Below are 243,793 nucleotides of genomic sequence, written 5' to 3' on the forward strand. Positions count from 1 at the left end.
CTTTTGTTGATTTCTACTGATCTCTTGTATCCATAGACAACATATGGTTAAAATGTATCCAGAATTTGACAAATGGAGTCACACCCCAAACACTGAATTCCTTTCTCAAATGTGTTATGTGGACTATGTTAAATTGTCACCCTTATATAAATTATATCATTAAACTAAAACTTCTTTTACCTTTGACATTATTGATTATGATAGTGCTATCAGATTAGTTTTTTTGTATAAATTGTTGGAATTAGATCATTTTACCTCCTGTATTGTTTAATTAATGGCTATGTTTAAGAAGTGGTGCACAAAATACCTAATAGTTAAACAATTCATTTTCTTTAAAAAGATTTATTTTACTTGAAAGTCATGTTACACAGATAGAGAAGGAAAGGCAGAAAGAGAGACAGAGAGGCAGAGAGAGAGAGAGAGAGAGGTCTTCCATTCGCTTGTTCACTCCCCAGTTGGCCACAACGGCCAGAGCTGTGCTGATCTGAAGCCAGGAGCCAGGGTTTTTTTCCGGGTCTTCCACACAGGTGTAGGCCCAAGGACTTGGGCCATCTTCCACTGCTTTCCCAGGCCATAGCAGAGAGCTGGATCTGAAGTGGAGCAGCTGGGACTCGAACTGGCACCTATATGTGATACCAACACTGCAGGTGGCAGCTTTACCTGCCACGCCACAGTGCTGACCCCAAAATATTCATTTTCATAAGTTGGTAAAACCTGATTCTATGTGTATTACTGAGAAAACTGACCTACTTTCTGTCACTAACCAGATTTGTGTATTATAATCAACTGCTTTTTAAAAGAAGATTTATTTTATTTATTTGAAAGTTAATGCAAGAGCAAGAGAGAGAAAGTAAAGAGTGATCTTTCATCTTCTGGTTCACTCCCCAGGTGGCCACAGCTCTGTGGCTGAGCCAGGTTTAAGCAAGAAGCCTGGAACTCCATCCAGGTCACCCACATGGGTGGCAGAAGCCCAAGCATTTGGGCCATCTTCTGCTGCCTTCCCTGGCACATTAGCAAGAAGGTGGATAGAAAACGAAACGGCCAGGACTCAAATTGGTGTTCTGATATGGCATGCCATTATCACATGTGGTAGCTTAATACACTGTGCTACAACACCAGCTTCATAATCAATTCTTAAAATATATCTATGGAGGCCAATGCTGTGGTGCAGTGGGTTAAAGTCCTGGTCTGCAGTGCTAGCATCCCATGTGGGTACCAGTTCTTGTCCTGGCTGCTGTTCCACTTCCAGTACAGCTCACTGTTTATGCACCTGGGGAAGCATCAGAGGATGGTCCAAATCCTTGGGCCCCTGCACCCTCATGGAAGACCTAGAGGAAGCTCCTGGCTCCCAGTTTTGGATCGGCTTAGCTCTGGCCACTGTGGCCATTTGAGGAGTGAACCTACTGATGGAAGACCTTGCTCTCTCTCTGCCTCTACTTCTCTCTGTAACTTTCTTCAAATAAATAAAACAAATCTTTAAAAAAAAATGTATCTATGGTACATGTGTATTTGTATCTGTGTATACTTATTTATGTGGTTTCATTCAGTTTCATTATTATCATTAAATATTTCTGAATCTTGGTCAAAGTTTTCACTCTCAGATATCTTAGAAGTTAGAACACCCTAGCCAACTCTAGCAAAGATGTTCTAACATAATGCAGTCACTACATAGTTTTATGAAGTAAAATTGACCTTACCCTTAGACATCTGATTTCTTTCTACTCTTCTTATCTCCTTCACTCAGAATCCATTTTCTCCTTTCTGGTATGCAAAGTTCTCCAACAACGAATTCCTTATGTCCTTCCTAAGTTCAGAGGAAGTTCTTATTTCAGAAATGTTCCAAACGCCACAGGCAATAGAGAGAATTCCTTCTAGACAAAGTGTTTATCAGAGAGTAAACTGGACAAAACATATTTTCTCAGGTTTTGTGAATATCCAGTACCCTAATAACTAGTCTAGGTATTCTATTTATGAAGCTTTAGTGTATAAACTTAATTAAAATAATAGACTCCTTAATAACAAGACAAGTGATCTTCAAGAAATGGCGACATTTTGTCATACAAAAAGCCTACAAATTGCTCATTAAAAATTAAATAATCAGACAGAGGTCTTCATTCATGGTTGGGAAATCAGTTTAGAGATAGGAAATGAAGGGGAGTAAATCAGGATTACTTTTTATGTGAAAATGAGACATTTTCTCTACTATCCTTTTTTCACTTGGTCACCTTATACTCACCCTTAAAGTCCTAGTATAACCATCACATTTTAGGGAATTCTCTTATGTCCCTGGGTCTTCTATGTATTAGGTCAAACCATATGAAATTTTAGGTTACAAAAGTGATAAAACAATGGCATTATAATATGTCCAACTTAATACTTCTATCATCATAACACCTATCACACTGGATTCTAACTAACCTGTTTACTTGTTGGTGTTCCCTATTTAATTTTGATCTCTATAACTTGTCATTCTATATCTAGTTAGAAATCTTTAGTGATATTTATTGAAAAAATGTATGAACCAACAAGCAGTATAATCTTCTCAGGGCAAAACATGACACCAGTAACTTTTTTTTTATTAAAATATTGATTTAAAAATAAGTACCCTGAAAATTTTCAAATTTACATGTGACAGTAAGTTACCTCAGGTGACAAAATTCTAAGCCAATAGAGTATTTATTGTTTAATTCATTTTGTAAAAGTTAAAAATAGGTAGCTAAATTGAGGTCCTTCAAATGGGCAGTATAGACTTCACTGGGAAAAAAATTAGTTGGAAATCAGTAAAATTAGAAAGGATGGCCTGCAAGGTATGGTTTTATCCAGAAAAGCATACCGGAACTCATAGTAGATGGTTCTCTGTTGAGCATTGAAGTTATCAAAATGCCAGATGTTACCAGTAAGAGTCAGATACCTATGTAGTCATTTCATAGACTGAAGAGTGTAGCAATTCTAAATTTATATTTTCCTTTAATTATCTTTAATTAATTCTGAACCAATGCTTATCACTTTGTAATGTGTATATGAATCACCTGTTAAAATGTTAAATGTTAAAATGCAGATTCCAATTTTGTATGTCTTCTAAGATTCTGCATGTATAATAGCACCCATGTTCTTGATATCTAGAACATGTTTTGAATAGCAAGGAAGCAGAGGATAGTAGAGAATGCAACTAGAGAAGCAGAAGAGGGCAGCTTTACTCCTATTTCCTTGGTGTATAATAGTTATTCAGACTCAGACTTAACAAAACTTTATTGATCACCTAATAAGGACATACAGTCTGGGCATTATACTAAGATCTTGCATGTATTCTACTTTATTAGACCATATGGACTGCTTGTTACTATTGCATTTTCTTTCTTCTTCTTTTGGAAAAAGTTTATTTATTTTCATCTTCTTGAAAGGCAGAGAGAGAGAATATGAATCAATCTTCCATCTGCTGGTTTACTTTCCAAATGCTCAGAACAGCCACAGATAGGGGGCCAGGCAAAAGCCAGGAGCCCAGAACTCCATTCATGTCTCCAACTTGGGAGGAGACACTCATTTCATAAATGTTTCAAACACTTAGGCTATCATCTACTGCCTACTGAGATGCATTAACAAGCAGCTAGATTGGAAGCAGAACAAGAGGGATTCAAATGGGCTCTCCAATATGGAATGCCTGGCATTCCAAGTGATGGCTTTACACACTGCATCACAATGACAGCCATTGATTTTTCCATTTAAAAGTGACATTGAAATCTGGTCTTGGTATTGTCAATAATTTTCCTCTCTCATTTGCTTGGCACACCTATATTAAGATCTTAGTATGTTATATGCACAACACCAAACCTTGATTTGAAATTAAATTCAGACCCACAGGTTTTTAATGGGTAGAGACTGAAGCCATGGAAGTAATTTGTAAGTACAGAGTTTTGGATTTGTAATTTCTCAGAGTTAATAAAAAATGGAGAGAAGATAATATGTCTTAAGTGGAATTGGTCAAAAGTCCCTGCTATATGAGGAACAAACTACATACTGAGCACAGGGCACAATATCTTGGGAATCAATGGCACTTAACCAGAATTAATTGACCACATGTGTAATGGCATGCAAAATCGTTACTGAGATGGATAGTAATTAGGCTGCACTGATAAAGTCATTTACTCTAATGACAGTAATGATCCTTTTTTGGATAAGTTCTGATAATGAGTAGTTTGAGAGACAAATCTGGTACCCTGTGCCATGAAGAGTGAGTTGAATCCATGCAACTATTGACAAGAACTTGGGCTTCAGGGTGCTGCACAGAAAGAGAAGCAGATTAGGGAGACCTATTAGGCCAGTTGAACTTTGGCATCCTGCATATTTGGGATCCAGTTATAGATGTTGCTGAAAGCATTTAAATTAGGTTCTGAACTTCCGCAATATCCCCCTTTCTACAGTTTCTACCAATTCTCCTGCATTGTCAATCTCTTGAACTATCCTCCCTGATCAGATTTAGAATAGAACAATTTAACAGCCCATATTTACATTGGCCAATGAAACTTGTTTGAATTAGAACTACAGAGGTTCCTAGTAGGGTGTTATCACCACCAAGTCCCTCCCTATTCCTTTCCCAGGCCATAACCAGCTTTTTTAAAAAAAACTTTATGGGTATGAATATTTCTAGGTCATGTCTGACCCAGTCAATGGATCATTTTGTTAAAGCTTTTATTTAATGAATGCATTTTTCATAGGTACAACTTTAGGAATATAGTGGTTCTTTCCCCCATACCTGCCCACCCACCCCAACTCCCATCCCACCTCCTACTCCCTCTCCCATCCCTTTCTTCATTATGGTTCATTTCTAGTTTAACTTTGTATACAGAGGACCAACTGTATGCTAAGTACAGATTTCAACAGTTCGCACCCCCCCTACATACAACATATAAGGTACAGTTTGAGAACAAATTTTTCAGTTAATTCTCATAGTACAACTCATTAAGGACAGAGATCCTACATGGGACTGAGTGCACAGTAACTTCTGTTGTTTATTTAACAATTAACACACTTATTTATGACATCAGTGATCACCTGAGGCTCCTGCCATGAGCTCCCAAGGCTATGGAAGCCTTTTGTGACCACAGACTCCATCAGTATTTGGATGAGGCCATAAGCAAAGTGGAAGTTCTCTCTTCCCTTCAGAGAAAAGTACACAATGGATCATTTTTAAATGATATATTCTTCCCCATTATTTCTAGAAAGGGGGAATTTTAAGAAAACAATTGAGGAGAATTGGTGGATTCAACAACATAAAAATTAACTGACAGTGGGCATTTGGCCTACTGGTTAAGACACCATTTGACATGCCCACATCCCATATCAGACTGCTTGTTTGAGTCCTAACTCTGCACCTGATTCTGGCTTCCTGCTAATATACACTCTAGGAGGCAGCAGGTGATGGCTCAATTACTCTGGTCTCTAACACCCATGTGAGAAACTTGGAGTGAGTTCTTAGCTCTTGGCTTCATCCTGACCCAGCCTCAGTTATTGTGAGCACTTAAAAAGTAAACCAGTTGATGGGAACTCTTAACTCACTCTCTCTCTCTCTCTCGCTCTCTATTTTGCTATAAAATTAAAAATTAAAGTATAAAGCAAATTCATCATGAAGAAAATTAAATTTTAACATTACATGGGAAAAACTTTGGTAATACCCATGATAAAGTATAAGGCATTTTATTTTATATATTTCTATATATTTCTTATATTTTATAAACACACATGTATGCATATAAACACACATACATGGCTCTCAGAAATCAAAAAAGTAAATGTGCTATATTATAGAGAACAGGTAAATTTGTCAATCTACTAATTAAAAATTTTAAAGAACTAGAAATGAAATATTGTGAAAAGTGTTCAAACAAATAATCAATTAGAAGGAAATAAAAACAAGGGTAAGTTACTTTTTCATATAAGTATGACTGCAAGTTGACAATATACAGCTTTGAGAATGGTACAGGGAAACAAATAAGATAAGTTACTATTTTTACATATCCTTAGTTGGACTGTGAGATGCTATAATCTTTCTGGAGGAAAATATACTATTTGTTAATAATAACTACCACAAAGTTGTGCTAATGCTCTGACCCAGTAACATTGTCAGTTGAAATTTATTCTCAAGGATAAATGTTGTATGGGCATTTAGTGCAGTGGCTAAGATGCCATTTGGGATGTGTGCATTCTATATCAGAGTCCCTTGTTCAAGTCCTGGATCCTCTGCTTCTAATCCAACTTCCTGCTAATGTGCACCCTGGGAGTTAGCAGATAATGACTACTTGAGTCCCTGCCATGCAAGTGGGAGACCCAGATTGAGTTCCAGACTCTTGGCTTCAGCCTGGCCCAGCCATGTGTTTTGTGGGCATTTGGGGAGCAAACCAGCAGAATGAAAGACCTCTGTCTACCCAGCTGTCTTCCTGTCTCTCTCTGCCTTTGAAATCTCTGACTCTCTGCTCTTAAAATAAATAACAATAAATATATTAAGATAAGTAAATAAACATTCTGAAAAGAATAAATTGATTACAACCAGGAATGTGTAAAAATGAGTGATATGGATACCCATTTCAGTATTATCATTAATATTAAAGTGTGGGAAAACCTAGATGTTCAATCATAGGAAATTTAATAAGTACATTGTGGTATATGCATATAATAAAATTTTATTCAGCCATTAATACAATTCTGGTGTCAAGTATTCACATAAATATTTTTAAAATTGAAAAAATGAGTAAATCATGTTTCAGAAAAGTTTTAAAAATTTTAAATATAAGTAGGAAAAAATTCTTGGGTACATGCCAAAATATTTATAATGACTGACTCTGGAAGAAAGATTAATTGATTTCCTTTTTTCTGCTTTACTGTATGTTCTTCAATTCATGTTCTTACTATGGAATTAGAGAAAAGATGATAATATAAAACAAGAGAAAATTTATCACAAATTCTACTTGGAGAAAAAGGGCTTTAGATATTCATGCTATAAAACATTGTTTGTGAAAGCTAGTAGAAGCTCTCCTGAACTACTCAAAAATAAAATGGGAATTTTAAAAGTTTTTTTTTAAATTGGCTATAAATGACATAATGCACAGATATTAAGTGTATAACTCAATGAATTTTGATAATTGTATGCATACAATAAACTACCACTCAATCAAGATATAGCAAATTTATAAAACCATAGAAATATTCCTTTGTGTCCCTTCCAAAGAAATCCCCACCACTCAATTCCCACATTTTTGGATATCTATTATGACAGATTTGGGTTATTCACTATCTTTTATTGAGTTTTAAGGAGTTCTTTATATATAATGTGACTTCAAGAAATTTTTTGGAAATAATGAATTAAAAGATAAGCTTATTTGGAGGCAATTTTTTGAAATCTACATGTGTGTATTCATAATATGCATTTCTGTGAATATTTTGAAGATCCTTTATATTCATGGATTTCAACAATTTTTTACATCAAAATCATTTTATCTTTTAATTGCAGTTTCCATGAACTTTTTGATTTACGTTTGTATTCTTGATATAAATCCCTTGCTGCTCAGCATAACATAGGAACTTGTTAGAATTTTGGAATTTCAGGCCCCACACCAGCATAACTGGATACAAATCTACATTTTTTACAATATCCTATAAACATATAAAGTTTGAGGAGTACTTATCTATGCAAAAATGTACATCTCACCTTTAGCCTTTACTGTAATCTCATTGTTTTTCTTCCCACATCAATGTTATAAAGTATGTAGTGATAAAATACTTCTTTAACCTGACATTTTTAACATTAGGGTAAAATAAGTTTTGCCAACATGTGGATGGGTAGATTTGCATGTTCAGTTGTTCTTAGTCATCAATATTTAGTTCAACTTCAGATACTCTACTGCAACCACTAATCCAGTTGCAGCTGGATTAGTTTATATATTTTAGAAAACCTGTTTCCTTGCATCTCTTGAGCAACCACTGAGTCAAGCAATGCCTTTTGCCTACCATTTTCTAGTTCCTGTGGTAATTCATTTTGTCCCTGCTCTGACAAAATTCCATTTAAAACTCAGAATCTTATTGGGCAATCAATTTTTTTCCTCTGGATTATTAGTTATTTTCAGAGTGACTTCAGGATAAATATACATTTTTTTCCATTAATTTGCCCACCTCTCTTTAAAACATGTCAGTGCAGGTGAATTAAGTAATGTGAACCATGACCTGCATAGCAATTGTACTTTACTGAATTATACTCTACTGAATTATACTGACATCTGCACCTAAAAACATTCAAATGGTTAGTGCTGTTGAGCCAGCTTTTTTTTTTAAAGACTAACTTATTTATCTGAAAGGTAAAGCAACAGAGAAAGGGGGGGCAACACAGAGAGAAAGACTTTGCATCTGCTGGTTCACTCCCCAGTTGGCTGCAACAGCCATGGGTGGCCAGGCTAAAGCCAGGAGCCTGGAACTCCATTTGTGTCTCCCACATTGGTAGCAGGGGCCCAAGCACCTGGGCCATCCTCTGCTGCCTTCCCAGGCGTATTAACAGGAAGCTGGATGGGAAGCTGAGTACTGGGATTTGAACCAGCATTCTAATCTGGAAATCCAGCATCACAAACAACAACCTGTGACACTGCAACATAGGACCCTTCAACTGCTGTTTTGTACTAGAGCATTTGTTGATCATTATGGCAGACATGTGCTTGCACCCATTTGTTCCACTTTACTATGAAAATGAGGGTTGAGGTAGGCTTGAATAATCCTCCAAGTCTTAAATAGGGCTATTCTATTTTCTGTAGGCAATGAAATCACTGACTAAGGAATGTGCCCAGTGGGTTGTGGAAACCTAGACTGCAGGCCAAGTTCTCCTTACTAGCTATGTGAGTCTGGTTAAATTAACAAGCCTCCTCTTGTCTCAGTTTCCCTCATACATGAAATGGCATAAGAAAAATGAGATCAAATTCAATAATGCCAGAAAAACATTTTGACAATTTTATCTATAGTATGTTTTCATAAATCCATGATGTAATATGCAATTGTTCTTTTATAGGTTCTTTTTTTTAGGATTTTATTTATTTATTTGAAAGGTAGAATTACAGACAGAGAGGGGGAGAGTCAGAGAGAAAGGTCTTCTTTTTTTTTTGCTTTTTATTTTAATTTTAATTACTTTTTAAAGATTTGGTATGATTGATACATACACATCTAAGAACATAATGATATTCTTCCCTTCCTCCCTCCCTCTCTCCTTCCCATCTTCTTTCTTCCTACCTTTCCTTTCTTTTTTTAGTTTTTGAGATAATATTTTAAATTTACATTACAATACAGAGGCTTAATACTTCAACACACAAGACATTTAACCAGTCAAAAACAAAAAAGCTATTTCTTTTGTTTTACATGAAAGCATGTTCATATGTTTTACTATTCTTTTTTTTTCAGACCTATTGTCATGTTTAATCCCAGTGAGAGTCAAGTTGGGAATTGATAATTTCTTTTTTTTTTTTTACAGAAGATCAGTTTAGTATGCATTAAGTAAAGATTTCAACAGTTTGCACCCCCATAGAAACACAAAGTGAAATATATTGTTTGAGTACTCGTTATAGCATTAAATCTCAATGCACAGCACATTAAGGACAGAGATCCTACATGAGGAGTAAGTGCACAGTGACTCCTGTTGTTGACTTTACCAATTGACACTCCTGTCTATGGCATCAGTAGTCTCCCTATGCTCCAGTCATGAGTTTCCAAGGCTATGGAAGCCCTCTGAGTTCTCCGACTCTTATCTTGTTTAGACAAGGTCATAGTCAAAGTGGAGGTTCTCTCCTCCCTTCAGAGAAAGGTACCTCCTTCTTTGAAGACCTGTTCTTTCCACTGGGATCTCACTCACAGAGATCTTTATATGCTGGTTCACACCCAGATGGCTGCAACAGCCAGAGCTGGGCCATCCAAAGCCAGGAGCCAGGAGCTTCTTCTGGGTCTCCTATGTGGGTACAGGGGCCCAAGGACTTGGGCCATCTCCACCACTTTCCCAAGCCATAGCAGAGAGCTGGATTGAAAAAGGAGCAGCTGAGACACCAACCAATGCCCATAAGGGATGCTGGCACTCCAGGCGGAGGCTTAGCCCACTGCACCACAGTGCCGGCCCCTCACAGGTTCTTTCCTAGAGTGTTCCTAGATTCATGGATCATTATAACCCATAACTTTTTCCATCCTGGAATCTACGTTTGCCTTTCTTGTATGTGTGCATGTAAATATTCATGCATGTATGTAGGTTTACACACATGAATAGATTCGTGCATGTATTTGCATTTGGGTTACCAAAGAGAGACTTGAAAAGCTGTGGATAATTAGTGCTGATTAAAGCAGGCAAATAACCATTAAAACAGGTTTCTTAACCGTTGCAATTAGATGTTTGTTTTGAAGTGTTTCAGCAGTGACTATGAGCAGCAGTGCTTGGAGATAGGAGTTGTTTCCAATGCTCCTTTTCATTATGCCAGCTGAAGGTGAAGGATAGATTCAGGACTTGCCATCTCTGCGTGCTAAAAAATAAAATGTCACATCATTTTTTTAATGTGCTGTATCAGAAATCCTGGGAGATCTCTGGACACAAGGCTAGAAAGGTGATAATTAAGCATACATAGAATTTTCTTCTTGCTAGGAAAAGATTTTTTTTAAATGAGTCTGCTGGGTCAGATAATATTCCGCATAAAGAAATGACTGGTAAAAGGCACAGAACGACTTTTCATTTTCTGATACCAGCTTTTGGAGCAGGGCTTATTTCTAAAGTTCCTTAAGTTTGACTGATTCCCAGTTAGGACAGAAAGGTCTGTAGTAAACTGTTTTCATTTGGAGTAATGGGCAAGCATATAAATGCAGAAACACAGAATGGCAACCAGTTGTTTGTTTTCTTTACTTTCTTCTTCTTTTTTTTTTTTAGGACAGTGAAAAGTCAGAGACTAAAGTTCTTTATGGTGTGTCTCCTGAGTTAAGAAGCTAAAACCCTCTCCACCTATTTCTTTCTCTCTCTTCCCTTGGCAGCCTACATAAAGTGTGTTTCATGATGTACCTGCCTCTTGGGATTTTATGTGAGTGTAAATTCATGAGCTTCTACTGCAAAGGTAACAGCTGGATAAGAAATCAGCTTAATAGCTAAAGGTTATTCTTAAATATTACATTGCACATTTATTTTTATGTCCACCTTGCAAAAATGCTTACCACAGAGGTGTGTGCCAGAAAGCACTATTGATTCAAGAGCCTTTGCTGCATCTTGGTATATGCTCTCATTAGGGCAGCACCTAAGATGTGAAGGACGCTCTTTCCTGCAGCAGGAATTACATGAAAATGGCTGGGAAAATAGTGTGCTAGTGACATCACATCCTTGTTCCTGCTTCTCCATTACTGAGTACACACTCCCTTAGCCTTTGATCATGTTGTTTCTCAGAATTCTGAGGTCATCGGAAAGTGAGGCAATGTTTCCCAGCCTGAATTCTCTTAGCATTCTGCAGCTAGCCTGCTTTCCTTATCCCATCTCTCTCCTGCTATTCACATTTGCTTCTTGCTTTCTCATTTGGTGACCGGATATCTAGAAGGAAGTGCATCGGCTTCAGCATTTTTAACTTCCTTTTCTTTAAAAAAAATGAACTATAAGACAGACTTGGGTTTCACCCTAGACTTGGATAGTACATCAGTTCATTCAGGCTGCTATAATAAAATGTCATAGACTGAGCAGTTTAGAAACAACAGAAATGTATTGCTCACAGTTCTGAAGACTGCGAAGTCCAAGATTGGCATGCCGGAAGATACAGTGTCTGGTGAGAGCCTGCTCTCTGGTTCATCTTTCTACCATATTCACATTATAGAAGTGGTGCAAGACCTCTCTGGGACTTTTGTAAGGTCACTAATCCCATTCATAAGGGCATGATATAATTACCTCTCAAAGGCCCTATCTCCTATACTATCATCTTGGGGGTTATGTTTGAACATATAATTTTGGGGGAACCAAACATTCATACTATAGCAGCCACTCACTAGCTCGGTGCTCCTGATCTGGTAACTTTATATCTCTGAACTTCATTTTTCTGATCTACAAAAGCAAGATAATAAGAGCTCACCTACAGTTAACAGAAGAATTAAAATAAATAATATGTCTAACATTTGAGATAGTGCCTGATACATCGTAGCAACTTTACAAATGTTAATCTTTAAGACTTACTATTTCTCCAAGCCTGAAGCAGTCCTCCTTTCAATACAGGATATCTCAGAGGCCCCAGGTGCTTCTTGCTGCCCTGAATCACTCAAGGACAGTAGCGTACATATGCCACTTGTTTTTCTTTCCTGATCCTGCTCACAGACTTCCTGGTATTTCTTCCATCTCAAACATGACTCCCAAATTCCTCTTCTATCAGTATTACAAGGTTTTAGACAAATTAAAAGTAGCCCCTGTTCTCACAATCATTGAGAACCTTTGACCTGTAGCATCTGACATTAATCTCTTCTTTAACCTGGAGGCTTTTCTAATGGAACTATTACCTTTGATATCTTGGTGAGTTGTGAAAGCCTTGGTTTTTTCTCACACCCACAGATTCTTGATTCTAGCTAAGCTGTGAGGAGGAAGTAGGAGAAGCTTATCGCTTCCACCAAATCTCTGAACAAACATCATAATGACTGGCCATGGCCAAGATCCAGCTGCAAGGCAGGCAGAGACATTGGGCTTCATTTAATTCACTTCAAGGCTTTGTGAACTTGAACTTGGCTAAGACACTTAAGTCAATTTTAGCATCATGGTATCTCATGATTGAAAGAGCAGAGCTCTAAGCAGCAGTTGTCAGTTTTCTGGTATCTAATATTAGGGGACTTTCATGTTTGTTCTTCAGTATGGGCTATTTGGACCTAGATGATCTGAAGATTTCCAAGCCTTTACTCCACAGAGCTGGGAGGGGGCTAAATAAATCATCAGCTTTGCTGAATTTCCCGATTGCATCTACATAAACCTAAAGCAAGTAGTAGAAAGAAGAACAACTCCAATAAAGCCAGCTCTTTGGAAGTCCACTCAAAATAGGTTAGGTAGGGATTACAGGAAGTTCCTCAGAGGTAGCATTATTGAAGCAGTAGTTTCGATATCATATAATCTTACAGAACAGAGTGGTATACTGGAAGACACATGAGTCTTTGGTTTAGTGGAACTACCTACCAAACCATTCCATGCAGTGCTAAGGCCCCAAACTCCAAGTTAGTATTTCCTTTTATTTAGAATAGAATACTCTCCTATAACTATTTTATATATTTTGTCTTTATTACTACAATTTGTGTTACCATTTTCAGGAGACATAAAACAAAACTTCTTTTGCCTTCTTATCCCTGATGACATAGTTTGATCCTTATTTCAGCGGAGAGTGGGGCTAACAAGACAGGATACCAGCTCTGGGTCCTACAGCAGGCTTTCCACCACTCAGGTCCAGCTTCTGCATCAGACAAGTGCACAATGATATATGTTGACTGATTGGATTAAGAAATGAATGTAAAATGCAAATAATAATCACACTCAGCCTGAAGCAGTCTTGTGGAGAGTAAATGAGAAGACATATGCATTTAGCACCATGCCTGGCACATAGCAGTAAGGGGTTCAATAAATGTGAGTTCCTTCCCTCTCGTCTGCTTCCATTCCCTGGCATCCACATAGTCCCTCCACCTTCGAGGCAGCCTTGTTCCAATTGCTGTAGCAAATATTTCATTTCAGGCTGTCTTCCCACAGCACCTCCAGAGACTGCCTCCCACGCAGCTGGTGTGTGCATTCAGATGGCAAGTGACTCAGGGACAGTGTCAACAGGGTGATGGAAACCGCGACAGCAGAAAAGGGTAGTCTGCAGGCAAAAATAACTACTGTGAGCCCAAGTGCCCATTGATCAAGCTGAGAAGGGGCACTTTGGAGGATTGGAGTTTTGCTAAAACTGAATTTGCTCGAATATTTCAAGGTTCTTACTCATTTTAATACTTTTCCAAATTAGAGAAATCCAACAGGAAGCAAGGCTGATAATTTACACACAGTATTACAGGGCGTACACTAGGTTTCAAATTTCCTTGAGAGCTGATTTGTGCTCAATGATACCCTAAAGAAATAGGGGCTGTGGGAGTAGCAGCTCTGCCCTCAGGGCCCTGTGGCACAGCCCAGGTTGATGAAATGGTGTACTCTTTTTGGACTCATCCTCCTGGCAGCTTTCTGTGACATGGTGTTCCCCATTCTCTTGCCTTTTTGAACATTTCTATGTCATATGTGATGTTCCCTCCCTCCTCTTCTTTGCCTTCTTGTTCTTCCTTTTGTATACTCCTTTCTTTCAGGGTCATTGATTCCCCACCCCACCCCCACTACATCACCTGTTCTCCTGTGCCTGATGTGACCTACAATTTGATTTGCCAGATTATTCCAGTTGTCTCATTCAATCTCAAGAGTTTGTAGCTAGAAAGTATAGCATTTGGAAAATTTTAACTTCTCAAGGATTAAAAGTCCTGGAAAAGAGGCCGGCGCTGTGGCTCAATAGGCTAATCCTCCGCCTTGCGGCGTCGGCACACCGGGTTCTAGTCCCGGTCGGGGCGCCAGATTCTGTCCTGGTTGCCCCTCTTCCAGGCCAGCTCTCTGCTGTGGCCCGGGAGTGCAGTGGAGGATGGCCCAAGTGCTTGGGCCCTGCACCCGCTTGGGAGACCAGGAAAAGCACCTGGCTCCTGGCTTCGGATCAGCGCGATGCACCAGCCGCAGCGCCGGCTGCGGCGGCCATTGGAGGGTGAACCAACAGCAAAAGGAAGACCTTTCTCTCTGTCTCTCTTTCTCACTGTCCACTCTGCCTGTCAAAAATAAAAAAAAAAGTAAAAAAAAAAAAGTCCTGGAAAAGAGAATGAGCCTCGTAGATAGATCATGAAGTTCCCTTCACAGGAAGTATAAAAGCAGAAGCTCAAAGGCTCATTGATGAAGGTGTTGGCAAGAGGGTTTTAGTATCTCATCAATTACCTTAAGAATTCTGGGATTCTCTTTACTTAGTATATACTAAGTTGATCTTCTGTATATAAAGATAATTGAAAATGAATCATGATGAAGAATGGGATGGGTGAGGGAGTGGGAGATGGGATGGTTGCGGGTGGGAGGGAGGTTGTGGGGGAAAAGCTGCTATAATTCAAAAGTTGTACTTTGGAAATTTATATTTACTAAATAAAAGTTGAAAAGAAAAAAAAGAACTCTTGGATTCTATAGCCGTAGCAACACTAACCCCCTCATTTTACTCGAGGAAATAAAGGCTATATGTTAAAGGACATGTAGTACCTGAATAGGTTTCCTGACTCCTGCACTTTTCTCACTATCACCCACTGTCTCTCCAGACTTACCTCTGACCTCACTTGCTCTAAAAAGTTCTCTCTGAATAAATGCATTTCAGGCTGGGGTACATTTTATTTCCTATTAAACATCTTTTCTTCCCAAACAAATCCTGTTACCACCAATGACTCTACTCACACACACACAAGGACGGGCATTACCATTTTTATGAAGAAGTTTCTTTGTGCCAAGGTGCTCAATGTACCATTGCTAATAAAAATAATCAAACTTGGTAGGAGTTACTAGCAAGTTTGGCTAATAACCTCACCCTTTCAAGTTATGTCCATGCCTCTGTTCTTGATTACTTATGGTTACTTAGTCAAGGAAACTTGTTTCTTGGCTGGCACTGCTAAGTATAACTTTATGCAAGATGAAGCAGAACAAGGAAAGTAGTCAGAATCTTGCCTTCAGATTCTTCTTGGGAAGACAGCACACGTGGCAGAATATGAGTTGAGAACAATTACAAGTGGCATACCAATAAACACATAATTGTATTCTTTAACCTAAAACTGTACGTAAAGGCTTAGGGCATGTTAAAATGAAAAGATCAGGGCTACTTTTCTCCAAATATCATTCTTCATAGTTTGTCTTCCATTGTCATAATCAACAAACATTAATGGACACTTTCTTTGTTGGCTTGGGAGAAGAGAAGACGTCTATGTCAGGTAGGAGATCTAGACTGTGTATGCATCAGGCAGCAAAAAGCAGCAAGTGTTCAGAGCTAAGAATGTTTAGATATGTAAAGTACAGATGTGGTGAAACCACAGATCCAGAAGGTATGAAGAGAAAGGGAAGGCAAAGGTGTGTCAAAGCTGTGGAATCTATAGAGAAAGGAGGTTTAGTTTACTAGAAGGTAATCATTGGAACTAATCATTGAAGATAGAAGAGCCCAACTGTGCAAAGCTCAGATAATACATTAAATAAAGGACTTTCTATTTATTCTGTAGCCACTAGGGTACCACTGAGGATTTTTGAAATGAAGAGGATAAAAATTTTTAGAAGTATTTACTTGACTTCCAGGCATGGGTTGTTAGTAATAGTGGTGGAAGAATGATCGTGCCGATGTGCTTATGGAGCCACAGTCTCAACAAGTGGATTTTTCAGGAAGAAATGGGTAAAACTGGAGTCCTTGTTTTGGTTTTGGTATTTATGGAAAACAATGCACTCCATTTTTAAAAGCAAAAATCAAAGGATGGCATTTACTTAAAATCAATAGAGCAGTCTTTAATGATTTGGGGTATTTGACCTCTTCTTCTAGTTTCATGTTTTAAAGGAATACAAGAACAAGGTGAATATTGATTTCTTCTTTTAATTATGCATGAGTAACAGGATCTCATATGCCAGTGAATATTCTTCTTTCTTTAAGACTAAATATGCTGAAAATACTATTTATTTCCTAAATAACAATTCTGCCACATTACAATGAACTTTAAAAAAATAAGCGTTTGTCCCAGATGATACAATCCATTGTTATTTACCATACTCACTTTCAGATTTAGTCCTAATATATAATTTATTTTCCATAGCTATTATTACAGCATTTATGTAATTGTCATTAAAGCCTATGTATTAAACAAATGTGTTTTAATAGATACCAAACCACATTAAATAAGCCAAGATGTTTATTTTAATATAGTTAAAATAAAAATGTTTTGACACATTCTACTATAACTCCTCAAACTTTACCTACACTTGAAGGTGTGCAAACAGTTAGAAGTCCCTCTAATATTTTGTAAGTCTGAGATCTGACATCCCAACAGCATACACTGTTGAGATTTTTTAGGATCATTATACTTTTAAGAGCAGATGAAGAGGGCTTTAAGATCTGGTTTCTAACAGTTGTGATACTTATTTAATTCTTTCTATAATAATAGCAGCTGCCTTTACTGTATGCTTTCTGAATGCCAAACACAATACCAACCAACTTAATACATTAATTATCCAATTAATTTCTTTATAATATCCAAATGGGATAATAATTATTCACATTTTGCATTGAAGAGAACCAATGCTAGAAAGATTAGTGACTTACCCAAGATCACAAAGTTAGAGTGGGATTTCAAATTTAGAGCAGCCTCATTCTTGTATCTGAACTGTTAACTGAAAATCTATGATTTCAGTTTTGAAGGTGAAAGCAGTAATTAGTATTCCTCTTTTTTAGTGCCTCACCCTCCGCTCCCATGTAATTATTTTGTTTTGTTGTATTTTAGTGGTACCAAGAACCCTACAGAACTCTTGATGGGAGCAATCAATGTAGTATGAGCTACCCTGGAGCTGACACTAAATTCTGTGGGAATTAGGCACATTGGAAAGCTGTCCTGGCCAAGCCTTTGGAGGATTCTACCTAGCAGGAAATTGTTTCTTTCTCCCACGATATTGATTTCAAGTTCCCAGCTACTAGGAATCACTTGCATAAACCATATCTTCTCCAATTTCTGTATCACAATGCCATCACAATTCCTATTGTGGTTACAGGATGGGGCTGAGCATGTAATTAAACTCAGATTTTATTTCATCAGTCCTTTAACAAATACTCATTGAATACCTTGTATGCATCTGACATCATATTTGATCTATTTTTGTTCCTCACTTGTATTCATGTAGATGTTTTCTGCTTCTTTCACTTGAAGTTCAGTTCTTTTTTTCGCATTATTCGTAGCTTATTTTTTCTATTATATATTTGGGGAAATAGAATCTTTCTAAGCAGTCTTCTCTTTGACCTCTGGGCTAGTCCTGTCAAACATGTCAGGAGTAATTCTTCAGAAGCCCTCTGAGCTCTCACAGTCAGTGCTGTGGGTGTAACAGGGTCAGCTTCCTGGGCATACAAACTGTGCATTCATTCAGGGCTTGAGCTTAGAAGAATCTCACACATTATTAAATGTTCTCCTGTCATTGTCTTGAAATTCTTAATGACTTTTAACCAAGGTGCCTCACATTTTTATTTTGCTCTTGGCTTCACAAATTATAAGGCTGGTCCTGGGTGGGGCCATGGTCCTATTGCAGCCAGGGAAAGCTGTACTCTTTCAAATGGTCCCTCCTAGTATCATGTAAATCCTCCAAAATTGATTAAATAAGAGTGAGAAGTTGAGGGGCCAGCCCTGGAGCTCGGGTATCCCATATTACGCCGGTTCAAGACCTGGCTGCTCCACTTCCGATCCAGCTCTCTGCTATGGCCTGGGAAAGCAATAGAAGATGGCCCAAGTGCTTGGGCCCCTGCACCCGTGTGGAAGACCTGGAAGAATCTCCTGGCTCTTGGCTTCGGATCAGCACAGCTCCAGCCATTGCGACCGATTGGGGAGTGAACCACGGGATGGAAGACCTCTCTCTCTCTCTCTCTCTCTCTGCGGCTCCGCTTTCTTTGTAACTCTTTCAAATAAATAAAGAATTTTTTTTAAAAAAGAGTGAGAAGTTGAATGGTCAATTTACCTTCTTCAGTGGAGTCTTCTCTCCAGTGACCAGTTTTAAACATCTTTGAATTATCTTATATTTTAAAATTTTTTTCTGCAGTCAGTCATGTTCCTGGTTTTAAGTGGTGGAGGCAGAAAACTTGGGCTTCATTCAGTTCTGTCACTTACTGATAAAGTGATGTTAGTCACTTAGTATCTTTTGGCCTCCATTTCCTATCCTTGCAATAGCAATAATAGTGTCTACCTTACATACCTGTAAGAATGATTGTGAAACTTAAATCTTTGAAAACTGTCAAATGCTGTTCAAACTTTTCAATTCAGTATAATTGTTTATTCTTTCAAAAGTTTATGTGCAATAAATTAAAAGTTTCTCTATTTGACAGAATAAGTAGTTTTGCTTATAAAACAAACAGAAAACTGTATTAATTAAGAAATGAATAAAGAAATAGATAAGAAAGGAAACATTCAGATCAAATAGATCAAAAAAGAAACTTTCAGAGAATGTATAAAATTTCTTGTGTTGAAATGTATTACAGTAATTAAACAAAAGCCAGGTTGTTTTCAGGGTCATGCTGCATTTCTCATTATTTTAAATAACAATTAAGATCTCAGGAAGGTCATTTCCCTGTTATAAATCTATTGTCTTTCTGTCCATTGGCTTATTGTCCTTCTGTCCATCTACTTCAAAAAGTAGAACTGGACATATTTGGGAGGAATTACACCTACTTGTCTACCAAATCCCTTGTACTCACCTTTCTCCTGTCTTTTTATTTGTTGACAGCTAATATTAAATTCTTGCTGTTATTTTTTAGAGAAAAGAAAGAAATATATAAAATGGTATTTCTCCTGTATGTCAGAAGCTACTGCCAATCTCCTCCCTTTTCCTTTTCTAGTTTGCTGTGGGCAATTATCCAGATATTACATTTATTGAAAAAAAATTTAACCAGAGGAGCCTGCACCTGCCAGAGCTACCAGTCTCCTGTCCTGTCAGCTGGTATGAAATGAGAAGCCTATCCGTATTTTTTTTTCTTTCTTTCTTTCTTTCTTTTTTTTTTTTTTTTTTTGCAGGTTGTACTCTGAAGTAATTAAGTAATTTTCCTCTTCTCATCTGTGGCTGTTCTAACAATTTTCTGGAAAGTTGGTTCATCTACTGATTTATATAGTGAGTTCATTTTTAGGCTCATTTGCCACATTTCGCGAATAACATGCATAATGTGCATTACTGATTTACAAGCTGGGCTTTGTTTCTATTTCTTTCAAGTCTAGAATTTGCTTCTTGGCTAAAAACATCATATTTCCAGGTTAGTATACAACTAGATGGGCCATATGCTCCTCCAAAAATTTAGAGGGCTTGGTTGTCTCGTTACCAATTCTAGGGCCACTTCATCCCAAGCAGCTCATTTTGAAAGTAGGCAGCCTTGCCTAATTTGTGCATAAGTGATTCCAACACATAAAATGTCTGCACAATATCACCATTAAGATGGTCAAAAATATTAATCAACCATTTGTTGCCCTATTTTGCTTATCATATAAACATGGATACACATGCAAAATTTAGAGTTAGAAAGCAATTTTAAAGTTTCATATATTTCATTCCATTTGGTCATATTAGTAAAAGTCATTCATAAATAAACCTTTATGTTCCTGTGGCTTAGCCTGTGGTCTTAACATACATCTCATCTTAGCACTTTGGCTGTTTTTTTTTTTTTTTAATAGGCAATAACCCTCCTGGATCAGTGTCCTCTGAGATGTTTCACTAGATTTGTCAGATTTACTTCTCTGCACATCAAATGCCCCAAGGCAGATTGAAGTACTTTGAAAGGCATATATGCGCATAGCTTTAAGCAAAATATATCACCCTTCAGAACATTAATGCCAATAGGGAAACAAAATGGAATTACATCATTTACCTTCAAACTAGCAAAGGAGCACTATTTCTGATTGGCTGTGTTTGAGCCCCTGAGATGAAGGTTGCTAATGGCAGCAGGGCCAGAAGATGTACAAGTGTTCATGGAGTAATTGTCTCCCCACCAGGAGGCAGGCTGTCCAAGATCAAGGGAAGAACATTGTGCATGTGAATAGTATGCCCTACCTTTGATGACTTGGACAGAAGACAGCTGGTTGTCATCTCTTGGCTTCCAATTATGTGTATGGTTTCTTCTGTAAATCTGATGGGTTGCTAGCCTTTAGTAAGGAGGTGATAGATAAAACACTGTGGAGAATAGTGGCTAAGAGCAGAAATTTTGTAGCCAAGTTACCTGCGATCAAATTCTGGCTTTGTCATTTACTAGTTGGGTGGCCTTTGGGAAGTTTCCTCATGCACAGAAAGAAGTCTGCTTCACATTACTGTAAGAATAAAATGAACTCATATATGTAAAAAAATGAGCACAGTACTTGGCATACTGTGAATGCTGGGTAGTAACTATTGTTATTATTAGTGATTTGCAAGCTAAAAAGATCTATAATTGCTGATTAGTATGGTATTTTGTCCTGGAGTCTTAGAAAACCCAAAATATCAGGACTTTCAGTGCACCTCAGCCATACCAATACTGAATACTGAGCCACTGTGCTCTTCATTTAACTGAGCCAATGATGTTGAATGGAATACTCCTCTGCCTCTTCCCTCACCATACACACCATACACACTCTATAACTCCTCCACAGAACTTTTCCTAGGCCATATCCATAGACACAGAACACAAGTAGGCCCATACATCACACTTTGATATGTTATTCAAAACACACTCACACATACTCTGCATATACCCACAAACACACGGTCTCTCTCTCTCCCTTGCTTGTTCCAAAAACATTAAATGCAATAATGACATTGACAACATGTAGGTTTAGAACAGTGACCCTGGCGCTCATTGCACCCCATCAGACCACCTCTTCCATAGTGCTATGTGCCTCGCCTATCCTAATTGAAGCAATATGCTCTGGTTGGCCTTGTACAACCCCTGTCCAGCTGGCTGCTAGGGAAATCAGCATGCCTCACATTAACTGAGTGAGACTTTCATTACCTGAAGTTCAAAACTCTTCTTTTCTGACTCTATATGGGTGCCAAATCACTGAAAGAGTCCCTTCCTGCATCACCGCTGCTGCAGAGGTCAGTGAAATATTACAGCATGAAACATGAGTGAGTTCTATTCCCTTGCCTGAGCCTCTCTGTTGCTTCTGCAGCCTGTGTATACTATGAGTTGTTCCAACAGACATGTCATTTTCTTCTGTAGTTTGGAAGTTGGGCATTAATAATTATGTCAGAAAAACATAGCATATCTGAAGCTTTAACTTATTTGAACAACCTGAATTCTCTGCAACACTGGTCCAGGTCTCAAGCCAGTGGCTGAGAACAGTAGGAAGTAGGAAAGGCTGGTACCTGGTGGAAATTCAATTTCAGAAAATAAGAACTCCCCTACCTCCTGCTGTCCTTTCCAGCTGCCTGCTTAGGCAGTGGCCATCCCTTCAGGCTTAGGCAGCCTTTATGAGGCACTCTCTAGTCTCAAATTTTCTTTCACCCTTTAAAAACTCTTTCTCCCCAGTGCCCTGTCAGTTGATGCATCAGAGCAATAACACAGACATCAAGGTGTTACAGGAAAAGCACCCAGCCTCCATCTGACCACAATCCTGCCATAAGAACTTCTGCAAGACATTTTTCCACTTCTCTCTGGGTGTCAGTTTTTCCATTAGCTATGTGAGGGTTATAGGCCATGTTTTTGAACTTCCTCTTTGGTGGATTGCCTGAGATTTACCATTTGTGGTTTACTCATTTATTTTAAAAGCAGAAGAGGTTATATCCTAGGTCTAAAATATCCCTCTAGTATGGGAAGTGCATTTGTCCCTAAAACCAACAGAAATGCATGGACCAAGGCATTGAGTAAGGAAGCGTGGCTGAGAAGACATTACTACTTGTAACTGGAAAGCACTTCACCATATGTCACTTTCTACATCTGAAGATATTTCTATGCTAAAGCCAGGACCAAGAACCCAGGAACAGTATGGCAAAATGAGAAGGAAAAGACATTGCAGTGGGAGAAGCAAACTTCTGTCCTTATGTGCCATATACTTCTTGGGTTACCAATTCACGTCTCCCCTCAAGATCCTTGAAAGGTCTATCTTTCAAAAGGCAGAGTTGCATTAGATGGCAGCTTTTCCAGTTATGATGCTTGGTTGTTCTCCTTAAGAGTCTCACATAAAACATAATCTGTTCTAGATACACACACTCTGTCCCCAATCTTGTACGTGTGTTTGGTCGCCAGGGCAAACAGGAAAGCAGATGTGTATGACAGACCTTAGTGCCGCCACCAGTCACCAGGTACACATTGATACTGATGTCAATGTCAGCAGGTCACCTTGGTGTCTGGACAACAGCATATTCATATTACTTCCTGATTTAAATAAAAAAAAACCACCAAGTGTCTGACAGATGAAGAATGTGGGTCCTTCATGGCTGCATTATCTACTCCCTCTGTCAAGGAAACTGACAATCTGATCATATGAGCTGATAGATATGGTGGAGCTGTGTAAAATATGAAGCATAGTAGATATGAGAGCTATTATTAAAACAGTAAAACACTTATTTAGATAGCAGTACTGATGAAACACTGTGGTTGGTTCTTGCCATTTCTACTGAAATAAATGATTAATTGTAGCATGTACCTAATCACAGTAAGGTTACCCACTGTTGTATTTATAAGACCCTCCCAGCATGAATGGAAGGGAAAAAAAATCAGCTATCAGCCTTTTGGTCCTACAACACTTAATTTAGTTTCAGTCGAACTTTTAGATCTTCCTTAATAAGAAAATGCCAGATTTTCTAGGCTGTAATCTAGTTATGAAATACCTTGCTAAAGTGATTAAAATTGATTAAAATGAGGAAGAAATACTCTGTTAAAAAGGAAAGGAAAAAATGATTGGATTTCTATGCTTTGGGAAAGATTGAATTAACTTGATTTTCATTGGATAGAGGACACTTTAAAAGATTCTAAACGTATTCCAATCTGAACATGGTTTTTTGGAATGCCTCAGGACAAAGTGTCACTGTCACTTTGTTTCATAAACACAGATATCTTTTAATGCATAGGTAATGAACTTTACAGAGGCTTTTTGAAGCATACTCACTTAAACAGATATTTATTTACAACTACTTTTGCTGAATCAAAATATAAAGGGCTTAGTTCAATTTTTTAAAAAAATTATTTATTTTACTTGAAAGTCAGAGTTACAGAAAGGCAGAGGCAGAGAGAGAGGAGTCTTCCATCCACTGGTTCACTTACAAAATGGCTGCAACGGCTGGAGCTGGGCCAATCCAAAGTCAGGATCCAGGAGCTTCTTCCAGGTCTCGCATGCCAGTGCAAGGGCCAAGGGCTTGGGCCATCTTCTACTGCTTTCTCAGGCCATAGCAGAGAGCTGGATCAGAAGTGGAGCAGCCGGGACTTGAACTGGCACCTCTATGGGATGCTGGCACTGCAGGCAGCGGCTTTATGCACTACACAACCACAGCACTGGCCCTGTTAGTTCAATTTGAAACACTTGCATTTTCCAATCTGAATGCAGAGAATTATGACTGCACAGCTTCTCATTTACATAACCAAGAGGTGGCAGTATTACATCCATTATGCATTCACTGCACCATGTATCATTTAACAATAAAAATTGAAATGTGCAAGTAAAACATGTAACAAATATCTCTGTCCTTTTTAAATGGCTGCATCAGTGACAGCCACTAAAAAGCATTCATTAAAGTGTGGTGTTTACTTCTAAACAGCAATCACCCTCTCCCCTCCAAAATAATCAAAGCTAGGAAGCACAATTTATTACCTCTAGTGAGTTTATTGCAGCTCTGGGAATCTGTATCTCCTTCACTTGTTTTCTGGGAAACACTCACCTCCTTCCCCAACATATATTAATTTTTTTTTCAATCACAAGATGTCCCAAATTAACAAGCTCTATATATTTACATAAAATAATTTAGAAAAAACTAAGTGAATGGATTGAATATAAACATCATCATATTAACTCAGTAGTGCTATTAAAAATAGACATTTGAAATCAAACCCTTTTTGTGATTGCCCAAGATTTCTTTGAGCACCTACTAAGTTATGACATGTGACTTGTGACTTAAGGTCCAATTAAATTTTATCTAAACTACATAAATCTGTTCTCCTTTATTTTTGGTTTTCTGTTTCTAACTAGTCTTGGAGGTCAAAGCCAGTAATAGCCAAACCAAAAGAAACTTGAAAACTTGCATCTTTTCGATCACCAGCTTCTTATAAAACTATTAATATTGGGGCCGGTGCTGTGGCATGGCGGGTAGAGCTGCCGCCTGCAGTGCCAGCACCCCATATGGGCGCCGGTTTAGGTTCCAGCAGCTCCACTTCTGATCCAGCTCTCTGATGTGGCTTGGGAAAGCAATGGAAGATGACCCAAATCCTTGAGCCCCTGCACCCATTTGGGAGACCCAGAAGAAGCTCCTGGCTCCTGGTTTCAGATTGGTGCAGCTCAGGCCATTGCGTCCGTTTCGGGAGTGAACCAGCAGATGGAAGACTTTTCTCTCTCTGCCTCTCCTTCTCTCTCTCTGTGTAACTCTGACTTTCAAATAAATAAACAAACAAATAAATAAATCTTTTAAAAAAACTACTCATATTTAAAAAGCAGTACCATAAATATATCTGAGCAGCCAGGAATGGGTATTTGAAATAGAAATTCTTAGCAAAATATTTTAAACAGAAACTGGGTACTTTGCATTTGATCAAATAGAAATTTAGGTATTTCAAACTTTCTGTCACAGGAAGATAGGATGTTATTTTAAACCGTGAAGTACATTTTGCATTATTTTTAAATACCCACTATCCCCAGTACTAAGCCATGTGAGTGTTTGGAAATATTTTGTTGTTTAGATCTATGCTACTGATAAAAATCAGTACATAGTCTAACTGTAGAGTGTGTTTGTTGTACAGTTCTAAACATTATCTAAAAAAAAATTTATAGGGCACTTAGATTATCAATATTTGACAAAAGTCAAAATATTTCCAGTTCCCAATTTCCACAAAAGTATGTTACAGATTAGATATGATACTGATAGCTCTGACTAACTGTGGGCATTAGAATGTTTTAGATATATCTTTTTAAAATTCTTATTGTATATTCCATTTATATTATAAATTGTAATTGTAACGGGAAAGAACATTGAGTATTTTTTAATATATGGCATAAAAAGTAAACACTTTCTCAGTGTGCTTGGGCTGAGTATGTAGTTTTGGAAAATTTTACTTATGGACAGGATTCAAAGAATACATGTGAAGATTATGTAGGAGGATGATGAAGAAGAGTGGTGTTGTGCCAATGGCCAATTGAGTAGATCAAATATTCCTTTACAATAACTTCAAAGTGAGCAAGGATTTTAATTTCTGAAAAGGGCAGGGGGTTAATTTAATTATTTGTGATCCCCATAAGAAATCTTTCCATTTCATCATTCTGTGGAAGAATCTTAAGTCTAGAATTCACTTTTTTTAAAAAGATTTATTTTATTTATTTGAAATACAGAGTTACAGGGAGGTAGAGACAGAGAGAGAGGTCTTCCATCTGCTGGTTCACTCCCCACTTGGCTGCAATGGCTGGAGCTGTGCTGATCCGAAGCCAGGACCCAGGAGTCAGGAGCTTCCTCCAGGTCTCCCATGTGGATGCAGGGGCCCAAGGACCTAGGCTGTCTTCTAAGTGGAGCAGCCAAGACTCTAACCGGCGCCCATATGGGATGCCGGCACTACAGGTGGCGGGTTCATCTGCTACACCATAGCGCCAGCCCCTAGAATACACCTTTAATATGATTTGATACATTAGGTTGTCATCTCCCACAATGTGAAAAATGTATTTTAAAGTTGCAATTCAGTCAACATTCACTTCCTTTATATGTGGTTGTGTCTGAGATGTGATGTTTCATAAACCCTCACAATCCTCTGTGTACGAATAATCCTGTCACACACTCATGTTCTCTATTTTCACACCTTATTAAGAGATTTATTCCAGAGAAAGATGTAGGCTTGTCAGAAAGAGCTGAAAACTGTAAGAATAGCATGAATATTTGATTACTCTTTGATTAGTCACAATATACCAAATACTTCGCTCAGAGATTTCTATGATAATCCCATGTAATCTTTACAATCATCACTTCAGGTAGGAACTGTTATTATCCCTATTTGACCAATGAGGAGACTGAGACTCAGATGTGACGTGACTTGTTCAAAGTCACATAGCTCCTAATTGCCAAGTACATGCAACAAAATTCCACATTGAGGAGGCAACACTACCACCAATGATAACAGCCCCTATTTACTGAGTTGCATTATGTGTTAGACACTATGCTAAGCATTTTACAAGCATCAGTTCATTTAATTCTGACAACAACCCTATAAAGCTGAGCAAATGGAGATACAAAAATTGTGTAACCTGCGTAAGGGTATATAGCTGGTAACCCGAGAGTCAAATATAGGACTCTCTAGACTCCAAAACTCTTAAGTATTTGGCTTTAAAATAGAACAAAGAGTGAAGGGTGACTAAGCTTATGAAAGCACAAACAATTCTGTAGCTGTCCAAAGATGTGAAATTGGATTTGGTGCTTTTGGTTTTTAACTCCCACCAAAAGCAGAGCCTGACACTCTCTCCATAAATAAACTCGAATGTTTTCCTTTCACTTAATATAGCGTTCAGCTTTTTCCAATGAAAAGGGGCTAGTCCAGGAGGACACATACTAACGCCAACCTTCTGATTCTGGAAAATATTTTTTAAAGATTTATTTATTTATCTGAAAGGCAGAGTTACACAGAGAGAGAGAGAGCCAGAGAGAGAGAGACGTCTTCCATTTCACTGGTTCACTCCCCTATTAGCCACAAAGGCTGGAGCTGTGCCAATCTGAAGCCAGGAGCCAGGAGCTTCCTCCAGGTCTCCCACGTGGATGCAGGGGCCCAAGTACTTGAACCATCTTCCACTGCTTTCCCAGGCCATAGCAGAGAGTTGGATCAGAAGTGAAGCCGCCGGGTCTCGAACCGGTGCCCATATGGGATGCTGGCACTGCAAGCGGTGGCTTTATGCACTACACCACAGCGCCAGCCCCCTGGAAAATTATTAATGACATCAACTTGAAAATCTTGCCCATCTACATACTACTTTACAGATACAAGTGGTTCCTTGCCACCACTCATACCATCAATACATCATGAAAAAAATGATCCTTTTGGATCTAACAGACACTTTAGAGTGGTGCTGGTTGACGGACTTTCTGTATTCTGGCCCAGCCTATTTGTACTCAATGGGACAAATCCATAAGGACTAAGATCTGAGATCTGAAGCAAGGAGTCTAAAATGGAGATGTTTCATACAGATTGATCAATATAGCAATCATTTGCAAATACTTTTCATTTTATGGAATATAGTGCAGACTCAGTACTATAGAGCATTCTGTTTCTCAGCAAAAAATAAAGGAGGGGGGTGCTTTGGGGCATTAACTGTACCATGGGGCAGAGCCATCTACAAAAGATCACAATTAAAGCAAACTTTCTCTCACTTTGTGCCAAAGATATGATTTATACCCCAGTCTCCAAGCTTAAAAAAAGCTCATGGGCAAAGATAGAGACATCTAAGCCTTGAATTATTAAAGTTGTCAGTCCCTATTTTTAAAAAGTCAACTTAACGTGCAGTCCTAGATTTCTGAGCCTCATTTTCATTTGCAGAAGGCAGCAGCTAGGATGTTGGCGTCATCTCTCTATTTCTTTACTAAGTAATGAACAATCTGAAAATGTGAATTATTTGTAATTTACCCAAACATAAAAAAGACATGAAATCCAATCACCATCAGTTCAAGTTTGGGTCCAGTGGCAGTCTTGTCTTTGGAAAACTAAATATTAAATCTCACCTATCAGTATATGCATTAGAATGCATTGCAAGCTAGTCTGTTGGGCTTTGCCTTCTATTGTCAAGCAAGTACTGGTATATATTATGAAAGAGCTTGGTGATGCAGTCTTATCTCAAAAGTTTTCTGTTCAAGCATTGTGCACGAATATGGGTAATTTTAACCAGAGTAAACACAATGGAAATAGGACTTCAAGGGAAAACACTTTCTCAATGACCCAGATTTCTCTTGTTTAAAGTAGGATATTAGATGCACACATGCCACAGGTATTTTGGGAGTATTTATTATATGCTAAACATTAAGGTTGTCACAATGAACAAGAAAGAGCCTTTCCCTTCACGGAAATTATAGCTTATGTGGAGAGACAGCCAGTAAATACATAAATAAATAATATAATTTCAGAGAGTGGTGTGTTTTGAAACATAAAAGTAAAACATGAAAAATAAATCAGAATAAGAGAATATAGAGATGGAAAAGATAGGTAGACTAACTTTTAAATAGAATGTTCCAGGAGGACTTCTTTGAGGGGAGAACTTTTGAGCCAATGCAAGCATTTCGGGGAAAATCTTTTCAGGCAAAAGGAAACAGAAAGTAAAGAAAGACTCAAAGGTAGGTGTGTTGAATATATCCAAGTTAGAGAGTGAAAGTTGGATCAGATAGAGAAAATTTGAGGGCAGTAGAAGTGTGGTAAGATCATAGAAGACCTTCTAGGTCATGGTAAGGAGTATGGACTTTCTAAGTATAATGGGAAGCTGTTGGGATTTAATCATGGTTGTGATTTAATTTAATTTATGTTTGTTAAATGCTACTAATGCTGTGTGGTCAATAGAGTATAAGAGGGACAAGGATGCGAACAATCCATATAAAAATTATGTTAACATAAACCTTGATTGTCATCAGTAGAGGTGGTATGATTTAGTGAGATTTGGGACATATATTGGAGTTAGAGCCAACATGATTTCTTGATAGATTAGATATAATATTTGAAGGAAAAGGAGGTGCCAAGAATGATTAGGAGGTTTTAGGGCTGACAAGTAAAAGGTTCTAGCTGCAATTAAGTGAGATCAGAAAGACTGAGAAAACACAGTGTGGGAGAAGAATCAAATGCTTGTAGAAATGTGAATTTGGATGTTGTTATGGACTGAAGTGGAAATGATGAGGTAGAAGTTGAATATAGGTATCTAGAGCTTAAGAATAGTTATATATAGTGCGAGGATCTTGGACATTTTCAATGTTATAGTTTTGAAACTGTGGAAATAGGAAAGATAAATCCCTATGGATAAAGAGTAGGTTGAGAAGAGTTACAAAGATTAAACCTGGATCACTCCAATACTAAGAGGTCAATTCAGTCAACACTACCATGTACTGAAAATGTAGATCAACATAATTAACAAAAATATTGATAAACCGTTTACTGTGTGAATATGTAGAAACACAATATGGCCGGCGCTGTGGCTCACTAGGCTAATCCTCTGCCTTGCGGTGCCAGCACACCTGGTTCTAGTCCCGGTCGGGGTGCCGGATTCTGTCCCGGTTGCCCCTCTTCCAGGCCAGCTCTCTGCTGTGGCCCGGGAGTGCAGTGGAGGATGGCCCAAATGCTTGGGCCCTGCACCCCATGGGAGACCAGAAGAAGTACCTGGCTCCTGCCATCGGATCAACACGGTGCGCCGGCCGCAGCGCGCCGGCCGTGGTGGCCATTGGAGGGTGAACCAACGGCAAAAGAAGACCTTTCTGTATGTCTCTCTCTCTCACTGTCCACTCTGCCTGTCAAAAAAAATAAAAATAAAAAAAAAAGAAACACAATGTGACTTTTCCAGGTATTGACATCAGAAATTGATTAGCGTTTGTCATAGTCTAAATATTCATACATAAATTTGACAGTTTATAAGCACTTTTTATTATAATCCAATAAGATCAACGTTATTATTACATAATTTCTTTCTGACTCATTGTCTCTTTCTTTACCTGCAGTTGTCTTCTCAACCAACAGGCTTCACTATAAGTCTTCATTAACCACTCTTATCATGTTTCTCAGTAACTTCTGTGTGGATAGATCTTTGTCCAAATTCAGGTTTCATTATATTTAATCTCTCAGCAAATTTGATGATTTATTACACCCCCCCCTTTAGAAACACCTTTTTCTTCTGCTTCTCCAAACATACTAGCTGTTCCTTCTTAGTTTTCGTTTTTGGCTCTACCTCATCTTGACTGAATCAGAGACCCAATAACATGGAACACAAACCTGTGTCAAAGTTCTAGAGAGTGCGTTAAATACAGTGCCATTGCATTGAAAATAGATTAGAGGACAAACCACATCTTGATTTCTTATTTATTTATTTATTTTTATTTTTTAAGGAATACAAATTTCTTAAGTAGAACTTTAGGAATATAGTGATTCTTCCCACCATACCCACCCTCTCACTCATACTCCCATCCTTCCTCCTCTTCCTTCTCCCCTTCCCAGTCCCACTCTTCATTAAGATTCATTTTTAATTAACTTTGTGCACAGAAGACCAACTCCATACTAACTAAAGATTTCAACAATTTGCACACACACACACACACATACACAAAATTATTTGAGAACTAACTTTACAGTTAACTCTCATATTACAATGCATTGACGACAGAGATCCTGCATGAGAGTTAGTGCACAGTGACTCCTCTTGCTGATTTAACAATTAACACTCTTATGTATGTCATCAGTGACCACCCAAGGCTCTTGACATGAGCTGCCTAGGCTATGGAAACTTTCTGAGTCCACAAACTCCGTCATTGTTTGGACAAGGCCATAAGCAAAGTGGAAGTTCTCTCCTCCCTTTAGAGAAAAGTACATCCTTCTGTGATGGCCAATTCTTTCCACTGGTATCTCACAGAGATCCTTTATGTAGGATATTTTTTCCAAAGTGTCTTGGCTTTCCATTCCTGAAATGCTCTTGGGCTTTTCTGCCAGACCAGAAAGCCTTAAGGGCTGATTCTGAGGTCAGAGTGCTATTTAAAGCAACTGTCATTCTATGAGTCTGCTGTGAGGACTGCTTCCCATGTTAGAGCATTCTCTCCTTTTTAATTATATCTATTAGTATTACCAGACATTTGATCTTATTTATATGATCACTTTAACACCTAATCCTATCTATATGTTCACTTTAACACTTAATATGGTCACTTTATCAATTAAGATGGCATTTTTACCACCACACTTAATGGGTCCCATGACAAGTTTTTAAACTGTATCCTTAGAAGCAAGTCTGTAGGAATGTATGCAGAACTTTACAGCTTTACAGTTACAAGCTTCCTCCTCCCTCTCTTATTCCCACTCTTATTTTTTACTGAGATGTATTTTCAATTGACTTTATACACATATGATTAATTCTATGTTAAGAGTTCAACAAATAGTATGAAGAAAAAAATGAAAAACAACACCAAAAAATGAAACTGTTCCTCAACAGTCAAGACAAGGGCAGCTCAAATCATCCCTTCTTTAAGTGTCAATTTCACTTCTACAGATTTTGTTTTAGGTGCTCTATTAGTTCCCACAGATCAAGGAGAACATATGCTATTTGTCCCTTTGGGACTGGCTTATTTCACAAAGTATGATATTTTCTAGATTCATCCATTTTGTTACAAATTGATTTCTTTTTTTTTTTTTTTTTTTTTTTTTTTTTTTTTTTTTTTTTAGTGAAGCAATCATTGGGGTGGGCATTGCGGCACAGTAGGTTAAGCCACTGCTTGTGATGTCTGCATTCCATATTGGGGGGCCTGGGATTGAGTCCCATCCCTTCTTACTATATAGCATCATGCTAATGCATCTGCAAGGTAATAGATGGTGGCCTATGTACTTGAGTTCCTGCCATCTATGTGGGAGACCCATATGGAGTTCCTGGCTCCTGGCTTTGGTGTGACCCAGCCCCAGCTGCTAGTGAACATTTAGAGAGTGAACCAGCAGATGGAAGATATTTCTCTCACTCTCTGTAATTTTGCCTTTGAAATAAATAAATAAATGAGTAAACTAATCTTTAAAATGATACAATCATGGAAGAGTGAGGGAAGCAAAATTTGTGTTGGAATAGAACTTTCAAAACAACATTAAAGGAATTTACATATGATTTTAAATTTTTTTAATTCAATGTGTTTAAGAAATTTTTAGAACCTGAATCTATACATTTAAAATTGGGTTGGTGGAGGAGTTTTTGTCAATAAAATACTGATAGCATTACCTAGTTCTAGAGGTTCTTCTCATCACCAGTATTCTGAGTATTACCAAATGATACTTACAGTAAAAGAGAAACCAAATTTTGACATAAGGCAAAAAAAAAGAGGGGAATCAGCAGATTTCATGGGAAATGTGTATTAGGAAATATTATGCATGGATTTCTAATGTACATTAATATGGGGCTACAGGGCATTATTTTAATATATATACACAGTCAGACCAAGCTACTAGCCTTTCCATTGACTCTTCTTCGCTTGGTATTTGGAGTCTATCACCTTTTTGCTTTCAGTTCTTTATACAACATAGAATATGTTATTGTAAACTGTAGTAACCCCACTGTGCTATGGGACACTAGAACTTGTTACTTTACCTGACTGTGTTTTGGTACCTGTTACAAAATGCCCCCTGTTCTCCCTTCTCCCACCCTTCCCAGTCTCTAATAATCACTATCCTATCTTCAGATTGACTTTTGAATTTTTTAAGATTTGTTTATTTATTGAAAGAATTAGAGGAGAGAGAGAGGGAGAGGGAGAGAGGGAGAGAGAGACAGAGAGATCCTCCATCCACTGGTTCACTCCCTGAATGGCTGCAACAACCAGGGCTGCAACAGACTGAAGCCAGGAGCCAAAATCTTTTTCCTGATCTCCCATGTGGGTGCAGGGGCGCAAGCAACTGGGCCACCCTCTGTTGCTTTCCAAGGCATATTAGCAGGGAGCTGGATTGGAAGTAGAGCATCCAGGAGTCAAATGAGTGATCATATGGGATGCTGGCATTGCAGGTGACAGCATTATCTGCTACACCACAATGCTGGCCACACAGGTTGACTTTTTAATAAAGCTTTATTTATAGATTTATTTGACAGAAAAAACTCTCATCAATTTGTTCACTGCCCAAATGCCCACAACAGCTGGGACTGAATCAGACTAAATCCAGGAGGCAATAGACCCAAATACTTGACCCATTACCTGATTTCTCTTAGAGTGCACATTGGCAGGAAGCTGGATTAAAGAGAAGAGTAGGGACTAGACACTCTGATATGGTATGTAAATGTTCCAAGCAGAGTCTTAAATGCTAGGCCAAATGTTCACCCTTAACTACTTCTGTATTTTCCACATATGTAAGTAATCATGCAGAATTTGTATTATGTAAACCCATGAGTTGGCAATCAATAGGATGACAATACAGTTTGCAGAAAAATGAAGTGAAGTTCCCAAGTTTATTTTGAAATTCAATACTTTTTAAAAATTTATTCATTTATTTGAAAGACAGAATGGAGAGAGAGGGAGAGAGGGAGGGAGAGAGGGAGGGAGAGAGAGCAAGAGTGAGAGAGAGAGAAACATTTATCTGCTGTTCACTCCCCCAATATGCTGCATCAGCCTGGTCTGGAACAGGTCAAAGCCAGGATCTCCATAATAGTCTACCACATAAGTGGCAGAGACTCAAGTATTTGGGACATCTCCTCCTGCCTTCCCAGGTACATTAGCAGGGAGCTGGATGAGAAGTGAAACAGCCAGGACTTGACCTGGCACTCCAATATGGGATGCTTGTGTCAAAAGCAGTAGCTTATCCTGCTTTGCCACAACACCAGCCGCTGGAATTAAATCTTTTAATTTTACTTTTCATTTACCTTTTTGAAGTATGCTTGTATTGACTACCATTTGAAAGGCTTACCTGGCAGGCTTCATAAATCAAAGAATCCCCAGTGTGCCAAGGAAAGAAAGAGAGCATCTCTCCGGGTGCAAAGCCTATAATCATGACCCCAGCCACTTTGGTAAATAAAGGAAGCTCTCAGCTTGGAAAAGAGCAAGAGCTTACAATGTGGATTTTAGTCATACATGCACACATACGCACTGCAAACATACACACACACACACACACACGCACACACACACACACACCATATACAACCTAACAGTTAAAAATCAACTCCAGATAGTGTTCTTCGTGGGAAAATAGCCAACGGATGCATAAATTGTTTGTTGACACATTTATTCTCAGAGTTGATTGTTTGTGTTAATTTATCAAAACTATTGTCTTGATGAGAGCTAGTAAGGAGAAAGAGAAACAAACTCCATAGTATTGCATAATTATAACCACATTAAGTATTTCTTTCTGTTTCTCATCACGATGCAAGGCTTACCATATATCAATGTGCACTGACAGCTCTAATAAAAGAAAAAATAAAGCAAACAATTAGCCTTGTGTAAAAGATATAAACTAATTCACAATTCATGAATTTGCTGCTCATTCGTACCTGCTGTGATTTTAACAGAGTTGATGAGATACAACAGTGAGTGATTTTGCACAAATTTGATTTAATCTTTGAAAAAAACACTTGACATCAGCATTATTTGAAATAGGATTTCTTGTTGTAGTATGTATGTAGAACAGGCTTTCTTTGACAGAGGTAAATCTCATTGATAAACTCTGGTATAACCTTCCTAAGTAGGCCAGGAACAAGACTCAGCGCACCATTGTTACTACTACAAAAGTGCCATACAATGGACTAAATGTTTGTGTCTTCCGTCAAATTCAGATGTTGAAGCCTGAATCTCTAATGTGAGGGCTGTTTTCAGGTGAGGTATTTAGGATGTGCTTAGATTACAAGAGTGGAGCCTTAATCAATGGCATTTGTATCCCCTTTGAAAAGAAACACAAGAGAAGTGATATCTTTCTCTCCCTCTCTCCCCTTCCCTCCCTGTTCTCTCTCCCCCAGTCTCTCTATGGCACCTGAATATGCAATGAATTGACAATTATCTGCAAGTGAGGATATGGACCAACCCTAGAAGTCAAACATACCAGCACATTGCTCTTGTACTTCAACGGCCTGTAGAATTAAAGAAATAAATTTCTATTATTTAAACCACTTAGATTATGTTATTCTGTTACAGTAGCCTGCACAGACTAAGACACACGCCTGATGTAAACATTTTAATTGGGATACAGTTTCACAGATATGGGCATAATCTGAAGTACTCATAATTCCTAGTAGATTCCAACTCAAGTTAGCTTATGGAAAACTGAGAACTGATTTTAAAAATTATTTTTATTAAAAATTTAGATTAAGATGCAATACTTGTACATTCTTATGGGCTACAGTACAATATTTAAACACATTTACACACCATAAAGTGATCAGACCAGGCAACTACAGTTTTCCATTTTCCTTCGTTGTTCTTTATATTTGGAGCCTACCAGCTCTTCTTTTCCAGTTCTTTACACAGCATAGTGTGAACTAGTCAACTAAACTCTACAGCTTGTTACTTTTATCTGAATGTCTTTTGGTATCCATTATTCAAATTCTCTACATCCCTTTCCCTCCACCCTTCCCAATATCTAATAATCACTAGCCTAAGTTCAAATCAACTATTTTTATTAATTTCTGCAAATGAGAAAGTACATGTGATATTTAAGTCTTTCTGTGTCTGGCTTATTTCCCTTTCTGTATAATCTCCAATTCCATCCATGTTTGTAGTAAATGTCAGGATTTAATTTTTCTCATGTCCAAATACCATTCCATTTTGTGTATATACCACATTTTAAAAATTACTCACCATTGACAGACACATAGATTGATTTCATAACATGGCTATTGTGAATAGTGCTGCAGTGAAAAAAAAAAAAGCATGCATCTCTTTCAAATGAAGAGTTCAGTTCCTTCAGATACATACAGAAGTTGCATAACTCGATCATATGTGAAATATATTTTGAGTTTTTTTTTCTTGACAGGCAGAGTTAGGCTGAGAGAGAGAGAGAGAGAGAGAGAGAGAGAGAGGGAAAGGTCTTCCTTTTTCTGATGGTTCACCACCCAAGTGGCCGGTACGGCCAGTGCATTGCGGCCGGTGCGCTGCGCCAATCCAAAGCCAGGAGCCAGGTCTTTCCTCCCCGTCTCCCATGTGGGTGCAGGGCCCAAGCACTTGGGCTATCCTCCACTGCACTTCCGGGCCACAGCAGAGAGCTGGACTGGAAGAGGAGCAACCAGGACAGAATCCGGCGCCCCGACCGGGACTAGAACCTGGGTGCCAGCGCCACAGGCAGAGGACTAGCCTAGTGAGCTGGGGTGCTGGCCCATTTTGAGTGTTTTGAAGCACCTCCAGATTGTTCTTAAATGGCTGTACTAATTGGCATTCTCATCAGCAGAGTATAAAGGTTGTCTTTTCTCCGCCTTCTCTCTAGCATTCATTATTATTATTATCGTTTTTAAAATAGCCATTCTAACTGGAGTGAGATTATATCTCATTGTGGTTTTGATTTGCATTTTCTCATTTTCATGATGGCTAGTGACATTGATCATTATTTCATGGATTTTTTGGTATTTGTATTTCTTCCATTTTGAGTTGATTTTTGTATATGGTGAAAGGTATGGGGCAAAGTTTAAATATTCCTCATATTAATATACACTTTTTCCAGGGTCATGTTTTTGAAGGGGCTGTCCTTTTTCCACTGCATGCCTTTGACATATTTGTCAAAGATCAGCTGGATATAGATGTGTGGACTTATTTGTTGAAGCTCTATTCTGTTCTATTAGTCTACATGTCTGTTTTTATGCCAGCACCATACTGTTTTGATTATAGTAGCTCTGTAGTATGTTTTGAAATCTGATATTGTGATGCCTTCAACTTTGAATTTTTTTCAAGATTGCTTTATCTTTTCAGGAACTTTCATGATTCAATGTGAACTTTAAAATTGTTTTGTTTATTGTGAAGATTGTCATTGATATTTTGATTGGGATTATGTTGAATCTGTAATCTGCTCTGATGATATGAACAAATTAATTGATCATAAAGATAGGATTAAGTGTCAAAGGGATCACATAAATAAGACCAGTGTCTGTTAATAATAACTGAAGAATTAAAAAGGAGAGAATGATCCAACATGGGAAGTGGGATACACAGCAGACTCATAGAATGGCAAATGCCCTAAAAAGCACTCTGGCCTCAGAATCAGCCCTTAAGGCATTTGGATCTGGCTGAAGAGCCCATGATAGCACTTTAGGCATGGAAAGCCAAGACACTCTGGAAAAAAAAAGACCTAAATGAAAGATCTCTGTGAATGAGATCCCAGTGGAAAGAATGGGCCATCAAAGAAGGAGGTACCTTTCTCAGAAGGGAGAAATTCCACTTTGACTATGACCCTGTCAGAATAAGATCGAAGTCAGTGAACTCAAAAGACAAATGCCCTAAAAGGCAGCCCTTAAGGCATTCGGATCTGGATAAAAAGCCCATGAGAGTTTCTCAGGCATGGAAAGCCAAGACACTGTGGCAAGAAAAATGACCTAAATGAAAGAACTATGTGACTGAGATCCCAGTGAAAAGAACAGGCCATCAAAGAAGGAGGTACCTTTCTCTGAAGGGAGGAGAGAACTTCCACTTTGATTATGGCCTCGTCTAAATAACGTCAGAGTTTGTGAACTCAAGAGGCTGCCGTAGCCTTGGCAGCTCACAGCAAGAGCTTCGGGTGATTACTGATGTCATAAATAAGAGTGTCAATTGCTAAATCAACAACAGAACTGTGCACTTACTCCCCATGTAGGATCTCTGTCCTTAATGTGTTTTACCATGCGAATTAACGGTATAACTAGTCTTCAAACAGTACTTTATACTTTGTGTGTCTGTGTGGGTGCAACCTGCTGAAATCTTTACTTAGTATATGCTAAGTTGATCTTCTGTATATTAAGATAATTAAAAATGAACCTTAATGAAGAATGGGATGGGAGAGGGAGCAGGAGATGGGATGGTTTGCAGGTGGGAGGGTGGTTATGGGGGGGGGGAACCACTTTAATCCAAAAGTTGTACTTTGGAAATTTATATTTATTAAATAAAAGTTTTAAAATGTTAATTTACTCAAATTATGAACATAGGAGGCCATCATATTTAATTTTATGTGTAAATTTCTTTTGTCAGTGTTTTATAATTTTCATTGTAGAGGTATTTCACATCTTCAGTTAAATTTATTCTAAGATATTTTATTTTTGGAGATTTTGTAAATGCTATTGCTCTCATAATTTCTTTTTCATTGAGTTCTTTTGGTGTACAAAATGCTACTGATTTTTACATAGTGATTTTATATTCTGGGACTTTACTGATATTCTAATAGTGCACAGGTGGAGTCTTAAGTTACTCTCTACATAGAATCACATCATCTTCAAATAGGAATAATTTCACTTTGTTATTTCATACTTATATGCTTTTTATTTCTTCCTTTTCCCTAAGGGATCTGAAGTTTTAAGTACTAGATTTAATAAGAGCAGTGAGAGTGGACAACTTTGTGTGGTTATAGATGTTAGATAAAATGCAGTCAGGTATTCCCTATTCATTATAATGTTGGCTGTATATTAGTCATAGATACTTTTATTACATTGGTGAATATTCCTCCTATACCTAATTGTATAAAGGCTTTATAATGAATGGATGTTGAATGAATTTTGAATTTTATAAAATTCTGATTATGTTAAGACTTGGGCCATCTTTTACTACTTTCCCAGGCCACAGCAGAGAGCTGGATTGGAAGTGGAGCAGCTGGGGTTTGAACTGGAGCCCCTATGAGATGCCAGTACTGTAGGCGGCTCTACTCATTATGCCACAGCACTGGCCCCTGTTCTGCTTTTTTATGTAGGCACTCCATAGCTATATATTTTCCTCTATGTATTAGTTCCTTTTCAAAATCTGTACCTCTTGGCTGTCTTTCTCATTTTTGTGATGCAGTGTTTTTTTGATTTTATTCTACTCTCTGTCTGTATTCTCTATTATCTCTTTGGGTATGTGTATAATCAATCTCTTGAATTCTTTACAAGGCATTTTGTCAATTCTCTCTCTCTCTCTCTCTCTCTCTCTCTCATTCTCTTCCTCTCTCTATCCCTCTCTTTAGTTTGTTACTAAACCATCATCGTGTTCATTTGAGAGTATCATAAAGCCTTGGTTTATTATACTTCCTGTATCAATATAGGTACTTGCATCTCTGGTTGACTACTTGTTTCTATTCCTTTTAATGTGTGACTTTGATGATAAAAGACATTTTCTTGAAGATGTCTCTTCAGGTATCAATTTGGTAGGCTACTTTAGCTTTATTTTAAGTGGTATCCTGTAGTATAGTCTCCCTGTATCTTCTTCCACAGCAATTGATGGTATTAGCAGTGGGGGAATAGGGTCCTCTCCTCAGGTCTGAGAGGGGAACATGATTCTTGATAGTAGTCTGAGGGATAATGTCTGGGGTTGAAGGCTGCTGGCCCTCAGTTAACTGTAGCTAGCATTGTTGGAACACTGGTCTCTTGGGTAGGTATGTTGACAGGAGCATTGTTGAGGTTATGGTAGTAATACACATTCAAAGTTCAGCAAGTGCATTTGAGTCCCAACAATGCCAGCGTCAGATTTCTACACAATGTTCTGCCACTCACCTACTTTTCCTTTTGCCCAAGCAGACAATTACACTTTCTGTGTTGTGCTTCTTAGAATATGAGGAAGGAATGGAGTGGAGCTGTGGCAACATATACTGCAATGCCTGATCACACTTGAAATGCACAGCCCTCCAAGACCAATACAGCAAGGGGTGGTGTCAAAGCTCCATTTTCTATGGGCTGCCTGCTGCTGAGGTGGACTTGTGCATGAGACCATGGAAACCAACCACACATTGTGCTGGCTGGACTATAAATCCAATCGACTGCATCCACGCATCTCACTTGGAACCAGGGCATATTTGGGACTCTGTCCACAGGCAGTGGCTTCAGAATAGGGACTGTTAGTATCTGTCCTGTGATGATTTTACCAAATCAGAGATTCAGTCTTATGCACACTTTGGTACCCCACTCTCCATTGGCTAGAGTCATTTCTCTTGGTGTCTACCCATGGTTGGGGTAGAGATGGTGAAAGCAATCCCTTTGCTACTCAGGCTGACCCTAAATAAGAACACACCAGAATCTTGCCATTACAGGGCCCCACACTGTCTTGCAAATATATTTCATGCACTCAAGAGGCTGGAGGTGATGCAAACTGAAACACTTGTCTTCTTGTCAGTGTATAGATTAATACGTTATGCCAAAGGAGATCTTGAGTCTCTCTAAGTACTGGTCTAAGGGAAAGGGGTCTCTTGTCTCTATCTGGTGTTGGGTCTCACCATATTGGGACTGATGCTGAAGTTTAAGCCAAAATCCTGAGCCTAATTCTTGGCCCTACTCCCCTGTGGTTGAAATCTTACTCCGTGCTGTTGGCTTGAGGTTGGGGAGAGGTAATGGAGGCAGTCTCAGTCACTCAAGACGACACTAATCTATCTGGATTGCACTTGGGTCTCTGTCACCAGCCCCTGTGCAGAGTCTCTGCCTGATGCTGGTGCTGACTTGCTAAGAAAAATCTTAAGTTGACTTTTTCAGCCTACTCCATAGTGGCTGGATTCTTGCTCTACTGTCTGCTGGAGGTTGGAGGGGTGGAGGCAGTCCTTTTGCCAAAAGCTCAGTTCACAGGTACTGCCAGGGGGACAGAGGCTGTGAGGCCCCATCTAACTTGAGATTCTACTGTACCAGTCCTGGTACTGGGATTCAAGTATAAGGTTTGGATTTTCCTCCGTTGACTGGGAAGCATCTCTCTTCAAGATGTACAACTTGGAGCTCGAAGAGGGGATGATGTAGCAACTCTCATGCCTTCTTCAGCAAATCTTTTCCTTATTGTTACACTAAAACCAGGCACTATGGTCTTTCACTTAGCTTCATTGGATTTTGTAAAGTTGAATTGATACACGAATTGATCAAATTGATGTTTTGAAAGGTGAATTGATACATGAATTCAAATTGATGTCTCTGTAGGGAGATTGCTAGAGCATCTTACTCTATTACCATTTTGCTCCACCTCTGAGAATGTATTGATTTAGTTTACCAAGTATAGAAGAATGAAAGATACATGTGGTTGTTTCTAACGACTGGAGCGAGAAATTTATTAATCCCTGAATTTACTCTTTTTTTCCATTTCCAGGCTGTTTCTCAATGTATATTACTTATATTCACTCAGATTAGCATTTAAAATACTAGGGATGAGGTCCTATTGTCCCAGCTTGGGTCAGGATCTCACTTTTACATCAATGAATGGTCTCTTGAGCACTACCTCTGTGTAATATAAGACTACTTATGCCCCCACAAAGCTTGTAGAAATCCTGGAAATGTGTTTTTTGGATATATGCAAGCCATGTGGTTTTACCTGTATTTAGTACAGAAGAAATAGTTACTACTTGCTTGAGGTTTGAAGCTGTTCATATCTCAAACTAGATTGAAAGAAAACCAAATACAATGAAACAAAAGGAAAATTTATAACCATATATGTGTATATTCATATATTTTCAGTAAATAAAGGGGTTTCATTTTGCTGGACTCCTTTCTAGACATACAGATACCTTTGTTGGGGTTGGCAGAACCTCATTAATCAGTCATCAAGAAACAGAAACATAATCTGAGTGAAATTATGTATTTTTATAGTTGGTAAAGCTACATTGGAAGACATGGTTTGGACTGTTTGATGAAGAAATTCCATATTACTTCCACTCAAGTCTATACCATGAAACCTATATATGGAGCTAGTTGGGTTGATAGACCAACATTTACCCAGCTAGCAACATGGAAGATGAATGCAAACCTTGGATGAAGAGGAGTCAGAGGGACAAAGAGGAGAGACTTCTAGACTTGCCTGTATAACATAAGGCTTAGACCCTGACTGAGTTGTCCTTACCCATTATGAAAGCAAGGGTACAGAGAAAAACAAGTGCTCCAAAAGGAAGAGCAAGCAAGAAACAGATGTATATCTGCACCAAATGACACTTTTTGCCTATCTTGTCAATCATATAAATAATTTTTCTTTCATACCTGAGAAAAAAGTGAAAAGCAGAGGAGGCTTTATAATGTCTCTTTGATTCTACTTTCTCTTAGAGAGTGAATCAAAATGCTTTGATAGGGACATGAGGACTAAGGAATAGGATGCTTATTCCTACAAAATATTTTGCATACCCATAGCATAATATAATTGCATTTTTACTTTACAGTTTTTAAACTTTTTGTGTCATAATTTCTGTTATTTACATTGTCTTCCAAATCATAATGACTGTAGAGTATCTCATCATTTTGAAGATGACTGTTTTGCTATATAATTTATAATTATTAAATATTTAGGTGGTTTGTCATTTTTCTGCTCTAAACTGTGTTTTAAATGGATAACCAATATACCAGTGATAAGGGAATGTTCCAATATCACTACCAACTTTGAGAGCACTGTGGATGAACAGAAACATTTTGGTTTTGAGTACATTAAAGACTATAAGAGTCACTTCATTAATGTTCTCTTTCATTTCTTTGATTGTTAGAGAAATATATTCTTATTTACTAATATAATTTCCATTTATAATTGGTGTTTATCCATTATTCATTTATCTATTTGCTAAATGCTTTTCTCATCAATTTTTATATTTTAGATTATATAGGCATTAACCCTTTGTTATACTTACTTTCTTCTCATGTGTTGATAGCTTTATTAGTTTTGTGTGCATTTGGAAGTTTAATTTTTATGGAATCCACATTACTCATTTTTGCTTGTAAATTCTTCAACAGCCTCAAAGCTAAGAATAGTATCAACCTGTTGCTTTGATAGCTTTGTGGGGATAGAGTTAGTAAAAGATCATGTCACACTTCCAAAAATGTTTCATAAGAATCAAAGCAACCTAGAACTAAACCACAGTTTGTAAATGAATTAGTTAAGCCTCAAGTTTATTTTTTCCTTGTTCATGCTGAAAAAGACTTTTTCTCTTCAAGCAACCAAATATGGATCACAGCGGGAAGTATTAACTTCTAACACTTTCTGAAGAGCACAAACCTTCTGTTATTCCATTCACATAAAATACCAGTTGACAGATGGTACTTGCCAGAAAATAGGGAAGAAAGGCATTTGAACAGAGATTTATAAATTGAAAATTCTCTCAAGAGAAGTACCTGTCTATTTGGTTGGATATTTAAGAGACAATAACTCTAGTGCCAGAATAGGAAAACGGAAAGAAGACAAGGAAAAAGGGAAATTTGAAATTAAGGCTTAATTGATTTTTAACTATCTTTGTGACTTTCATTCCTCTGAGTTATCTGATAGTTTTAATAAGGGGATTAGAATAATTTATTAAATCTGTTTTCTGGTAGTATTCTGAATTTTCCATCCACCCATATATTCACTAAATATGTCTTGAGCCCATAACTATGTGGCAGACACTCCACAAGTTATTGGAAATTCAATGTAAAATAAGAAACAGTCCCTACCTTCAATGACCTTTAATAGTGAAGAGGAACACATAGGTAACACTCTTAAATTCCTTGTGATCAATTCTATAGTGATGGCAGAGAGTTAGAACTATGCACTGGGTGCTAAGGGAACACAACTGAAGATCACCTTCTCTCCCACTCCCACCCCATCTTCATGCCTTCCTCAGCACAAGCTGGGATGTCAAGAAGAAGATTTCTGGGAGAGGTCACACTAAATTAAAACTTAAAAATAAGTGGGATTTAGCTAAACAGAGAAGAGGTATGGGCAGACAAGGAAATCTACAAAGAGGAATCAGTAGATGTGAAGGCTGAATGACATCAAACAGTTGGAAGCATGTGGAGAAATAGAAAGTCTGATGGTAGTAGAATTTGTAGTGTAAAGCAGAATAAATCTGTGATAAGACTAGAGAATAGGGTTCATCTCATGGAGGACTCCTTATGTTAGGCTAAGGAATCTTAGATTTATTCTCTAAGAAATGGAAAGCCATTACAGAGTTTTAAGTATAATTATATCATTGTCAGATTGGTATTATAGTAGAAGGATGCAGAGTGGATTGGAGGAGAGTACAGGTGGAGGCAGGATCAGGATAACACACTGAAAAGCTATTGTCACAAGCCAGGTGTGATTGTAAATGCTTAAAAAGAGAGTGACTGAATATGGTTGCTCAGGTAGTTCATTGCACAAGAGTATGGTGGCTAAGGAAGCCAAAGGAAGTTGAAATCTGATCTGTGCTCCAGTTTCCAAGTCTGTGCCTCAGTAAAAGGCTTAACCCTTTTGGAAAATGAGACACTGTTTTCTAAAGGCTACTTTGGTCCTGAAGGTGGATATTGCATACATGGACACAAATTTGTGGAATATTTAGGAAGGGTGTAGGTAGTACGTTTAAAAATCACTGTTAGCGTTAACAAATTCAACTGTTTGATATTTAAAAAAAGTATTGGGGGTATTGATTTTTCCGTCACTGAATGTGCAGTGCAGAAAGTCTTAACTATATCAAAATTAAGTTCATTTATTTAAAGCAAGTTCACCAAAGTTAACAGCAGTTGTTAGTTGGGACATTTCCACCAGCCTGTGTGGCACACGAGTGCCATCAGCTGAGATGGACTATGAAAGAGGTTGATAAGACCTGATATTGCCATAGTGCTCCATGATCTTCAGGCAAATTCACTTTCTTAGTTGTTTTTGACTTTAATACAAACATTCTAAGGAAGGCAGAGAAAATGGCCTTATTCCCTTAAATGAAGAGACCTAGGATCAGAAAAGCTAAGGGACTAGGTGTATTCTTACACATAGACACAAAATGAGAACACAGGTTCCTATGCTACCAGGCCAGTGTTCTTTCCTTCACACAAACAGGCCCCCAAAACTACTCTACCTATTGTAATACCATTGCTAAAATGAGAGACACTATAGATGAAATAGTCTGAGAGACACTGTAGATGAAAATTTATATATTTAATTTTTAGCAATCCTCATGTAGAAGTCATATTGATACTTAGAGTTAATTAGTAAAAACAGTTTGTTCAGCTAGAAAAAAAAACTGTCAGTCTCATTAGACTGATGAAGCTATCTGATTGGGGGAGGATCCTTTTCTCTGGCATTCATTAGAGCATCTGTTCCTCTGGTTCCTGGGTGAGCTGTCAAGAGCTGGATAACAAATTAACCAACCCAAACTTCAGCAAAATAGATGAATGGATGCAACAACAAGTCCTAAGCATCTTATACATGCCAAGATCTACACTGAATGCTGGTTCAAGATCTAACCTTATTTCTGGGTTAACTATAGGACAAAGTGTCTGCTCCTTTGGGTCTCAGGGATTGGTGGGAAAGGCAAATAGTAAGGGCAATGGACTGCGATGAGGACTTTAGAGGGAATGAGTCTAGTGTTCTAGATATTAGCTTACCAAGAAAGTAAGCTCTTATGTCACATTCTGTGATGGGGAGAATGAGGAAAATCATTACAGAAGAGCTATCATGATTAGCATCCTAAGGTAGAACTTAACATACCAAAGAGAACAAGGGCAAGTGGAGAAAGTATCATATCTGATAGCCAGAAAAGGAAGTGCAAAGGCCTAGCAAGAAAATGTGTTTGAGTTGCAGTATTATTAGGGTTTTATGGAGGAAACAGAACCATATAAGATGTATATGTATAATGTATATACAAGGATACTTTAAAAATTTTCATGGAAAATGGAACAAATATTTGCAAACTATGTAACTGATAAGGGATTAATACCCAGAATCTATAAAGAGCTCAAGAAACTCAAACACAACAAAACACAGAATCCAGTTAAGAAATAGGCAAATGACTTGAGCAAGAGTTTTTCAAAAGAGGAAATCCAAATGGCCAACAGACACATGAAAAAATGCTCAGGATCACTAACCATCAGGAAAATGCAAATCAAAACCACAATGAGGTTTTACCTCACCCCCATTAGAATGGCTTTCATACAGAAATCAACAAACAATAAAAGCTGGTGAGGAATGGAGGGGGAGTACTCTGATTCACTATTGGTGGGAACATAAACTAGTACAGCTATTTTGGAAGAAAGTATATATATTCCTCAGAAATCTGAAAAATAGGTCTACCATATGACCCAGCCATGTTTATTTAAATGAATTGGGAATTTATCCAAATGAAATGAAATCAGCATATGAAAGTTATCTGTACCCCCATGTTTATTGCAGCTCAGTGCACAATAGCTAAGATATGGGATCAACCCAGATTTCCATCAACTGATGACTGTATAAAGAAAATGTGGTATATATACACTATGGACTACTACTTAGCCATAAAAAAAGAATGAAATCTTTTCTTTTGCAACAAAATGGATGCAACTGAAACCATTATGCTTAGTGAAGTAAGTCATGGGACATGCTCAGGCTGACTTGCCCCAAGTGGTGGAGTTGGAAGCATACCAGGGGATTCCAATTCAATCCCATTGAGGTGGCATGTACCAATGCCATCTCACTGTTCCAGGTGATCAGTTTCAGTTCACAGTTGGTCATGGTGGAGGGACTGGGAGTCAAAGGGAGCACATAGACAAGTCTAGTACCTGCTAACGCTAACCGATGGGGTAAATAAAGGGGAGAGTGATCCAACATGGGAAGTGAGATACTCAGCAGACTCATAGAATGGCAGATGTCCTAAATAGAACTCTGGCCTCAGAATCAGCCCTAAAGGCATTCGGAGCTGGCTGAAAAGCTCATGAGAGTATTTCAGGCATGGAAAGCCAAGACACTCTGGCAAAAGATCTCTGCGAGTGAGATCCCAGTGGAAAGAACAGGTCTTCAAAGAAGGAGGTACCTTTCTCTGAAGGGAGGAGAGAACCTCCACTTTGACTATGACGTTGTCTAAACAAGATAAGAGTCGGAGAACTCAGAGGGCTTCCATAGCCTTGGAAACTCATGACTGGTGCATAGGGAGATTACTGATGCCATAGACAGGAGTGTCAATTGGTAAAGTCAACAACAGGAGTCACTGTGCACTTACTCCTCATGTAGGATCTCTATCCTTAATGTGCTGTACATTGAGATTTAATGCTATAACGAGTACTCAAACAATATATTTCACTTTGTGTTTCTATGGGGGTGCAAACTGTTGAAATCCTTACTTAATGCATACTAAACTGATCCTCTGTAAAAAAAAAAAAAAAAAAAAAAAAAGAAATTATCAATTCCCAACTTGACTCTCACTGGGATTAAACATGACAATAGGTCTGCTCTGATTTCATCATCATTTAAAAAAAATCATCTATTATTTTTCACTTTATGTTTCTGTGTGGGAGCAAACTTGAAATCCATACTTGATGTATACTAAGCTGATCTTCTGTATATTAAGATAATCAAAAATGAATCTTGATGTGAATGGAAGGGGAGAGGGAGTGGGAAAGGGGAGGGTTGTGGGTGGGAGGGACGGTATGGGGGGGAAGCCATTGTAATCCATAAGTCGTACTTTGGAAATTTATATGCATTAAATAAAAGTTAAAAAAAAGAAAAAAAAGACATATACCATATGTTTTCCCTGATCTGTGATTACTAATAGAGTACCAAAAATGTAATGTATATGAGTGATTGACATTTTGAGATTTGATTATTGTTTACAACCCTAATCTCTTCTGTTGAGGAACAGTGTTTTTTGTTCTATTTTTTGAATTCTTTACTTATTAGAGGGTTAAGCTTATGATTATAAAATAAACTAAAAGTATGTCATTGTAAAAATTAGAAAGAATAAGAATGGAAGAGGCAGGAGGGTGGGAAGTTATCATTATGCTCATAAATATCTCTCTCTATATATATGCATATATATGCACATATATATACACACAAATGAAATTTGTTCAGATTTTGTAAATAAAATAAAAAATGTTAAATCTATGCATGTTTTTTATTAATATATATTTCTATGAACTTTTTGAAGAAAATTTTTTGTGCCAAAATAACTTAGCTTTTAATTTTTGGTGAAATTTTTGAGGTACCCAAGTGTCTGAGTGTGTGGGGGGGGGACTGTATGTTTTAAAATAACATAAAGCTCTTTATTTCAGTGTTACTTGTAACAAAATATTTTTTAAAACAATCCTAAATAGTCCAAAAATATTCCAATGAGTACCTGAAGAGCAATTACCTGAAAAGTGTATGCATAGATTTGTGTTCATATATAGAATATATATATGAAATAATGTTAATTAGAGCAGAATACAGATATGCTGGCATATAGGCTCCCTACTAATGATCCTGAGAAAGCGGCTTGGGTACCTGCCACCCATGTAGGAGACCCAGACGGGACTCCAGGCTCCTGGATTTGGCTTGGCCCCGCCCTGGCCTTGCTGCTATTGGGGGAGTGAACCAGTAGGTGGAAGATCTCACTGTCTCTCCCTTTCTCTCTGTCTCTCCTTCTCTCTTTATATCTCTGCCTTTCAAATAAAAATAAATGAATTTTCAAAAACAAGCAAAAAAGCTACAGGGGCATATGAGGTCCAATGGAAATGAATAGAATTATGTGAGGAAATAAGGATTGTATTTGAGTGCAGTGAAGAGCTACCTAAGGCCCTGATATTTAATCTTAGAGCAATTCATCTGACTACAGAGTAGAAACTTAACTAGGAAGGATGGAGCATGAAGGATTAGCAACTGGAAGACCAGAAAGGAGAAAAATTTCTGTGAGTTAAGCAACAAATGTTGGTATCCTGGACAAAGGAAATGGTTGTACAGATGAAGAAAGTGGTTGGAATTCAGAGAAAATTTGGAGGTAGTAAGCCAATAATTGGTTATACCCATCCTGGGGCATTGCAGCCATCTGGGGAGTGAACCAGCAAATGCAATATTTCTCTTAGTCTCCCTTCTTCTCTCTGTAGCTCTAACATTCAAATAAAAATTATTTAAAAAGAAAAAGAGGAAGATGTAATGTATAATCACACCAGGGTTTCAGTTTGGGGCACTGAGTAAATAGATATTTCATTTACTGAAATAAAGAAAAAGTAGAAGAAGGATGTTTTAGGGAATTATTAAGAGGCCCTTTTATACATATTGAGTTTTCTATATGCTGAGATTCTAGTTAGCATCATGAAGGAATACAGAGAGATATTTAACCCCATCCTTTCTAAAGCAGTGGAAAGTGTTTTTAGCCTACTAGGATTCTATTACCATTTTTCTCTTCATCAGGCAAATATATTATAACTTCCTTTTTTGCTTTCTTAATTTTTAATTTTTTAAGGTGAACAAATTTCCTGTATTTCATATACAAAGGTTAAGAAGCATAGTGATACTTCTCACCCTACACTCTGTCCTAGCCACACTCCCACCCTCTCTCATTCTTCTTTCTTAAGATTTCTTTTATTTATTTTGAAAGACACAGAGAGAGAGAGAGAGAGAGAGAGAGGTCTTTCATCCACTGGTTTATTCCCCAAATACCCATAAAGGCCCAGAACTGAGCTGATCCAAAGCCAGGAACCAGGAGCTTCTTCTGTGTCTCCCACAGGGGTGCAGGGGCCCAATGAATTGGGCCATGATCTGTTGTTTTCCCATGCGCATTAGCAGGGATCTGTATAAGAAGTAGAATAGCTGGGACTCAAACCAGCACTGCCAGCTGGGGCTTTAAACCTACTATGCCACAATGCCTGCCCATCGTCCTTCTTTCTCATTATTTCTTATAATTTTTACAATGATTTACTTTGTTTATTTGATACTCATACAACTCTACACTAAGTAAAGAATTCAACAAATAGTAAGAAGAACAAAAATCATTTTTACTGAACAGTAGGGCTGTAAATAATCATCAAATCTCAAAATGTTAATTTCACTCATATACATTATATTTTTGTACTCTATTAGCTACCACAGATCAGGAAAACATATGGTATGGGACTGCCTTATTCCCATGCTGGGATTAACTTATTTCGCTAAGTATAATGGTTTTTAGTTATATTCATTTTGTTGCAAAAGACAGGATTTCATTTTTTTTTTACAGCTGAGTAGTAGTCAATACTATATACATACCACAATTACTTTGTCCATTCACTAGTTGATGGACATCTGGGTTGATTCCATATCTTAGCTATTGTGCAATGAGCTACAATAAACATGTAGGTACAGATAACTCTTTCATATGCTGATTTAATTTCATTTAGATAAATTCCAAGGCATGGGTTGGCTGGATCATATGGTAGACCTGTTTTTCAGATTTCCAAGGAATATAAATACTATCTTCCAAAATGGCTTAATAATTTATATTCCCACCAGCTATAGATTAGGGGACCTTTCCCTCCCCTCTCCTTTCCAGCATTTATTGTTTGTTGATTTTTGTATGAGAGCTATTCTAACTGGGATGAGGAGAAACTTCCTTGTGGTTTTGATTTGCATTTACCTGATAGTTAGTGATCCTGAGTATTTCTTCATGTGTCTGCTGGCCATTTGAATTTCCTCTTTTGAAAAACTCTTGTTCAAGTTATTTGCCTGTTTCTTAACTGGATTCTGTGTTTTGTTGTGTTTGAGTTTCTTGAGCTCTTTATGGATTCTGGATATTTATCTTTTTATCTCAGTTGCATCTCAGTTTATTTTTTTTTATCTCAGTTGCATAGTTTGCAAATATTTTCTCCCATGCTGTCAATTGCCTCTTCATTTTGCTAAGTGTTGCCTTTGCAGCACAGAAGCGTCTCAGTTTTATTTAATCACATTTGTTTATTTTGGCTTTGATTGCCTGTACTTGGGGTTTTTCCAAAAAGTCTTTGCCCATTCCAATATCTTGCAGGTTCTCCAGTGTTCTGCTCTAGTAATTTGAAGGTATCAGGACTTAGATTTAGATCCTGAACCACTTCAGGTTGATTTTTGTATAAGGTGTAAGATATTGGTCTTGATTCATACTTCTGCATGCAGAGATCCAATTTTCCTAGCACAAGTTGTTGAAGAGACTGTCTTTTGTACAGGGATTGATTTAAGCTCCTTGTCAAAGATTAGATGGCTGTAGAAGCATGGGCAGATTTCTAGAATTTCTATTCTGTTCCATTGATTTACATGTCTATATTATTTGCCACCATCAAGCTGTTTTGATTTTTTTAAAATTTTTTTTAACTTTTATTTAATGAATATAAATTTCCAAAGTACGGCTTATGGATTACAATGGCTTCCCCCCCATAACGTCCCTCCCACCCGCAACCCTCCCCTTTCCCACTCCCTCTCCCCTTCCATTCACATCAAGATTCATTTTTGATTATCTTAATATACAGAAGATCAGTTTAGCATAAATTAAGTAAAGATTTCAACAGTTTGCTCCCACACAGAAACATAAAGTGAAAAATAATAGATGATTTTTTAAATGATGATGAAATCAGATCAGACCTATTGTCATGTTTAATCCCAGTGAGAGTCAAGTTGGGAATTGATAATTTCTTCTTCTTTTTTTTTTTTTTTTTTTTTTTTTACAGAAGATCAGTTTAGTATGCATTAAGTAAAGATTTCAACAGTTTGCACAGTGCACAGTGACTCCTGTTGTTGACTTTACAAATTGACACTCCTGTTTATGGCATCAGTAATCTCCCTATGCACCAGTCATGAGTTTCCAAGGCTATGGAAGCCCCTTGAGTTCTCCGATTCTTATCTTGTTTAGACAAGGTCATAGTCAAAGTGGAGGTTCTCTCCTCCCTTCAGAGAAAGGTACCTCCTTCTTTGAAGATCTGTTCTTTCCACTGGGATCTCACTCACAGAGATCTTTCATTTAGGGTTTTTTTTTTCTTGCCAGAGTGTCTTGGCTTTCCATGCCTGAAATACTCTCATGGGCTTTTCAGCTGTTTTGATTTTAACTACCCTGTAGTGTGTCTTAGAATTTGGTATTGTGGGGAACTGGTGCTGTGGCATAGTGGCTAAAACGCCACTGCCTGCAGTACCAACAACCCATATGGATGCTAGTTGGAGTTCTGGCTTCCCCACTTCCAATCCATCTCTCTGCTATAGCTTGGAAAGCATTAGTAGATAGCCCAAGTCCTTGGACCCCTGGACCCACATGGGAGACCTGGAAGAACCTACTGGCTCCTGGCTTTAGATCAGTGCAGCTCCAGCCATTGCAGCCATCTGCAGTAAGAATCAATCTCTCCCTCTCTCCCTCTCTCCCTCTGCCTCTCTGTAACTCTGTCTTTAAAATAAATAAATAAATCTTTAAAAAAATTTGTATTGTGATGTCTCTGGCTTTGTTTTTGTTGTTAAGATTGCTTTTGGTATGTGTGATCTTTTATGTTCCCATATCGACTTTAGGTCCTTTTTTCTTAAGTGATATTTTGGTTGGGATTCCATTGAATCTTTAATTTTCATTCTGTAGTATGTACATCTTGATGATATTAACTCTTCCAATCCATGAATATGGAAAATTTTTCCATCTTTTGTGTCTTCTTTTTCTTTCTTTAATGTTTTATAATTTTTATTGTAGAGCTTTTCACATTCTTTGTTAAATTTCTGAAGTATTTAATTTTTTTATTCATTTAACTTTTAATTTCAGCATAGTTTTACCTTTACAAAACAAAAATTTTTAAGTAGGACAGAATGTGCCCTTATATACCATGTCTAACTTCTTCTGTTATTAACATCTAAATCAGTATCACACTAAACCATACCTAGCTTCCTCTTTTTTTAAAAAAATTAAGTTATACAAGTTTCATATATTTGGTTGTTTATAGCCCTTGTCCCTTTTATTAAGGAATAATCTTTCGCTTAGTTTGTTTTGGTTTATTTTATTTTATTTTTCTTCATATTATTTGCTGAACTGCTCTACTTATAGTAGGGTTTACTATATGATCACTAAGTATACTGATGACAGATCATTGTAAAAATTGAGAATAGTATTTAATTTTTATGGCTATTGTGAATAGGACTTATCTTACAAGTTCTTTCTTAGCTGTGGCTTTGTACTTGTATACAAAGGCTATTTAATTTTGTGTGTTAATTTTATATTCTGCAACTTTACCAAAATCTCATGTAAGTTCCAATAATATCTAGTGGAGTCTTTTGGTTCTCATGCATATGGAATTATATCACAGGGATAATCTGACTTTCTCCTTTCTCATTTGTATCACTTTAATTTCTTTTTCTTGCCTAATGTCTGTGGCTAAATCTTACATGACCAAATTGAATAGCAAAAATGAAATTAGACATCTTTGTCTCTTTCCAGATCTTAGTGCAAATGCTTCCAAGTTTTCTCCATTTAATATGATGCTGACTGTGGGTATGTCATAAGTTGCCTTGATTATGTTGATGAATATTATTTTTTACCCAATTTGCTTAAAGTTTTTATCAAGAAAGAACGTTGTACTTTATCAAATGCCTTCCCTGCATCTATTGAGATAATCATATGGTTTTTATTCCCCAGTTTGTTAATGTGGTGTATCATATTTATTGATTTGGTTATATTGAACTGTCTTTGCACACCAGTGATAAATCACACTTAGTCCAGGTAAATGATCTTTCTGATGTCTTGTTGGCTTTTATTAGCTGGTATTTTGTTGACTTTTTCATCTATGTTCATCAGGGGTATTGGTCTATAGTTCTTTCTTTTGTCTTTTTCGCTTTTGGAATTTAGGAGATCCAGGCATGGTAGCAGGTTTTTGGGAGGTTTCCCTCCATTTCAGTTGCTTTGAATAGCTTAATAATAATTGGAATTAGTTCTTTTTAAATGTCTGGTAGAATTGAGCAGTGAAGCCATCTACTTCTGGGCTTTTCTTTGTTGGGATGGTATTTATTACTGATTCAGTCTCCATCTTGGTTATTAGTCTGTTTTTATTATCTATGGCTTCATGACTCAATTTTGGTAACTTGTATGTGTACAGCAATCTATATATTTTTCCAGATTTTCCAATTTGTTTGCATATAACTGTGTGTATTAATTCCCAATGATCATTTTTATTTCTGTGGCATCTGTTGTTACATCTCGTTTCCATCTCTAATTTTCTTGATTTGGATGTTCTCCCTCATTTTTGGTTAGTTGGGCCAATAGAATATCAATTTTATTTTTCAAAAAAAAAGCTCTTCATTTCACTAATATTTTGTATGTTTGTTTCAGTTTTATTTTTTTTTAAACTTTTATTTAATGCATATAAATTTCCAAAGTACGACTCATGGGTTACAATGGCTTCCCCCCCATACCGTCCCTCCCACCCACAACCCTCCCCTTTCCCACTCCCTCTCCCCTTCCATTCACATCAAGATTCATTTTCGATTATCTTAATATACAGAAGATCAGCTTAGTATACATCAAGTATGGATTTCAAGTTTGCTCCCACACAGAAACATAAAGTGAAAAATAATAGATGATTTTTTTAAATGATGATGAAATCAGAGCAGACCTATTGTCATGTTTAATCCCAGTGAGAGTCAAGTTGGGAATTGATAATTTCTTTTTTTTTTTTTTTACAGAGGATCAGTTTAGTATGCATTAAGTAAGGATTTCAACAGTTTGCACCCCCATAGAAACACAAAGTGAAATATATTGTTTGAGTACTCGTTATAGCATTAAATCTCAATGTACAGCACATTAAGGATAGAGATCCTACATGAGGAGTAAGTGCACAGTGACTCCTGTTGTTGACTTTACCAATTGACACTCCTGTCTATGGCATCAGTAATCTCCCTATGCTCCAGTCATGAGTTTCCAAGGCTATGGAAGCCCTCTGAGTTCTCCGACTCTTATCTTGTTTAGACAAGGTCATAGTCAAAGTGGAGGTTCTCTCCTCCCTTCAGAGAAAGGTACCTCCTTCTTTGATGACCTGTTCTTTCCACTGGCATCTCACTCGCAGAGATCTTTTGCCAGAGTGTCTTGGCTTTCCATGCCTGAAATACTCTCATGAGCTTTTCAGCCAGCTCCGAATGCCTTTAGGGCTGATTCTGAGGCCAGAGTGCTATTTAGGACATCTGCCATTCTATGAGTCTGCTGAGTATCTCACTTCCCATGTTGGATCACTCTCCCCTTTATTTACCCCATCGGTTAGCGTTAGCAGGTACTAGACTTGTCTATGTGCTCCCTTTGACTCCCAGTCCCTCCACCATGACCAACTGTGAACTGAAACTGATCACCTGGAACAGTGAGATGGCATTGGTACATGCCACCTCGATGGGATTGAATTGGAATCCCCTGGTATGCTTCCAACTCCACCACTTGGGGCAAGTCAGCCTGAGCATGTCCCAAATTATACATCTCTTCCCTCTCCCATTCCCACCACCATGTTCAACAGGGATCACATTTCAGTTAATTTTCAACACTTAAGAATAACTGTGCATCAATTACAGATCTAAACCAGTCATATTAAGTAGAACAGATAAAAAAACTACTAAGAGGGATAATGTATTTAGTTGCTCATTAACAGTCAGGGCTATGCTGATCAAGCCACCATTTCCCATAGTGTCCACCTCACTCCAACAGGTTTCCCTCTTGGTGTTCAGTCAGTCGTCACCGATCAGGGAGAACATATGGTATTTGTCCCTTTGGGACTGGCTTATTTCACTCAGCATGATGTGTTCCAGATTCCTCCATTTTGTTGCAAATGACTGGATTTCGTTGTTTCTTACTGCGGTATAGTATTCTAAAGAATACATATCCCATAATTTCTTTATCCAGTCTATTGTTGATGGGCATTTAGGTTGGTTCCAGGTCTTAGCTATTGTGAATTGAGCTGCAATAAACATTAGGGTGCAGACCTCTTTTTTTTTTGCCAATTTAAATTCCTTTGGGTAAATTCCAAGGAGTGGGATGGCTGGGTCGAACGGTAGGGTTATCTTCAGGTTTCTGAGGAATCTCCAGACTGACTTCCATAGTGGCTTGACCAGTTTGCATTCCCACCAACAGTGGGTTAGTGTCCCTTTTTCCCCACATCCTCGCCAGCATCTGTTGTTGGTAGATTTCTGCATGTGAGCCATTCTAACCGGGGTGAGGTGAAACCTCATTGTGGTTTTGATTTGCATTTCCCTGATTGCTAATGACCTTGAACATTTTTTCATGTGCCTGTTGGCCATTTGGATTTCCTCTTTTGAAAAATGTCTATTGAGGTCCTTGGCCCATTTCTTAAGTGGGTTGTTGGTTTTGTTTTTGTGGAGTTTCTTGATCTCTTTTAGATTCTGGTTATTAACCCTTTGTCTGTTGCATAGTTTGCAAATATTTTTTCCCATTCTGTCGGTTGTCTTTTCACTCTCCTGACTGTTTCTTTTGCAGTACAGAAACTTCTCAATTTGATGCAATCCCAATAGTTGATTTTGGCTTTGACTGCCTGTGCCTCCCGGGTCTTTTCCAGAAATTCTTTGCCTGTGCCAATATCTTGAAGGGTTTCTCCAATGTTCTCTAGTAACTTGATGGTGTCAGGTCGTAGATTTAGGTCTTTAATCCATGTTGAGTGGATTTTTGTGTAAGGTGTAAGGTAGGGGTCTTGCTTCATGATTCTGCACGTGGAAATCCAATTTTCCCAGCACCATTTATTGAGTAGACTGTCCTTGCTCCAGGAATTACTTTTAGATCCTTGATCAAATATAAGTTGGCTGTAGATGTTTGGGTTGATTTCTGGTGTTTCAATTCTGTTCCATTGGTCTATCCATCTGTTTCTGTACCAGTACCATGCTGTTTTGATTACAACTGCCCTGTAGTATGTCCTGAAATCTGGTATTGTGATGCCTCCGGCTTTGTTTTTGTTGTACAAGATTGCTTTAGCTATTCGAGGTCTCTTGTGCCTCCATATAAATTTCAGCACCATTTTTTCCAGATCTGAGAAGAAGGTCTTCGGTATCTTGATTGGTATTGCATTGAATCTGTAAATTGCTTTTGGGAGAATGGACATTTTGATGATATTGATTCTTCCAATCCATGAGCATGGAAGATTTTTCCATTTCTTGGTATCCTCTTCTATTTCTTTCTTTAAGGTTTTGTAATTTTCATCGTAGAGATCTTTAACGTCTTTGGTTAAGTTTATTCCAAGGTATTTGATTGTTTTTGTAGCTATTGTGAATGGGATTGATCTTAGAAGTTCTTCCTCAGCCATGGCATTGTCTGTGTATACAAAGGCTGTTGATTTTTGTGCATTGGTTTTATACCCTGCTACTTTGCCAAACTCTTCTATGAGTTCCAATAGTCTCTTAGTAGAGTTCTTTGGGTCCCCTAAATACAGAATCATGTCATCTGCAAAGAGGGATAGTTTGAGTTATTCCTTCCCGTTTGTATCCCTTTAATTTCTTTTTCTTGCCTAATAGCTCTGGCTAGAACCTCCAGAACTATATTGAATAGCAGTGGTGAGAGTGGGCATCCCTGTCTGGTTCCAGATCTCAGTGGAAATGCTTCCAACTTTTCCCCATTCAATAGGATGTTGGCTGTGGGTTTTTCATAGATTGCTTTGATTGTATTGAGGAATGTTCCTTCCAAACCCAGTTTGCTTAGAGTTTTCATCATGAATGGGTGTTGTATTTTATCAAATACTTTCTCGGCATCTATTGAGATAATCATATGGTTTTTCTTCTGCAGTCTGTTAATGTGGTGTATCACATTGATTGTCTTGCACACATTAAACCATCCCTGCATACCAGGGATAAATCCCACTTGGTCTGGGTGGATGATCTTTCTGATGTGTTGTTGCATTCTATTGGCGAGAATTTTATTGAGGATTTTTGCATCTATGTTCATCAGGGATATTGGTCTGTAATTCTCTTTCAGTGCTGCATCTTTTTCCGGCTTAGGAATTAAGGTGATGCTGGCTTCATAGAAAGAATTTGGGAGGACTCCCTCTTCTTCGATTGTTCTGAATAGTTTGAGAAGAATTGGAGTTAGTTCTTCTTTAAACGTCTGGTAGAATTCAGCAGTGAATCCATCTGGTCCTGGGCTTTTCTTTGTTGGGAGGGCCTTTATTACTGTTTCAATTTCTGTCTCAGTTATGGGTCTGTTTAGGTTTTCGATGTCTTCCTGGTTCAATTTAGGCAGGTTGCATGTGTCCAGGAATCTATCCATTTCTGATAGGTTTCCCTGTTTGCTGGCACACAAGTCCTTGTAGTAATTTCTGATGATTCTTTTTATTTCTGTGGTGTCTGTTGTTACATTTCCTTTTTCATCTCTGATTTTATTGATTTGGGTCTTTTCTCTTCTTTTTTTAGTTAGTTGGGCCAATGGGGTGTCAATTTTGTTTATTTTTTCAAAAAACCAGCTCTTCGTTTGGCTGATTTTTTGTAATGTTTTTCTTGATTCAATCCTGTTGATTTCTTCTCTGATTTTAATTATTTCTCTTCTCCTACTAGATTTGGGTCTGGTTTGCTGTAGGTTTTCTAGATCCTTGAGGTGAATTGAAAGCTCATCTATTTGGTGTCTCTCCAATTTCTTGATGTAGGCACCTATTGATATAAACTTTCCTCTTAACACTGCTTTTGCTGTGTCCCATAAGTTTTGGTATGTTGTGCTGTTATCCTCATTTACTTCCAGAAAGTTTTTTATTTCTCTTTTGATTTCTTCTATGACCCATTGTTCATTCAGGAGCATGTTGTTCAATCTCCATGTGTTTGCGTATGCTCTAGGGATTCCTGAGTTGCTAATTTCCAACTTCATTGCTTTATGGTCTGAGAAGCTGCATGGTATGATTCTAATTCTTTTGAATTTGCTGAGACTTGCTTTATGGCCTAGTATGTGGTCAATCCTAGAGAAGCTTCCATGTACTGCTGAGAAGAATGTAAAATCTTTAGCTGTAGGATTGAAAGTTCTGTATATATCTGTTAGATCCATTTGGGCTATAGTGTCGTTTAAATCTACTCTATCCTTGTTGATCTTCTGACCGGATGATCTGTCTATTTCTGAGAGTGGAGTATTGAAGTCCCCCAGTACTACTGTATTGGGGTCTAAGTCTCCCTTTAAGTCCGTTAATAAATCTTTTAGATAAACTGGTGCCCTGTAGTTAGGTGCATATACATTGATAATTGTTATATCTTCCTGTTGAATTGATCCCTTAATCATGATATAGTGTCCCTCTTTGTCTCTCTTAACAGTTTTTGTGGTAAAGTTTATGTTGTCCGATATTAAGATGGCTAGGCCCGCTCTTTTTTCATTTCTGTTGGCATGGTATATCTTTTTCCAGCCTTTCACTTTCAGTCTGTATGGATCTTTGTTGGAAAGATGTGTTTCTTGTAAGCAGCAAATAGATGGGTTTTGTTCCTTAACCCAATCAGCCAATCGGTGTCTTTTAACTGGACAGTTCAGGCCATTCACGTTCAAAGTGACTAATGATAAGTGGTAACTTTGCCCTGCCATTTGCCAAAGATAAGTTCTAATATATGCTTTGAATTCCCTGTGATCTTTTGCTGTGAGCTTTCCTTCCTTGGTTTCCTTCCTTTACCTTCTTTCATATTGATGACTGTGTTTCTGTGTTTCTGTGTGTAACACATCTTTAAGCATCTTTTGCAGGGCTGGACGAGTGGCAACAAATTCTTTCAATTTCTGTTTGCAATGAAAAGTCCTTATTTCACCTTCATTCACAAATGATAGCTTTGCAGGATATAATATTCTGGGCTGGCAGTTGTTCTCTCTTAGTACCTGGGCTATATCTCGCCATTCCCTCCTAGCTTATAGAGTTTCTGATGAGAAGTCAGCTCTGAGTCTGATTGGAGATCCTCTGAGAGTAATCTGACGTTTCTCTCTTGCACATTTTAGGATCTTTTCTTTATGTTTCACTGTGGAGAGTTTAATTACAACGTGTCGTGGTGAGGGTCTCTTTTGGTCGTGTTTATTAGGGGTTCTGTGAGCTTCCTGTACTAGGATTTCTCTGTCCTTCTCCAAACCTGGGAAATTTTCTGCTAATATCTCACTAAAAAGGCCTTCTAATCCTTTCTCCCTCTCCATGCCTTTAGGAACTCCTAGAACCCTAATGTTGGGTTTTTTAATAGTATCCTGAAGATTCCCGACAATATGTTTCAGATTTCTAATTTCCTCTTCTTTTCTTTGGTCTGACTGTATCCTTTCCTGTTCTCTGTCTTCTAAGTCCGATATTCTCTTTTCTGCTTCACCCATTCTGTTTGTAAGGCTCTCTATTGTGTTTTTCATTTGATCTATTGAATTCTTCACTTCAGTCACTATCCCAGTTTCCTGTTGTACTAGTTGTTTCGTTTCATTTTGATTCCTCCTTAATATTTCATTTTCATGAGAGAGATTTTTATCTTGTCCATTAAGGATTTGTGTAGTTCCAGAATTTGTTTTTGAGAACTTCTTAATGTTCTTATCAATTTTTTGAGATCTGCTTCTTGCATTTCTTCTATGTCATCATCTTCATAATCTTGAATTGGGGTGTCTTTTTCATTTGAGGGCGTCATGGTGACTTCCTTGTTTTTATTACCTCTGTTTTTGCGTTTGTTATTTGGTATACTGGAGATATTTGGTTTCTTCACTGTGGTGCTTTTTCTTGTTATACTATGACTCTAGATTAAGTGGACTATCTGTTTTTGATGGAGCCTTAGGGCTTGAGATGGGTGTGGCCTGAGAGCTCTGTTTGGTGTGCCAAAGGTGACACTCCCAGGTTAGGCGTGGTAAATCTCTCTCTCTCTCTCTCTTTTTTTTTTTTTTTTTTTGATTCAAAAGGGAAGTAATTCCGCACAGCTGAACGAAGTTGGAGGTAGTTAGCAGGCAAATGATATACCCACAGGAGCCAGAGATCGGAAGCTCTTTCCCAAGATCCCCACAGGGAATCTGTTCAGCCCTCAGAGTGGGCTCAAATTCTCCTTCAGCCTCCCACTGGGTTGCCAAAGTTACGGAATTGTAGCGTCTCTGGAGAGTGCTCACGTGAATTCCGTGAGTTCTCTCCCCCACCGTCTCTGTTTTCACAGTCTCAGTTCAGTAGCACCACAAATTTACTAGCTCCTAATCTCCTGTTAATTCGCCCCGCCCAGAGTCAGGTTTTTCTGCTAGGCTCAGGGCCGGTGCAGACCTGAGGTCGCTCTGCTTATGACGTATGTCCAAGATGGCGCCTGCTCTTTGTCTTGCTCGCCCTTGAGAGGTGAGCGGAGAGAGAGAAACCCGTGTCCGTACTAGTCACCCTTTTTTTTCTCTCTCTCTCTCTTCCAGTTAGCCTTGTGAACTTCCCCCCCCGGGGGTCGTTCCCTCTAGTTCTCCTCTCTCCGCTTGCCTGCCGGTGTCTCGGGCTATTGAGGTTCGGCTCACCTCGCGTTCCAGTGCTGGTGTGTTGAGTCTGCCGCTGGTGTCCCGAACTGTGGGCTCCCACGCTCTCCACGCAGGTCCGCTGTGAGTCACGCGTTCCGGAAGAGTTTCTTCTGCTGTTTCCTCCCCTACTCTTCCTTGAACCTGCAGTATCTCCACTTTTATTAAACTATCTCTCCCCAGACTATCAGTGTGCTCCCTTCCTATTCTGCCATCTTGCTGGAAAAAAAACTGTTTCAGTTTTATTTATATCTTCCCTGATCTTAATTATTTCTTTCCTCCTACTAATTTTGATTTTGGTTTCTTATTGTTTTCCAGGTCCTTGAGATGCATTTATAGCTCATTTATTTGATGCCTTTCCAATTTCTTAATGTAGGCACCAATTTCTATAAATTTCCCTCTTAATACTGTTTTTGTTGTGTCTGATAATACAGCTTTTGCTGTATTAGATATGTTATATTATCATGTTCCTTTGTTTCTAGGAATTTTTGATTTTCCTTTTGATTCCCTCTATGAGCCACAGTTCATTCAGGAGTATGTTGCTTAATCTCCATATGTTTGCATATTTTTTAGAGACTGTTAGGTTGTTAATTTCCAGCTTCATTCCATTGTGGTCAGAAAAGATATATGGTATGATTCCAATTTTTGAATTTGCTGAGACTTGCTTTATTGCCTGCATATGGTCTATTCCAGATAAAGTGCTGTGCACTGATGTAAAGAATTTGTGTTCTTCAATTGTGGAATAATATACTCTGTAGGTGTCAGTTAGATCCATACTATTATTAACTCTTTTTTTCTTTGTTGATTTATCTGTACTTAATATATCCATTGTTGATAGTGGTGTGTTGCAGCCCCCCATTACTATTGTATTAGAATCTATGTCTCCCTTCAGATTATTAAGATTTGTTTGAATAGCCAGGCGACTTTGCATTGGGTGCATATACATTTACTACAGTCACATTTTTCTGTTGACTTGATTTTGTAGTCATTACATAGTTCCTTTCTTTATCTCTTTTAACAGTTTTTGTGTAAAGTCTCTTTTGTCTGATATTAGGTTAGGTACACCTGGTCATGTTTGCTTTCCATTAGTATGGAATATCTTTTTCCATCCTTCTACTTTCATTGTGGGTTTATTTTTGTTGGTGAGGTGTGTTTCTTCTAGGCAGCAAATAGATGGTTCTTGTTTTTTTTTTTTTAATCCATTCAGCCAGTCTGTATCTTTTAATTCAAGAATTCAGGCCACTTACATTCAATGTTATTATTGATAAGTAATGACTTGACCCTGCCTTTTCTCCATAAATATTTCAATTGTTTGCTTTGGATTTCCTTTGTATTTTTACTAGGTTTTTGCTTTCACATTCTTTCATATTTATAAGTATCTTTCTTTGTTTCTATGTTTACAACATCCTTAAACATCATTTGTATGGTTGGATGAGTGTTGACAAATTCTTTCCAGTTCTGTTTGTTATGGAAGGTTTTATTTTACCCCATTCATAAATGAGAGCTCTGCAGGGTACAGAGTTCTGGGTTGACAGTTTTTTCCTTTTTCAAAAAAATATTTATTTATTTATTTGAAAGACAGAGTTATAGATATAGAGAGGAAGAGACAGAGAGAGGTCTTCCATCCACTGATTCATTTCCCAAATGGCTGCAATGGCTGGAGCTGGACCAATCCAAAACCAGGAGCCAGGAGCCAGGAGTCAGGAGCCTCTTCTGGGTCTCCCACATGTGTGCAGAGGAACAAGCACTTGGGCCATCCTCCACTGTATTCCCAGGCCATGAGCAGAGAACTGGATTAGCAGATGAGCAGCCAAAACACAAACTGGTACCCATAGGGGATGCCAGCACTGCAAGTAATGGCTTAGCCCATTATGCCACAGTGCAGGCCACTAAAGTTTTTTTCTTTTATGATTTTTACCATGTGACTTCATTCTCTCTTAGCCTGTAGTGTTTCTGATTATAAATCGGCTATGAGTCTAATTGACAATGCTCTGAGCATAATCTGACATTTTTCTTGTGTACATTTTAGAAAACTTTATGTTTTCTGTTGAAATTTTGACTACGATATGTTGTAGTGAATCATATGTGTGAATCAATGTTGTTGTGTAATCATATGATCATTCTTTTGAATTCTTTTTCAGGCATTTAATCAATCACTTTGTCTTCACATTCTAATATTCAAGTGTTTTTGTGTTCTTTGGGGGAGTCATATTGTCTTCCTTGTTCTTGTTTATTAAATTTCTGCATCTATTTTTAGGCATTTGTGGAAATATTTGTTGTTTTTCTCCTCTGATGGATTTTAACTTTGAACTACAACTCTGTGGCTTAATGGAATGCCTGCTCTTTCAGTGAATACCAAAGGTTTGTGCTGGGTGTGGCCATGGAGCTCTGGTCAATTCCAATGGTGGGGCAAGAATCCAGGGTGACACACAAATTGGGTGTGGGAGATCTCTATTTTCAGCAAGGGAGAGGATATTATTATGACTGTTGGCATGCTCACAATCTTACCTTCTCTCTTCCAAGGTGATCACTGAGCAGGTATAGCCCACAGTGGGTAACAAACCTCCACCTATGCTGGAACATGAACAGTACAAAGATTCTGTGTGGTCCTCAGTGTGAGCAGGGAACATTCGAAAATGACCACCTAGGCCATCAGGGAGTTCTGAACCTCTGAAGACAGACACAGCGATTTCCCAGAGACCCAGCTGCATCCTGCACCCTATCATGAAGTCACCAATTTACCCCAGTCACAAAATGCAAGGCTCCCACCGTCATGGCATGTAGAGGATTCACTAAGCCCAATGAGCCTGCCATGTCCATGGACACAGCAGAGACATTCCAAGAGCCAATTGCCTCTGGGTTCTCTGCCTTGGCAGTTTGAGCCACAGAGCCTGTGATAGTTTGAGAGGATGGGGGCATTTCACAGTCAGGTGTGGATGTCCAGCCACCTGTCAACCCTCCCATCCAGACTTAAATTCAGCATATAACATGGCTTTTTCCCTCTGGTGAAATTTCCAGTCACAGGTGCAGCTAAGAGCAACTGCAGCCAGTACTGGTGTCAAAAATGGTGCCTTCTCCTTGCTAGTAGCCAAGCACCCTTGTGGGGAGAAACGAATGTGTTTTTATTCTGCTGGATTAGGCAAGTACCCTGACCCTTACTATGGCTCTAGGCTGGACTCAAAGACAGTGTGGTTCGCAAGGCTCTCCCATAGGCAATATCACCAGTGGCATGTGCTGCCTCAGGCTGCTCTTACCTCACTTTCCAAAGCTGGAATTTCCTCCAGCTCCTGACTGTGGAGTTCGATGCTGTGCATCCTCACCTTCCACATTGCTCCCCACTGTCCCTCTTCCTTCTGTATAATTTCCATTGCAAACTTCTCTTCAACTCTCCTCCCCTGGGAATATACTTCCTTTGCATTTTTTTTCCCTGTAATTTTCCCCTGGTTAGAATCAGCATGTTTTTCCCTATTCAGCCATCTTGGCATCCTGCATCACTTCCTCTTATTGTTTCCATAAATTAAAGATTGTCAGGGTTCCTCCATAGAGTTACTGCATATGTAATTTAAAATGACATGATGAAGTTGTACATAGTAGTAATAAAAAAAAAATTTTCCTTAACCTTGAAAATTTTAGATTAAGATGATATAATCAATTTGAAGGCACCATATCCCAAGTTATGTCTATTGTCTCCAGTGTCTTGGCAAATTACTTGACTTAGAATCATAAAAATTAATAGAAAAAAATAAGAAAGGAAGAAGTAGGCAAGGTGTGAGTGAGGGAGTGATGGTAGGTAGGGTGGGAAATATAATTTTTCTCTTTAAACTCTGTATATGAAATACATGAAATTTGTTCCCTTTATATAAATTTTAAAAATTATTATTATTGTTAAATATTTATTTATTTTTATTTGGAAGGCAGAGAGGCAGAGAGAGAGAGAGAGAGAGAGATCTTCCATCCACTGGTTCACTCCCCAAATGGCCACAAAGCCAGAGCAATGCCGATCAAAAGCCAGGAGGCGGGAAATTCTTCAGGGTCTCCTATGCAGGTACAGAGGCCCAAGGACTTGGACTGTCTTCCACTGCTTTCCCATGGCATAGCAGAGAGCTGCATCGGAATCGGGACTCAAACTGGTGCCCTTATGGGATTCTGGTATTGCAGTTGGCAGCTTTACCCACTACACAACAGTGTCAGTCCCTAAAAAATAATTTTAAAAAAGCTATTTGACTTAGGTTATGTCAAATGGACTTCCAGGATTCTCCCCTATGTTGTTCTCTTGCATTTTTATCCTCATGGATTCCAGTGGGTTCCTTTTATAATGTAAATAAGATAATGCTATTCCTTTGCTTCAACTTTCCCATAGCTGCTGAGTAAAAGCCAGTGCTGAATAATTCTGAGTAAAAGTCAAAGCTCTGCTAATGACTTGCATCATATAGCATCTGCTACCTGACTATTTCACTTGTCTTAGCCCATTCTCACCCAAATTCCTCCTATTTTAGCTAAACTGGTTTTCTTGGTATTTCACAAATACACTAGGTATACCTCTTTTAGTGTCACCATGTTTGCTTTTTTTTCTTTTTCTGCCTAGAATGCTCTTTTGTCAAATGTCATTATAAATACCTTGAGTTTTAACTTTTATGCCACTTCTTTGAAGAAGCCCTCCCTGAAATAAACCTTATGTAAACATGCCAAATTCAGTGCTCACCCCTTTCTCCTACTACATCCACACAGACAAAGAGTAACTTGGAATGCACAAATGAACAATTTTATTTTACAAAAGATATCCTGAGTTAAGACAGTGTAGTATAGCAGGAATCAGGAGTAAGTAGAGAAAGAACAATTGTGGATATAGGTGGCCTACTTCTGCCTAGCCTTTCCACCCACTTCTAATGGCTTGTTCTTCTTTTTCTAGCATTTCACTGCACTGGCATGTTTCTAGCATTGCCTTCTGCTGTTTAAATGGAATATTTCTAGTTCTCCTAGCTCCAAGTTCTCTGTCTCAGTTACCTAACTCTATAAGGAAGGAGCCCTGATTTGGCTTAATAAGGTAGAAGTCAGTGTCATAGTGATGGCTGGGGCCCTGGGACCTGCAGTTCCTCTTCTTTCTCCACCAGGCCCAGGATCTTATCATCTGTAGCCTCTTACTGCATTACATGTTTTTGTCTATTTCTAGCTCTTTTTCAAAGAGAATAGAGTATGATCTGTCCTTCAAGAGAGAGAGATCTAAAATCTCTGTGGAGTGATGAATGCTTGTGTTGACTCAGAGACCATTTAGGGGGTGTCATAGGAGAGGGCACCATCTCAAATCTAGCTCTTCCAATTTCCAACTCAGGAGTCTATGTTTTATTTCCCATTTGAACCCCTAGAATCAGATTTTCAATTCCTAGAGAATATGATTTTGTTACTTATCTGTCATGTTCCCTCTCATCAACTCTTTTCCCATGCTAGGCAAGGAAAATGGGGCAGGGTGAGGGTTGAAGGAAATCAAAGGGATTGGTTTTCTTAGAATGTATCATTTGATTTAGGTTCTATTCTTGTCATGTTTCCTCATCCACTGTATCTACAATGCCATGATTGTCCCTGAAGCATCAGGCTAACAAACACCACACGACTGAGAAAATTTTTACTATTATTTCAAGACAGTTGGAGTTGCTTAGTGATTTGCCTATTATATTCAACAGACACATTCAAACTGTAAATAAGGTTTCATCATTAGCTCTTTCCATTTTAATTTCTCACACATGTACTATATTTCTGCTTGCCAGAGTGACAGCTCACTATCATTGAGGAAACACAGGTAGAGGAATAAAATTCCCAAGTAGAGAAATGGAAACTACACAAGAAATTCAATGTACATTCCGCTATGCTGCATCTTATCTTAGAAGAAGGAAGATCACATGCAGTTAGAGTTGGAAATCTAGGGCAAGACATGGGAATTCCAACTCCTGCAGCTCATTTGCTGTTTCAAACCAGTTAGTTACTTTATACTTCTGCAGCTTTTCCAAGAGGCTCACACTACTGGGAGGATCCTCTTGGAGTGGACTTCCTTTACCTATCAATACCTGCTTTTCTTTCAAGACTCAAGTCAAGACCCTCCTACTTTGAAAACCCTCCAGTAATATTCAAAGAATGATTTTCTTTTTCATGAACCTATAACATTTTTTAAATTTTATTTCAGAAACACGTTTATAGAAGATTATAAAGTTAGTATAGGTAATTTCTATAAATCATTCACTCAGCTTTCTCTGATGTTAACATCTTGCAGAATCATTGTAGTTCATTAAAACTAAGAAATTGTCATTGTTTTCATACAACTTACTATATACCTTATTTGAATTTAGTCAGTTTTTCCATTGATACACTTTTTCTGCTGCAGAATCCTACACTGTATCTAGCTGTCATGTTTCCTTAATCTCCTCCATTGTATTATGGTTTCTTAGTATTTCCTTGTTTTTCACAACTTTGATACTTTTGAAGAACACTGGTGAAGAATTTTTTAGAATCTCATATTTTTCCACTGTAAAGTTACTATGTTTCCCTTTTTATATTCTGTTCTTTATATCCTACATCCTGACATTACATCCTGCCCACCCTGAAGAGGAGAAGAATCAAGTTCCATTTTCAGAGAGCTGAATATCAAAGAATTTTTAGATATTTATTAAAATAACCACAGTAACTAATAAATATTTGATTAGATACCCTGAGTCTGTGCATATATCCCATTTCCCCTGAAAGTTTTGCCATCAATATTTATCATTATAGTGGTTCAATAATGATTTTCTATTTATTTCATTAATTCCACATTTACAATTGGAATTTTTCCATGAGGAAGATTTGTCTTAAAAAATCCATTTATTATCTTCATATGGACTCATTGGTATATATTTTATATTTTATATTATAACATGGTACTGTCATAATTTGTTTTCTTGATCATATTTTCAAGTGTTACACATAGGGAGCAATTTTAGTTTAACTCCAAGGTCCTTTTGACATGACCCATGACATATTATGATACTTTCTAAATATGAGTCCTCCTTTCCCAATGTGATATGAGTCCTGGAAGACAGATGTATTATATTTTCCATCTTTGTGTTCCCGAAACCTGAACACAGCGCTGGACATGCATAGTAGGTCCATGAATTAATTAGGGGAACAGAGAAATGGGAATGGAAGATTTATCACAGAAATAAAATAAAAATATGTCACTTCACCCAAACACAAGAACATATGTGACTACAGGAAATTTGGACTCACAGATATTTGTAAGGAGCTCATAATTTTCATTGGGATCTTACCTAACCTAGTTGTAGACTAATTTATAAACAGAATTGCTGCAGCCAAAGAAGGGGTAAGGATGAATGGGTGATCAGAGATAGGATGTCTCACATGTTGAAAATATATTGTGAAAAGCACTTAGAAGTAGTCAATATACCTTTCTTGAAAATGGGGGCCTCAAAAGGTCTTTCTGACTGAGAAATCCTCACTGACACACCAGCCAGCCAGACTCCTTCCAGGATCAGAGTAGTTGGCACAGATTTTAGAGTAAAGCTATTCAGTCATATTGTTTGGCAAGATAATTTAATACTTGAAGGTAATATCTCAGTGTTTATTACATTCATTTTCATTTTGGATCTGCATTTTTCAGAGAGAAAAAGCTAGCAAGTGGCAACACTTTAGAAAATCTCTAATTTTCATCCATTTTTGTCTTTGGTAAGGACAATGATACCCAGGTTTTTTTGGTAGAAAGCCTAAAGTTCCTGAAGGCAAAACTGTATGAAACCTGGCCAGGATGTTCTTGGCATCGGCAAAGAGCTTACTGAGCTAGAAAAGGCTGCACTTTGGCTAACCCATAGCTCTCCTGGCCTCACAATGTGCAGAAGAGGAAGATGGCCATCATCTTTGGATGTGATGTGAAAAATTTTCTAGAACATTGTATAGTCGGCTGTGAAGTCAGCCAGACTGCTCTACCTCTTCTTATATAACCTTGAATAAATTACCTACCTTCCAACTCTCTCAGCCTCAGTTCCTTTATCTGAAAAGTGGTAATAAAATTACCACAAAGATAGTTGGTTTTAATGAGATCAGAGATATTAAGGTCCTAAAGAAGTGGCTGGTTCACAGTAGGTGCTCACAAGAATGACACCTATTTTGAAAGGTTTCCAAACTTCATATTCCTTGTGATCCAGTGTTCTTATCTAGCCTGTCATACGTACCTGGAGCTGTCTTACTCCATCCCAAATGTGAGAACAATTTATCACCCTTCTTTCATACAGCCACCCCATCCACCCCATCTCACCCCTTGGCCTGCAATCTTTCCTTCTGGTTTTATTCATGTTTATAGCTCTCCTGACAATGGCTCCAAAAAGGTTGCAACATGTTACCTGCAGCAAAATCTGCCCAGACCAACCTCTTTCTTGCATTTATTGCACTTTCATCAAACCAACCTGTGGCTCTCTTGACAACACAGCATGTTCCCACAGCACATCCTAGTAACATGGGATGAGGTTTCTTGTGTTTTCCCTGAGTAAACATTTTGCTTTCTGATCAAGTATCACAAGCTTCCCTCCTCAATAAAGTAGAGATGAGGGAAAATTTACTCCTCATCAGCCAGAATCCCATGAAAAAATTCCTCACACATGAGAATTTATCATCACCTGAAAGCCCTGATGAGAATGCAGTGATTACTTCAGATTCCTTCCCTTCTGAGTAACATGAATCTAAAAGCACAGAGTTCTAGTAGACATTTCATATTCCTCTGCCAAGTCAGACTGGCAGAGATAAATTTTTGTGTTATGAGCCGTTAGGTGAGACTCTGGCTTGCATAGCACATTGCACCCTATAAGCTGACAATAAATAATACAAACATATCATAAACATCTATAAAAATTATATGCCCAGGCCTCTTGCAGTGTAAGATATAAATCCTCTAATCAAGACCTAATTGACCATTTTTTAGGACACCAGTTTGCTGCCATAAATCTCCAGCCTCCAGGATTGTGATTTGATCTGTGCAGCTGAGAAGAAAGTTGGTAAGTGGTAGGATATTTGTTTCTAGAAATCTGAGGAGAAACAATAAAATAAAGAACTGAAAATGATTCAGTGTGGTCAATGGGGCAAGAGAGAGATTACAGAGCTTAAATTGTGTTTTTCCAGGCATCAGGCAAGCTGTATCATTAAGGAAAACAGCACGTAACAAAAGGTGAAACAGAGGGTATCTTAAGACTCATCATTAAAATAATTTCACTACCTTATATTTGTAAGCACTTGGTCAAGGATAGAAGGCTACAAGCTTCATTACAGGATAGGTCTCCAGAATAGGGGGACAAGGTCAGCCAGTGTCACTCTGATTGGGATAATAAGAATTGAAAAGGAAATAGATGGGTTTAGCCATCTGTGGAAATCTTTTCAGAAGCAACCAACCCTAAGAGATGGCTTGAAAATGTGCTGCTAATGAAATGAAGGCAAGTTCCTAAAATTTCCTTGGGAAGATGCCAATCAAAATGTCATGCATTTAATATCTGCTGTAATCTCAGAATTGTTAATTTGATTGGGAGTCATAGGAGCTGGCATCATATAATTACTTGCTGAGTGACCTTGGGGAAGTTCTTTGACCTCTCTGAGACTCAATTTCTTCATCTGCAACATAGAAACAGCTTATACCTATGAGATAAAATTTCTGTGCTATGTGGAAACATTCATTGCAAAATATTTTGAAAATAAGCAATAATAATCCTAGAATATTAGTTTCATCATGATGATGACGACATGCAAGTGAAAAAAATCCCAGTGAACAAGGCTTTAGGAGAATTGTAGTGTGTATTCCTCTTAACTATGATTTTCACTAGAATTTTGAGCTTGGTTAGGCATATCTTAGGATGTATGCTACTGTTCCCTGCCTTCCTCCTTTAACACTGCCAGACATAATTGCCAGTGGTTTGTCATCAAAAGTTTTCACTTGTCTCAGAGTAATTCCTTCCACCTGAAGACAAATATCTCTCCTTTGCTTGCTGAGGACTCTCCTTTCTTACTCAAAGCACCTCCTACTTCTTGCCACCAGCTTCATGTAATGGAGGTGGTAGAGAGAAATCATGGTGTGTTTCCCTATAATATGTTTCTCTTTTTTCCTACCACTTTTCTTTGACTTATTGTTCCCCAAATACATACACATGTAGAATAAGTCAAATTGAGGGGCTGGCACTGTGGCATAGTGGGTAAAGCTGTCTCCTGCAGTGCCATCCATAAGGGTGCTGTTCCACTTCCGATCTAGCTCTCTGCTATGGTCTAGGAAAGCTGTAGAAGATGGCCCAAGTTCTTGGGCCCCTGCACCTGTGTGGGAGACCCAGAAGACGCTCCTGGCTCCTGCTTTGGATGGTCACAGCTCCTGCCATTGTGGCCATCTGGGAAGTGAGCTGGCAGATGAATGACCTCTCTCTCTCTGCCTCTCCATAACTCTACCTTTCAAATAAATAAATAAAATCTTTAAAAAATATTTAAAAAGAATAAGTCAAATTGAAAGTGTGTGGTGGGGCTGTCATTGTAGCACCTAGATTAAGGTGACACCTGCAACACCAGCTTCTCATAACAGGGAATCAGTTGGAGTCCCAGATGCTCTGCTGCTGGTCCAGCTGCCTACTAATGTACCTGGGGAAGCAACAAAAGCCGGATGGAGTTCCTAGCTCTTTGCTTCAGCCTGATCCATCCCTGGCTGTTGCCATTTGGGGAGTGAATGGTCTGGTGGAATGTCTTCTCTCTCTGCCTCTGCTTTTCTCTCTTACTCTGCATTTCAAATAAATAAAATAAATATCTTTAAAAGGTAGATGCCATTCACTAGATAAATAATGTCAGCTTTTGATCTAAATTCCCTTTTGGGTAGAGATCACTTGGTTCATTTGTTTTGTTTTGGGTCTATCCTAGAATCTAACAGCATGTTCCTAATTATAATAGATGCTGATGGTGCTATAGTCCTAGGAGACTAACAAGTTTCTATCCAATATGGTATTTTATCATGGGATTTTGCAACTGATGTCAAGTCCATGTGCATTTTCTATCCATGCTTCCACTTCCACCAGCTGCTTTTGAAATCCTGCTCTAGAACTGTTTACTAGTCAAGATAGTATCAACTTTGCCAATGTATTGTTAAAAACATACTGTATTTTGATTGGTTTGGAAAACATTTGAGGCAGTCATCTTCACTGAAAGGATCATTACATGAAGTTGTCAGGTGGGTATGGGTTCAAGTTCTCAGACTACCATTAATTAATTATGTGATCTTGGACAAATAACTTTATTTGTAAAACTTGAGTTTCCTCATCTGTGAACTTGAGATCACTGCTTCTCTATCTCATGGAGCCATTGCAAGGATTTCTTTCTTTTTTTGATTTTTTTATCATTTTTTTAACTTTTATTTAATGAATATAAATTTCCAAAGTACGGCTTATGGATTACAATGGCTTCCCCCACATAACGTCCCTCCCACCCACAACCCTCCCCTTTCCCACTCCCTCTCCCCTTCCATTCATATCAAGATTCATTTTCGATTCTCTTTATATACAGAAGATCAGTTTAGCATACATTAAGTAAAGATTTCAACAGTTTTCTCCCACACAGAAACATAAAGTGAAAAATACTGTTTGAGTACTAGTTATAGCATTAAATCACAATGTACAGCACACTAAGGACAGAGATCCTACATGAGGAGTAAGTGCACAGTGACTCCTGTTGTTGACTTAACAAATTGACACTCTTGTTTATGGAATCAGTAATCACCCTAGGGTCTTGTCATGAGCTGCCAAGGCTATGGAAGCCCCCTGTAAGGATTTCACAGAACCCTACATTTGTGTCTCCTATAGCATTGAATACATTGTGCTTTATTTTTTATGCCTATCATTTTTATGATTATATTTTATGATTTATTTTTATGAACATATTGTATATTTTATTTTTTTCATGCCTCCTCTGTGACAGCAGCAGTTTCCTGAGGACAGAACTCTGTATTCCAAGATTCTAGCAAAAAGGCCGACACATAGAGGTGGTTAATGATATCTGTTCAAAGAAGGAGCACATGAATGAATAGTGTAATTATTGTAAAATTACCTTGATAATATAAAATTATTCAAAATTGTTTCAAAATGTCTTTATAAGGCCAGTATTGTATCCATTTGCATTCTCATTTTATAGATAAAGTAACAGGGGTAAAGTGCGTTGTCCAAGGTGATATAATGAGTTGGCGATGGAGAAAAGTGGAGCCCCGGTCTTTCTTTTTATTTTTTTTTCTTTTTTTATTTAGTAAATATAAATTTTCAAAGTACAGTTAATGGATTACAATGGCTTCCACCCCCCCCCATAATTTCCCTCCCACTCACACCCCTCCCATCTCCTGCTTCTTCTCTCATTCCATTCACATCCAGATTCATTTTCAATTATCTTTTTATACAGAAGATCAATTCAGTATATATTAAGTAAAGATTTCATCAGTTTGCACCCACACAGAAACACAAAGTGTAAAATACTGTTTCAGTACTAGTTATAGCATTACTTCACATTGGACAACGCACTAAGGACAGTTCCCACATGAGACGTAAGTACACAGTGACTCTTGTTGTTGACTTAACAATTTGACACTCTTGTTTATGGCGTCAGTAAGCTCCCTAGGCTCTAGTCATGAGTTGCCAAGGATATGGAAGCCTTTTGAGTTTGCTGACTTCGATCTTATTCCGACAGGGTCATAGTCAAAGTGGAAGTTCTCTCCTCCCTTCAGAGAAAGGTACCTCCTTCTTTGATGGCCCTGTTCTTTCCACTGAGATCTCACTCGCAGAGATCTTCCATTTAGGTCTTCTTTTTTTTTCCAGGCCGTCTGGGCTTTCCATGCCTAAAATACTCTCATGGGCTCTTCAGCCATATCCGAATTAAGAGATGGGCCAAGGACCTCAATAGACATTTTTCAAAAGAGGAAATCCAAATGGCCAACAGACACATGAAAAAAAATGTTCTGGATCACTAGCAATCAGGGAAATGCAAATCAAAACCACAATGAGGTTTCACCTCATCCCGGTTAGAATGGCTCACATTCAGAAATCTACCAACAACAGATTCTGGAGAGGATGTGGGGAAAAAGGGACACTAACCCGCTGTTGGTGGGAATGCAAATTGGTTAAGCCACTATGGAAGTCAGTCTGGAGATTCCTCAGAAACCTGAATATAACCCTACCATTCAACCCAGCCATCCCACTCCTTGGAATTTACCCAAAGGAAATGAAATTGGCAAACAAAAAAGCAGTCTGCACATTAATGTTTATTGCAGCTCAATTCACAATAGTTAAGACCTGGAACCAACCCAAATGCCCATCAACAGTAGACTGGATAAATAATTATGGGACATGTACTCTATAGAATACTGTACAGCAGTCCAAAACAACGAAACCCGGTCATTTGCAACAAGATGGATGAATTTGGAAAACATCATGCTGAGTGAATTAAGCCAGTCCCAAAGGGACAAATATCATATGTTCTCCCTGAATGGCAACAACTAACTGAGCAGCAAAGGGGAAACCTGTTGAAGTGAAATGGACTCTATGAGAAATACTGACTTGATCAGCTCTTGTCCTGACTATTGATGTACAATGTAATACTTTATCCGTTTTAGTATTTTCTCTTTGTTTTGTTCTGGTACTAATGGTTGAACTCTGTAATTAACACACAATTATTCTTCGGTGTTTAAATTTTAACTGAAAACTGATCCCTGTTAAATATTAGAGTGGGAATAAGAGAGGGAGTAGATATACAATTTGGGACATGCTCAATCGGACTTGCCCCAAATGGTGGAGTTAGAATCATGCCAGGGGATTCCAATACAATCCCATCAAGGTGGCATGTACCAATGCCATCTCACTAGTCCAAGTGATCAATTTCAGTTCACAATTGATCACACTGATAGGTCTAGGAGTCAAAAGGATCACACATACAAGTCTAGTCTGCTAATACTAGCTGATAGAATCAAAAAGGGAGAGAACGATACATCATGGGAAGCGGGATACACAGTAGACTCATAGAATGGCAGATGTCCTAAATAGCACTTTTTCTTTTTCTTTTAATTTTACCCCCAGTCTTTTGATTCCTAGCCCAGGTCGTTTTCCACTGTTGTAAACTCTCACTAGTTTTGCTATCTGTATTGTTAATCTTATTGGCTAGAATTTTCAGATATCTTACTTTGGTTGTGGTACTCCTCAACGTGGCCTGGGCTGGGACTTTTCAGAAACATGATTGAATGTAAAAGGTGATTAGTAGTGTGTAAGTGCTATCACGCGGCTTTATTTTTTAAACAGTTTTCTTTTTTAAGTAGGACATCAGGCTAGTAAAGTCTGTGCAAAAACATATAACTTTTGAGCCAGGTTCAGCTCAACAAGAAATTGATACCAAAAAACTGAAGCTAAAAATATTTGCAGGAGTGACTACAATTTGCAGATAATCAGACAATTGACAGGAAGCCAGGCTCTTCTAAAGCACTCTAAACCACTTTCTTCTCAGGGAACCAAATAACTTGGCCTTACCTTATTAGGAAACTGTTACCCTATAATACTTTACAGCTAAAATGAATGCTGAAGGAGCAATAATCACCTTTATGAAACAGTGTAGGCCAGATTTCAGGAGACCTGCAATTGCGTTGTGGTGTCTCAATCAATTACGTTGAAATAGCAGCAGCTGCAGAGGCATAGTTACCATAGAAACAAAATAAGCAGAGCTTATAGAATTGGACAACAGGACCTAAGCACCCTATGCACTTCTATGTGAAGACAGTTCAGAGCATAATTATGCCAACTCATGCAACACACAAATAGCCATATTAATACGCAGAGCACAATCCCTGAAATCTTCCCTGAGGGTTTCCCTCTGGGACTGTATCACAGTAAATACACTGAGTAAACAAATCTAAATGGGTTCCAACACAACCCTGTACCGGACTTCATTCCGTGCTAGAATTGGTTGGTCATTCTGTATGCTCCACCATCATTCTCCTGCATTAAGTACAACTTATCCTTTCTCACGTGGGGTATTGCTATAACTTCTAAGGTGGTCCCCCCTACCCTACTTTTGGATTAGCAATAACTCTCCCTTTATATTGTTACCAGAGTCATATTTTTAAAATTTAAGTATTTGATCATGTTACTATCTAATAAAACTCTTTCCACAGGTTCCTCTCAAGCTCAGTTATATTTTCAAAAATACATCCTGGGGTTCCTTTACTAAATAAGTGTTGAGAAGTGCTTCTGAATATATTCCCACTTCTCATAATTCACCCTACATACTGGTGTATTGAGAACTCTAAAAAGAGTATCATAGAAAATCTCTTTGTTTGAGCACAGTGCTTCCATACTCATTTGGCCACAGAGCTTTTTTTTTTTTTTTTAATTCTACCTTTATCAACATGTCCAAGACACTGCTACACTAACTTATCAGTCTCTTCAACATCTAAAGCTTGTAACACTTTCCAAAAATATAGTTGGGTAGGATGTCAGTATCTGGAACAATTTACATATCCTTGGTATTTTGTTTAGTTTTCAACTTAATGTCCTTGTATTTTATTTTAAAAATTTATAATTCTACATATATATGGGGTACAGTGTGATATTTCAATATATGCTTAAAATGTGTACTGATCAAATCAGAGCATTAACATTTCCCCCTTCTTTGATTTTACTGTTAAAACTTGGAGCTCCTTTCTTCTATTTGTTCATAAAATATGGAAGAGGTTATTGTGAACTATAGTCTCCCTACTATGTTGTGTAACAGTAGGAACTAATCCTTTTGATCTAATTCTGATTTAGTACCATTATCTAACCTCCCTCCATGCCATCCTACCCCTAGGTATATATTCCTAATAGAAGTTAGAAATTGACAAGGAACTTAAATTCCTAGTGGATACTTAAGATTTTCCATAGAGTGAACCCTAATATAAACTGTGAAGTTTGAGTGATGATGTTGCGTTCATCAATTGCAACAAATTATACTGCTAGGGTGAGTGATGTGGGCAGTGGGAGAGGTTGTGGGACATGCATGGGAACAGGATTTTATGGGAATAATTATATAAAACAAACAAAAAACCTCATATTTTCTAAGCAACTTGTAACTAAAAAGAACATGAGCTTTTTTTCATGTAACTAAGAGAGTGAGTTTTCATTGACTCATGTCATTTTTTTATTTCTAAGTTGCCAAGAAAATCCTGGGGTTATATTGTTTATTTGTAGCTCATTGGCTTATTTTAGATAAAGTGATAAACTTTGTTTTGCTCAGCAATTTTAGTCCCACAGGAAAAAAAATACTGATTGGAAAGTACAGAGTTTCCAGATCTGTTAGAAACAAATTTCTGTTGGTAAAACAAAACGGATTTCAAGCAGAGAGAATAATTCATGTAAAGGTAAAGTAACATAAGAAAAGAGTTTGTAAAGAGTGGTAGGTGATGAGGCCAGGTTTAAAACACCCTTTAGTGTCATTTTCAGAGGTTTTAAAACCAGTAGGCCAACAGAATTAGGTCAAATGTGTGTTCTTTTCAGCAATAGTGATGGCATTTTAGGAAAAATGTACAAGAAACACTAGTCAGGAAATGCAGCTGCAGCCAGTGAAAGTTCCTGGAACTGACAAGAAAACTTTAAGATTGAGAAAGAATGACCTGATTTTTAGGAGTGGAATTTTTAGTGTCCACATCATCTCTGAACTGAATTATCACAAGTGCATTTTAAATGTTCTCCCCAAGTCCAGTCTTGTCCCCTTCCAGCCCCACCAACATAGGTTTTATATTCCAATCAGTCATAGATCAGTGGTTCTCAAAATTTAGTGTGTATTGGAATTTCCCGGAGGACCTGCTGAGCAATACCTTTGTGGGAGGGCTTAATGTATACTCTTAATATCTCCCAGATGATGCTTCTGCTGCTTGTCCTTAAACCACACTTCGAGGACCACTGATATAAAGAAAAATGTTATCAATTTTCTGCTGAAAATGCCTCAATATTTCCTTGATGCCACAAGGAAAAACCTAATCTGCCTAACAAGTTTGTAGATTATCTGGCCTTTGCTCTTGTCTTTTGTCTCATATCCCACCCCTCCCCTTGTTGTTCCCAATTTTTGCTTTTTGTTTAATGTCTCTGTGACTATGTGTATTTTCCCATCTGTGTGAAACTACCAATAGGTCACTTTCTCAATCAAATGAATTTCTATTTGTTGTTAAAAACTAAAATTATCCATAATTTACACAAATACTCCTCCTATCTGAAAGAGATGCTGTTTATTTGTGTTGCTAAAACATCTTGTATTAATGTCCATGGTTGTAATTACCATGAGATTTTACAATGTCTATTTGCATATTTGTTTTCTCCTCCAAAATATGTGCATGTGAAGGACAGGATTTTGTCTTGTGGTTCATTCATTTATCTGTTAGTTCAGAACCTAGCACAGTGCCTTCACATAAGGAAAAACCCAATTAAAGTTGAATAAGTAAGAAAACTAATGAGTAAGTAGGTCACAGCTTTGAAGGTAAGTGCTAGTATAACACTCATTGTAAAGATGAGGAAACTGAAGCCCACAGCCACAATCACAGCTAGTAGGCCATCACTAGCACCCCTGTATGTCTGGCCCCAACAGTTTCTTTTTTTAAAGATTTATTTATTTATTTGAAAGGCAAAGTTGTAGAGGCAGAGAGAGAGTGAGAGGTCTTCCATCTGCTGGTTCACTCCCCAATGACCACAATGGACAGAGCTGGGCGATCTGAAGCTAGGAGTCTGGTATTTTCCCCAGTCTCCTATGCAGGTGCAGGGGCCCAAGGACATGGGCCACCTTCCACTGCTTTCCCAGGCCATAGCAGAGAGCTGGATCGGAAGTGGAACAGCCTGGACTCAAACAGACGCCCATAGAGGATGCTGCTGCTGCAGACAGTGTCTTTACCTGCTATGCTACAATGCTGGTCCACAAAACATTTTTATTTTAACCATTGTCTTGTATTGTACAAATGATTGGCTGTGTAGAACCAAGTGTCCTGTGAGATATATCTACATTCACACATGTAAATATTAAAAATTACCATGGCCGGAAGGTATATCTTAGAAGTCATATTAATGTTATTGCTCCTTGAAATAGGCCTCATAAATGCTCCTTCCCGTTATACCTCAGTGAAGGGAAATTGGTATATAGCAACAAGACTCCATAGCAAAGCAAAAAGAAGAGACCAAGCTTAGGGTATCAAAATCAAACACACACACACACACACACACACACACACAGGAGCAAAATTGGACAGAGAGTTGAATGGTGATTGAGGCCTACTGAAGCTTCAGCCAACCCCAAGAGGAGCTCTGTAGCAACTAATGCCCAACAGAGGTAACTCCAGTAGAACAGGATGCCCAGACTCTTATACTCTCACCTTGCTATTGAATTATAGCCACCAAAGACAGAAATAATTGTGGATGGGGTGGCTCAGATGAGACAGAATCAGAAGCAGCTCCCAGTTGAAGGTATTCTGTCCATTGCACTCTCCATACCTGGGCAACAAGTTCTCCCTTTAAGGCTGAGCATCTCTGTGTCCACCAAAGTCCACTACTTCTGCCTGCCCCTGGGACTCACTTCATAAGAGTGAAGAGCAGTTCTTCCAAACTTTTGGTAGGCCTCTTCCTGAAAAGAAACTCAGAAAAAGGAAGTTAGTAGAACAAATATAGTACATTCCACTGTAGTTAGTCTTGCACTTGCAAATGATGCTTAGTGTCAGTCCTATAATATCCAATGTAAATTACCCTCATCTTTTCATATAGTACTTGTTGGCCTTGGTGGCTTTCCTGTCATTATGACCTTGACTCCATCCCTGAGTGATATGAGTCTCTGGTCACCATAACTCTCTCAGGCTAGACTCTTGAACTTCTCTATTCAGAGTTACATTGATACAGGGAGGTACAAAAAGATGTCCAAATTTACCACATGGGTTCCTTTACTATTATTTTTTAAAGACTTACTTATTTATTTGAAAGGCAGAGTTACAGAAAGACAGAGGCAGAAAGACAGAGAGAGGGCTTCCATCTGCTGGTTTACTCACCAGATGGCTGTAATGGCTGGAACTGGGCTGATCTGAAGACAGGAACCAGGAGCTTCTTCTGGGTCTCACACACAGGTGCAGGGGCCCAAGGACACAGGCCATCTTCCACTGCTTTTCCAAGCCATAGCAGAGAGTTGGATCAGAAGAGGAGCAGCCAGAACTCAAACCGGCACTCATATAGGATGCTGGCACTGCAGGCGGCAGCTTTACCCATTACTCCATAGTGCTGGCCCCCCCATTACTATTTGTGTAACAACATGCCTATCTCTTCTTGGTGATTAGTCAATGACTACTGGCAAGACGATGACTGTTTCCCCAAGGACAGATTATGAATTCCTGTAGTTGCAGTTGTAGATGGTAATTCAATGTTATATTGGCTGTATCCCCTGGTAAAAGTGTGCTTATTTTGATGAAAGGGACCACTACTATAAATATGTGGAGCCTACCATTCCAAGGACAGGAAGCAAAACATCACCAATTTGGTGATAGGGAGTAATAGTGAGTAGAGCCATCCCATTGCATTCATTCAATTGGTCTAGGTTCACGTAGTCATCCTTTTGCATCACAGCACTATATATGGCTTTGATTTAATTCATACATTTCATCCTAGATAATAGAACTCCATTCACACAATGGCCTTCAAGTTGACACTTCAGCTGTGTCTTATGTAGGCCTTAGCAGCAGTAATGTCATGACAGAAGAGACTCCTACCACCAATTTGTATCCTCATTTAATTATTCAGTAATGGCAACTCAGTGTTGGCTTCTACTCTCAGGAGTTTGAACATTTGACATAAGCAGAACCTAAATCAGCCATGGTGAGTGAGAACTCATCCTGTTGGTATCCTGTGTAGCCTCAATTTTTGTCTCTATGTACAGTTCTTGGGTGATCCATATCAGAAACTAGCAAATGTTAATAGAGTATCTCATTTTGTCTATGGTTTTTCAATGCCTCTATCATACTAGATGCTCTCTGGTGAGTGTTACAGTGTGAAAGAAAGTTCTATACGCATTTACCTACTCATATATTTCCAACTACATGCCACTAGCATGGAGTCCCTTCTCCTTGACCTTCTAACACTTTTCTGTTTTCAGATAACTATTAGTCCACCAAGCCATTTGCCACTACTAATGAGTAACTGGCAACTTTTTCTTCAACAAAAGATAGATCTCATGGTGCATTGCTGAAATTGTTGGGAGAATTATTCAGCAATATTGTCTTTCCTGCCCACCCATGAATGACATTGTATTGCAGCTGCCATTAACTTTTGGTTTTCACTCATCTATCAAGCTGATTAATCTTTAAATCAAGCTTGGGTTTTTTTTCATCAGCTAATCATGTGGGATACCCAATATGCCCATATGCATGACTGAGAGGGAAGATAGTGCAAATGTGGTAGAGATCATTGGGATCTGGGCTATTGGTTCACGTGGCTTCTTGGTACTCTGATGTTACTTGCACTTGACCCCCTATGTTGTATGCCCACCTTATGATGGGTTGTTTCTAAGTCCATAAGGCCTTTTGATTGGTGGGACTGACAAAAACCAACTCATAGAGGAAATTACAGATGCATGGTCACTTAGGGTCCTAGGATTAGATAACTCTTTCTCTGCCAGTGCCATGTATCTTAACAAGAGCTTTTCCTTTCTTTTTTCAGATGGCATTTAAAATCTCTACTGAATTTACCATGGTCTTGCTCCAGAACACTGGGAGCTCATATAGTTATTCTCCCACTGAAGCTTTCTACGAACTTCCCAGATTATCTTTTCTCACATGGATATATCCAAAACCATAGGGTCTGCAATCATATGACTTAAGTAACAGGGATGCCTGGATGTTACCCTGCCTTAGAAATCTATTCTGCTCTACACCTGTCTCCATCTAGCAGCTTTGCTTTTCACTTTATATATGAACTGGATCAGTAGTTCAAGATGCAAAATATGTTCTCAGTAGAATGTAAAGAGTCAGTGCTTCCTTCTTTGTAGTAGAGGCAGCATGTGTAACAGTTTGTCTTTTCCTTCAGTGAGAAGGTCGCAGCATACTTCTGACAGCTGAATGTTTAAAAACTATATTGATCTGAAAGGCTTTTGAATCTTTTAGTATTTATATTCCACCTCTTGGAGTAGACTGCATGTGTTTAATCAAGGTTTCCAGCATGCTGATCTTATCTTGCTTATATTCCCAATTAGCATGGAATCATTGATTTAAAGGATCAATGTGATATTCTGCAGGATGTACAGATTGCTTAGATTGCTCCAGCTAACTTTATAGCAAGGGATCAGAGATTTCACCCATTGTAAGGGCAAAACTAAAAATGTATGTAGGTGCTCGTCATTGAGTTGTTTTTGATCCTGTTTGTGATAAAAAATAATTTTCCAAATCAGTGGCCACAAACCATGTAATCATATTAAAATCCTCTAATAACTGTCTCATATGTATACTATGGCTTAGATGTAAGCCACATATCATCAAATATCTATTCTGTTTCTGCAAGGACCAGACTGGTGAATTATATGGAGATACAATGCAAAGTATCACCTCGGTACCCCTCATATCCTTAATTATGATAATAACTTCTGCTAACCCCAGAATAAAATATTTTCTTCAATTTATTACCTTTATATGAAGTGAGAGAGGGCAGCTGCTATCTTGAAGGTGAAAGACACAGAATGTAGGTTGTTTCAACTAGTATGACAATTAAATTATTCCTTTGGAAACAGAGAAATAACCACTGGGTCAATTCATTGACCAGGAGACCCAAAGTAAGTCAGATTTTTGCCAAGATTTTGTTCATGATCTGGACTTCAGCATGTCTCTACCCTAACAGAAGAGGCATGACTTTGACTTAAATCTTGTTTTCTACAAGTGGGTCAATGTAGCCACTTCTAGCTGTAGGAAAGACTGGCAAGGTGAGTACCTATGCTGATTACTAATCTAAACACAATCTGAGTTCCGTTAAGAAAAAGTAGAAAATAGTAGATAACTAAACTGTGCTTACAACAGTAATGCCTATTGGATCTAAGAGATTTATTTTTTGTTATGACACAAACATTTTGTACTTAAGTTTACATAACCAGTTGGGAAGAATTACAACAATATTGAACACTGTTCTTTTTCAGTTTATGTATATACAATGCTGGAGTTTCCTGGCCTTGGTGAGTCCATATCCTCCAAAGCAATGACCATATGACTGAACAACATCTCTTGTCCCAAGTTTTCCAGCTTTCCAGAATCCAATTTTCCCTGAACTAATGTGAACCATTAGCAATCCTTTGTGCTTTGTGATTTATATAAGGGAGAGAGAAAGCCAATATTTCATTAGTCTAAGATTATGGCCTTCCTACTTTTGGTGACAAAATTACCTTTTTTACGAAGTGATGATGATAGTAACTTTTAATTACATAGTAATTAATTTGCTTAATAACTTTGGTAAAATTAAATTTCTAAAATATATGTAAAACTAGAATTGAAAGGAAGGATGATTCAGATTTTAACCAATTTTTCTTACTGACACATGTCAGTGTCCAGAAGAACTTTCAGTATAATTATATATTTCAAATCATCTGAATTACACAGGATAAAGGTTGTCTCTTCTATATCATTCAACTTAGGCCAAGTTTCCTAATGAACATAAGGCCATCATTTGACTCAACTTAAACCATTTAAACAATCCTTTTCGATGGCAGAGAAACCTCTTTTTTAAAAAAAAATGTTTTATTTGGGGCCAGTGCTGTGGCATAGCTGGTAAAGCTGCTGCCTTCAGTGCTTGTATTCCATATGGGTGCTGATTCTAGTCCCGGTTGTTCCACTTCAAATCGAGGTCTCTGCTATGACCTGGGAAAGCAGTAGAGGATGACCCAAGTCCTTGGGCTCCTGCTCCTGCATGGGAGACCCAGAGGAAGATCCTGGCTCCTGGCTTCAGCCTGGCCCAACTCCAAATGTTGCGGCCATTTAGGTAGTGAACCAGTGGATGGAAGATCTCTCTCTCTGTGTCTCTGTAACTCTGCCTTTCAAATAAATAAATCTAAAACAGTTTTATTTCTCTCTCACATGAACACTTAAATCCAGTGATTCTTCTTTCACTCTGAACAGGACTATCAAGTGTTCTCATCAAAGGACATTTGATGGATTGCTTGAAGTGCTGGAAAAAGAGGGAGCTTTAGATTCCAAGAGATAAACAGGAAAAGTGTGAAAGAAGCTGTTACTTTTGTTTGCCTTTGGGGTAACATATCTAAAAAACAATCAGATATTTTATACATCTAAGATCAAATTGCTCTTAGCATTTTCACTCTGCATTATTAAGCTAAAAGAATTTTTAGTTCCTTTTTGCATGTAACTGCAGGTCCAGAAAACAACATTAGTTATTTTGGCCTAGCTTTGTAATCCTAAGAAGCAAACCAGAACATGGAAGAAAATGCATCCCATTGTACCTATACCATTTACTGCCTTAACTATGATGTTTGAAATTTGATGAATACAATAAATTATAAGCATATGAGAGCTAAATTATAGCAGACTTGTACCACATCATTCAAATCATCTCTTGCATCTAAATATCATTTAAAGTTACTAAAGATCTGCTTTTAGCCATTACCTCATTTGATCTTCCTTGTTCTCCTATAAAATTACCAGAACATGGCAATTGTTAGTACTGATCACAAATATTTAAACTCTTTCTCCTTGGCATTAGAAAAATTGCTCTTCTTTGCCCACTTAAAAGTGTAGTCACAAGATTTGCCTTGGCTGATGAAATATTAAGTGGAAGTGTCATATCCCAGTGGAGACCTGTAGAGCCAGTTCAGACTTTGCAACATTCTTTCCCTTTGTCAGAGTAACCAGCAATGTCCAAGCCTGGATCCCAAAGAATGAGAATTTATGGATAAGTATCCAGACTACAAAGATTGAATATGTATTATGAATGAAAAATAAATCTCTGTAGTTTTAAGTCACTAAGATTTTAAACTAGTTCATTATTTAGATTAGTTCATTATGGCTGCATACCCTAATTTATCCTGGCTAATATAATGAGGTAAGGCAAGATTGAAGTGGCTTGATTCTGAGCAAAAAAAATTGTCTGCAAAGAGCAGAAACCCATTCAAGCTATGTTGAGAAAATATGCTACAAAGGTATTTCAGAAAATCCAAGTGTAAGAGACATAGCCAATTCTTGCAAAATCTGTCAGATATTAGACAGTATCTTTATTCTGATTTCTCTCACTCTCTTTGTTTTACTCTCTCTCTCTCTCTGTCTCTCTGTCTCTGTCTCTGTCTCTGTCTCTCTCTCTACACACACACACACACACACGCACACATCACATTTCTTTCATTCCTTTCTGCTAACTTATCCATCTGCAAATGTCTCAGCATGCCTTCCCCCAGCAAATGGCTGCCTTATTCCTTGAATGAACATTAAACTTCTAGAGAATTAGGTTTCAAAACCTTAGTCAGATGTCCTTCACTGGATCATTCAGCTCTGATGAAGGTCACAAGGTCATGTGAGAAGTAGGCTGCCCACTTTGCCCTGTAGGAGAGGCATATTCTCTAAGAGGGAATGGGCTGAAATGATAGGCATTTCCAGTTCACTGGTTAAAACTAGTATACTTCAGAGCAAAGAACAGAATTCAGATGTTCTGACTTCTAGCTCAGGGCTTTTCTCATCACAATCACCTGCTGTATCTTCAAACTATAATATTTGGAAGAAATAATTGAATCTAAACTCTAATCCTAATACTTTTTATACTGGTTTGCTATTATGCATTTTTCTTAAAGTATGCACAAAACTAAACTCGTATATCACAGAAGATGCTATGTTTCACTGAACAACAAGTCAAAATTCCTAACATTTATAGCTGTATAATATTCATTGTAATTGCCTTATTCTCTTGATTTTTGTATTTTTCTGCACTAAATTTTCTTTGTACTAAATCCATTTAAGAAATTAGAAAAGAAAATATATTTTCAATGCTCTACACATTCAGAAAAACTTCTCTAGTAGGAAACCATAGAAATGATCCCTGAAAATATAGTCTTAAACCCATTTTTGATTCTCTTCTCCAACTTTCAGAGTTAGTTATATTTTTCTATCCAGATATTTTGGCTCAAGTTATCTCCCCCAAGTTATCATTAATAAATAAATTGTAACATCATGAAGATCAACTTAGAGAATTATTTCCCCAAATTAATAAATATATTATTTTGAGTCTCTTATGATGTTATTCTCACTTTTTATTGAGCTCTCTTAAATTTAATATGCAAAACTCAATATTCTTTGAAAAATTTCTGCACAATTGACTGAACTAATATACATTAAATGAGCAGTAATAACTTTATCATATCTTTGTGAATAGAAATGCTGGGATTCCCATAGGGTTATTTAATCCTTAATATTGATAATAATTGTTTTATATAAGGACATAAGAGATTTATCTTCTCTTTTCTCCCTATACTACCTTACTTATTGTGTCTATTTAGGTACCTGATTATGGCATAACAATATTATTATCACATATTCTCATTAGTAACCAATACTTGAACTGCTTTTAAATTCAGAGCTTTTAGGTTTCTAGACAAATGCTTAATGCAAAGCTTCATTTGGAGACAACATATTGTCATAGAAAGAGCTCAATCCAGAATTGAAAAACCTGAATTTTAGTTCTAGTTTTGTTTCTTTATTAAATATCACCAACGTTCTACAAGTCATGTAGATTTTGAGCTTGCATTTTCTCATCTGGAAAATATGAGCTGTAATGCTGCTCCCCCAATTTCTCATGCTCACTGTAGTTTCAAAGGTGATATACGTGAGAGTTGTTTTAGACACTGAGAAACAATATACGAATGGTAAATACCATTGCCATTTTTAGGAATCTATCTCATAATAAACTCTTCAAAATCAACACTCAGAGAAAACTTAAGAATAATCTTAAATAGAAGGTACATGATCCCTGACTTAGCAGCATCTGAGTTATAAATGATTCATACATGCAGTTTGCCACAGTTATCCCAATTGTTATGGCCAATGTAAAACCAACTGGAATTTTCAGACAAACTGTAGGTTCATAAATGGAAGGAAAGAAGAAGCTGTATAAAAATATATCACTTTTAGAAGAGTACCAATGACAGATTTCTTGTCATACCTAATAGCAGACAACCAAATAGTAAACCTTATGTGCCCTCTTCAAGGTTTTCACTGCAAGAAATTCTACCAATTATAGACTCCACCACATTAATGGGCATCTTCTTTGAAAATGTGAAAGCCTTTTCTTAACCCTTACTCTTCAAAAATTGAGGTTTTTGGTGAGATGAGGAGGTAGACATTTTATGGCTGGCAATAGTTTGTGGGGATGTAAACCTGGGTGATTTTCTCTGTTGGAGAACCAGGACAGTATGAAGGTATTAGAATCCAAGACTAAGGAATAGGAGGGAAGTTATGAGGATCATAAACATGAACTTCATATATTAGAAGAAGTACCTATGGTCACCCTATAACCTGAAATGGAAGAAACACTATCTATTCCTTTACTTTTTCTTTCTCTTCCTCCACTTCCTCCTCTTTGTCCTTCTTTCAACACATGAGCTCTGTGTTAGGGCATATGGTTACTAATATCCAGAAGCTCCCTTACCCCTACATTACATTTCAGGAATGCTGTACTCAGTTTGCAGAAATCAGACCAATGAGATCAGATCTAGTTTCATTTCCAACCATAAATTGCATATGAGGACATGCAGCCTTTTAGATCAATCCCCTTAGATTGACTGATTTTCTGTGTCTTAGATCAGTTTGTTTGTCTTATTACTCCCTGGATGTATGTGTGGGAAGCATAGAAACAGATGAAGAAAAATATTGGATTATTTCAATAGTCACGTGTATATGAGACAACTGAAGAAAATGTCACTGCTTTTCCATTTAAAATTCAATTTATATTTGAGGGCAAATTAAATTCCTCATCTTGAACTGTATGCAAAAGGTTAATCTTGCTAACAAATATTTTTGAGCACTTGCCATATTTCAGACAATGTGGTATATAATGTGATATATTTCAAGATATGGAAACCATTCTCCACATCCTAAAATAGCTTACTATCTAATAGAAAGCAGATGCAGATATCAAATTGCATTGCAATATGAAAAATACTTTCTTGGGGGGACACACAGGGTTCTATGAGAGAATAGGAAAATTTTCTGAAGAACATATTTTCAAACAAGTGAGGAAGAAGTTAGAAGAGTACTCAAGAGAGAAGGAATATAATGTGCAAAGTTCAGCATTGAGATACAGCATAATATTTGAAGTGCAATTTCTCATTTTTTAGGAAAAATATGTTTATTCTCTTTTTTGTAACCTAGAAACCTTTTACTTAATGTATACAAACTTCATGCATTTGAAATATACAAATTTAGGAACATAGTGATTCTTTCCACCGTACCCTCCCTCCTGCCTGCACTGCTAACCTTATTCCTCCTCTCTCTCCTATTTACATTCTTTTTTTTATAATTAACTGTATACACATAAAATTAACCCTATACTAAGTACAGACTTCAACAAATAGTATGAAAAAAAAACTTGTTCCTAATGAACCAAGACAATGGGTGTTCAAAATCATCATATCCCAAAGTGTCAATTTCACTTCTATAGATTACCTTTTAGTTTACCACTGATCAGGGAGAACATATGGTAGCAAATTTACAATTTGACTAAAAGGTAGAGTTAGGTAAAAATGTGGGAAGATTAGCAAGAAACAAGACTGGCATGGGGCTTATAAGTTTTATTTTTAACATATTATTGTGGTTCTCCAATTATAAATGATGATAACTTGGAGAGATTTTGGAGTCAGATGAGGGCAATAAATAATACTTTTCTACCACATCTGAGGTCAGAACCAACTAATGGGGAAAAAAGGAAGGCAGACAAATGTAGATAAAAATATCAAATGTGTTGGAGAGCATGTTTTTATACCTGTTATAATGGCAGGTAGACTTGTTAATATTGCATCCATAATTTGAATTTATGGATCAAACTATAGGCACTATTAGAAAGCCATTGTCTTCTCTTACATCAGATGAGCCTACAAAATTATAGCATGGAGAATCAGAGAATACATGCTTCCTTCAAGGCAAATTGCCTTCCAAAATGAGATCCTGGGAACTAAAAGACATGAGTATGCCAATGCTCCATAATGTACAATAACAGATGCAACAGCAACAACTAACTCATCCAGACTTAGGAAATTAAAATATGAGAACACAAACATAAGAGATCTCAAAACTAGCAAAATGAGATGGAAGAAAAAATGTTATACTACAAAAGAGGAGGAATAAAATTGGTATTAGATTGTTCACCAGCAATCTGTGTTTCTATGCATCTATTGATTAGCCATCATCCTTCAACATGCTATTACACAAACACATAATTGGATCATGCAAATGAGTAACTTCTTAAGAAAAAGTAAGGGAATATTTGGGATGAGATCAAACATGTTTGGTGAATTGTGTATAGAATTCTAGGATGAAAATTATTGTCTCTTAGAATGTTGAAAGTGTTACATCAATGGGTTTTTCAGCATCTGCGTTTTTCTTAATTTTCTGTAATAACCTTCCATCATCATTTTAAAATTCTGAATATTCAGATAATTGATTTCTTGGATTACCACTCTGTTTTTTATTTGTCTGACATATTCATTTCTAATGTGTACAATCTCAATAACATTTTCTTCTAGCATTTTCTGAGAGTTCCTTTTAGTTTCTGATTGTCATTGCTTCATATGGACCTGCTCTTTCATGTTGCTGCCTTCAAATATCTAGTTAGGATATGCCCTTCATATTTTAACAGTTAGCAAGAAAAAATATTTGTATATTCAAGAAGCTTGTTCATTCACAAATTTTGCTTTAAGGAGAGAAATCGGAGGAAGGGTGGGGGCATTGGCAAGAGAGAGGGTAGGGTGGGAAATATCACTATATGCCTAAATCTGTAGATATGAAATACATTGAATTTACTACCTTAAATAAAATAAAAAAAGAAAGCAAGAAATAGAAATTTTAAAAATCTAACTTTATACATAAAAAAGGAGAGAAATCTGTTTCATAAAGTGACCCAACAGGAGGCAAAATCATGGAGGTGCTATTATACTAGTTACCTTAATATCCCCAAATATGCACCATTAAACTTTTTAGAAAATTATTTTATGATTTTGTTTGCATTTTTGTTTGTTTCCCTGGGAGAGAAATTCTGGTAGTTGGTGGTAAAAAGTTAATAAGCTTAAGTTTGTTGAGGTTGCATTTCTCTTTAACAGTTCCTTTGTACAAAAAGCAGTCTCTCAATGATTCTGCAAGTGAAATTAACTCTCTCCTCAGCTGTTTACTATAGCTCGTCTATCCCACTCATCAGTCATTACTCCTGCATCTACTCTAGAACATTTTCTAGAAATTTCTAGAAATCTATTTTCCATCAATGATTTCCTCTGGTTATTTTTATGATAGTGGGTTAAAGGGTGCCTCAGGGAAAAGTGGGGTTCAAAATGTATGTTCTGGGGCTGGCCCGTGGTGCTTTCCCCTGGGAAAGCAGTGGAAGATGGCCCAAGTGTTTGGGCCCCTGCACCCACATGGGAGACAAGAAAGAAGCACCTGGTTCCTGGCTTCAGATTGGTGCAGCTCCAGAGTTGCTGCCATTTGGGGAGTGAACCAATGGAGGGAAGATCTCTGTGTCTCTCTCTCTCACTATCTGTAGCTCTACCTCTCAAATAAAATAAATAAAATCTTTAAAAAGATGTATGTCCTGCTATCCTGAACTGGAAGCATTTGTAAGTACTTCAAATTCTGACACTGTTATGTTCCTTCATCAAATGATACAATAATGACAGTATCAATATATAAGAGTTCCTGCTGGAGCATGAGAGAAACATATGTTCTCCATTTGATAAAGATATTTTTTGTAAAGCCAAGGCTCTACAGACAGTTGTGACACAGGTGTAAAGACATATGAAACAGAATAGAAGCCTCAAGCAATCCTAATTATAGATGTGTAATAGATATCTAGCTATATCTATATATTGGAAAATTGATATATGGCATATATTACATTGTAGATTAGTATGTAAAGTACAAAATATTTAATAAAATTTGGAACAATGGGTTTTTCCATATGAGACAATAAAATTGTGTCCAAGTTTCATATCACACACAAAATCAATTCCAACTGGAAATCTGTATATATGAAATATCTGAAATTTATAAACCTTAAATAAAAATTTTTTAAAAAAGGACAGCAACAACAAAACCATGAGTTTGAAAAAAAATCAAAATCCTTAAAGTAAAAAAAGGTAAATGTGAAAGGAAAACATTTTTTTAAAAAGAAAGGAAGAGGGAATGTAGGAATGAGAGATGGAGATAGGATGTTAAATCTATATATATGAAATACAATGAATCTGTTTCCATTATATAAATAAATTTAAAAATAAATAAAATAAATAATAAAAATACATAAAAGTCTCAGAATATAATGTAGAAGAAAATTTGTAGACCTCATGGTAGGTAATGATACCTACAAGATACAAAAATCTTAAACCACAAAAGATAATAAATTATATTTAGAATTGGAAATTCTGATTATTTAAAAGCCATTTAAATATTGGAAAGAAAAACCACAGATTGAAAAAATATAGCCAACACACTCACAAAATTTTATTTTCATGATATATATAACCATCTATTAACCAATTAATAAAACAGTTTACTACAAAATAAATAAAAGAAATCTGTAGATGTTTTCTAATTGTGAAAACATGAATGAGAAACAACTTATGAAAACATGCTTAAGCTCATTAATAATAGGGAACAAAATCACGTATCATTCTATTATACCTGTCACATTGTTATACGTCTGAAAATGCTAAATATTTGGAAGTTGATGAAGCGAGGGAACATCATAAACTGCTGATAGAATATAAAAGGTATAACCACTTCAGAAAACAATTTGGCATAGCCTGGTAAAGCTAAGCATGTGTATATATTACAACCTAGCAACTTAATTCTAAGCATAGCCCCAAAGCACTGGCTTTTGAATACTCACGACCCACAGTGTACATCATGAACCAGTGTATATTTATTTACATTTATTTCAACTAATGTTGAAATGTATCATGTATGTTTCAAAACCATATTCTCTATTATTGCATTTATGCATTCTGATATTTTGTGGTCTATTTTCTGCTTATTTTCTTTGAATCCTAATTGGTATTCTACCACTAATTGATCATGTGTATGTTTCTGGAAAACAACTTTAAAATAAGTTTTTAAGTGTTCACCAGAAGACATGGAAAAGGACATTCATAGCTGTCCTCCTTAAAATTTCCAAGAAAAAACATTTCAAAAGTTCACTGACAGTCCAACTGGTAACAAAGTTATGGCTCATGTACACAATAGAATACTGTTGGAGTGATGTCAGGGAGAATGAATGCCTTACAACTACGCACCACAACATGAATGGCAATTTGAAATAAATTGAGTAAAAAGACATGTCAGAATATATTCATTTATATAACTTTAGATAAAAATACACAAATTATATACTATATTTTAGAGAAACATATTTATCTGATACATTATTGTGTGTAAGAAAAGCAATGGAATGATTTGAACAAAATTAAGAAAAGTGAATTGCTTGGGTAAATGAAATTTGGATGCCATGGAAGAGGGGTGCACTGGGCAAATTAACAGTATTGGAAATGTTCTCTGTTCATTTTATCAATAGTATTTATTTTTACAGTTCCATTTTATTTCTAATTGACATATCTATGGGATACAATGATCCATTCATATGTTGAGTGATTAAAAAGTATATATAATTTGGCCGGCGCCGCGGCTCACTAGGATAATCCTCCACCTGCAGCGCCGGAATTCAGAGTTCTAGTCCCTGTTGGGGCGCCGGATTCTGTCCCAGTTGCTCCTCTTCCAGGCCAGCTCTCTGCTGTGGCCAGGGAGTGCAGTGGAGGATGGCCCAAGTGCTTGGGCCCTGCACCCGCTTGGGAGACCAGGAGGAAGCACCTGGCTCCTGGCTCCAGATCGTCGCAGCGTGCCGGCCATAGCGGCCATTTGAGGGGTGAACCAATGGAAAAGGAAGACCTTTGTCTCTCTTTCTCACTGTCTAACTCTGCCTGTCAAAAAATTAATAAATAAAAAATTAATATATATATATAATTATAGGCTTTTATATAGATATTATATTTATAATTTTAAAATGTAAAAGAACATACTATTACTTTATTTAGCAAAATATAGTAAAGGCTTATTAAGTTCTAGGTTCTAGGGATACAATAGTGGACAAAAAGAGAGACATTCCTGGTGTCACAATGCTTGCATTTTAGTGAGGGAAGACAGACAATAAACAAGACTAATCAGTAAAATGATTTATATTTTAGAAAACGATAAGTGCTGAAGGTAAAACATAAATCAGGAAAGGAGAAACAGTATTGTGGATTATGAGAAAAAATAAGAGAGTAGAATATGAAGTCTGAGAAGTGATGAGAGCAGATCTAAATGAGCTGAGAAGCCATTGGAAGGTGTCAGACATAGCACTGACACATCACTCAGAAGTGAATCAGTCACAAGCACTTTAGGGCAGATCCTCCTTCAGTTAAAAAAAAAATAGCAAGGAAGCCAGGGAAAATGGTCTTATGTGATATTCTTCAAGGACTAGCTATCCTCCATAAGGAAGACTGTCCCCAGAGACCTGAAACCCTTGGTTCTCCCAGTGGTAGGAAAGTGTCACGCAGAGGGGATACACCAAAGGAGGCTCTTAGCAAATGAATGAGTAATGAAATAAACCAAGCCTTACACTGAACCCTACTGAGACTTAGAGAGCTTACATTTACCAAGATTTGTCTGAGGGAGAAGATTAAAGCCATTTAATGTCAAATAAGGCATAAAATAAATTACCATTGTTTTACATTTATTTTTGAGTCTTTACTCAGCTATTTCACTATTTCTAACACAGAACTGTGCTGAGCATTTTATTTGTTCATTCTACAAACATTTATTAGACAACAACAATGTGGCAGATATATTGCTCAGTGCAGGTATAAAATAATGAAGAAAATAGATATGATCCCTCTACTCAAGAATTTAATACTCTAGTATGAAAGGCAAATATTAAGCAAATTAATCTATAAATATGTGAATGGATACATGTATAGAAATTGAGGTAAGCGCTCTAAAATAAAATAATTGTGTGCAATAAGGGAAAATAGTAGAGTTACAGCTAATTGTGTTAGAGAAGGCTTCTCAGAGAAAGTAATTCATTTCATTTAAAACTCAAAATAACTGTAAGTGAAATGTATTGTTATTATCCCTTTTTTTTGTAAACAAGGGAGTTTTTTAGTATTGCTTTTTTCATTTTTTAAAAATTTTGTTTTTTAATAGATTCAATATATTTCATAGATATGATTCTAATATAATGATATTCCCTTCTTGCTTCCCACTGTCCCTCTCACCCTTCTTCCTTTTCTCTTTCTCTCTCTCTTTCTTTCTCTCCTTTTTGAGATAATATATTTTAAATTTACATTACAGTAAAAAGGCTTAGTGCTTCACCAAATAAGAAGCTTAAAAAGTAAAAAAGAAAAAAGATTTTAGTTTAGTGGGAATATAGACAATGGCTTATAAACAATAATTGAATAGAAAAATGACCATTTCACCCATATACAGCAAATTTTAAGCTAATCACACATCATTAAAAATATTAAGTGCCACCAGATAGCTGAGCTTGTATCAGGAAGAAACTGGAATCAAACCATGGCTACCTTATCCTGTATTGTGTGCTTTTAACTATTGACCTATTCCAGCATCAGATTGAGCCTAAACTGCTTCTTCAGGGTTGTCTGTGCTCCAAACAACAACACATTCTGTACCACCTAACAATGGTTATCTTCTGACACTGAGCAAGGAATTGGATATAGTCCCAAGAGCCAAAGAGGTAATAAGACCCAGCCAAAAAGAGAGTCATGGGTTCATAGTAGAACATATTGAAATGTTTCATATTTGATTTTTGTACTTTGACACGAATCTGCTTAAAAATTGAAGTTCATTTATATTTGTTCAATTCTCCGCATTTTCCCCAAAAAATGCTTAAGTACAGTTGTAAGGCTAGGAAGTTTTTAGAATTGCTTTTACTAATAAGGCACCCAGTTGTATGTAGACAAAGTATTTGATCCAACGAATAAAAATAACAACAAAATAAAATCAAATAAATCTGAGAAAATTTAATAAAAGAAAAAAAAGCAAAATTAATAAACACAAAGAGCACAGAGGATATTAACAAGGGCAAAAACAGATACTTTGGAGAAAACAGATAGACAAACAGCCAGAAAGAGCTGCTGTCAGATGTAGGAAACATTTCCTCATATTTTCTATTGTCAAATGTACCATTTTTGCTAATTTCATTTCTTCAATCACAAGAAAAAAGCAGCCCTATTATTTAGCACAATGTCCATGGCTTTTCTTTACATTGAAGGAATACATATCTTCTTCCTTTTGTATTTTCCTAATAAAATTTAATTAGTACTGGTTACAAACTTACTCTGGACTCTGACCTCTGCCTGAGATCATATCCTGAAAGAATAGAATGGTGGGACCAATACATGGGCTGATGCCTCATGCCCGTGGCTCATGCTATATTGTCCTATTTGCTTTCACTTAAAAGATGCAATTTCTTAAAGAATACAATTATAAATTTCAGTATTGTGACCACAGAGCCTTAAACTTCAAGTGCGAGGTCCTTCTGAAGAAGGAGCCCTTTGTGACCATGTTGAAAATATAAAACCAACCATGGTGGATCAAGTGATTGTACATTACATAGGAACCTTTGCCAATTAAACTCTTGAAACTTTAATAGGCAAGCATACTGAGATAATTCCACCATATGGAACATTCTCAACAATATACCAGTAAAATATTTCTTTTATATAAAGACTGTTTAACTTTTGGAAATGGATTCCTGAAGCAATTAAATCAAAAATACTTGCACCCTAACTGTGCTGTGCGAGAAATCAACAAAGGTAGAGATCAGCTTTCTGTTCTCCAAACAATTATAGTCTTGTTAGGGAGGAGAAACAAGGGATGATCACTAAATGTGTATCTAACTTATTTTTCTTAATAGCTGTATGATCATCCATCTTGTGCCACTATTTATTAAAATATTCCCCTGTTGTTGGGCAATCATATTGTTTCCAGTTATATTAGATTTCTTAAAATAAGCAGATAACTTTTGCTGTGTAATTAGCCACCCCTAAATTTAATGGATTAAATATAAATTATTTATTGATTTCCATGATTATATGAGTAGTTTGGGAAGCTTTTTTCTTCTGGGTCAACTCAGCTGATCTCTTTTGTGTTCACTCTTGTGTCTGACAAATTGAGCAAGATTGGCTGTCTGTGGTAGACTCACTCATGTCTCTGACAGCTGGTAGTGACAGTGCTGACAGGTACATGTGTCTCTCATGCAACATTCTGGATAGGTTCATTCACATGGTGGTCTTCAGTTTATATCATATTTGCTAAAATCCATTGGCCAAGTAAGTTGCTTGGGCAGATTAAAAGGATAGAAATAGAATCCTTCTCTTAACTGGATAAAAGCTTAATTTTTACAATACCTCACACCAATTTTTCTGATATTATGTAATTTGCTATAGTAAATAAATTTATACAAATTTGATGATTTTGTTTCTCTAAGATAAAGTTCTGGAAGGAGAGAGGTTAGAGTAATGTGCATTTTTAATTTTAATAGGGATTACAATTGTTTCCAGAAAGACTATTATAATTTATATTTTACCAGCAATAAATTACTGTTCTTTTCCTTGCATCTTCACCAGAAAAGATGTTATTGTTATTCTTTTTTTCACAATCAAATGAGTAAAAAATGGTATTTCACTATTTAATTTTTATGTTTTGACCACTAATTTATAATAAACTTTAGAATACATTTAAATGGATACATTTGTTGAAAGATTATTTCTTTTTTTATCGTTTAGTCCATTTATTTTCATTTTATTTGAAAGAAACACACACACACACATACACACACACACAGACCTGAAAAATTATTTCTTAAGTTGATTGAGGACAAGTAGTGAAGAATGCTCAAATAATTTGGACATAGAACCTGTATATGTTTATTGATATAAAACACACACATAAATCAAACATTTGGATTTTAGTAGAATTTCATGATCAAAGAGCACATGAAGTGCATGTAATAGAAAGTATAGAAAGTTCTTTTTCAGATTATATGTCTCTTGCACCAGTGGACAAAGCTAAATATAATAACAATTTCACCAGAAAAAAAAGGGTACACACAAATAATGGAGGTAATTAGATGTTTCAGTAGTATACGAATTACTATTTTGGATAGGTCCTAGCAAAAAATAAGCCATTGTGTCATTCTTATTACTGCATGCCTTCTGATGGAAGTGGTGAAGTGATTAACCAATGATGAATTTCTTTTATCTTTAATCTAGTAATTGAGGAGTTGGTATTAAGTTCTGTTATTGTCTTAGGGAACAACATTTAACAAGGATTGGCGTTGTTAAATTCATAATCTTAGTTAATAAATATTGGAGAAATCAAAGCATAAAAATTAAAATATACTGGAGACATCCTTGAGTGTGTATAATCACATATATTTCCGAAGTATATAATGAATCAGGTGACATTCATGATTTCTACCTATATATCATATGTAGGGTTAAGTATTCTGGCTAGCCAAAATTCTTTCATGACTCATTAATGTGCCAAAAATCATGTAATGCTTAATTTACATTATTGCATGTTTAAAAACTACAATAGGTTTTTCCATTATAGAATTAACTACAAATTATCTGATCTATGCAGAGATCATTTTCACATGATAAAGTAAATGAAAATGGCAATAGCCTTACTTCTATCCCTCCAGGAAAAGAAATGGAATATAATATTTTTAACTTAAAAAAATCTGTTATTAGGTAGATGTTCAGTGAAATAAGCCAGACACAGAAAGACAAATACTGCTTATTCTCCTGTATATATTGGAGCTAAAAATAATAAAAAAATCAATCTAAAAAAATGGTGATTACTATAGGCTGGGAGGAGTGGGGAGAGAGGATGGAGGGAGTTTGGATTAAAAAAATGTGGGGGCCGGCGCCGCGGCTCACTAGGATAATCCTCTGCCTTGCGGCGCCGGCACACCGGGTTCTAGTCCCGGTCGGGGCACCGGATTCTGTCCCGGTTGCTCCTCTTCAAGGCCAGCTTTCTGCTGTGGCCAGGGAGTGCAGTGGAGGATGGCCCAAGTGCTTGGGCCCTGCACCCCCATGGGAGACCAGGAGAAGCACCTGGATCCTGGCTCCTGCCATCGGATCAGCGCGGTGCACAGGCCACAGCGTACTGGCCGCGGCGGCCATTGGAGGGTGAACCAACGGCAAAGGAAGACCTTTCTCTCTGTCTCTCTCTCTCACTGTCCACTCTGCCTGTCCAAAAAAAAAAAAAAATGTGGGAAGCTGAGTGTGATTCATTAATTGTGGCAAATATATCATATTAATATGGAATGTTACTAAAACCATAATCTTGTGTAGGGTATACAGGAACTCTTTGTACTACTTCACAATTTTTGTTTTGTACATATAAAATTATTCTGACAGAAAAGTTTACAGATAAAAGGCAATGATAGCTTTGGATAGTGATTATATATTGTCCAAATCAGCCATTAAAAGAATATTCACTAGAATTTTGTCTTCCTTCATTTTTATTAACTGGTTAAAATACGAAATTTTGGATGGCCAGAGTTATGAATTCTGATAAACAAAATAGTTGCTGTTAAATATCAAAACATTTGGCTAAAAAAATGGCCAAAGAGGTCCAGGTGTTAGTTAAGATGTTGCTTGGGGCTAATGCTCTGCCTGTGGCGCCGGCACCCCGGGTTCTAGTCCCGGTTGGGGCGCTGGGTTCCATCTCGGTGTTCCTCTTCCAGTCCAGCTCTCTGCTGTGGCCAGGGAGGGCAGTGGAGGATGGCCCAAGTGCTTGGGCCCTGCACCCGCATGGGAGACCAGGAGGAAGCACCTGGCTCCTGGCTTCAGATCCGCGCTGTGTGCTGGCCATAGTGGCCATTTAGAGGGTGAACCAATGGAAGGAAGACCTTTCTCTCTGTCACTCTCTCTCACTGTCTAACTCTGCCTGTCAAAAAAAAAAAAAAAAAAAAAAAAAAAAAAAAAGATGTTGCTTGGGACATAATGAAGTGTTGGATTCCAGTCCCAGTTTTGCTGTCAGTCATGGTTCCTGTGAATGTGTACCCTGGGAAGCAGCAGGGAATGGTTCAAGTAGTCAGGTCCCTGCCATACACATGGAAGCCCAAATTGAGTTCCCATCTCCTGGCTTTGGCCTGGCCCAGCCCCTGCTGTTGTGGGCCTTCAGGGAATGAATCAGTGGATAAGAGGTTTCTCTGTCTTTGAAATAAATAGATGAATGAATATACAAATAAAAACTTTGTACAATTTGATGAGAAAAACCAATTCACAAAAATATTCTGAGCACCGAAAATATAGACAATCTCACTGGATCAGACAATTTTTGAGGCCCTTTCTACTTGAACTGTCTAATCATAGAGTGTTTGTGAATATACAAAAGACAAAGAGATCACTTTGATATATAGATGATGAGAAAAGCTAAATTTGCAGAACTTTGATGGATAACTGGAATCTTAATAGTTAGAAATAAGAAGAAAATGGGCATGAGAAAAATGCAGACAGCAAAATACAATGTGGATTCAGGTAATTGTACATAAACTATGCTTTTGTTGAACACCGTAATAATGTGGGAAGTTAAAAATCAATTTAAGGATTATTATTTACCTTATCCCATAAGTAATAGAGAGTTGTAGAAGGTGCTTGATTAGGAGAAATATATTTTTTCTGTATTTCAGAAATCTATTTCTGTATTTGGTATACAAGTATGACAGATGGCTAACTATGTATTGTGTGTGTCCCCTTATTCAAATTAAAGAAAACACGTAATTGAAGGTGTGTGAGGCTTTTTTCTTCCTTTTGTAGTCTTTCTCTCACAATGTCACGTGGTTTTATATTTTCTGTTTAATGTCAATCTAAGAAAAAGTAAAAATTTTTAAATTACTACCATTAATATTATCACTCATCTTCATTTGGTTAACGCCAGCCCAGTATTCAAAGAATATTTCACATCTTTTAACTTGTATGCAAAATCTCTAAAAGTATACAATTAATGCTTTGTGGCCTATCCCTGAAGGGTGCCTGGAGTTGAACAGAAGGGAGAAACACAAGCCAGACTTGGAAAGATCGAAAAGAGAAATAGAAAATACTCCTCAAACTTGGAGCTGGCTGACAGGGTTTGTACATGAGGCATATCCATGTACTCCTTCAAGCCTGACTACTGCCAGGTTGCTCCTCTCATTAGCTACTGAATCTATGCACTACACTCTGGAAGAAAAAAGGATTACAAGTGACTCCAAAAGGCATTTAAACCTAAGTATTGCAATGTGTTTGCTATTTGTATTGGAGGTGGTTGGGCAAGAGATTTATCTCCAGCAAGCTGCAGACTGAGACTGGCCACCCACTGGGCATTGGGATGCTGTCAGCATGGGATGGGAATGGCTGCCACCATGACTCACCCTGAGATATGGGCATGTATGCCCAACTTCAACACTCCTTATACTTTTACCTATGCTCCTGCTGGAAGCAGAGGAGAGTAGCACCAGAGCAGAAATGGATACCAGGAAGGGCATAAGGTGGCAGAGGGTAGGAGAGAACATGGTGAGAAAATGTCCTAGGAAATATGTCAGAAAGTAAGCCTGCAGATGAGCCAAGAATCCAAACATCCAGAGTGTGCACCAGTGTCACTCATAACTTAATCAAGCTTAAAAGTACACTTTTCAGGGCCAGCGTTGTGGCATAGTAGATAAAGCCACCACAAGTGATGCCTGCATCCCATATGGGCGCTGGTTTGTGTTCTGGATGCTGCACGTCTAATCCAGCTCTCTTCTATGCCCTAGGAAAGCAATAGAAGATGGCCCAAGTACTCGGGCCCCTGCCACCCACTGGAATGAAGTTCCTGGCTCCTGATTTCGGCCTGCCCCAGCACTGGCCATTGCAGCTTTCTGCAGAGTGAGCCAACAGATGGAAGATATCTCTCTTTCTCTCTCTCTTTCTCCCTCTCTCTCCAAGGTGTAACTCTGATTTTCCAATAAATAAATCTTTTTTGTAAAGAAAGTACAATTTTCAAGAGAAAATACTTTTCAAAATGTTAAACTGTAACTTCAGAGAATTAAACCCTCAGTTCAGGGATTTTCTGAGCATAGAGTCTTCTGCAACTACACTGATTACATGGCTATGAAGCTGAGCCTCATGGCAGGCATGTGGGAGGTATGTAAAAAAAAGGTGGGTGGAGTTAAAGAATGGATTCAGTTGTGAGGCAGTTGTTATAGCTTGAGTAAGAGGGCTGGGACACAAGCAGTGTTAAAGTGGATGGAAGGAGGGAAAGCCATTTGTGGACTGTGGATAGAAACACATTTGGAGACACAGAGATGAGTACATGCCAGGAAGTATATGGGGAAAGGAGAAAGAACTTGGAAGCTGAATGGCTCAGGAAGGCCAAAGGCAGTATTTTCTTGGATCAGAAATTGCGACCTGAGAGCTTCCTCAGGATACCGCATTGGCAGAGTGCAGCACTGTAATGCCAAAGGCAAAATTATGTGAAAATAAGTTTAAAACTGTAAAACAGAAAGGGAATCTTTCCCAGAGGTATTCAGTCCTTCATCTCTTAGCCTCTCTTACAGCTTTCTCTTTTTATCCTCTGTCACTGCAGCTATAGTCTCTGTATACATATTTCCAGGAATTCTTAAATTACTCCATGTTTTTACTCTGCCATTTTGTGCTTACATGGGAAGATAATTCAGCTTCTTGCTTATAATTGCATGTCATCCTTGGATTGTTTGCCCATATATTGTGAGACAGCTTCTTCTCCTATCTATATATGAAGACTTTCTTGTTTTTTTTTAATCGTCCATACAGTTCTTTTTTTAAGATTTATTTATTTATTTGAAAATCAGAGTTACACAGCAGGAGAAGGAGAGGCAGAGAGAGAGAGAGAGAGAGAGAGAGAGAGAGAGATCTTCCATCCACTGGTTCACTCTCCAATTGGCTGCAACAGAAGGAATAGTGCCCTATCTGGAGCCAGGAGCCAGGAGCCAGGAGCTTCTTCTAAGTCTCCATGTGGGTGCAGGGGCCCAAGAACTTGGGCCATCTTCTACTGCTTTACCAGGCCATAGCAGGGAGCTGGATCGGAAGTGGAGCAGCCAGGACTTGAACCAGCACCCATATGGGATGCTGGCACTGCAGGTGGCGGCTTTCCCGCTATGCCCCCCCGCAAGCCCCATGAACACTTTCAAAGGCTCCTTATCAAAATGAGTCTTTTTGTCTTTCCCTCCCTGGCCTACATCTCTAAATTTCTTTTCTATTCCTCTCTGTGACCTTAAAGGAACAGAGAAGAAAAACCATAGCAGTATTTACCAAGGGTCTTTTCCTTTTTATCTATTTCTTTTCTTCCTGTACAGTAACATACCAGTTGCTCAGAAACTTTTGATGTTAAAGTTATTGATGTATACTTTTTACATAATTATATCTGCATGGTTTAAGAAATTCAGCCAAATGTATATCCTATGTAACAGTACAGAAATCTCAATATAGAACATTTTCATTACCCAGAATGTCCCCTCATACACTTTGCAATCAGTGCCTGCACCCTATCATCTTATACAACTGCTGATTTCTATCAATGATAGAATTGCTAGTTTAATATGAGCTAAAAATAGAGTCATCCAGTATGCACTATTCTATCTTGTTTCTTTCACTTAAGATAAGGACTTTGAGGTTTATTTATGTTGCTTCTTACCACTGAGTACTATTTCATTGTAAGACTCTGCAATTAATTTATTCATTCACTCACTGATGGACATTTGGGTTGTTTCCAAGTTTTTGTTCTATTATGAACAAAGCTGTCATGAACATTTATGTAAAAATCTTTGTATGGGCATATGTTTTATTTCTTTTGGATTAATATCCAGGAGTGAAGTAGCTAAGTCATTAGATAAGTGTATATTTAAATTCACATGCATCTGCCAAACCGTTTTCTATGATTGTTGCATCATTTTACACTCTAAGTAGCATGCATATGTGATCTAGTTGCTCCACACACTTGACAATATTTGATGTTGTCAATCTGTCCCATTGTAACAGGTTTAATGAGTAAAAAGTAGGTTTCCTTGAGTTTTCTTTCTTGCTTTTTAAAAATATCCATTAAAGAAAGGCTTTATTAATACAAATCACAGAAACTACCTAGCAGTAAGGTATTTAAATATCCATGTCATAATACACAGGGCTGAAAGAATGCTTAAAGGAGATGACACCGATCAGATTCCCATGGAAGAGAAGACATTTTTATAGGCAAAGAGGGTCCCAGCTGTAACAGCTTTTTGAGTTCTCTCTCCTTATCAAGGATCATGAGAGCACTACATTCAAGGGGAGTTGTGCTACCTGGTGCTCTTCATGCAGGTCAAAACTCTGCAAATCTAGAGGATTGAATTAAAAGATTTTTTCTACTTCTGAATAGGTGTCATCTGAGACAGGAACAGAGGTTTTTGCTTTAACATTCTTCTTGGTCATCTTTTTGGCAAAGCTTGACTATTTTTGTTTGACGGGTCCATTCATCTTCCTGGACTTTTCTGTAGCTCTATTGACAGTTCTCAAAGCCTTTCTGGCAGCTTTGTGTAAGGCTAGTGGAGCCTCAAACCGATTGCCAACAAGTGGCTTTGAAACCACAGATCTCCCATCTAAGGCTTTCACTGACGGCCCAGACCCCAGCTTCAGCCCGTCTGATACAGTTTCCCATTAGCCAGGTGAGAGTCCTCTAGGATTTTTTTTAAGAGGCAGAGACAGAAAGACAGAAAGAGACAGAGCTCTTACGTGCTCATTCACTCCCTAAATGCCTTCAACAGCCTTGGCCAGGACAGTCAGTCAGGAACTGGGCCAGGGCCAGAGCTAAGAGCTGGGAACTCAATCTAGTCTCCCTGGTGGGTGGCAGGGACTCAATTACTTGCCTCTCAGGATGTGCACTAGCTAGAAACTGGGAGACTAAGTTGAACACTCTAATATGGGACATGGGCATCATAATCAATTATTTAACTACCAGGTCAAATTCCTGCCCCCAACATTTGTTTTATTACAAGTCTGATTACAAATTATACCAGTTTTATGTATTGTAAAGTATATGAGTATTTTATCTTCATTGTTGAAGACTATTTTGTTGGAAATAGCCAGGTGGAAACATTTTATTTTTTCTTTCAAGTACTTTAAATATGATACTTCACAGTCTGCTGGCCAAGCTAGTTTTTAATGGGAAGCCATCATCAATTCTAATGATGGCTACTTCTGTGTAATTGTGTTTTATACTATGGCTGCCTTGGAGATTTTATCTTTATTTTGGTTCAGTAATTTGATTATAATGTGATCTATTTTGATTGTTTGGGAGGTATTGAGAACCCGGATACATCCAATATGTTATATTTGGGGAAATTTTGACCATTACTTTCCTTCATTTTAATTTTTTTATGTGCACGTGTGTGCATGTATGTGTGTGTGAGAGAGGGAGAGAGAGAAACTGTTCCATTATCTGGTTCCCTCCCCCCAAAAGCCTGCAACAGCAGAGACCAACCCAGGGCCAGGACCAGAATCTGGGAATGTGATCCAGGCCTCCCATGAGGATGGCAGGAACCCAATTACTTGAGTATCACCACTGCTTCTTAGGGTCTACAAGGGTGGGAAGTTAGAGTCAGGAGCTGGAACCTCAGCACTCTGATGTTGCAAATGGATGTGCTAAACATCTGTCCCTGAACATTAGTTACACATTTTTTCTTTGTTACTAGCCTCACCTATTTCTTTTTTTTTTACTTTTATTTAATGAATATAAATTTCCAAAGTACGATTTATGGATTACAATGGCTTCCCCCACATACCGTCCCTCCCACCCACAACCCTCCCCTTTCCCACTCCCTCTCCCCTTCCATTCACATCAAGATTCATTTTCGATTATCTTAATATACAGAAGATCAGCTTAGTATACATTAAGTAAGGATTTCAACAGTTTGCTCCCACACAGAAACATAAAGTGAAAAATAATAGATGATTTTTTAAATGATAATGAAATCAGATCAGACCTATTGTCATGTTTAATCCCAGTGAGAGTCAAGTTGGGAGTTGATAATTTCTTTTTTTTTTTTTTTACAGAGGATCAGTTTAGTATACATTAAGTAAAGATTTCAACAGTTTGCACCCCCATAGAAACACAAAGTGAAATATATTGTTTGAGTACTCGTTATAGCATTAAATCTCAATACACAGCACATTAAGGACAGAGATCCTACATGAGGAGTAAGTGCACAGTGACTCCTGTTGTTGACTTTACCAATTGACACTCCTGTCTATGGCATCAGTAGTCTCCCTATGCTCCAGTCATGAGTTTCCAAGGCTATGGAAGCCCTCTGAGTTCTCTGATTCTTATCTTGTTTAGACAAGGTCATAGTCAAAGTGGAGGTTCTCTCCTCCCTTCAGAGAAAGGCACCTCCTTCTTTGAAGACCTGTTCTTTCCACTGGGATCTCACTCACAGAGATCTTTTGCCAGAGTGTCTTGGCTTTCCATGCCTGAAATACTCTCATGGGCTTTTCAGCCAGATTGGAATGCCTTTAGGGCTGATTCTGAGGCCAGAGTGCTATTTAGGACATCTGCCATTCTATGAGTCTGCTGAGTGTCTCACTTCCCATGTTGGATCACTCTCCCCTTTATTTATTCCATCGGTTAGTGTTAGCAGGTACTAGACTTGTTTATGTGCTCCCTTTGACTCTTAGTCCTTTCATTATGATCAATTGTGAACTGAAATTGATCACTTGGAATAGTGAGATGGCATTGGTACATGCCACCTTGATGGGATTGAACTGGAATCCCCTGGTATGTTTTTAACTCTATCATTTGGGGCAAGTCATCTTGAGCATGTCCCAAATTATACATCTCTTCCCTCTCTTATTCCCACTCTTATGTTTAACAGGGATCACATTTCAGTTAATTTTTAACACTTAAGAATAACTGTGTATTAATTACAGAATTAAACCAGTCATATTAAGTAGAACAGACAAAAAAAACTACTAAGAGGGATAATGTATTAAGTTGTTCATTAACAGTCAGGGCTATGCTGATCAAGTCACCGTTTCCCATAGTGTCCATTTCACTTCAGGAGGTTTCCTTTTTGGTGTTCAGTCAGTTGTCACCGATCAGGGAGAACATATGGTATTTGTCCCTTTGGGACTGGCTTACTTCACTCAGCATGATGTGTTCCAGATTCCTCCATTTTGTTGCAAATGACTGGATTTCGTTGTTTCTTACTGCGGTATAGTATTCTAAAGAGTACATATCCCATAATTTCTTTATCCAGTCTATCGTTGATGGGCATTTAGGTCGGTTCCAGGTCTTAGCTATTGTGAATTGAGCTGCAATAAACATTAGGGTGCAGACCTCTTTTTTGTTTGCCAATTTAAATTCCTTTGGGTAAATTCCAAGGAGTGGGATGGCTGGGTCAAACGGTAGGGTTATCTTCAGGTTTCTGAGGAATCTCCAGACTGACTTCCATAGAGCTTCACCTATTTCTGAATCTACAGTTACAATAGTGATTTATCTTTCAGGTCTCTGAGGTTCTGCTTGTATTTGTCAATCTCTTTTTCTCCATGTTTAGATTGGATAATATTGTTTTCTGTGTTCAAATCACTGTGTCATTATTCTGCGATCTTCAATCCACAATCTGATGTTAAGCTCACATAGAAATTATTTATTTTAATTATTGCACTTTTTATTTCTAGAAATTGAGTTTTTATATTTTCACTTTCTGTGCTAAGATTCTTTATCTTTTCACTCACTAATATCATGTTTTGCTTTAAATGCTTATTTTTTTATTTACTTAAAAGGCAGAGAGACAAAGAAAGAGATAGAGAGACAGAGATCTCCTATCGCCTAGACCACTTTCCAAATGCCCACAACAGGCAGGGATGGACCAAGCAACCATCACTGCTGCTTCCCAGGATGTGCATTAGCAAGAAGCTGGATTCTGGAGCAGAGCTGGGACTCCAACCAAAGCACCCAGTATGGGATTCAGGGGTACCAAGCAGCATCTTAACCAACATGCCAAATGTCTACACCATTCCTTTAATCATTTTAACAAATTTTCTTTAGTTGTTCCAAGGTTTTTCTGATAGCTGCTAGATAACATTTATGTGCTAAATACAAAGTCTGTATCATCAATGGGTCAATTTCTCCAGACTTTTCTCCCTTTGATTATGTGTTGCATTTTCCTATTTCTTTGCATTCCTACTATTTTTAATTGGTAGCTGATTCTATTTATGACACATTTAAAACATTTTAGATTCAGTCATCTTTATATGGAAAGGTTTTATTTCCAATAACTGGCAAATTGTCTTAAATTGTAACATTTTAGGATTATATTTTAGTAGGTAAGATTCTATGAAAATTGCATATTATTTCCCAAGCTTCTTCTACTTGGTGTAACTCAGCTTCCAAACATCATATTCTCAGAAAATTTTGTCAGGGTTTGGTTTTCGTCTGTTAGAGTAAATCCAGAATTAATTAATGAACTAATTTTTTTAAAAAAATATTTATTTATTTATTTGAAAGAGTTACACAGAGAGAGGAGAGGCAGAGAGAGAAAGAGAGAGGTCTTCCATTCACTGGTTCACTCCCTAATTGGCTGCAACAGCTGGTGCTGCGCTGATCCAAAGCCAGGAGCCAGGAGCTTCTTCAGGGTCTCCCACATGGGTGCAGTGGCCCAAGGACTTGGGCCATATTCTACTGCTTTCCCAGTCCATAGCAGAGAGCTGGATTGGAAGTGGAGCAGCCGGGTCTTGAGCCGGTGCCCATGTGGGATTCTGGCGCGTCAGGCCAGGGCATTAGCCCTCTGTGCCACAGCACCAGCCCCATGAATTAATTTGAAAGGCAGAGTGACAGAGGGGAAGGAGATTGTAGAAGTAGAGAGAGAGAGAGAGAGAGAGAGAGAGAAAGGAGGGAGACATCTTCCATTTGCCAGTTCATTTTCCAAATAGCTACAGCAGCCAGGGCTGGATCAGGCCAAAGCCAGGAACCAGGAACTCCATGGGAGTCTCCCACATGAGTGGCAGGGATGCAAGTATTTGAGCCATCATTGGATACTTTCCCAGTTGCATTGGTTATGAAGGTGGGTGGTAAATGGAAGAGTTTGGTCTCAATCAAACCAGCACTCAGATATGTGATGTGGGTGTCCCAAGCAGTGGATGAACCAGCTGGACCATAACACCAACCCTTACAGTATAGTTCTTAATCTTAAAATATAGCCTTTATGGTTTCTCTGCTCAGTGCTCAGGATATTATTGACGTGATGATGAGGGCTTTATACTTTGGTAATTCTGCCTTTCAATGTTTTCCAGAGCTGAGTGACCTCTAGTATCTCTAGTATCCATTTTCAACCTCATAGCAGCTACTGTCTAGGAAGCAGCATGGCCCTCATCTACACTTGCAGAGGTCAGTCAAGAAACCATGTAGTGGGGGCCGGCGCCGCGGCTCACTAGGCTAATCCTCCGCCTAGCGGCGCCGGCACACCGGGTTCTAGTCCCAGTCGGGGCGCCGGATTCTGTCCCGGTTGCCCCTCTTCCAGGCCAGCCCTCTGCTGTGGCCAGGGAGTGCAGTGGAGGATGGCCCAGGTGCTTGGGCCCTGCACCCCATGGGAGACCAGGAAAAGCACCTGGCTCCTGGCTCCTGCCATCGGATCCGCGGCGGCCATTGGAGGGTGAACCAACGGCAAAAGGAAGACCTTTCTCTCTGTCTCTCTCTCTCACTGTCCACTCTGCCTGTCAAAAAAAAAAAAAAAAAAAAAAAAAAAGAAACCATGTAGTGGGGCAGCTCTTTTGTCAAAGCAGGAAAACCACCCCCTGCGATGCCAGCATCCCATATATGTACCAATTCTTGTCCTAGCTGCTCCACTTATGATCCAACTCCCTGCTAATGCCTGAGAAAGCAGCAGAGGATGGCTCAAGTGTTTGGGCTCCTGCCAACTACATGGTAGACTCTGATGAACTTCCTGACTCCTGGCATTGGCCTGGCTCAGTCCTGGCCATCTGGAGAAGTGAATCATTGGATGGAAGATCTCTCTCTCTCCCGCTCTTTCACTCTCTCTAATTCTTTCCCTTTCTATGTAAATTTGAGTTCCAAATACATATATAAATCATTTTAAAGATTTATTTATTTATCTGAAAGAGTTACACAGAGAGAGAAGGAGATGCAGGGAGAGAGAGGTCTTCCATCCGCTGGCTAACTCCCCAGATGGTTGCAACAGCCGGAGCTGTGCCGATCCGAAGCCAGGAGCCAAGAGCTTCTTCTGGGTCTCCCATGTGGATGCAGGGGCCCAAGGACCTGCCCATATTCTACTGCCTTCCCAGGCCACAGCAGAGAGCTGGATCAGTAGAGCAGCTGGGATTTGAACTGAACCCCATATGGGATGCCAGCACTGCAGGCAGCGGCTTTACCCACTACCACAACGCCGGCCCCAATATAAATCATTTTTAAAAATAAAAAGAAATATTGCAGTAACTGTCTTCAGAACCCAGGGTGTCCTACCTCTGTGCAGCTTCTTTACTTGCAATACACAAGCCTGCACATTCCAGGCATTTCAAGCTCCCTAAACTCTCATTTTTGCCTTATCAGTTCAATGGGACTTCTTAAAAAAGATTTATTTATTTATTTATTTGAAAGGCAAAGTTACATATATATGTATATATGTATGTGTATATATATATATATATATAGAGAGAGAGAGAGAGAGAGAGAGAGAGATCTTCTATCCACTTATTCACTCTGCAGATGGCCGTTAAGGGCCAGGGCTGAGCCAGGCGAAAGCCAGGAGCTTCATCTTGGTCTCCAACATGGGAGGCAGAGGCCATCCTCCACTGCTTTCTTAAGCCAATAGCAGGGAGCTAGATTGAGAGTGGAGCATCTGGGCCAGAAACCAGGAACAATGTGGGATGTAGGCATCAGAGGCAGCAACTTTACCTGCTACACCACAATGACCCCAATGAGACTTCTATTCTTTGCTTTGATTCAAGTCCTCTGTACTGTTCTTGAGTATTTGTCCTCAATCATAGAGCTGTCTGTTATCCAAAGTCTAAAAATTATTGCTTTATTTATTTTGTCCAGTCTTACACAGGGAAGGCTTATTTTGGTACCAATTACTGTATCAAGATCAAAAGCATTTTTGTGTTTGTTCAATACCTTTCTTTCTGGTGGCTTCCTGCAATCATCTTGTCTCTTGTTCTGGATCTTTAATTCGTCTACTTTTAATATACTTATTGTAATTTCATAAAATTACACTTATAAGGCCTGACTTATAAAAAGAGATAGTGTTAATTATACTAAATAATAGCACCTTGAAAGTTTCATTGTTTGTATTGCTGTTTAATACTTCATTCAGGAATTATTTGTAAGATTGTTAATTATGTATTATTGAGTTTTATATTTTTTCATGTAATTAATGTATGTAGAAACTTTACTATGACATACATATGCATTTAGACACATACAGATCAAATGCTTTTCCTCATGGAACTTTTTGGCCAGTGAGTGAAGAAGACAAGTAAACAGATTATTGACACAATACTCATGTTGTTGGATTATTTAGTACAATATCTGGGAATAATAGAATAGTATTGATACTTTCCTGACTGATCTGTTGTAAATTATCCTTTAATGTGATTATTCTTGGGCATCATATTTTTCCATCAGCCTATGCTCATACTTTTGTCATTTAGAAATGTTCCTTGGTATTTGTTTATCAGCTACAAAATCAGACCCTTTAATTCTTGCTACACCAAGTAACACAACATAAACTTTTTCAGGTATAACATTTTAGACACATACACATAAATTAGCTGATTTTTAAAGAGGTATTTTAATCAAACCTTATAAATATACCATAACAATAGTAAAAGAAATAAAATGTAATTCCTTTGTTCCTTTACATAGAATAGTTAATCACCCAATAATCCAACAGAAAATACTTTCATGATTAATCCACAACTGAGAATGTTATAGCTGGTCTCTCCAAATGTATGGTGAGAGAGAAAGGTTTAAGGAGAAGCACTAAAAAACCCAGCCTTCTCTTTAGAGTTGAAATAATTCTAGTTGATAGGTTAAGTATTGACCTATAAAAGTGCAGAAAATAGGCCAGGAAAGAAGGGGTAAGCCTGGTAGAAAGAAGTTGAAGTGTGGTTGCTTTAGAGTTATAAAACTCCTATACCTGATCAAAGAAAGGAAGGCCAAAGGGCTTCTTTCATGTGCTGGAAAAGGAAGTTTCAGAACATTCTCATGAAAAATAAGCAATGAGCTTGCTAAACTGCTAACTGGGTTTCCTGGAGACATTTTCTGTCCTTTTATTACAACATCAGCAGTTTAATCATTTTTATGAGGAGAAAGAAGAGCTTGTTAAAAACTCCTGCTCTGACTTTTCTTTTTTTCCCCTCTTTCTTGCATTCTGTTCAAAATCAACCAGTAAATGAAAAACCTACACGGTAATATCTCAGCTCATTAGTGTAAAAGGAAATAGGAGACATACTGAATAATAAATAAGTAACCAATCTTAAAAATACCTGCTAATTGATGAAGTATTAAAGAGCAGTGCAAATGATGGACTTTTCGTGGTGCTATATTTAATACAATTGCAATTCATCCATAAAAACTTCATTTTAGAGGAGATGGAAAAATGGAGCTTTATATGAGAAAAAAGTGGGTTTTCAAAAATTAAATGTTCACAGGATATTCAGATGCTTAAGAAGATGGTATGAATAAAATCTCAGCGACAGAGTAGATGTTTTGCATAGCAGTTAAAACGGGTGCTTGTGATGCTTGCTTCCCCAGAGTGCTTGGGTTTGAGTCCCAGCTCTTTTTCTGATTCCAGCTTCCTGATGATGTACACTCCGGGAGGCAGCAGATGATGACTCAAGTACTTGAGTCCCTGCTACCCACGTGGGAGTCCAGGATTGAGTTCCAGACTCCTGGCTTTGGCCTGGCCCAGCCTCCACTGCTTCAAACATTTGAGGAGTGAACCAGTGAATGAGAGAACTCTTTCTGTCCATCTGTCTGCCTCTCTGTCTTTATCTCCATTTCTGTCTCTGGCTTTCAAATATATTTAAGTAAATAAATTTTAAAATTCTCAGGGTTGTGCTGCAGTAGGTTAAGCTATCCCTTGGGGAATGCCTGCCTCCCACATCAGAGTGGCAAGCTTAAGTTTCCACTCCTCTACTCTTCTGATCCAGATTCCTAGTAATGCATCTGGGATGCAGCAGTCATATGATAGCTGAAGTACTTTGGTTCCTGCCACCCACATGAGGGACCCGAATGCAGTTGCTGACTGTTGGCTTCTGGTTTTGGCTCTGCTCAGCCCTGACTGTTGCCTGTATTTGGGGAGTGAACTAGCAGATGGAAGATCTTTCTGTGTCTTTTTTTTTTAAACTTTTATTTAATGTATATAATTTTCCAAAGTACGACTTATGGATTACAATAGCTTCCCCCCCATACCGTCCCTCCCACCCACAACCCTCCCCTTTCCCACTCCCTCCCCCCTTCCATTCACATCAAGATTCATTTTCGATTATCTTAATATACAGAAGATCAGCTTAGTATACATTAAGTATGGATTTCAACAGTTTGCTCCCACACAGAAACATAAAGTGAAAAATAATAGATGATTTTTTTTAAATGATGATGAAATCAGAGCAGACCTATTGTCATGTTTAATCCCAGTGAGAGTCAAGTTGGGAATTGATAATTTCTTTTTTTTTTTCTTTTTTTTTTTTTTTTACAGAGGATCAGTTTAGTATGCATTAAGTAAAGATTTCAACAGTTTGCACCCCCATAGAAACACAAAGTGAAATATATTGTTTGAGTACTCGTTATAGCATTAAATCTCAATGCACAGCACATTAAGGACAGAGATCCTACATGAGGAGTAAGTGCACAGTGACTCCTGTTGTTGACTTTACCAATTGACACTCCTGTCTATGGCATCAGTAATCTCCCTATGCTCCAGTCATGAGTTTCCAAGGCTATGGAAGCCCTCTGAGTTCTCCGACTCTTATCTTGTTTAGACAAGGTCATAGTCAAAGTGGAGGTTCTCTCCTCCCTTCAGAGAAAGGCACCTCCTTCTTTGAAGACCTGTTCTTTCCACTGGGATCTCACTCACAGAGATCTTTTGCCAGAGTGTCTTGGCTTTCCATGCCTGAAATACTCTCATGAGCTTTTCAGCCAGCTCCAAATGCCTTTAGGGCTGATTCTGAGGCCAGAGTGCTATTTAGGACATCTGCCATTCTATGAGTCTGCTGAGTATCTCACTTCCCATGTTGGATCACTCTCCCCTTTATTTACTCCATCAGTTAGCGTTAGCAGGTACTAGACTTGTCTATGTGCTCCCTTTGACTCCCAGTCCCTTCACCATGACCAACTGTGAACTGAAACTGATCACCTGGAACAGTGAGATGGCATTGGTACATGCCACCTCGATGGGATTGAATTGGAATCCCCTGGTATGCTTCCAACTCCACCACTTGGGGCAAGTCAGCCTGAGCATGTCCCAAATTATACATCTCTTCCCTCTCCCATTCCCACCACCATGTTCAACAGGGATCACATTTCAGTTAATTTTCAACACTTAAGAATAACTGTGCATCAATTACAGATCTAAACCAGTCATATTAAGTAGAACAGATAAAAAAACTACTAAGAGGGATAATGTATTTAGTTGTTCATTAACAGTCAGGGCTATGCTGATCAAGCCACCATTTCCCATAGTGTCCACCTCACTCCAACAGGTTTCCCTCTTGGTGTTCAGTCAGTCGTCACCGATCAGGGAGAACATATGGTATTTGTCCCTTTGGGACTGGCTTACTTCACTCAGCATGATGTGTTCCAGATTCCTCCATTTTGTTGCAAATGACTGGATTTCGTTGTTTCTTACTGCGGTATAGTATTCTAAAGAGTACATATCCCATAATTTCTTTATCCAGTCTATCGTTGATGGGCATTTAGGTTGGTTCCAGGTCTTAGCTATCCTTCTCTGCCACTATGCCTTTCAAATAGATAAAATAAATCATTTAAAATTGTTTTAAATTAAGTAAAATCTCTGCAAAAAATGAGGCGGTGCGCCGGCCGCAGCGCGCCAGCCGTGGCGGCCATTGGAGGGTGAACCAACGGCAAAAGGAAGACCTTTCTCTCTGTCTCTCTCTCACTGTCCACTCTGCCTGTCAAAAAAAAAATAAAGAAATTTTAGCTTAGGGTATCTAGGTTCTTAATGCATTTCACAGAAAAACTGCATGCGCTAAATAGCAAATCTTTAGCATCATCAAAACAAACAAAAAACCTTGATAATTTCCTGATCTTTGTGGAATGGGGCATAGAAAATGGAAGAAAATGGATGTCTTCTCTCTTTGATTGCTAAGTTTCAAAAAACAATAGTATATGTGTTTATAGACAGAGCTTCCAACATCATTTGAAATGCTATGAGTGTCTGCTCAATCAAAAGAACAAAGACTCTAAAACACAACCTCTGTACATTCTTTCATTTTAAGATTGATTCTGTGTGAAAAATTATGATTTTTGGAGCCAAAATTCTTGGGTTCATATAATATCTTTGCAATTTATTTACTTAATTTCTCTGTATCTCAGTTTGTTCATTTTATTTTTATTTTTATTTATTTATTTATTTATTTTTGACAGGCAGAGTGGACAGTGAAAGAGAGAGATAGAGAGAAAGGTCTTCCTTTTGGTTCACCCTCCAATGGCCACCGCGGCTGGCGTACTGCTGCCGGCGCACCGCGCTGATCCGATGGCAGGAGCCAGGTGCTTCTCCTGGTCTCCCATGGGGTGCAGGGCCCAAGCACTTGGGCCATCCTCCACTGCCTTCCCGGGCCACAGCAAAGAGCTGGCCTGGAAGAGGGGCAACCGGGACAGAATCCGGTGCCCCGACCAGGACTAGAACCCGGTGTGCCAGCGCCGCAAGGCGGAGGATTAGCCTAGTGAGCCGTGGCGCCGGCCAGTTTGTTCATTTTGTAATTGGACAAGAAATCATATCTTCCTTTCAAGGTTGTGATGATTTAATGAAATTATTTATGTGAATACCCAGCAGAGTTTTGTAAAAAAATGGATATTTAATAAATAAAATTTGTTGCTAATCAAAATGAAAAATCCATGAAGTAGTAAACTCTGAGGTATTCATAATTGTATGCCCTAAGTGCCAGATACATAATAAACACATGATAAGTAAATATTGAATGAGTGACATAAATTACACTCTTTTTAAAATTACATGGATTTGGTCATAGCAAAGCTGGCCTTGGCTGCTGTTGGTGAATTCTATTAGAAAGCAACCAGTTTAGCCAACAACAGAGTCCTAGGTAGGAAAAAGTTACTTCTGCCTTTGTTCCTGTGTAATGCAGATGCTTACTACAATACCTAGCCACTAGAGGGCAGAGAGATAGCAATCTGGTTCTCTGTCAACGTAGCTTTTAGAATAAAATATATATATATGGTTTTGGTTCAAATTTTTTGGTATTTCTTCTTTAAATTCTTCCACCCTATCAGTAATATACAATAATATCTCTGACATGTAATATGTATCTAGAAGGATTCTTCCTGGATGCCATGATTTAATCTGTGTTTGTTCAAGACTAACAGATATAGCAGAAAAATTCAAAAAAACATTTCCTTTTTCTTTTTCTTTTGCTAAAGTGTTAGCATGTACATTTGATCATCATTGACTGGGTTATAAGTAACCATAACAATATTTACACTTCTCTTAGTCTCTTATAAGTTTGATTGCTTTCTTAGTTGAATTGAGTCCTCTAGAAGAATACAAATATAAATTTCAAAATCCCAATTTATCAATAGTTAAAATGAGAAAATTAAGGGAAAATGGTTAAATGTAAGATGTTAGTAAGTTCTGATTTTATTAAAGTATAGCGAGACCCTCATCTGAAAGGGAGCAGAGACAATTGGTAACCCTCAAGCATGTGCCCATTGTATGGACAAGTGAACTCTGGTAAACCTTAAGAAGGAGAACCAACCATCTCTGAGAATTTGAAGATTACTGTGGCGATAACAAGTGAATTTTATCTGAAATTCATGGTATTCTTACCAGAATTATGAATTTTTTTTCGGTACACTTTAAAAATACGTGACAAAATAAACATTTTCGTCTTTCTATTCTATTGACATATTGTGTGGTTACTTTTGTTTTTCTTATTTTACTTATTTGAAAGGCAGAGAGACAGAGAGAGAAACAGTTATTCATCCACTGGTTCAGTCCCCAAATGGCTGCAATGGGTGGCAGGGCCCAAGCTGTTGGGCCATATTCCACTTCTTTCCCACGTGCATTAACAGGGAAGTACAGCAGCAGAGACTCAAACCCACACTCCATATGGGATACCAATGTAGTAAGGGGCTGCTTAAGCCACTTTGCCACAATGCCAACCCCTAATTTTCTGACTATGAAGTTAACCTCAATTAATTGGAAAGTGAAATATTGTGGTGGATAAAAGATCTAGAATTAGAATCCATGCTGGTAACATTTGACCTTTGATAATATCCCTTTGTCTTTCTGTATCTCTGTTTTTTCACCTATAAAACAAGAGGGCTGAGGCTGGCGCCATGGCTCACTTGGTTAATCCTCTGCCTGAAGTGCCAGCATCCCATATGGGTGCTGGATTCTAGTCCCGGTTGCTCCTCTTCCAGTCCAACTCTCTGCTGTGGCCCGGGAAGGCAGTGGAAGATGGCCCAAGTGCTTGGGCGCCTGCACCTACGTGGGAGACCAGAAAGAAGCACATGGCTCCTGGCTTCAGATAGGTGTAGCTCCGGTCGTGGCAGCCATCTAGGGAGTGAACCAGCGGATGAAAGACCTCTCTCTCTCACTGTCTAACTCTGTCAAATAATAATATAAAATAAAACAAACAAATAAAACAACAAGAGGGCATAATCCTCAAATAATGCAACTGTAAAGTGTTGCCTTAAGTATCAAATGCTCCTTCTTGTCTACTTTCAATGTATTATATGATCTAAGAAACACAGAGACATGCAAGTTTTAAATATTTTTTAGCTTTAGGTATGTAGATTTTCTTCTTATTAGTTGCTATTCAATATGATTAATCATATTTAACAACATACATAGCCTTTTACAAAACAGTACAGAAAGTTTTGAGTACTCATCACATTTCTTAAAAAGATCAACACATTTGATATAAAAAATTTGCCAAAATGATAAAATGTTCTTTTTGACTACAATATAAGCAATAGACTTGGTAGTTTTCGATGAGTAGAAAACCTAGCTGTGTCACTTGGTTTTTAAAATTCTAGCTATTTTGGTAAGTGTCGAAGAGATTTCACAAATAAGACCAGTGTAAGCAAATAATGAAGGATAGAATTAAAAGGGAGAGAATGATCCTGCAGGGAAAGCAGGACACACAGCAGATTCATAGAATGGCAAACGCCCAAAACAGCACTCCTGCCTCAGAATCAACCCTTGGGACATTTGGATCTGACTAAAAGGTCCATGAGAGTCTCACAGGCATGGAAAGCCATGACACGGTGGCAAAAAACAATCTAAACTAAAGATCTTGGTGAACAAGACCCCAGCAGAAGGAACAGGCCATCAAGGAGAGAGGCGCCTTTTTCTGAAGGGAGGAGGGAACCTCCACTGTGATATGGCCTTGACTAAACAAGTACAGAGTTGGTGAACTCAAGGGGCTTCCATAGCCTAGACAGCTCATAGCAAGAGTCTCAGGTGATTGCTGACATCATAAATAAGAGTGCCAATTGTTAAATCAACAACGGGAGTCACTGGGTACATGCTCCCCACGTAGGATCTCTGTCCTTAATGTGTTTAACTATGAAACTCAAAAATAACACTACTAGTCGAACAATACCCTATACCTGGTTCGGTTGTGTGAGTGCAGCCTGTTGAAATCCCTGCTTAGTATATACTAAGTTGATCCTCAGTATATGAAGGTAATTGAAAATGAAACGTGATGAAGGGTGGGATGGGAGAGGGAGTGGGAGAGGGGAGGGCCACGGAGGGAGGGAGGTTGGGGGGGGGAGCCACAACAATACAAAAGTTGCATTTTATGTTCTACTTATAACTATTGGTTGAACTCTGTAATTAATACACAATTACTCTTAGGTGTTTAATTAATGCTATAAGTAGTACTCAAATAGTATTTTGCACTTTGTGTTTCAGTGTGGGTGCAAAATGTGGAAATCTTTACTTAATATGTGCTAAATCGATCTTCTGTATATAAAGATAATTGAAAATGAATCTTGATGTGAAGGGGAGGGGAGAGGGAGTGGGAGAGGGGAGCGTTGTGGGTGGGAGGGAAGTTATGGGGGGGAAGCTATTGTAATCCATAAGCTGTAATTTGGAAATTTATGTTCATTAAATAAAAATTAAAAAAAGAAAAAAATTCTAGCTATTTTATTTTAGATTTGAAGTGTGGTGGCTAGGACTTTCTCTGGTCTTTCTAAGCTATGCAATCTACACATAAGGGAAATAGAAATGACTAAGCTCATTTAGATAGGCACACAGATATCTATCAATCAGTAACCCAAGCCTTCCTGCAGAACCAGTGCAATTGGAGAAACTGACCTCTTTCATTTTAGGCTCCCTTAAGACTCAGAGGCAAATATGGAACTATTAAATGTACAAATGAATTTTGGGGCAAAGGGCAAAAACTGAAAAAATTATTTAAAAATGACTAGAAAATCGCTGTCCTCGTACAGAAGCGTGACTAATACTTTTATCACATTATTGCAAATAACTTAATTTTAATGGTTTTATTGGGACATATCTCACATTTAATAGAATTGACCAATATAAAGTGGAAAATTCATGGCTTTAGTATATTCACAGTGTTGCGCAAACATTGCCATTATGTAATCTTAGGCTTTTTTTTTTTTTTTTGTCACTGCAGAGAAAAAACCTTGTATTCATTAAATACGGAAACGCTATTCTCTCCTCCTCCTAGCCCTTGGGAGTCACTAATTGACTTTCTGTCTCCACGGATGTGCCTATTCTGGACATATCATGCCAATGGAATCATACATTCTGTGGCCTTCTTTCACTTAACACATTTTAAGCTTCATCCATGTTCAAATATGTATCAGCACATTGTTCTATTTCATTGCCAAATAATTTTCAATTGTATATATATATACATCAAGGTTTATTTATTTGTGTTGCTATGGACATGTAAATTACCTCTATTTTTACACTGTTATGAGTAATGTTACCATGCCCATTCATGTACAAATTTTTGTATATGTTTTCATTTCTCTTGGTTGTACTTAGCAGTGGAATTCCTGGTTCATAGGATAATTATTGAGTTTTAAGAATTCTTTATATATTCTGAAATAAGTGTCTTGTTGATATTGTCTTGAATATTTTTCACTTTGGATTTTTTTACATTCTTGAAAATTTCTTCTCACATTCATTGTTTAAAATTTTGATGAAGTCCATTTTATCTATTTTTCTTTTTTTGACTGTGTTTTAGTGTCATGTTCAAGACTGTTACCCAAACCAAGGTTGCATTTTTACTCCCATGTTTTATTTTAAGAATTGTGTCATTTTAGCCACTATATTTAAGTCATTGATTCAGTTTGTTAATTTTCTGTATGATATAATACAGGTATTAAGCATCATCATTCTGCATGTTGTTGTCTAATTGTCCCAGCGTCATTAGTTGAAGAGTCAGTTTTTCCCATCGAATGTTGTTGAGACATTATCAAAATGAATTTATCATAGTTGTGCTTCTTTCTACACTCTCAGTTCTATTCTAATGATCTCTCTATATATGTGTATTCCAATGATCTATATGTATATGTCTACCCTTCAGGTTGGTACCATACTTTCTTGATTATTGTAGGTTTGTATTAGTGTTTTGAAGATTTCTTTGCCTATAATGGGCCACCTAAGTTTCTGTATGAATTTTTGTTTGTTTGTTTGTTTGTTGACAGGCAGAGTGGACAGTGAGAGAGAGAGACAGAGAGAAAGGTCTTCCTTTGCCGTTGGTTCACCCTCCAATGGCCGCCGCGGCCAGCGCGCTGCGGCCGGCGCACCGCACTGATGCGATGGCAGGAGCCAGGAGCTTCTCCTGGTCTCCCATGGGGTGCAGGGCCCAAGCACCTGGGCCATCCTCCACTGCACTCCCTGGCCACAGCAGAGAGCTGGCCTGGAAGAGGGGCAGCCGGGACAGAATCCGGCGCCCCAACCAGGACTAGAACCCGGTGTGCTGGCGCCGCTAGGCAGAGGATTAGCCTAGTGAGCCGCGGCGCCGGCCCAGTTTCTGTATGAATTTTAGAATCAACTAATTTACCTCTGAAAAGACAAACTAACACACAGCTGCAATTGCATTGAATCTGTAAATCAATTTGGGGAGTATTGTCATATTAATAACATTTAAGCTTCCAATCTATGAACACAATATGTTTCTCATTTGTTTAGGTATTATTTAATTTCTTTCAATAAATAATTTTGTAAAACGAAAATTTTTCTGGGATGTTCTTTGGAAGTCATCCATCTCCTATCACACTATGACGTATCTTCCTAGCATCTTTATTGTCTCATCTTTTGGATAATATAATATACTTGAGATAGAAACATATCTGAGTTTAACACCAGCTCTGTCACTTAAGTTCTGTGGGATAATTTGTAAATCCATTCAGTTTTCTTTGTCCCAATGCCATCCTCTTTAAAATGGAAAAAAGGATCTACTTCAGGACTGCTGTAAGAAATCAATAAATATTGGAAAATGTCTGCATGGTTTCTGGGACAATGTAATCATTCAATAATTGCTACTCTCCTTGTTCCTTAGTCACATCAAAGAAATATTGGGGCTGACATTGTGGCACAGTAGGTTAAGCTGCTGTGTGCAACAAGGCATCCCACCCATATCAAAGTGCTGACTGGAGTCCCAGCCACTCCACTTTGAATCCAGCTCCCTACCAATTTACCTGGGAAATCAGTGTGTGATGGCCCAAGTGCTCAGGACAATGCCACCCCATGTGGGAGGCCTGAATAGAGCTCCTGACTTCTGGCTTCCACCTGGACCAGCCCTAAATTTTGCAGCCATTTGGGGAGTGATCCAGCAGATGAAGGATCTTGTTCTCTCTATGCCTCTCTGTCTTTCTCTGCCATTTTTCCTTTCAAATGCATAAATAAATAAATCTTTAAAGAAGAGAACTGTTTCTTTAAGGTAAATGCCAGTGGATCATGGGAGAACTAATTGCTGGCACTGTGCTACACTTCTAGGTAGTAGATGTATTAAGTTTCTTAAAATAGTCATTTCAGGGGCCAGCACTGTGGCATTGCAGGTAAAGCCACCACCTGCAGTGTCGCCATCCCATATGGGCGCCGGTTCGAGTCCCGGCTGCTTCACTTCTGATCCAGCTCTCTGCTATGACCTGGGAAAGCAGTGGAATTTGGTCCAAGCCCTTGGGCCCCTGCACCCATGTGGGAGACCTGGAAGAAGCTCCTGGTTCCTGGCTTCAGATCAGCACAGCACTGGCCATTGCGGCTAACTGGGGAGCGAACCAGAGGATGGAAGACCTCTGTTTCTCTCTCTCTGCCTCTCCTCTCTATGTGTAACTCTGACTTTCAAATAAATAAATAAATCTTTAAAAAATAGTCATATCAGTAGCTATTGGAGGTTTTAGGACATGTGTCTTTCAAATCACACACTAGAGTCCACTCCTCCATGTCTGCATTAAACATTTAATATAGGCATGATTTTGTGATGAATTCTATATAAAATATAAATAAGTCTTTGCCTAAAGTTACTGACATTGGAAATGAGAAGACTGAAAATAAAAAGCTGTCATAAAGGTATTACCTGTAAGTATATTCTCAAGAGGATTTTTCAAAATTAGTGGTATGAGGCTTCAGAGGAAGAAATGATCAAATGTGGACTTGAATGATCTGTAAGGCTTTATATAAATAAGGTAAACTTAGAGTTGGTGTTGAATAGCCTTAAGTATAAAGAGCAATGGGGAAAGAGAATGGCATGAGTAAAGGCCATGTGACAATGAAGGTTATATGTTTGTAGGTGAGGTGTCTTTCTCCATGTTAAAAAGCTTTGTGTGATTTTTTAGGCCTGACTATAAGCAATTACAAAGCAATTACAAAGGCCTGACAGGCCTCACAGAGCGAAAACTGTCTTCCTCATACCAGACTAAGTTCACAGCCAAGGAATTGAAGTCTTTGAGGGAAGTCTCAATCAACGACTTAGGCCCCCTTGGCCAGTCATGCTTTTCTTCACATATTTTCTTTCCTAGCCCTTGGATCTTCATTCTTAAGTCTCTCTGTCTGAGGCCTTGGACAGAAGTCTTCTCTAGATTCCTCTGCCAAAGATTTATTATTGAGGGGAAGAAAGGGAAAACTTTTTTTAAAGATTTATTTATTTTACTTAAAAGTCAGAGTTACACAGAGAGAAGGAGAGGGAGAGAGAGAGAGAGAAAGAGAGAGAGAGAGAGGTCTTCAATCCTCTGGTTCACTTCCCAATTGTCCGCAATGGCCAGAGCTAGGCTGATCCGAAGCCAGGATCTAGGAACTTCTTCCAGGTCTCCCACATGGGTACAGGGGCCCAAGGACTTGGGCATCTTCCACTGCTTTTCCAGGCCATAGCAGAGAGCTGGATTGGAAGTGGAGCAGCTGGGACTCGAATCGGCGCCCATATGGGATGCTGGCACTGCAGGTGGCGGATTTACCCACTACATCACAATGCCGGCCCCAGGGAAAACTTTAAAAATAATTTTCACCACTCTGATTCAGAGACCTGTACTTCTTTATTGGGAGCTTGCCCATCCTCTAACCAACCTCCTTTCCTAACTTTTGTTCAGGCTGAGATGAACTCCATGTTGGCACTGATCAACCTGACTCTCAATGTGACTACCATTCCATGGAAAAATGTGGAACACGGTGAGTCAGCATTTTCTTGGATTCTAGCTTCTTACTTATACTACTGCCGTAAGTTATTAAAGATTTAACTCTTTTGTTTTTGCTGTGTTACTTTAATCAGATTCTGTAACATGTGGCAATTCAGCAATCTCTCCATGCTCAGCTGAGCTCCTGGGAGTAGAAGTAAATAAGAAATTTTAGAGAACTGGAGGAAAAGTCATAGAGCCAAATTTATGAAAGAACAGACAGCAGAGAATCCTAGGGAGTAGGATCTAATTAACAACACTTCAGGGATTACATTCTGGATGAATCAGGTCCAAATCTTATGTTTAATATTTATACAACTTCATTCTGAGTGAAAACTCCAGACAAAATGAGTTTGGCCCAATATAGGATCACATAACCACTTTGGGTATCTTGTTTGATGGTCCACAAGATGGAGTCCAATGGAGGATTGGGTAGTTCCCCTGAGAAAAAGTCGCTACCAGAACATGAAAGGATGCTGCTAGGGAAAAAAAGACATGAATATTCTAGGGAACCAGAATTTGGATTTCAGAAACAGTGGATTCTAGTTTCTGAGGTCCATGCAGTTCATGTAGAGGTGTAGTGAAGAGATAGGAGAGGAATATCCAGGGAGTATTGTGAGGCATCTTAAAAGTGAGACTAAAAAATTGATTCTTTAGCCTTTAACCACAGGAAACCATTAAAATATTTTGTTAGTGAAACTGTGTGACAAAATTTTGATTTAGGATGATTAACCTGGTAACATAGGATAAATTGGGAAGATAAGTGGTTACAGTAAGAGTGTAAGTGAGAAGTATTATCTGCATGAGGGAAAATGAGTTCAAAGAAACTACTACACATGGTAAGGTAGATTTTTATAACTGGCCGCTTGGATGAGGAGTTGGATAATGGAAGAAGAAGCCTGGCCAAGAGATAGGTAGGGAATTGAAGAGAAATGTCTTACTTTAAGAGAAAAGAGAACTTCAGTTTTATTATCTATAAAATAAAGAGATTAGGCTATATTTCTATGGTGACTTATAACTCAATTTTCTTCATTATATGAGTCTTAAAAAAGATTCTCCTAAGGAATAATTGAGACAGAAAAGATGGCACATACTTAGTAGATACTTGGATGTGTTGTGATTTAAGCATATACCCTAACACAAACCTTCATTAAAATCAAGATAATGCATATATACATGAGCTCCAAAAGTTTCCTTGTTTCCTTTGTTTTTAGTTTTATTTTTGTGTTATAAACACTTATCATGAGATCTAAAACCCTCTTAACCATGCTTAAATATGCACAATATTGTTAAAGATTGAACTATGTTGTATGGTGGGTCTCTAAAACATATTCTTGCATAACTCAAACTTTATGTCCACTGAACAACAGCTCATTCTCCCCTCTTCTCAGCCCCTGACAAGAACTTCTCCTCTTTGCTTCTATGAGCTTGACTATTTTAGAAATACCAGGTATGTGAAATCATGTCATATTTGTCTTTTTTTGTGACTGGCTTATTTCAATTTTTAAAAAGTTATATTAAGGAAACAAATTCCATGTATTTCATATATAAAAGTTATAAGAGCAAAATGATACTTCCTGTTCTACCATTCATCCCTCCCTCACTCCCACCCTCCTTCGTTTCTTATTTTTCTTTAAATTTTTATAGACATACTTTCAATTTACTTTATGATCACAAGCTTAACCCCCCACTAAATAAAGAATTCAACAAGTAGTAAGCAGAAAAACCACTTTTCCTCAGGAGTATAAGTAAGGACTATAAAAATTAATCAAATCTCAAAATGTCAATTTTGCTCATATACTTCAATTTGTTTGTACTCTGCATATTAGTTACCGCAAACCAGTGGAAAGCATGATGTTTGTCTTTTTGGGACTGGCTTATTTCACTAGCATAAGATGCTTATTTCACTTTTAAAGACTGAATAATATCCCATTGTATGAATACACCATGCTTTATATATATATACACACACAATTATGGCTTTTATATATATATAATATATATATATGCTTTCCATTTCAATTTTTTTGGATATGTGTCTAGAAATAGAATTGCTGTATCATATGACAATTATATCTTAAAAATTTTTGAGGAACCTCCATACATAATGATTTCATTATTTTACCTTCTACCAATAGTGTACATAGGTTCCAATTTCTCCACATCCTTTATATCACTTGTTGTATTTTGTCTTTCTGATAATAGCCATTCTGATGGATATGATGTAAGATCTCTATTGTGGTTTTTATTTACGTTTACCTGATGATGAATAATGCTGAGGAACTTTTATATAACTATTGGACACTTGTTTGTGGTCTTTGGATAAATAACTAGCCAAGTCCTTTGCCCATTTTTAAATTGGATCATTTGTTTTGTTTTTGTTCTTACTATTGTGTTATACCATCTATCTCAGGGTTGTACCATATCTACTTTAGATATTAATATCTTATCAGATAAATAGTTTGAAAATAATTTCTCTCATTCTGTAGATTGGTTTTATTTACTTTGTTGTGAAGCTGATATTTAGTTCAATATGTACTATGCATATATTTTTTTCTTTGGCTACCTGTTGTTTTGGTAGCATACCCATGAAATCTGATTTACTACTGTTGATATAACTCTAAAAACATTGGAGAAGATGTATAACCCTGAGACTTGTTTATGAAATGAGAGGAAGAGGCATGGCACATGCATGTACTATACTAGCTTTTTGATGCACTGCCCTAAGTAAAAGGGATTTATGGCTTACTACAGCCAGGCTTTGTAAAATTTGGAGAAGGTACACAACTCTGTGACTTCTCTCCCATAATAGAATGAGTAAAGTTTAATGTGTGAAGCTACAGAATATGAAACACTCCCAGAATATATAACCATGCTTATTGGTGAAGTCTTCTTCCTGTCAAAGCCAGTCTGTAAAGACTGGGAATTATGGCTATTTCTTCAAATATGCAAAATCAATCAACACTAAGCTGAGAAAGAATACAAATAATCAGGAAAATAAAACACCCAAAGGAATAAAATCAATCCTGATAAATAATTTAAAATAAATAATCTTCCAGAAGCTCAGTGAGTTACAAGAGAAAACAGACAATGAAAGAAAATCAGGAAAATGATGCATGAACACAATCTCTACAAAGAAATAAGTAGCCATTAAAAAAAGAACCAAACAGAAATTGTGGATCTAATACAATAAAGTGGATTGCTTAGAAATTTTTCAGGCGAGAGAGGGAAGGCTGATATATTCAAAGTGTTTGAAGAAAATAGAACTGCTATATCAGCAGATAATGGCTCAATTACTTGGGTCTCTGTCATCCATATAGGAGACCCTGATTGAGTTCCTGGTTCCTGGCTTGGGCCTGGCCTATGGGGTGTGAACCACCAAATGAAAAACTCTCTTTCTGTCTTTCACACTGTGTCTTGCTACCTTTCAAATAAATGAATGAAGTTTTTAAGAAAGGAAAAACTGCCATTCAATAATAGTATATACAACAAAGCTAGTCTTCAAAAATGAAGGAGAGACTAAAGAAATTTTGAAACAGACAAAAGCCTAGGGAGTTCATTATCACTGTACTTGCCTTACAAGGAATGCTAAAGCAAATTCTTCACGTTAAAATGAAAAGATGCTGCACAGGAATATGAGAACACACAGAAAAGCAAAGCTCATTGGTAAAACTAAGTATGTAGATAAATATACTGCAATACTCTAATGATATATTAACCACATACATTTAGAATGAAAGGTTAAAAATGAAAATGTTAACGATTTTATGTATGGGGCAGGCATTGGAGTGCAGCAAGTTAAGCCACGACTTGCGATGCCACATCCTTTACTGGAGTGCTGATTTGAGTCCCAACTATTCTGCTTCCAATCCAGCTCCTTGCTAATGCACCTGGGAAGGCAGCAGAAGATGGTCCAAATGTTTGGGTCCCTGGCACCCAAATAGGAGATCCAGATGCAGTTCTGGGCATGTGACTTCAGCCTGGCCAAGCTCTGGATGTTGTAAGCATTTTTTTTTAATTTATTTATTTAAGAGGTAGAGTTACAGACAGTGAGAGGGAGAGACAGAAAGAAAAGTCTCCCTTCCATTGGTTCATTCCCCAAATGGCTGCAATGGCCAAGCTGTGCCAATCTGAAGCCAGGAGCCAGGTGCTTCTTCCTGGTCGCCCACGTAGTTGCAAGGGCCCAAGCACTTGGGCCACCTTCTACTGTTTTCCCAGGCCATGGCAGAGAGCTGGATTGGAAGAGAAGTAGCCAGGACTAGAACCGGTACCCATATGGGATGCTGGCGCAGCAGGTGGAAGATTAACCTACTGTGCCAAGTCGACGGCTCCATGTAGGCATACTGAATTGAAGATCTCTTTCTGTCTCTCCCCCTCTCCCCTGCCTCTCTTAATCATAGTGCCTTTCAAATAAATAAAAATCTTTAAAAAATAAAAGTAATAACCATATCTGTAAGTTTGTTAGTGGGTATGCAATATAAATGAAATTTATAAATTGTAGCATCATTAACAAAGTATGGGAATGAGACATAGACAAGACACATAGAGTATTTATATGTAATTTAATTTAAGATGTTGTCAGTATGAACTGTTACAATTATAAGAAAATACCTTTAAAAATAGAAATGAATCAAAGGATATTACTACAAAAATCAGTGAAACACAAAGCAAGACAGCAAGAGAGAGAAAGAACAGAATATTTATAAGAATGACAGAAAACAATGAACAAATGATAATAGTATGTTCTTTATGAATTATTACTTTTTAAGATTTATTTATTTATTTGAAAGGAAAATTTACAGAGAGGCAGATGCAGAGAAGGAGAGAGAGTGAGAGAGAGAGAGAAAGAGAGAGAGAGTGAGGGAGAGGGAAAGAGAGAGGTTTTCCATACGCTGGTTCACTCTCCAAATGGATGCAACGGCCGGAGCTGGGTCTATCAGAAGCCAGGAGCTGGGAGTTTCTTCCGGTTCTCCCACGTGAGTGCAGGGGCCCAAGGGCTTGAGCCATCTTCTACTGATTCCCCAGGCCATAGCAGAGAGCTGAATCAGAAGTGGAGCAGCTGGGACTTGAACTGGGGCCCATAAGGGATGCCAGTACTGCAGGCAGAATCTTTACCCACTATGCCACAGTGCTGGCCTCTGAATTATTACTTTAAATATATATAAATGGACTAACCCCACCCATAAAGACATAGTAGCTATATAGTTAAAATATCAATATCTGATTATATGTCCTCAAATGAAGCTAGTTTTATATATGTATGCATATATATATATGAATTTTGTTTTAGAAAGATCTATAAGTAGGACTATGCATGTGTCATTAAAACATATATGACAATTCTTTAGACCTAATGCTGGAAACTGTTATTAAGCCACTTATTTTGGTTTGTGTCCCAATGCACAGGAGATAACTGGTCAGGAGTTGCTGTTTCCTACCATCCCACAGGAACAGACACATACATACATCCTTATATTTACATAGTCCTTTTCAGATAGTCTAATCTTTGCATTTTAATCTACTATATGTTTCACTCTGTGAGGTAGGAAGTAAAATAATATATCCATTTTCTTGCTTAGAAAACCTAGGCCTAAGGAGTTGAAGTGACTTGCCAAAGGGAACATAGCTTAAAGGTAGAATTAGAACCAGAATTCAGTTGTTCTGATTCTTAGGCCAGGAACGTTAAATCATGCTATCCTGTGAAAAGAGGTCATAGCCTTTGACCTTTGAAGGAATTTAGATTGAATATAAAATCCTAGGTGAAAGAGTGTAATAACAGATGACTATATTATAAGCATATGGATCCTCGAAAGTCAGATAGATTAACTTTATTTCCAAGCCAGAATAAGAATTAAACAGAAGATGCGTGTTGTAGAATGATGTATTTGTGGTTGTCAATAATTTCTCTTCTATTTTACAATAATTTCTATTATTTTAACACAACAAATAGTTAAGTATTAGGCATTTTAAAAGAAGCATACTTGTTGAAAGGATTGATGTAAAAATTGGAAGGGAGCCAGCGCCGCGGCTCAATAGGCTAATCCTCCGCCTGCGACGCCTGCACCCTGAGTTCTAGTCCCGGTCGGGGCGCCAGATTCTGTCCCGGTTGCTCCTCTGCCAGTCCAGCTCTCTGCTGTGGCCCGGGAGGGCAGTGGAGGATGGCCCAAGTCCTTGGGCCCTGCTCCCGCATGGGAGACCAGGAGAAGCACCTGGCTCCTGGCTTCGGATCAGCGCAGTGCGCTGGCCGCAGAGCACCGGCAGCAGTGGCCATTGGGGTGTGAACCTACTGGAAAAGGAAGACCTTTCTCTCTGTCTCTCTCTCTCTCACTGTCTACTCTGCCTGTCAAAAAAATAAAAAATTAAAAAAAAGTGGAAAGGTAGAAATGGATCAGTCACATTGTATTTCTACCTCTCATTCCTATCCCTTGTCTGTAGTATGGAACACATTCATGAGTTGGGTACCGATATTACTTATTATGGATGATGACAATATGTTCTAGAGCAATGGGCTCTATTTTTCTCACTTCCAAGGAGTGCTAGAGGAGAAGAGAACCAGATTTCAGATTTCAGGGCTTCATTTGCCCATCAGAGTGGAACAAGGTTCCCACTAATCCTTCACTCCAAGTCTGAGACTCTAGAAATAGGAGAGGGACTTAAAAACTCATTGATTTGTTGCTTTCCAAAATACAAAGGATGGAAGAGCCTAACAATATTGCCTCAGCTACATTATCTTCTTTAAGATGAAAAAAATTAAAATTCAAGTCATTCCTCTGACTCAGTCGTGACCAATATAAAGTTGTCTTTCCATCCCTGTTGTATTTTTCAAAAGAAATATAAAAAGATACCATTTAAAATCTGAGCATCAGGTTGTCTTCAGGCTTTATTTGTTACAAAAAGGAAAAACTCACAGACTTTATCATTATTTAACCCAATTTATAAGTTCAGATAATTACAAATAGAACTTTCAAAAATACATTCCTATGTCCACCAGTCCATCCATCCATCAAAATGAGGCAGAGGCATAGAAATCATCCTTTTGTGCCACTGCTTTTATTATCAAACCTCACAAACATTGGATAAGGAAAAGGTCATGATAAACACCTCATGAAATATTGATTATAATATGCGTTTGGTATTCAATTGCATAATGTTTATCTGTGTGGTGGTGAGATTAAATCAGTAGATATATTTTTTTTTTTTTGCAATTTGAATTGATTCCTCCCACAAACTTCTTTGTTTCTAAAGTCTCTGGCACTTGCCACAACATGCCTGTTAGTGACAACAGCAATAATAACAAAATAATTAGCAAATGGAAAATGGCTACTACAAACAGAAAATCTTATGAATAAACTGATCCACTGGACTCCCCCACCTCCATCAAATTACTCTAATTTTACAGTACTTGGTAAAATTTTTCAATTTTTTCAGTCAGTTTGGAATCCTTTTGAAGACCCATCTAAGACAGTGTGTATTTTCTGCTGGTACTCTACCCTGAAAATAAATAGCAGGTGTCTTGCTTGAAATATTTGCAATTTGAATCTGAAGAATCAATGTAAAGAGAAAGGACACTTTAGTAAAATGAAGATTTGGCATTTCTTTTTACATTATATGCATCAATTAACTCAGCTCACACAAAGTGCCAGGTACTTTGCTAATTGACAAGGACAGAAACCTAGATAGGAAAAGGTCCTTAGAATCACGACCCTCAGGTTCTATTGGGAGATACAGAAGTAGAAGGAAATGATTCCAATATAGTGTAGTGAAAAACCTGATATAGTTGATCATATTACATGTACCAAACAGAGTAGGAGCCAATCCACTTAGATGGAGGTAAAGGGATGCTTTCCTGAGATGAGGATATAGAATTTGGCTCTTAGAATATGATTAGAAACACTTAAGACAAAGCAAGATGCATAGGGACAATGTGGAAAGAGTAAAAACTGTTATGTAGTATGACTGGTAGAGCCAAATATGTGGGGCAAAGTAAAAAAAAAATAAATAAAAAAGGCCCACTGGCTTTTTGTATTGATTTAAAGCTTAATCATTTGAGTACAATGAATATTTAGAGACTGCATGATATAAAAAGAACAATCAGAATAAGCTATTATGTCTTCCTGAATCTCATTTAAAACCTAATTAGATCTGGTAGGAAGCTGGCAGAGTCCTGTCTGGGTGGAAGGAGATAGATCTGTCGCTGTAAAAAAAATGTCAAAAGTCAGCTTATTTCTCCACAAGCCTAGCATTTCTCTTTAAACTCCAATTTGAAATGCCATAAGGGTAGGTACCTGGGTTAAAAGAGCCATGTTGGTTTATGTCGCTCCCCGTCTTCGTGGAGAAACGACACAGGACCCTGCGCTGTTCTTTTGTCTGCTTGGCCCTCCCCGGGTTTGCTGCTGGTTCTTCCCGGGTTGGCTGCCGTCCCTTCCACCTCCGTGGAAGGGCGGTTCCCCCTGGCCACTTTCCCCACTTCCGCGGGGGAGCGGCACACCGCCGGCCGGCTCTCTCGGGGGCTGCACAGGTGTTCCTTCAAATAGATGTTCCCCTTAGATGTTCCTGGTGCATGTTGTCTCTCTCCTCCTTTATAGTCCTCTTCCACCAATCCCAACTCTGCTACCCACACGCCAAGTACGCTGCTCTCCTCCAATCAGGAGCAGGTCCTGCTGTTTATTGGTTGAACTGGAGGCAGCTGTGTAGAAGCTGTTTTCTCCTCTCCCAGTGCCATATTGTGGGAGAGCAGATGCATAGAATAAGTCTTAATTCCAGTAACTTAGTCTAGTCCGAGTTGCTCCCCACAGATCCCCCTTTCTTTTTATTTTTTGGCGTTGATACGCGCCTGTCTTTGGTACCCCATGGCACACACTCTGCTCTGCTTGCTGGAGTTGCCCACAGGTGCTTACAAGCCCTACCAATCAGGCAAACCGAATCCGGGTCCTCTCTTCGCCATGTTGTGAGGAGGTTTTTAGGCGCTGATGCGTGCCTGAGTTCGGTGCCCTGCAGCGCATGCTTTGCTCTGCTAGAACTGCCTGCAGGTGCTTACAAGCCCTATCAATCAGGCAAACCGAATCCAAGCCTTCTCATTGCCGTATTGTGGGGAGACTTATTGGTGTTGATTCGTGCCTATCTTCAGTGACCTGCAGCTCATACTCTGGTCGAGCTGCCTGCTGGTGCTTATCGCCTTACTAATTAGGCAAACCGAATCCAAGCTCTCTCATTGCGGTATTGTGGGGAGACTTATTGATGTTAATTCGTGCCTGTCTTCGGTGACCTGCAGCGCATAAGCTGCTAGCCGCCCACAGGTGCTCACCACCTCCCTAATCAGGCAGACCGAATCCAAGCTCTCTCATTGCCATGTTGAGGGGAGGCCTTATTTTTCTGTTTCTCTATCTCCGGGCATTCCTATTTCTCCTATTTTACTTCTATCTACCAGCATGCCTATTTCTCTCATTTTACTTCTAGACTTCTGTTTCTCTTATCCCTGCGGCTTCCCGGCGCCCGCCCTGAGGCTGCTTCTCGGTGGCTTCCCGGCTCTGAGCCGCTTCAGCCCGTGCTTCTCTCATCTGCGCGGCTTCCCGGCTTCGCGCACGCACTCCGCGGTCTCCGCGCCCCTTCGCGTCCACACCACGGCCTTGCGCTAGCCCCGGGTTCCCTATCTACTTGTGCCCCGTGCGCTCTCTCTGCGTGCGGCGGCTTCCACGAGTCACACAGCACAGCTCATGTTTCCGCCACCGGTATTCAGTCCAAGTTCCCCGGGCTAACCTGGCGAATTCAAACCAGCTCACGTCTGCGCCCTTCGGCTTGGCTTCCCGTCCTTTGCTCCCCGGGCTAATCTGACGGATTCCAACCTGGCAGCCCACGTCTCTGCCTCTGGTTCCAGATTTTCGCCTTTTGCTCCCCGGGCTGACTTGAAGAATCCCAAGATAGCTTACATCTCCGCCTCGGCCTGCCCTTTTTTATTTAGCTTTGTCAAATATCTTTGTAATCCTAAATTTGATTACACATTACTCATGTGTATGTTAAATGACATGTTAACATGAAAGTGTGTCGCTCCCCCTCTTCATGGAGGAACGACACTAAACCCTGCCTAGGCTTCATATCCGAGTCACGGCACCATTATGTCGCTCCCCGTCTTCGTGGAGAAACGACACAGGACCCTGCGCTGTTCTTTTGTCTGCTTGGCCCTCCCCGGGTTTGCTGCTGGTTCTTCCCGGGTTGGCTGCCGTCCCTTCCACCTCCGTGGAAGGGCGGTTCCCCCTGGCCACTTTCCCCACTTCCGCGGGGGAGCGGCACACCGCCGGCCGGCTCTCTCGGGGGCTGCTCAGGTGTTCCTTCAGATGTTCCTGGTGCATGTTGTCTCTCTCCTCCTTTATAGTCCTCTTCCACCAATCCCAACTCTGCTACCCACATGCCGAGTACGCTGCTCTCCTCCAATCAGGAGCAGGTCCTGCTGTTTATTGGTTGAACTGGAGGCAGCTGTGTAGAAGCTGTTTTCTCCTCTCCCAGCGCCGTATTGTGGGAGAGGAGATGCATAGAATAAGTCTTAATTCCAGTAACTTAGTCTAGTCCAAGTTGCTCCCCACAGGTTTATACAGTTTTTCAGGTATGTTCTAATTCTTACAACACCCTTTGAGGTGTGGACAAATAGGACATGTGTTATCCATTTTACATATGTGCCAACTGAGCACAGAAAATTAAGGTAGCTTGTCCGAAGTCAGAAAGCATGTCAAGTTGTGGAGCTAGGACCAAAATCCAGATTGTCTTATACTAAAACTTTTATTTTCTACTATGCCACACACTTTTTACAAAAATCTGCAACAAATTATCCTATAAAATTATAGTTATACTTAACTTGTTCTATGGCAAATATCACTGAAATTGTATCACAATAATAAATTCTTCAAAATAAACCTACTTATATAATCAAATCCACCTTAAGAGACAGGTAGGTATCAGGTAACTTTTATCCAGAAATCTTCAAAGTTGAAAATTGTGTGTTCTTTTGCACCTAGTTCATTGCCCTAGGAGGGTTGACTTGTATAGATTCATACCAACAAGCCTCCTTGCCTTCAACTTCTCACTAGGTTTGGCCAATGAGAGACATTGTCAGGTGAGAGTAAAAGGGTAAAATGAAGTGCAGTATGTATTCCTCTGATTTCCATTCTCCTAACCAACAGTGAGATGACAATGTTCCTCTAATGGTGGCCACAGTTCTTGTCAAGTGGACTTTTCAATTTAATCCCTGCCTGGATTCCAGTGATTATTTTCAAGAGCTATTATTTCAAATACAAATATTTCTGTGGACTTGCAACCCAAATTGACTTCTCTGTGACAGTACTTTCATATACTTAAAATGGGAAGCCCTTGAGCATGAATTCTGTGTTGCTGATTAGCTCCTGCAGCTCCAGCAAAAAGAAGTGTCTATAAAAGTCAGAGAGCTGCCGTCGTCGTGGCTCACTTGCCTGCAACGCTGGCATCCCATATGGGTGCCGGGTTTAGTCCCGGTTGCTCCTCTTCCAGTCCAACTCTCTGCTGTGGCCTGGGAAGGCAGTGGAGGATGGCTTAAGTGCTTGGGCCCCTGCACCCGCGTGGGAGACCAGGAAGAAGCACCTGGCTCCTGGCTTTGGATCAGCACATCGCCGGCCATAGTGGCCATTTGCGGAGTGAACTAATGGAAGGAAGACTTTTCTCTCTCTCTCTCTGTCGCTCCCCCTCTTCGTGGAGGAACGACACAGGACCCTGCGCTGTTCTTTCATCTGCTCGGCCCTCCCCGGGTTTGCTGCTGGTTCTTCCCGGGTTGGCTACTGTCCCTTCCACCTCCGTGGAAGGGCAGTTTCCCCTGGCCGCATTCCCCACTTCTGCAGGGGAGCGGCACACCGCCGGCTGGCTCTCTCGGGGGCTGCACAGGTGTTCGCCTTAGATGTTCCCCTTAGATGTTCCTGGTGCATGCCGTCTCTCTCCTCCTTTATAGTCCTCCTCTGCCAATCCCAACTCGGCTGCCCACACGCCGAGTACGCTGCTCTCCTCCAATCAGGAGCAAGTCCTACAGTTTATTGGTTGAACTGGAGGCAGCTGTGCAGAAGCTGTTTACTTCTCTCCCAGCACCATATTGTGGGAGAGCAGATGCATAGAATAAGTCTTAATTCCAGTAACTCAGTCCAGTCCGGGCTGCTCCCCACACTCTCACTGTCTATACCTCTATCTGTCAAATAAATAAGAAAAAAAAAATCAGAGAGCTAATGGGAACAACTATATGCATGTTAGAGCAAGGCCTTTATCAGTATATGCTCATTATATAGCTTAAAGGAGCACAACAATTTGGAAAGTAAGATTTTGCAGGGTACCTTAACACTGAGGCATATTTCTGAAGTCCTACCTCAGACTGCTATAACACAGAGAAAGCAGAAGCAAATATGGCAACAGATAAACGTATTTGGTGTTTAAACCTGCATTCATGGGGCCAGCATTGTGGTGTAAAGGATTAAGCCACCACCTGCAATGCCTCCATCCCTTGTGGGAGCTCCACTCCTTCTAATGTGCCTAGAAAAACAGCGGCTGATGGACCAAGTCCTTGGGTCCCTGAATCCACGTGGGACACCCAGAGGAAGTTCCTGGCTCCTGGCTTCAGCCTGGCCCAGTCTTGGCCATTGCAGCCATTTGAGGAGTGAATCAGTGGATGGAAGAGCTCTCTCTCTCTCTCTCTCTCTCGCTCTCTCTCTCTCTCTCTCTCTCAACTCTGCCTTCATATAATCAATAATAAAACTTTAAAATACACAGAAACCCACATTCAGCTATTTTTGATAGATTTACTGATAGGTTCAGCGAAATAAATTCTCATTTCATTCAAATAACTCATGCAATTTGCTGTTACTGTTCATCAAATTGAACATTTAACTAAATTATCAGTTGCAGTGGTTTTCTGTAGCAGACAGTAGGTTCTGAGGAACTCTTATGCATGGATGAGAGAAAAGTAACTTTTGAATGAACATCCAAAAATGATTGCCAAAAATAAAGCACCTAGTATGATATAACAAAAAGATTCTTAAATTATCCTGGCAACATTATCAAAAATTTTTACAACAGTGCAAACAAAATTGTATGAGAACTAGGGCAGCTTCCCTACACAGAAACAAAGTAAAGAATTGGTTGCCAGGGTGTTTCTGGTTTCTGTGGGTTTTAAAAAGTCCCAGTTTTTCTCTCAATCTGGAACATCTAATTATTATCATGAAAAGGAATATTTAGTTCTGATGTCTTACATATTTACTATCTTTAAAATATAACCAGGGGACTGTAGTGCTTAATGTTTACATTTATCTAATCTCTTGTCCCCAGCTTTTCACTGCTTATTTAATCTAAATTAATGGACCATGTTCAAATCAAAGAATGCTAAACTAATTAAAGCAGGAAAGTCTAATTTGGCACTTTATACTCTAAGATTTATTGCAGACATTCACGATTTGAATTTGATTGCATTTATTGAATCAAGCCAGGAAGTCCTTTTACTCTAATGATTGGGGTAGGTTAATCTATAATGAAGTTGAACCTAAAATTAGAGGTGGAAGTTAAATTCACTTCAACATTACAGTATTATATACTGTTTAGGTGCTAGAGACTGTGGATAGCCCGATGACTCAGCCTCATTCCTTACCTACTTTCAAGGAACCCGCAGTCTACTAAGAAACATGGAAGAGAAGAGATAATATCATAAAGAACGTATCTTTCTCTCTTCTGTCAGAATGACATTCTTCTGAAGAGACTCTATCTTCCAAAGATGCAATCAGCTCAACAAACTTTAACAAGACACCTACTGTGTGTTGGAAAATGGTACTAGTGTTAGGAAATGGTAATTTGTAGATAAAGTTTTTGTTTCTGTCATTGAGGTACACCTGAAAGAGACAGAAAAAGAAACAGACATTAAAACAGAGTAGAAATAGGGAGATATATGAGCACAATAAAGAGAAACACAATTTGTTATAGAAAAGTTAGAGATGATGTGGTATTGGCAATTGATATGTTCAAAAAATACTATGAATGCCCACTACATACCAAGCCATGGGTGTAAAAAGATGAATAAGACTTAGTTCATTCCCTAGAGGAGCTCACAGTTTCAGTGGAATTGTATATTGCAATGCTCTAAAAATGTTTACATCAAACAGGATATTTTAACCAAAAATGTATATATATACATATATAAATGTATATATATACATTATATATATTTATATATACATATATAATTATATATAATATATATACATTATATATACATATACATTATATATAAGTATATATAATGTATATTATATACATTATATATAATATATATATATTGTATATATAATGTATATATAGTATATACACACACAAATATATATATATTTACACATAATATATATTTTTGAAATCTTCAACCTTCTGAAAGATATATCACTGGATAAATAAGAAGCTACTAAAAATTCTTAGGATAGGCATAATTAACAATGTATACTTAAAGAATTGAACTGTCAGTTAGATGAAGTTAATAATTTTACTGAGTTACAATTGTTTAAAAGTAATTAAAAAGCTAAAGTTCAAAAATAATTCACAATACAGTTACATAAGTTATATAAATTAAATTATAGTAGATTGTTTCTTTTTAGATTAAATTCTGATTTATGACTTCAGACCGTTTTTACAATATCAAAATTAATCTAAAAAGTGTAAGATTTTGTCTACTACTTTTTAGCTATTTTATGATAAATGATATACCTAGAAAAGTAATACTTTTTCTATAATATAACAATGCTCAGTGGTTCACAAAATTATTGCTTTATTATGCTTCTGTACAATTAGAATTTATTGAACTAAGTAAAAAACTTCATACAGTTATATACAGAATTTTTTTTGTATTTATATAGGTCATTTTTTTCATTTTCTAAAATCCACAAATATTAAGACTGCATATGATTTACCCCAACAACTTCCATTCTATGGCTAAAATTGGTTACATTTTATGATATTTTACATATGTCACCAGCAGGTGACTTTCTTGTGGGTTCTATTCTTCCCCACATAAATTTTTATCACTGAGAACTTCATGAACTTGGCAGAACAGTCATGTCACTCTTAGAGGGCCATGCTTTCGAGTCCACTGTCTTCATTCAAGTAAATACTGAAAGTTGCAAGAAATATGAGAGGGAGGTAAAACATTACATCATTGTCCCTGGGGGTCACTTGAAAATATTGTAGGCTTCCAATATTAAATACAAGAGTACTGTTCCATACTATACAAAGAGCCATACTTTTATATTTTAACACACATACCTGACAATATCTCTAATGTTGGTCATACAAAACCAAGATCTTAGAAGTAAATTTGACCACCTCTCCAATATTTCATATGGTTGTTGTCAAGTGTTGTATTTTCATCTTCCTTTTGGTGGTTTATGCCAGGGATTGGCAAACTTGTTCTGTAAAGATGGAATAGTAAATGTTTTTATATTTACAGGCTGTAGGATCTCTGACACTACCATTTCACTGCTGATGTAACATAAAAGTAGCCATAGACAATAGGTAAATGAACAGGAGTCATTGTGTTCCGGTAAAGCTATGCTTACAAAAACAGGCGGTAGACTGCATTTGCAGGCCCTAGTTTGTCAACTTGTGCATTGTATGAGTGGTTTTCAAAAAGTTTATCGAAAATGTGTGTTATCTTTTAAAATTTTTATTAACAGTAATTGTACATATTTATGAACTAAAGTGAGGCATTTCAATATATGTACACAACGTATGCTGATTCAATTATGATAATCAAACATTTCCCCTTGTCTTACATTACTTTATAATTAGAACATTGGAGCTTCTTTCTTCTACTTGCTCATAGATTATACTAGGTTATGTGAACTCTATTTACCCCACTATGTTGTGTAATAGTAGGAACTTATTCCTTCAATCTATCACTGACTGGTGCCTGGCTGGCCTCACTCACAAGTCTTGCACTTGTCTGACTGTTGAATGAGACACATTGATTCTCTTCTGCATGGCATGTATCCGAGGTTGTTCTCTTCAGGGCCAAGACATTTATGCCACAATGTCTAAAAATATTGCTTGCTGACAACCTACTACTGAACCCCTCTCCCAACAACTGCCAAAAATTGTTTCTTAGCCCAATATCATACTCATTCACTAAGGGCAACCCTTATCTAACGACTGGTTGGTACAGAGATAAAACATGCCTGGCCCTTTTGCCTCAACTTTGAGCAAATTTGAAGGTCATCTCAACTCTAGAGCTTTCCAAGAGATCACCTGAGATCTCTGTTTTAAATGTCTTGCAGTCCAACTTCACTCTGTGGCCAATCCCATGTTTGTTATTGTTTCACTGTTGCTCCCCATACCCAACTCTCCAAAAAACAATCAAAAAAATCCACTTCATAGTTGGAAATCTCCAACCCTAAATCTGTTTTCTGGGGAGCATGACCAGAGACATCCTACATGTGACTTTTTAACCTCCATCAGGTTTTTCTAAGCTCACTTATCAGAGAGTTGTTCCAGGGTTCCCAAGCACACAAAATTAAGTCTGGTCTTTGGAGACTTGGGCTCATATCTTGCAGTTTCTCTCTTCTGTCACATTATTTTGATCCAACATCAGTTAGTAAAAATAAATTTAACTAGATTACATAATCTTTACAGCATTGATGATGATACTTTTTCAATAATTACTTTGTGCTAGACACTGTTCTATGCAATATATATATATATACAACTTTTATTAATTCCATTACTTTATCAAGTAGGTATTGTTGCTACCATTTTTTTACAAAAGACGAAATAGTAGACTTTCTTCATGTATATCCCCAAACAAGCTAAATTGCATGAAATTTGTGAACTATCTCTGATTCTATCTTGGAGGTGGGTGACAGAGTTCTGTGATATACAAACCAATCATTCCATTGGATGATTTCAGTTTGGGAATTTAAATAATTGAACAATGCTGATGGTAGTTAAAATTTTGATTTATCTTAGAATTTTGCGAAGTGACTGAAATTAGTTGAAGGAAAGGCATTAAGGGAACTCACTTGTTTTTTTTTTTTTATTTTTTTTTTTTTATTTTTTTAACAGGCAGAGTGGACAGTGAGAGAGAGAGACAGAGAGAAAGGTCTTCCTTTTGCCGTTGGTTCACCCTCCAATGGCCACCGCGGCCGGCGCACCGCGCTGATCCAATGGCAGGAGCCAGGAGCCAGGTGCTTTTCCTGGTCTCCCATGGGGTGCAGGGCCCAAGCACCTGGGCCATCCTCCACTGCACTCCCTGGCCACAGCAGAGAGCTGGCCTGGAAGAGGGCAACCAGGACAGAGAACGGTGCCCCAACCGGGACTAGAACCCGGTGTGCCGGCGCCGCTAGGCGGAGGATTAGCCTAGTGAGCCGCGGCGCCAGCTCACTTGTTTTGGTTTTTATTTGGACTCTAGCAATCTTGTAGCCTTTAGTGTGCTTGTGCTCATGCACCTTAACCATATTTTGTTCACTGAGGGATTCCAATGCTGAAAGAATTTCATTTGAAGAATCAGTCTGGTGTGTAGGCAAACCCTTGCTGTGCATCAGAGCAGACATTTTAGGTATGAAGCCAGCTCATATTTGAGTAACGGTGGATTTAGTTACTGATCCCATGTATTTATACTGTCTGACTTTTATTTTAATGATTCATTTTCTCCAATCTCCCTTGATAATCAGAAGCTATTTTTTAAGGCTATTCAAATATTGCAGAGGAAGTATGGATTTAGAATAGAACATTAACAGCCAAATACTATTTCTCTCTTCATTCTCATAACATAAAAGTCTAGAAACTATAAGAAAATTTGAGAGTGGTGTTGTGATATTTTCACTCCACTGAATGACAGGAAGAATATTTGGTCTGCTTAGGTGTTTGGGTATTCCTTTTCTCCCTCACAACTCAACATAAACTTGACAAAGAGACTGACCTTTCCATATGGTAAAGATTATCATTTAGTCATGGGAATACAAGATGCAGTTTCCCCCTTGCTAGACTTCTCAAACAAGCTTCTATAGTTTAAATACCCTGCAGTTTCAATGGTACATCTTTTTGCATCTTTTACTTGAAGGTCTAATAGTTCACTGTTACTTGCTCTGGAGCTAGGACCCTAAAAAATGATTTATAATGAGAACATGTATACCCTTTCCACATTAATATAATCAACTAAAAACCACTTTGAAGGTGGGGCACTATTCAGTTCTATTCTTTGATAACTGATTTACAAGGATTTTTCATAGAAGTTTGGTGAAGAGAGGATATAGCATAACTACTTCTTGTACAACATAGCCATTGACTTCAAAATAATCAAAATCATGCCCATTAGACAATTAGTAAAATCACTAATGAAAGATGACTAAACACCAATAAAGTTTGAAAGATTCCCAAAGAATTGCAGCTAACCAAATCAGATTATTAATTTGTATTTTATTGAATTTATCACTTATTGAGGAAATCAAATTAACAGAGATCAACGTTAAGCTTTGTGAGCTCAGTATTATTATTGATATTACTCACAGAGTAAGATTTTCACCCAGGGAAATAATTTTGATTAATTTCTCAGTGGACTAAGGAAAGATTCTCTTTCATTTCTAACTCATAGAATTGCTACTTCATTCCCTTCAGTAGTTGGTGGAAAACATAATTATCTGAATTTTCTAGGTCATTTATGCCCATTTTTTGCAATATAGTTTATTTGTTCAAGTATTTTTTAAAGTAGAACAGGACCATAACCTTGATGACAGAATTCCTAGAGTCCCTAGATACTCTTCCCTACAGGCCACTGGGTATTGTGTCTGCCTGATTCAGTAAAAATTCTCCGTAAAGAAATTCCCCAAACTGAAAGATAAAATAATGTGCTAAAATATTTTCAGCAAATAATTTGTTATAACTCAGCTAAAAATGTATAGAGCTCCCTGATTTTTCAGCTGTGCCTCTATTTATATTTACTTTATACAACTGAGATTTCAAATAAGGAGAAATTAATATCATTTGAAAAATTTCCCCAAATAAGTCCAAATACAAGCCTTATAACAGTTTGTTTTCTTAAGTCCTCTAATTTCACAGATGTCATCCTGTTCCAAGAGAATTAAAATCGAATCATCAGATAATTGTATACATACACAGTTATTTTCTTCGGTATTCAAATCCCTTTGAAATTGTCTTCCCTTTAGCTCTTAATTTCTTATTAAGTGTGTTTTTGGTACAAGACTGAAATTATCATTAAATTGCCACAGATGGTTCTGCCTTGATCACATTTTTCCTCATTCTTTCCCTTGATGTAGCTAGAAGCTAGCTTTCTGCTTTGATCTGACTGATACTTAGAAAACTAAAAGTGCAAATATCATTTTATACCACAAACTGGACTTTATTTTTTTCATTCTAAGAATTCCTCAGGTGGTGTTTGTTAATACTGAGGTTTAGTTGTATGATTATTCCTAGCCATGTTCTTGTGGATTATTTTCCTGAAATATGTTTAAACTGATTAGTTTTGGCAATCAACTGTAAGCATTTATTGAGATCATCAAAATAAACCCATTTTTAATTCATTCATGTATTCACATGTTCCAGATGGATGCGTTTTCAGATCAACATTTCAAGCCACATTCCCCAGCTTTTCAGTTTTCTGTAAACCTGGAGGCTGATGGTCCTTGCTCACAGCCATATGCCCATACACAAAAAAGGATTTCAAATACCAATGTTGATTTTCATAACCAATTTTCCCCAGTTTGTGTGTGATTTTTTTGTTGTTGTTTTATGTTGGGTAGCTAGTGGAAGTTCCTTCCCAGTATCTATAGAGAAAAACTCACCCCTTGACTTCAGGTTGGGAGTTCTTTAAAGATAGAAACTTTGTTAACCTTTATTGTAGACCCTGAGGATCTGGTCTGATGCTGTGGACTCTGTGTACATTTGTGGTGAATGAAATATGGACTGATTACCTAGAAAACACAGGGTGCAAGGCACTATTAATTAGGATTTAAATTATATAATTTATTAAATAACATTTAATAAGTGCTATGAAATTAACCAAAAAGACATATCAGTGTCCTTTAAATAGCCAACACTATTGAAATGATAGAAGTAAATATGAATCCAAACAGTTTAGAAAAATGCAGCATCAGACTATAACAAATAAAAGGCTTGGCCTTCCCACATCTAGCATGTGCCCTTAGTTCTTTCTTCTGTCACATCTCCTGTGGAAGAATTAAAGAAGGGGAACTACATAGAAAGTGATGTTTTGCTTATCATTCTATTCTCTTGTGTTTTATCCTGTTCTTGGTAGGTACCCGTGTTTGTACACATGTGAAATAAATAATAGTAATGATATAGAATTTGGAGCTTAAAATAACATACCTCGGTTTCAGTACACTAGTGTGACCCCAAACAGCAGCACAGAGAAGATGAATCTGGTTAATGTCCAAGTTGAATTCCTTCCCGAATATCCAAATATTGACAATGTTAAAATAAAAGAGATAGGCTACAGAGTTAATTTTAATTATCTCACCTCTTAACGATCCATGTTGAAAATAAGCTACCTGAAAAAAATGAAAAAAAAAAAAAAACTCATGTGGAGTTTACCTCTATACTCACTCCATTTTATCAAAACTTTCAGTTCATCACTAATGGTTCCTGTGAAAGAAGAATAATGCATTTAAAAGTAATGCACTACAAAGGCATGCAGGAAGTGATATCCAATGAGAGTGTGCATTGTTTGTATTCCCTTTCTCCCAACAAAGTATCTCTAGGTTAGTATGGATAAACTGCCCTTCGTGCCCTTCCAAAGTCTGGTGTCCCAGACTTTGTGCTCTTTTGCAATACTCTGCTAAATCCTTTGAGAAATATTTCATATATTTTGGAGAACTATAATAGAGTATTAGTACTAGGCCTCTTCATTCTACTAATGAAGATAACAAGACTCAAGCAGAAAAGATTTTTGCCCAATGTGTAACAGCAAGATAGTTAACAATAAATGCCAATATAAATATAATTATGCCACAAAGACTTGAAAAACTATTGTACATAGATTTTCAATGCATTACTGTTCCTCCACAAAAAGCATTTGTAATGAAATGAGAATTTTGATAAAATGGAGGATAGAGGTAGGGCCCACATGGAATGGATAATTTTCTTCTTCTTTTTTTCTTTCTTTCTTTCTTTCTTTTTTTTGTATCGTGGGCCTGAGCGGAAAAACACAGCAAGCATAAAAAATAAGGATACATTGTTAGAATTTTAGTACTGGGAAACACTGATAATAACAATAATTATATCACCAAAAGGAATAAACCCTCCAATTTATTTATTTTCCTTATAGTTGAAAGGAAAATCATATAGGTGGGGCGGAGGGCGGGGAGAGAGAGAGATGGAGAGAGCTATTCCAACTATTGATTCACTCTCCAAAGGCTTGCTGCATCCAGGGCTGGTCCAGGCCAAAGCCAGGATCATGGAACTCAATTTGGATCTCCCATGGGGGTGGCAGAGACCCAAATTTGTGGGCCGTTATTAGGTGCCTCCGAGGGTGTACATTATCAGGAAACTGGATTGGAAGCAGAGAAGCTGAGACTTGAACAAGACACTTCAATTTCAGATGCGGGAGTCCCAAGTGACAACTGCTATGCCAAAAACCCACTGCATAGTTTTAGTTCTTTTTTGTATAATCTATATAAAGTAGTTCTTTTTAATATAGCATATAGTATTTCTCTCTCTCTCTCTCTCTCTCTCTCTCTCTCATCTCTATCTCTCTATCTATCTCTATCTCTATCTCTATCTCTCTACCCCAATCATCTCTGGAAGTGAGCCAGAACTCAAAACCAGTTAGATTTCAGGTGTCCCAAGTGGCATCTTAATCAGTACGACAAATGTTCACACCCATGAACTTTGTTGTCTTTAATGTTATGGAATCAACCAGTTTCAGCACTTTCCTTTTATAGATTCCTTTGGATTTTTACACAGTCATGTGGTCTGTGAATAAAGTGACTTTACTTATTTTTTCTGCCAACGCCTTTTATTTCTTGCCATACTTCCTGGACTAAGTACTCCACAACACTATCAAGTAGAACTGATGAGAGCTGACATCCTTACCTTATTCTTGACCTTAGGGGGAAACATATTTTACTGTTAAGTGTAATGAACGGTACCTATTACAGCTTAATAAACTAACATAAAACATAGTGAAAGCCACACCTACTTATTATTTCTTACAATCAATGGATTGGCCAGAGGCTCTCTGTGCTAGTAAATTGATCATCTAACTCATGTGGTTGCATTAAACATGATATTCATCTATGGGCTTGACTAACTTGCATCCTAGAGCAGCTAGGCCTCTCTTCACAGTTTAACAGTCTTTCTCTCCATGTTATCTTTGTAATTCAATGATCTAGGTAAAATTTCCTTACATGGATGCAAGCAAGTAAAAGTGGAAACTGTAACATCTCATAATATGTAAGGATAGAAGTCACATAAAGACATTTCTCCCACAGTCTATTGGTCAATAGAATCTCCTAATTCAAGTAAAAGAGAAAGTAAGCCCCACTACTTTTTGATAATAGAGGTATATATAAATGGTTGGGAGGAATTGTTGGTTGCTATATTTACAGAAAATTTACTATATCAGCTGCAGGATTTTTAATAGATGCCATATATCTGATTATGAAATTACCATAAAATCTTAGATTTCTGAGAATTTTACCATAAGTGCTGCATTTTATCAAATAATTTTCCTACGTGTATTGAAATGGTCATAAAAACTGTTTCAGAAATTTCATGGGAAGATGGAATTGAAAAGGACACTTGAGATCCAAGATTACTGAATAGTGAGAAGCTTCACTGACCTCAGCCACGGAGAGATACCAGAAAAAAAATGAAGGACTACTTTCCCAGAGGACAGATTGAGAGAAATTTTCAGTGGAGAAGTGACAAAACAGAACAAAGACTCTGTAGGGGCAGGAGGGGATAAGACAGATGGATCTCTGTGGCCACCTGTGTTGCCAGCCACCCCTGCATTTATACAACTGGCTTCTACCTGGAAACACTGTCTTCCCAAGACAAGGTATGAGGGAGGTGCCATGGCTACTGTACTGTCAGTTTTAGCTTAAGAAGAATGCCACAGTCCCCACTGATTTCAAATACAGCCTGGGGAGCTAACTAGAGTCTGATTGACTACTTTCCTCTGAAAAGGGAAGCCACATTGCTTTCCTCACCTATCCAACCCCCTACCAGCCAGACTCAATTTGCTGTGATAGGACCACTGTTGAAAGCTATTTTGACTTAGCAGACTGAAAGCAGTCCCGCTGCTACCAGAAGCCACTAGAGCCAGAGAAAGGACAATTTATAGTGTGGCACAGAGACCCCCTACATCCTGCAAACATGGGAATACTGGGCATAAGACTGGGAGCTGTGCTTACTCATTATGTGTGATCCAGGAAAGTTGCCCTCAGATTCTTGGGACTAGCACCAGAAGCAGCTCATAAAAAATCAAAGAGGCCCAGACCTGAGGAAATTTCCTCTGTACCCGCTAGCACATGGTGCTGTGAGTCCCAGGCACAAGGCCCAACATCACCCTTGCCTACCACATGGGGACTGGAGGCAGTTCCAGCTGTGCCTTTCAGAGCTGGGATTGTTTATCCTGGCATCACAAACTTTGGAGTAAATTGCACTCACTCAGAATCTTTGGATTGTTCTGTCTGCATCAATCTTTTTCAGGTAGGTGGCTACTACCATCTTTAATTCTGGACTCCCATTCTGGGAAATCTGGATAATGTTCCACTGTATCTTATAACACAAGAATTGTAAAAATCAATACTAACTTCTTCAAACCCAGTGGAATCTACCTGATGTGACCTAGGGAAGAACCTGCTGGAATACCACCTCTCTGGACTCATATGTGCCAGTGAAAAATCTCCTGTATATCTTGTAGTCACCCTGTAAGATTGGAACAGATTCCAGTTCACATCCCTTAGTTCTGGGATTGGGAATTTTGGTGTTATGATCCCCAGCAATAGTCACACTACCAGCAGGGCCTGGGGGAGGTCCCATCCATATCACATGGTCCTAGAGTCACAACTCATTCAGACTTACTAGAGGGACATGAGGACAGCTTGCTTTTGTGTCTCAAGAATGTGGTGCTGACTATCACACGACCTAGTGTGACTGAAAACCAATACCCTGGTGACAGAAAATACACAACCTGGGAAGCCCATATTCAACTGAAAGTCACACTTCTACCCCCCAAAAAATGGTTACAGAATAGACAATTGTGTTACTTATAGACATTGTTGTCACTGACTAAGGGAAAAAAAGTCTATCAGAATTTATACTCTGGACTCACTTAGAACCAAAATCAAAGCAACAAAGCCAAGTGATGTCTTGCATTCCAACTAAACTATAAACTCCTTTCCAACAAAAAAGAGCAGAGACTATTACACCAGATGCAAAGACTTCAATGTAGGGATACAAGAAACTTGAGAGGCAACATAGCATGACACCTCTGAAAAAATAAAATAGTTCTCAGGAAATAGATGCGGACCTAAAGGGAATCAATGAAATGCTAGATATTAAATTTAAAATAGCGATTATAAGAAAACTCAGTGCAATGCCAGAGAATACATATAGATAGCTTACAGAAACTTTGAAAACAATAGGTGACATGAATGAAAAGTTCACTAAGGATATAGAAATAATCAAGACGAACCAAACAGAAATAACTTCAATCAAAAGTAAAACTAGACAAATGGGATTATATCAAACTCAGAACCTTCTGCACATCAAAGGAAACAGCAGCGTGAACAAACATCTGACCAAATGGGAAAAAAATTGTTGCAAGTTACTTTCCTGCAATGGATTAATACTCAGAATACATCAATCAGTGATTCAAAATCTCAACAAGAAAAAAAACCACCAATCTAGTTAAGAAATGGGCACAGGACCAAAATAGATAGTTTTCAAAAGAAGAAACACAAATGGCCAAAAACTATATGAAAAAATGCTCAACATCACTCTCCATCAAGGAAATGCAAATCAAAGCCGAAATGAGATCTCACCCCACCCCAGTCAGAATGTCTATTATTCAAAAGACAGCAAGAAATGTAGATGAGGATGTGGTGAAAGGGTAATTTTTATACAGCGTTGGTCGGAAGTTAGTGCAGACTTCTGAACAACGGTATGGAGATTTCTTAAAAATCTAGAAGGAGATTTGCCATATAATCCAACAACCATACTTCTGGGTATATATCCAAAAGACATGAACACATTGCTTCAAAGAGATACCTGCACTGCCATTTTTATAGCAGCACTGTTTACAATAGTGGTATATAAGGTTTAATCACTTGTTTGACTACAATTTGAAACAAAGTTTGATAACATACTACACTTGCACCAAAACTACTGTTTACAATAGCCAAAATATAAAATCAACCAAGGTGTCCATCATCAGATGAATGGATAATGAAAATATGGTACATATTAACATTGGAAATTCAGCTAAAAAGAAAGAAAAAAATTTGCAATTTATGGAAAAAATGTATGCATCTAGAGGACATCATGTTGAGTAAAATAAGAGGGACAGAGAAAGACAAATACTGTTTGTTCTCCCTTATTTGTGGGAACTAATTTTTTAAAAAATATGAAAAGAAAAAAATGGAAATGCCTGTGTATAATAGTTTTGGTGCAAATAGTGTTTGTCAAACTTTGTTGTAAATTGTGGTCAAACCAATGATTAAGCCTTATATACTATAGTTCTGATTTGTGACTATTTTAAAATTATGTATATATGAGTGAAGTTCGAACATCTTTTAATTTAATTATTATTTATAGACCTTGCCTGTATTCCTGTTAAACTGTGGTCTTTTTACTTTTTATTTGTTGAACTCTTTATTTAGTGGAGCCTTAAGCCTTTGCAATAATGTAAATTAAAGATATGTAATCTTAAAAATAATAAATATTAAATTAAGGTGATGCTGCCAAGGCTATGGAAGCCTCTTGAGTTCACAAAAACTCTGACTTTATTTAGACCAGGTCATAATCAAAGTGGAAGTTCTTTCCTCCCTTCAGCGAAAAGTACCTCCTTCTTTGATGGCCTAGTTTTTCCACTGGGATCTCACTCACAGAGCTCTTTCATTAGGTCATTTTTTGCTACAGAGTCTTGGCTTTCCATGCCTGAGAAACTCTCATGGGCTTTTTAGCCGCATCCAAATGCCTTAAGAACTGATTGTGAGGTCAGAGTGCTGTTTAACGCATCTGCCATTCTATGAGTTTGCTGAAAAAATACACTTTTAAGTCACAGTACAGTATTCCTTTCTGGTATAATAACGATAAATGGTGTCTCTATCAGCATGTCAACTATGTCTGCAAATAACAGATCCCTTTACCATAAATCATATGTAAAGACATTGCTTAGATATGTTAAACTGAGTTTCACATCCAATGCTCTTTTGCTGCACAAGAATTGTCTCTTAGTTAAAATATTTCAATATATTGCATCTTTATAATGTTCTGGATTTATTGTTTCAAAGACAGAAACTGGGCCATTGTCAAGAAGTAGCATCAGGCCGGCACCACAGCTCACTTGGCTAATCCTCCGCCTGCGGCGCCGGCAACCCGGTTCTAGTCCCGGTCAGGGCGCTGGATTCTGTCCCGGTTGCTCCTCTTCCAGGCCAGCTCTCTGCTGTGGCCCAGGAAGGCAGTGGAGGATGGCCCAAGTGCCTGTGCCCTGCACCTGCATGGGAGACCAGGAGGAAGCACCTGGCTCCTGGCTTTGGATTAGCACAGTGCGCCGGCCATAGTGGCCATTTGGGGGGTGAACCAACGGAAAAGGAAGACCTTTCTCTGTCTCTCTCTCTCACTGTCTAACTCTGCCTGTCCAAAAAAAAAAAAAAAAAAAAAAAGAAAGAGAGAGAAGTAGCATCATATAACACAGACACCACTAGTGGTATAACATGAGGAACTCAAGGTGTGTTCTGCCCAGCATCATTTTTGCTGCTCACCATTTACTGCATAACATTCAGACAGATGGAAAATCTCTTTTAAAATGCGAACAATCCAAGGTTAACACATAAATTCAACAATAAACTCAAATAACAATTACTAAGACATGCATAGAACTCTGTTTTATTAGCTATGATTACACCTTTTATAATATATTTTATCTTCCACAACTTATTTGATTTTCATTAGAACCATATGATTTAGAGGATTTTAGTAATAATAGAAGCAGTACTAGTAGTAACAATTATAACCTTTATAGAATGCATACTATGTAGTGGGCACTGTTCTAAGCACTTTATATATACTAATACATTTAATCATCACAGCAACCTTAAAAGGTAAGTTAAGTAAATACACTGATCTTCTGTATATAAAGAGAAACGAAAATGAATCTTGATGTGAATGGAAGGGGAGAGGGAGTGGGAAAGGGGAGGGTTGCGGGTGGGAGGGACATTATGGGGGGAAGCCATTGTAATCCATAAGCTGTACTTTGGAAATTTATATTCATTAAATAAAAGTTTTAAAAAAAGGTAAGTTATATATGCATATTACCCATTTTTAAAGATAATGAGGCCAAGCCAAGGAATGATTAAGTACCTTTCCCAAAGGAATAGGAGTTAGGTAATTGGTGACTCAGGATTCCAACCTTGGCATTCTGGTTCTTAGGCATTATGTTATTAACCGCATGCCCCAAATCCTTTATTTGTTCATTTACTCAGGAATGATTTATTGAATGCATACCTTATACCAGGTATTTCTGAAGGCTTTATAGAGATCAACAAAGAACAGTTTTGATCTCTCTCCACAAAAGCTTTTATTCTGAACATGTTAAATAGTGAAGTAAATTTCAGTTAGTGATTTTATAAAGGAAAACAAAAGTAATGTGAAAGACATTCATGCAAGTGGAATTAATTTATTTTTCAAAGGTTTACTAAGGAATAATTGACAATTAAAATTGTATATTTTTAAGTTATGCAACTTGATGATTTGACAGATGTATAGATTGTGAAGTAATTGACAAAATCTAGTAAATATACATTTTCTCACACATTGTTACCATCTTCCATTCTTTCCTTTCTTCTTCCTTCCCCCCTCTTTTTTCTTTTTTGTTTTATTTCCTTCCTTCCTTAATCTTTCTGTCCATTTTCTTCCCTTTTTCCCTACTTCACTTCCTCCTTTCTTTTTTCCTGATGGTGAAAACAAGCTTTCCCCTCTTAGCAAATTTCAAATATAATACAGTATTGTTAACTAGAGTCACATTATTGTACCTTAGATCTTTCAATCTTTCTCATCTGTGTATTTCAACTTTGTTCCCCTTGACCAGCATATCTTTATTTTCCCTCCTATTAGCCCCAACGTTAGTTGCAATAGCCAAGATATAAAAACAACCTAAATGTCCATCAATGAATGAATGAGTGATGAAATGGTGCTGTATATACACAATTAAATACTATTCATCCTAAAAAGCAGGAAAAAATTCTTGTCATTTGAGACAAAATTGAAAAACCTGGATGACATGGTGCTAGGTGTAATAAGCAGGGCCCAGAAAGACAAATAGCAGATGATCTCACTTTTATGGGGTTGAACTACCTTTTCACTGCAATCTCAGAATAAGAGGAAAGAAGCTGTCATGCAGAAGATTTGGGGACAGAGTTCATCACGAAGTGAGAGTAGCGATGGTTCTAAGGTGAGAATGGCTGAAAAGAAAGAGGAAATAATAGGAAATGAATCTGGCTACAATGTAGAAAATGAGGAAATATGTAGTGGAAGCTGAAGCCAGAGATGTCAATGGATTTAATTCCCTAGAAGAATGTTGGATGTTGCTCTGATTGTACTGGGGAATAATGGAAGGCTTTATGCAGGGGAGTGTCATAGTGTGATTTAAATACAAAATGGCTGTTTCTGGCTATTTTGTGGAGAAAGGACTTTACAGTGTCAAATTGGGAGTGAGAAGACTGATTTGTGAGAAGTAAATGGATATGAGCATGTTTTGGACTCATAGGTAGGAAGGAGAACACCTGCAGGAGAATTCAGGTTGTCTGCTCCTTAGAAACTAGTTTCAATTCCAGCACCCAGGAAATTGATATTTTAATTGTCTGGTAGTTGTGTGAGGGAAATGTACAGAAGGTAGAGAGGATAGGGAATAGGGAAGGGAAAGGAAAGAAAAGAAAAGGAAGGGAGAAGAGAAGAAATATATTTTGAAGTATGGAGCTCTGAGGAGTATCTTTCAAGTGAGTTGCCGATGTTGGGGCTTTAGGCAGTAGACAGTCTCTAGATTTGGAGGAATAGATACACAGCATTACAGAATAGTAGGAGGAAAATTCAGCTTAGAAACTCTGCTCATTAAAGACTAAAGTCAGATAAATTCTAAGTAGCTAATAAGATGACAAGCACAGTATCTGTGTTTATGCTCATAAAAGTGGTTTCCTCTTTATCCTCCCAATTGACACCTCTCCCCCAAATTGGCAAGCATTATAGAATTCAATCAAACATATTTTTTCTTTTGTGTCTTTGGTAAAAACTGATGTAATATTCTTCCATTTTCCCATTTTTTTCAAGTAGAAATGTGTACAAGTAAAGCATATATATTCCATACATCCCAGCCAGTGTAGTGTGCTATGATAATGTTCAGACTCTCTAATGCTCTGAGTCGTCTTCATGGATATCTGTAGGCTATTCTCTGGGATGTGAAATCTACATTATTCTGGAAAGTAGTAGCACTAATGGATTGGTCAAATAGTTTAAGTATTAGTTGCAGCCAGATACAACTGATGAAACTGTGTTTTTAAGCATTCTGTATGCAAGGTACAATATATCCAAAACATTTTTTGTATATTAAGTCAAGTTGCAGCCAATATTTCCTGAAAATCCTTTGAACAAAGTTGGCAAGACTCAGAGAATCACTCTCTTTCAACCTTTGTTTTCCGTCACTTTCCTTCTCTCATCAATACCTGCTCTGAGGGAAAGATTTGAAAATCATTTTTAGAAGTACAAATGTCTAAGAAGGCTCTTGAAAGTATCTATTTACTCCTCCAGGGAGATTCTCATTTTAACAAGAAAAGAAATCCTGAGCCAAAAAAATGAAACTTAAGTTATGAAACATTTGTTACAAAGGCTTGCTTCATGTGATTATGAAGGTTGGCAAGTTCCATCTACAACATGGGCCAAGAAGCAAGGGTGCAGTTTCAGTCCAAAGAGAGTCTGTGGAAACTCGAGTGAGAATAGAAAATGTAGTCTTTAAGGACAAAATGGGTTTGAGTGTTCAGGAAAGGCTTCATGAGGTGTAGAATTTTCAAAGGAATTTAAAGAAGAGGGGAGATTTTTGTTTAGTAATACTGAGAAGAAAGAATTACTGATTTTATAGGAAGTCCTCTATGGAAAGTATTGGTCACAGAAAGTTCCTGACTTGTGATGGCTTGACCTTGGATTTTATTACTTTAGAATGGTGTGAAAGCAATGAACATTTAGTAGAAACTGTACTTCCACTCTTGAATTTTAATCTTTTCCCAGGTTAAGGAAATGGGATCCAATCCTCTCTTGCAATGGTGTGTGGCTAGAGAAAGCAGCTCCCAATCATTCCCACAGTCATGAAGGGGTAGCAATGCACTTTATGTTGCTATGCTAAGATGATCAATAAGTTAAGTGGATTCAATGCATTTGCTTTTTACAATATTTTTAATTTACAATGGGTTTATTAAACTATAACCCCATTTTTAAGTCAAGTAACAACTATATATGTATTTATATGGTCTTATAATAGTAATTTGAGTCAGATGGGTAAAATATATTGTAACATATTGTTACCTAAGTGCTTTTATTTCTTCATCACTTTACTCAATGGGTAGTTCAAGACATTCTAAAATATCTGAGTGTTAGCTATCTCTATCTGAAATTGTGAAGATAGGGAGGAAGTGGTATTATCCAGAGTGTGTACAATGTACTAGAAAGAACTCCTTCCTCAATGATCTTTGCTCTCTAATTTCATAATAAGAAACATATAAAGTAAATAGCTGTTTTCATATGCCTCAGTAGAGGTTTTTTTTTTTTTATCTTTAATTTAATGAATATAAATTTCCAAAGTACGACTCATGGGTTACAATGGCTTTCCCCCCCATACCGTCCCTCCCACCCACAACCCTCCCCTTTCCCACTCCCTCTCCCCTTCCATTCACATCAAGATTCATTTTCGATTATCTTAATATACAGAAGATCAGCTTAGTATACCTTCAGTAAGGATTTCAACAGTTTGTTCCCATACAGAAACATAAAGTGAAAAATAATAGATGATTTTTTTTTAAATGATGATGAAATCAGATCAGACCTATTGTCATGTTTAATCCCAGTGAGAGTCAAGTTGGGAATTGATAATTTCTTTTTTTTTTTTTTTTTTACAGAAGATCAGTTTAGTGTACATTAAGTAAAGATTTCAATCGTTTGCACCCCCATAGAAACGCAAAGTGAAATATACTGTTTGAGTACTCGTTATAGCATTAAGCCTCAGTGTACAGCACATTAAGGACAGAGATCATACATGAGGAGTAAGTGCACAGTGACTCCTGTTGTTGACTTTACAAATTGACACTCCTGTTTATGGCATCAATAATCTCCCTATGCACCAGTCATGAGTTTCCAAGGCTATGGAAGCCCCTTGAGTTCTCCGACTCTTATCTTGTTTAGACAAGGTCATAGTCAAAGTGGAGGTTCTCTCCTCCATTCAGAGAAAGGCACCTCCCTCTTTGAAGACCTGTTCTTTCCACTGGGATCTCACTCACAGAGATCTTTTTGCCAGAGTGCCTTGGCTTTCCATGCCTGAAATACTCTCATGGGCTTTTCAGCCAGATCCGAGTGCCTTTAGGGCTGATTCTGAGGCCAGAGTGCTATTTAGGACATCCGCCATTCTATGAGTCTGCTGAGTATCTCACTTCCCATGTTGGATCACTCTCCCCTTTATTTATTCTATCGGTTAGTGTTAGCAGATACTAGACTTGTTTATGTGCTCCCTTTGACTCTTAGTCCTTTCATTATGATCAATTGTGAACTGAAATTGATCACTTGGAATAGTGAGATGGCATTGGCACATGCCACCTTGATGGGATTGAATTGGAATCCCCTGGTATGTTTCCAACTCTACCAATTGGGGCAAGTCAGCCCAAGCATGCCCCAAATTATACATCTCTTCCCTCTCTTATTCCCACTTTTATGTTTAACAGGGATCACATTTCAGTTAATTTTCAACACTTAAGAATAACTGTGTGATAATTACAGAATTAAACCAGTCATATTAAGTAGAACAGACAAAAAAAAATACTATGAGGGATAATGTATTAAGTTGACCATTAGCAGTCAGGGCTATGCTGATCAAGTCACCATTTCTCATAATGTCCATTTCACTTCAGGAGGTTTCCTTTTTGGTGTTCAGTCAGTTGTCACCAATCAGGGAGAACATATGGTATTTGTCCCTTTGGGACTGGCTTACTTCACTCAGCATGATGTGTTCCAGATTCCTCCACTTTGTTGCAAATGACTGGATTTCGTTGTTTCTTACTGCGGTATAGTATTCTAAAGAATACATATCCCATAATTTCTTTATCCAGTCTACCATTGATGGGCATTTAGGTCGGTTCCAGGTCTTGGCTATTGTGAATTGTGCTGCAATAAACATTAGGGTGCAGACCGCTTTTTTCTTTATCAATTTAAACTCCTTTGGGTAAATTCCAAGGAGTGGGATGGCTGGGTCGAACGGTAGGGTTATATTCAGGTTTCTGAGGAATCTCCAGACTGATTTCCATAGTGGCTTTACCAGTTTGCATTCCCACCAACAGTGGGTTAGTGTCCCTTTTTCCCCACATCCTCGCCAACATCTGTTGTTGGTAGATTTCTGTATGTGAGCCATTCTAACTGGGGTGAGGTGAAACCTCATTGTGCTTTTGATTTGCATTTCCCTGATTGCTAGTGACCTTGAACATTTTTTCATGTGCCTGTTGGCCATTTGGATTTCCTCTTTTGAAAAATGTCTATTGAAGTCCTTGGCCCATCTCTTAATTGGGTTGTTGGTTTTGTTTTTGTGGAGTTTCTTGATCTCTTTGTAGATTCTGGTTATTAACCCTTTATCTGTTACACAGTTTGCAAATATTTTTTCCCATTCTGTTGGTTGTCTCTTCACTCTCCTGACTGTTTCTTTTGCAGTACAGAAACTTCTCAATTTGATGCAATCCCAATAGTTGATTTTGGCTTTGACTGTCTGTGCCTCCCGGGTCTTTTCCAGAAATTCTTTGCCTGTGCCAATATCTTGAAGGGTTTCTCCAATGTTCTCTAATAACTTAATGGTGTCAGGACGTAGATTTAGGTCTTTAATCCACGTTGAGTGGATTTTTGTGTAAGGTGTAAGGTAGGGGTCTTGCTTCATGCTTCTGCACGTGGAAATCCAGTTTTCCCAGCACCATTTATTGAATAGACTGTCCTTGCTCCAGGAATTAGTTTTAGATCCTTGATCAAATATAAGTTGGCTGTAGATGTTTGGATTGATTTCTGGTGTTTCAATTCTGTTCCATTGGTCTATCCATCTGTTTCTGTACCAGTACCATGCTGTTTTGATTACAACTGCCCTGTAGTATGTCCTGAAGTCTGGTATTGTGATGCCTCCGGCTTTGTTTTTGTTGTACAAGATTGCTTTAGCTATTCGAGGTCTCTTGTGCCTCCATATGAATTTCAGCAGCATTTTTTCTAGATCTGCGAAGAATGTCTTTGGTATCTTGATTGGGATTGCATTGAATCTATAAATTGCTTTTGGGAGAATGGACATTTTGATGATGTTGATTCTTCCAATCCATGAGCATGGAAGATTTTTCCATTTTTTGGTATCCTCTTCTATTTCTTTCTTTAAGGTTTTGTAATTTTCATCGTAGAGATCTTTAATGTCCTTGGTTAAGTTTATTCCAAGGTATTTGATTGTTTTTGTAGCTATTGTGAATGGGATTGATCTTAGCAGTTCTTTCTCAGTCATGGCATTACTTGTGTATACAAAGGCTGTTGATTTTTGTGCATTGATTTTATATCCTGCCACTTTGCCAAACTCCTCTATGAGTTCCAATAGTCTCTTAGTAGAGTTCTTTGGATCCTCTAAGTACAGAATCATATCGTCTGCAAAGAGGGATAGTTTGACTTCTTCCTTCTTGATTTGTATTCCTTTGATTTCTTTTTCTTGTCTGATGGCTCTGGCTAAAACTTCCAGAACTGTGTTAAATAGCAGTGGTGAGAGTGGGCATCCCTGCCTGGTGCCAGATTTCAGTGGAAATGCTTCCAACTTTTCCCCATTCAATAGGATGCTGGCTGTGGGTTTTTTATAAATTGCTTTGATTATATTGAGGAATGTTCCTTCTATACCCAATTTGCTTAGAGTTTTCATCATGAAAGGGTGTTGAATTTTATCAAATGCTTTCTCTGCATCAATTGAGATAACCATATGGTTTTTCTTCTGCAGTCTGTTAATGTGGTGAATCACATTGATTGATTTGCGAATGTTGAACCATCCCTGCATACCAGGGATGAATCCCACTTGGTCTGGGTGGATGATTTTCCTGATGTGTTGTTGTATTCTATTGGCCAGAATTTTATTGAGGATTTTTGCATCTATGTTCATCAGGGATATTGGTCTGTAATTTTCTTTCAGTGCTGCATCTTTCTCTGGCTTAGGGATTAAGGTGATGCTGGCTTCATAGAAAGAATTTGGGAGGATTCCCTCTTCTTCGATTGTTCTGAATAGTTTGAGAAGAAATGGGATTAGTTCTTCTTTAAATGTCTGGTAGAATTCAGCAGTGAATCCATCTGGTCCTGGGCTTTTCTTTGTTGGGAGGGCCTTTATTACTGTTTCAATTTCTGTTTCAGTTATGGGTCTATTTAGGTTTTCGATGTCTTCCTGGTTCAATTTAGGTAGGTTGCATGTGTCCAGGAATCTATCCATTTCTGATAGGATTTCCTGTTTGCTGGCATACAGGTCCTTGTAGTAATTTCTGATGATTCTTTTTATTTCTGTGGTGTCTGTTGTTACGTTTCCTTTTTCATCTCTGATTTTATTGATTTGGGTCTTTTCTCTTCTTTTTTTAGTTAGTTGGGCCAATGGGGTGTCAATTTTGTTTATTTTTTCAAAAAACCAGCTTCTCGCTTGGCTGATTTTTTGTAATGTTTTTTTGGATTCAATCCTGTTAATTTCTTCTCTGGTTTTAATTATTTCTCTTCTCCTACTAGATTTGGGTTTGGTTTGCTGCAGTTTTTCTAGGTCCTTGAGGTGCGCTGAAAGCTCATTTATTTGGTACCTTTCCAATTTCTTGATATAGGCACCTATTGCTATAAATTTGCCTCTCAATACTGCTTTTCTGTATCCCATAAGTTTTGATATGTTGTGTTGTTGTCTTCATTTACTTCCAGAAAGTTTTTGATTTCTCTTTTGATTTCTTGAACGACCCAGTGTTCATTCAGGAGCATGTTGTTCAGTCTCCATGTGTTTGCATACTTTCTGGGGTTTCCTGAGTTGCTAATTTCCAGCTTCATCCCGCTGTGGTCTGAGAAGCTGCATGGTATGATTCTAATTCTTTTAAATTTGCTGAGACTTGCTTTATGGCCTAGTATGTGATCAATCCTAGAGAAGGTTCCATGCGCTGCTGAGAAGAATGTGAAGTCTGTAGATGTAGGGTTGAAAGTTCTGTAGATATCTGTTAGATCCATTTGGGCAATAGTGTCAATTAAATCTGCTGTTTCCTTGTTGATCTTCTGTCCGGATGATCTGTCTATTTCTGAGAGTGGAGTATTGAAGTCCCCCAGTACTATTGTATTGGAATCTAAATCTCCCTTTAAGTCCCTTAACATATCTTTTAAATAGACTGGTGCCCTGTAATTAGGTGCATATACATTTATAATAGTTACATCTTCCTGTTGAATTGAACCCTTAATCATTATATAGTGTCCCTCTTTGTCTCTCTTAACAGTTTTTGTATTAAAGTTTATTTTGTCTGATATTAATATGGCTACACCTGCTTTTTTTTGGTTTCTGTTGGCATGGAATATCTTTTTCCAACCTTTCACTTTCAGTCTGCATGCCTCTTTGTTAGAGAGATGTGTTTCTTGTAGGCAACAAATAGTTGGGTTGTGTTCTGTGAGCCAGTCAGCCAAACGGTGTCTTTTAACTGAAGAATTCAGACCATTAATGTTCAATGTGACTATTAATACATAGTGACTTTGCCCTGCCATTTTCCCGGAGATATTTTCTAGTATATGCTTTGAGCTTCCCATGCTCTTTTACTGGTAGGTGTTCTTCCTTTCCCTTCTTTCATATTGATGGCCGTGTTTCTGTGTTTCTGAGTGTAGCACATCTTTAAGTATCTTTTGCAGGGCCGGACGAGTGGCCACAAAGTCTTTCAATTTCTGTTTGCTATGAAAGGTCTTTATTTCACCTTCATTCACAAATGAGAGCTTGGCAGGATATAATATTCTGGGCTGGCAATTTTTCTCTCTTAGCACCTGTGCTATGTCTCGCCATTCCCTCCTAGCTTGTAGGGTTTCTGATGAGAAGTCAGCTGTGAGTCTGATTGGAGATCCTCTGAGAGTAATCTGATGTTTCTCTCTTGCACATTTTAGGATCTTTTCTTTATGTTTCACTGTGGTAAGTTTAATTACCACGTGTCGTGGTGAGGATCTGTTTTGGTCATGTTTATTGGGGGTTCTATGAGCTTCCTGTACTAGGATATCTCTGTCCTTCTCCAAACCTGGAAAGTTCTCTGCTAGTATCTCACTAAAAAGGCCTTCCAATCCTTTCTCTCTCTCCATGCCTTCAGGAACTCCTAGAACTCGAATGTTGGTTTTTTTGATAGTATCCTGTAGATTCCCAACAATATTTTTTAGGTTTCTAATTTCCTCTTCTTTTCTTTGGTTTGACTGTATGTTTTCCTGTGCTCTATCTTCTAAGTCCGATATTCTCTCTTCTGCTTCACCCATTCTGTTTTTAAGGCTTTCTAATGTGTTTGTCATTTGATCTATTGAGCTCTTCATTTCATTTTGATTTCTCTTGACTATTACACTTTCCTGTTCTACTAGTTTCTGAGTTTCATTTTGACTCTTCCTTAAAATTTCATTTTCACGAGAGAGATTTTCAATCTTGTCCATTAAGGATTTCTGTAGTTCAAGGATTTGCTTTTGAAAACTTCTAAATGTTCTTATCATAAATTTTTTGAAATCCGTATCTTGCATTTCTTCTATCTCATCATCTTCATACTCTTGGCTTGGGGTGTTTTGCTTATTTGGAGGCATCATAGTGTCATCGTTGATCTTGCTCCCTCTATTTCTGTGTTTGTTACTCGGCATAGTTCATTCTTCTTGCGTCACTGTGTGTTTTTTTTTTTCTTTTTTTTTTTTTTTATACTGTGTCCGTGTTAAGTGGACTGCCTGCTGTTGGAGGAGCCTTGGAGGCTTGAGATGGGTGCGGCCTGAGAGCTCTGCCTGGTTCTTCCTGGTTAAGGGTGTGTAAAGGTGACACCCTTAGGTTCTGTGTGGTAAATCTCTCTCTTTTTATTTATTTATTTATTTTATTTATTCAGGGGGTAAGTAACACCACAGGGCAGGGCTGTGCAGCATTGATGGTATTTAGCTTCCAGTCTTTGGCTCCTCTGGACTCCCACTGGGTTGCCTAGGCTACTGAATTGTAGTGACTCAGTTCCTTAACTCTCCCCCATTGATATGTAAATCCAAAGAGGAGGCCTGCTCTTTGTCTCTTGGGAATTCTTCAAGCCTTGCCGCCTTGTAACCTTTGCAAGGTTAGGGGGAAGAGAAACCCCGAAGCTTTTTTTTTTGCTTCTTTCCGGTAGTGAGTTTGCTGCACTTTCCGGCCCCCCTCTAGATTCTGACCCCCGTTTCCCCACCAATGTCTCGGGTTATTGAGCTCACCTCCCCTTCCAGCGCCGATGTGTGGACTCGGAGCCCTGAGCATCCCAAGTCTCCCCGCTTTTGTCTGTGTGGCATGCACTCCCCTTGGAGCACTGTCGCGTAGACCCTGGGGCTTCTGCGGCTGGGTCCCGCGACTTGGCTTCCGCGCGCGGTGGGCGACCTTGTTCTCCCAGCAGGTCCTCCGATTCACGCCTGCTCCATCCAGAAGGGTTTTCCCCTGCAATTTTTTGGTTCTATTTTCTGCGGCTACCGTAACTCCCCTTTTATTAAACTAAATTTTCCCGGACTATCGGTGCGCGCCCTCACTATTCCGCCATCTTGGCTCGCCTCTTACCTCTTACACAGTTCCAAAGCAGCTTCCATGTTTTCAGAGATTTACTGTAGCGATGTGTCTGTCAGACGGGCTAATAGACAGTTATGTTGGTTCCAGTTGGAATGAGGAAAAAGAGAATCCTTCTAAGTGGGTGCAAAATGCTTGCTGGCCCCCAAAATTTCTCAGTAGAGGTTTAAGTCTGTCATTCATACTAAAGTGTGAATGATTTTAAGCAGTTAATTGAATACTATCTTTATGAACTGATATAATGTCAGTTAATTAGAAAGAGACTTAATAAATGTCACATCCAAACATTTACTGATGGTTTTGTCGTCACCAAGACCTTGCGTATCTTATAATTGAATATGATTAATTATCTTTATGAAGCCTATACCTATTTAAGTCAGGATTCTTAGTCACAAATAACAGAATCCATTTTAGCTATCTTAAACAAAAAGGGATTTGTCATAGGTTGCTACATACTTGACAACTAGCTTTGATATTACATAGCAATAATGTTGAAAGATCAACTAAACTATGGGAGTACTCTAGCAGAAATTCATCTAACACCACTGACCACCTATGATTTTTAGACAACAAAGTATAAAAAATATATTACCTTGGCTATAGTCTTTTTTTAGAAGATTCCAACTCTATATTCACAGTAAATACCTACTTTTCAACTGTAATGAGCAAGTGTATATACTTGGTTCAGTCTATATCACATGCATGAGCTTAGATGCAATGAAATGTGGGAAATACATTTTGTGATTACCAAGAGACATGCAGAGGAAGGTATGGCAGAAGAGATTTGGAAGACATATTGTCATATTTCCTCTTTGTGCATTCTCGAGATTAAATGTCTTTAGCTCCTTCAAATGCTGGAGGATGTTGAGGTTTCAAATCCAGTTGCCATCTTGATGCTTATCCCTCAAATAGATCACTGTGTATATAGGTCCTACAAATGTCACACCAAGAATAGTATAAAATTTTCAGGTATATTTTCACCAGTGCACAGTTGAACAGGCCTAAAACCCTTTCTAGATATTGATCATCTATTAATAATAGTGTCATTTCACTGTTGATTCATGGAATGCATTATTTAAAATAGCAAATCTTTCTCATGTCTTTCACTGCTTTTAAGACAAATTATCACAAAATTGTGGTATTGTACCTGTAGAGTTTGTTTTACACACAACATAGGATGTTGAAATGCTTCACTATTGAATTTCATATGAAAATATGAACTCAAGATGATATTAAGTGATAAAAATATGGGAAAAATTGATTCTCAAAAAAAATCTATTCTCCAATATAACATTATCTTTACTGGCTTTGTATCTACTTATGATTGGATTAGCATATCAGCTATGTTGTCACTCAGTTCATTAATATACATACATAATTAATATGACAAGGAATAAGATGGAGACCCAATAGAAGTGGGTTAACACTGACTATTAATTAGGACAAATGTTATTTAACAAGTCATGTATTAAAACAGTTGTCTGGTTCCAGTTTATCCATCTTATACAAAGGATACTAATACAGGTTTTATAAAATACCACATAAAGTCGTTATGCCATGCCATTTTTGCAGTATACCCTTTACCAGTCTAACACAATTCACTATAATTCATCTCATTAACCTACTCCCAAAACAGATTTTTCTTAGTGTCTTTACATCTAATAAGCCACTTATCCTTCCAGTCACTTAGGATTGAGTACTAAACCCTCTCTGATACTTTCATCTCTCTCTTCCCATGATTAATTAAACCCAAAGTTGATTGCTAGTTATTTCATTATAATAATCTGCCATTCTTATGTCTCAATTTTGTACTTTCACCACACTAAACCAGGCCCTTATCACTTCAGACATGGACCACTGCAAAAGTTTAACTGATTTCCTTCATTCTTTTATCTGGTGACAGTGTGAAGAATGATTCCCTCCAGTTTCTGTCACATTGAAAATGCAAACATCTTTCTCCTCTGTAAACATTTATTAGACATTTTTGAGGGCTCTTTCTTATCTCTTCCAACCTACTTTCACACAATTTTAAGCCCAAGATTATGACATCAACTCCCACATCTTTGTTCACAAAATATTGCCTAAATACTATCTAATATCAGCTAATTAAAGCTTGAATCCACTGAATCAATTCACTTATAAACAGTGTGTATGGGATATTTTTGTAGAACTTATGTGAACATGGATACATGCAGTTTTTTTTGAAACAAGCACACCAAACTACATTGAATTAATCTGAATAGTATTTTGGTAAAGTATTAAGAATTTGTCACTTGAGAATCTTCCAAAGTAAAGGGATGCAACTTGAAACAAATTTATTGACAGACAAAATGTTCTGGGTTTAATTCTTTACTTGTAGTGTTAGGCAGAATCATATTTGGCAGTAAATCAATCAAGAGACCTCCAGAGACTCATTAAAACCAGATAATGCTGAAACATATTAAAATGGTTTCTATTTGGACCATGGTGCCAACTTAATAGATGTACAAAAAATAAAATGATTCAGTAGTTTCTTGTAAGGACATACATCTAACTAGGCAGTTCTTAAAAACAGTAAATATATATACACTTACTCAACACAGTTGACCTAACTTGTTTGAACCATAAAACCTAAACACAAGTGATAAGAGAATGATGACATGATACCATACCAAGCGGATTTCAGACTACTGAAAATGAATAAATGAATAAAATTATTTTAAAATTTATGTGTAAGTACATAAATATCCATCACATGTATGATATAAAAATGAGAATAATCACTTTAAAGGAAAACTACATATTGATAGGGACATGGTTCATTGGTACTCAATCCTGCATATGGTATGCATTTATCTTAGGTCTTACAGAAATTAGAAATTTTTTTTCCTAGTCACAAGAATAATTCATTCTCATTGTAGAGCATTTGGACATGGATAGAATACAAGGAGAAAATGAAATTTACCAGATAACTTGTTACTCCTATTACCATTTGATGAAAACGTGTTTTAATATACTACACTATATAATTGTGCATATTTGCAAAATACGTATTTTCTGCAATAAGATCATTATTTTCTAAATCTTGTAATTTATATAAGGGGAATATATTTCATATATATATTTTAAGAGCATAATGGTACTTTCTACCCTACCCTCCCTCCTCCTTCCTTATTTTTCTTTTACTTTTTACAATGAAATACTTTAAATTTACTTTATAATCAGAATCCTAACCCTCCGCTAAATAAGCAATTCATTAAGTAGTAAGTAGAAAAACCATTATTCATCAAGGGTATAGACAAGGGCTATAAACAATAATCAAATCTCAAAATGCCAGTTTCACTCATGTGCATTACATTTTTTTTTTACTTTGTATATAAGTTACCACAAACCAGAGGAAACAAATGCTATTTGTCATTTTGTGATTGCCTTATTTCACTAATACTATTGATTTCCAATTGCATTCATTTTATTGTGGAAAGAGATTTCACCCTTTTTTATGGCTGAGTAGTATTCCATCATGTAGATACACTATGATTTCTTTATCCAGTCATGAGTTGATGGGCATCTGGGTTGATTCCATATCTTAGCTATTATGTGAAACAGATAACTGTTTCATAGACTGATTTCATTTCATTTGGGTAAATTCCCAGGAGTTGGGATGCTGGGTCATTATAGTAGATCTATTTTCAGATTTCTGGGGAAGCTCCATACTTTGTTCCATAATGGTTTTTACTAATTAACATTCCCCAAAACAGTATATTAATGTGCCTTTCCCCCCACATCCTTGCCAATATTTGTTACGTTTGATTTTTGGATGATAGCCATTCTAACTGGGATGAGGTGAAACCTTACTGAAGTTTTTATTTGTATTTTCCTGATAGCTAGTAATCCTGAGAATTTTCTTACGTATCTGTTGGTCATTTGTATTTCATCCTTTGAAAAATGCCTGTTTATATCCTTTGCCTATTTCTTAACTAGATTGTTGGCTTTATTGTTTTGAGAATCTTGAGCCTTTTATGTATCTTAGATATTAAACCTTTATTAGATGGGTAATTTGAAAATGTTTTCTCCCACTCTGATGGTTGTCTACTTCATTGGTTTCCTTTTCAATGCAGAACCTTCTTAGTTTGATGTAATCCTACTTGTCTATTTTTGCTTTTATTGCCTGTGCTTCTGGAGTCTTATCAAAGAAGGCTTTGCCTATGCCTGCATCGTGCACTATTTCAACTATGTTTTCCTCCAGTATTTTGATGGTTTCAGGTTTTATATTTACATCTCTGAAGACTGCAATTTTTAAAATTTTTGTAAGGTTTGGTTCTTGCTTCATACTTCTTCATGCAAAGATTATTTTATCACCAACATCATTTGTTGAAGAGACTGCCCTTTCTCCAGTGAATGATTTTAGTTAATTTACCAAAGATTAGTTGATTGTAGATGCATGGATTTATTTCTGGGGTCTTTAAGTTGTTATGTTGATCCACATGCATACGCATGTGCCAATACCAGACTATTTTAATTATGCTTACCTTCTAATATGTCTTGAAATCAGTATTGTGATGCCTCAAAATTTATTTTTGTTGTTTAGGATTGCCTTAAATTTTCAGGGAATCTTGTGGTTACATATGAATTTCAGGGTCATTTTTTTTCCAGATTTGAGAAAAATATTTTTGTTATTTTTGTTGGGATCATATTGAATCTATAAATTGTTTTGAGTAGTATGGGCATTTTGATGATATTTATTCTTCTAATCCATGAACATGAAAGATTTTTCATATTTTGCTTTTTTAATTTTATTTAATAAATATAATTTTCCAAAGTACAGCTTTTGGATTAAAGTAGCTTTTCCACCCCCCATAACTTCCCTCCCACCCGTAACCCTCCCATCTCCTGCTCCCTCTCCCATTCCATTCACATCAAGATTCATTTTCAATTATCTTTATATACAGAAGATCAATTTAGTTTATATTAAGTAAAGATTTCAACAGTTTGCACCCCCACAGAAACACAAAGTGTAAAGTACTGCTTGAGTACTAGTTATAGCATTAATTCACATTGTACATCACAATAAGGACAAAGTGCACAGTGATTCCTGTTATTGACTTAACAAATTGACACTCTTGTTTATGGCGTCAGTAATCACCCTAGGCTCTAGTCATGAGTTGCCAAGGCTATGGAAGCCTCTTGAGTTCGCTGACTTCGATCTTATTTAGATAAGGTCATAGTCAAAGTGGAAGTTTTCTCCTCCTTTCAGAGAAAGGCACCTCCTTCTTTGATGGCCCATTCTTTCCACTGAGATCTCACTCGCAGAAATCTTTCATTTAGGTTTTTTTTTTTTTTTTTTTGCCAGAGTGTCTTGGCTTTCCATGCCTTAAGTACTATCATGGGCTCTTCAGCCAGATCTGAATGCCTTAAGGGCTGATTCTGAGGCCAGAGTGCTGTTAGGACATCTGCCATTCTATGAGTCTGCTGTGTATACCTCTTCCCATGTTGGATCATTCTCTGCTTTTTAGTTCCATCAGTTAGTATTAGCAGACACTAGTCTTGTTTATGTTATCCCGTTGACTTTTAATCCTATCATTATGATCAATTGTGAAATGAAACTGACACCTGGACTAGTGAGATGGCATTGGACATGCCACCTTGTTGGGACTGAATTGGAATCCCCTGGCACGTTTCTAACTCTACCATTGGGGCAAGTCCAATTGAGCATGTCCCAAATTGTATATCTCCTCTTTCTCTTATTCCCACTCTTATAACAGGGATCACTTTTGAGTTACATTTAAACAACTAAGAATAATTGTGTGTTAATTAAAGACTTCAACCAATAGTATTAAGTAGATAAAAAACACTAAAAGGGATAAATAAAAAGAATATTAAACAGATACAAATTGGGAAGGAAGAAGTCAAACTATCCCTCTTTGCAGATGATATGATTCTTTATTTAGGGGATCCAAAGAACTCTACTAAGAGACTATTGGAACTCATAGAAGAGTTTGGCAAAGTAGCAGCATATAAAATCAATGCACAAAAATCATACACAGGCAAAGCCATGGCTGAGAAAGAACTTCTAAGATCAATCGCATTCACAATAGACACAAAATAATCAAATGCCTTTACTAAACTTATCCAAGGATGTTAAAGAGCTCTACGATGAGAATTACAAAATTTTAAAGAAAGAAATAGAAGAGGATACCAAAAACAGAAAAATCTTCCATGCTCATGGATTGGAAGAATCAATATCATCAAAATGTCCATTCTCCCAAAAGCAATTTATACATTCAATGTGATACCAATCAAAATACCAAAGACATTCTTCTCAGATCTGGAAAAAATGATGCTGAAATTCATATGGAGACACAGGAGACCTGGAATAGCTAAAGCAATATTGTACAACAAAAACAAAGTTGGAGGCATCACAATACCAGATATCAGGACATTCTACAGGGCAGTTGTAATCAAAACAGCATGGTACTGGTACAGAAACAGATGGATAGACCAGTGGAACAGAATAGAAACACCAGAAATCAATCCAAGCATCTACAGCCAACTTATTTTTGACTAAGGATCTAAAACCAATTCCTGTTAGTAAGGACAGTCTGTTCAATAAATCGTGCTGGGAAAACTGGATTTCCAATGTGCAGAAGCATGAAGCAAGACCCCTACTTGACACCTTACATGAAAATCCACTCAACATGGATTAAAGATCTAAATCTACAACTCGACACCATCAAGTTATTAGAGAATATTGGAGAAACCCTGCAAGATATAGGCAGAGGCAAGGACTTTTTGGAAAGACCCCGGAGGCACAGGCAGTCAAAGCCAAAATTAACAATTGGAATTGCATCAAATTGAGATGTTTTTGTACTGCAAAACAAACAGTGAGGAAAGTGAAGAGGCAACCGACAGAATGGGAAAAAAATATTTGAAACTATGCAACCGATAAAGGGTTAATAACCAGAATCTACAAAGAGATCAAGAAACTCCACAAAAACAAAACAAACAACCCACTTAGGTGATGGACCAAGGACCTCAATAGACATTTTTCAAAAGAGGAAATCCAATTGGCCAACAGACACATGAAAAAATGTTCAGGATCACTAGCAATCAGGGAAATGCAAATCAAAAGCACAATGAGGTTTCACCTCACCCCAGTTAGAATGGCTCACATACAGAAATCTACCAACAACAGATTCTGGTGAGGATGTGGGGAAAAAGGGACACTAATTCACTGTTGGTGGGAATGCAAACTGATAAAGCCACTATGGAAGGCAGTCTGGAGATTCCTCAGAAACCTGAATATAACCCTACTGTTCAACCCAGCCATCCCACTCCCTGGAATCTACCCAAAGGAAATTAAATTGGCAAATAAAAAGTGGTCTGCACCTTAATGTTTATTGCAGCTTAATTCACAATAGCTAAGACCTGGAATCAACCTAAATGCCCATCAACAGTAGACTGGATAAAGAAATTATGGGACATGTACTCTAGAATACTATACAGCAGTAAAAAACCATGACATCCGGGCATTTGCAACAAAATTGAGGAATCTTGAACACATCATGCTGAATGAAATAAGCCATTCCCAATCGGATAAATATCATATGTTCTCCCTGATTGGTGACAACTAACCGAGCACCAAAATAGAAACCTATTGAAGTGAAATGGACACTATGAGAAACAGTGTCTTGATCAGCCCTTGTCCTGACTGTTGATGTTGTTGATTTTTTCATATTTTGTGTCTTTTATTTCTTTTCTTAATGTTTTGTAATTTTCATTGTATAGATCTTTCAAATCTTTGGTTACATTTATCCCAAGGTATTTAAATATTTTTGTTGCTACTGTGAATTGGATTAATCTTATAAGTTCTTTCTCAGACATGGTTGTATGTGTATTCAACATCTATTTATTTTTGAGTGTTGATTTGATATTCTGCAAGTTTGTTGAACTCTCTAATGAGTTCCAGTAATCTCTCAGTAGAATATTTTGTTTCCCCTATGTATACAATCACATAATCCTCAAACAGGGATAATTTGACTTCCTCCTTTCACATTGGTATATATTTGATTTCTTTTTCTTTGCTAATGGTTCTAGCTAAAACTTCCTAAACTATATTGAATAGTATTGATGAGAGTAGGCATCCTTATCTGATTCTGGATCTTAGTGGGAATGCTTCCAACTTTCCCCCATCCAACATGATATTGTATGTGTATTTGTCATATATTACTTTGATTGTATTGAGGAATGTTCCTTCCATACCCAAATTAAACTATTCAAAACAATTCAAAGGTAGGGAATTTTCCCAAGCTCCCTTGATGAGCCCAGCATCACCTTAATTCCAAAAACAGAAAAAGATACAAATAAAGGAGAACTTTAGACCAATATCCCTAATGAATTGATGCAAGAATCCTCAACAGAATACTATTTAATTGAATCCAATCACACATCAAAAAGATCATTCACCTGAACCAAGTTGGTGCTGCGGCTTATTGGGTAAACCCCTACCTGCAGGGCCAACTTCACATATGGGCACCCGTTCAAGTCACTCCATTTCTGATCTAGCTCCCTGCTAGTGTAACAGTTAAAGCAGTGTAAGATGGCCCACGGACTTGTGCCCCTGCACCCATGTGGGAGACATGAAAGAAGCTCCTGGCTTCAGCATGGCCCAGTCCTGGTTGTTGAGGGCATTTGTGGAGTGAACCAGTGGATTGAAGATTTCTCTCTCTCTCTCTTTCTTTCTCTCTCTATCTCTCTCTCTCTTTTCACCTCTAATTCTCTCTCTCTCAGTAGTTTTGCTTTTTGAATAAGGAAAATGTCTTAAAAACAAGAATAGTTGTGAAGGACTGGGGTTAGTTCTTCTTTAAAAGTTTGGTATAATACAGCAGTGAAGCCATCTAGTCCTGGGCTTTTCTTTGTGATGGTTTTTATTACTGATTTATTCTCTGTCTTGGTTATTGGTTTACTTAGGCTTTCTATATCTTTATGACTCAATTTTAGTAAATTTTATGTGTCCAGACATCTACCCATTTCTTCTGGTTTTTCCAATTTGTTGGCAAAAAACTGTAGTAATTCCTGATGACTGCTTTTATTTCACTGGTATCTGTTGTAACATCTCCTTTTTCATATCAGATTAATTTGGATTCTCCTTTTTTCTTTTGATTATTTGGACCAGTGGTATATCAATTTATTTTTGATTTTTTTAAAAAAACACAGCTGTTCATTTCACTGATATTTTGTATGTTTTTTGTTTCAGTTTTGTTTATTTCCTCTCTAATTTTTATTATTTCTTTCCTCCTATTATTTTTTGGTTTGCTCTGTTCTTGTTCTTCAAGATACTAGAGATGAATTTTTAGATCATTTATTTTATGCCTTTCCAAAATCTTGACTTAGTCACTAATTGCTATACATTTTCCTCTTAATTTTGCTTTAGCTCTATCCTATAACTTTTGATATATTGTATTGCCATCTCCACCCATTTCTAGGACTTTTTGGTCCCCCCTTTGACTTCTCCTATGACCCGCTGTTCATTCAAGAGTACACTGTTGAGTCTCCATGAGTTTGCATATTTTTAGTTTCTTATGTTGTTAATTTCCAGCTTCATTTCATTGTGGTCAGAAAAGATACATGCATGCAATTTCAAAGTTTTTGAATTTGTCAAGACTTCTTTTATGGCCTAGCATATGTTCTACCCAAGAGAAAGTTCCCTGCACTGATGAAAAGAATATTTAATCTGCAGCTGTGAGATGAAATATTCCATAGATACCAGTTAGGTCCATTTCTTCAATAGTGTATTTTTTCTGTTTTTTGTTGTTGTTGTTGTTGTTATTGTTGTTTATTTTTTGTCTAGTGATCTTTCCATTGATGAAAGTAGGGTTTTGAAGTCCCACATTATTATTGTATTGGAGTCTAGGTCTCACTTTAGATCCATTAACTCTTGTTGTAAATAACAAGGTGCCCTAGCATTAGGTGCATATGCATTTACTACAGTCACATCTTCCTGATGATTTGATTTCTTAATCATTACATAATGCCTTCTTTGTCTCTTTTAACAGCTTTTTTGTTATAGTCTATTTGTCTGATATTATGATATCAACTTCTTCTAATTTTTGATTTCCATTATCATGGGATATCTTTTTCCAACCTTTCTTTTTCAAACTGTGTATATCCTTGTTGCTGAGATGTGTTTATTGTAGGCAAAAGTTAGATGGGTCTTTTTTTTATCCATTCAGTCAATCTGCATCTTTTAATTGGAGAATGTAGGCCATTTGCATTCAAGAATATTATTAAGTAATGACAGTCCTGCCATTTTCTATAAATATTCCTATTGTTTGTTCTATATTTTCTTTGTATTTTTACTAGGAGGTTTTCTGCATTCATGTTCTTTCATGCTGATGAATTTCTTTCTCTGTTTTTGTCTGTAGCACATCTTTAACTATCATTTGTAAATCTGGATAAGTGGTGACATATTATTTCTATATCTGTTTGTTTTAGCAGGTCTTTATTTAACTTTCATTTATAAGTGAGAGCTCCCCTATGTACAGTATTCTGGTTTAACATTATTTTTCTTTTAGTACTTTGATTATGTCTCTCTTAGCCTGTAGGGTTACCGATGAGATATAATTCTGTTAGTCTAATTGCAGATCATTTGAAGGTAATCTATTGTTCCTCTCTTGCATATTTCAAGATTTTTGTTTATGTTTTATTTTTCAACATTTGACTATAATGTTTTGTGGTGAAGATCTTTTCTGATAATTTCTATTAGGAGTTATCTGTACTTCCTTTACTCAATTATCCCTACCTTTCTCAAAATTAGGTAAGTTTTTTGCCATTATTTCTCTGAATATTCCTTCTTATCCATCCTGTCTTTCCACACCTTCAGGAACTCCTGAGACAAATATGTTTCATAGTCTCCCATAAATCTTAAACACTGTTTTCAGTTTGTCCAATTTCTTCTTCTTCTTCTTCGTCTTCGTCTTCATCTTCTTTTCTCTGACTGAGATATCCACAAAGATCTGTTTTCTAGCTCAGATATTCTTTCTTATGTCTCACCAAGTTCATTGTTAAGGCTTTTCACTGTATTTTCTGTTTGACATGTTAAATTCTTCATTTCTAATATTTCAGTTTGATGCATCTTTAAGATTTCTGTCTCCCAGCAGAATTTTTCTTCCATGTCATGTATGGATTTCTTCAACTCATATATTTGCTTCCATGTTTTCTTGAGTAATATTATGACCATTCTTTAGAATTCCTTTCCAGGCATTTCATCAATCTCTTCGTCTTCACATTCTAATATTGAAATGTTGTGTTCTTTTTGGGGAGTCATATTGTCTTGTTCATGTTTCCTGTATTTATGTTTATTTTTAAGCATCTGTTTTTCCCTTCTGAGTATTTTATCTTTGATGTATGCCTCTATGGCTTAGTAGAGTGTCTGCTCCTTCATCAGATATCTTGAGGCATGTGCCAGGTGGGGCCAGAGAGCTCTGGCCAGTGCTCAAGTATAGAGCAAGAGTCCAGAGTTACACTGAAGTTGGGCATGGCAGATCTCTACCATCAGCAGTGGGGAGGGTATGATCACAGCTTGCATGTTCATAGCTTAGGCCCTCTGCCAATGTAAACCAACTGCCCAGGGTGAACTTAGAGCAGCAATTCACCCCGCCCACCCAGGTGCATGAACTGCACAAAACATCTGTGTGTCTCTCAGAGTGAACAGGAAGCCCTCTGTGATGACCCACTCCAGCACTCATTTAACTCTGAAGCCACTGACACCATACCTAGTGTTTGCCCAAAGAACCAGCCACAGCCTATGTCCTATTGAACAGTCACAGGATTCCCACAGTCACAGAGTGCAGGGCTCTCATAGTCACAGGTACTAGGGGGCTACTATTCCCTATCCATGGAGAGATCCTTGGCCTTCCCAGAGCCAGGTTTTTGCCACAGAGATCAGTCAGTGCTGCTCCATGGCAAGTCAAATTTGGGAGTCTTGATAGAGTGTGCGTAAGTGAGGAGGGGCACTTCATAGGCCTAAGTGGGCACCCTGTCTCCTGTCAATCCTCCAGGCCAAACTCTAAGTCAGTAGTGACCGTGGGTTTATCCTTATAATAAAATCCCCCAGTTGCATACAGGCCACATCAGCCTCTACAGACCTTACCAAGGTGGAGCTTCCTTTTCTGTTTATCACTTGGCAATTTGGTGGGAGGAGGGAAGGAAAGCATTGTGCTCTCCCTTCATGGAATTAGGTGGGCACTCTGCACCCCATCCCACTAGCACCTCAGACCAAACTCAAAGTCAGTGGGGACTGTGAGGTTCTTCCTCAGGCAATATAAGTAGTGTCATGGGCTGCCACATGTTCCTCTCACCTAACTTCAAGAAGATGATGTTCCCTCCAGCCACTGGCTGCAGGAGTAGCTGGCAGTGACTTGCTCCATGATGTGGTGTCTCTCTTCTTTCTCGAGATTGCCCTATGAATATATATATAAATCTATTCTTATCAACTTTAAGCTTTCTGTTGATTTTTCATTAGAACAGGTAAAGTGAAGAACATATGTGTTGTCAAGATCACAATTGCTTATTTTACCAACTTTTCTGAAGTAGCTTTCTAAAATCTCTTCTTGAAGGCATAACAACTTCCAACAAAATGGGGAACATTTCAGTTACCATCAACAAGTGTCCAATAGGTCCCATTACTTGGAAGACTGAGTGTTGTACTTCTTGGAAGCCTTTCCTGTAAGAAAAATTGGGTATTGTGAAGATTTCTTGTTAGTGAATCAGAAAACCTGAGCTGTGCTTCTGAGTGTGCCACTTAATTGACACTAACCTCATTTTTGTGACTATATATAGAATTGGGGGTTTCAGGAGAGGGAAATATTTTAAATGATCTGAAAACTCACTGAAGACTTATTCTAATCTAGACAGAAAATGCAAGTGATTAATATATGACACTGAATATTGAATGATTGAGCAGAACCTTTACCTCAGAAAGTCTAATATGTTTTAACTACAGCATTAAACTAACTAGAGATATAGGAAAGAACAAAGGAAAAATGTTGTGTCAGCACTTCTGAAAATACTTTTCAGTGAAAACACCATAAATAGGTCTCTTTTATAATTAGATATCTAAAAATAGTCATTAAACAATGTTAAGTCACTGATACTTTGAAGTTGGATTCTTGACCCCCTGTTGGCCCTTTTCTATCATAACATTCCTTTGCTTGTCTATTTTTATTCTTTTTTAATTCTGAAGCCATGAATCCATGAAAGTACAAGATAAACACCAAGGGAAGTCTCAAATTGGTAATTCCTTACACAAAGTTTTTGAAATATAAGAGGTCTTTAAAAAGTTCATGGAGAATGACTATTATGTGAAAGCTATGTGTGGATTTTAAATCTTTGCAGAAAAATACTTATCTTTTAATTTCACTTTTCCATGAAATTTTTCAAGTCCTTCATGTATCATCATGTGTCTTATATTCACTTTCTTATAGGAAGAGATTTTTATTTTTAATAAAATGTTTAATGCTTAACTTTCTTAATGAAGAAATAAATAAAATATTTATTAATTCCCCCAGGATTTCAGGGTTATTAATCACAACATTTTGATGCATTTTATGTCAGTATTTTTGTGGATTATGTTTAGCTAAATATTTTAGATATTATCTTAAGATAATATATTTTTAATTTACAATTATAGAAAAAGTCTTAATGCTCCAGTAAATAAAGACTTCAATCAACCTGTGCAGATATATTTCATTCAAGAGGTTTTTTTCACATTGAGTTCTAGCTGTAAAACAATTTTCCATGTGACTACCAAAGATTCACAAGTGTAATTTTTATAGGTATAGCATATCCCATGATAGGATTTTTTATTATTTTACTTAACCATTGAGTGAAAATATTTGGAAGGCTTTGGCACATATTGTGAAATTTCCTTCCTGAAAATTTCTTTCATTTAACCCGCTCAGAAGCTCCCATGGGAATATCCACCTCTTGGACTCTCAGCAGCACAAAATGCACTAAGGCATTGCCAGTGTCAACACAAGAACTCAAGTGGTATTGATAAACAATGTGACCAAATAATACACAAGAAATAATGTGAGTATTTGAAAGTATTTTCATCTTGATTATTGGATGAAGTGCAAGCTAAAGAACGAAATTAACAGTGAAATATCTTTTTAAAAAAACATGAACAAAGTATCTTATATTCATTTTAAAATAGACTAGGAGAATAACTGTATGAAGACCCTCTGTGTCTTTTTTGGGTGAATTTTAGCAATTCAAGAGAGAAGAACAGCATTAACTATGTGATTCCTTAAGACCTTACAACTGATAAAGTAGATTAGGAATGAGAGAGAACTCTGATAAGGTCTCACAGTGATAAAAGTGCTGGGGCCAGTGACAAGCAAAAACCCGCAAATCTCAGATTCCTGTCATTAAATCTTTATGTTTTCAGCACTAATCACAGCTAACCTCAGAAAGAAAGGAAAGAAGCCACAATTTCTGGCCACCTGTCCTTTTCTTCTGCACTGTTTGTGGATTTGCCTTTCTAAGAATTGCATTCTCTTCCCCTCATTCAGATTGTTCCCTGCTTTGCGTTGACCATTAAGAGGGCAAAGCCGGAAAGAAGTATTGGGGATGAAGGAAGACAAGAAAACTTTTGAAAAACTAAGATTTTACACATGAAGTACATTGTCCTGTTATTCTATTACTAGACATAGGAAGCTGGGAAGATGGGATTGTGTGTTAGTTCAAGGAAGGAGTAAAGGATAGGGAGCATGCTTGTTTTCTTTTCAATGATCTATGGGGACCTCTTTCTGAAAGGCATGAGAAAATAATAGGAGAAACAACAAAGCAATGTCATCTGTAATTTGACATTTGAAATCAGTACTACCTGGAAGCAAGAGAACAGAATTAAAGATACATGAATCTTCCACATTGGCACTGGGGTCAACATACCACTAGTTTCTAGCAATATAGCCACAATCCCCAGCTGAGGACTTTATTGAGAAGAACAGGGCATCAAAAGTTTGCATAGAATCAATGGGTAGTCTAAATAATATCAAGATAATAAGGGAGTGACGAAGAAGAAAGGCATTTAGGGAAGCAGCAAAAAGCTACTTTTTTGTTAAGTGATCTCTTCACAGCTAATAAGATTTCTGAAGACAGCTCTTGGCAGAGCCTTGGGAGAAAAGAAAATTCAACCTTATAATGGAAAGCAAAGTATTAATTAATGACTGCTAAAGCATGTATCAAATATTTCCTAATCACATGTCCCTAGAAGGAAAGCAATAGTAACTCCCAATCTGGTTGATCTTTAGCTAACTTGTTCCTGTACTACCCTACCTATTGTCTGCATCCATTTTAATTGGCTAGAGCCCAATTAGGCAATTATCCTTCTTAAGGGGATTTTTAAATCATAAAATATCTTGCTTCATTTTGTCTGATATACTTCACGGCCATTAAGATCTCTTCCAAAGTGTCACTATGGCATTCTGGGGGATTCATGTGAAGCAAACTTTCCTTATCTTATATTTAATAGCCCAATTCTGCCCCTCTGCTTAAGGGCTGACAGTCATTATCTCATGGGGCTTGGTGAATGAGTAAATATAAGTTAAATTTCAGGTACCAGATCGTTTAGGAGACCCAGGCAAAGCCTGCTAAGTCTCCTTGTTAGCTTTGCCTTCTATTACTCCTTGTAGGGCATTCTCATAACTGTTCATCTTCATGTATAGCAAGAGATCGCAGGACATGTAGCTACTCAAAAATTCATAGAGCAGGCTGGCGCCACGGCTCAATAGGCTAATCTTCCGCCTGCGGCGCCGGCACACCGGGTTCTAGTCCCGGTCAGGGTGCCGGATTCTGTCCAGGTTGCTCCTCTTCCAGTCCAGCTCTCTGCTGTGGCCCGGGAGGGCAGTGGAGGATGGCCCAAGTCCTTGGGCCCTGCTCCCGCATGGGATACCAGGAGAAGCACCTGGCTCCTGGCTTCGGATCAGCGTGGTGCGTTGGCGGCAGAGCACTGGCAGCAGCGGCCACTGAGGGGTGAACCTACTGGAAAAGGAAGACCTTTCTCTCTCTCTCTCTCTCTCTCTCTCTCTCAATGTCCACTCTGCCTGTCAAAATAAAATTCATAGAGCAAAACAAAGTCTACAAAGCTTCATTAGCAGCAGGGATATTTTGGGTAGGTGCCCTGGAACATCACCTATAACTGGCGGAGCAGCTGAAGCAATAGTAGTACAAAATGGTCAGCGGCTACATCTCTAAAGTTGACAAAGTCTGGGGTTGGACCCAGACCCAAGCTAGTTACTCGTAACTTAGAAGCATTCAATGTCTTTCATCACATGGCTCTATCAAGTTTCTTGCTGCCATTTCAATCCAGCTCATCATTAGTTGGTGAGGAGAAAAAGCACCATAGAATAAGGGCAACAACCATTCAGTCAGAGGTATGAATGTGGGAGAGGCTGTGAGTATGAGTAAAATACAGGTTAAAATTTAAACATGAAGATTCTAAAATGGAATGTTAAGCTTATTCCTATAAGCAAGCATAGGAGTATAGTGCAGATGAATTAAAGTTCATGATGCCTGCGCATAGTCTCATAACATAGGGGCAGTCCTATCAAGAGACAGTGAGACAGTCTGTAATAGCCAAACATCTTTTATAGTTTGATATAATGCTATCATTGTCACTATCTGTACATGAAAACCTGTTTGGAAAAAGGTAAGAAATTCACAGAGATGAGTGATCTACAAAGTGGGAGGTATCATGGTATAATAAGGATACAGACTTTGGAGTCAGACAAACTCTAGGTTTAAATTTCAGATTTGCCTTTGAATGTATAATCTATGATTTCCATCCATTTGGCTTCAGTGTTTCCACTTGTCAAATGGAAATAATGATAGCACCTACTATGAAGAATTAATGTGGATTAACCAAAATAATGTGTATAAAGACCTTATCAATGGTCTGGGATGTAATAGGTGCTCAGAAAATGGTTATTCATTCCCACTCCATTTTACGCTCATTTTCCCCTGGCCTCGTTGAATAAAAAAACTTAAGACACAGATACAAAAATGGGCCTATAAAGGACAGAAAATGAAGGGTAATTAAGCATAACATTCTTTTCTACAGACTGAAGCCAGAAACATCTCATTGCTACCTTCTTGGTTATAAAGGCTCTTCAATAACAGTTTGAGCCACAAAGAAAATGGTAATCAAAATAATTCATTAAACCACAATACTTAGAGGCCATTGTTGTGGAACTGTAGATTAAACTGCCACCTGTGACACCATATCCCATGTGCATAGCCAGTTCAAGTCCTGGCTGCTCCGCTTCCCATTCAAACCCCTGCTAATACACCTGGGAAGGCAGTGGAAGATGGCCCAATGCTTGGGCCTTTGCCATCCATGTGGGAGACCCAGATGGAATTCCAGCTCCTGGATTCAGCTTGTCCCAGGCCTGGCCATTGTGGCCATCTGACGAGGGATAGCAAATGGAAGATCTCTCACTCTCGCTTTCAATTTTGCTCTCATTCTTGCTCGCTCTCTCTCTCTCTCTAACTGCTGTCTTTCAAAAGAATAGACAAATCACTAGAAAAAAACTCAGAACACTTAATATCATATTACCAGGGGAATGATGGAAATGTTAGTGCCTTTTAAAGGTTCCTTTGTCTGGTCTGTGTATCTTTTCTCTGAAGACTTCAGACAAATTATCTTGATAAGGTATAGGCTTGTCAGGGTAGGGTACGCTCAGTTGGGAGGATGGGTGGTTTTCCAGTTTTACCCTCAAATACCTGAGAATGTCCCACATTCATGAAGATCTAATATTAATTCATCGGAGACATCTAGGAATTAGAATTGAGTTTTTAAAAAATTTTTATCAGCACCCTTTTCTGAAAATGATGGGGAAGAAAGCCAAAAATAAATATTATTATTGGGGAGGAGGCAAACAACAGTATTGCCAAGCAGGTGGCCCTACTTGTATCTTGCCTAGGATCAGCCATAAAGGTTTCTCTCCAGGAAAACTTATGGGGTAGTGGCTGAAAGCCAAGACATTACAAAGAATTTAATTCAGAAAATAGCTGAGAAATACAAATGCTTATTAGAGTCAAGTTGTTTCCCAACTAGACTCGGCAGGCGCATTAAGAACTGCTGAGAAAATGCAAACATGTTACAAATATATGTAAAACTTGAATTTCCTATGTTGAATTTACTTGGAGATAAAGTAGAAGTGATTTCTTTATAAAAAAGATGCACACTAAGATTTTCTATCAAGTACATTTAGAATGAGTTTTCTCCATATGCAACTCTGCACAAATAAGCCCATTGGGCAAAGGCATAAAATCCTGGATAAAAAAGGAAACAGGTGATGATTTATGATGAGCCAAAGAAAGCAAGCATGAACCAGTCACAACTCTTGCCATTTGTTCAACTTCCTTCTCGTTGGTCATACTGTGCTAACCAATCACCAGGAACAGCTAAAAATTTTACCTAAAGGACTATTATAAATGTAGCTACTGAATTGTCTGGAGCCAAACATTGCCATAAATTTCCTATATGTGCCAGCATTAATTAGTAAGTTTTACATTTGGTAGTTTCATATAGTTCAAACGTGTTAAGTGTTGATTATAGGCACCCAGGTGGTACATGAATGTCAGCTCTAGCTCTTTGGTAATGGAGGAGAAACCATAATTTAGAAAGGCTAAATGGAAGTAAAATTACTTTCTATTAAAATTAAAGGAAATCATTAACTAACTTCATTAAGGCAAGTGAGAACTGTTAGGAATAGAAATTACATATCACAAAATCATAAAGTCTGCAGATAGAGCAGTAAGCATGGAATCTATTTCTCTTCTAAATTTTTCTGATGTTACCTCAAAACCTTGCTATCATTTTCCTATGCCCCTTTTCTAGAGTTATAAATGTTACATAAGAGATTAAAACTATCCTGTATTGTATGATACTTGCCAAATTGTTATTCATGACCAAAAGAGTCTATACAATGAAGAGTAATGTTACAATAATCCAAGTGTTTTTTAATACTTGTTTTTTAAAAATTTATTTATTTATTTGAGGAGTAGAGTGGCAGGAACTTAAGTACTTGGACCATGATTGGCTGCTTCTCATGCACATTAACATGGAGCTGGATCAGAAGTGGAGGAACTAGGACATGAATCAGTACTCCAATGTGGGATACAGGTGTATCAAGTGGTGGCCTAACCCAATGTGTTATCATGCCTGCCCCTTCATTTGCACTTAAAGACTGCTATACTAGTCTCAGTAGTGCATGGATAGCAACCTCAGAGTCTATAATTAAAGAAGATTTAATATAAAGGCAATTTTTACAAAGTTGTATGTATGGTAGGGGAACTCAACAGAGATGGGGACGAAGATCTGGAGGGAAGCTGCTATCATGTCTAAAACTGAAGGAACCAGGGGAGGACCTGCTGTTACTAGAACTCAGTGGGAGCTGTAGCTGTGGGAGAATGGCACCTCTACAGGAATTGTAACCCTGAATAAAGAATGGCAACTGCTGCCAAAAGCATAGCCAAGTTTGGTGCAGAGTAAGGAATAAATACCATATCCAATATCTTCCACTTTCCATTTGTTTTAAAGATTTTTATTTATTTATTTGATAGGCAGAGTTAGAGACAGAGAGGGAGAGAGAGAGAGGTCTTCCATCTGCTGGTTCACTCCCCAATTGGCCAAAATGACCAGAGCTGGGCCAGGAGCCTAGAGCTTCTTCCAGGTCTCCCACATGGGTACAGAAGCCCAAGGACTTGGGCCATCTTCTACTGCTTTCCCAGGCCATAGCAGAGAGCTGGATCAGAATTGGGTCAACCAGGACACAAACTGGCACCCATAAAGGATGCCTGGGCCACAGTTGGAGGCTTAGCCTACTAAGCTGCAGTGCCCTCCCCCAATTTTCCATTTTTACACTTTTGACATTTTGCTGTTCAATGCCCTCACACCAATGCTGGAATCTGACCAGAAACCCCAGCTAGTCACATGGGAGATGCAGTATCTAGAACTTGCAGCAGCACAAACATAGTAGAGGATGATAATGAGTCTAAAGACCAAATGGAGACTAACCAGTATAACTAGGAATAAGGATTTGGAAACCAGAGAAGGTCTTTCTTCAAATGTCGCTTTTCAATTTCTTCCATTTTCTTCACAAATCAGTTTCATTCCTCAGATCTTCTAACAATCCCTCTGTCTCTACCCTCTATGTACCTCTTATTAATGTCTTCTGCTCCTTAATTAATTTTCAGTTATTAATAATTTATCTCTTTACTGTTGATTCATTCTGCATCACAGGGATACAGAATGAGTTGATGAAGGGAGAATCCTCTTCACAGCCTGCAGGAAGAGAGATTGATATATATGAACCTTGAATTATCTCTTTTCAAAACCTAATTTTAAAATAAAACATAAAATAAATGTGCATATGAGGTGGGGTTCAAAAATTCATGGAAAATTTGCATTATCTTTGAATTACATTCTTCCGCAAACGTTTTGAAGAACCTGCTGTGGAGGGGTGAGTGTGATGTTTTGATACATACAATGTATAAAGATCAAATCAGATTTATTAGCATACATATCACCTAAAATACTTATCATTTCTTTGTGTTGAAAATTTTAAACTTCTCTTTTCTAGCTCTTTGAAAACATGTCATATATTGTTCCTAACTATAGCCACCATCCTGTGCAATAGATCACCAGAGCTTATTCCTCATAGCTGTAATTTTATGCCTGTTAGCCAACTTCTCCCTAATCCCCCTCATCCTTTTCAGCCTCTGGAAACCATTATTCTGATGTCTACTTCTGTGAGATCAAGTTTTCTTGCTTCCACCTAGGTGAAAACAGGTTGCTTTTGTCTTTCTTTCTTTGGCCTATTTCATGTAACATAATATCCTGGTTCAACCATATTGTCACAAATAACAGGATTTCTTTTTTCTTTTAAGGCTGAATGGTATTCAATTTTATGTCTATAATATATTTTCTTTATCGACTTATCTATCAATGGATACTTTGATTGATTTCATATCTTGGCTACTATGAATAGTGCTTCAATAATTCTTGGGTTGCAGATATCTCTTCAACAAAACAATTTCATTTCCCTTGGATATGCCCAGTAGGAAACTGCATACTGTTTTGCATAATGACTACTAATACACATTTCCACCAATGGAGCATAAGAGTTCCCTTTTTCCATATCTTCACCAGCACTTTTATTGTCTTTTTCCTAGTAGCCATTCTAACTAGGAAAAGAAAATAGCTTACTGTGGCTTTGATTAGCATTTCTCTAATGAGTGGTGATGTGGAGAATTTTTAAATATTCCTGCTGGCTATTTATGTCTTTTTTGAAAAATGCATATTCAATGCTTTTGCTCATTTTTCATTCATATGAATAGTTTACAAATATTTTCTCCCATCATGTACATTGTCTCTTCACTGTTTTATTCTCTTTGCTGTGCAGCAGAAGCTTTCAGTGTCATTTAATCACATTTGTCTGGTTTTATTTTCGTTGCCTGTGATTTTGAGGTCATATCCAAAAACTTTTAATCTTTGCCAATATCTTGAAGTGCTTCTCTTTATTTTCTTCTAGTCGTTTCTTAGTTTATGTTGTTAAATTTAAGTCTTTAACCAATTTTGAGTTTATTTGAGCAAACAAAATCATTGAGTAATTCATTTATTAATATTTATTTATTAATGATTATATACCTTTACAATAGTGTTTCGAAAGTTCTATTCTCACTTCCACTTCCTTGCTGCAATTATTACCACCATTCAGTTATCATTCTATTAAAACTATACTTCTATCCCTCAGGGTTTTTAGTCTTCTGTTTTGACTCATCCAGGATTGAATATCCCATGTTTTCCACAAATTCTTACCTTTTTGACTAGGAATTGGAATATCCTAGAGAGAAGTAGAATGTTACTAAAAATAAACATGTACAAATTATATCAATAGAATTATTGGCCGGCAATTAGAGGAATTTATTATCTGCTGGGTGTGCTCAAATAAAGAGAGGTCTGTTGTGACCACTCTCATCCCTGTGTGACTACATGTTTGCCTAAACTGTACTGGTACGAAGCAACATCACAGACCTCACACGGGAGAGAAAAATAGGAGTAATCCAGCTAGCCACTATATAAATAGAAAAGAAAACAGTAACAAATCTAGGAAGTAATGATGAGGCCATTACCCAGAGCTTCTATAATTTATAATCTAAAATTTTCCATTTGCAAAGTTGGGGGAGATTGAGAGCAAGAGCAAGATAGAGAGAGAATGGGACAAAGCAATAAGAAAATCTGAGACATACTGGATTCAAATCACACAACAGGAAAAAAAAAAGAATCCTCTAAGAAGGGGTATATGTTGGTTTAACAGCATAGCTAATAAAATGTGTTCAATGGATTAAAAAAATCTCCTTATTTGTTGGTATAACATGGACAGATCTGGAGGACATGATGTAAGTAAAACAAGCTAGACACAGCAAGCAAAAATATTTCATCATCTCATTAATGTAGTAGAATCTTAAAAAAACTCAAATATGTAGAGAAAGAGGATAAAACATTATGCCATGTAAATGACAATATACTCTTGTTTAGCACATTATAAAATAAATGGATAAATATAAATAAATATAAATAAAATAGTGAGGACTATTGGGGTACTAGTAATGTTTTGTTCTTAAATTGGAAGTTGATTTTAAGTGTGATAAGAAAACCAAAAAACTCATTGATCTGCATATTTAAGTGTATTTCTTAGTATATATACTTCATTTTAATAAAATGTTTTAAATGTTTAAAAAATAAAACAGTGGTAGTAGGTGGAGATAGGGGAGGTAATGAGATATAGGTCAAAGGATACAAAGTAGCAGTATGTAAAATAAACAAGTCTAGAGAACTAATGCATAACATGAAGACTATAGTTAACAGAATTATATTCTATTGGGGATTTGTGTTAAATAATAGATTTTATTTTTAATGCTTTTATTTAATGAATGCAAATGTCATAGGTACAGCTTTAGGAGTATTAGTGGTTCTTTCCGCCATACTCGCCCTCCCACTCCCACTCCCACTCCCATCCCACCTCCTACTCCCTTTGCCATCCCATTTTTCATTAAGATTCATTTTTACTTATCTTTACATACAGAAGACCAACTCTATACTAAGTAAAGATTTCAACAGTTTTCACCCCCTACACACAATGTATAAAGTAATATTTGAGAACAAGGTTTACAGTTAATTCTCATAGTACAACTTATTGAGGACAGAGGTCCTACATAGGGAGTAAGTGCACAGTGACTTCTGTTGTTAATTTAACAATCAACACTCTTTAAATAATATATTGTAACTATTCTTGTCACACAAAAAAGCAACTATGTGAGATGAAATGAAAGATATGTCAATCTGCTTTACTATAATAACTATTTTACTATTAATTTGTATCCTATAACATCACGTTGTAAGCCTGAAATATATACAATGGAAATTATTTAAGAAAATAAAGAAATTTATTCTAAGAAACATGAACTAAAATTAACCTTGCTTTTAGAGGTAAATGGAGGTTTGATTACAATGTCTCATCAAATAGAAAATATCTATGAAGAGATAGAAATTATTAATAAATAATCATGCATTTCACATCAAGGAACTAGAAAATGAAGGACAAACTGAGCCCAAAGTTAGCCAAAACAAGAAAATAACAAAAAAATCAGACATAAATAAATAAAATAGAGACTAGAAAAACAACAGAGAAAACTGACAAAACTGAGTTCATTTTGAAAAGCCATAAGCATTGTAATTTGCAACAAAATGAATAAAACTGGAAACCATTATACTTAGTGAAATAAGCCAGTCACAAAAGGACAAATTATGATATGGTCTCTCAGATCTGTGCTAACTAAGAGAGTACTGAAAATGTAATCTATAGGAGTAAAATTGACACTTTGAGATGTGATGACTTTGAACAGCCCTGGCCTGGACTGTCAGAGAGCAATGTTTTTCTTGTTTGTTTGCTTTTGTTCTTTACTTAGTGTAGGTTTAATCTTATGAGTATAAAAATTAACTGAAAATTGATCTCTGTAAACATTAATAATGGGAAAGGAAAAGGGAGGAGGAAGAAAGGCGGGAAGGAGGTGGGGGGGAGCATCATGTTCCCAAATCTGTATATATTAAATTCATGAAATTGTATTCCTTAATCAAAATAAATAAAAAATAAAAGGATTGAAAACAAAAACAAAAATAGAAACAAAATTAGGAACCCAAAATGGTAAAAAAAAAAAATAGTGAATGATAAAATGGTTTAAACACTAGTTACTAAAAAGTACAAGAGAAAAAGACCCATAAACAGTCTTCAAACTGTTAGCACTATGCTTTGAAAATATTCCCCAAAGTTCCTATATTAGACACTTGATCCCAACTGTAATAGTGATTGGAGGTGTGGCGCATTGCAAAGTGTTTGGACCATGGCAGCACCACCCTCACCTTACCTTGGGTAAGTAACCCACTTGTGTACTCTGTAACAACTCAGTAACAGGAAAGTAGCAATCGGATTTAAAAATAGGTGAAGCACCTTAATAGACAGTTCCCCCAAGGAAGACATACAAACACCCAATAGGTTCATGAAAAAAATGTTCAAAATCAATAATCCTTAAGGAAATACATATTAAAATCAGAATGAGATATAACTCCACACCTGTTAAAATAGCTATTATCAAAAAAATGAAAGATTGGAGTGAGTATTTGACACAGTAGTTAAGACACTGTTTAGGGGGCGGAGCCAAGATGGCGGAATAGTGAGGGTGCGCACCGATAGTCCGGGAAAATTTAGTTTAATAAAAGGGGAGTTACGGTAGCCGCAGAAAAAAGAACCAGGAAAAAATTGCACGGGAATCGTGAATCGGAGGACCTACTGGGAGAACAAGGTCGCCCACCGCGCGGAAGCCAAGTCGTGGGACGGAGCCGCAGAAGCCCCAGTGCTCCAAGGGGAGTGCATGCCACACAGACAACAGCGGGGAGACTTGGGACGCTCCACACATCCGCGCTGGAAGGGGAGGTGAGCTCAATAACCCGAGACATTGGTGGGGAAACGGGGGTCAGAATCTAGAGGGGGGCCGGAAAGTGCAGCAAACTCACTACCGGAAAGAAGGAAAAAAAAAGCTTCGGGGTTTCTCTTCCCCCTAACCTTGCAAAGGTTACAAGGCTGCAAGGCTAGAATTCCCAAGAGACAAAGAGCAGGCCTGCGCTCTGGATTTACATATCAATGGGGGAGAGCTAAGGAACTGAGTCACTACAATTCAGTAGCCTAGGCAACCCAGTGGGAGTCCAGAGGAGCCAAAGACTGGAAGCTAAATACCATCAATTCTGCACAGCCGTGCCCTGCGGTGTTACTTACCCCCTGAATAAATAAAATAAATAAATAAATAAAAAGAGAGAGATTTACCACGCATAACCTGAGGGTGTCACCTTTGCACACCCTTAACCAGGAAGAACCAGGCAGAGCTCTCAGGCCGCACCCATCTCAAGCCTCCAAGGCTCCTCCAACAATAGGCAGTCCACTTAACACGGACACAGTATAAATAAAAAAAAAAAAAGAAAAAGAAAAAAAAAAAAACGCACAGTGACGCAAGAAGAATGAACTATGCCGAGTAACAAACACAGAAATAGAGGGAGCAAGATCAACGATGACACTATGATGCCTCCAAATAAGCAAAACACCCCAAGCCAAGAGTATGAAGATGATGAGATAGAAGAAATGCAAGATACGGATTTCAAAAAATTTATGATAAGAACATTTAGAAATTTTCAAAAGCAAATCCTTGAACTACAGAAATCCTTAATGGACAAGATTGAAAATCTCTCTCGTGAAAACGAAATTTTAAGGAAGAGTCAAAATGAAACTCAGAAACTAGTAGAACAGGAAAGTGTTATAGTGAAGAGAAATCAAAATGAAATGAAGAGCTCAATAGATCAAATGACAAACACATTAGAAAGCCTTAAAAACAGAATGGGTGAAGCAGAAGAGAGAATATCGGACTTAGAAGATAGAGCACAGGAAAACATACAGTCAAACCAAAGAAAAGAAGAGGAAATTAGAAACCTAAAAAATATTGTTGGGAATCTACAGGATACTATCAAAAAAACCAACATTCGAGTTCTAGGAGTTCCTGAAGGCATGGAGAGAGAGAAAGGATTGGAAGGCCTTTTTAGTGAGATACTAGCAGAGAACTTTCCAGGTTTGGAGAAGGACAGAGATATCCTAGTACAGGAAGCTCATAGAACCCCCAATAAACATGACCAAAACAGATCCTCACCACGACACGTGGTAATTAAACTTACCACAGTGAAACATAAAGAAAAGATCCTAAAATGTGCAAGAGAGAAACGTCAGATTACTCTCAGAGGATCTCCAATCAGACTCACAGCTGACTTCTCATCAGAAACCCTACAAGCTAGGAGGGAATGGCGAGACATAGCACAGGTGCTAAGAGAGAAAAATTGCCAGCCCAGAATATTATATCCTGCCAAGCTCTCATTTGTGAATGAAGGTGAAATAAAGACCTTTCATAGCAAACAGAAATTGAAAGACTTTGTGGCCACTCGTCCGGCCCTGCAAAAGATACTTAAAGATGTGCTACACTCAGAAACACAGAAACACGGCCATCAATATGAAAGAAGGGAAGGGAAGAACACCTACCAGTAAAAGAGCATGGGAAGCTCAAAGCATATACTAGAAAATATTTCCGGGAAAATGGCAGGGCAAAGTCACTACGTATCAATAGTCACATTGAACATTAATGGTCTGAATTCTTCAGTTAAAAGACACCGTTTAGCTGACTGGCTCACAGAACACAACCCAACTATTTGTTGCCTACAAGAAACACATCTCTCTAACAAAGAGGCATGCAGACTGAAAGTGAAAGGTTGGAAAAAGATATTCCATGCCAACAGAAACCAAAAAAAAGCAGGTGTAGCCATATTAATATCAGACAAAATAAACTTTAATACAAAAACTGTTAAGAGAGACAAAGAGGGACACTATATAATGATTAAGGGTTCAATTCAACAGGAAGATGTAACTATTATAAATGTATATGCACCTAATTACAGGGCACCGGTCTATTTAAAAGATATGTTAAGGGACTTAAAGGGAGATTTAGATTCCAATACAATAGTACTGGGGGACTTCAATACTCCACTCTCAGAAATAGACAGATCATCCGGACAGAAGATCAACAAGGAAACAGCAGATTTAAATGACACTATAGCCCAAATGGATCTAACAGATATATACAGAACTTTCAACCCTACATCTACAGACTTCACATTCTTCTCAGCAGCGCATGGAACCTTCTCTAGGATTGACCACATACTAGGCCATAAAGCAAGTCTCAGCAAATTTAAAAGAATTAGAATCATACCATGCAGCTTCTCAGACCACAGCGGGATGAAGCTGGAAATTAGCAACTCAGGAAACCCCAGAAAGTATGCAAACACATGGAGACTGAACAACATGCTCCTGAATGAACACTGGGTCATTCAAGAAATCAAAAGAGAAATCAAAAACTTTCTGGAAGTAAATGAAGACAACAACACAACATATCAAAACTTATGGGATACAGCAAAAGCAGTATTGAGAGGCAAATTTATAGCAATAGGTGCCTATACCAAGAAATTGGAAAGGTACCAAATAAATGAGCTTTCAGCGCACCTCAAGGACCTAGAAAAACTGCAGCAAACCAAACCCAAATCTAGTAGGAGAAGAGAAATAATTAAAACCAGAGAAGAAATTAATAGGATTGAATCCAAAAAAACATTACAAAAAATCAGCCAAGCGAGAAGCTGGTTTTTTGAAAAAATAAACAAAATTGACACCCCATTGGCCCAACTAACTAAAAAAAGAAGAGAAAAGACCCAAATCAATAAAATCAGAGATGAAAAAGGAAACGTAACAACAGACACCACAGAAATAAAAAGAATCATCAGAAATTACTACAAGGACCTGTATGCCAGCAAACAGGAAATCCTATCAGAAATGGATAGATTCCTGGACACATGCAACCTACCTAAATTGAACCAGGAAGACATAGAAAACCTAAATAGACCCATAACTGAAACAGAAATTGAAACAGTAATAAAGGCCCTCCCAACAAAGAAAAGCCCAGGACCAGATGGATTCACCGCTGAATTCTACCAGACATTTAAAGAAGAACTAATCCCATTTCTTCTCAAACTATTCAGAACAATCGAAAAAGAGGGAATCCTCCCAAATTCTTTCTATGAAGCCAGCATCACCTTAATCCCTAAGCCAGAGAAAGATGCAGCACTGAAAGAAAATTATAGACCAATATCCCTGATGAACATAGACGCAAAAATCCTGAATAAAATTCTGGCCAATAGAATACAACAACACATCAGGAAAATCATCCACCCAGACCAAGTGGGATTCATCCCTGGTATGCAGGGATGGTTCAACATTCGCAAATCAATCAATGTGATTCACCACATTAACAGACTGCAGAAAAAAACCATATGATTATCTCAATTGATGCAGAGAAAGCATTTGATAAAATTCAACACCCTTTCATGATGAAAACTCTAAGCAAATTGGGTATAGAAGGAACATTCCTCAATATAATCAAAGCAATTTATAAAAAACCCACAGCCAGCATCCTATTGAATGGGGAAAAGTTGGAAGCATTTCCACTGAAATCTGGCACCAGGCAGGGATGCCCACTCTCACCACTGCTATTTAACATAGTTCTGGAAAAAAACTGGATTTCCACGTGCAGAATCATGAAGCAAGACCCCTACCTTACACCTTACACAAAAATCCACTCAACGTGGATTAAAGACCTAAATCTACTTCCTGACACCATTAAGTTATTAGAGAACATTGGAGAAACCCTTCAAGATATTGGCACAGGCAAAGAATTTCTGGAAAAGACCCGGGAGGCACAGACAGTCAAAGCCAAAATCAACTATTGGGATTGCATCAAATTGAGAAGTTTCTGTACTGCAAAAGAAACAGTCAGGAGAGTGAAGAGACAACCGACAGAATGGGAAAAAATATTTGCAAACTATGCAACAGATAAAGGGTTAATAACCAGAATCTACAAAGAGATCAAGAAACTCCACAAAAACAAAACCAACAACCCACTTAAAAGATGGGCCAAGGACTTCAATAGACATTTTTCAAAAGAGGAAATCCAAATGGCCAACAGGCACATGAAAAAATGTTCAAGGTCACTAGCAATCAGGGAAATGCAAATCAAAAGCACAATGAGGTTTCACCTCATCCCGGTTAGAATGGCTCACATTCAGAAATCTACCAACAACAGATGCTGGCGAGGATGTGGGGAAAAAGGGACACTAACCCACTGTTGGTGGGAATGCAAACTGGTCAAGCCACTATGGAAATCAGTCTGGAGATTCCTCAGAAACCTGAATATAACCCTACCATTCGACCCAGCCATCCCACTCCTTGGAATTTACCCAAAGGAGTTTAAATTGATAAAGAAAAAAGCGGTCTGCACCCTAATGTTTATTGCAGCACAATTCACAATAGCCAAGACCTGGAACCAACCTAAATGCCCATCAACGGTAGACTGGATAAAGAAATTATGGGATATGTATTCTTTAGAGTACTATACCGCAGTAAGAAACAACGAAATCCAGTCATTTGCAACAAAATGGAGGAATCTGGAACACATCATGCTGAGTGAAGTAAGCCAGTCCCAAAGGGACAAATACCATATGTTCTCCCTGATCGGTGACAACTGACTCAACACCAAAAAGGAAACCTCCTGAAGTGAAATGGACACTATGAGAAATGGTGACTTGATCAGCATAGCTCTGACTGCTAATGGACAACTTAATACATTATCCCTCATAGTATTTTTTTTGTCTGTTCTACTTAATATGACTGGTTTAATTCTGTAATTATCACACAGTTATTCTTAAGTGTTGAAAATTAACCGAAATGTGATCCCTGTTAAACATAAGAGTGGGAATAAGAGAGGGAAGAGATGTATAATTTGGGACATGCTCGGGCTGACTTGCCCCAATTGGTAGAGTTGGAAACATACCAGGGGATTCCAATTCAATCCCATCAAGGTGGCATGTGCCAATGCCATCTCACTACTCCAAGTGATCAATTTCAGTTCACAATTGATCATAATGAAAGGACTAAGAGTCAAAGGGAGCACATAAACAAGTCTAGTATCTGCTAACACCAACCGATAGAATAAATAAAGGGGAGAGTGATCCAACATGGGAAGTGAGATACTCAGCAGACTCATAGAATGGCGGATGTCCTAAATAGCACTCTGGCCTCAGAATCAGCCCTAAAGGCACTCGGATCTGGCTGAAAAGCCCATGAGAGTATTTCAGGCATGGAAAGCCAAGACACTCTGGCAAAAAGATCTCTGTGAGTGAGATCCCAGTGGAAAGAACAGGTCTTCAAAGAGGGAGGTGCCTTTCTCTGAAGGGAGGAGAGAACCTCCACTTTGACTATGACCGTGTCTAAACAAGATAAGAGTCGGAGAACTCAAGGGGCTTCCATAGCCTTGGAAACTCATAACTGGTGCATAGGGAGATTACTGATGCCATAAACAGGAGTGTCAATTGGTAAAGTCAACAACAGGAGTCACTGTGCACTTACTCCTCATGTAGGATCTCGGTCCTTAACGTGCTGTACACTGAGGCTTAATGCTATAACGAGTACTCAAACAGTATATTTCACTTTGTGTTTCTATGGGGGTGCAAACGATTGAAATCTTTACTTAATGTACACTAAACTGATCTTCTGTAAAAAAAAAAAATCATCAATTCCCAACTTGACTCTCACTGGGATTAAACATGACAATAGGTCTGATCTGATTTCATCATCATTTAAAAAAAATCATCTATTATTTTTCACTTTATGTTTCTGTGTGGGAGCAAACTGTTGAAATACTTACTTAAGGTATACTAAGCTGATCTTCTGTATATTAAGATAATCGAAAATGAATCTTGATGTGAATGGAAGGGGAGAGGGAGTGGGAAAGGGGAGGGTTGTTGGTGGGAGGGACTGTATGGGGGGGGAAGCCATTGTAACCCATGAGTCGTACTTTGGAAATTTATATTCATTAAATAAAAGATAAAAAAAAAGACACTGTTTAGGACACCCACATCCTATATCAGAGTGCATGCATTTGAGTCCTGACTCTACTTTCAATACCAGCTTCATGCTAATGTGCACACTTAGAGGCAGCAAATGGAGGTTCAAGTACTTGCCACCCATCTCCATCTCTATTTCAATCTCTCCCTGTCTTCCATTTCAAATAAACTTAAAATAACATTTTAAGAAGTAGAAATTGAACAGCTGTTACATGATAATAAAAGTGCTGAACGACAAAGAAAAAGAGAAAAGCTTAGAATTAGCGGGGGAGAAATGATCCATTACTAATAAGGGAACCCCAATAAGATTAATAACTGATTTCTCATAAGAAACATTGAAAGCAAGAAGGCAGTATAACAACATTCAAAGTGCTTAAAGTACTTATCACCCATGAATTCCACTTCCAGGAAAACTATTTTATAAAAATAAGAAAATAAGGTTGCTACCAAATAAACAAAAATTGAGAGGGTTCATTTATACCAGATCTTCCTCATAAAAGATATTATTGGAATTTCTTCAGGCTGAAAGCACATGACCCCAAAAGGTAACTGAAGTCCACACAAAACAAGAGAATGCTGGTTAAGAACATCATTATACATGATAGTAAAAATGAGTCATGTCAGCATAAATGTTGGAGTGAGCAAATCCAAACACCCATTCCATAAAAACATCAAATGTCACACAGAAACTGCAAGAAACAACTTGGTCAGAATTATAGAAAATAGTCAAAAGTTTACCGTAATCAAGAAAATAGTGAATGTAGGAAAAGACAACTTAATGGGACAGGAAAGTCTCATAATGTTTTAACCTGCTTTTGCCCTCACCATCTTGTGGAAGTGATCTTGGTCTCTAAGTAATCTTGGTTCTGGAGGGAGAAGAGCAGATCTCATTCACAGAATATTGTATGTGTCAGCTCTAACCTCTCTAAGTGCTACTTGAAAAACTGACATGAGGCAATCGTGCGTGTTTTTGCCTAGTTAAGATTCAGGCTAGAAAAAAAAATTGTTCAACTGCATGAGAAATTGAACTAACAAGTCTCAGATGCTGGAGGCAAAAAACATAGTAAAAACATAGCATAGACCACTATTATAGTTTGAATGTGGTTTCTCTCCTCCAAAACTCATGTTGAAATTTGGTCCCTACTGTAATAGTGTTAAGAGGCATTGGGGGTCGGCGCCATGGCTCAATAGGCTAATCCTCTGCCTTGCGGCGCCAGCACACCGGGTTCTAGTCCCGGTCGGGGTGCCAGATTCTGTCCTGGTTGCCTCTCTTCCAGGCCAGCTCTCTGCTGTGGCCAGGGAGTGCAGTGGAGGATGGCCCAAGTGCTTGGGCCCTGCACCCCATGGGAGACCAGGATAAGTACCTGGCTCCTGCCATCGGATCAGCGCGGTGCGCCGGCCACAGCACGCCGGCCGCGGCGGCCATTGGAGGGTGAACCAACGGCAAAGGAAGACCTTTCTCTCTGTCTCTGTCTCTGACTGTCCACTCTGCCTGTCAAAAAAATAATAATAATAAGAGGCATTAGTCTCCTTAAGAGACGTTTGGGTCACGGTAGTTCCACCCTTAGGATGAGATAATTTCCACATATTTGGGACTAAGTTACTACTCAAGGGAGTGGAGGGGTTCTCACTTTCTCATGACTGGATTAGTTACTGTGAGAACAGATTCTTATAGAAGTGAATTTGGCTTCCTAATTCTCTTTTGCTTCTTTTCTTGCTACGTGATCTCTCCTGTCCTCCCACTGGGTTATTAAACACAATTAGGCCCTCACAGAAAGTTGAACAGATGCCAGGACCATGATCTTGGATTTCCAAGGCTCCAAAACCAGAAGCCAAAATAAACTACTAGTCTTTATGAATGATCCAGTCTGTGGTATTCATTTGCAGCAACAGAAAACAGAATAAGAGTACCATCCAAGGAACAGGGGAAAAAAATCCAGGTGGAGTGTTTCTTTGTGCACGAAGGATTGTCAAAGCAGCACTGCATATGTAGTAATTCAGAAAGCCATGTGGACACAGGGCAAGTTACTTGCAATGAAAAGACTTGAGAAGAATCTAAGCTTTTACATTGAGCTAAATCCTAGACTCAATGCTAGTTTACATGGCACAGAGCTAGCTAATCAGTAAAGACTGAAAGAGGTGTTGTGTATGCTTCTGGAGTTCAAGGAAATTTATTTCAAAACACTAGTTGAACACAGGCTACAGGACAGAGATTTCAGTGACAATACATGACATAGAATAGTTTTTACAAAAATAATTTTAGTCACTAAACAGACTACTGTGGCCTTTGATAATTAGAAGAAACAGCACACTCTACAAAAGGGGGAGAATTTCATTGAGAAACTAGTGTTTGAGGTAGGCCTTAAGGAATGAGAAGATCTAGCTGCAATAAAATAATGGGAGTAAGGAGAAGAAAGATTTTAACATTGAGAAATACCTTGAAGCCAGAGTATGTAAAACAACTATGCCCAACCTTGATTTTATGGAAAATCAACTTCCAAGATATAAGGTCCGGACTCTCTTTGGAGGGAGAGAAATTTAGTATATTATCCTAATTTTACAGATGAGGAAAACGAGGTAAAGAAATAAGACTTTAAAACCAACATTTTGAGGATCTAAAACATGAGCAAGGCCTTAAGTAATGGTTTCAAGTCTAGCTTTTATTATTATTATTATTATTATTCTCTAGTGTCATCATTTTGTACATCAGGGGAAATAATTTCTGTGATACTAGAAAATAATTCACCAATGTCTTCTTTTAAATAGTTTCACACATCAAGGAGGAAAAAACAGAGATATCATTAGTTGAAAATTTTTTGTGTGTACATGTACCTAGAATCATCAATCAGTCTTCCTTTGAGAGATTTTCTGACTTTCCAGTCTATTCTAAGAATTATCCTTAAGAGCATATTTTATACTGCTGCATTATTATTTTTTTGACAGGCAGAGTGGACAGTGAGAGAGAGAGAGACAGAGAGAAAGGTCTTCCTTTGCCGTTGGTTCACCCTCCAATGGCCGCCGCTGCAGCCGGCGCACCGCGCTGATCCGATGGCAGGAGCCAGGTGCTTCTCCTGGTCTCCCATGGGGTGCAGGGCCCAAGCACCTAGGCCATCCTCCACTGCACTCTCTGGCCACAGCAGAGAGCTGGCCTGGAAGAGGGGCAACCGGGACAGAATCCGGCACCCTGACCGGGACTAGAACCCGGTGTGCAGGCGCCTCTAGGCAGAGGATTAGCCTAGTGAGTAGCGGCGCTGGCTATACTGCTGCATTATACTAGATGAATATTTTACTCATTAAGCAGGCCTCACATCTTTCCCCTATTCTTCATGTCTACTGCCACTGGCCTAAGCCAAATTTTCGTTGAATCTTCTCTACACTGCTGCAATGGTATCTCTGCTTTTCTCATATTCTTTAAATTTAGCTTTCATGCAACAATCAATGGGTTATCTAAATGCAGATCTAAGCATCTGTATTTGCTATTGCAAAAAAAATGAACAAACAAGTAAAATTCAGCAGGTTTTTTTTTTTTTTGACAGGCAGAGTGGACAATGAGAGAGAGAGAGAGAGACAGAGAGAAAGGTCTTCCTTTGCCGTTGGTTCACCCTCCAATGGCCGCCGCGGCCGGCGCGCTGCAGCTGATCTGATGGCAGGAGCCAGGTGCTTCTCCTGGTCTCCCATGGGGTGCAGGGCCCAAGCACTTGGGCCATCCTCCACTGCACTCCCTGGCCACAGCAGAGAGCTGGCCTGGAAGAGGAGCAACCGGGACAGAATCCGGCGCCCCGACAGGGACTAGAACCCGGGGTGCCGGCGCCGCAAGGTGGAGGATTAGCCTCGTGAGACATGGCTCCGGCCAAATTCAGCAATTTTTTAATCCAAATGGATTAATGCATTATTATGGAGGACTTCAGTGATGCAGTGCCACATAGTATCTCTCTGTATATAAGGGTACTTCAAAAGGTTAATGGAAAATGAAATTAAATGATAAGTTTACTATGAAATCCAGGCACAACTATTTTAAAGTATGCATTTTCTATAAATGTTTTAAAGATCATGTTTGAATGCCTTCAGTGGTTTTATAACTTTAATTGGAAGACGAAATAACATTCACAACACCAGTACTCCAAAAGAAAAGGGTATATATAATTCAGTGTTAAAATGTATATAATTAAAAACCAGATGCACGATAAAAGTACCATAGGAATTATTAGTTTCAGAAAATGCTTTCAGGAAGTCTTTTTCTATTTTCTTTTTAACTTTTATTTAATGAATATAAATTTCCAAAGTACAGCTTATGGATTACAATGGCTTCCCCGCCCATAACTTACTCCCACCCGCAACCCTCCCCTTTCCCGCTCCCTCTCCCCTTCCATTCACGTCAAGATTCATTTTCAATTCTCTTTATATACAGAAGATCAGTTTAGCATATATTAAGTAAAGGTTTCAACAGTTTGCAACCACATAGAAACACAAAGTGAACAATACTGTTTCAGTACTAGTTATAGCATTAAATCTCAATGTACAGCACACTAAGGACAAAGATCCTACATGAGGTGTAAGTGCACAGTGACTCCTGTTGTTGACTTAACAAATTGACACTCTTGTTTATGGCATCAGTAATCACTAATGAGATGGCATTGGTACATGCCACCTTGATGGGATTGAACCAACCTAAATGCCCATCAACAGTAGACTGGATAAAGAAATTATGGGACATGTACTCTATAGAATACTATACAGCAGTCAAAAACAATGAAACCTGGTCATTTGCAACAAGATGGAGGAATCTGGAAAACATCATGCTGAGTGAATTAAGCCAGTCCCAAAGGGACAAATATCATATGGTCTCCCTGATCGGCAACAACTAACTGAGCACCAAAGGGGAAACCTGTTGAAGTGAAATGGACACTATGAGAAACAGTGACTTGATCAGCTCTTGTCCTGACTGTTGATGTACAATGTAATACTTTATCCATTTTAGTATTTTTTTTTTTGTTCTAGTACCATTGGTTGAACTCTGTAATTAACACACAATTATTCTTAGGTGTTTAAATTTAACTGAAAAGTGATCCCTGTTAGGAATTTGGAAAACATTATGCTGAGTGAAATATGCCAATCCCAAAGGGACAAATATCGTTTGTTCTCCCTGATTGGTGACAACTAATCGAGCACCAAAAAGGCAACCTGTTAAAGTGAAATGAACACTATGAGAAACGGTGACTTGATCAGCCCTTGCCCTAACTGTTGATAAACAACTTAATAAGTTATCCCTCCAAGTATTTTTTTGTTTGTTCTACTTATTACTTTTGGTTGAATACTGTAATCAATACATAGTTATTCTTAAGTGTTGAAACGTAACTGAAAAGTGATTGCTGTTAAATGTAAGAGTGGGAATAAGAGAGGGAAGAGATGTGCAATTTGGGACATGCTCAAGCTGACTTGCCCCAAACGGTAGAGTTAGAAACATACCAGGAGATTCCAATTCAATCCCATCGAGGAAGTCTTTTTAAAAAGTAATTAATATTGCAGAGTTCTGTAATTAACACACAATTATTCTTAGGTGTTTAAATTTTAACTGAAAAGTGATCCCTGTTAGGAATTTGGAAAACATTATGCTGAGTGAAATAAGCAAATCCCAAAGGGACAAATACCACTTGTTCTCCTTGATAGGTGACAACTAACTGAGCACCAAAAAGGAAACCTATTAAATGAAATGAACACTATGAGAAACGGTGACTTGATCAGCCCTCACCCTGACTGTTGATGAGCAACTTGATATGTTATCCCTCTTAGTGTTTTTTTTGTTTGTTCTACTTAATACTTTTGGTTGAATACTGTAATCAATACACAATTCTTCTTAAGTGCTGAAACTTAACTGAAAAGTGATCACTGTTAAATATAAGAGTGGGAATAAGAGAGGGAAGAAATGTGCAATTCGGGACATGCTCAAGCTGACTTCCTTCACACGGTAGAATTAGAAACATACCAGGGAATTCCAATTCAGTCCCATCAAAGTGGCATGTACCAATGCCATCTCACTAGTCCCAGTGATCAATTTCTGTTCACAATTGATCATAATGATAGGACTAAGAACCAAAGGGATCACATAAACAAGAATAGTGTCTGCAAATACTAGCTGAATGAATAAAAAAGGAAGAGAATGATCCAGCATGGGAAGTGAGATACACAGCAGACCCACAGAATGGCAGATGTCCTAAACAGCACTCTGGCCTCAGAATCAGCCCTTAAGGCTTGCGGATCTGGCTGAAAGCCCATGAGAGTATTTCAGGCATGGAAAGCCAAGACACTCTGGGGAAAAAAAAAAAAACCTAAATGAAAGATCTCTGCGAATGAGATCCCAGTGGAAAGAATGGGTCATCAAAGAAGGAGGTACCTTTCTCTGAAGGGAGGAGAGAACTTCCACTTTGACCATGGCCTTGTCTAAATATGATCAGAGTCAGTGAACTCAGGGGGCTTCCATAGCCTTGGCAGCTCATGACAAGAGCCTCGGGTGATTACTGATGCCATAAACAAGAGTGTCAATTTGTTAAGTCAACAACAGGAGTCACTGTGCACTTACTCCTCATGTAGGATCTTTGTCCTTAGTGTGCTGTACATTGAGATTTAATGCTATAACTAGTACTCAAACAGTATTTTTCACTTTATGTTTCTGTGTGGGAGCAAACTGTTGAAATCTTTACTTAATGTATGCTAAACCGATCTTCAGTATATAAAGAGAATTGAAAATGAATCTTGATGTGAATGGAAGGGGAGAGGGAGTGGGAAAGGGGAGGGTTGTGGGTGGGAGAGACGTTGTGGGGGGGAAGCCATTGTAATCCATAAGCTGTACTTTGGAAATTTATATTCATTAAATAAAAGTTTGAAAGCAAAAAAAAAAGAAAAAAAGTAATTAATATACTTTTCAAGTGTCCATATTCATATGTATGTACACAAATGTAATTTCAAAATGTTTTAACTGATATAACCATTGTACATATTTGTGGAGCACCATATGACATTTCAGTACATATATACATTGTATAATGTCCAATCAGGGCATACAGATCTATCTCTTTAAACATTTGCTATTCTTTACCGGGAGTTGTCTATATTCTTTTGTTTTTCTTTTAGTTTTTGAAATACATGCATAAATTAAATCACATATAATCCTGTACAATTCCATCAAGTTCTCAAACTCATTAATAATAAGGATACCTCTCATGGAGACTCAGATTACTTTCCATTACAGTTTTTCACACTGCTCAGCACCTTCTCTTTCCTTCTTAACCCTAATGGCTTTTCATGTTGCTGAAAGGAGTTTTTCCTCATCATCACAGTGAAATGCCAGGCTTATACTAACTACCGCCTGGAGACAGGAGCTAACAATCTGTTACACCAAACTCTGAATCAATTAAGCTAGTTTATTGAACCAATGAGTCAAATTTTCATCAAGCACCCTGTCCAAGGCCCTAAAGCACAACCAGTCTTTCCTTAGATATCAATTTGTCTCAGCATTTGCACTCCTTTCCATTTTTCATTTCTATTTGTCCATTTTGTCAAAAACATATGGTGTATTTGGGGGCCAGGGATATAAGTATTAGTAAAGACCATAAATAAAAAATTTGTGAAAAAGGTGTTAAGGATGAAAAGGGAAAAAATCAAATGCTAATTATTTTATAATCCTAAAAAAATTTTAAAAATTTAAATACACCAAAATGTCACAAAACCTTAAATAAAGCTGCATGATAATAAAGTAATATATTTGTCTTGTTACTTAATATGAAGACTCCATAGTATATAAATTTTCATTTTTTAAATTGCTGCATTTACTAAATGCAAAAAGAATAATGAATTTCTGTAATTTGAAATTAATCTTCTTTTTTCAGGAAGAATAAATGCATGTGATTCATCAAAAATGTGTAAATGAAAAAATTAGAGGATACTTAAAATACAAACTAATTTTAATAGCATACTGTTATCACAGAAAAAAATTCATTCAGTGAAACAAAGTGGGAATTCTTGACAGATGGCTCATATATCAGTTATAAATACATAATTAAAATGCCATGACAGTTTCATAGGAAAAGGAAAAGGAAGGCTGCCATACATGTTGTAACAAAATTCAGCAAACCAGTAAAACCTTATATAAGGAAAAACTACGATGAAAAGAAAATTGAAGTCATATGACAAAGCAGAAAAAAATCCCTACTACATAAAGTCATATTGCAAATCAGTAAGTACAAGAGCAACATTTCCTCTAAGTTGGCAAATGTATGAATTCAAGAAAAGTAAATAGAAGTCCAACATGAAGATAAGATAAAATATGAAAAAGTTCATTTTCAAAAATAATAAAGTAATGTAACTAGAAACACAATTTCACCTATTACATTTGCAAAATAAAAGAAAATTATAATAACTCACACTGGCAATGGAATTGAGAATGGGAATATTGATAGAACAAATTAGAAAAGTTATCTGATGGATCTCTGGCAATGATCCAGAAGCAAGTATCAAAAACCCTAAAAACGTGCATTAGCTAAGATATAGCTATTCTACTTCTAAGAATTTATCTGAAGTGAACATGGAAAAATAGAGGTTTAACTGCAAAAATGCATACTTTAGTATTATGCTTCATTTGGACTCCAAACCTAGATGCACCTAAGAATCACGTAAGTAATTCTTTTTTAAAATGGACTTTTCTAGAGAATATGTCAATTCTGGTTTCTGACTTCAGATTTCAACAAAGGATACCCATATTTAAGAAAAAAACAAGGATGTGAAAAATATAAATAGAAGAGAGTAGAACTGAGATACAAAAACAAAAAAGAATCAACAAAATCAAGGGAAAGTTCCTTTGAAAATCAATAAAATTGAACAACTTCCAGCCAGACTGACCAAGAAAAAAGAAGATAAAATGTATAAATATGAAGAATAAAAGAAAAATATATTAAAAGGATAATAATGAAAAACAAGACAACACTATGGTGATAAATTCTATAATTTAAATGAGATGGATAAAATCCTCAAAAGGTAAAAGCTCCCAAAGCTTACTGAGGGAGGCCAGATAACCTAATAATGCCGTGCAATTCTAAGAAATTGAATTTATAGCATAGAAACTTCCGAAAAAGGAAAAATTATGGTCCAGGTGGCTTCACTGGCAAATATAATGAAATTATCAAGAAAAAAGTAATAACTTTGCAGAAATTCTTCCAGAATACATAATAGGAAGGAAGCCTTTCTAATTCAATTCTGAGAGTAACATTACGCTAATAAGAAAACCAATGATGTGACAACTAAGGAAAATCGCACTATATTCCTCATAAATATCAACCCCAAATCCTCAGCAAAATTCATTCAACATTTCAAAAGGGTAATGCATCATGACCAAGTGGGGTTTATAATGGGCATACAAGGCTACTTCAATATTCAGATATTAGTTGGAGTAATTTACCATATCAACAGATAAAGGAAGAAAATCATAGGGTCATCTCAGTAGGACTAAGAACCAAAGGGATCACATAAACAAGAATAGTGTCTGCAAATACTAGCTGATAGAATAAAAAAGGGAGAGAACGATCCAACATGGGAAGTGAGATACACAGCAGACCCACAGAATGGCAGATGTCTTAAACAGCACTCTGGCCTCAGAATCAGCCCTTAAGGCATGCAGATCTGGCTGAAAAGCCCATGAGACTATTTCAGGCATGGAAAGCCAAGACACTCTGGCAAAAAAAAAAAAAAAAAAAAAAGAATGATCTCCGCGAGTGAGATCCCAGTGGAAAGAATGGGTCATCAAAGAAGGAGGTACCTTTCTCTGAAGGGAGGAGAGAACTTCCACTTTGACCATGGCCTTGTCTAAATATGATCAGAGTCAGTGAACTCAGGGGGCTTCCATAGCCTTGGCAGCTCATGACAAGAGCCTCGGGTGATTACTGATGCCATAAACATGCTAAACTGATCTTCTGTATATAAAGAGAATTGAAAATGAATCGTGATGTGAATGGAAGGGGGGAGGGAGTGGGAAAGGGGAGGGTTGTGGGTGGGAGGGACGTTATGGGGGGGAAGCCATTGTAATCCATAAGCTGTACTTTGGAAATTTATATTCATTAAATAAAAGTTAAAAAAATAGCAAATCTTGCTTTTTGAATTTAGCATGTGTGGAGGATGTGGCACTGGGGTGCAGCTTATTAAACTTCTACTTGCAAAGCCAGCTTCCCTTATCAGAATTCCAGTTCAAGTCGCTGCTGCTCTGCTTTCAAACCATCTCCAATTGAATGGGTCGAGAAAGATAGTGGAAAATGACCCAGGTCCTTATCACCCATGTGAGAGACCCTAATGCAGTTCCTGGCTCCTGGTTTTGGCCTGGTCCAGCCCTTGCTGTTGCAACCATTTAGGGAGTAAAATAGCATAAAAATGCTTTCTCTCTCTCACACACACACACTTTCAATATAAAGATTATAATTTGCACAAAGATTCTTTTAATTGGTTTAATTATTAATAATAAATTTCTTAGAAATATTCATTTATATGTAAAGAGAAGGAGAGAGGGAGGGGGAAGGGGGAAGGAGGGAGTGAAGGAGGGGGGGAGAGAGAGAGAGAGAGAGAGAGAGAATCTTCCATTCACTAGTTAGCTCTCCAAAGGGTCAAACAACCAGGGTTGGGCCAGGCTGAAACCATGAGCTCAGAACTCAGTCCAAGTCTCCTACATGAATGGCAGGAGTCCAAACACTTGGACCATGATTCACTACTTTCACAAGCTATTATCAAGGAGCTAATTTGGATGTGGAGCTGCAGGGACAAAAACTGGTGCCCATATGGAATACCAGCATCACAGGCTGTGGCTTTACCCTCTGTGCCACAATGTGGCCTATGAAAATCAAGTTTATTAGAGAGTGTAGTTAAGTTTTAGAGGCATGATATTTAAGAAGTATGGAAATAAAACAATTTTGAGTAGATGCATTCTATAGATCTGATTTCTTCACTCATGACAATAAAATTTTTTATTATGGCAGTAAACATTTTTACATGTCTTGAACGGAATTTATACATTAACTAGGGCCACAATACATGATGTGACAAACAACCACACCACCTCATTGACATAAATAGTAATCATTGGTGTATTTCACAATCCAGTTGATCAGTCAATCAAACTGAACTCTGCTGGACATCTCTGTTAATCTAAATTTTGCTTGCTTATACATTTAGAGGTCAACCAATCTAGGCTGGGTTCTGCCGTGGTACCAAATCCATTCCATTTTCTGTCATTCTTTTTGTTCTAATCTCATGACCTGAGTCATGTTCTTATTCTGGCAACAGGAGAGTTCCAAACATAAGTGTAAACATGTGAGTCCCTTGAGCCCTAAATTTGAAACTGTCTTATTGTTATGGCCATCTTCTTCTACTCTCCAAGACAAATCACACACTTTTACTCCAGTTTGAATTTGGGAGCACACTACTCTTACATGGGCATAGGGAGGGTTCTGGAATTTAAAATAACACAATCAATAATAGTACAATAAAGATAATAGATTATTAAGTTCTGAAATCAGCATGTGTTCAGTCATGGTTACCCCAAACTTATTTTGACAGTTTCTCCCTTAGCTTCTCTCAAAATGACCACCAATAATGCCCACTGAGAATCACTCAAAGACTACTGGAAATATCTTAATATCTGTTCTTTTGTTCTGTTTTCTATGATGTAAGTAAATTGATACATTCTTAATACAGGACTGTATTGATATGGTGACCTACACAGTGTGTTCTAAATAGAAAACATTTATCTAAATAGTAATTTCAAATATCATAACTAATATACTTAATTTGATTTAAAAAATGGCTTTGTGCTTTTAAAGCTACTCTGAGCATTTTTCACCATTTGGGCATTGCTCCCTCTGTCAGCCAGCTCTAATGGATGTATGTATGTTTCAACATTCCCTTAAGCTTCTTGTATAGAGGAGACTTACTGGGATCTTCAGCAGTTGGTATATGATTCCTAGTTGGCCAGATTCACATAATTACTAAATGGTAGAAATATCTCAATGTATTACAAAAAGAAAAGAAATATTTGACATGTAATTAGACTGTACTTATTTAGTAAATTATATTGAGAGAAGAGGAAAATTGCATTTTGAACAAATATGTCAAGAAGCTAGTATTCTATCCTAATTTGTAGTTTCACTATAGGTTTCCATTCAAATGTGACTAAAAATTATTTCACTCAGTGAATTCTAAATATAGGAAAAATGAAAAACAAGAACCAGTTTATGTAAACTCTGGATTTCCTACAAACATTTTTCAGTTAGTAAAAAAGCCTTATCATGTTTCATAGTCTAAAATTCCTTAAGAAGTCACATAGCACTCAACTCCATCCTTACAAAATGCTATGGAAACTAGGTGAAATAACAAGTTTGAGTCTAGTTAGCTATGTTTGGATAAGAACTATTGGTTCAGTACAAGTCCTCATCTAACTACACATCTATTGACCTACTAGGAAACTGGCTGCATCTCCCTTTTCTCAATTCAGTTTATTAAGTTCCTGCATTTACAAAGCCCATAATAAATTCTGAATACATTCGGACATGGTTCTTAGAGGCACAAATTTAAGAAAGGAGAGAAATACTAATGATAAGAACTAGTTTACTAGTGCTTACTATGTACAAGGCAGGGGTGTTAAGTGTGTTAAAATCAATATGTCATTTAATTGTCCCAACAACACTAACACGTAAGTATTACCACTATTCTCATTTTACAGATGAAAGAACAGAAGCTTAGAATAGTTAAGTAACTGGTGTATGGTTTCACAGACAGTAAAAAGACAGGGATTGAATTTGAACAAAGTTCTGTTGGTTTTAGTATTCATTGCCACTATTCAATAAGTGATAAGTTAGGGAAAAGTTGCAATAGTATAAAAAGATGGAATGTGTTAGATATTAAGGAAGGTGACCATAAGGGGTGAGATGCAGAGGGAATTCCAGACAGAGAATACATGAACAAATCTAAAATACTACAGAGCATATTTGGGTAATAGCAAGGAATTCTGGCATGGCATGTACATTTGGAGTATGAGGGGGAGGGAAAATGAGCCTGAAATGATAGTTTGGAGTAAGTATGTCTCATATTTTGAAGGTTTTTTTTTTTTTTTTTTTTTTTTTTGTGGAGAAACTGGGTTTTATTTTCTGAAGGCAGAAAGCTTCCCCAGAGGTGTTTTAGAACACACGGTGACAAGTTCAAAATAATGAGATCTTTGTGCTTGTTTAAGTGGTGCTGCCATGTGCTATTATTCAGAAAGCTGCAATCTTCTATTATGATACACTAGGATTTATCTTGGGTATACAAGGCTGTTTCAGCATTCAAATATCAATCAGAATAATTCACTATATCAACAAAGATTGACAAACCAGAAGAACATCTCAATAGACACTGAAGAAGCACTTGACACAATTTAACATCCATTAATGACAATTTTAAAAATCCCAAAAAGCAAGTAGTAGAAAGAAACCAGTATGAGTGAAGAAAAAAGTCAGCTTGAAAAGCTCAGGATTGGGACAATTTTATTACTAAACACATGAATGCTATATTAAATAATACTCATCTGCAAATATTTGTAAAAGTTGGGCTATTTGAAATTTCTCAAGTGGGTAAAATTGAGAATAATAACTCAGGAATCTCCAGATTCTATTGGGAAATATATGAATTACATGTGGAAAGAAATATACTATGTGTATAAAGTTTTTTTCTGAAATTAATTCTTTAATGAGCCTGTACAACATCACATTAGGTTCGAAATAAACTTTGCTATCCTATTGAAGTTCTTGTTTGTCTTTTTCAATTTTCCCACACTGACTATCCCTTAGTTTGACATCAATGTGCTTGTACCTAATGACCTTTCTCCCTGGAATGGCATTACCCTGTTGTTTTGCTTTATTTAATTCTTTTTTAACTTTTATTTAATAAATATAAATTTCCAAAGTACAACTTTTGAATTATAGTGGTCTCCCCATTACCTCCATCCCACCCGCAACCATCCCCTTTCCAACTCCCTCTCCCATCCCATTCTTCATCATGATTCATTTTTAATTCTCTTTATATACAGAATATCAACTTAATATATACTAAGTAAAGATTTCAACAGACTGCACCCACAAAGGCACACAAAGTATAGAGTACTGTTTTGGTAGTAGTTTTACCATTAATTCGCATAGTACAACATATTAAGGACAGAGGTCCTACATGGGGAGCAGGTGCACAGTGACTCCCATTGTTGATTTAACAATTGATACTCTTATTTATGACACTAGTAATCATCCGAGGTTCTTGTCATGAGCTGCCAAGGCTATGGAAGTCTCTTGAGTTCACGAACTCTAATCATATTTAGACAAGGCCATCTTCAAAGTGGAAGTTCTCTCCTCCCTTCAAAGAAAGGTACCTCCTTCTTTGTTGGCCCATTCTTCCTGCTGGGATCTCACTCACAGAGACCTTTCATTTAGGCCATTTTTTTGCCACATTGTCTTGGCTTTACATGCCTGATTCAGTTCTAATGGTCATAGAAGACTTAGCTTGGGGGGCTGGCACTGTAGTGTAGCGGGTAAAGTCACTGCCTACAATGGCAGTATCCCATATGGGCACTGGTTCAAGTCCTGGATGTTCCACTTCCAATCCAGCTCTCTGCTATGGCCTGGGGAATCAGTAGAAGACGGCCCAAGTCCTTGGACCCTGGCACCCACGTGGGAGACACAGAAACTCCTGGCTCCTGGCTTTGGCTCAGCACAGCTCCGGCCGCTGCAGCCATCTGGGGAGTGAACCAGCAGATGGAAGACCTCTCTCTCTCTCTATTTCTCTCTCTCTCTCTGCCTCTGTCTCTGCATTTCTGTAACTCTGCCTTTCAAATAAATAAAAAATTCTTAAAAAAACCACTTAGCTTGGGCATTACCACCTTCTCCCATCAGCAACCTTAGCACATTTTCTCCACCCAAACCTTAATTACGTGCACATTTTGTGGGCCAATAAAACCTATTGCACTCACCTCTAGTTTCTATTATAGTTCTTTACTGAATTGCATATTTTCTATTTTCCTTGTCCCAATCACAGCGAGGTTTATGAGTCATGAGTGAAAGGGCAGTTTTATTCATCTTTGTGGCTCTAATTTTTGTATTATATCCCCATATAACAGCATTTGTAATGAAACATTTGCCAAATGAATGAATACATATGTTTCTGCACAGCTAATACCTCTGGAGAGGCAATTTGACTGCTTACGAGCAATGATTTTAATGTTAAGTGCTATAAAACAAAATGAAATAGTCTTTTTTTAAAATAAAAGTTTACTTTTATTTAATGGCTATATATTTACAAGGGAGAACAAATGTTGAAGCTAAAAATCAGATGAAACTGAACTACTGCATTACTTTGTGAATACAAAGACACTTATATGATATACTGATCATTTTTAAATATTATATTCTGTTATCACAGCAAACCCAAGACAAGGTCAACTCTACTTCTGGGTGTTTTGCGTTTGTTCATAACAGTCAATTTTAATTTCCTTAAATATTAATTTTGAACACTCGCTGTGTTTGGACCAAGACATAGGATTCATGTTTTTTACTTCCAACGCATTGATAAAAATATTTTTGTAGGCATACTTTAGTAATCTGAGGAAAGACATCTCATATATATGACAAATTGAGTTTGTTATTGTGTAATTAAAACCAGCTCTCAGCTCTTCATTCTTCCATATAATTTTTAAGGATAAAAGTAGCTCCAAGGGACCAACGTTGTGGTGTGGAGAGTAAAGCCTCTGCCTGGGACATGTCCCAGGTGATCTGTTTCTTTTGATTTGTTTTTGCTCAAGGCACTTTCTTTTACTAGCATGCATATGTCACAAGTTCAATGTAATATTTATCTCTTTTCTTTTTATTACTATAAAGAGAACAGATTTCGTCTATTTCATATGTACAACTCTAAAAAGTCAACCATACTGCCCTCTTTCCCTCTACAGCTTCCTGCTAATGGCCTTAGAAAAGCAGTAGAAGATGGCCTAAGATGGCCATCCACATGAAGACCTGGAAGAAGCTCCTGACTCTTGGCTTTGACTTGGCCCAGCCCTGGCCATTTCAACCATCTGCGGAGTGAACCAGCAGATGGAGGACTGGTGTTTCTCCCTGTCTTTCTCTTTCTATGTAACTCTGATTTCAAATAAATAAATAAATAAATCTTCAAAAAAATATTGACCTAAATGGTTTTTCTGAACTCCACATACAAATATTCAGAAACTAGCTATTTTTTTGCATTGGCATATGAGACTACAGTACTACAAAATGCATACATTCAATATAGAATTCCTGAATATGTCATATGTTACTCTTTGGTAACATAGCATCTTTGTTATATAACATTTTATATGAATTATTTTCTTTTTGGAGGAATTTAGGATTCAAGCTCCCTGTCCTGTTAGGGATGATGCTTTCGTCTACAATGATGACTTTGGGCATTGCTTGGAATGTACAGGACCTGGAGATCCATGCTCTGCTGCTAGTTATACCATGGATTTGGCAGGCTGGTGGCTGAGCTGAGATTGGCCCAGAACATATTACACTGCAGTGCAGAAGTTCTGGTCTAGATCCAGCATGGTTACTGCCTCTACAATCTAAGAATGATGTATACACAATAGGAACTCAATATATTTTATATAATCTAATTTATATACATATATATGTAAATTAGAAAATCATTCTACTTGATCATCTTTTTCAAATTCATTTGATTCTTGTATATCCAGTGATATCACTATTAAGTGATTATTTTATGTTTATTTTCATTTACTTGAAAGAAAGAATGACAGACACAGACAAATAGAAAGAGACAGATATTTTCAATCTGCTGGCTCACTCCCCAAAAGCTTGCTACAGCCAGGGATGGACCAGGCCAATGCCTGGGACCTGGAACTCCATCCAGGTCTCCCCATGCGTAGCAGAAGCTGAGGTACTTGGGCCACCACCCGTTGCCTTCCAGGATGCATTAGCTGGAAATTGGATCAGAAGCAGAGTATCTAGGTCTCTTTCCAGCACTCTGATAGGAGATACAGCTGTCCCAAGAGGCAGCTTAACCTATTGTTCCCCACTGTCTCCCATAAGTAATTATTTTAATACCCTTGCTTAGACTGGACCTTATTTTTCAAATATATCATACCTTCATAATCTTCATAAACTTCTCCCAGAAACGAGAAGTGAGATGGTTATACATATCTTATTGAAATCATTGCCTCCTGGCAAACCAGTTGTCAGTGCAGTCAAGAATTTCATTCACATGTATGATTTCAAAGTCTATACTTGCATATATATCCTCATCCACATCTATAAATTAGTCTGTATATGCCTAAAAGGACTAAATTCTAGTGGGAATAGCTATACCCATTCCCAGTGTTGTTAGACCTATGCCTTTAAAACTGTAACAAGATGTATGAGGATACTTTGCAACTTTATAGCAACTTAGACCTCTCATTCAAAAACAGTGTAACTGAGATTTTAGTGTCCAACAAAGATATTTTTGACATTATAAAGTCTCATATATTAAATAATAAAAATATACCTTGTTATAAATGAGATCATGATGAATAAAGAAATTAAAAATTCTCTCCTATCAACAGGAACAGTAAAAATAAATTAGAAATTAAATTGTCATACAGTATGTTGAGTATATTTACTTTATGTAATGTTTTAAAAGTGTCTTGCATTAGATAGCTCTTAGGGAGTACATTATCAGTACAGCTTCTTTTCATATTGTATTATTGCTCTCTTAAAATCCAAGCATTTCTTTTTAAGATATCCTTAAGGAAAAACATGGTTTAATTGCAAGGAGAGAAACCAAAAGAAATACTTTTGGCACAGAAAGTTCGTGCTCTGCCAGAGTATAATTTATTCCTGAATATACATACATAAGAATAGACAGAGGAGAACAAAAATGAGTTTATTCTTCTTCCAGAGCACATTGTTTACTAGAGGCTCCTCAAGATGAAGGGAAGGAGGCTTGAATAACACATAAAGGGTATGATATTCACACTCAGCAACAAAAAGCAGATAAGCATACATTCAATTAAACTTTACTGAGTATCTCCTAAATGCCATAACCTCATCTTCGTTCTCCATTGTAACGTATAAAATTTTGCTACAGGGCCATCGTACCATCTTCTACATACATGTATGCCTTTCCACTTCTGTTACCTGTAGACAAGTATATTTTTTTACTGACTTGTTGATTTCTAGGCTCTAGCAATTTCTGGCACAAAACAACTGATTCATATGCTTTTTAAATACACACTGAAGTCGTGAGTATCTGCTTCACAGCAGGCTATGATACAGAAGGCTCCCAGAGCCGTGTCCATTTTGATGAGAGCTGGCTACCAACGAGAGTGACAGCAACTTTCCAGTTAAAGTGAACCTCCTGAAGGTGAACGAGGGTGATTACTCTACCTGGAAAGTTTGAGGAAGACATCAAGAACATATGAGTTGTTTGGATGATCTGGTATAATTATTCTTAGAAGCGAGAGCTGTGTGTGCACAGATATATAAGTTTAAAACAATGTAACTTTCATTGGTTAATGAAACTTCAACAGGTATGATATGACCCCCATTCTGACCCACAGCACAGGCGGAGGAAGGTTACGCCTGCGCCCAGCCTGCACCTCAAGCTCCGCGAACCCATGCTCATCCCCGGAGGTTACAGTATGCACTGTGAGTAGCCTGCGCAAGAGGAAGGTGTGCTCGAAGAGAAGATGCTACTGACCTGCAAAGGAAGCAGCAGCACCTGTGTGCATGTAATGGTGTAGGTGTGAGTCATGAAAACCCATGCTGCTGGACCGTGTCAAGTGTGTGGGTGCTGAGATGGAATAGGACTTGGAGCCTAGTGACTGGAATGGCTTTAACTGAGGCCTGCAGCTCCACCCCTTTGGGGCTCCTCAGCTTTAACCCTCACTTCATCTCCCCAACCTGATGCAGGATGGTGTGATTTCCTCGGCCCTCCTCCTGGTGTGTGTGGGAGTGGAGTGTCAGGGGCCTCCAATGTAGGCCTCACTCATATATCTCACCTCTGCCTTCACTCCTGCCACTCACCTTCCTACCTCTCCTGCCTGCACTTGTCCATGTGCCTCTTTCTCTGGCCAGAAAAAAATGGGTTGAGTCCTCAAGGAGGCTATCTGAGGAGAACAGTGGGGGCATCTGGGGTATGTTTTCCTCTACTTCCCACTCCAAGCCAGAGGGGCTCCAGCAGGGTTAGGGGAGAGAGCAGAGCTGGCTCTGTGATATTGGGCCACACTGCTGCTTCCCTCTCACTTCAGCCACCTGGGCTTCCCGCTCTTCCATTCTGCTATTTAGATGAGGAGGAATGGGGTACAATCTATAACTTGTACCTCTCAGATCTGTGTTATTTGGTTTTAAACAACTCTTTTCTGTAGAACCTTAAAGAAAAAGAACTTCCAGTGGATACTAGAGAAAAAAAAAGTCATTCAGGACTCCTATTTCTGCCTCCTCCCCAACACCCAATAAGTCCTCAGATCTTGTGAAATTTGCCTCTTAAAAAAGATTCTGAATCTTTGATACCCTTTTTATCCCTGCAGGCACAGGCTAGTTAGGTGGTTAATCATTTCATACCTAGACTCTGTCAGTAGCTTCCTAAGTGACTTTCATGCCTTTAATTGCACTGCTTTTTCTCCTTGCCCAGGCTATCTTGTGCATGGAAAACCCAAAGGAAATGAAATTGGCAAACAAACAAGCTGTCTGCACATTAATGTTTATTGCAGCTCAATTCACAATAGCTAAGACCTGGAACCAACCCAAATGCCCATCAACAGTAGACTGGATAAAGAAATTATGGGACATGTACTCTATAGAATACTATACAGCAGTCAAAAACAATGAAACCCGGTCATTTGCAACAAGATGGAAGAATCTGGAAAACATCATGCTGAGTGAAATAAGCAAGTCCCAAAGGGACAAATATCATATGGTTTCCCTGATCGGCAACAACTAACTGAGCACCAAAGGGGAAACCTGTTGAAGTGAAATGGACACTATGAGAAACAGTGACTTGATCAGCTCTTGTCCTGACGGTTGATGTACAATGTAATACTTTATCCATGTTAGTATTCTTTTTGTTCTAGTACTATTGGTTGAACTCTGTAATTAACACACAATTATTCTTAGGTGTTTAAATTTAACTGAAAAGTGATCCCTGTTAGGAATTTGGAAAACATTATGCTGAGTGAAATAAGCCAATCCCAAAGGGACAAATACCACTTGTTCTCCTTGATAGGTGACAACTAACTGAGCACCAAAAAGGAAACCTGTTAAAGTGAAATGAACACTATGAGAAACGGTGACTTGATCAGCCCTTGCCCTGACTGTTGATGAACAACTTAATACGTTATCGCTCTTAGTATTTTTTTGTTTGTTCTACTTAATACTTTAGGTTGAATACTGTAATCAATACACAATTATTCTTAAGTGCTGAAACTTAACTGAAAAGTGATCACTGTTAAATATAAGAGTGTGAATAAGAGAGGGAAGAGATGTATAATTTGGGACATGCTCAAGCTGACTTGCCCCAAATGGTAGAGTTAGAAACATACCAGGGCATTCCAATTCAATCCCATCAAGGTGGCATGTACCAATGCCATCTCACTAGTCCCAGTGATCAATTTCTGTTCACAATTGATCGTAATGATAGGACTAAGAACCAAAGTGTGGGGAACAACTCGGACTAGACTAAGTTACTGGAATTAAGACTTATTCTATGCATCTGCTCTCCCACAATATGGCGCTGAGAAGGGAGTAAACAACTTCTACCCAGCTGCCTCTCGCCAACTTGAGTGATGACCTGCAGGAGCTGATCCTGCTCCTGATTGGAGGAGAGCAGTATGCTCAGCGTGGGTAGCAGAGTTGGGATTGGTGGAAGAGGCCTATAAAGGAGGATCAGATAAACAAGAATAGTGTCTGCAAATACTAGCTGATAGAATGAAAAAGGAAGAGAATGATCCAACATGGGAAGTGAGATACACAGCAGACCCATAGAATGGCAGATGTCCTAAACAGCACTCTGCCTCAGAATCAGCCCTTAAGGCATGCAGATCTGGCTGAAAAGCCCATGAGAGTATTTCAGGCATGGAAAGCCAAGACACTCTGGCAAAAAAAAAAAAAAAAAAAAAAAAAAAAGAATGATCTCTGTGAGTGAGATCCCCGTGGAAAGAATGGGTCATCAAAGAAGGAGGTACCTTTCTCTGAAGGGAGGAGAGAACTTCCACTTTGACCATGGCCTTGTCTAAATATGATCAGAGTTGGTGAACTCAGGGGGCTTCCATAACCTTGGCAGCTCATGACAAGAGCCTAGGGTGATTACTGAGGCCATAAACAAGAGTGTCAATTTGTTAAGTCAACAACAGGAGTCACTGTGCACTTACTCCTCATGTGGGATCTCTGTCCTTAGTGTGCTGTACATTGTGATTTAATGCTATAACTAGTACTCAAACAGTATTTTTCACTTTATGTTTCTGTGTGGGAGCAAACTGTTGAAATCTTTACTTAATGTATGCTAAACTGATCTTCTGTATATAAAGAGAATTGAAAATGAATCTTGATGTGAATGGAAGGGGAGAGGGAGTGGGAAAGGGGAGGGTTGTGGGTGGGAGGGACGTTATGGGAGGGGAGCCATTGTAATCCATAAGCTGTACTTTGGAAATTTATATTCATTAAATAAAAGTTTAAAAAAAAAAGAGGAAGCTACTCCCTTCATGACTCCTAGGTTTGTCTTCAATCATTGCGTACCAAGTATTATCAGGATAGATATTCAGATGTTTGTGAGCAAAATTGGGAGTTAAATTTAGAAATGTTTAGATATCCGCAAAGATATCTGGTGTTCCACTACATACATAAGAGTTTACAGTTCAGATGTGAAGTGCTGAGAAATAGCTTTCCATGTTTTCTCAGATTTTTGAGAAACTTGAGAGCAGAGCATTGAATGTGGAAATTCTGAATGTGAGAATTTCTTTCACATGGAGTTAGAATTCTCAAAGATACAGCAGAATTAGGCCATTCAAGATGTCAATGGTGATGAAAGGATTATTTAATGAAGGGTATTAACAAGTGAGAGCAACTACACTTTTGACTTAAAAAGAAAAAATGTGAGGCCTGCATTGAGGCATAGGGTAAAGCTGCCACCAGCAATGCTGACATCCCATATGGGTGCCAGTTGTGCTGGCTGCTCTACTTCCAATCCAGCTCCCTGCTAATAGCCTGAGGAAGGCAAAGAAATGTGGTCCAACTGCTACCCATGTGGGAGACGTGGAAGAAGCTCCTGGCTCCTGCCTTTGGCCTGACCGAGCCCCTGCCATTGTGGCCATCTGGGGAGTGAACCAGCAGATGGAAGATTCTCATTCTCTCTCTCTTTCTATATCTCTCTCTCTTTCTGTCTTCTCCTCTCTCTCTAACTCTTTCAAATAAATAAATAAATAAATCTTAAAAAATAATGTATACTTCATGCCACTTGTCTGCCTTACAAACTCCTATTCATCATTTTGATTCTCAAAACAGTAAACACCTCTATGAAACATTTCCACATGTCCTAGAAGAGTTACATTTACCTTTCCAATGTTATATTTATATCTTTATCTACTTTAATGCTTTTTGAACAGTATAAATATTGCTAGTTTACATGTTTTTCTTTTTTTCAAGGCAAGCAACAAATGAATGAGGAAGAATGCAATAATTCTCTTTGTAAGTGAGTTTAATGTAAAAGAAGAAGAGGGATATCTGAAGTTGGGCTGATAATAGGATAACTATAAGCAAATTGATAACCAGAGCAACCTAATACATAGAAAAAAGTATGATATAGTTGTGTGGTAGTGCAGAGGAGCTGAGGAATATTACTTCATGGTCAGTAAAACAACCTTGGGACATAACATTAAGGGGAATATTTGTGTTTATAGAGAGTATGTACAGATAATGATAAAGAGCAAGACACATAATATGGAGGGCATGGTACATAAAAGTTACATTGTTTGAGAGCTTAAAACCTTTATACATTATTTTTTCGCAACAAGCATGCCAGAAAAGTTTAATGAAGAGAAATAATGAACAGAGTACACCTGACAGAAAAAGAAGGCATCTTGGTAAAGAACTTAGAGCTCCATCTGCATCAGACTAGAGTTTTTATGGATGTTAGTATGGGCCTTCTCCACCCCCCCCCCTACACTTTTTCTGGGAGATTGCTGGGTGGAAGGCCTTCTGGTATGGGATTCCTCCCAGAACTTCATAATAGCCACCTTGTTGAAGGACAGATGAAATTCCCCTGAGCTGCCCTTAGGGAGAGTTCTAGGACACATCAACCAAAGTATTGAACAATGATAAGACTTTTGATGTGTAAATTCTGATTTGCTTCCAAGGCTTGCTTCCTTGTTCCATAATATAGAAATTACCATTTCTCTTCTGCCTCTCATAATGCACATAGGTTCATGTCTGTCTACCTAGTTACCTTAACATTCCCTCCTCAAGAAAAGTAACCACAATGTTATGGGGGTAACATGGATAAAGGCTCATCTTCTGCATTTTCCTCAGAGTTGACATATGGGCACAGAGCTGCTTATGGGAATTCTTCTCTTGCTATCTGTCCTATGGTGTTTTGAGGTGGCCTAGAAAATGATTGCTTTGCAAGGTCCAGAGGACTGGTCATATTTTAAAGGGATAGGCTGGAAGCCCTATCACATGTACATCTGGAGCTGGTTGGCTTATACTCTGTTAAAGACAAAGCAAGACACATGGTGCTTTTTGTGCATTATTTAGTTTAATATTTAAAACTTCACTACAATGTAGACGTTATTGTAGCCATACAACTTAGAGATTTTAAATAACTGACTCAGAGCTGAAAAACTGATAACTAAGAAAAGGTACAATACTATCCTAGAACTGCCTATGTTCAAAAGCATTTTCCATACATCAGTTTTTCTCAATTTGTGTTTAATATAGCACTGATATATGCACAAAGTGCCAGAAATTGTTAAAATAGTGTTCCATAATATTGGATTCTGAAGTCAAAAAGTTAAGAACACTGAAATAACAATGTTATTCATTTATATAAACTGTATAATTCCTCTGACTTCTTGATATGCTGAGGTTCATTATGAATCAGTAAGAGGGAATGTAGCATCAACATTTCCCAAATTAATTTGATTAGAGTATTCCTTTGTTCACAGGCCATTTATTCCCAACTCTCATTACACAAATTAAAGTTTGGGAAATGCTACTTTCAGCATTTGATAGCAAATATCATCTGTATAAAAATCATACTTTGTTTACAGAGGAAATGTAACCAACACAAAACTTTTCATGACTTTCACTCCCTCATTGTCACTCAGACATTATGAACAAGTGGATCATATGAATCAGAGATCCTATGATCCAGTTCACAGTGTTAGCCTTCAATCCGTCATTCTATTGCAGATGTACCAAAATGGACTTATTCCATACTAGGGGCATTGCCATTTCCCTTTTAATGGGTTTTGGAGAAGAAATGCTCCCTTCTACCTTAGAAATACTAACCAAGTATAATTAAAGATGAACAAAAATATACCCATGACCTTATACCAATTTTGGAAGTAAGAGTATAAGTCTTCTTACATTAACTGTACTTTATATGTACAACTCCTGATTGCAAACTCTTTAGCAAAAAAATACACTATTTTGTTAGTATACAGCTAGGCAGTCTACCCACTCTTCTTTGATTGGTGCCTTACTTTATATGGGCATTTGATATTGAATTGTTCTCTGTATTTGAGAACCTAGCCCATATTGTCTGCTTTTGACTGTGAAAGAGAGGAAGATGAAGATACAAACTAGATAATAGAGGCATCTTTTTATATTTTTATGTAGCTGTGATTCATTTGGATTGCATTACTATCATCATTTCAAAATAAGTGTAATCTGCACCAACTGCTATTTTTTCAAAGGCAACTTACATTATAGTTCCATCTGATATTTAAATTAAATACATAAGAATGAAATTTTGGCCGGCGCCGCGGCTCACTAGGCTAATCCTCCGCCTAGCGGCGCCAGCACACCGGGTTCTAGTCCCAGTCGGGGTGCCGGATTCTGTCCCGGTTGCCCCTCTTCCAGGCCAGCCCTCTGCTGTGGCCAGGGAGTGCAGTGGAGGATGGCCCAGGTGCTTGGGCCCTGCACCCCATGGGAGACCAGGAAAAGCACCTGGCTCCTGGCTCCTGCCATCGGATCAGTGCGGTGCGCCGGCCGCAGCGCGCTGGCCGCGGCGGCCATTGGAGGGTGAACCAACAGCAAAGGAAGACCTTTCTCTCTGTCTCTCTCTCTCACTGTCCACTCTGCCTGTCAAAAAAAAAAAAAGGAATGAAATTTTAATTAAATTTTGCATAGTAGTTAGAACTATAAAGCCTAGAATCAAACCATGTGGACTCCACACCTTAGTATCAAGTTTTCATAAAACAAGTAACATTCTCTCTGTGCCTTGGTTTCCTCAACTATAGACTAAAGGTAATAATCATCACTACCTTTACAGAATTTTCAATGAATTTAATGAAGTATGGCATGAAGGTACTTCCAATAGTTCATGGAAACTGGAGTTAAAGGATAAGTTTATTTGGTATAAAAATAATGCCTAGCTTCTCATAATACATTTTTCTATGTACTTTTCATATATTTACATTTTATTTATGTATTTGAAAAGCAGGATGTCAGATAGAAGGAAAGGGAGAAGACAGAGAAAGAAAGAAAGAAAGAAAGAAAGAAAGAAAGAAAGAAAGAAAGAAAGAAAGAAAGAAAGAAAGAAAGAAAGAAATTTCCATCTGTTGGTTCACTTCCCAAATGACAGCAACCTGGGCTGGAGTAGACTTAAGCCAGGAGCCAGAAACTACATCCCACTCTCCCACATGAGTGGCAAGGGCCCAAGCACTTAGGCCATATTCCACTGCCTTTCCTGGGACATTAGCAGAGAGCTGGATTGAAGCAGAGTAGCCGAGATAGCAACCAGCTCTCTGATATGGGATGCAGATACTGTGAGCATTGACTTAACGCACTGAGCCACAGTGTTGGTCCCTTCCACGTACTTTGTTAAAACCCTATATGCATAAACTTTGAAATTTTTTGGACTAAGATATGTTTATATTTTAATTCCCTTTTCTGCAAGTACTTTTAATGTGAAGCATTCAGAAAAATATCTGAAATATAGGGACTCCATACAGTTGATAAATCATTATTAACTGCAAGGATTCTCAAAACATGTAACACGTTTATGTTTATGGATAATTTGTAAGAACCTATTAAGAAATGGAGCATCTTATCAATTTAGTTCTGTACTAGAATTCCTAGCTAGTTAGCACTACTAGACAAGAAAAGAAAGCAAATGTTAGAAGTTGAGTCAGCTCAGAAAGATTCCCGCTCTGTCCTCAGACTCCTAAGACGGAAATCAGGGTACACAACATCCGGGATCCCTACCTTGGCACAGCCAAAGGTTGACAAAATGGGCAGGGCAATATTGAGACTCTGTATATCTTTTGGAAAGTCTTCTTACTCCTCCTCACCTTGATGCTTGGCACAGCCTGGGACTCGTCCCTCCACTGACCCAAGTCCAGTTAGCCAATTGAGACAAATCCTTCCTTTCTCCTTCAGACTCCTACGACAGAAATCTGTACATACACATCCGGGAACTTCACTTGGCTTTACATATATATATATATATATATAGAGAGAGAGAGAGAGAGAGAGAGAGAGGCTAATCCTCCACCTGCGGCGCCGGCACCCCTGGTTCTATTCCCGGTTGGGGCACCGGTTCTGTCCCGGTTGCTCCTCTTCCAGTCCAGCTCTCTGCTGTGGCCCGGGAAGGCAGTGGAGGATGACCCAAGTGCTTGGGCCCTGCACCCGCTTCGGAGACCAGGGGGAAGCACCTGGCTCCTGGCTTCGTATCAGCGGAGTGCTGGCCATAGCGGCCATTTGGGGGTAAACCAACGGAAGTAAGCCCTTTCTCTCTGTCTCTCTCTCTCATTGTCTAACTCTGCCTGTCAAAAAAAGAAGAAGAAGAAGAAGAGAAGAAGAAGAAGAACAATTTTGCTATTCTGTAAAACAAATTGGAAAACGTTTCTTCTGATTTTTTGTGATCTTAAAGAATATAAGTTGGCATTGGAATAGGAACACCTTAGAAATGTGAAAGATCCTAGTAACAACATAGATGAGATTTGTAAATTCTGGAAAAAATGTGAAGTATGGTCAATCCTAGTATTCTTGTATCTCTTTATCTGTCATTTTGAAAAATAAAAGATATATACCATATTTGCTTGGCTTCTTCAAGAATGTCTGAGAAATCAAACCTTAACAAATGGGTTCCCTGGCTCACTTTCTCATTTCTTCTCCAATTATTCATTGAACATCTATTCACTGGGAACCATTGTGTTAGTTGTGATACCAGGAGGAGCAGGGAAGATGATGAGATGTTTTGTAAAACATAAGGAGCAAGGAGAAAGGAAGAATGAGGGAAGACTCCAGATGTGAGCAGTCAAATGTAGATGCCCAGATCCAAGGCAGTTTTGGGAAAACTGCAGCTCTTCCTGTGGGAGTTAATTTTGAGTTAAGCTGTGGGATTGGGACAGGGGCCAGACTCTCAGACAATGTGTCTTACAGATGAGAGAAGAGCTGGAATCCAAAATTGCTTTTATCAGTTTCTTCTGGATTATAGACAAATCAGAATGAAAAATAAAAATCTCTACCTGAGCCAGGTATAGAAGGTGCCCAGTGCTCTTGTCCTGGTGCAGTTGAGCACTGTGCACAAACTAGCTGTGTGATACACATCTGCAAGGATTTCCCGAGAAGTAGATTTTTAATTTGAGGTGGTGCTTAGGCTGGCTTCTTTCCCCTGGCGTGAGAGGGCCAGTACCCACTCCATTAAAAGGATATTTTAATTAGGTGGACTCAATTACAATTTGAACAACTGTAATAGGGACTAGATTTTTGATGTGGATAAAAATAATGGTTTGGACAGAGATGGAGGGAAGAAAGGAGTTAGTACATGACTAAAATTCTAGGAGCTTTGACTTGCATTCAGTTGGGAAAAATTCCACCACATTTCAAATTAAATAAGACCTACCAGTAAGGGAAATTTATTATATTTTATTTACAAAGCAATATTTCTAGCCCATTTAATGTATCATATTTTAGAGTTCTGCATATTATCTGAGATATGTGTCTGTGTCTCTGATATCTGTATCTCCTCTCCCCCCTCCCCAGCCAACTACAACATGCACATACACGTAGACACACACACAATCTCAGAGAAAGTGATAGGTGAAATTTGGGGTGAAAATATTAGAAATAACTACCATTTGTTAAAGATCCAATATACCTCAGGCACTATTCTTTTAGTATTACATATATTCCAGCAGTTCTACAAGACAGGGCTTATCAAACCCGTTTTACAGAGAATGAAATTGTGGCTGATATCACTTGGCAATTTGCCTGAGACCACATGGCGAGTAAATGACAGGACTGGGACTTGGTCACTGACTTGAATTCATTGAGACACACACTGTCTTCACTTCTCCCATACTGGGGACAAACTTCTGTCTCAATTGATTTCTCTTTCAGTAGTCTTTCAGGCAACAAAATAAACCTGCAGCCAAGATACTAAAAGCAGGCCTACGGAAGGTGGGCGACACAAGAATCAAAATACAACTTGGGGAATTCTATGTGAGCTTTACTAATCTAGAGTCTTCCCACCTGAATCTCAAGAAGCTGGGGAGCAGACTCTGCCCTGGATCTGGCAGTTTTGTCCCAACCCAGCACTTTTCATGCATTACAGTACCCTTCTCTTGTGTCCTCTGTGAGTCTACCCAGTGGAACTTGGTGTGCTTACAAGCTCATTACTGAGTACTCTTCCTCTAATGGCTTTGCCCTGATCTTATAGAAGGGCCTAAAATCACGTGCCCTTCCCCTAACATAGAGCATTCCTCCTCCCTAATGAAATCTCCTGCATGTTCCATCCCTCTTTCTTGAACCTTTCTGATAGCAACAGCCCAATCAACCTAAAAGAGTACTTTGAGGGATATTTTGACACCTAGTCATCTTCAACAATTCTCAAGTTGTTTCTCACATAGACTGATGAGTCACAGTTGATTTTCACAAAATCTAATAGTTCTGGGATTTAACATTAAAATTAAGAGGGAGAGACTTTGAAATCAACCTGATGCTGGCAGTAGAGCTTAAATAAGATGTGTTAGTTGAAGCAGTCCACTGAATACATTGACAGATGACGGTTGAAATCCAAAATTTCATAAGTAGCAGATGAAGAAGGACTATAGAAATTACATGTTAAAAAATAGTTACAAGAGGCCAAATTCTTCAAACCCTGGACTCCTCCTAGGAGGTGAGGTGTGGATGCTTGGGAGACATTATAGCTCTGATAAAAAAAAAAAAAAAAGAATCTGTTTAACCATTCTTCTATTGCTCATGTCTGTTTCTGCCCCCACAGTGAAATCCTGGTGTGCAGTTTACTAAACGTCACCTTTACAGATGTTCAGGAATGTTCAGTCATGTGGAGGGTGGTGGGTGCTACTAAGTTAAATTTTTTTCCAACACACACACACACACACACACACACACACAGAGGTTACCTATATTTTTATTGGAATTACACTGAATTATATATTAATTTGCAAAGGATTGACATCTTTAAAAATGAGTTTCATAATGCAAGGACATGGTAGATCTATTACTTAAATATCCTTTAATTTTTCTTGGCATAGTAAAACATTAGCTGTTTTGCTATGGTAAATAGTGTGTCTTTTGATCACCAAGGATTCATTCAAAGTGCCTAGGAATATAAATGTTTAGTATATGTTGATTTTGTATTGGCAGTCTCTCTCAATAATTGACAATATGAATTAAGCAAAAATTAGGAAGTACATGGAATTTTTGACAAAGAAAAGCCAACTCATTTAATTGACATTTATAGGATATTTTGCAGAACAATGGCAGTAAAAAGAATTTTAAAGTGTGTGTGAAATATTTACCAAGTTAGATGTTATTTTAGGCAAAAGAAAGTTCAAATAATTTAAGAAGATCTAAAGCCTACAAAGTATGAACTCTGGTTATGATGATAGGAAAATATAAATAGCAAAGATATCTGAAAAATCTCTAAGCATCTGAAAACTAACTAACACACATCTAATAGCTCATGGTTCAAAAAGAAATAGGACAATGAATTCATTTGCTATGATCAATGATTAGAAACATCCAAACCTGAATAACAATATATCTAATGAAGAAATTGAATTTTTAATTAATAAGATAGAATTTCCAGCCTAGTAAGATTTACAGAAGTTATTGCACAGGCCAATGTAGAATTTCCTGTTAACATTTAAAGGGTTTTTAAAAAATAAATGTGGTCTTGTATTTGAAAGTAGCAGAAAAAGTTGGCAAATTTCAAGGTAAATTTGGTTTTCTCAGAAACTTCTACAATAAATTAAGAGGGTTACCATAAAAAGGAATGATTCTTTTTTATTTGGCATCTACTACATGACAGTTTATGGGAGAGGTTAGAAGTGCTGATCCACATCTTCTCTTCCTCTCCTTCCTGGACAGTTCACCTGTCGGTAGGCAGGAGCTAGCATGCCATTTTCATGCTGCTTCTCCCATTCAGCAGCAAACATGTCAACCACATGTCAAGACAGTGGAGGTGCAACATGAAAACAGCCTTGATAGCTGTGTGGCCTGAGACTAGAGAACCCCTTCCAATTCACATAAGATTGATGTGAATAAAAAACTCCACTTGTATCTTGTTAAGTCATTGAACTTTCAGATTTTGTCTGTTGCATCAGGTAGCAGTTACTTATCTGATTAACAGTTTTTATAATATTTTAACATCCATGTAAATATATTAAATGTATGTTTATATTAATTTATATTTATATTACTTAAGTATTTATATTGCAAAAGAAGTTGTAAAGATATATTTACTGCAGACAATTGTTTTTAAAAAGATTTAATTTTTTTATTTGAAAGCATTGCAGAGAAGGATAAACAGAGAGAGACAGAGAGAGAGACAGAAACAGCTTTCATCTCCTGGTTCACTCCCCATATGGCCACAATGATGAAGGCTGGGCCATGCCAAAGTCAGGAGAAAGAGCTTCATCTGGGTTTCACTCATGGGTAGCAGGAACCCAAACACTGGGCCATCTTCTGCTTCTTTTCCCAGGCCATTAGCAGGAAGATGGGTCAGAAGTGGACCAGCTGGGACAGGAACCAGTGCTCATATGGGATGCCAGTGTCACAGGTGGCAGCTTTACCTGTTACACCACAACACTGGCCCCAGAAAATTCTGAAAATAAAAATTGATCACAATTCTTGCCTTGACAAAGTTTCTCCAAAAATTCAGGCCCCTTCTCAGAAGTAACCACAGTGAACAATCTAATGTTTAATCTTTTAAGGCTGTTCTAGAGTTTCTTTCATGGATGGGTATGCTATAGAGAACGATCCAACATGGGAAGCAGGATACATAGCAGACTCATAGAATGGCAGTTGTCCTAAACATCACTCTGGCCTCGGAATCAGCCCTTAAGGCATTCACATCTGGCTGAAGATCCCATGAGAGTATTTTAGGCATGGAAAGCCAAGAAACTCTGGCAAAAAAAAAGGGACTTAAGTGAAAGATCTCTGCAAGTGAGATCTCAGCAGAAAGAATGGGGCATCAATGAAGGAGGTACCTTTCTCTGAAGGGAGGAGAGAACTTCCACTTTTACTATGGCCTTGTCGAAATAAGATCAAAGTGGGCGAGCTCAGGGGGCTTCCATGGCCTTGGCAACCCATCACTAGAGCCTGGGGAGATTGCTGACACCATAAACAAGAGTGTCAATTTGTTAAGTCAACAACAGGAGTCATGTAGGATCTCTGTCCTTAATGTGTAGTTCAATGTGAATCAATGATATGACTATGACTAGTGCTCAAACAGTATTTGGCACTTTGTGTTCTGTGTGGGGGCAAACTGATGAAATCTTTGCTTAATATATACTAAATTGATCTTCTGTATATAAAGATAATTAAAAATGAATCTTGATGTGAATGGAATGGGAGAGGGAGTGGGAGATGGGAGGGTTGTGGGTGGGAGGGAAGTTATGGGGGGGAAAAGCCATTGTAATCCATAAACTGTACTTTGGAAATTTATATCTACTAAATAAAAGTTAAAAAAATAAAAACAAAAAAGTATATTGTGTTTTTTTTAACATGTATGGCAATGAAGTACATATTCATCTGACACTTGCCTTTGCCACTTATGGATGCAAGACCTTTCCATGACAACACATATAGATCTATTTCACTTTCCTAACTATATCCTAAAATTCTAAAGAACATATTACCATAATTAATTAAATAGTATCCTCCTGATGGACACATTTATTTCACATTTTTGCATGATTATTTGAATTTAAACAACATATTTGAAAACACATTCTGGGGCAAATGTGTATTTTTTCTTATAAGAAAGACATTTTAAAGTGGAAAATTGGGCTAAAGTGGAAAGGATATTTAGTTGTGGGGCAAAATTATGGATGAGAAAATATTGTCTTAATGTTATTTTAATTTATATTTCTCCATTTTCTCATTAAATTACACTGAAAAATTAAGTTAATCTCTCACCTATATCAAGCTGGATTTATATGGTGAAGTCCAGAGTAACATGAATCCTCTTGGGTATGACTTAAAATTCTGAAACACCAACAGAATATTGTCCCTTTGCATCAGGGAGAGGCAAGGATTTTGTGAGCAAGCAAGGGCAGGGGAACACTAGAGGAATGCAGTAGAGAGCAACTGCCAGAGTCCATGAGGAGAACACGTGCAACACCAGTTCTTAGAGGCTAAGGCTGGCTGTGGTTCAGAGCTCTAGTATAATGTGAAAAAGAGACCAACAAAAGAGAAGGCAGAGATCTTGCATGGGGAGCATGGTAGTATGAGACAACTGAAGAGAATAGGCTTGGGGAATCCCTTAGGCATTGTTGGTAGCCTGAAGCCTCAGTGTGGCCTGGGTGGACAGGGAGTGGATTAGCAGCATGTCAGGCCCAGGTCCTTGCTTCAGCATCACCCCTGTTTCCTGTCAGGAAGAGCATGGCTGGCTCTATGCATTATTTTTGATGAGCTTCCTTTCCTGACCACTCTACTGTTCTAGGATGTCCTAGGAGGAAATTATGCTTGCTGTAGGCTGGCCCATCCCCCTCTTCTGTGGGCTATGGGAGCTCATGAAATGGGGAGCCTGGAGACCGGCAGATGAGACTGGCAGGAATGCCAATGAGCAGAGAGAGGGAGCACAGAGCAGGCAATCTCTGGGACAAATTGCCTCAGTGACTCTGCAGATAAAGGGTTTGGGGCAGAAATGCCTTGAAAATGTCACAGATGGTGTCTCCAGGTCAGACTGCCTCTCTTGGACTTGGAGCTATTGGCACCTTAGAGGACAGGTGTCCTGTGCCTGTGACTGCTGGCTCATGTTGCCACCAGATGCTTTCTGGATAGAGGACTATCCCAGCGTGCAGATATTGCATGGAAAACCCATGAAGATGACATGATTCCTTGTTAAACTGGCAGGAGAATGTTGTGCCAAAAGCGAGATGCACTATTCATCAAGATGTTGAGGTTACGCCGCCCTTTAAGATGATGTATAGGACTGGTAATGAGATATCCACAACAGTCTCAGGGATGGTTTCCCATGAGAATTCTGAACTTACCTGAACCACTATAGTAGTGTAACTTTTTTTTCCTCAGAGGGCCAGAAGTTCCAAGCATAATACAAAGTCCACAGTTTGAATGAATAAATGTGATCCTCTGATGCTTTTTTAATACATTCCTACATATTTATCCAGCAAACATTTATTGAATGCATGTGGAGAAAAATATAGATTTAGGAAACATTGAGGTTTGTGTACATCAGAGCTCGTACCTCTCTTAAAGCATGATTGGTAAGCAAAATCACACAAAACTTCATGAATCCAGGGAATAGTTTAAAGGAAGTACTTAGCTAGAACCGAAGATAGACAAATAGGATTTCCACAAGCTAAATTGCTTCTGTGAGGCAAAGGAAATAATCAGCAGCATGAAGAGACAAGCTACAGAACAAGAGCAAATATCGCAAACTCTATGCTTGACAAATATTTAATACCTAGAATATATAAGGAAATCAAACAACTCAATAGTATAAAATAATAATCTACTTAAAATATTAAAGCATTTCTCAAAGGAATTCATTAAATTGACAACAGGTACATGAAAAAATGCTCAACATGACTAATCATCAGAGAAATGCAGATCAAAACAAAATGATATACCACCTCACTCCAATCATATTGGCTATTTTCAAAAAGACAAAAGATAGCAAGTGTTGGTGAAGATGTAGAGAAAAGACAACCTTTTTATGATGTTTATAGGAATATAAATTAGTACAGTCATTATGGAAAATAATATGGAGCTTACTAAAAATACTAAAAAAACAACTATTATCCAGTAAGCCTACTACTGGATATATATCCAAGGGCAATGAAATTAGTCTGTACAAGAGATGTCTGAAGGCCCATGTTTATTGCAGCATTATTCAAGATAGCCAAGAAACGATAAGCCAAGTTTAAATCTAATGTGAATGGATAAATAAAATGTGGTATACATGCACAATTGGATAGTACTCAGTTGCAGAAAAAGGATGGAATATTTGAAGCCACATGGATGTAATTGGAGGTCATGATGTTAAGTGAAATAAGCAAGCATATAAAGACAAGTATCAAACAATCTCACTAATTTGTGGAATCTAAAAAGATAATCTTATAGAAATTAAATATAATGGTATTTATCAGAGCCTACAGAGGGACTGGGGAGGACAGAAGGAGAAATGTTGATTACTGAGTACTAATTTTATAGCTAGATAGGGGTGAGAAGTTCCATGGTTATACTACACAGAAGGTTGGCTATAGATAGTGATAATGCACTATATATTCTGCATAAAGAGAAAAAAATAGAAGATAGGATGTTTGCATGTTTTCACCATGGGAAAATGTTAAGTGTTTGAAGAGACAAAATATATTTACTCTGGTTGGTATACAATGTATACATGCTTCCAAACATCATGTCGTGCCCCATAAATATGCATGATTTATATTTTTGTTAAAATTTCTTTAAAAACTTACAAAAATTAGAAAAAAATCCAGTGTTTCTTTAAATACACGCCTCTGCCCATGTCTGTATATTTGTGGCTTATAATGTGTGTGTGTGTGTGTGTGTGTGTGTAGTTATATATTATAAGATTTTGTATCTCAGATCACATTTGAGACTCTAGTATTGTAGGAACCAAGCCCAGGCACTTACTCCTCTAAACTAATGTGTCTGTTTTAGGCAGATTGCAGCTCTGCAGTAATTAATGTTTCTCAAAGAAAACCAGGCAAAATGCTGGAAGCTATCTTGGTCTCAGGTTCTAGGAGGTCATGGCTGCATTATCCATCCTTCATCTAACTTAGAACAGTGGTGTCAAAATATTAGTTTATGGACCTGTCATTCACTCTGTAACCTTCCAAAGAAAATCAGTCCATGAACATGAGGAAAGCAGAGTACTGTGACAGTAGTGAGACCTATAAGACTAGAATCCTGCCCATTCAGTTCCCTCCCTTCTGCCCTTCAGTGTAGCAGACCCTGGAAGTCAACCAGAAAACTCTAGGCTTCCCTTGAGCACAACTAGAAGACCTAGATGACCATTCCTAAGACATGAACTTCATCATAATCCTTTGCAGGCATCCATTTGTCGACACAGAATGGATTCCATTCTGAACAATGCACTGAATCCCAATTTTCCCTGTTAGCTTTCTGATATAGTTAGCAACCCATGGCCCACCAACCTCAGCATCTCCAACATACCTTCACTTTTGTTTAAACTATATTTTCATAGGTTATGCAAAACTGAACTTATCTTTCTTTTCCTTTCAGTACATTTAAAGATAATACCCTAGGGGCCAACTTTCTGGTGTAGTGGGTAAAGCTGCTGCCTGTGACACCAGCAGCCAATATGAGTCCCGCTTTGTGCTCCGGTTGCTCCACTTCCGATTCAGCTTCTTGCTACTGACCTGGGAAAAGCAGCAGAGGATGAAGAGAGTGCTTGGGCCCTAGGTCTCCAAGTGGGAGACCTGGATGAAACTCCTGGCTCCTGGCATTGCCCTGGTTCAGCCCTGGTCTTTGTGGCCACTTGGGGTCGTGAACCAGCATGTGGAAAATTCTCTCTCTCTGCAACTCTTTCAAATAAATAAATAACTTTTTTTTAAAAAAGATAATATCCTACCATGCTTTGGCTTTTATTTCTTTTGACAGGAAATCTGTCACCCTTATTAGTAATTTGTATTTGTTTTTCCTCAAGTTACTTTAAAGATTTTCTCTTTATCTGTGGTTTTAAGCAGTATGATTATGATATTCTTTGGTAGAGTTTCCTTCATATTTCTTGGATCTGTAGTTCATATTTTATAGTGAATTTGCAACATGTTCATTAATTATTTCTTTTTTTTAATTTTTTTTATTTTTTTTCAATGGCTTCCCCCCATAACGTCCCTCCCACCCGCAACACTCCCTTTTCCCACTCCCTCTCCCCTTCCATTCACATCAAGATTCATTTTTGATTCTCATTATATACAGAAGATCAGTTTAGCATACATTAAGTAAAGATTTCAACAGTTTGCTCCCACACAGAAACATAAAGTGAAAAATACTGTTTGAGTACTAGTTATAGCATTAAATCACAATGTACTAAATTCTTTTTCCGAACCTCTTTAAGCCTCTTTTTCAGGATATCCAAAGGCATGTATACATGAGGGCCATGTGAAGTTGCCCCACAGCTTGCCAATGTTCTCATTATTAGCTTCAACCATTTTTCCCTTCTTTGTTTTTCATTTTGGAAAGTGTCAACTGCTTTATCTTCAAGTACATCAATTTTTCTTTTGCAATTTCTTATCTCCATTTCCAGTGTGATTTTTTACTTAGACAATGTAATGTTCTTCTAAGTTCACTTGAGACTTTTCTTGTACCTTTAATATCTGTATTTAACTTTCCCGTGTATTTAGTGAACATATGAAAAACAGTTATAATAACCGCTTTAATATTCTTTTCTATTAATTCTATCATGTGTATCATTCTAAATCAACTGATTTTCCTCCTTAATATCAAACATAATTTCATGTTTCCTTCATATCTGGGAATTTTGATTGGATGTCGGACATTGTGAATTTGAACTTGTTGAGTGATAGATATATGAATACACACACATATGTATACATAAATCTTATCAATGGATATTTTAAGCTATTTTCTGGGACATAGTTAAGTTATTGGAAATTTAATGGTCTTTTCAGTTTTTGCTTTTGTATTTTATTAGGTAAGATAAGAACAGTGTGTTGTTTGGGATCAATATTTTCTTATTACTAAGACAACACTCTCACTCTGACGATTTCTGCTCTGTCAGAGAAAAGAACTATTCCCAGGCCTGTGTGAGCTCCAGGGTTTCCTTAATTCTAGGAGACTGTCAGTTCACCCTCTGTGCATTCTGGCCTGCATTATCTACCCATGCAGTAAGCGGGGACAGTTGTAGAGCTCACCTTAATGGTTTTTTATTTATCAGAAATCACTGTTCTTCATTGCCTGGAGTCCATTAAATTGAAAATGATTGTTTCATGTATTTTATCTGGATTTTTGCTACACCAGGAATGAAAATTCAGTTCTGATTCCTATATCATGATCAGAAGCAGACATTCTCCAATCCAAATTTAAAACCTAAATTATCAAGGAATGATATGTCAAAAATTTCAATTTTACTCAAATAAAAATCGAAATTGAAAGACTGTGGGACACACTTTATATATGTTTATATAGACAAATTTACATATATCAGGGAGAACATGGAGCAAAATAGTAGCAATGTTTTCTCTGCTAATTGAAATACAAGTTTCTTTACTTCATTACTTATGGTTTCAAAATTTAAAAATATTTCTGAAAAATAGGAATTCTCTTTATAATAATAAAATATTATGGATTTAAAAATGTAATATGGACTACCAAAAATAAACATAAGTTCTCTAGGTTGTTCCTTTGCAATATTGATCAATATCTTGCTGGATTCTACTTAGCCTTTGGCAGCTCTGCTTATTTAACTAGAAAGAAATAAAAATTTGCCATCTAATTACTAGACTGTAGTCATAAAACTTTCCCCACAATTTCAAATTTAATTCTGCACAGATGAGAATTCATCTTCTTTTGAAAGCCTTTGTGCCATAAAAAGTATTAACTTATATTTTCAAAGAGGGGATTATATTTATATCTAAACCATATTCTCTAAGACATAATTGAATCAAATATTTATATGAAGGATAAAATATAAGTGATGATAGAAGGAATTATAATGATCACATTTTTTATTATGTTTATATGTTTCTTGTCAAAGCTCTGAACAAGTAAATTATGTTATTTAAAATATATATTCTTCAGTCACTCTCACTAATTGCAAGTTGTGCTTAAAAATGCACATTTATTTAAATACTCCTTGGTTTTCCTATGAATGATGCAATATTTTCATAATGGCAATTAACATTTCCTTTCATACACTGTTACTCAACACATTGTTCCTTTATGTAACACATGATTATCTTTCACAAAAGAAATACATGTGAAAATGTTGTGATTCATGATTTCATTATTACTTCTCTATATATTATATACTTTGTTGTTAATTAGATGTTGCATACTGATTTTCTGTGCTCAACAATTTCACCATTTTAATGTTTTCATTCAAACACTTTCCAAAGAAATATTAAAAGCCACTAACGTGGCCGGCGCCGCGGCTCACTAGGCTAATCCTCCGCCTAGCGGCGCCGGCACACCGGGTTCTAGTCCCGGTCGGGGCGCCGGATTCTGTCCCGGTTGCCCCTCTTCCAGGCCAGCCCTCTGCTGTGGCCAGGGAGTGCAGTGGAGGATGGCCCAGGTGCTTGGGCCCTGCACCCCATGGGAGACCAGGAAAAGCACCTGGCTCCTGGCTCCTGCCATCGGATCAGCGCGGTGCGCCGGCCGCAGCGCGCCGGCCACGGCGGCCATTGGAGGGTGAACCAACGGCAAAGGAAGACCTTTCTCTCTGTCTCTCTCTCTCACTGTCCACTCTGCCTGTCAAAAAAAAAAAAAAAAAAAAAAAAAAAAAAAAAAAGCCACTAACGTGATCCTGTACAATTTTTGTGCTTTGTTTCTCATCAGTGTATTATTTGTTGCTTTCTTTTTACTTTTTTTTTAATGTTTTTTATTTGCAAGGCAGAGTTACAGAGAGGCAGAGGCAGAGAGAGAGAGAGAGAGAGAGAGATCTTCCATCACTGGTTCACTCCCCAAAATGGCCATAATGGCCGGAGCTGGGCAGATCTGAAGCAAGGAACCAGGAACTTCTCCTGTGTCACTCTTGCAGGTGCAGAGACCCAAGGACTTGGACAATCTTCTACCAGTTTCGCAGTTCATAGCAGCTGGATTGGAAGTGGAGCAGCTGGGACTCAAACTGGTGCAAATATGCAATGCTGGCACTGCAGACTGTGGCTTTAACCCACAGTGCTGGCCCCTTTCTTTTTGATGTTTAGAAGATCTACAAGGCCTCTTTCCCTATGGAACATTTTGTTTCTTTATATTTCAGACCATGGTCTTTTTTTAAAGTGTTATTTAAGGTATACAAATTTCTTGTATTTCATATATATAGATTTAGGAACATAATGACACTTCCCACCCTACCCTTCCTTCCATCCACATTCCAAACATTTTCCTCCTCCTTATCCTGTTCCCACTCTTTACAAAGATCTGTTTTCAGTTTGCTTTATGCTCATAAGATTAATCATATACTAAATAAAAATGTTCAACAAATAGTATGAAGAAAAAAATACTGTTCCTCAACAGAAGAGACAAGGGCTATAAGTAATCATCGAATATCAAAGTGTTAATTTCACTCCAATACAATTCATTTTAGGTACTCTCTTAGTTACCACAGATTAAGGAAAATATATGGTACCTCTCTTTTTGCAACTGGTTTATTTCACTAAGTATGATGGTTTTCAGTTGCATCCATTTTGTTGCAAATTACAAAATTCCATTTTTTATAGCTGAGTAGTTCTTCATAGTGTATATATACCATAATTTCTTTATCCAGTAATCAGTTGATGGACATCCAGGTTAATTTCATATCTTAGCTATTGTGAAATGAGCTGCAATGAACATGGAGGAACAGATAATTCTTTCATATGCTGATTTCATTTCCTTTGGGTAAATTCTCAGGAGTGGGATGGCTGGATCATAAGTAGGTCTATATTCAGATTTCTGAGGTTACTCCATACTGTCTTCCACAGTGGCTTCATTAGTGTACGATCTCGCCAACAGTGGATTAGGGTACCTTCCTCTGCATCCTCCCCAGCATTTGTCATTTGTTGATTTCTGTATGAAAGCCATTCTAACTGGAGTGAGATGAAATCTCATTGTGGCTTTGATTTGTATTTCCCTAATGGCTAGTGATCCTGAGCATTTTTTTCAAGTGTCTGTTGGCCATTTAAATTTCTTCTTTTTAAAAAATACCAGTTCAATTACTTTGTCCATTTCTTAACATTTTTGTTTGTTTTATAGTAGTTGAGTTTCTGGAGCTCTTTATAGATTCTGGATATTAATGCTTTTTCAGTTGCAAAGTTTGAGAATATTTTCTTCCATTCTGTTGGTTGTCTTTTCACTTTGCTGAGTGTTTCTTTTGCAATGCAGAAGATTCTCATCTTAGTGTAATCCATTTTTCCATTTTGGCTTTGATTGCCTGTGCTCCTGGGGTCTTTGTCAAAAAGTCTTTGCCTATGTCAATGTCTTGCAGAATTTCCTCAGTGTTCTCTAGTAATTTGATGCTATGAGATTGTGGATTTAGGTCTTTGATCCATTTTGAGTGGATTTTTGTGCAATGTATAAACAATGTGTAAGGTAGGGGACTTGTTCATACTTATATATGGGGAGATCCATTTCTCCCAGCATCATTTGTTGAAGAGAATGTCCCTACTCTAGAGGTTGATTTTAACCCCTTTGTCAAAGATAAGTTAGTTTTAGATTTAGATGCAAGGATTGATTTCCAGTGTTTCTCTTCTGTTCCATTGGTCTACGAATCTGTTTTTTTTTTTTTTTTGCAAGTACTAGGCTGTTTTGATTATAATTGCCTGTAGTATGTCTTGAAATCTGGTATTTTGATGCTTCTGTCTTTAAAATCCATCAATCCCTGAGTTTTACAAAATGATTTGGATACAAAGTTATTTCTATAGATTTTGTAAAACATGTATATCTTATTTATTGACAATGAAATCATTTCATAATATTTAAATTTTTCCATTTTAGAAAGGTAGGTTTGTTTTCTCAGTAAATATTACATGTGAATTAATGAGCTCCAATACTGGGGCAGGCATTGTGGTGCAGCAGGTTTAAAGGTTGCTGGGACTCCTCGCATCCCATATCAGAAAGCTTCCAATCCAGCTTCCTGCTAATGATCCTGAAACAGCAGCAGATTATGGTTCAGATACTTGAGTCCCTGAAACCTACATAGGAGAACTGACTGACTCCTGACTTCAGCATGACCCAGCTTAGGCTGTTGGAGGCATTTGGGAAATGAACCAGTAGATAGAATATTCTTTTTCTCCTTCTTCTGCTCCAGCTCATGCTCTCCCTCTCAATCCCTCTGCCTTTCAAATAAATAAATAAAACAATTTTTAAAAGCACCAATATCTATCTGCCTATGCCATTAAAGAGAAAAACAGAGAGCTCCAATTCCTTGTTTCACTGCCCAAATAACCACAAGGGTCCAGCAGTAGGCAAAGCCAGGAGCAAGGAAATGAATCCCAATCTTCCCCATGTGTGGTAGTGATCCAACTACTTGAGATATTGCCTACTGCTTCCAAAGGTGCATATTAGGGGCCCACAATAGCAGGAAGCTATAATTGGAAGTGAAGCTAAGACTTGAGCTTAGGTGCTTTGATATGGATCATAAGTATCCCAAGTGGCATCTTATCTGATAAAACACATATCTTCTCTCAATATTGTTTTCTTTTAAACCAACACATTTAATATTTTTAAAGATTTATTTATTTATCTGAAAGAGTTACACAGAGAGAGAAGGAGAGGCAGAGAGAGAGAGAGAGAGAGAGAGAGAGAGAGGTCTTCCATCTGCTGGTTCACTCCCCAACTGGCCGCAACAGCCAGGGCTGTGCCAATCTGAAGCCAGGAGCCAGGGGCTTCCTCCAGGTCTCCCACGTGGGTGCAGGGGCCCAAGGACTTGGGCCATCTTCCCCTGCTTTCCCAGGCCACAGCAGAGAGCTGGATCGAAGTGGAGCAGCTGGGTCTTGAACCAGCACCCACATGGGATGCCGGTGCTCAGGCCAGCACATTAACCCACTCTGCCACAGCACCAGCCCCCATATTTAAAATTTAACCATCATTTTCCTCTTGAAAAAATAAAGCTATTTCCATTTATCACTTTGTTTGTTTTATGCATACTTGTAAAGATCTATGTAATTTAGTGAATTTTGCACTTTGAAACAATTATAAACTATTACTATTTTATAATATATTTATTAATTTATAGGATCATAATCTGCATCTTGTCATTTTTATCCCTTCTTCAAGCTCTTGTGTCACATGTACTTTACTTTATAAGAACATTTTCTATACTAAAGCTGTTCTCAAAAGCAATGCTTTTTAATTGTCTTACGAAATATTTTATTGGAAACTTCAGTTTCTCATTTGAAGCAAATTATTTTCCCATTGTTATTGTTAATTATATTTCTATTTTAACTATGTTGATTTGTGCTCTTGTCTATATTATTATTATCCTTCAGATTGCCTTGAGATTTTTTTTTACTTCCTTACAGTTTCTTAAGTTGGACACTTGTGTCACTGAATTAGTATCATCTTCCTTAAGAGCATTTTATGACATAAATTTCCAGTAAGCACTGCTTTAGCTCAATACCATAAATTTTGATATATTATTGTGAAATTTTCATTCAATTCAAGACATTTATAAATTCATCCAATAATTTTATTTGAAGCATGAGTTAATAAAAATATACCACATAGGCCGGCGCCGTGGCTCAATAGGCTAATCCTCCACCTTGCGGCGCCGGCACACCGGGTTCTAGTCCCGGTCGGGGCGCCGGATTCTGTCCCGGTTGCCCCTCTTCCAGGCCAGCTCTCTGCTATGGCCAGGGAGTGCAGTGGAGGATGGCCCAGGTGCTTGGGCCCTGCACCCCATGGGAGACCAGGAAAAGCACCTGGCTCCTGGCTCCTGCCATCGGATCAGCGCGGTGCGCCGGCTGCAGCAGCGGCCATTGGAGGGTGAACCAACGGCAAAGGAAGACCTTTCTCTCTGTCTCTCTCTCTCACTGTCCACTCTGCCTGTCAAAAAAAAAAATATATACCACATAATTTCCAAATATCTGTGAACCTGTGAATATAGCAAAAATTAATATTGAGGCCTAATATATCAGAGCAAGGAGTTTTTCCCTAATGTGCTGTACAATGGGAGTCATTGCTGATTTATGTGAAGTACACTGATATGATCAGATCTATTTCCAGAGAAATCAATCTTGAAGGAAAGAATTGCTAGCAGTTGGAAGTAGGTAGGTAAGTAGGAGTTTGCAAGACATTCTAGCCAGCTATGCCATATTCTGCAGTCACATGTGTTGAATTTATCTCTGTTTCTAATGGATCATTTCTCTAAGTAGTCATGTCACTTTAAATTTAAATCCCAATTTGAATGTACTAGCAAATGCTCTAGTTAGCTTCATCTTCAATCTTAATTAGTACGTATTTGAACTAGCTACACGAATGACTAATTTAACCATTATGCAAGCCAAGTCAGTGAAATCACTCAAAGGAGGTTAAAACTGTTAATGGAGCTATTTTCATTTATTTTACAATTTTCAAACTGTATATAATTGCTACTTATCTACATATAACCTACAATGTAACTGACATGAGACATAATTAGTATAAAATAAGAATCTTATAAAATTTTGCCTAATTATTTTGATTTGTGTACCTATAAGTCCAGTCGGTACATATAGTTTAAAGCTTTTATGTTATTTTCAATTAGAACGATTATTTCAACAAATATCTTGAAACTTACAAATGCTATGAAAGTAAAACAATTATCACCTAATATGTATGACTTAAAATGTAAGAAAGATTAAGATGGGCTAGACTCATAAAATCACATTATGTTCTATTTAGTAAAGATTCTGCATTTTAAACACTTTCACCTATTTTTGAATATAGCTGAGTGTTATAACATCCATATTATATTAGTGGAAGAAGGGACAAACATTTGAAGTCACAGCCCTACATTTAAAATAATCTAGTAGGACTTTCATGTTGATTTCCTTGGATCTTTAAAAAATGTTTTAATGTATTCATTTACTTATTAGAAGGGGGGGGAGAGAATCTTCCATCCACTGATTCACTCTCCAAATGAATGCAACAGTTAGGGATGGGCCACGCCAAAGCCAGCAGCCAGGAGCTTAATTGGGGTCTCCCACATGGGTGGCAGGGGCTCAAGGACTTTGGCCATATTCAAAGCCCTGCTTTCCCAGAAACATTAATAGGGATCTGGATCAGAAGCGGAGTGGCCTGGACTTGTACTGGTGCTCCCCATGCCAGTGTCACAAGTAGCAGCTTAACCTGCCTGCTATGCTACAATGCTGGCATCTATCCACTTTCTAAGTGGCTCTTTGGTGCTGTGGCATAGCAGGTAGAGCCACTGCCTGCAGTGCCAACATCCCATGTAGGCACTGGTTCTAGTTTCTGTTGCTCCACTTCAGATCCAGCTCCCTGCTAATGTGCCTGGAAAAGCAGCGGAGGATGACCCAAGTCCTTGGTTCTGTGTACCCACATGGGAAACCCAGAAGTTCCAGATTCCTGGCTTTGGGTCAGCCCAGCTCTAGCTATTGCAGCCATATGGGGAGTGAATCAGCAGATGGAAGACCTCTCTCTCTCCCTAACTCTGCCTCTCTGTAACTCTACCTTTCAAATAAATAAATAAATCTTTAAAAAAATAAGTGGCTCTTTGCATTGGAGAGACACATGAATCATCAACTGGTATAAAGGGTATTTCAAAGAGTATGTGGCAAAATGGAATTTAAAGATGCATTTATTTTGGTGCAAAACAATTTTGAAATCATTTCACAAGAAAGGGTCTCATTCTAAGGTCACAAGACAGCTTTCAAAGAACAGTTAAGAACTTTGTCAGTGGCATCCTTCATATGGTTTCAGGATGTGGACCTTTTTCTGAATGTGATTAAAGTTAAGGAAAAGGGAACTTTTGCCAAGAAAATTCTGTCCTATGTGAATAAAACTTCTAATTTAGGGGCTGCATTATGGCTCAAGACTGTTAAGCCATAGCCTGTCATGGCAATATCCCATATTGGGAGCACTAGTTCAAGTTCTGACTGCTCTACTTCTGGTCCAACTCCCTGCTAATGCACCTGGGAAAGAAGCAGAGCAGGGCCCATGCAGTTGGGCCCTGACACTATATATGGAAGACCTGGGTGGACTTCCTGGCTCCTGGCTTTGGCCTGGCCCAGCTCTGGCCATTGTGATCATTTGAGGGATGAACCAGTGGATGGAAGAGCTCCTCTCTCTCTCTCTCTCTCTCTCTCTCTCTCTCTCTTTCACTTTGCCTTTCAATGAAATAAAATAAATATTAAAGTAATAAAATGACTGGGGCCAGCGCTGTGGCGTAGCAGGTAATGCTGTCACCTGCACTGCCGCTATCCCACATGGGTGCAGGTTCGAGTTCCAGCTGCTCCACTTCAGATCCAGCTCTCTGCTGTGGCACGGGAAAGCAGTAGAAGGTGGCCCATGTCCTTGGGCCCCTGTACCCACATAGGAGACCAGGAAGAGGCTCCTGGCTTTGGAATGGCCCAGTTCTGACCGTTGCAACCATTTGAGGAGTGAACCAGTAGATGGAACATCTCTCTCTCTCTCTCTCTCTCTCTCTGCCTCTCTGTAACTCTGCCTTTCAAATAAATAAATAAATCTTTAAAAATGACAACTTGTTCTAAAAAACATAATTTTATAATTTACCATATAATTTCAGAGAGTTGTTATATTCCTCCCAGTTGTGGATTGAATTATATATCCCGAAAAGATAGACTGCAACCATCACCCCTTCCCAGTATCTGTTAAAGTAATATTATTTAGAAATAGAGTCTTTGCAGATATAATAAAAACATTATGGAAAGACTTAATCCAATGTAACTTGCAGCCTTTCACAAAGAGGGAAGACACAGACACAACTGAAGAATGCCATGTGACTATAGAGGCAGAGATTGGAATAACACACCTTATAAGCTATAAGGATTGCTAATGGTATGGATTCCCTTGATACCTACAAAATATCAAATATGTCCTTAATAATTTTACAATCTGGGACAGAAAATGATAGAGTTGGCACTAAAGGAAGGAAGAATACTTCAAAGGCAGAGCCACAGATGCATAAGCAAAAAAAGAGCACAGGCCTATAAAACAGGGCTGTACATCCTGATTTCCAGAAGATGGGGCCCCAGCTCAGGGTCACAGGGATTAGTCATGTCAGTAGGTCCAAAGAACACAGTATTGAGTCACAGTTATTCTCATACCTTGAAAACTAATGGAGTTTGTCCTGCTGTGTTTCAAACTTGATTTAGATCAGTAAGCCTCCTTTTCTCTGAAATTTCTTTCTTTTGGAATAGAAGGGGTATCTTACACCTTTCTTACTATTTTATCTTGGAAATAGATAAATTGGGCCAGCGCCGTGGCTCACTTGGTTAATCCTCCGCCTGCGGTACCATCATCCCATGTGGGCGCCAGTTCTAGTCCCAGCTGCTCCTCTTCCAGTCCAGCTCTCTGCTGTGGCCAGGGAAGGCAGTGGAGGATGGCCCAAGTGCTTGGGTCCCTGCACCCACGTGGGAGACCAGGAAGAAGCACCTGGCTCCTGGCTTCGGATCAGCGCAGCACCGTTCGTGGCGGCCGTTTAGGGAGAGTAAACTAACGGAAGGAAGACCTTTCTCCCTGTCTCTCTCTCTCTCACTATCTATAACTCTACCTGTCAAATAAATAAAATAAATAAAAAAAAGAAAAGGAAATAGATAAATAGTTTTTTTTTAGGTTTCACACAGAAGGAGAAGAATTTTTTCTCCAGGATGAATCATACCAAGAGTCTCACCCATAATTTATTTAAATTACTTAGATGATGAAGTTTGTGGCTTTTAGATTTCATTATATTAAGATTATTTTTTTAATTTACATTTTGGAGATGTTGGGATGGAGTTAATATATTTTGTATAAGGGAAGCACATAGATTTTGGGAGTACAAAGGGAAGGTTGGATTGAATTGTGTTCTCCACGAAGATATGCTGAAGTTTTTCTCAGAAGATATAATTATACCTTTATGGTAGAATTTAAACCAATAGGACTCATGTCTTTATAAAAAGATGGAAGATGATATGAATGCACAGACAAAAGGAAAATTCCACAAGCAGCTGTAGTCAGAAATTGAAGTGATGGGTCTACAATTCAAGGAATGCCAAAGATTACTGGCCATCATCAGAAGAGAGAGGCATCGAACAAATTCTCCCTCTGAGCCTTCTTAAGGAATCAATGCTACTGACACTATGACTTTGAACATCTAGTGTCCATAACTACGAAGCAAATTCCTATTGTTTTATGACATCCTATTTGTAGTAATTGATTTTAGGAGTCTAAACTAATTCACCCTCAAAACCTATCCATGACTTTTAGCAATCCATGTAATTCATGATCCTTCTATTAATAAGCATTTGTTTAGCAGCCAGATCTAGTGACTAGATATCCTAAATAGAATATAAAGTATATTTTATATCAATTTCTATGACTGAGGATAGAAAATATTATATCTTTGAAGATCTTTGCATCTTTTAATGAACTACTTAAGGGTGTACTGTGAAAATAGGACAGTCTGGTAGCAACATTTCAATCCAGTATTTTGGCTCTCCATCTGCCTAATGTTTGCTACTTTTTGGTTATTATGTTTACCTGTGTTCTCCATGAGAATCATGTTGAATTGTAAATTTGAAGCTGATTCACAACTTAATGGGTATTCAAACATATTATTTTTAAAGAGTAAGGTAGAAACAGGAAAATAAATTGAAGGCAATGCAAAAATAAAATTTTGTATACTAACATGTTAGTGTAAGTATCTACAGAGGTTGTTTACTGGCCTCCTATACCCATGCTTCTTTAAATATAGTAAATGTGTGAGTCTAAGATGTATGGGTGTGGGGCCAGCATTGTGGCAGAGCAGATAAAGCCTTTGTCTACAGTGCTGGCATCCCACATGGCCATCAGTTCAAGTCCACTGCTTCACTTCAGATCCAGCTCTCTGAAATGGCCTGGGAAAACAGTAGAAGATGGCAAAATTGCTTGGGTCCCTGCACCTACGTGGGAGATGTGGAAGAAACTCCTGGATCCTGACTTCAGTCTGACCTAGCCCTGGCCGTCACGACCATTTGCGGAGTGAAACAGCAGATGGAAGATTCTCTCTCCCTCTCTCTCTCTCTCTCTCTGTGTGTGTGTGTAATTTGCCTTTCAAATAAGTAAAAAAAAAAACTTTTTAAAAAAGATTCATGGATGTGTTAGTCAAAAATCAAATTATATGGGTCAGTATTATCATATTCATTTGCAATCAAAGCAATTGCTCAAAATTCAGGAAATACAGCAGGTTTCAGAGTGTTAAAATAAAACAAAGAAAAATAAATGTATATTCCCTTTAAATTTCTTTCTATTTTAACTTTTTATGGGAAAATATACTGTCCTATAAAGTTTGAGTTTGGATTTTATTTTAGGAAAGATACTCTAACTTTCTTTTATGAAGTGGTAAAAATATTCTTACATTTGGGTATAAAGAGAAAATACAAGGGTTAAAATCAGGAAATCCATTGTTAATCAAATGTTTAAGAGAAAACACAATGGTTAGTGTTATATATTTCTGTTAGCTGTCACAGAGCACACCGAACACTGGAGTAAGGGAAACAGTTTATTGGGGGAAACCCAGCAGACTAGAGGGGAGGGATGAAGAAGGATAAGAGAGAGAAAGAGAGTATAAGAGAGAGAGAGAGACAGAGGAGAGGAGCTAGTGAGCAGAGAAGATAGAGCAGGCAAGGAAGCAGGGAAGCAGGAAGATAGAGGGTGGGCAGGGAAGCAGGAGCAGCGAATCCCATTAGGTTGGGGGTGGAGCTTGACAACAGCGGTTGGGCCATGTGGCCACCTGGCTTTCAGCAATAGCGGTGGGGGCTAGAGCTTGGGATGTAACGCGCCATAGATAAAACTGCACCAGTTTCCTAACAGTTACAATCAGAAAATCAATCATTCATCAAATGTTTAGTGCATGCCTGTCTGATTCCATGATGGACAATGATAACACAGAGACAAATAAGATACAGTCCCTACTCTCAAGGAATTTTGTTGATGGGAAAGACACAAAACAGTGAATATAGCACATGATATTAAGAGAGCCATCTGATCCATGCAGGGTTAGTGGGAGAGCATTTAACAGACTGTTGTCCTACGAGAGATAGTAATTGAGTTGAACTCTAAAATTGGCAAGTAAATTCCAGGGAGATATTAAAGCATGAATTCAAGGTTAAGAAATACTGTGCTACATGTGACATATATATACTAAAAATGCATTTGCTATTTATCTGAAATTAAAAATTAACTATGTGTCCTATATTTTCTAAATTTGGCAGCTCTATAAGTGGAGAACTGAAAGCATTTCCAACTTGTTGGATTATCAAGTGTAAAGCAGATGTTGTAAGAGATGATGCTGAAAAGATAAGCAGATGTCAGATCATGAAAAACTAGGTTTGCTAAGTCAGGCAGCTTGCATTTAGATCTAGGGAAACTAGTGAGCCACTAACAAGTTCTTAGCAGAGTAGTAGTAAAATAATTCTTCTCTCTTGGTATATTACTCTGACAACATGTGAAGAACATATTGACATGAGAAAATTAAAGACAGCAAATCTATGAAATGGCATAAATATTTGAAAGTTGGATTAATCCAGGAGAGATATTGGTAGCTGAAAGTAATGCAGTAGTTTGTAGAGCTAAAGATATGGTAATAGAGGAAAATTTAAGTAGTAAAATACAGAAGTTGGTGATGGACTGAAGGGAATGTGAGAGATAAGAAGTCTACAAAGACAGCAAAGATCCGATTCTAGTCATTTAATGGGTAACATGGGAAATGTAGGAAAAAGGGGCGACTCTTTTTAGGAAAGATGACAAGTTATGTTTTGCACATGTTGCTATGGTAGT

At 37.9% G+C, this 243,793-nt stretch overlaps 1 long non-coding RNA gene and 2 pseudogenes across 2 annotated transcripts; 1 reads left to right on the forward strand and 2 right to left on the reverse strand.

Annotated features, from left to right (window-relative positions):
• Window positions 1-61,210: 61,210 nt before the first annotated feature.
• LOC149119733 (uncharacterized) lies at window positions 61,211-102,048 on the forward strand. Of its 2 annotated transcripts, none has more exons than XR_016228551.1 (4): window positions 61,211-61,617; window positions 64,036-64,139; window positions 70,735-70,807; window positions 101,876-102,048. It is a non-coding gene; the product is annotated as an uncharacterized LOC149119733 (long non-coding RNA). The 2 variants fall into 2 exon arrangements; XR_016228552.1 differs by lacking the exon at window positions 101,876-102,048 and adding an exon at window positions 73,746-73,859.
• LOC149119734 (small nucleolar RNA U3) lies at window positions 86,797-86,876 on the reverse strand (annotated as a pseudogene).
• A 2,183-nt stretch (window positions 102,049-104,231) lies between the features above and the next one.
• On the reverse strand, window positions 104,232-241,538 carry LOC100338848 (securin-like; annotated as a pseudogene).
• Between the last annotated feature and the right edge of the window lie 2,255 nt (window positions 241,539-243,793).

This window comes from Oryctolagus cuniculus, chromosome X (genome assembly GCF_051225735.1).
Source record: "Oryctolagus cuniculus isolate XC-2025 breed Fujian yellow rabbit chromosome X, ASM5122573v1, whole genome shotgun sequence".
In the NCBI taxonomy this organism is placed as follows: domain Eukaryota; kingdom Metazoa; phylum Chordata; class Mammalia; order Lagomorpha; family Leporidae; genus Oryctolagus; species Oryctolagus cuniculus.